The 288,358-nt window shown below is 42.5% G+C and overlaps 1 protein-coding gene across 2 annotated transcripts; it reads right to left on the reverse strand.

The window, feature by feature from the left end:
- Positions 1-19,970: 19,970 nt before the first annotated feature.
- LOC126094730 (transmembrane protein 53) lies at positions 19,971-189,044 on the reverse strand. 2 transcript variants are annotated; one of them, XM_049909278.1, is made up of 6 exons: positions 188,886-189,044; positions 42,692-42,797; positions 41,288-41,590; positions 39,011-39,279; positions 20,478-20,655; positions 19,971-20,391 (listed from the first exon to the last, which is right to left on the reverse strand). In XM_049909278.1, the coding sequence occupies exons 2-6, from the start codon at positions 42,779-42,781 to the stop codon at positions 20,251-20,253; spliced, it is 981 nt and encodes a 326-aa protein (XP_049765235.1). In that variant the 5' UTR covers positions 42,782-42,797; positions 188,886-189,044; the 3' UTR covers positions 19,971-20,250. The 2 variants fall into 2 exon arrangements, with proteins under 2 accessions (XP_049765235.1, XP_049765236.1); XM_049909279.1 differs by lacking the exon at positions 188,886-189,044 and adding an exon at positions 42,884-43,068.
- Between the last annotated feature and the right edge of the window lie 99,314 nt (positions 189,045-288,358).

The following is a 288,358-nucleotide window of genomic DNA, read 5'->3' on the forward strand; positions in this document are numbered from 1 at the left end:
TGAAGGAAATTAAATGTACAACACCAAAGTTCATAAAATAATGTGTGGTAATGAATTTCATCAGTTATTAAAAAATAACAGATCAGCAATAGCAAGTAAAAACTCATCAAAAAACTGAAATTGATATCTGGGTACAAGGTAATCGAGTTATTTTCCGACATGCTACGACCACAAATTATACATTCAAACATATGTTTTTGAGAGATTGTCCATTGTGTCCACCCAGAAAAAACTAAAAATTGATGAATGTGTTGAATAAACCAAAAACATGACAGCAGCTAAATGGTTAAACCATAAACATAAATGAGGACATCTGCTTAATGACAAGCTTTGTCACAATAGCTGTTATTGTTTAATGCTTTTTTATGAGCCACACTTCATATGCTCACCATTGTTAAAGTGTTATTTGAGGCTTGATTAGAGAAATAGAGAGGTGAAAAAATGAGTTTACTCCCCAGTTGACATTACAAGCTTATTAGGAAGTCAGCTCATAGAATTTCTGTATACTGTGTAAAATGTAAATTTGAAAGAAAGCTCAAGTGTTACAGTTTCACTTCATGCCCTCTATCACTGCTGCCAGTCTTTACGATCTGCAATGTGTGGTGCAAAGTATATACATGAGTAGTGTATGTAGTTGTTACAGTTGTATAGTGTCAGAGTTGAACACAAAAGTCTTTAAAATCTGCTATCGCAAACTCTTGTTATATTTCCCTGTGACATCACTGTCGTAGCACATCATCTGCACTTCAAAATATGCTTTCAACCCAACCTGCTCTCCCCCTTGCCACACATCCAGTAGGCAAGCTCATTTTACGTATGTTAGTGTGGTGTGGTGTGTTGGCTTTGCTGGCTAGTGGGTGACTTAACAAGTTGCCAGCCAATAAAATTTCTCTAGCTGGAAATGGTTGGGATTTCCTTGATTACGACTGAGCATATTGTTTGAGACTCAGTGTTTCAGTTTAAAAGGTATTATTGCTGAATACAGTACATCAGAAACACATGCAAAAAGATGAGAATAAGTTAAAAGTGGCACAAGAAAGGTGGTGGCTGGGTCGCTTCGTCACGTATTGGCGTGGTCTGGAACACATCACATCAAATGTCTTGTTTTTCCATTACCACTGCAACCTAGCAGTAGTTGCCCTGATCGTTGATTGCGTTAGCTTTCCCTCTCTCGTGTCTCTTCTCTCCACAGCAGCCTAAAATATTCTCTTAACTCTGCCACCACCCCTGATGCAAACCATCTGTCTTTTGTGCCACTTATAACTTGTTCAGTCACATCAAATGTCAATAAGAAAAAAATGGGACAAAGTCAAGTAAGACATCGAGTAAAAACTTTGAATCGAGGTAAACCGTACTAGGAAGAAATATAAAACTGGGGAATTTTCAGCAATGTTCTTATGGGTTTTTCACAAGGGCTACAACTTTATGGAGTAGAATCATGAAAAACGTAAAATTGAAGTTCCACTGTACATGTTATGAGGCCAGATTTGCTGAAAGTTGATTCTGATGTAATGGGCGTTTCTCAGATTTTATGTAGTAAGACTAATATTTATATTTTATTCCAGTATGTCACCATATGAGATTTAGCGCATGTAGTGATTTATTCTGCTTTTCTCATCCCTTAAACCACTATGGAAAAAATATTCAGTGAAAGACCAGTACGACTCACCATACTGAACCAGATTATCAAAGACTGCTACAGTGTATATTCATGAGTGCAAGGCTGTTTCCTGGAGTTCTAATTGCAAATCAATTCAGCATCTTTGACAGCAAATACCAAATGGAGTGTTTAGGACAAAGAAAGTAGATATGGTAGAGAAATTATTGGAAGGCAACTTACATTGTCACCTACTGGAAGATACTATGAAGTCTTCTAGTAAAGAAAATGTGCAACCAAATATTATAATTATGTGAAGGCATTGGCATATCCCATTATTATCATCATTATCATTATCAAAACCACTCCAGTACTCATCACACCACTTAGTTTTGCAACTGCCTCAAAACATACATACATCTATACTCAGCAAACCACCGTGAGGTGCATGGCATAGGGTCTGTCCCATTGTACCAGTTATTAGGGTTTCTTCCTGTTCCAGTCACGTGTGGAGTGTGGGAAGAATTATTGTCTGAATGCCTTTGTGTGTGCAGTAATTATTCTAATTTTAGCCTCATGATCCCTATGTGAGCGATAGGTAGCAGGTTGTAGTATATCCATAGAGTAATATTTAAAGCTGGTCCTCAAAACTTTAACAGACTTTCTCGGGACGGTTTATGTCTGTCTTCAAGAGTCTGCCAGTTAAGTTCCTTCAGTATCTGTGTGACACCCTCCCACAGATTAAAGAAACCTGTGCTGTACTTCTCTGTTAATGTTCAATATCCCCTGTGTATTCTAGGATGGGTCGCATGAGTGATTTATAATAAATCTCTTTTGTAGACTGATTGCACTTCCCCAGTACTCTACCAGTAAACCGAAGTCTACCATATGCTTTACCCATGACTGAACCTACGTGATCATTCCATTTCACATCACTATGAAGTATTACACCTAGGTATTTGTATGAGGTAGCCAAATCCAACAGTGACTCATTTATATTATAGTCTTTGTGTGTGTGGGGGGGGGGGGGGGGGGGATGCAAATTTGTGCAGTTGCCCTTTCTTATAACAACTGACGAGAGAAAAGAGACTGCATCACCTCAATGCCTGATAGTGTTTTTGAATGTCAGACATACCTCCTGTACCACTAATAATTTTTTTGGGCATCATGCAGGTATAATTCTTTTGAAACCAATGTAATGTCATGCATACCGAAAGAATTATTTTAGTGATACCCTCTCTAACTAAATTTAGGCAAAAATTGAAAAAAATGGATTCACACAACTCAACACAGACCCATCAACCCATCTTGCAACCTACTTTTTCCAACTGAATGATTGTTTTGTTGTACTGGAAGTCTTCGAAGTAAGCAAAAGTTTTTTTTCACCTTGAGATAAATCTGACATAGTTTTTTTATTGTATGACTTTTTTACACATTGAAAAAGTACATAGCATGTAGAGCAAAATATATACAATATAAAATTTTATAAACAAACATCTAGAGCATTTATGTAATCTATTGACTCTCGAGTCGCCAGCAGGAAGTCTTCTTGTCTGCCGTAATATCAAATGAAATATTTTGAGGTAGTTGCCACATTGGAATGCTTATTTTATGCGTATATGAATGTTTTGTTGTTAAGTCTGTTCTTGAGTCCACACATTAGTAAGATTGAACTCATCTTCCACAGTGACCTGTGCTGTTATTGTTGGTGGTCATTCAGTGTGGAGTCAGTTATGGTTTGTTTTGTATCATCCATAAGTTGATGGACTGATTGATTTTTATAACCCATGATCTTTTATTTACTCGTTTGTGAGAGCATTTATGCATTATAATTGAGGGGGCGGAATGCTCAATACTGGCAGCCATACCTTAGATGTTGATTTACTAATGCCAGCAAGTGTTTTCATGGTGTTATTTAATTGTACAACTATATTTTATGCATGTTGGCTGTTCAGCAAAACTGAGGCACAATATTCAGTGGCTGAGAAGACAAGACTCAGAGCAGAAGCCAACAAATGGTGGACACCAATGCTCTCCAGTTTGTACCTAATAGCTTTTGAATAATGATGTCTCTTGTTTCAATTTTTTGGTTGTTTTTGTTTGATGCTCTTTGAAAGATAAGAGTTCTATGAAGGATAACCCCCCCCCCCCTCCCCCAGGTACTTTGATGTTTTATTGTGAATAAGTGTAGTGTTTTCAAACTGTTTGTTGCTTTTTCTCCCAGCTAGTTTATTTTTTAAGTGCAAGCATTTTGGTGGTATTTGGTTGGAGTCTCCATTTGCGAAAATAGTTTCCCACTACTTCTTGGTCCTCCATTAGGATTTCTTGTGACTGTTCAATTGAGGTACACCTTGTTGCAAGTACCCATTCATCAACATAACCAAAGTTCCCTGATTTTGTTTTTAGCCTGTCTTCAGTGTACAATCTGAAGAGAGAGCCAGGACTGATCCCTGTGGCTCTCCGTTTTTTTTTTTTTTTTTTTTTTTTTTTAATTTTCTTGGGGAGTTGATGTTGGATCCCATGACTACTTGGAACAGTCAATCGTTTAACATGTTGTTGGTTAGGGGACTGACTGGTTTGCATGGAATTATGTGAAGAAGGTAGTGTATCATGCCTTCTCTCCACACTTTATCATAGATTGCTGGTAAGTTAATGAATGCAGCCTTGGTTTTAAGTTTTCTTTAAAATCCTGCCTTGGTGTAAATGATGAGTGACAGTTCAACTGCGATTGCTTCAAGTAATCTTGTACTGATTCTTATATAGTTGAGTCGTTCTAGCAGCTTGTATGTCACAAATAGCGGGTTTTTGGTCTATAACTCTTAGGGCTATCAGCTGTTTTGCCAGGTTTTATAATAGCGATTACCTTAGTGTTTAAATTATTATGGTTTATTGCCAGTTTGCATAGTGTGTATGAAGCAGTGAGTCATCCATACTTAAGTGTATTTGCGCAGTTTATTAGAAATTTAGAGTGAATGTTGTCAACTCTCTCAATGATTCACGGATCTCTGGCCGCATTTCAGATTGTCTCTTTCTTTGTTCTTGGCTGGCTAACATCATTGTGGTGAAGGTTTTCACTTTGCACCACATTGTTGCATAGATTGCTTTGGACTTGTCGTAGTCTGTGTCTTGTGCACCATCAGCCAAACATGTTTAACTATTGCTTGGTATTATGCTCTCTTCCACAGAGGGTCCTTCTGCCTTGTGGCTTCAGCTGTTTTTGTGCTGGATTCTAATACATGCACTTGTATCCTGCTATTCACGGATATAGCATTGGTGATGAGGAAAAAGGAAGCTGTTCAGTAGTATGGACATTAATTGATTTGCCTGTTGAGGCAAGAGCAACAGCATCAGCATCAGCTACACAGTCTTATTACAAAAGTCGCTTCAGCTTCAGGCGGACAGACTCCGAGCACACGAGGCCACTTTGCTCCAGGTCTCAGCAGCCTCCGATACCCATCATTTCCACCTTTCAGTGATGCTGCGGAGAACTGCGACTCATATGTGTTGACTGAAGCAACATTTCACAGTGTTTCAACTCTCAGATGATTCAACAGGGATCTTATTTCAGTCATGGGCATCACAAGGAACATCTTTTTGTGATCTGAAAATTAGTGCCTGTGTCTCACCCTGTTACAATCTTCTTTTGGGATATATGTGTTCTGTTGACTAATTATTATTCCCAGAGATATCACGTGACTGCCTCCAGGCTTTTGTTACACCAATAGCATACATGGCCTGAGTAATCAGTAATTGTACTGCTCCTCGGTCACTGACTTGCTAGGTCTCAGCCACAAATTAAATTTCACTTATGCCAATCAAGGCTGCACCACCCACAACCAAACTCACCCCACCCCCCTCCCTCCCTCCCTCCCTCCGTATAAGCCAATGGCACAGTATTCCATTACTGATGTGTTGTCATGTCTGCCTGCTGCTCTAGGCCCTGATTTTGACCAACAGGAGGTTCTTTGCTTCCATATCGATACTGAACAGAAACAGACATTGGACAGTTTTCCCATTACGACTGTTCATGTCACAGCCATTACCCACTGGGATCCAACCTCGCAGCAGGTCCTCCACTATATGACCCATAGCTAGTAACTTACCTCCACCACTTGTTGGCAACCAAGGTCAGCTCCTGGAAACATATTTCACTCAGGCTCTTGGCTGTAGATGTCATTCCTTTTGGCACTGAGACTGATACGCTTCAGGTGGTCATCCCAGCAGAATTGCAGCAACAGGTGTTGGGCTTGCTGCACTGGGGAAGTCTGAAGTGTTAACTCACTGACGTGTACCGATCATGGATCAACAGCAACATGGAAAAAATGGTCCATGACTGTACAGCATGTGCCCAGAACCAACCAGTACCCTCACAATCTTTAGCCCTCTGGCCTACTCCCAGCTCCCCTGGGACTACATCCATCTCAGTTTTGCAGACCTATTTTTTGGATCAATGTGACTGCTCACTGTGGATGCATACTTTAAGTACTCATATGTTGCATCTATGGTGCCTACCACAACTAACACCACCCTCAGTGCCTTGGCCCAGCTTTTGGCCATCGAAGGGCTGCCTCACACTTTGGTCTCTGATAATGCGCCTCAATTGACAGCGTCCACCTTGAAAGATTCATAACTCACATTTGCAGCCCTCTGTTCCATCCTTCCTCAAATGGTGAAGTGGAATGTGTTCTTCAGATTTTTAAGCAGTAAATGATGACAAAAAAACTGTTGAATCCTTTTCCACTACATTGACCCTTATTCTGTTTTTGAGCATTAAAAACCATACACATTAACAATTTCAGCCCCACCGAACTAGTCCATGAATATCGCCCTTGGACACTGCTTCAATTCTGAAGCTGCCCCCTTCAAAACCCTGCACCCATCCCTCCCAGAATTATGCATCTAGAGCAGATTTGTTGGCCCGCTCCTGACGAATACAGACACTTGGACACTGAGCAATGATAGCGGTGATCCAGGAACGGAGAGATACCTCCGACCTTGAGTGTAAGCATTGTATCTGCCACCACCTCATCCACTACCTTGCATCTTCTGGTGACAATCTGGCGCCCCTGGCAGATGCCTGCGATTTTCCACTGTTGCACCAGTAATGCCTTCTGCATCCATATGGATTGGCAGAACTTCCTCGCACACCCATCGCCAGCGGTGTCCCAGTGGGTGCTGCAGAACACCCTCCCTTCCTGCAGCCTTCGCTCTACCTCTATTCCAGTCGTTCTCAGCACCATCTGGGGCATTTCTCCCCAAACGTGCCTGTTTCAGGGGAGAGGGGCATGGTATCAGGCTCAGAGAAAGTTGCTGCCTGTTGAAAGAAATGGACCTAGATGGTCATTAGAGAGCTTGGTATTGCCGCAGCACTGCACTCGCATAGCGAGTGCACCACCCATCCAACCACATGAATATGCTGGCGAATAGAGTTCTCGTGGCTGGTAGAAATACTGTCACTCAGCAAATGGTTGGTTAGTTCTGTACTCAGCTCTGATGTTGGTTACTGTAATCACTATACTACAGACTATTAGTAACAGCCTCACTTGGCACTTGGTTTTTCTTTCTGGTCATATTTTGGATTGTCTCTCTGTTCTTGTCTTGTTGACATCACTGTGCCAAAGATTGCTGCATAGTTTACTTTGGATTTGTCCTAGTCTGTGTCTTGTCTGCCATCAGACAGGCCTGTTTAGATTGACTACCACTTGTTAGTGTCCTGTTCACATTCATAGGTGGCTCTTCCGCCTTGCCACTTGACCGATTTCTCTCTTGAGTTCTGGTGCATGTGCTGATATCTGGCTACTCGCAGATATAGCAGTTAAAAATTTAAGAAGGAAAATTTATATGTTGGAGTTACATATAATGAGAATTGGTGAAGTTTGGTTGCAGGACTTCATCAAATACCTTGGTCCATTATTGATATTTGAACCAGCTGAAGATAGTCGCAATAGTGGATATTTGTTAAATAATGCATAGGTGCCAACTACAGATGATTATGATACAGGATATTTATTAAGGAGTGAATAAGGAAGGAGCAGACACTGTGCGCCCAGGTTTGTGTTTGTACAGAAGGTATGTAGGCTGTAAAAACAAGGGCAGTGGCGAGCAGTCATGTGATGTGTGGTACTCACATGTTGTACAAGGCTATAAGTATGCTTTAACACTCCAAGTTGGCAGGGTCATGGAGGGCTCAGAGTAAGAGGGCTGCTGACAATGTTGATGGGGACCCAAATCCAAATGAATTACTTTTATGTTAAAGAGAACTTTGATATAAAGTTTAAGGACCAAATGTTGTGTATCAGTAAGTGTTAGTTTGGAGCACAGCATTGTATGGTAGCAACACATGGACTGTGGAAAAATCGGAACAGAAGAGAACCAAAGCATTTGAGGTGTGGGGCTACAGATGAATGTTGAAAATTAGGTGGGCTGATAAGATAAGGAATGAGGAGGTTCTGCACAGAATCAGAGAGGAAAGGAATATGCGGAAAACACTGACAAGGAAATGGGACAGGATGATAGGACATCAGGGGATGTCCTCCATGGTACTAGATGGAGCTGTAGAGCGCAGAAACTGTAGAGGAAGACAGTGTTTGGAATACATCCAGCAAATAATTGAGGACAGCTTACAAATGATACTCTGAGATGAAGAGGTTGGCACAGGAGAGGAATTCATGGTGGGCCACATCAAACCTGTTAGAAGATTGATGACTAATTTGAGTTCTCATTACTGGGATCTGTCATTGTGAGACTTAAATACAAAGAAGTGCAAATAAGAGTTCAAAGATTATTTAGTAGATTGAAGTAGACATCGTGATCTAACATTTCAGTGTCAGTGTCACTCAGCAAGGATCTAAGTCCAGAAGAAAGGCAAGTTCATACGCGGTGATGGGAAGGAGTATCTGGACCACCAGAACAATTTCTAAAGGTGACGTTCATCAGAAAGATTAGTAACAGGTAAGAAAGAGAAGGTAAAATAGTTGGAGGATATGGACTGGAGAAAAGGAATGAAAGAGAAAATCCACTTGGTAAAGCTTTCCACGGAACATAATCAGCACTTAATTTCTAAACTTTTAGGTGCTGGAATGTGCCACCTTCTACCACTCCTCCACCCCGCCAGCCACAGAGACAGACTTGTGATAACATATACACCTCTGTTCTGCATTGGGAGTTCAAATTTGCCCCCTGTGGGAGCTCCCCTCTACTGTATAGCATCAACCATGTTCTAACAAGAGTGCGGACAGATAAAGATTGAAAGGTCAAGAGTGCCGTGGACAAAGGGACGTATCGGCTCAAAAGGCTGCCAACTTTTAGTCATGCGTGCTCCATCACATTTGATTAGTAGCTATGACATAAATTACAACACGGAATAAAATGATTTCGTGAAAGCATATTATACAGACGTTCACATTCAAACACGGCTTACATTATTTATTTCCTATTGACACAGATAACACGAGACTTTGCCTTGCTACTACATCGCTGAGATTGTTGCCAGTCGTAAACAAAAGGGGATATGTACTGATCACGACTTTGGAATGATACTCACCTTATCTTGGGCGTACTGTACGTGCGTACAACCACATACACAATACCTCCTGCCTGTCACATCACATTGACGACCCATTGTCACATTCACTTGTGCTGGCGCAGTGCCAAAATATGCGTGTACCATTTCAAATCTCTGGTGTAGTGTTGTTTTTAAAACAGGGGGGGGGGGGGTCTCTGGCAGATGCCGGAACGCGTTCTGACCGGTGAGTATTGTTTAATGTTTAATAAAAAGCACACATTTTAATTTATGGACCTTACTTCTTATGACTTTTAATATATCTTGGTGGTATTTCTGTAAAAGAGAGACACCTATTACAAAAACTGAAAAACATTTTTTACCTTAGAGGACCACAGCCAGTCTTTCTCATTGGTGAGATATTTTTTTATGTTTCATGTCTGTAAACGTGCAACAATAGACTTTTTCATCCACTTAGCTTATTTTACTTCATTGTTATCTTGTTCCCTCTCTCTCTTTAGCACTCCTCGTCATTATTACAGCATGCCAGTGTTTTTGCTCAGATGAAGAATTACTGAATTACGTGAACAGTTTACTAGAAGATGACAAATAGTATAGAGATGACATGGAACATCAGCCTCACAAAACACCACAAAGAGAATCATCAGAGTCGGATGATGAATTTCCCGAGCTTGAACAACAACATACAAATAATCCAGTGCTTACATGTTCAATTCCAGTGGCACCCCAAATTCCTACTTGCAGCTGAGGAAAAAACAAAAAAAATCGCATCCATCTCAACATCCACAAGTTGGAAGTGCAGAGACTACAGCTGACAGAACAGTGTGGGCTTGAATTGCTCCACAGAATGCACCTAGAAGATTAGAGCATCACAATGTGTTAGTAGAAACTCCTGGGCCAAAGTGTATCACTAAGAAATTTATAGTCGCAAGCAGTTGTTTGAGTGCCTCGTGAGTGTGGATAGGAAAAAAAAAAAAAACTTTACTGGAATGAATTTTCCCCTGAAACCTCTGTGGTCTCAAGTGTGGGGGGGGGGGGGGGGGGGGGTCGGCATTTTTTTCTCAGACTATGGGATGAAATAAGTTCATAGAAGTCATGCAATTTTTAAGATTTGATAACATGCACACTAGTGCCGAAAGACTCAAGACCGATGGCTTCGCAGCAGCTACCCCAATCCGGAATTCATTTGTAGTTAACTGTATCTAGAACTATAAACAAGGTGCATTTATAACCATAGATGAGCAGCTCTACCCATAAAAAGCTCAGTGTCGCTATAAACAATACATGAGTAAGATACCCACAGATTTGGTCTTAAGTTCTTGCTTGCAGCAGATGCCGATAGGAAAAATATATGGTGAATTGACTTCCTTACTTGGGTAAACAAAGTGAATGACCCACTACCACACCTGTTGCAGAGCATGTTGTTACTCATCTCATGTAACCTTACACTTCAAAAGGAAGAAATGTAACGTGACAATTTCTTCAAAGCCAGACATCTTGCAGAGCCACTGAAGCAGGAGAACACATCTTTGATGGGTACCACAAGCAAACCAGAAGAAAAGTTTCTCCATCAGCTAAGTCAACAGCCAGATCTTTGTTTGATATTTTATACAAATCTGGTGACAACAATTACTTCGTCTCAGGGGAAGACCAAGAAAAATGTTGTTCTGTTGAGCACAATGCATCCGTCAGTTGCAGTGGACACACAAACACAGAAGAAGCTCACTGAAGCTTTGAGCTTCTACAATTCCATTGAATTTCGAGCTGATATTCTGGACCAGATGTGTCTCGACTGTACACTGTCACAGATGGCCTATGAACATGTTTTTCAATGCCCTAGATCTTTCTGGAATCAACACATGGATGCTTTACAGAGAGACAACAGAAAAAAAAGTTAGCCAGTGAATCTTTCTTTTCAAATTAGCAGAACTCTCCTCTTTGTACGTACTATTAAGGAAAGGACCTGTTCATACATTCACTGCAACCACTGAAATACATATGGAAGACCTGCCAGGTAGGATAATGCAAAAGTGAAAAAAAAAATCTAGAAATGTATGTGTTTAGTGAAAGAAATTCATCTGTGATCCATGTGCTGCAAGTGCTCAGTACATGTGTGCAAAGTATTTTGGCAAATATTGTGGCTTTGATTGAAAAGATGCCAGAGAGAAAAAAAGGTTATTTTCTCATTATTGCTACAGCAATTTGTCCATTTTTCTTTATTTTTCATGCTAAATATATGTTTATGACATGTTTGGGGCTTTGACTGAGTACAAGTCATACAGATAGAACATGTTAATGTACAATTACCTTAAAACCCACATCCTTTCGTCTTTCCCTCTCCTTCCCTCTTTCCTGATGAAGCAACGGTTTGTTGCAAAAGCTTGAATTTTGTGTGTATGTTTGTGTGTCTATCAACCTGCCAGTGCTTTTGTTTGGTAAGTCTCATCATCTTTGTTTTTAGATATATTAAATGTATATTTGTATTTGTGAGTTCAGTTTAAATGATTTTGTGTTTGCAATGAATTCTATACTTTTATCTTTTTAATTAAATATACTTTCTGTAGAAATTTTTAAGCATAACACACTATTTACCTATAAAGACACTGTACTGAAGTAACTTAAGAAGTAAAAGTGAAAACAAAACTTCAATAGTCAAAACGACTGGTAGCAGTCCTTCTAGGTAATTCACCAATGTATATGTGAAAGATAATGAAAGGTTTCAGATTGATTACATATTTGTATGAGAGATTTCAGAACCAGAGTTTAAATTGCAAGGCATTTCCTAGGGCAGATTAGGACTCTGACTGATTTATTGTTTATGAACAGTAGATTAAAACTGAATTTCAGAGAGGTAGGAAATTAGGAGCTGGGACATGGATAAGTTGAAAGAACCAGGGACTTTTGAGAGTTGCAAAGGAAGTATGAGGTAATAATTGTCAAAAACAGGGGAAAGGAATATAGTGTAAGATGAATGGGTATCTTTGAGAGATGAAATAGTGAAGGGAGCAGAGGACCAAATAGGTAAAAAGATAAGGCATTGTAGAGGTGCTTTGATATCACAGGAGATTTTGGATTTAATTGATGAAAGGAGAAAATATAAAAATACACCATGTGAAGCAGGAGTATGGAATACGGTTGTCTAGAACATGAGATTGACGGAAAATACAAAACAGCTAAGCACAAATGGCTAAAGCACAAATGCAAGTTTATATTAGCGGAAAAACAGAGTTTGTCTGTACGAAAATTAAGGAGACCTTTGGAGAAAAAAGAACCAGCGGTATGAATATGAAGAGTTCAGATAGAAAGCAAGAGCTGGGCTAGAAGATTAAGGCTGAAAGGTTGAAGGAGTTTATAGACAGGCTATACAGGGCCATTGAACTCTTAAAAGGCAATATTATAGAAAGCGTAGATGAAGATGAGATGGGGTATATGATATTGCGAGAAGAATTTGGCAGAGCTATGAGCTACGTAAGTTGTAACAAGTAGACATCATTCCCTCAGAACTACTGACATCCTTGGGAGAGCCAGCCATGACAAAACTATTTTACCTGGTGCACAAGATGTATTAGATACATCTTGGTTTAAAAAATGATGGTTGCTAAGTGTGACGTGAATCATTAATAGAAGAGTGGAAAAATTGGTAGAGGCTTGGGGAAAACCAGTTTTGATTCTGAAGAAATGTAGGAACATGAGAGGCAATACGGAACTTAAGACTTATTTTAGAAGCTAGGTTAAAGAAAAGCAAATCTACATTTATAGCATTTGTAGACACAGAAAAGTATTCAACAATGTTTACTGGAATTCTGAAGGTAGTAGGGGTAAAATACAGAGAGTGAAAGGCTATTTACAATCGGTACAGAAACCAGACAGCAGTTATAATAGTTGGAGGACCTGAAAGGCAAGCAGTGGTTGAGAAGGCATAAACTGAGCAAGCAGTAAAGGAAACCAAAGAAAAATTTGGAAAAGGAGTTTAAGTTAAGGGAGAAGAAATAAATACTTTAAGGTCTGCCGATGTTAATTCTGTTAGAAAGAGCAAAGGATTTGGAAGAGCAGTTGAATGGAATGGACAGTTTCTTGAAAGATGAACATCAACAAAAGCAAAACAAGAGTAATGGAATGCAGTTGAATTAAATCAGATGATGCTGGGGAGATTAAATTAGGAAACAAGGCACTTAAAGCAGTAAATGAGTTTCTCTATTTGGGCAGTAAAATGACTGATGATGGCCGACTAAGAGGATATAAAATGTAGACTGGCAATAGCAAGGAAAGTGTTTCAGAAGAAGAGAAAAATGTGTTAACATCGAGCACAAATTTAAGTTTAAGAAATTCTTATCTGACAATATTCTTTTGGATTATAGGAACGGTAAGCAGTTCAGACAAGAAGAGAATAAAAGCTTTTGAAATGTGGTGCTACCGAGGTTTAGACGGGTAGATCGTGTTAACTGATCAGGAAGTATTGAATAGAACTGGGGAGTAAAGAAATTTGTGGCATAACTTGACTGAAAGAAGGGATCGGCTGATAAGGACACATTCTGACGCATTAGAGAATTATTGGTTGAGTATTAGAGGGGAGGGAGAGAGAGAGAGAGAGAGAGAGAGAGTGTAAGGGGGGGAATAGTAGAGGAAGACAAGAGAGACATATACAGTAAGTTTCAAAGAGTGTAGGTCGCAGTAGCTGTTCGAAGATGAAGAGGCTTGCACAGGATATAACAGCAAGGAGAGCTTGTGATCATACCCTCATGATTCTACAATATTTTAACCTTTACTTGTGTTCAACCTCATCAAGTTCCTTACTTTTCAATTACAAAAAATGCTGATAGTTTATGACTAATTGGTCTGTTTTACATATTAATACCATTCAAATACATCAAGTACAGCTGAAACTTTTATACCGAGTTTTGGAAGGCGCTATCTGCATCTTCAATCGCTACATGCAAAAACAGACGTTACACCAGCCGTGTAGTGCACATCGTGCTATGAACCACATTGTAACTTTTGCATTTCCATCAAATCTAAAAGCTTTAATTTAACACTCAAAAGAAGTATTTCCATTGTTATTACACTGCCAGATAACGATATTAACATCACTGTTTATCTAATTTGAACTCTGTGCACCCTGACTGGATTGTTGTTATGCAAAAAAAGCAATTGACTACTGATTCCAAAGCAACTGGTGGCGGCCCATTGTATATTTCACCCATTATCACAAATGCACTGTCCTAAACGGAACTCTGCCTACCTTTGACATCGTTTTGACACTGATTATATCAGCATGTCGAACAGGCATTCTTTGCAGGCACAGGAAGGGAGACATTTGTCACTCACCTTATTTAACTTTCTGAAATAAATATTATAACTATGTTTTACAATCATCAAGATCTAAATGAGCTCTTTTATTATTTCTAAAATTTACTATGAATCTATAGTTAATTTTGTTAATATCATTTGTAATTAAAAATTTGTGATGGAAGCAAGTAGTAGTATTGTTTCTGATGCATGTTTAGGTAGTGGTCTTTAAAACTTGCACTTTAGCAATAACTGAAAATTTGTTTATTAGATTATCAACTTTTATTCACCAAAATTTTTGTCAGCAAATGGAAGCGACCAATTCACGGACTTTAGATTCAGTTCTGTTTAATTTAATGATAATGATCATCATAATACTTTGAAATTGCAAAGTTTCAGATTACATCGATATGATTTTTAAGGTCATAATTTTACCACAAGTTATTATTTGCAATATATGACACAGGAATTAGGACCGTTACTTGAATTTATCTCAACCAGTGACATCCACGTGTTCTGCAATGGAAGTTAGAGCCTTTGCATACTGTCCTTCAAAATGGGACCATTACTGGACGGGATGAGAACGGAAGATTTTCCTTCTCATCCCCTCTGCTAAGTCTCCCCTGACCTGGGGTTCTGGGTGACTTTTCCGAACTCTGCCCCTTTTCGTAAACCTCACCAGTCCTTTTCCTTCACCCCTCTTCTTTCCCCTTCAACTGTTCTGCCAGAAGGAGGAGCCACTGGCTCCGAAAGCTTGCAAACTTACGAAATATAATGTTCAAACCCTAGCACTTTAACTATTATGCTTGGTACTACTTATAGTTCTACATGTCCTAAATAATACAAATGTCTTGCCTTGTGGTAGCTGCATTATCAAAAAAGTAGTGGCGAACAATCTTACACAGCTTCTTCACCTCTCTGACAAAATATTCAAATGTCAACCAACATGACACTTTCCAGAACCATTGTTCCATCGGCAGCCAAGGATGACGAAATTTCACATCTTAAGTCCGTCCGAAAATAATTGCATCTGCGACTTCACAATTTCAGAGACGACTTAATAGCATGCAAATAAACACCACACCACTTTAAAATGGTTTCAGTGCAAAATTCACCACAGTATTAATTTTCACATCTGCAGCCACTTAATACACATCCACACACTTCAAACCCTCACTGCACTGTTCTTCTCCCTGCTGTGGTGCGCATCAAGCCAGTTGACCTATCAAAATCCTTCAGTCTTGTGGAAACATGTTTAATTGTAAGTAATGTATTATTTAACCTCTGATGTTGCGCACTTATAATTACAAAAACAACTTTTCCACCTTTTTATATTTTCATAACATAACAATAAACCTGTCCTCGGACTGAAGATGCAGCAGCAGCAGCAGCTCTGACTTTTGGGATTTTGAGCTCTAGTTTTACCTTGATTGTATTCACTTTGTCTTTCGTCCTTGATGTCGTTACTAGATGTGAAGCAGTGTTGTTTGGATTGACTGCCTTATTCCTTTGTGAGGGTATTCTGCTTCCTAGTTTCCCTAAGAATTTCGATGCTTGCCTGTTCAATGCGTAGAAATTCAAGCTTTCCATTGTTTTCATCCACTTTTGCCATCTTGCTCCAACTAGACTGTAATAGTTCATCTGCTATTGCTTTTTTGCCATTTTTGAATTGATATGACTCCTCACCGTTTTGGGACCAACCAGGAAAGTATTACTATCTGTAGCCTATGGTTTACACTTTTTCACAGTCATAATTATGGAGCCTGCAAATCTTTTGTAGTTTCTGCTAGTAAGAGTACCCAACCTAAGCATTTGCCTAGTTCTGTAGGGAGCATGGCCTATTTGGCCTTTTCTGGATTTCACCTTGGGCAAGGGATAGATGTGATTAGAGGGATCTGTGTTCCTACCTTTATTATTAACAGTTGGTGTTGGCTGTGTGGGAAGTATTCCATTAGCCAATATGGAAGGGAGTGAACTACACAATTTTAATGTGCCAACGTAGTGTTACTATTGAATAATTATGATTTCCTCTTGGAGCAATTGCATTAATTATAATCAACAGTCCCTGTTAAAATGTATGCCAAAAGAATGAATTTCAACTCTGTCCTCCCTTCATCCACCTGTACCACTATAGCAATACTCCACAAGCCACCTGATGGTATATGGTAGAGGGTACTTCTGGTACCACTAACTGATTCCTCCCCTCCCCCCCCCCCCCCTCCCCTCCTTTTTCTGTTCCACAAACGAAAAGCACAAGGGAAGAATGATTGTCAGTAAGCGTAGGTATTGCCTCCAATTTCTTGAGTTTTCTAGTTGTGGTCATCTTGTGAGATGTATGTAGACGGAAGTAGTAATATTGTTTGACTCTTCTCGGAAAGTTCAGGGAGTCTCAAAAGGTATGGTACAACTTTAAAGTTTTATAACATCCAAACTAATTAAAATATTCACACCATGCATGACTTATGTGACACACTATTTCACAAAATTTTTATGCCATTCAATGAACTTCCAATGTTTGAGCCTTCAGTGGCACACACAACATCTAGTCTGTATTCAACTGTGGCAATGATTTTTTAAATCATCAGGTGAGTGTTAGGCTGTCTTGTCATATTTGTGGTAATGCAAACAGCTCCAGCGTATCAAAGTAGAATTAACTTCATTTTTTTTTTAGAAAAAATGCCCCTACAATGTGATCAACCACCAAACAGCACCCCATGTTCACTTTCAGGCTGCTACATACCAGTTCCATCACAGTATACAGATAGGTTGTGCCCAAATGCGAACATTTCATTGGTTTACCTTACCCCACACTTGGAATGTTGCTTTGTCAGAAAATGCTAGGTTGTTTAGAAAATTGCCATCCTCCTCCTCTAAACAGTGGAGAATATCCACAACGAATTGCATATGTTGTGGCTTGTTTGGTGCACAGTTGCAATCTGTATTGATACACCTTCAAACATTTCTCAAAGACCTGTTGTGTGGTTGCCCTTGGGGTTCGCAGCTCCTGCAACACCCTCTGAGTAGACCTCTGCAGTGAACATTCAAAGCCACCTATATCAATTCTGTGTCAACTTCACTTGTTCCAGGTCATCCTGTATGATCCTTCTCATCAATGCTTCCTGTCTGCACAAAATTCCTGTACCACCGGCGTATCGACACCCATGATAGTAGGTGCCAATTTGGTCTGAGTAAGCCACTCCGCACATTGAGCCTCTTCTTGAACTGTTGTTGTGCTTCACTGATGAGAACCTGGAACACACACCAACAAAACTTTGTTTGTCTGTCACATAAGTGAGACAGACATGGCTGAATATTTTAATTAGCTTGATCACTGTAACATACTGAAATTGTAATGTACCTTTTGAGACGCCCCAAACTTTCTCGAAATTTCAATAGTAAACCTCTCCATGATGTACAACACCCCTTGTAATGTCTGCCTTGGAACTATTTGTTGAAATGAAATGAAATGGCATGTGACAAGGGCCTCCCATCGGGTAGACCGTTCGCCTGGTGCAAGTCTTTCGATCTGACGCCACTTCGACGACTTGCGCGTCGATGGGGATGAAATGATGATGATTATGACAACACAACACCCAGTCCCTGAGCGGAGAAAATCTCCGACCCAGCCGGGAATCAAAGCCCGGGCCCTTTGGATTGACAGTCTGTCGCGCTGACCACTCAGTTACCGGGGGCGGACGGAACTATTTGTTGAGAACCTGTGTAATGCTCTCATGCCAACTAGACGATCTCATAATAAAATGCGCTGCTCTTCATTGGATCCTCTCTCTCTCTCTCTCTCTCTCTCTCTCTCTCTCTCTCTCTCTCTCTCTCTCTCTCTCCCTCCCTCTCTCCCCCCCCCTCTCCCTCCCCCCCCCCTCCCTCTCCCTCCCCTCCCTTCTATGTGTCCTACCCAGTAAGGATCCCAGATTGATCAACACCACTCAAAAATCAGTTGAACAGGTACATTGTAAGTCACTTCTTTCAAGGATGAGCAGGTACTGTTGTATTCACAACACCATCACCTGCAAACAGTCTTAAAGAGCTTCTGACACTTCCTTTCACATCATTTCCATACAATGTTAACAGTAACTGTTCTATCAAACTTCCTTGCAGTCATCTGGAAATTACCTTTACATCTGTCAGTTTTGTTCCTTTAAGAATGACATGTTCAGTTCTACCTGCAAGAAAGTCTTGAATCCAGTCACAAATCTGGACTGATGCTCGGTAAACTCATATTTTTTTCACTAACTGGAAATGCTTGATGGTGTCAAATGCCTTCCTGAGGTCAAGAAACACAGCATCAACCTAAGCATCTTTATCTTCATTGGTGTGGATCTCGTGAAGGAACAGAATGAGCCGAGTTTCGCAGGATCTCTGTTTGTAGAATCCATGTTCCTTTTTATAGATGAGATTTTTGTTCTCCAAAAACATAATCCTTGATCATAAAACATGTTCCATAATTGTATACCAGATTAACATAAATGATTTAGGCCTATAATTATGTGCATCTGTCCTCATGACCCTTCTTCAAAATTGGAATGACCTATGCTTTTTTTTATTTATTGCATACCCTTCCTTTCTCCAGTGAACTAGATGGGGAGCAAGTTCTTTTACATAACGTCTCTAGAATCTTACAGTTATCTCATCTGCTCCCGATGCCTTTCGACTAAGTGATTGTAGTTGCTTTTTTATTCCATGTTCAGATGTCTCAATATCTGCCATTTTGACAGTCATATGATGACTGAAAAGAGGGCCTGTATTACGACATTCCATGGTGAATCAGTTTTGGAAGAACAAATTCAGGATTTCCACCTTTCTCTATTACTTTCCATTTTGATGTCTGTATGGTCACCGAGTGAATGAATAGGGGATTTTGAACTGCTTATTGGTTGTACCTCAGACGAAAACCTCAGTCAGACTAGTTGACAAATTTTACTTTGAAAGTCATTGAACACTTGTCTTCTTACTCTCTTTATACTCAGCTTTGCTTTGTTCAGCTTTTGTTTGTCAGCTAGATTTTGACTTCTCCTGAATTTGTGATGCTCTCTTCACTTACAGGGCAGTTTTTTGACATGGATATTAAACCATGGTGGGTCTTTCCCAGCCCTTAAAACCTTGCTTAGAACATATTTGTCTATGGCATACTAAATGATGCTTTTCAATTTTTTCCATACCTTCATCATCAGCACTGAATATTGACTACTTGATACTCTGCAGTTTGAATCCTGTCACACCTGCTAAGCAAAAATATCTTCCTGCCTGTCTTAACATTCCTTCCTAATACCTGTAATCATAGTTGCTATCACTGCCTTGCGATCACTGATAACTACTTCTATATTAACTGATTTGATGAATTCATATCTAACCATATTTAATAAATAAAAAAATTGATTTACAATGTTTAAAGGCTAGGTTCATTTCTATTTGTGAGGAAATCCAAGCACAACAAAACATTGCCTTTTGCAGATACACAGTGTGTTCACAACTGGGAAATCATGGCATTTAGTATGTGAAAGCAGGTTGATAACACACAGTCAGAATGACACTTACTCTTTTTAAACAAAATAAAGGTAACAAAACAGTTGACATTTATTCACATTACAAATATGAATAAGTGATATAAATTAAAGAAACATTTAAACTATTATTGAAAAATGTTTATCATATCACAAAATTATTAAAAATGAAAGTTTTTAAAACTTTGTCAGTAAGTATTAGCCTCACATCAAGTGATGATAAAAGCTAAACTGTAGTCTTTTCTTTTTTTTTTTCACTCAAATAGTCACATCATTCAGTGTTCTTGTAATACTGTGCACTTTGTTGATTTACAGTGTTTCCATGTCTTTTATATTTGAACCTTTTGTCTCTCTGGGTTCTGCACAAGATTTAGTTTATCGAGAAATGCATATATTTCAGCCATGTATTCTTGTGGATGTGCTCTGAAGTGTCCAACATGAGGTGATTCATCCCAGCATTTTGTATAAACCTACAAAAAGAGTCAATAAAGTAAATACTGATCAACACATTAACAATCACACTAAAACCATTAGTACAGACTGCTCATCAACTTACCCTCATGCCAACAGATTCCCATATATCGCGTACTCTGAGATTTGACTCAGCACACCCAATTGGATCTGTCTTAGAAAATAGCAAGAGAGCTGGAGTACGAACAATGCTGGTATGGAACATCTGACTTGATCGAATGTAATGAATAGTAGCAGCTTGATGGAATGTCTTCAAGTGGTACCTGCAAAAAATTATCACCACACACTGAAAACATACAACGTAACCCAAAAAATTCTTAACTGTATTTCTACTTCAGTTAAGTGTCTCACTTTCACTGTGTACAATGTAGATGATTTTACTCCTATTAATGGATGGGATATGAGTTTCTTCTCAAAGCAGACTTTCAATTACAGATCAATAATTGATGTTTTTTTAGTTGAATTTTACTATATTTACTCCGGAACAGAAAGCAAATACAGCAAGCTCCAGATTATCAGGGTTTGTACTATCTAAATATAGTTCAATTTTGTCTGTAAAAATAATAAATGAAGCCAGAAGTATTCTGTTATAATTAGGAGTAATATTTTCTTATAGAATACACTAATATTCACGTGACTCATGTTTTAATACCAAAAGTTGATGTGGGCTCCGATCCCACTGTCAGACTCCCCTGAAATGTTTTGTATTGTAACTGCCGTTCTACTGATTAAAAAGAAATTATAACCCTTTCAGAACAATTGTGTTGGTGCAGTTTATTTGCATTGTAGCATTATATTATGGCACTATGTCATTGAGTTCTAATGAGACAATTGTGCATGAATCACTGCTTTGCATACAGCTCTGAGCACATCAATACCTTGTTACAGATGTGATATACTGTGCTTTAAATTTTGCCAATTTTCAATACGGCTGGTCATAAGTCTCTGCATAAAAAAAGTCCTAACTGTGCATTATTTGTTGCACTTGATGTTTGAATAAAAAAGTTTCAAAATCAGAAAAGTCTACAGAAACAATTACAGATTAGTCCATCAAACAATCTTAAATAGTTTCATAGTTACGATGACTGTAACTTTAGTATGCACAGTTGTGCATGTTGGGACTATTATGTCACTGGAGTATGCTCGTTTTAGGTAATGTCTGAGGTTAGGATTTGGAGCAGATTATGGAATGGATAAGGCATATTACTATTAACTATACAATTTTTGTTACATGCCTTAGTTTTAGGGCATATTGATGAGAAAATTCAAGTGTTGTTATAGTCGGAGGCACAAATGATGGCAGTCAAGTTTAGGCTAATTCTGCATATCTACTTCACGCATTCTCTGACAGCCAATGAACGTTCAGCAATGTTCTGAGTATTCTGATGTGAATATTCTATGCAGTGTAAGCATGAAATATGATCATAATGAGTTATTTAGTGAAATTTTATTCCATTTGTCGTGCATTGTTATGGATGATGGTGGTGGTGGGCGACAAATTCTACACAAGCAAGCGAGAGACATAATTTGCAGGACACACACTTTCATCAAGCGCAAATCACATGTATGTGCATACTACAACCATTGCTTGGAGCCAGCAAACAATGAACTCCACGTTCTTGTCTCAACCTGTGCGAAGCACCATTATTCATGGATCAGACTACAGATGAATCCAAACTGGAAGACTTCAGTAGGTTACCTACAGATGACTGGAGAAGCACCAATTTTATTGTATTTTGGTGAAGAAGATGTAAAGGTACCTCCACACTGAAAACCAACTCCAACAAACTTTGTTAGCAACTGTTTTCAATCAAAGTTTGACTTAGCTTTCAACTGTTGTCAACAGTGGTTTGAAGTCATGAGTCTGAACAACCAGTTGAGGGAAGTTTTGTCTCGAGTTTGTAGTTTATGATCAGTGAGCAAAAACACGGCAGAGTTGTGCGAATGCGCATTTGCTGTGTCTGCTGTGTTTCTTTCTTCACCTGCTCTGTTTCTTTCATCGTCTGATGTGTTTCTTTCGACAATGGCAACTCACGAGTCATCAACAGATCCAAGAATTCAGTTTTTGTTAGAAATTGAAATGAGAAAACCACTGTAGGATCCTTCTGATTCTTCATATAAAGACAGATATAAAAGGAAAGATTTGTTGAAAGAAGTTTCGGATAGAATTGGTGTACCGTTAGTGGAATGTGAAAGGAAATGGACAAATATGAAAAACCAGTACAACTGTGAGCATTGTAAAATGGTCAAAACTAAAAGTGGGCCTGGGACAACTGAGATCTACGTTCCAAAATGGATATTTCATGAAAATATGAAGTATTGGAAAGGCGTGAACAAGCCAGGGAGAAAAATATTTACAATCTTAAGTAAAATGTCATTCACTAGCGTAACTGAAGCTGTAAGACTTTTAGTCGGAAATTTTGCAGTTACAGCTGTATTTTTGCTGGAAATTTATTTATTTCTCTTGTCATACCATTTTGTCAAAATCTGCTACAAAGTAGTTTGTAAATTAATGACTTATGTTGTTAATAACTACAGGTATAAGGGTTTTGATCGGAAGTTTTTAATTAGATTTGTCTTTTCACTCGGTATTTATTTACTCGTGCCATTTCACTTTACCAACATCCGATACAAATTAGGTTGCAAATTCATCCTTTATCTTTATATTCTTTGTGGTTCTTCCTGTGTTGCCTCCCTTTCTCTGAAGACATTTATTTTGCGGATATATCCTCCAACTGCCATCCGAAACCCTGCCTGTTTCTGGATCTTCCACATCAAAACTGCCATGTGGTGAGTAAACTGTGGCACTTTCTTTATTTCTTCTAAGAAAATTGTGCAAAGACACAGTTGCTGAAGTCACCAATGTTGATTTTTCAGGACTTAAGTGCATATTATTTCTAATACACCAAAAAACTGCTAACAGTATTCCAAAAAAATTATCCACAATTCTTCTAGCAACAAAATATTCGGTAATTATACATTATTTCCTTGTTGCCTTTCTCTTGCCATCATGCGAATGGTTTCATCATGTACTCTGACAGAGCAAAAGCATCATCTCCACCATAACAAATGGCAAATCTTCACAGTCAGAATCCATTTCCATTGCTTCTCTGTAACAAAAAATAAAAACGTTGAACATGTGTTTGCAAGAGTTTGAAACTGTTGTCAACATTTTACAATAGTTATATGTTTTTGTTTGTTGGAGTTGTTTTTCGGTGTGAAGATACCTTAAGTGAATCTGACAAAGAGTCACCAAACAAAATATATCAACCAGAAAATGCACGAGGTTATGATAGGATGCTAACTCCACTCATTGCTGCAGGCAATATTAACTGCTTTGATGAATCTCACTGTAAGAAAGGATTTAAGTATGTGAGGTTGTCCTGACGCATACAATTGTAAGGGTGCTGCATATTTGTGGACAAGAAAAAAAATCTTATCCATATCATTCTATGAATATTTTTGTTATGAAAACACACCGATTTCTAAATTGAGAAACACATCCACTGCTGCCCAGTAGATTATTTGTAACTGTTTATACAAATATTTTAAGTAAAGGCCAAAATCTTCTTACTAAAAATCTTGTTGTATACCATGAGATGCATTTCAAAACTAATACTTTTTTAATGCAGTTCATGGCATGTATCACGATGTCCTTTATCTTCTTACTAGTAAAGACTATGGAGTGGCCAGTATTGACATTGCTCTGAAATCTTAAGTTGTTCAGCTGTTGCAAGTATGTTCCTTATGTGCTTTGCAAGAATCCTGTATACTAAACTGACCAACACAGGTCATGCCACAGTACAAGCCCACAGTTCATAAGTGTTAAGAGTAATCTGATTGGAACTGTAAGATTCATTGTACAAAATGTTTTTAGGAATAAAGGAGCTGCCTCACCCAAAAGGCAGAAGTGCTGTGTCATCGATAGGCACACAAATAAAAGGTATGGAGCTTTGCTAACTTTCTGAATGCACTTTCTTTTTCTAGCTGTAGGAAAAACACACACCTGTCTCCCTACATTCTCAGTCAACTGCCAGCTCTTTACTGGCCTACGGTGAGTATACTGGGATGAGGTGGGGATAAGGTGGGAAGTGTCTAACAGCCCGTGGGAGAGTGGGGAGCCATATGTGGGCTAGCTAGGGGTGCAGGCAGAGGGTGCAAGTGGAAGACAGCTGGGCACGTGATTTCATAGACTAGGGCATGAGATAACAGCACACAAGAAGCTGATGTGGGGACACAAATTTGGTGGGGGTATTTGGGCAGTGGACAGTGTGTGCACGCATGCACACACGCATTCTATTAGGTGAGGGCTTTGGGGGGGGGGTTAGAGAGTTACCTTATGTGTAGGCTAGGAAGATTATGGGAGTGAAGGATGTGATGCAAGGATAGCTCCCATCTGCTCACCTCAGAAAAGCTGGTGGTGGTGGAGAAGATCCAGATGGCAGGGGCTATGAAGCAGTCATTGAAATCTCACATGCTGTGCTCTGCTGCATGTTGTGACACTGTGTGGTCCTCCTTGTTTTTGGCAACAGTTTGGTGGTGACCATTCATTCAAGTTAACAGCTGGTTGGTTGTCAAACCAATGTAAAACGCTGTGCAATGGTTGTAGCAGAGCTGGTATATAACATGGCTGCTTTCACAGGTGGCCCAGCCTCTGATGAGGTAGGATAAGCCTGTGACAGGACTGGGGTGGGTGGGTGGATTAGGCAAGTCTTGCATCAGGGTCTTCCACAGGGGTATGGTCCCTGTGGCATGGGATCGGGGACAGAGTGGCATAAGGATGGACTAGGTTGTTGTAAAGGTTGGGTGGACAGCAGAACACCACTTTGGAAGTATCTTGGGTATGATGACCCTCATTTCATTGCATCATGATAGATAAAGCCCTGACAAAGGACAAGGTTCACTCATTACATAATGACAGCATCATTGTGGTTGGTTCTTGTGAGGGATGTGAGGATCAGGTGTGTGTGAGGATATGGCATGAGAAATCTGATTGTGAATTAGGTCTGGAGGCTACTCCCTGTCTGCAAAGACCTCCGTGAGGTGAGTTCTCATCACTGCAGGTGCACCTACCATGAGTGGCCAGGCTGTATGGAAGGGATTTTTTGGTGTGGAACAGGGTGGCAGCTGTCAAAGTGCAGGTACTGTTAGTCACTGGTGGGTTTGATGTGGACTGAGTTGTGGATGGAGCCTTCAGAGGAGGTGATCAACATCTAGGAAGCTGGCAGATGGGGGAGGAGGACCAGGTGAAGTGGATGGGAGAGAAGGTGTTGAGATTGTGGAGGAATGAAGGTAAGGTGTCATGGTCTTGAGTCCAGATTATAATGATGACATCAAGATAGTGTGCAATCACGCCAAGGTCATGGGCATGAAGGATACTGATATATAGGGAGGGAGCATTAACAGTGACAAGTAGGGATCCAGGAGGTAAGCATGTGGGGATGGTGGAGAGCCGATGCAGGAAGTGGTTGGTATCTTTCATGTAGGAGGTTACGGTTTGGCCAACTGATTGGATATGTTAATCAACAAGGGCCAAGATTTTTCGGTGGGGGCACTGTAACCAGCCACAATGGGGCATCCTGGATTGTTAGGTTTGTGGATTTTGGGGAGCATGTAGAAGGGGGGTGTGCAGGCTACTGTTGGGGTGAGTAGGAAGATGGATTCAGGGGAGAGGTTCTGGGAAAGGCTTCAGGATTTCAACAGGCACTGGAGATTATGTTGCACTTCTGGGGTGGGGTCATTCGGGCAGATCTTGTAGGTGGAGGTGTCAAACAACTAACAGAGGCCCTCCGCCAGGTAGTCACTCCGGTTCATCACAACAGTGGTAGAACCTTCATCTGCTAGGATGATGATACGGTCAGGATCCATTTTTGTAGTGCAGTCTTTCCTTTATGTTGAAAAGTTGTTTTTCTTAGGGAGGGGACTGGGGAAGGATGGTAAGGCCTGGTTGGAAATTATGGGTTGGGTTGGGTTGTTTGGGGGGAGAAGACCAGACAGAGAGGTCATCTGTCTCATCGGATTGGGGAAGGAGGGGGAAGGAAGTCGGCCGTGCCCTTTCAAAGGAACCATCCTGGCATTTGCCTGGAGCAATTTAAGGAAATCAGAGAAAACCTAAATCAGGATGGCCATACGTGGGATTGAACTGTTGTCCTCCCAAATGCGAGTCCAGTGTGTTGGTCACTGCGCCACCTCGCTCGTTGGAAATTACCACCTCGCTCGTTGGAAATTAGGAATTTCTGGAAGATGACCACCAGGGCATGGTTAGGTGGGAGTGTCCCAGTTGGATGGTGGTATGATTTAGGACAGACGGGTTTCAATGTTGGAATTGGATTGGTTTTGGCTGGAGGGGCTGGTGGCAAAGAAGTGTTTCAACTGTAGGAAATGTGAGGAGGAAAGTAGGTCTTTCACAAGTCCAACTTGGTTAAACCTGAGAGTAGGCCTGAAACTTCCACCACAGCACTACTCTTTCATATTACATCTGTTGAAAATCTGCGTCACATGTGTGTCTGGTCAACCCCCTTTGCAATTCCTAGTAATTGAATACCTTACCCAATTTTTTTCTTAAAAGTTTTTGAAAACTTCTTTTTCTTGTGAATTATTAATGAAAATTAACATATGATCCACATAAACAGCAACTATTAAAATGTATGAGACTTTTGGAACAGACACAAGGGTCAGCTGTTGATCTCTTGAAGTTTAGATTCGAAAGTGCACTGTCTAATGTCAGTTCCAGTGGTGACCACCTTTCTTTAATTCATATACCGCCTTTATTAGTCTTTTAAGACCAGAATCTTTTACTGTCTTTGTCGTAGGGTCTACTACTGGAACTGTCACATAAATCTCTCGATGTAAGTCACCTTGTAAGAAAACTGTGGCAACATCAATATGATCAATATGAAGATCATACTTAGCAGCCATTGCAAATAAAAATCTTAATGAGTTATATCTTGTAACCACTGTATGTGTGTCATCATAGTCCAGCCCTTGCTTCTTAATAAAAAAGTTTTATTACTAGCTGTGCTTTTTAGCATACAATGTGTCCTTTCAGATCTTTCTTTGTTTTAAACACCCATTTTGCATGTATTGGTTTCTTACCTGAAGGTGCCCCCCCATGAACCCTAGACCTTGCCGTTGGTGGGGAGGCTTGCGTGCCTCAGCGACACAGATAGCCGTACCGTAGGTGCAACCACAACGGAGGGGTATCTGTTGAGAGGCCGGACAAACGTATGGTTCCTGAAGAGGGGCAGCAGCCTTTTCAGTAGTTGCAGGGGCAACAGTCTGGATGATTGACTGATCTGGCCTTGTAACATTAACCAAAACGGCCTTGCTGTGCTGGTACTGCAAACGGCTGAAAGCAAGGGGAAACTACGGCCGTAATTTTTCCCGAGGTCATGCAACTTTACTCTATGGATAAATGACGATGGCGTCCTCTTGGGTAAAATATTCTGGAGGTAAAATAGTCCCCCATTCGGATCTCCGGGTGGGGACTACTCAGGAGAACATCATTATCAGGTGAAAGAAAACTGGTGTTCTATGGATTGGAGCGTGGAATGTCAGATCCCTTAATCGGGCAGGTAGATTAGAAAATTTAAAAAGGGAAATGGATAGGTTAAAGTTAGATATAGTGGGAATTAGTGAAGTTCGGTGGCAGGAGGAAAAAGACTTTTGGTCAGGTGAATACAGGGTTATAAATATAAAATCAAATAGGGGTAATACAGGAGTAGGTTTAATAATGAATAAAAATAGGAGTACGGGTAAGCTACTACAAACAACATAGTGAACGCATTATTGTGGCCAAGACAGACATGAAGCCCACGCCTACAACAGTTGTACAAGTCTATATGCCAACTAGCTCTGCAGATGACGAAGAAATTGAAGAAATTTATGATGAGATAAAAGAAATTATTCAGATAGTGAAGGGAGACGAAAAGTTAATAGTCATGGATGACTGGAATTCGATAGTAGGAAAAGGAAGAGAAGTAAATGTAGTAGGTGAATATGGATTGGGGCTAAGAAATGAAAAGGAAACCGCCTGGTAGAATTTTGCACAGAGCACAACTTAATCATAGCTAACACTTGAAACTTCCTGGCAGATTAAAACTGTGTGCCCGACCGAGACTCGAACTTGGGACCTTTGCCTTTCGCGGGCAAGTGCTCTACCAACTGAGCTACTGAAGCACGACTCACGCCCGGTACTCACAGCTTTACTTCTGCCAGTACCTCGTCTTGGTTCAAGAATCATAAAAGAAGGTTGTATACATGGAAGAAGCCTGGGGATACTGACAGGTTTCGGATAGATTATATAATGGTAAGACAGAGATTTAGGAACCAGGTTTTAAATTGTAAGACATTTCCAGGGGCAGATGTGGACTCTGACCACAATCTATTGGTTATGAACTGTAGATTAAAACTGAAGAAACTGCAAAAAGGTGGGAATTTGAGGAGATGGGACCTGGATAAACTGAAAGAACCAGAGGTTGTAGAGAGTTTCAGGAAGAGCATAAAGGAACAATTGACAAGAATGGGGGAAAGAAATACAGTAGAAGAAGAATGGGTAGCTTTGAGGGATGAAGTAGTGAAGGCAGCAGAGGATCAAGTAGGTAAAAAGACGAGGGCTAGTAGAAATCCTTGGGTGACAGAAGAAATACTGAATTTAATTGATGAAAGGAGAAAATATAAAATTGCAGTAACTGAAGAAGGCAAAACGGAATACAAGCGTCTCAAAAATGAGATCGACAGGGAGTGCAAAATGGCTAAGCAGGCATGGCTAGAGCACAAATGTAAGGATGTAGAGGCTTATCTCACTAGGAGTAAGATAGATACTGCCTACAGGAAAATTAAAGAGACCTTTGGAGAAAAGAGAACCACTTGTATGAATATCAAGGGCTCAGATGGAAACCCAGTTCTAAGCAAAGAAGGGAAAGCAGAAAGGTGGAAGGAGTATATAGAGGGACTATACAAGGGCGATGTTCTAGAGGACAATATTATGGAAATGGAAGAGAATGTAGATGAAGATTAAATGGGAGATACGATACTGCGTGAAGAATTTGATAGAGCACTCAATGACCTAAGTCGAAACAAGGCCCCGGGAGTAGACAACATTCCATTAGAACTACTGACAGCCTAGGGAGAGCCAGTCCTGACAAAACTCTACCATCTGGTGAGCAAAATGTATGAGACAGGCGAAATACCCTCAGACTTCAAGAAGAATATAATAATTCCAATCCCAAAGAAAGCAGGCATTGACAGATGTGAAAATTACCAAACTATCAGTTTAATAAGTCACGGCTGCAAAATACTAACGCGAATTCTGTACAGACGAATGGAAAAACTGGTAGAAGCCAACCTCGGCGAAGATCAGTTTGGATTCCGTAGAAATATGGGAACATGTGAGGCAATACTGACCCTACGACTTATCTTAGAAGCTAGATTAAGAAAAGGCAAACCTACGTTTCTAGCATTTGTAGACTTAGGGAAAGCTTTTGACAATGTTTACTGGAATACTCTCTTTCAAATTCTGAAGGTGGCAGGGGTAAAATACAGGGAGCAAAAGGCTATTTACAATTTGTTTAGAAACCAGATGGCAGTTATAAGAGTCGAGGGATATGAAAGGGAAGCAGTGGTTGGGAAGGGAGTGAGACAGGGTTGTAGCCTCTCCCCGATGTTATTCAATCTGTATATTGAGCAAGCAGTAAAGGAAACTAAAGAAAAATTCGAAGTACATATTAAAATCCATGGAGAAGAAATTAAAGCTTTGAGTTTCACCGATGACATTGTAATTCTGTCAGAGACAGCAAAGGAGTTGGAAGAGCAGTTGAACGGAATGGACAGTGTCTTGAAGGGAGGATATAAGATGAACATCAACAAAAGCAAAACGAGGATAATGGAATGTAGTCGAATTAAGTCGGGTGATTCTCAGGGAATCAGATTAGGAAATGAGACAATTAAAGCAGTAAATGAGTTTTGCTATTTGGGGAGCACAATAACTAATGATGGTCGAAGTAGAGAGGATATAAAATGTAGACTGGCAATGGCAAGGAAAGCATTTCTGAAGAAGAGAAATTTGTTAACATCTAGTATAGATTTAAATGTCAGGAAGTCGTTTCTGAAAGTATTTGTTTGGAGTGTAGCCATGTATGGAAGTGAAACATGGACGATAAATAGTTTGGACAAGAAGAGAATAGAAGCCTTTGAAATGTGGTGCTACAGATGAATGCTGTAGATTAGATAGATCACGTAACTAATGAGGAAGTATTGAATAGGATTGGGGAGAAGAGGAGTTTGTGGCACAACTTGACAAGAAGAAGGGATCAGTTGGTAGGACATGTTATGAGGCATCAAGGGATCACCAATTTAGTATTGGAGGGCAGCATGGAGGGTAAAAATCGTAGAGGGAGACCAAGAGATGAATACACTAAACAGATTCAGAAGGATGTAGGCTGCAGTACGTATTGGGAGATGAAGAAGCTTGCACAGGATAGAGTAGCATGGAGAGCTGCATCAAACCAGTCTCAGGACTGAAGACCACAACAACAACAACAACAACAACAACAACAACATCTGAAGGTGAAACAGCTGATGCCCATGTGTGGTTCCCTTTGTGCAATTGTAACTCTTCTTGTATTGCTTTCAGCCAGTTTTCAACACTGTCTGACACCACTGCTTCTTTCAGTGGCAAAGGTCAGTGTCAGATGACTGTTACAAATCAGTCTAAAGTCATATAGCTTCTTTGGCTTAGGAATTCTGGATGACTTTCGTACTGACTCAAGTTAATGTGGTTGTATTTTTTTTTTTTTTAATACATTTACAACTTCTTCAAATATGAATCAATTGTTGACATTCTGAAGACACAAGAATGGACTGCAGAAGCAAGTCGTGTTAACAAGAGAACGGCAGAGTGAATTATAAACAAATATATCAGAGCTGTAGCTATGTCAGGAGTTGGTTTAGTGCCACCTGGAAAGTACTAAAGTCACAAGGAACCTATAAACTAATTGATGGTTTTGAAAAGGATGTTTCAAGGCGACTTTTTTCAAATGTATACAGGGTGTTACAAAAAGGTACGGCCAAACTTTCAGGAAACATTCCTCACACACAAATAAAGAAAAGATGTTATGTGGACATGTGTCCGGAAACGCTTAATTTCCATGTTAGAGCTCATTTTAGTTTCGTCAGTATGTACTGTACTTCCTTGATTCACCGCCATGATTTCATATGAGATACTCTACCTGTGCTGCTAGAACATGTACCTTTACAAGTACGACACAACATGTGGTTCATGCACGATGGAGCTCCTGCACATTTCAGTCGAAGTGTTCGTACGCTTCTCAACAACAGATTCGGTGACCAATGGATTGATAGAGGTGGGCCAATTCCATGGACTCCATGCTCTCCTGACCTCAACCCTCTTGACTTTCATTTATGGGGGCATTTGAAAGCTCTTGTCTATGCAACCCCGGTACCAAATGTAGAAACTCTTCGTGCTCATATTGTGGACAGCTGTGATACAATACGCCATTCTCCAGGGCTGCATCAGCGCATCAGGGATTCCATGCGACGGAGGGTGGATGCATGTATCCTTGCTAACGGAGGACATTTTGAACATTTCCAGTAACAAAGTGTTTGAAGTCACGCTGGTACGTTCCATTGCTGTGTGTTTCCGTTCCATGATTAATGTGATTTGAAGAGAAATAATAAAATGAGCTCTGACATGGAAAGTAAGCGTTTCCGGACACATGTCCACATAACATAGTTTCTTTCTTTGTGTGCGAGGAATGAAAGTTTGGCCGTACCTTTTTGTAACACCCTGTATAAAAAGTGAATATCCAGTACTATAAAAACTTGTTATGATCATGTATGAGCAAAATTGACTTCGAATGTAGTGCTTTGTCAATGCAAAGAATTTTAAAAAGGCACTGGTTTCAAATATGTCAAAAGTAATGATGGAAGGCTGTTTTGAATGGAAAGAAGTGACATAACTGCAGCATGAGTCACATTCATGAGAATGATGTACAAAACAAAAAAAGAAGATAGTTCAAAGTGTTTTACCTAGAAGAAATGGAAGAATCAAAATCATCCCTACTGATGGAAAATCCAGGCTGGAGTGTAACAATATTATGAGAAGGAAAGTTACTACTCACCATATAGTGGAGATGATGACTCCATAGGCACAACAAAAAGACTCTCACAATTAAAGCTTTCAGCCATTAAGGCCTTCCTCAACACTATACACACACACACACACACACACACACACACACACACACACACACACACACACAGTCAGTCGTCTGTGTGTGTGCACTACACACACACACACACACACACACACACACACACACAGAGTCAGTCGTCTGTGTGTGTGTGTGTGTGTGTGTGTGTGTGTGTGTGTGTGTGTGTTGAAGGTGTTAATGACTGAAAGCTTAACTGTGCGAGTCTTTTTGTTGTACCTATCCCCAACTCCATCTCCGCTATATGGTGAGTAGCAACTTTCCTTCTCATAATATAGTTATGGTACTGACCGTTTTACAGTTCCTATAGGAAAAGGTTCTTGAATAGTATCTTCTGCATGCTGACTCTGCTTCTGGTAGTCAACTTGTATTTAGGTGTAAGAAAAACAGTAGTGACTACCATTTCGAAATGAATGCTGCCAATTTTAAGATGTGGTTCACTGGACAGTTCTTGCTATATTCTGCTCCGAAGTTAGTCAGTGTAATGGACAATGTCAGTTATCATTCAGCTGTTACAGAAAAAGTACTGAGTGCAAACACGGGAAAGATGGTATTGTGCTCTAACTCAAAATAAATATATTCTGCACAGTTTACGGCAGATGCGTGACAAAACTTATGAACTTATTTATTTTATTTTGTTTATTTTTTATTTTATTTATCCATCCATTGACAATAAATATTGTATGGATGTTGTCAAGGGTACATGTAAGGCCATTTCAAAGAAATGGGACACAAACAATATATACGTAAAAAAGTACAAAACAAAATAATACAATGAAATTAATATAGCCTATATATATATCCCTGCTTGTTATTTTAAATGCATAGTCTGTTTTTCGTAAGGCTTTAGTTTTGTCCTCCCTAAACGGCAAGTCCTGATATACACAACACTGCTTAAGCATATATTTACAGCACACAACAGCTGTCCTTTAAGTATGTAAATGTAATGAATGATTAGGTAATGAATGATTAGGTACAGATAGAGTATTTTCCATTTTGCCTTTATAAATATCATCAGAAAAAATTTACAGAATAAAAACATTGTTCTACTAGAAATTTTTTAAATTCTGTTTTAAATTTGTTATCATCTTCTAACTGCCTGATGTTGACTGGCAGTGTGTTGTGCAGTTTTGCACCGATATGGCTCACATGCCTTTGTGTATTCGTTCTTTTTGTTCGCTGGGTATGGACTGCTGCGCTATTATGGGTATTGTAGTTATGAAAGTCGGCATTTGTCTGAAAATCTGCACTGTGGGTCCTGACATACAATAGACATTTGTATATGTATAATGATGGTATAGTAAGTATTCTAAGCTTTTTGAATATGGGTTTGCAGTGTGTCTGTGGATGACTGTGAGTTATTATTCGGATGGCCCTCTTCGGCAACAAAAAAATTTGTTTTAGGCGCCCTGTTGTGGAACCCCAAAATATTATTCCGTATGTGGCAAGAGATTAAAAATAGCCTAAAGATGCCATTCTGGCACCCTCTGAGGTACAAACATTTGCAATAATTCTGAGGGCAAAACAGGCTGAATTAAGTTTCTGTGCAAGTTTTATTACATGGTCATTAAAATTTAAGTTTTCGTCCACATGAATCCCCAGCAATTTTGTGGATGTCACTCTGTCTAAGGCTTTGTCACCCCACACCAGATCGAGATTAAATTTTGACATCTTTTCCCAAACTGCATATAATTTGTTTTATTTACATTCAATGTCAACCTGTTTGCATTGAACCAAGAGTGGATGTAATTTAGTACTTTATCAGCAATTGTTGGTAGCATTTGCTTTGGTGCACTTACTACCACACTAGTATCATCTGCAAATATTATTTCTTTGGCTGCATCATCTGAGGTTTGAAAATCATTTATATAGACGAGAAACAATATGGGCCCTAGGATGCTGCCTTGTGGTACTCCTGTTTCTACATTTTTTTTGCCTCTGATACTGAATTTATTTTGTGGTTGGAGTAAGTTGATGTCAGTCCTACAACCTGTGTTCTGTTTTTTAGGTATGATTCAAACCATTTTTTTCCTATCCCATGTATACCCAATGCTTCCAATTTTTCTAAAAGAATGTCCTGGTTCACAGTGTCAAAAGCTTTGGAGAGGTCTAAATTTACTCCTACTACACTATAATCTTTTTCTAGAGTTTTGATTATTTGTTCAGTGTAGCACATTACTGCTGTTTCGGTATTTTTATGTGCTTGGAAGCCATGCTGATTTCTGTTTAGTAAATTATGGTCATTTAGATATTTGTTGATTTGGTGCTTCATTAGATTTTCTAATATTTTTGAAAATGCTGGGAGGAGAGATATTGGGCGATAGTTTTTTACCTTATACTTGTCGCCGTTTTTAAATATTGGCTTCACTTTTGAAATTTTCAGCCTTAAATTCCTTGCAAGTGACTGTGGCACACAATTTTGCATTTACCCCATACCACTGCTAGTATAATCTGATAGCTTTAACCTGTGTCCAAATCTGTGTGGCAGAAAACAACAAAACATTCAAGACAAAGGACGCTGAATCGCTTGTGCATGAAGCAATAAATATCCCCACTTCAGTATGGGTAGACTGTGCAGCACACTGAAAAGCTTCAGGGAGGAGACTTTGACAGTAAGGTGAAGATGGATACAAGACAGATGTTTGGATACCAACAGAGATATCAGTGATGACAGTACTATGACAGACTCTATAAAACAATGTAAGGTAACACTAGCCCTTGGTTTTAAAGACTTATGGTTTAAAAAATGTTTCTGTTTGTCAAAATATCAGTTGTTTAAATAGTTTATGAGAACATCCTAGCCTTTATTGATTGGGAAATTGTATTTTATGAAGTAAGCAGACATTAACTTGTTATAAATGACATAACAGTAAGTTTTGATATACTGCCCAAAGACAACCAGCTAGGTAGTTTGGTGTTCGAAGAAGATAGTAAATTCTTTGCTTTTTTCATGGATAGCAAACGTGGTCTCTCAATATAGAGTGGATTGAGTTAGTTCATACTCATAATGCTCTTTGTCAGCAAAAAATTTGACACCATACTAACCATTTATACTGCAGTCATTTGCATTAACCTTTGTTAAAAGTAATTTTTTTTTATGCACAATGGTTTACATCTAACGACATTCATATACACCCCTTCCACACACACATACACACACACACACACACACACACACACACACACACACTATGAAATCACACTTTTTAAAAAAAGAAAATTGGAATAGTCAAGCAGATGTAATTATTTCAGTTTGTGTCTGACGTTAATTTTGTTAGCCATTAGATTCTTCACTTCAAAGGATAAGCTGTCGAAGATTTTTATGGCTGAATACCTCACTCATTTCCGTGCTGCATTATGGATGATTAGTGTTCAAGAATTTCTCTTCCTACTATTGTAATGAGGAATGTTACTGTCATTTTCAAGTTGCAATTTATCATTGAAAAGAATCTTCATACTACTTAATGTCTTCAAGAGGTCTCAAGCAGCCACCATACATTTTCCTTCGTATAACAAATGTTTTCTTCCTCTAAGAATAGTTACCTAAGAATATGATGCCATAAGAAATTTAAAAACCAAACTCCACTCAAACGGCCATGAAGGCCCAATGGTACCAACCGACAACACCGCCCACTGTGTCATCCTCAGTCCACAGGCATCATTGGGCGTGGATATGGAGGGGCATGTCAGCACACCTCTCCCCTGGCCTTACGTCAGTTTATAAGACCGGAGCTGCTACTTATCGGTCAAATAGCTCCTCAGTTTGCCTCACAAGGGCTGAGAGCATCCAGCTTGCCAACAGTGCTCGGCAGACTAGATGGTCACCCACCCAAGTGCTAGTCCAGCCCAGCTTAAATTCGGTGATCAGATGGGAACCAATGTTACCATTGTGGCAAGGCCGCTGGCACTCCATAACACATTTGTGAACAAAAATACAAAAAGGAAGTCAGCCTTTTCACATTTTCATCTACACAGTCTGCTATTATTTGTCATGGAAAAGTGCAGAGCTTGCATGCTTACAATGAATTGCAATTCAGGAACCATCAAGCAATTGTGTGTTACAGTTTTACTTTTAATTCAGTCCAAATCACACAAAATGACAAATATTGTAACTAGTTTCGACGGAAACATTTTCTTTGTATGTAGAGGGTGTGTGTGTGGGGGGGGGGGGGGGGGGGGGCGTGCCTGTGTGCGTGCAGTGGTACTTTATGTTTTTACCAAGTTGCATCAGCTGTTCTTAGCTAGTGACAAGACGCAGACTGTAGCTGTGGAGCAGCTGACATAGCATCATCAACATGTGAAGTAAGGTTTCTCTCACATAGACGACTGATCAAAATCTGTACTAAATATATTATTCTCCTCATACATCTAATGTAAAATACGTACCGTAGGCAAATGAACCCAGTTTTTCTCTTCAACAACACTGTTTGACAATGTGGATTTTGTCTGCCACTTTCTGCTGCAATGCTTACGCTCTCTCCACACTTTCCTATTGCTGGCCCTCTACGTGTGGAGCCACCTTCCTACAGGAAATTTTTGTTTCATTGTATTTCATTGAATGACCAGTAGAATTACAGTGTTCTGCGATACTGGACTTGCTGTTTTGGAGAAGACAAGTATGCCACTGGTGTTTCACTTATATCACAGGAGGACTATATTAATATAATGAATGTTTTATTATGTGACAGTGTTGCCATGGGGCGTCTGTCATTTCCCCTAGAACCTTTTTGTGGAAGATTATGAGAGTGGACACTCAACTCTGAAGTTTTAAAACCAGCAGCATTTTTGTGATATGCTGACACTTTTGTAGTTTGACCTTGTGTTTTGGACAGTCTCTGAGAGTTCCTTCAACACTAAATTCCATAAAAGAAAACATAAAATTTACTATGGAGATTGAGAATGAAGTTCTGTTCCTACTTTTACATCTTAGTATGACATTTCCATTTTTAGACATCTTGGTGTAACATAAAAGTGATGGTATACTTGGATATTCAATATTTCAAAAGCTCGCTCTACAGACCTGCATTTACAGGCTACTACTTGCCAGCATCCAGCACAAACAATGGGCATTCTGAACACCACGATTCACTGAGCCCATACCATCTCAGATGGCAATAACCTGCAAGCGGAATTGGAACACCTTGAAGCTGTGTAGCTGGAAAGTTGATACTGATCTCAGAGACACTACAAACATACAATTAGCACAACAAGGAGGAAGGTGTGTCCTTCAAAATGACAGCCTACCTACCATAGACTGAAAATATTTCTCCGAAAATAGGCAAGAGTAGCCAGAAAAAGTAAGGTTAGAGTGATCTTTTGTCTTCCATCAGAAATCTGCACAAAGCAGGTGTTTATAAGATTCTGTCTGAGTGTGGAAAATCATGTATAGTACAAACGAAGTACACTGCTCAGGTATGTGTTGTGGAATACAAGTAGCATACTGACCACCTCAATAACAACATAACTTCTATCACATAAAGCTGTAATCGTACTGGTCACTCAATGAAATACATATACTTCAAACTTTTACAAAGCCATTATCAATGAATCAGTGGAAATAATACATTCCAAGTCCCTTAACAATCAGGTTGGTGGTTTCCAATCAGATAATGCATGGAATCCTATTCCAGAAAATCTTCACTGTGTTATTGGTGTCATACTGCAACTTTACCATGTAAAGATGATTGATCTGATATTGAAGGGGACACTCCCAGCAGCGCACAGACTTGCAGCGGATATGCTGTCAATTAACGCTTAGTGACAACTGGTACGCCATGCATGCACCAATACAGTTTAAACATGGGGGCTCAGTGTAGTTTCGCCATTATATGCCTTAAGATGGCCAGAAGACTGTGCCAAAATGTTGTGGCAGCAAGTTACCAATATCCATCATTCAGCCCAAAATTTTATGGAACAATCTATACACCGGGAAAGTTTTAAAGTTCACATCCACGTACTATTAATTCATTTGAGGAATAAATTCAACAATAGGCTATAATATGTTCAAAGTAGTGTAAGTTACTGACATCTTTAACATTTCTTTTGTATAACCCCTCCTACAATGAAACCAGGTAAGGCTGCAAATCTGCCAATGCTGTTGTTGCTCAACATTTACAAATCTCAGAATTTTTTTACATTTCTTTGTATTTTCCAATCCCCATCTTTTCCTAATATTCCAATATTCAGTCAAGTATAATACCCCAGCAAAATAGTCAGTAAGCCCCAACATGACTACTGGCTTAACACGTGTTACGTCAGTAAAACATTTGTCTATCAGTGCCAATGAAGGACAATAATAATGCCATGTATAATGAAGGAACTAAAAATTAAACTTGGCACAACTATGTTTTGCTACAGTACTGAACACATTGATTTATAATATAAATACCTGATGTACTTCTCAAATGCATTTTGCAGTACTAAATTTTTTGGGAAAACTGCTTTCGGGAAGCCTACTGGCATTTCTGTCAGGTCAGCTGCACTGTCCCAGATATGGCCAGCAATTCTGTCCACAACTGGTTGGTATAGCTCCATGTCTTGCTTAATTTTAACAAGTGCTTCTCCCCATAAGTAGCCACCAACAGAAAAGCCATGCAGAAGAAGAGGCTGGTAAAATTTATTTAAATGGAGGAACTGCAGGAGATCTTCTGCAATTAGCTGAAATCAGAAAAATATCTGAATAAGAGATAAGAATATAATAGAGGGAAACATTCCACGTGGAAAAAATATATCTAAAAAGAAACACGATGAGACTTACCAAACAAAAGCACTGGCAGGTCGATAGACACATAAACAAACACACAAAATTCTAGCTTTCGCAACCAACGGTTGCCTCGTCAGGAAAGAGGGAAGGAGAGGGAAAGACGAAAGGATTTGGGTTTTAAGGGAGAGGGTAAGGAGTCATTCCAATCCCGGGAGCGGAAAGACTTACCTTAGGGGGAAAAATGGACAGGTATACACTCGCACACACACACACACACGTGTACATACCCCCCCCCCTTTTCTACCTTTTCATTACCACTGACTTAGACGATTTTATAATAGCTCCACCCTGGGATCTGGAGTACAGAATTTATATTCGCTGCAGAATTATCATTACAAATACAGAAGTGAGTAGATAACCACCAATTCTCTGGAATATAATAAGTTTTTTGTGTCACATAGGTAATCCTTATTGCATGACACATCCTGAAACTGACCAAATTATTTATATAAAAAATGCCAATTTTAGATGAGCTGCGCCCTCCCTGAAAAATTACTGTGGGTGCTCGCGGACAGTCATAGGAGTAGCACAGATGAGAGGACACAAAACACTGATTGCGAAAGTAAACATGTAGCTTTCTTGTCTACTCTTTGTGACTGCCACCCTTTACTAAAGACTCAATCCATATATCCTTTCTAGGTCAATCCTTTGTGTCCAGAAGTGACCCCTGTTTCGTCTGGCAAAGAAACAGACAATGGATTGTTTGAAGGAAAAGGTTATAGAAACTGACCTTTATAAATGAGACTGGGCAAAGTTTATACTGAAAGTATGGGCTCTCAAGCATAATTCAGGTATCTGCTTCAAATTGCATTATCTTCACAAACTGAACTAGAATCCTCTCCACCAGAGAGATGTATCGGTTCAGTATTAGTTTGGAGGACAGAACATGCGACTGATATTACATACGAGGTGCATCCATAACTTTCTGTCTTACTTATCATAATGTCTTTGTTACTGCTGTCCTGTAAAAGTTTTGTCTGATGAGAATGTTAAGTAACCAAATAGTTTTGAGTGGCGAACACACTTACAAGGGAACATTCCCAAGTGTCAATAATCAATCTCGATGAAACTTGGTGGGTGTATAGAGGAGGGTAAAAATTATGCAATATGTATTTTCTTGTCCCTAAAATGTAATTTGGCACATTAGGTTTGGATATCTTCAATAGAATGATACATAAAAATGTTTCTCATGTAAAAGATGATATGTAATTAACATTCTTGAAAACTGTATAGTCGAATTTTGTAATAATTTGCAATTTTGCAAATTACCCTTCACAGTTAATTCATTCTGAAAAATGAAAACTTATGTTACAAAAAAGATTAAAGATGCTTTTGGGCTACATACATCCACATGTAATAAAGGTGATTTCTGAAATACCATTTTTGGAAAATAAGGTGTACACAGTGTGCTGTCAGAGTATTTTCAACACACCTAATTAATATATTTAAGCATTTATCATTAATCTAGTTATTTATTTTACTTATATTTGTTCTATGTTTTAAATTGTTATTTTTTACAGTACTCTTTATTTCTCTCTTTTTAACTCTTAGGAAGGGGTTTCAATGCAGAAAATTTCAGCCTTAGTATTTCATATCGCTATTTGTGTCTCTATTAATACGACAATCACTGTTCTTCAGGTTTATTTCTTTTAATAAGAAGTTGAAAATATTTATTGAATGGGCAACATTAAAAGGCATACCAATAAAATGAACCATCAGTAATTTCCCTGTCATGAACAACAAGAATAAGTTTGGACTGGATGGCTATAATAATGCTGTACATTCTATCCTTAAAGACAGATTTTGTTGAATTTTATGATACAAATCACAACATAATACTATTCTTCATTTTCTCTCTATTCTGTGAGATATTCTATAAAATGGAAGACCATCTCCACTTACCTGGCTGCCTTTAGTTGGCCACAGCAGCTGCCATGGTGTCAGAGACACTTTTAGCACATCAAACCCTTGGTCCAAGTAAAATCTTCCATATTTCATGATATGTTTCTGTTGTGCTAACAACCAAGGTAGCAACACTACCAGTGGTTTGTTTGTAGGCTTGGAAACAATTTTGAACCCAAAAGATTTGTCAATTTTTACCTCATCATTACTTGTCAGCTGTAGATTTTTTGAAAGTTCATTAGTTGTATAGCTCCTCTGAAAACTCAAGAGCAATGCTGAATTTGGTGCAGAAAGAAGAAATTTCTGAAAAACAGAAGCAAATGCATTAGTACTTATCTGCCTACCAATATAACTCACAAAGTTGCTTCTTGTATCAGCAATGTATTATGTCAAACAAGTAACGAGTCCATAGGTAATGCAGTCATCAACCTATTAACAATGTTCATTGGAATTTAATGGTGTAAATCAATAAATGAAAGACATTGGAATCTCGATAAATTCGGAAAAACGGTATGCAGTGCAAGGCAAAGAAGGCTGAAAAGAGGCTCCTGTGTACCTTACTCCGTATACATTTAATAAACAATCTGGAAATGTGAAAATGTCTTATGATATGATGTAGTACACTGAAAAGATAGCAGAATGGAAGTCACTTTCATTTTATGTGGTTTTGGATGAAGAGAGGAGGAGTGAGAACTAATGATACCAAGTGAATAATAATTACATCAGGCTGAAGGAGGGCTGCTCTTTGAGAGGGGAAACAGAGTCACTTGTGTGGATTGGATATAATATATATGTGTGGGGGGGGGGGGGGGGGGCGTGGTCCGGGGGTTGGAGTGCATTCATGTTGAGGGCTACAATAGAAATTGGTAAATAACCTCTTATAACTGAACCAGTTTCTAGTTAGCAAATTTAGTAAATGCTCAAACAACAATGTAGTTATTTGGCTTTGACATTCATTGACTTCACCAACTCGCAACCAAACTGTCACACATTACCACCTAACCTAAACCTCAGGCTGTGCTACAGATCAGTCTGTCACCACAACCAAGATTTTATGGGTCCACTTTAACCGAATATGCATATATGTACTTTTAAGAGTCAAGCATGCATTTAAAGCTAGCACTGTTGTATCACATGAAACTGTAGAGATGGGGCAGTCACTGTACTACCACATAGCTGCAATGCTAAAAAATAATAATTACCATCATGTGGTAAGTTACAGACGCTGATCTAACGATAACCTGATAATTATGTAAAATCGTAGTTTGCAAGCCACAGGGTCTTCACTAGCATATCCCGGGTGCAGAAAACCAATACGGCAGTTGTATACAACCAGAAGAAAAAACAAAAGTCGGTTCGTTTGCATTCTGTAAATCTAAAAAATACATATTAGGCCCTACTTACGTTGGCATGGTTATTATCTATGACACAAGTAGTTCCCGCAGCACTTGTGCCTTTGAGTATGACGGTGAGGGCTGTCCTGTACAGTCTCATTGCTTACATCCAATATCTGAAAAAAATAGAAAAATAATAAAGGTTATTTTTCGCCTACAACAAGTATTCATGCCTATATACGTACTTTACTAAAGCACTTACAGTAGAGTCGGTACTATTCTGTAGTTCATCGAATGCGCTGTTACCTTGGATGAAATGCATAAAAAAAATCAAAGTGTTTAAGCGCTTATGATTCTTCCTAATATTACCAAGCTAGCAAGCGAATGACATCATCATGTGCATTACAAACAAAATTATTGTAACAAAAACAATATCGCAACACTATTCGTTAATAAAGCGCTGTAGAGGACCATCGTTATGACAAATCTGTCAAAGAGTATCTGCACACGAATGACAGTAGTCGATAACATCTACACAGTTTGATTACTTATGGTTCATTTGTAATGTTTTAAATTACCTCAAATTGAACTTAAAGCTTCGTAAAATGAGTCTGAACGTTCCATCAGAGCTACGCAATACGTATATCATTCCAGTTACGTTTTAACGCCATGTTATTTTCGTCTCTGCGGCGCGGTACGCTTCGATTATTGGTTTCATACGGTTGGCTGCATTTCATTTCGCGTCGGCACTTCGACGCGGGCCTTTTAGCATACTCGCGTCTCAAGCAAAGTATATGTCAAATGATTATTCTTCATATCTCTGTCCTACTTCTGATTTCGTTGTGTAATTACATACTGCATCGACAACAACAGTCGCCCTTTGACGATAACGACAGGGGAAGACATCAACGGTAACTGTTTTTATTTACACTGAACGCCGCAAGAAATCCGAAAGAATTATATTCAACTACGTTGCAGATCTGATTGTTGAATAGACTATATTGTACCCATAATAGTACGTAAATCTTTTACAGTACACTGAATTCGATTACCGACTTAAAAAATAGTGATATATGCAATAAACAACTGACAATGAAAGTCTCAACAAAATCGGTGTTTCGTAAATGATAATATGCCATCGATTCTCTTCAACCAGCAAAGAAAAATTACTGTTTCATAATTATTTTCGTAGGATTTAGAAATAAAAATAATATGTAGCTCCAACTTCAGGCTTATAACTTTGTTCTAATCACAAATTGTTATGCAATAGCTTCAGACAGAACACATTGGTCGGTCATAGCATCATCATAAACGAAAAAGACGTTTAAATAAAATATTTCTCTATTTACTATATGTTCCTCGGTCGCAATTAAAACATGAGCACCTGTCTTTCGCGGACAGCAGTCTACGTACTACGCCATTCGAGCGTGTCTCGTGTGTCGATTCGACACTTGATATTGCCATTGCAAAAATGGAAATCTTCCACTTAGTTCTACAATAGAATTTATCGTCAGTTAATTAAAATACTGTCTTTAAGAATACATTTAAGAAGTCGTGGAAACAAAAAAATGACGAAATGCACATTTATGCTACTGGCCGAGGAGTTACAAAATGACACCACAGTTGAGTAGGCGACAGAAACATTCTAGACAAAATAAATTCCTTGCTGCTTGATAAATATTTGTGACGCAAAAAAGGTTGAATAGAAATAATCTGCTTGGAAGCGTATACAAGAGTGCGTGGGTCAGACGCAACTAGGGAAGAGTGATGGGGAAGACTGCTGGGCTGCTTGTAGAGCAGTTCGAGAGGCTGTACACAAAGGTCCAGAGTTAAGCAATAGTAACTTAAGTTCTTTGTCTGTTGGGCTGTGTACCTCCAGAATGCAAAATATGAGCCCAATGTACTTATTTCTGATAACATAAGAGTCAAATTCTGCTGTTTATGCTAGGCTAGAAGTGAGGAGCACATTGTTTAACTCGATTAATGAGTTTTTGATTGTAATGCACGAAACCAATAATTGGAACCCACATTTCGCTCATTTTCAAAATGAGACTACTCTGGTATCATCCATATACTACAAGTGACACATTTAACACATACGTTACTCAAGTTGGAGAAATACCGTGCTGAAACGAGATCTTATCAGTATGTTAATGCGGTAAGAAGAAACATTGGAGCTTGAACTTTTCATCGAAGATTAGGTCATTGAAGATGAAATGGGCCTACTAGCAAACACACCCACGGCTGTTTCTTACCCATTTCTTCACAGAAATGGGTAAGAAACAGCCGTGGGTGTGTTAAAAGTCCACACCACGTGATGTGATTTGGGGAAATAAAGCCAAATTTAAATCAGGTTTGCCAGACATGATTCTTATCCCGCGCTCTTCGAATACGGATCGGGTGTCTCACCCATTCCACTTCCGGAAAGTGAATTTCTACTTTCTCTCATGCTTAGCGTGTTATTAAGTTATTGCACAGAAGGGTCACTATGAAAGATCTGAGCGACTTAACGCAAAACAATAGAAAATATAAAACTGCTTTGATTATTCTTTTTTATCTCTAAGCTCTCGCAATGTAACTATGCGCTACTGAATTGTTGTAAACCAGATCTGGAGACAGTTTTTCGATTAATTTTCGTCAAGTGCTGAAAGCTTACTTACGTAGCATTTTCAGATTATTCCATGGATGGTGAATCGTCTTCGGTTCATGGAATTTTTCCTTGTGGCGAACCGGAAATGATCACATGGAACAAAGCCACGATCATGAGCGTAGGGAGGATGAGTCACGTGTTGAACATCTGTGTACTTCATGAACAAATCGATAGGAGTGACCGAGTCTGCAGGCGCACTGTTATAATGCAGAATGATTCCCTTCTGTCCTTCGAGAACTTTTCGTAGGCATACTGTTGCGTATCACTGACATAAGCAGTGAATGACAGTCGTTTGCTTCTCCGGAAGTACAGCTGCAATATGACCGCTTCTAGAGAAGGAAGTCGCCACCATTTCTCGTTTGACACTTCTTGGCTGCTTCAGTTTCGTTACTAGATGCTCAGAGGAAGATTCAAATTTTTTACTGACACACAGTTTCTAAACAGAAATGACCCTGAATTTAATTGCCAACAACAACATCAGAAACAAGCCTAAAGTTGCCTTCGTGAAATTTGCCCAGCATTTCTTCGTACTGTTCGACACAAATTCCTGTTTGCTCATCTATCAAGGCAAAAAAAGTCTCAAATATTTAGTGTCAGGTGATTAATATACATCACGAACTGCACAGGTCATCTACTGCAGTTATATGCCACGAATTACTATCTGTAAAAGTTGCTTAAATATTTACGTAGAGAGCCGGCCGGAGTGGCCGTGCGGTTCTGGGCGCTAGTCTGGAGCCGCGTGACCGCTACGGTCGCAGGTTCGAATCCTGCCTCGGGCATGGATGTGTGTGATGTCCTTAGGTTAGTTAGGTTTAAGTAGTTCTAAGTTCTAGGGGACTGATGACCACAGCCAGTTAAGTCCCACAGTGCTCAGAGCCATTTGAACCATTTTATTTACGTAGATTTTGACAAGATTTGAAAGTTCTAAAAGACTGGAAGCTTACTATAAATCACCAGAAACGTAAAAGCTTTCGCGTCACAAAACGTACGTTGGTTGCCCAGAAAGTGATGCACCGCATTCTTTTTCTTCGACAATTCTGTGTTGAATGTAATGAGAATTACACACAGATCAGCTGGCTGTTTTTCAAGGAATTCCTTGCGGGGTGGGGGAGTGGCTATGTACGTAAAAAAACAGTATTCCTTTTGAGTCCATAGACTGCACTGAACAGATATTTGAATGTTGTGCAGGGGCAGTTGAATTTACTGAAACTAAACATCTAATTGTTGTTATTTATAGGTCCCTTAACTCTAACTTCAGAGCATTTCTAATCAAACTAGAGAGGGCCCTTGATTCACTTTGTAGCAAGTACCAGAAATTAGTTTTATGTGGTGACTTCAATATAAATTTTGTGTATGATGGTACAAGAAAAAGGATGTTGGTAGATCTCCTAAATTCAAATGATCTGATGCAGATTGTGTTTTTTCCAACTAGGGTGCAGGGGAACAGTAGCACAGCCATATACAATATTTTTATTCATTCTTCATTACTAGATGGGCATTCTGTTAGTAAAAGCGTGAATGGCCTTTCTGACCATGATGCACAAATTTTAACACTAAAAGGCTTTTCTACTCAAACAAATGTCATATGTAATTACAAACTGTGTAGGAAAGTTAATCCAACAGCAATATATATATATATATATATATATATATATATATATGTGTGTGTGTGTGTGTGTGTGTGTGCGCGGATGCACAAACACAGCCCGAACTCTTACGGTAATCGGCAAAAAGCCGCGAGTAATGAGTGTAATGGGCAGGGGCATTATGAATATAGTGCGGGACAGTAAGTTGGGAATGTCGGTCCCACGGGTGGCGTGCCGGAGATAAGTCCCTGCAGTCGCACTATCCTCGGTGGCTCAGATGGACGCCAGCACGGTCGCTCAGAGTGTTCGGTCAGAGGGCTGCACACTCTCTGTAATAAAAAAACTGAGTCAAAGAATCAACGATCAACTTGAACGGATGTCTTGTGACGTCCACCCAGACTAAAACGCTACGACCAATATCGAACAAAATGAATAAAAAAATGGATAGAGCGTCTTTCCATGTAAGCAGGAGATCCCGGGTTCGAGTCCCGGTCGGGGCACACATTTTTGACTGTCACCGTTGACGTATATCAACGCCTTTATGCAGCTAAGCGTAGTGAATTCATTGTAATTTCATAAATATAATGCTTTCCCTAATACATTTCTCATGCTCTTTGAGGGTTGCTTTCCATTAGAATGTTCTAAACGGGGTACTAGCAGTAATAGGCAGACCAGGTGGCTGACTAGTGGGATAAGGATGTCATGTAGAACAAAGAGGGAATTATATCAAAATGTTAGAGGTAGTCACAATCAAGCTGCAGTATCCCATTACAAACAGTATTGTAATGTGCTTCAAAATGTTATTAGGAAGGCAAAGATTATGTGGTATGCAAAGAGAATAGCTAATTCACGGGATAAAATTAAAACCAATTGGTCAGCTGAGAAGGAAGTGTGTTGTCAGCAGCACAAGGTCGACTATATAAAGTCAGCTTTTCAGTAAAAATATTTCTGTTACCGATAAATCAGATATATGTGCAGAATTGAACAACCATTTTCTGAGCATTGCTGGAGAATTAAATAAATATTTGGCTTCTACAGGGAATCATATAACTCCTGGCAAATGCCTTTCCGCGATTGATGTATGAAATACTCCTATGTGATAGAGACAAGGGGGAGATTGAGTCAATAATTAAATCACAGAAGACTGTGGACTCTCATGGTTATGATGGAGTGCCTAGCACAATATTAAAGTACTGTGCTGCACATGTTAGCCCTGTATTTAGCCATATTTGTAATTTTTCCTTTAAAAATGGTCAGTTTCCTGGACGATTAAAGTACTCAGTAGTAAAGCCGCTTTACAAAATTTTAGACTTATTTCTATGCCATCAGTGTTTGCTAAAGTTATTGAAAAGGCTGTGTATGTAAGGATAATTGATCATTTTATATCACATGATTTGCTATTAAATGTACATTTCGGCTTTAGAAGTCGCTTAACAACTGAAAATGATATTTTTTTCTTTCTCTCTGAGGTACTGGATGGGTTAAACAAAAGGTTTCGAACGCTAGGCATATTTTTTTGATTTAACTAAGGCGTTTGATTGTGTTGATCACAAAATATTGCTCCAGAAGTTAGACCGTTATGGAACACGGGGAGTAGCTCACAATTGGTTCACCTTTTACTTTAGTAATACACAGCAAAAGGTCATTATTCACAATGTTGAGAATGGCTGTGATGGTGATCTGTGTGGGGTACGGTCAAGTGGGGGGGGGGGGGGGGGGTTGCCCCAGGGATTAGTGTTAGGACCACTCCTGTTCCTTGTTTATATAAAGTATTACGGGTAAATATAAAATATTTCTGTTTGCTGATGACACTAGCTTGGTAGTAAAGGATATTGTGTGGAACATTGGCTCGATTTCAAATAGTGCAGCTCATGACCTAAGTCCATGGCTTGTAGAAAATAAACTAACGCTAAATCAAAGTAAGACTCAGTTTTTACAGTTTAAAACCTGACGTTTTAATTTCAGAGAATGAGCATATGATTAGTGAAACTGAACAGTTCAGATTTGTAGGTGTTCAGATAGATAGTAAACTGTCGTGGAAAGCCCACGTTCAGGATCTTTTTCAAAGACTTAATGCAGCCATTTTTACTATTCGAACGGTATCTGAAGTGAGTGATCGTTCGACACGAAAATTAGTCTACTTTGCTTATTTTCATTCGCTTATGTCGTATGGTATTATATTCTGGGGCAACTCTTCTCATTCTAAAAGGATATTTTTTTGGCTCAGAAACGGGCGGTTCGGGCAATAAGTGGTGTAAGCTCACGAACCTCTTGTCGACCCCTGTTCACGAGTCTGGGTATTTTGACATTGGCCTCTTAATATATTTAGTCCTTGCCGTCATTTCTTGTTAACAATATTAGCTTTTTCCCAAGAATAAGCAGCTTTCACTCAATTAATACTCGGCAGAAATCAAACCTGCATTTGGATTGGACTTCCTTAACTCTTGCGCAGAAAGGTGTGCAGTATACTGCTGCATCCATTTTCAATAAGCTACAACTCGAATTCAAAAATCTTAGCAGTAATCCACGCGCTTTCAAAGAAACTGAAGAGTTTGCTCATGGGTCACTCCTATTCTGTCGAGGAGTTTCTTGAAAAAATAACTTGATTCTTGTTGTATTGTTGATTGTCCTTACTTAAACTTATGAAATGACTTTTTTCGAGTTCATAAATATTTTATTTTTATCTGCTATTACTTTTATGTTGTAATTTTATCTACTGACACGTTCCAAGACCTTGGAAATTTCCTCCTCAATTTGGTCCTGCGGAACTTGAAGTGTAAATAAAAAACTAAATAAATAACGAAAGAATGGGGTTTTATCTACACACCCTATTTTTCCACGTTATCTGCATCGCCTTCTATGTCGGCAGCTCGTGGTCTTGCGGTAGCGTTCGATTCCCGGCGGGGTCAGGGATTTTCCCTGCCTCGAGATGACTGGGTGTTATTGTGTCGTCTTCATCATCATCATTCTTCCACATTACGGTCGGAGGAAGGCAATGACAAACCTTGCCTAGTCGGCGGTGCGGGTCTCCCGCTCCTCGGAGTATGGGACCTCATCATCATCATCATCATCATCATCATCATCATCATCATCATCATCACATCCCGTTCTATGGTCTTCCTTCAGCGCGAAACGAGGGCGTGTATGCCCTGTCGGTACCAATACTTGTCGTGGTAGCGGAGCCAGTGCTTCACTGTGTGAATCACCACCTCATCGTCCTCAAAATGTCTTCCACGAATGGCATCCTTTACTGGCGCAAACAGGTAGAAGACCGAGGGAGCTAGGTCAGGGCTGTAGTGTGGATGGGGTAACACTGCCCAACCCTGTTTTGCGACGGCAGCAGTCCTGAGACTTGTACGGGAGCGAGCGTTCTCGTGTTGCAGCACATAATCTCCTGGGTTGCTGTGGCGCCGAAGCCGCCGGAAGCGCGTCTGAGTTTTGTTAATGTGTTGACATATACTTCTGAATTAATAGTACCGGTTCTTAGCATCACATCAATGAGAATCATAACTTCACAGTCTCAGAACACGCTGATCATGGCCTTACCGACGGAAGCAGTTGCTTTGATTTTTTTGTCTTCTGTGGGAAGTGGGAATGACGCCATTCCACCGACTGTCGTTTTGTTTCGGGCTGAAAATGGTGAACCCAGGTTTCATCACCTGTCACAACCCGGGACAAGAAGGCCTCCCCATCTTCAAAACGTCGAACAAATCAAGACAAATGTTTTTTCTGTGCGATTTGTGATCCACCGTTAGACAACGCGGGACCCGTCTTGCACACATTTTTGATTATCCAAGAGTGCGGATAATTGCATCCACACTTCCTCTGCTGATTGACAGATGCAGCGCCAACTGCCGTAATGCGTCTGTCCTCTCGAGTGACATCAGCTCGCTGCAGCATGTCAGGTGTGACTGCCTTGGATGGTCTCCCCGACTGCTGCAAATTGTGGAGCTCCGTCGAACCGCCTTCTGATGACCTTACCCTCCGTGCGCCAGCGACTTCTGTCGACAATAGGTGCTCCATTACTTTGCACAAGCGTTTGTGAATATTCCCCACAGTTTCTTTCTCTGCAGTGAGAAATTCAATGACGGCACGTTGCTTGTAACGTACATCACCTATAGACGCCATTTTGAAACTGTCCTGCAGCTACGCTATCTGTTGAAAGTGATGGAAACCTGGCGCTCTCACTCAAGAGACTTCAATTAATACGTATTATGTAACGTTTGGCATTCGTGGCACTGCCTTCGGCTGAGTATCTTATACGACCGCAGTATCAATGAGTCACTTTTGGAATTCGTCAATTCAAACAAATAGCTGGTTGTAGCAGCTTGTGAGAATACGAAATGGGACGTTCACGTACTGGTAGGCACAGTTCTAAGTAAACCAGATGGCAGACTGCGATTTATTGATAGAATATTAGAGAAATGCAATCAGTCTGCATAGGAAATTGCATGCAAAACACTTGTGCGACCTATCCCGGAATATTGCTCAAGTGCGTGGGACCTGTACAAAATATAACATACACACTGTCCAGTAACATTAATATGACCACCTGTCTAAGGCCTGAATAATTACCTTTAGCAACGCAGGCCGCTACGAGACGTGCAGGAAGTGAGTCAATGAGGTTCTGAAATGTACCGACAGGGATGTGGAATCATGCCAGCTCCAGTATCATGGCCAGCTGCGCTTGGTATCTCGCCTGAGGATCCATGGCGCTTAAAGCTCGTTCGAGGTAGTCCCACAGAGTCTCGACTGGGTTTAAATCCAGGGAGTTTGGTGGCCTGGGAAGTATGGTAAAACCATCCTCGTGGTCTTCGAACCGCGCGCGTATACCGCGAACTGTCTGACACGTTGCATTGTCCTCCTGGTAGATGCCACCTTGCTGGGCGAAAACAAACTGCATTTAGAGGTGGACACGGTCCCCAAGAATAGATGCGTACTTGTTTTGATCTAATGTACCTTCCGGAATGACCAGATCACACAGGGAATGCCACGAAAACATTCCCTAGACATAATGCCCCCTCCTCCAACCCAGATCCTTCACCGAGCAAGGTGGCGCAGTGGTTAGCACACTGGACTCGCATTCTTGAGGACGATGGTTCAAACCCACCCTGATTTAGGTTTTCCGTGATTTCCCTAAGTCGCTTCAAGCAAATGTCGGGATGGTTCCTGTGAAAGGGCACGGCCGATTTTTTCCCCATCCTTCCCTAATCCGAGCTTGTGCTCCATCTCTAATGACCTCGTTGTCGACGGGACGTTAAACACCAATCTCCTCCTCCTCCTCCTCCCAGACCCAACGTTTGCTGCGGGGCCATACACTACGAGGGCAGTTCAGTAAGTAATGCAACACATTTTTTTTCTGAAACAGGGGTTGTTTTATTCAGCATTGAAATACACCAGGTTATTCCCCAATCTTTTAGCTACACAACACTATTTTTCAACGTAATCTCCATTCAATGCTACGGCCTTACGCCACCTTGAAATGAGGGCCTGTATGCCTGCACGGTACCATTCCACTGGTCGATGTCGGAGCCAACGTCGTACTGCATCAATAACTTCTTCATCATCCGCGTAGTGCCTCCCACGGATTGCGTCCTTCATTGGGCCAAACATATGGAAATCCGACGGTGCGAGATCGGGGCTGTAGGGTGCATGAGGAAGAACAGTCCACTGAAGTTTTGTGAGCTCCTCTCGGGTGCGAAGACTTGTGTGAGGTCTTGCGTTGTCATGAAGAAGGAGAAGTTCGTTCAGATTTTTGTGCCTACGAACACGCTGAAGTCGTTTCTTCAATTTCTGAAGAGTAGCACAATACACTTCAGAGTTGATCGTTTGACCATGGGGAAGGACATCGAACAGAATAACCCCTTCAGCGCCCCAGAAGACTGTAACCATGACTTTACCGGCTGAGGGTATGGCTTTAAACTTTTTCTTGGTAGGGGAGTGGGTGTGGCGCCACTCCATTGATTGCCGTTTTGTTTCAGGCTCGAAGTGATGAACCCATGTTTCATCGCCTGTAACAATCTTTGACAAGAAATTGTCACCCTCAGCCACATGACGAGCAAGCAATTCCGCAAAGATGGTACTCCTTTGCTCTTTAAGGTGTTCGGTTAGACAACGAGGGACCCAGCGGGAACAAACCTTTGAATATCCCAACTGGTGAACAATTGTGACAGCACTACCAACAGAGATGTCAAGTTGAGCACTGAGTTGTTTGATGGTGATCCGTCGATCATCTCGAACGAGTGTGTTCGCACGCTCCGCCATTGCAGGAGTCACAACTGTGCACGGCCGGCCCGCACGCGGGAGATCAAACAGTCTTGCTAGACCTTGCGGCGATGATGACACACGCTTTGCCCAACGACTCACCGTGCTTTTGTCCACTGCCAGATCACCGTAGACATTCTGCAAGCGCCTATGAATATCTGAGATGCCCTGGTTTTCCGCCAAAAGAAACTCGATCACTGCCCGTTGTTTGCAACGCACATCCGTTACAGACGCCATTTTAACAGCTCCGTACAGCGCTGCCACCTGTCGGAAGTCAATGAAAATATACGAGACGAAGCGGGAATGTTTGAAAATATTCCACAAGAAATTTCCGGTTTTTTCAACCAAAATTGGCCGAGAAAAAAAATGTGTTGCATTACTTATTGAACTGCCCTCGTACAAAGGCCATTGGTCCGAAGGAGCATAAAAACTGATTCATCTGGAAAGGCCACCTATAGCCATTCGGTGGACGTTCAGCTGCGGTACTGGCGTGCAAAATGCAGCCTTCTTTGCCGATGAATAGCAGTCAGCATGATGGGTGCATGCACCAGGTGCCTGCTGTGTGGGCCAATGCGCAGCAACGTTCGTTGAACAGTCCTTGAGGAGACACTGTTAGTAGTCCCTTGGTTCATTGGCGGCCAGTTGCTCAACAGTTGCACGTCTATTCGGCTCCTATACATCTCTGCAGTCGTCATTCGCTCCTCTCAAAGTTGCCTTGGCGCTGGATCAGGTAGCGCCATTTTCACATGCGCAGTATACTTTAATCACGCGGGATGCAGTTTATAAACTCAGCCGTTTCGAAACTGCTTCCACACTTGACCCGAAAGCCAACGAACATGCTCTTTTGGACATCAGATAAATCGCTCCGTTTCCGCATTATGACAACGAGTGATCTGTTTTTCGGCCGCCCCTCTCCCCCCAACACGCTTTATACGAGGTGCGACAATAAAGTAATGAGACTGATGTGAAAAAAAAGGTTGCTTACCGTTTTAGTCAAGTTTAGTGTTCTCCCTTCAAAGCAGTTCCCTTCTGATTGCACACATTTTTCCCAGCGCTTCTGCCATTGATGGTAACATTTCTGGAACTCATATTCTGCAATATAGTCCAAGGCCCTCGTCACAGCTTTTTGGACATCCTGTGCTGTTTGAAAATGGTGTCCCTTGACAGTCGTTTTGACTCTTGGAAATACAAAAAAGTCGCACAGAGCGGTATCTGGCGAATAAAGTGGCTGTGGTAGTACTGAAATTTGTTTTGAGGTTAAAAATTGCTGTACTGACAGAGCGGTATGGGATGGCGCATTATCGTGATGCAAAATCCAATTATCAGCAATACCAAGATTTTCAGTTATTATTAGACGAACTGTTTCTCGATTGATGTTCAGTTCTTCTGCAATCATTTTCATGGATAATCTTCGATCAGATCGTACAAGTTCACGCACTGTGGCCAAGTTGACATCCATCCATGAGGTTGATGGTCGTCCACTGTGGTCTTCATCTTCAATATTCGTTCTGCCTTCACTAAACATTTTATGACAACGAAAAACTTGAGCTCTTGACATAACCTCCTCTCCAAAAGCCTTCTGAAGCTTACCATAAGTTGTCCCGTTTTCACCCAATTTAACGCAAAAAGAAATGGCATACCATTGCGCAATATTATGCGGTTCCATTTCTGTGATGAGAGACACAAACACGTGTTAACTTATTACAGCTCAACTCATGACTGAGCAGTTGCATCGATGTGCCGATGTGCCACTTGGACTAGAAGCAGCTTATAGACCAAGGTCAAAGATACTGTGCTGATGCAAGTCTGCAGGGTTGCCACAGCTTGCAAAGAAAATCAGTCTAATTACTTTATTGTCACATCTTGTATACCCTCCACTGCTAGTGCTGCCACCTGAGGTCCGTGGGTGGTTAGTGCACTTTGACATCTTATCATAGCTGGAGATCAAAATGTAACTGGACCGTGTATAAACAATGCGGTGCGCTCTCCCAAAATGACATCTGACGCCTAAACGATAGTCTCAACGCACGGTTGGACTGCACTGGTGCTAAGGAAACTAAACAATATATACGGAGATCGTTGTGCAAGACAATCTGTCTTAACACATGTATCACCCTCTGTTCTGATCATCTAAACTGTATGTCTGCATAATATGTGAATGAAGTCACATTCATTTGGACCATTTCTTCAGGGTGCTTATTTTGCATGTTCCACTAGTATGTGTTCTCGATGTACCGTACTTACCACCAGCTTGTAGACACCGAACGAGAAATACTATGCGAAAAATGTCTGGCACTGTCAGATCTACCTCATTTCATTAGCTTCCGTGTTAGCAAGTGTTAGCCCGCCAATTTTGCCCGAGTCTATTGAAATGAAATGATCGCGTGGCATTGATGGCCGGGAGGAACCATCAGGGGAAGTTCGGCCGCCGAGTTTCAAGTGTTATTTCTGATGGCGGCACATCGGGCGACTTGCGTGCCGGTCATGACGACATAATGATGAGGACAACACAAACCCAGTCCAGGAGCGGAGAAAAATCTCCAACCCGGCCGGGAATCGAAGCCGGGCCCGCTACCACTCAGCTAAGCAGGCAGACGGCAGGTCTATTGCTCTTATGAGGGAATTCAGCAAGGTCTCCAGGAATCCTAATCTACCCACGCATAGAGACCTGCCTCACTTAAGTCTTAAAAGACTACAATCGCGTCAGAACTTGCGTGATGCTTCTGGCATGGTTGCCAGAGCTATTAAACCTCGAAGAATGGAAAGGTCGGTGGTAAGCAATAACACACATGCGCCTACATAAGATCATCTCAGGTGCTAAGCTTCCTAGTGCCTCTCACTTACCGTTCAAAATATGTACTGACCTGAATGGAATCCGAACAGGCCATGGCCACTACGAAGATACATTCCATAAGTGGAACAAGCTGCCCAATTCAGATTGTGACTGGATAGCACCAAGCTCCGCTCACATTGTCAGCGATTAGCAACACCAGAGGCTGTGCACTGTATTAAAGAACTGGACATTCAGTGATACATGTAAACTTGTCAAGGGCATTGCTTCTGATTTGTATATATCTGTTGACAATTGTGTATATTAGCCAAAGGCTAAATAAATAGACCCACATTCCGGCTTCTGACCGCAGGTGAACCAGAACAACACGCTAAACCTATAAGGGGCAGTCAAATGAAAACGAGGTAGATGGAAAAAAAGTAAGTAAACTGTTTACTATTTCAAAAGTAATCACCATAACTGCAAATACATTTATCTCTCTGTGGTGCAAGATGGTGAATTCCTTTATGGAAAAATTTTTTCCAGTGGCTACAGAACCATGATTGTATCCAGCGGTGCACAACTTCGAAGCAAATCGACGGCCACGAATGTCTTTCTTCCGGGCTCCAAAAATATGTAAATCACATGGGAAGAGGTAGAGGTGTATGGAGGATGGGTAAGAACGTCCCAATGAAACTTCTGCAGCGTAATCGAAACAAGCTTGGCAAATGTGGTCGGGGGAACGCATAGTTCTGTGGAACAATGCCAGTCGTAATTCTGCTGCTTCCTGTCCGCACTGCACTAGTAATGAGCTAAGCTGTTACTCCGAGGTCGATACTGAGAAGTTTTAGAAACTCAAACAAGGCTCAGTTTCAAGAAAAAATATTAAATGATTTTATTCTTTCTTAAAATATTTCCCTTTAACATCAACACAGTTTTGCAACCAGTGATGTCATTCTCCCTGACTCACTTCAGAAACCTGGTTTTTAAATGTTCACCTGCTTCATCTGATGACGAAAAATTGATTCTATGCATTTTATCTTTAATTTTCGGAAACAAAAAAGAAATCGCACGGTGTTAGGTTAGGGCTGGATGGTGTAGGGTAGATAGTGCTGACCTTTAGGACATCCAGTTATTCAGTTGTCGGTTTTGTATGTGCCGATGCGTTGTAGTTATGTAAAATTAATTTTCCTTTCCAGCATTTTTCATGGACTTTTTCAGAAAATTGCGATAAACAGACATTTGAGTACTAACTGGCAGTAGTGGTATGTCCTACTTTCTAATGCTACAGTTACAATACGACACGTTTTATAAAAAATGCTAGGGACTATCATAAGCTCTGCGAATTTGTCGGACTTTTATAGGCTTGGGTTCTGTTCGCAAGACCCAGTGAACCGATCGACTTTTCTTTTCAAGATTTTAACAGTAAGCCCATGGTTCGTCATTAGAAACGACATTCCAGAGATATCTGAAATGCCGCCTTGGAATTTTTCCATAGTTTTTCTGCGCCAATCAGTGCGTTGTTGTTTTCGATCGGGAATCAGTTTATGGGGAATCCATAACGAAGTTTTTTCTGTACACCCATTCAGCTGTGCCCAATTGTTTTCTATTCAGGATATACATTAGTTTAAATTGTACCCTGGTAGGATGTTACATACGCTTAACAACGGAACGATCCCGGCATAAAATAAATTTAACATCCGCAGTATCGTCTAACTGTTGATACAGCTTTTTTTGGATTTCACTGATACCAATACCGAATGTCGCCTGAATAAATTCATAAGATGTCCGTCAATCTTCTTCAAGCATTGTCGAACAGCGACAAGATTTCCATCACTAACAGCAGTTCTCGCGCGTCCTTCACGAAAGTTGTCACTACGAAAAGATCGATTATGCGTCATATGCGGCTTCTTCGCCAAATGCATTTCTAAGCCGATCTTCTCAATGTTTAGTGATTAATGACGATTTGCCGGAAAATTCAACAATCTACACTGCAATAAACTCCCGAAACATGAGAAAGAAGCTGTCAAATATAAAAAAATTCATTTTTTTTAGAACCAAGGCAATCTATTTTTTTTCTTCAGAGTATCCCTCGCAGAACAGTAAGAACCCACCCGCGACACAAAGTGTGATCATTTGCAAAGGAAGAATGTGCATAAAGGTGTAAAAAAATGAAAACCGAAAATCTACGTAGGTGCAATGAGGACAGGTTTACCGCATACAGATTTTGTCATTGCTGATTCTTCGCTTCTCCATTTCATTCGCCTTCCTCGAAGTTTTAATTGCGCCAGTGCTGTATTCGTTAAAATGTGACATATGGTTATTTGGAGGCAGTAAGTTTGTAAAATTTACTGAGTTCTGTTTTTATGCACGTGTTTTACTTACTGCACCAAGTTTTTCAGAAAAAAACTTGATTGCCCCTTCCGTGACGCGCTCCGTTGCCCGTAACTGTCGCAGTGCCTTCTGGGAATATTATTTCTTATCGTGTGCAGTTTGCCGAGTCGTGGCCACTGCAGAATGCTAGAGATAAGTGGCTGCGTCTGGTATCTGGAACCGAGATAAAGGGCACTGTGCAACTAGGTCAGTTTCTCGGAAACGCAAGATCACTGCCAAGGTCGGCTGGTCCACGCTAGAAAAACCTACCGTTGGAACGAAGAAAAGAAGAACATTAAAATTTACTGCCTATGATTCAGAGTGGACAAGGGGCAGAGGAAAAGTCTTACAATTTGGAGGCACCACAACGGCTGACTGGAAAGTGTAAAGGAGGCACAGGGGAGAAAGGCAATTATTTAAATAAAAGATTTTTAATATAACACATTTTAAAACCGACTAAAGCGTATAACAGTTTCTCCTAGCCCCATACAGATAGTCCTGAAAATATGTGCTTGTGAGTTTTTAATAGCTATGAAAATACTTGTAGAATTTAAAACGAAAAACGTGGGCCCATGTAATAGATAATAGTCAGGTGAACTATTCATTCATCAATTATATATTGCATGCGCCCTAGTTTTTCGTTTCAAATTCAGCAAGTACTTTCATAACTATTAAAAACTCACAAGCACAAATTTTCAGGACTATTTGTATGGGGGTTAGGAGAAATTATTTTATACACTTTTTAGTCCATTTTACGCTATAATGTTATGTTATAATAAAGTTTTTATTTAATTAATTATTTACTGGCTTTCAGTCTTGTGTGTATCAAATTTTTCAATTGATTTAAAACATTTCGATGGCAACAGACACACGTGGCAAATTTCAAGATTATTTCAGTTTCTATTCATCTAAGTCCGCCAATACGTTGCTTATTCCTACGATTATTTCACAAAAATACCTCGAAGGTAAAAATTAGGGAGAATCGAGCTCACTCTGGGACTTACCGGCAACCGTTCTTACCATGAAACATTGGCTAGTGAAACAGGAAAAGGGGGAAATAGCAGTGGATCACAAAGCACCTTCCGCCACACATCAGACACGAAAGTGAGCTGTTATTGCATTGTCATCCAGTTCGGGTTATGTTGAAAGTTTCAAGTCTCTTCCTCATCAGGAAATGATAGTGGTACTCAAAGTACCCTCCGCCACACATCAAACAAGAAAGAGAGTTATTACTGCATTGTCATCCAGTTCTGAGCAGTGTTGAAAGTTTCAAGTCTAGCTCTTTGGGAAATTAGTTTAAAATCAGTTTGTGCCGAACAAACAGACAGGACAGCGACCTAATAAAAACGTGTTAAAGGGTGTCTTAGTAGTGCCTTATCAGTACCTATGCTTTACACGGGTGTGAATTGTGACGCAGATTTATACGGATGCCTTATAACAACTCTGCAGTGCAATGACGTGTGAAATGTCATGAATGATTCTCTCTCTCTCTCTCTCTCTCTCTCTCTCTCTCTCTCTCTCTCTCCTAAAGGTTACCCCCATATTGGGTACGCTGCTTTCACGAATTGCCGAACTTCTATTAGATCTTAACCTCGTGGCCGCGGGCCCTTCGTGTTACCCTAGTGGTCAGTTAAACGAAGACACAGAGTATTTCGAAGTTTTTGCATGAAACTTCTAGGGTGATAGATCACGTCATGAGGAACAACGTTTGTTAGATTCGCTACTAAAATATATTTCTCCACTTAGAGATACTGATTTTCAAGGTTTTCTTGTTGGAAATCACGTTATCAACTTATTGCGGCACGTAGTATGCAGTGCACCTGGTTAACAGACTCTGCTAGTTCGGTGAAACCTCGTCGTTCCTGACTAATACTAAAGATAAACGTCACTTTTGACCTGATCTATCATCCCTAGACGTTTCATGCAACGGTATTGAAGCACCCTGTATGCAAAAAATGCTTTCAGCCGGAATCCGTGAATTTACCTGCGAAAGCATCCTATTATTGCTTTTTTTTCGCATTAAACCGCTTTTGGCTGTCAGAAACAGAAGACTGAATACAATTTTTTCTTATCTGACGTAAGGCGTGTGTCATTTTTAGCTTTTCGCACTTGACGCAGAGAACAAACCTTACAACACCTACATTTTTAGTCTATGTTTTTGTAGTGCAGCGAATTGTCTCCAGTACAAGTGCCTCAATACTTTTTACGTTCACTATATGAACTCAATGTACTGTAAGCGTAAATAGCACTAAGGAGATGTACACCCTAAGAAAAAAACAATAGAAAGAAAGACGCACCACAAAGCAGCTGTCCGAATGGGAAGGAATTTGGTATATTTGTTATACATGTACAAATAAACAAATGGTTACAATTCCAGAAAAATTATATGATTTATTCAAGTGTAAGAGCCTCACAACTGAGCAGGTCAACTGAGCATATAGTGCTCCAAACATTCTCAGTCAGGGAGAGTTCCAGCGACCTTACTGGCCAAAACAGGGTCTGGTAAGCACAAAGACAAGCAGTATAAACTCTCGTCATGTGCGGACGGGGCGTTATCTTACGGAAATGTAAGCCCAGGATGGTTTACCAAGATTGACAAACGAGGCATGGAATATCGTCGACGTGCCGCTATGCTGTAAGGTGCCGTGAATGACAACCAAAGGGGTTCTGCTATGAAATGACACACGAAACCATCACTCCTGGTTGTAAGGCCAGTAGGGGGACAACATGGCACCAGCGCATTTTGTTAGTGCGGGTTGCCTACATCAGGGGAGGTATGCACTCAGGAGCAACCCTATTGTTCTCCATTGATTGACATATCATTAACCTATTGTTCCCCCACCTCCCCCCCCCCCTGCCAACCCATCAGGAAACCTCCAAGTCATCCCCTCGCCCTTGCTGCTACAGGTCACTTTCAGGTCTGATTTATTGGAGTAGCCCCTCTCACTCTTATCAGCACCAAGATTCAAGCTGGCTAATGCTAGAGTAGCACGTTGGTTTTTTTGTACTACATACGTAGGAGTTGCACTACTAGTAGATCAACTGTTGTGTATCGTAGAATTATGAAATATCTCGAAAGAAACGATCTATTGACGCACAACCAGCATGGATGCAGAAAATATTGTTCCTGTGAAACACAACAGATTGCTAACACCAAGCAGTGAGTGCTACTGGCAAGTTGATTCCATATTTCTATATTTCGAGAAGGCTTTTGCAACAATCGCCTTCTAATAAAGTTGTGTACCTGTGGTGTATCCGCCTCTGTTGTGTGACTGCACTCGTGAATTCCCGACAGAAATGTTACAGATTGTCATAATCGACAGGAGGTCATATAGCGAAACTGAAGAGATATCTAGGATTCCTTAGGGAACTGTTACAAGCTGTCTGCTGTTCTTCGTCTACAATGGGCAGTCAAATAAAAACGAGACACATGCAGAAAAATAAATAAACTGTTTATTATTTCAAAGTAACCGCCATAACTATTAATACATTTATCCCACTGTGAGACAAGACCGTCAGTTTGTCATGGAGGAGGAGCGTAAGGGCCCTCTTAGATTGTTTGCGGATGATACTTTGAGTCTACATAAACAATTTAGGAGCCAATCTGAGTACCCTCTCAGATTGTGGATGATGGTGTCTGTGGTTTATCGTCTAGTAAAGACATCAGAGGGTCAAAATGAATTGCAAAATTATTTAGACAAGACATCTGCATGGTGCGAAATGTGATAGTTGATGTCATAAATTACAGGAATTTAAAGATTATCGATTGAACTAAATATCTAGGGATTACAATTACGAACAACTTAAATCGGAATTATCACGTAGAAAATGTTGCTGAGAAAGCGAACTGAAGATTGCGTTTCACTGGCAGAACACACAGAAGATACAACTCTACTGTAGAGTCTGCCTATACTACGTTTGCCCGTCCTCTTCTGCAGTATACTAGCGTAGTATGGGATCCTTACCAGATGAGATCGCAGAGGCTATCTAAATAGTTCAAAGAAGAGCAGCTCGTTCTGTATTATGATGAAATATGTAAGAGCGTACGACGGATAAGGCAAGAAAGTTGGCCTAGCAGTCATTAAAACAAAGGCGTTTTTGGTTGCAGCGACAACTTTTCACGAAATTTCAGTCACCAGTTTTCTCCTCCGAACGCCAAAATAATTTGTTGACTCCCAAATGCATAGGGAGAAATCACCGTCGTAATAGAGTAAGATAAATCATTGCTCACGCGGAAAAATTTAGGAGTTAATTTTTCCCACATGCTGCTCAAGTGTTCAAGAATGGAAAGGCCCAGAAATAGTGTTAAATTGGTTGTAGGAACCCTCCTGCCAAACACTTGACTGTGAAACAGAGTGGTCATGTGTGTATACGAGGGCGCGCTGGAAAGTAATGCCTCCGTATTTCCTAAGTGGAAACTATAAAAGCTTTTTAAATAAAACAAACATTATTAACATTCTACATCTTTATTATTCTTGTCTACATACTTGTACTTGCAGCCATCTGCCACTAGAGGGCTTCGAACTGCAGCGTGTTACATCGCGGTGTGTAACGTAAATATGTCAGTGCGTAAGGAACAATATGTTGTAATCAAGTTTCGAATTCGAAGGGTTCGTCGACACATGGAGCACCCCCCCACCCCCAAAATTCAGATTCTCAATGCCAGATCTCTCATGAGCGCTGGGACATCTGCAACAATCTGACGCCTTGGTGTTCATCAATCATCCTCCATAATACCCCGATTTCGCTCCATCTGATTTTCGTCGGTTTTCAAAATTTAGAGAACATCAGTGAGAACTTTACTTTGGTACTGATGAAGAGGTGCAAGGAGAGGTGAGATTGTGGCCCCGTCAAACATTCTACAGTGACGGTATCAATAAACTGTTCTCTCTTGGGGAGAAATTTGTTTGTCGCCAGGGTGACTATGCTGAGAAATAAATATGTAGTCATGAAGAATAAAGATGGAGAATGTTCATAACATTTATTTTATTCAAAAAGCTTTAAGAGTTTTCATTTAAATTCGGAGGCACTACTTGTCAGCAAGCCTTCGCATATGTAGATGCTGACAGACATCAGTGACTGAATTAAAGGCACATCGGACAAACAGCAACTCATTCACGACCGCTCAACCACCGCCAACAACTCACGGAGAGAGTAGATTGGTCACAGCTGTCACGCTTGAAGCCTCGGCTTATTATTATTATTTTATTATTTATCAGTGTTCTGACTGGTTTGATGTGGCCCTGCAAGAACTCTTCTCCTGTGCGAACCTCTTTATACCAGAGTAACACTTGCAACCTACGCCCTCAATTATTTGCTGGATGTATTCCAATACCTGTCTTCCTCCAAGGTTTCTTCATCTAAAACTCCATCTAGTACCATGGAAGTTATTCTCTGATGTCTTAAGGTATGTCCTATCATCTCTGGCGTTCTTCTCGTCAGTGTTTTCTCGCTGATTCTGCAGAGAACCTCCTCGTTCCCTACCTTATCAGTCCACCTACTTTTCAACGCTCTTCTGTAGCAACATACCTCAAATGCTTCGATTATCTTATGTTCTGGTTTTCCCACAGTCCATGTCTCACTATCACACAATGCTGGGCCCCAGACATACATTCTCAGACATTTCTTCTTCAAATTAAGACCTATGTTTGATACTAGTAGGCTTATCTAGGCCAGGAATGCCCTTTTTGTCTGTGCTAGGCTGCTTTTTAAGTCGTTCTTTCTCCATCTATCATGAGTTATTTTGCTGCCTATGTAGGAGAATTCCTTAATTTCTCCTGCTTCGTGTGCCCCAATTCTGATGTTTCTCGCTGTTACATTTCTGCTACTTGTCACTACTTTCGTCTTTGTTCGATTTAATGCCAAACCATGTACGTACTAGACGCTGCATTCCACACAGCAGATCCCGTAATTCTTCACTTTCACTGAGAATAGCAATGTCATCAGCTAAACATATATCCTTTCACCTTGAATTTTAATCCCACCCTTGGAACTTTCTTCTATTTCATTCATTGGTCCCTACTGAATAGTAGGGCCGAAAGAATACTTCACTGTCTTAACGACTTTTTTAACCTGAGCACTTCGTCCATGGTCTTCCAGTCTTACAGTTTTCTCCTGGTTCTTGTTCGTATTGGATATTACCCTTCTATCCCTATAGCTTACCTTATTTTTCTCAGAATTTCGAACACCTTGGGTCATTTAACACTGTAGAACGCTTCTTCAGGTCGACAAATCCTATTAACGTATCTTGCTCCCGTTATCACCTGCAATGTCAGAACCGCCTCTCTGGTGCCTGTACCTTCCCTGAGACCAAGCTGATAGTCATCTAACAGGTCTTCAGTTTTCTTTTCCATTCTGATATATTATTCCTGCCAGGAACTTGGATGTATGAGCTGCTAAGCTGATTGTGTGATAATTCTCGCACTTGTCGGGTCATGTAATATTCAGAATTGTGTGGATGGTGTGTTTCCGGAAGTCTGGTGATATATTATCAGTCTTATACATTCTACACACCAACATGGGTAGTCGTTTTGTTGCCACTCCCCCCAGCCCATCCCCCCCCCCCCCCAAGTGTTTTTAGAAATTCCGATGGAACGTTATCTATCCCTTTTGTCTTATTTGATCTTAAGTCGTCCAAAGCTCTTTTAAATTGTGATTCTAATACCGGATCCCCTATCTCTTCCCTGTGGACTCCAGTTTCTTTTTCTATCACGTTATCAGGGCAAGTTCTCCCCCTCGTAGAGGCCTTCAGAGTACTCTTTCCAGCCCTTTCCACCTACCCACTCTCTCCTCTGCATTTAACAGTGAAATTCCAATTGCACTCTTAATGTTACCAACCTTGCCTTTAATTTCACCGAAGATTTTTTGACTTTTGTACATGCTGAGTCAGTCCTTCCGACAGTCATTTCTTTTCTGCTTTCACATTTTTCATGCAGCCATTTCGTCTTAGCTTCCCTGCACTTCCTATTTATATCATTCCTTAGTGGCTTGTATTTCTGCATTCCATTTTTTTTTTTTTTTTTTTTTTTTTTTTGTACTTCCTTCTTTCGTCGACCAGGTGAAGTATTTCTTCTGTTACCTACGGTTTCTTCGCAGTTACCTTCCTTATGCCTAGGCTTTTTCTTCCAACTTTTGTAACTGCCCTTTTTAGAGATGTTCTTTCCTCTTCCACCGAACTGTCTACCGAGCTTTTGATTATCGCATTATCTACAACCTCAGAGAACGTCATGCGCATCTCTTCCTTCCTTAGTATTTCCGTATTTCGGTTTTTTTTTTGCACATTGATTCGTCCTGACTAGTCTCTTAAATTTCAGTCTGCTCTCGATCATTACTAAATTGCGATCAGAGTATATCTGCTCCTGGATACCCCTTACAATCCAATAGCTGATTTAGGAATCCCTGCCTGAGCATGATGTAATCTTCCGGTATCTCCCGGACTTTCCCAAGTGTATCTCCTCCTATTGTGATTCTTGAACAAAATATTTATGAGCTTAAATTTATTGCAGAACTCAATTACGCTTTCTCCTCTCTCATTCCTAATCCCGTAACGCTTCCTTCTACTTTTTATCCTTACAGCGCTTGCTAATCCTTCTCAGTACACACACACACAATAAATTGAGATCAGCTCATCTGAGAGGAAAAGGGGGGGGGGGGGAGGGAAGGGAGTGATGGCACCAAGTGTTCATGGGAGAGTTTTTCAACGTGGAACACCGAGCGAGATGCACAGAGGCAAGACCGTGGACTTGTATTCCGAAGGACAGGTGCTTGACCATCCAGATTTAAGTTTTCTGTGGTTCCACCAAATCGCTTAAGAAAATGCCGGCATGACTCCTCGGAAAAAGACATGGTCGATTTTCTTTCCTACCATTCCCAGTCCCAGATTTATGAAACGCTTCGAAAGATCTCGTCGCCGACGGGACTTCAAACTCAACTCTTTCTTCCTTTAAACGATAATGGGGCATATGGGAGCGATGGATAGGCGGGCATCCAGGTTTCGGATCTGAAGGGGGGGTTACAGTCTGTTACCGTCCACCGGATGGGTGCGTTAAGCGTAATGGCCCTCGTGGTGCGTTTCGGTAAGAGGCGACTGCTTCGCTACTGTGTTTCTCTCTCCATTCATCCTTTCAATTTCACACCTCGAAGCTAACAAAGCACTTAAAATGCATTTATTACAGGTATCCTACTGCATATGGCTTACAGTGAGTAGACGCAAATACGGAAATGTCTTAAACACAACGCTTTGCCACGCCTAATTTGTGTTGAAAAACCTTTGGCATTCAAAGCAGTTTCCAATCGTCTCGGAATCGATAAATACAGGTACTGTATGGTTTTCAAGGTAAACTTACACCATTCTTTCTGCAAAGTAGGCCAAATTCAGGTAACGATGAGGAAGGTGGATAGCGATCACCCACGCTTCTCTCCAAAGCATGCCACAAAGGCGACAGTTCATCGTCGTGCTCACAAAACCAATCCTGGACGATGCAAGTAGCGTGAACAGGGGCCCTCTCGTCTTACAGAACAGCATCACCGTTGGAGAACTAACATTATACTGCGGGATGGATATGATCAGCCGAAATTGTCACATAATCCTTGGCAGTGATGTGATCTCGCCTGTGGAATACCACGGAATGACTGCCCATATCTTCACTGAACACCCGCCCTGTTTCACTCTTGGAACGTAAACTGGGCCAGAAATTGGAAACATTATGTAACAAAATGAGACTTTTGGAGAAAAGAGAACCACCTGTATGAATATCAAGAGCTCAGACGGTAACCCAGTTATAAGCAAAGAAGAGAAAGCAGAAAGGTGGAAGGAGTATATAGAGTCTGTACAAGGGTGATGTACTTGATGACAATATTATGGAAATGGAAGATGATGTAAATGAAGATGAAATGAGAGATATGATACTGCGTGAAGAGTTTGACAGAGCACTGAAATACCTAAGCCGAAGTAACGTCCCGGGAGTATACAACATTCCTTTAGAACTACTGATAGCGTTTTGAGAGCCAGGCCTGACAAAACTCTAGCATCTGGTGAGCAAGATGTATGAGATAGGCGAAATACCCTCAGACTTCAAGAAGAATATATTAATTCCAATCCCAAAGAAAGCAGGCGTTGACAGATGCGAAAATTACCGAAATATCAGTTTAATAAGTCACGACTGCAAAATACTAACACGAATTCTTTACAGACAAATGGAAAAACTGGTAGAAGCCGACCTGGGGGTAGATCAGTTTGGATTCCCTAGAAATGTTGGACCACGTGACGCAATACTGACCCTACGACTTATCTTACAAAATAGATTGAGGAAAGGCAAACCTACGTTTCTAGCATTTGTAGACTTAGAGAAAGCATTTGACAATGTTGACTGGAATACTCTCTTTCGAATTCCGAAGGTGGCAGTGGTAAAATACAGGGAGCGAAAGGCTATTTACAATTTGTACAGAAACCAGATGGTACTTATAAGAGTCTAGGGACTTGAAAGGGAAGCAGTGGTTGGGAAGGGAGTGAGACAGGGTTGTAGCCTCTCCACGATGTTATTCAATCTGTATATTGAGCAAGCAGTAAATGAAACAAAAGAAAAATTCGGAGTAGGAATTAAAATCCACGGAGAAGGAATAAAAACTTTGAGGTTCGCCGATGACACTGTAATTCTGTCAGAGACAGCAAAGGACCTGGAAGAGCACCTGAGCGGAATGGACAGTGTCTTGAAAGGAGGATATAAGATGAACATCAACAAAAGCAAAACGAGGATAATGGAATGTAGTCGAATTAAATCGGGTGATGCTGAGGGTATTAGATTTGGAAATTAGACGCTTAAAGTAGTAAATGAGTTTTGCTATTTGGGGAGCAAAATAACTGATGATGGTCGAAGTAGAGAGGATATAAAATGTAGACTGGCAATGGCAAGGAAAGCGTTTCTGAAGAAGAGAAATTTGTTAACATTGAGTATAGATTTAAGTGTCAGGAAGTCGTTTCTGAAAGCATTTGTATGGAGTGTGGCCATGTATGGAAGTGAAACGTGGACGATAAATAGTTTGGACAAGAAGAGAATAGAAGCTTTCGAAATGTGGTGCTACAGAAGAATGTTGAAGATTAAATGGGTAGATCACATAACTAATGAGGAGGTATTTAATAGAATTAGGGAAAAGAGAAATTTGTGGCATACCTTGACTGGAAGAAGGGATCAGTTGGTAGGACATGTTTTGAGGCATCAAGGGATCACCAATTTAGTACTGGAGGGCAGCGTGGAGGGTAAAAATCGTAGAGGGCACCAAGAGATGAATCCACTAAGCAGATTCAGAAGGATGTAGGTTGCAGTAGGTACTGGGAAATGAAGCTTGCACAGGATAGAGTAGCATGGAGAGCTGCATCAAACCAGTCTCTGGTCTGAAGACCACAACAACATGTAACAAAACTCATCAGACCAAATGAATTTTTTCCGTTGTTTCGTAGAGGAGGTTTTGTGGCCTCGGCACCACATTTCCTTGTTATAGGCATTTGCATCACTGAGGAGTGGTTTTGGAATTTCAATTCGTCCAGTATTTCTCTGCTTATGGAGCTTGTTCATGTTTTGGTGCTGACAGCGTTCGTGAGGGAGGTATTCAGATCTACAGTGACTTTTGCAGATGTCATCCCCTTATTTTTCGTCACAGTCCTCTTAAGTGACCAATGTTACGATCATTCCACACACATGTTCTTCCGCGTTGTGACTTAACAGATATGTTGTACCGGTAAAATTTTGCACCAGAGTGCGTCTTAAACTAATATATACTTTGAATTGTCGAAACAAACATTTCCAGTATTGACATGGCTGTATAGGCACGTTCCGACAGTCAATAAATAAAAAAAAACGTCCACATTTCCTGTATGCGGTATAAATCTTCGATATGATGCTTCTTGAAAGATCCAACACGTCGAATATTTTGGCTGCGGAGGCACAATAATTTACCCACGTCATAACTTATTTAGCTCCGACATAATGCACTTACAATTACACAGGACACAGTTCTGACCACAATTGACACTTGAAACATGCTGAGAACATTGGGAAGGTGCCATTCGTGGTCAAATACAACAGCGCAACCTGCAGGCTTGGCTAGCATCAGGATTTATGTTCAAGCATGAATTTCACGCTGTCTTTCCAAAGTTTTTGTCCTGGTCCTGTGCTAGTGGATGGTGAAGACTGGATTCTTCTCATTTCACTGATGGGAAGGAAAAGTGTTACCGTGTGGTCATGTAGACAGAATGCTACCGAACTGACACTCCAGTATGTCCAGATGCGAGGTGTATGTTGACTAAAATTTCATCTATTGTGAGTTTATTTTAACCCGCAAGTAAACGCTCGTATTTTTGTGACTTTAATACACGAGTGGAGTATTTTTTACTCCAGTTATAAAGAAGTATACATTCATGAAACTATTATTAGGAAATCGGAATGTACGTGTGTAAATCACAACATAAGAGTATTTTAATGATTTTTAAGATGCAAACGGTCATTCTTATAATGACATAAATTAAACGTCATGAAGACAGTGTATTCTGGAGCATTTGGTTTTTATATCTAATCAGAATCATCGCCGATACGTTATTTGAAAATTGAAATTTAAGTTTCCTTACATATTAACCTGCATCAAGTTTGCACGTAGTTTTGATTTTCTGTTACTTTTCCTGGGGACACCTCACATCTCCAAGAAGACACTTGGCTCTTCCACTTCAGTGGTGGGCCTCACAGCAGATTTGGTAAATGAGGGTAAGTGTTTCTTGGTGGTGCAGATTATTTTCTACACAGTGCCAAACTTTCTTTTACAGCTTGCTTGAGATTTTTCAGCCATGTCGTCTGAATCAAAGCTGTCTGCCTCTTGTTCAGTATCCGTGTTATGATCACTCTCTGAATGAGGTCATTTTCTCTCTCAGACTCAATATTAATCTCATATTCGTGTGTACAATGTTCTACATGGTATATCTAGTCTTTATCATCTTCGAATCTGCAACCTATTTCCAAAGGTCAGTGGCTACGTTATCACGCTCGTGGAGTATTTTTTTTACCAGGCACTGGAAGACACACCTTTACTCAGCAACAAAATGCATGAAACTGGGGAAATTGAACATTGTTAGGAAGGGGAAAAGTTGGTTGAAAGGTATGTGGAAAGTCATAGTTTTAGGATTTAACAATGCTTACACAACATATAAAAGCTATAGCAGGGCATATTTTACCCCACGCGTGTTCTTAAGGATTAAGCATTTTCGGTACAATTTATCACAATCCTTGGGACTTTGAGAAAGACCGAATCATTGGCATGAAAGGAGGGGGGCAATTGAGATCATTATACCGACAGATAGTGCAGAAAGTTGACTGTAGTGCACGGCTGCGGAACGAACGGTGACGAGATAGTCAGGACAACAGATTGGCATGGAGTATAGGCATGCATCCTTTCAGAAGGACTAAACTCCGAAAAAATGGTAGGATAGTTCGACTGACTGACAAATAGACGGGTGACAACAACTGAAATCCAATCAGAGGTTACCGACAGTGTCCCCACGAACGGCCAGGATCGTATTACTGGAAGTTGGGTTGAGATCTCGAGCTGCCATGCCTCGTTTTTGCCATTAACACCGTAACATTGACAAAAGGGATTTGCGTGGTGTAGAGCTAGAGCCAGATGGAACACTGAGTGACATTCCGTGTTTTTCAGCACTGAGTCTCACTACTGTCTGTGGTGGCCTACGCTATGCAAACACATCCATGAACACCCTGGTGAAAGGTGTCAGCAAGCAGCGACTTTCGAGACTCGTTCCATTCCATCTGCAGGGATCACGGTGTACGGAACTATTTGATGTTACGACAGGGTTGATTCAATAATTGTTGAAAAGAAACTGAAAGCTCACCAGTATGTGGCAAGAATGGTAAACCATGGTGTCATATCCTTCATGAGCAAGCCAAAAAAAAAGGCATATTTCACCAGGATAATGCAAGACCCTGCGGTGTCTTCCGAAGGAAAGAGTGCCAGAGCATGGTTGGTACCTCGCAACGAAACTTCAGGAAACGATAGTGGCTGCATCCTGTACCGACGAACGAGAAACACCGGCGTAACTACGCTTCCTAGATCTTCGCTACGCCACCACCATTCGATGGTCTAGTTAGAGCTGAGCAACGCTCGCCCAGTTCGCAATCAAGACGACAGTATCGTTTTAGACAGGCCGCCAGTGTATTAAATGTCTTAGGCAGAACTCTAAAGCGAATATCATGTCAATTGCACTTCAGGTGAAGAGTCTTGTGAATTTCTTTTTATAACGTGATCTTTAATATTCAGACTGTTGTAAATACTCAGAACACTGTTGTCAAAATGGATAAGTAAATCTTTATACATATACGAGGGGTGTTCAGTAAGTAATGCAACACATTTTTTTCTCGGCCGATTTCAGTTGAAACAACGCAGAATTTGTTGTGGGACATCGTGGAATCCCGCTTCAATCCCTATGGTTTCATGAAGTTCCAATTGGTGGCGGTGCTATACGTAGCCTCCAAAATGGCGTCTGCAACGGAGGTGCGTTCAAGCAGAGAGGTGTCGTTGTGTTTCTTTTGGCAGAAAACCAGAGCATCGCAGATATTCATAGGCGCTTCAAGAATGTCTACGGAGACCTGACAGTAAACCAAAGCACGGTGAGCCATTGGGGGAGGCGTCTTTCATCATCGCCACTAGGTCACACCAACCTGTCGGATCTTCCGCGTACCGGTCGGCCACACACAGCTGCAATTCGAGGTGATCGATAGATCACAACGAAATACTTCGCTGCACAATTGGACGTCTCTGTTGGTAGCGCTGACACACCTGTCCTCTAGTTGGGGTACTCAAAGGCGTGTGTCCTCAGGGTTCCTCGCCGCCTAACAGAAGACAAAGAGAAACGAATGACCATCTGAGCTGAATTGTTTGTGCGGTACGAAGTGTACCATGATAATTTTTGTCTAACATTGTCACAGGTGATGAAGCAAGGGTTCATCACTTCGAACCGGACACACAACGGTAATCCATGGAGTGGCAGCCCAACAATTCTCCACCGAAGAAAAAATTCAAAGCCGCACCATCTGCTGCTAGTCTTGGCAACGGCATTCTGGGACTCCGAAGGGGTTATTCTGTTTGATGCCCTCCCTCATGGTGCAACGATCAACTACGAAAGGTATTGTGCTAGCAATAGGAAGCTGAAGAAAGACTTAAGAGAGTTCATCGCTGAAAAAATGCAAACTACCTTCTTCTCCACGACAACTTAAGGCCTCAGACAAGCCTGCGCACCGGAAAGAAGCTCAAAAAACTTCACCGGACTGTTCTCTCTCATTCACCCCAGAGCCCTGATCTAGCACCTTCTGAATGCCGTCTGTTTGGATGCACTCCGCAGGAAACAACACGTGAATGATGGGGCGGTTATTGATGCAACAAGACGTTGGTTCCGACATCGACCAGCAGTGTGGTACCAAGCGGGCATACAGGCTCTCCCAGTGAGGTGGCATAAGGCTGTCGCATTGAACGGAGATTATGTTGAAAAATAGGGTTTTGTAAACAAAAGAGTGAGGAATAATATTGTGTATTGGAATCCTTAATAAAGCCAACCTACTTCCAGAAAAAAATGTGTTGCATTACTTGTTGAACACCTCTCGTATAACGTAAAAACGTGAACCAATATTTTATGTATTACAGTTCCACTCAATCTCCTCCCGTAGCAAACTAAAGAACCCACTGTTGTAACAGCAAGTATGTATTCGACTGGTACAACAGACCCCATACAACAATTCACACTAAAAACATTTTGAGAAACGTGCAGATCTTCGACTGACCTGCCTAGCCCCTTCATTAGTCACCTTATGTGCACGTCAGTGATGGTTGTGATCGGAAGACATACTTTTATGCCAGCTAACTTCGTGAATTGCACAGTACGTGTTTCAAGCATCGCTAGAAATTGCTCAGGATGCTTTCCGAGGCGGTTTGCTTCCGTGCCACAATGAATAGAAGTGTATTCGTGCCCGTGCGGCTTTATGTGCCAATTTGAGCAATGACCTTTTGTGAGGTTTCCGACTCAAAACATCCATTGCATACGGTTCCCTTCTCAACATTCGCTTGGAAACGGGTTGAGATGAAACTGCATTAGCTAACAGCGGCTATTCCTGTCGAGTTTGAAATCGACTGTCATAGACTAGGCGTGACGCCTTAGCCTACGGATCGCCAAACATCCAAATAATTTGTAACGGAAAGAGGAGGGTGTGAAATTGAATGATATCTGGATTCCGGTGCTGAAGAAACAGGGTACCAGTCTTCCACCATGTGGTGATAATAATAGCGGTCGACAGAAACTAACAAAGGCCAGTTGTGCTCAAATTTTCAAAACATGTATCCCTACGGTTTTTTACTTCAATCAGTAGTAAGCTCGGTTGTGCAACGGACCTTCGAAAAAGCTATAACTCCTCTTGAAGATGTCCTCCGAAGATGGGGGCGAAGTGTTAGGTTTCAACAAAAAATTCTTCCGTCCACAGCATAATGACCCGTAATATTTTAATAACAGTCTCAGGACGTGTAGTATCAGTCGACTCTTCTTACAGCTGATTAGGCCATAAATTCTGTTTCTTCCCAATTCTATTCAGTACCTCCTCATTACTTATGTGATCTACCCTTTCGGTCCTCAGCATTCTCCTATAGCACCATATTTCAAAAACTTCAATTTGTAATATTTCTGGCTTAGTCAGCCTTCATATTAGGCTCCAAGAAGCTGTCCCAGAGCAGTGGAGATGCAAGAAGTATATAGATGACGAAATGTGGTGTGAGGTACCTGTGACAGATGTTAGATTCGGTACCATTCCCGTGAGAAAGACCGCCTGCATAATGCTACTGCTCTGTGATTGGCTGTTGTGTTCGGAGCAAGGGCGCCAAAACGTTAAAGTATAGATGTTATTATTTGTTAAACTACTCATTGAAATGACTTCTCTTTTTAATATAAATATCTCTCAACAGCTATCAATCAGTCATTTTAGAATTATTAAAAACAATTTAAATCAAAAACAAAAGACTGACGAAATTGCAGACGAAGCACTTCGGAAGCGTCAGGGTCACGTCTTTTCTGGTATGGCGCGCGAAGTGTTTCGGACTGGTCGTCACTCTGGATTAGGCAGTCGAGAAGAACAGACATGTTTCCAGAATGAGGTTTTCACTCTGCAGCGGAGTGTGCGCTGATATGAAACTTCCTGGCAGTTTAAAACTGTGTGCCCGACCGAGGCTCGAACTCGGAGACGAGATACTGGCAGAAGTAAAGCTGTGAGGAGCGGGCGTGAGTCGTGCTTCGGTAGCTCAGATGGTAGAGCACTTGCCCGCGAAAGTCAAAGGTCCCGAGTTCGAGTCTCGGTCGGGCACACAGTTTTAATCTGCCAGGAAGTTTCAACAGACATGTTGTCTATCGTAAGATGTGTTTGCCAGTATTCAGTATTAAAAGATTCACTCCGGTAGTCATGAGGCACAGACACGTGCCACAAATAGTGTAAAGATACATTTTCGTAAACATTGTGTTTGGTCATGTACTTTGCTGTATCAGAAGGTGTATTAAGACCATGTAGTCTTCTCGTGTGGCTATATTAAAATACGTGAGTGGCATCCCAAAGAAGGGATACATTATTTCAGAACAGAACCTCGCTAAAAGTCAGTTTCAAATGGTTCAAATGGCTCTGAGCACTATGGGACTTAACATCTGTGGTCATCAGTCCCCTAGAACTTAGAACTACTTAAACCTAACTAACCTAAGGACATCACACACATCCATGCCCGAGGCAGGATTCGAACCTGCGACCGTAGCGGTCACGCGGTTCCAGACTGAAGCGCCTTTAACCGCACGGCCACACCGGCCGGCGGTCAGTTTCAGCCTCAAGATACAGAACCTACGACCTGCAAGCTGTTTTCTGCGCTGAAGGCATCAACTTGAAGACAGAAGGTTAGTGAACTATAACAGAACCTTCGTATTCCACACAGTGCAGTGGAAACAATTCGGCGCCTCACGTGTACTGCATGCACAGAACAAATGTGCTCAGTGACACGTCATCTGCAGTAATGCAGAGGAGGTAAAGAAGGATGATCGTTATTAACACCAGCAATCAATTCATTCTTCATTTCTTGTCGTAAATTGTCTTCCTGTCTGATCTATTTATCGTCCTCGTTTCACTTCCGTAAAAGGCTGGAGTCCAGACTAGTACCTTCAGGAAATATTTCCTAACACGTAGATTCATACTATATGTAAACAACGACCTCTTTTTCAGAAATGCTTTTCTTGCTATTGCCATTGTGCACTTTATAGCCTTTCTCCTTCTCCTGCCCAAATAGCAAACTCATCTGCTATCATATAGACGAATGCATGGTTTCGCTACAATATGCACCGATAAAATTCTCTCGAGTTTCCAGCCACGTCAAGTTGTTTAAAATCCACAAGTCTTCGGCCGAGTTCTCCTAGGTCCTTGTCAAGTGGTGACTGTCTTTTGATCGCTGCTACCGTCCTTATATAGCTCCGCTGCTTTCTGTCACGCCAATGGTGTAGTTCCAGCGCCATAAAGGTAATGTTTCCGCTGCGTGCCCGCCGCGCTCTCTTCAGCCTTCCAATGACTGGGTCCCAAGCCGTGCTTAGCTGCAAGCCGTCTCTTTATTGAAAGTTGTCACAAATTTTTATCTCGGTCGCTTCTTTTATTACACTGTCCTAGATGCTGTTAGACCATATAGTGACAGATGTCTCTTCGAATACAATATGATGTCCGTTTTCCAGAGCATGCCCTGGCGCCGCTGATTTCTCAGGGTACCGAAGGTGAAAGTAGAGTATCTTCTAGACAGCGCTATTCAATGGTACGCACAGTCCGTCCGACATAAAACTGTCCACATCCACAGGGTATTTTATACTGTATACTCCTGGCGGTCTGAGGTCTACACCGTCTTTCACAGGCCTCACGAGTTGTCAAATTTTTGCTGGAGCCCTGAAGACCGAATCGATTTTATGCCTCTTTAGGTACCGGTTAATCTTTCCTGTTACTGAGCCACACACAGAACGACAAAAACGCAAGCTTTTTGAGTCCTCCGCGGAGTCTTTGTGCTTACGTGTTTTCGGAAACATGACTTGCGAAATCTGGCAGTAGTTGTACCCGTTGTCCCTGAATACTTTCTGCTAGTGGCTCAGTTCCTTCGGCAGGTTTTCAGCGTCTGACAAGTGAGACGGTATCCGCTCGATGCACCAAGGTTCTCACACCTCAAACCTCCGTATGTCAGACACTCAGATCGGTACCAAACGTTGTATTTCGACCGAGTAGCAACCAAAACTCCGATTTAGTTCGTGCTATGTGCTGTCGTCTAGCAGAACGAACGTAAACTTCAATTAAAACTAACACCAGAACTACGGAGTACAAGAAAAGTACGAGGGTTAAGTCAGTTATTATCCGCAAAGTACAGGTCTATTACAAATGATTGAAGCGATTTCATAAATTCACTGTAGCTCCATTCATTGACATATGGTCACGACACACTACAGATACGTAGAAAAACTCATAAAGTTTTTTTCGGCTGAATCCGCACTTCAGGTTTCTGCCGTCAGAGCGCTCGAGAGCGCAGTGAGACAAAACGGCGACAGGAGCCGAGAAAGCGTATGTCGTGCTTGAAATGCACTCACATCAGTCAGTCATAACAGTGCAACAACACTACAGGACGAAGTTCAACAAAGATCCACCAACTGCTAACTCCATTCGGCGATGGTATGCGCAGTTTAAAGCTTCTGGATGCCTCTGTAAGGGGAAATCAACGGGTCGGCCTGCAGTGAGCGAAGAAACGGTTGAACGCGTGCGGGCAAGTTTCACGCGTAGCCCGCGGAAAATTGGCTCATGCTACAACTGGAGACCGACAGCACCGACTTCATCTTTCAACAGGATGGTTCTCCACCGCACTTCCATCATGATGTTCGGCATTTCTTAAACAGGAAATTGGAAAACCGATGGATCGGTCGTGGTGGAGATCATGATAAGCAATTCATGTCATGGCCTCCACGCTCTCCCGACTTAACCCCATGCGATTTCTTTCTGTGGGGTTATGTGAAAGATTCAGTGTTTAAACCTCCTCTACCAAGAAACGTGCCAGAACTGCGAGCTCGCATCAACGATGCTTTCGAACTCATTGATGGGGACATGCTGCGCCGAGTGTGGGAGGAACTTGATTATCGGCTTGATGTCTGCCGAATCACTAAAGGGGCACATATCGAACATTTGTGAATGCCTAAAAAAACTTTTTGAGTTTTTGTATGTGTGTGCAAAGCATTTTGAAAATATCTCAAATAATAAAGTTATTGTAGAGCTGTGAAATCGCTTCAATCATTTGTAATAACCCTGTAGTTATAAAAATTTATTGTACTCAAATAGGAAACTAGAAGAACATCATTTTTCGACATAGTCTCCTTGCTTTTCAAGGCACTTGGTTCATTGTTGTACAAGTTACCTGATACACTCGTAAAAGAAGGTTCTCTGTTGAGCTGCAAGCCTTCTTTCACTGCTGCGTCCGAGGCAAATCGACGGCCCCTTAACGCCTGTTTGAGTGGACCAAACAAGTGCTAGTCAAAGGGGCAAGATCGGGACTGTATGGAGGATGATCCAGTACTTCAGATTCGAGTTTCTTGAGCGTTTCAGCAGTGTGGGCAGCAGTATGCGGACGGGCATTGTCGTGCAACAACACACCTTTTGACAGCAATCCTCGGCGTTTATTTCGAATTGCAGGCTTTAGCGTGGAAGTAAGCATCTCACTGTAACGTACACTGTTTACTGTTGTGCCCCTTTCCCTATAATGTTCCAGTACAGGACACTGTGCGTCCCAGAAAACGGTAAGCATCAGTTTTCTTGCGGACGGTTCGGTCTTGAACTTTTTCTTGCACGGCGAATTTGGATGTTTCCATTCCATACTCTGTCGTTTACTCTCCGGCTCGTAATGGTGGATCCATGTTTCGTCACCAATAATTAACCTGTCTAAGAAGTTGTCCCCTTCGTTGCCATAGCTATCCAAATATTTTCTGCAGATGTCGAAGTGCGTTTGTTTATGCAACTGTGTGAGTTGGTTTGGGACCCAGCTTGCACAAACTTTATGAAACCCAAGTCTGCTGTGGATGATTTCGTAGGCAGAACCGTGACTAATTTGCAGACAATGTGCCACTTCGTCAATAGTTAATCGTCTGTATAAGAGAATCATTTCACGTGAGCGCTAAATGGTTTCTTCATTTGTGTTCATTTGTGCCGGTGAACGGTCGTCCGGCTCCTTCATCCTGCTTAGAAGTCGCTGAAGTGGCGTCAACCAAAAAAGGACTTGCAATACGGCGGCCCAACTTCCCCGCATGGGGCCTCCCGGCCAACAATGCCATACGATCATTTCATTTCATCGTGCGTAACACTTGCGCGACCATTTCGGAATTTTTCAATCCATTTGTAGACACTCCGTTGTGGCAAAACACTGTTCCCGTACTGTACCGAAAGTCTTCGATGAATTTCGGCCCCTGATACGCTTTCCGACCACAAAAAACGGATCACTGAACGTTGCTCTTCTTTGGTGCAAATAGACAGCGCAGCAGCCATGATTAACAGCACGGCAGCGATAACGAAACTAACCTAGCAGCTTGAAAACTGCAAAGATGTAACAAAAAACAAACAAAGTGTGCGTCATCATCTTAAATCGACAGTACTACCAAAATGAGACCGAGCGAGGTGGCGCAGTGGTTAGCACACTGGACTCGCATTCAGGAGGACGATGGTTCAATCCCGTCTCCGGCCATCCTGATTTAGGTTTTCCGTGATTTCCCTAAATCGTTTCAGGCAAATGCCGGGATGGTTCCTTTGAAAGGGCACGGCCGATTTCCTTCCCCCTCCTTCCCTAACCTGAGCTTGTGCTCCGTCTCTAATGACCTCGTTGTCGACGGGACGTTAAACACCACTAACCTAACCTAACCTACCAAAATGAACAAAAATATAACTAAATTGCTGATAATAATTGACTTACCCTCGTATAACTGAGAAGTAATATGTTAAGTTGGTAGAGCGATAGATTGTCGTACCCTGGGTGCTGAGGTCAAACCCCAACAATGGCGTTTTTTTGGTAGTATGGGTGAAAGTGTTATATGGGACTATTAATACTGTCGCGGGTGTGATGCAATTGTTTCTTCATTCAACTGTTCCGATTGTTTATGTTTATTCTGCAAAACTACAAATGAACTAGCTGCTTCATCACGAGTGGTGTGTGTTCTGTCGCACATGTCCGACAGCACACTACATCTGTCTATACAAATGTACTATATAGGTTTGTTACTTTCAACTAACGAAGCGAAAGCAGACTGCCAAAAGAACATTGCTACAGGCTCCGGGAAGTCCTCATACACCTCAGGAAAATGTTCACCAACTAAACAGCACACGTGTAAGCAGTTATAATAAATTGTCATTAGTGGAGTTTGAACGTGGAACCTTCGGTACGATGGTCTGACATGCTACCATCTCAATAAATTTTTTTTGGGTTAAATGAACTGAAGGAGTGGTCTCGGGAGCAATGTGGGCAGGGGTCTAGATATACAAATCAGTCACTCACAGATAGCCTTTCAGTGGTCCGTAGTTCTAGTGTTGCTTTTAATTACCGTTTAGGTATGTTCTACTGGACGCCGACAGCGCATAGCACGAACTAGATCTGTGTTTTGGTTGATACTCTATCGACATACAACGTTTGGTACCGATCTGAGTGTCTGACAACAGGAGATTTGAGTGTCAGAACAGAACGTTTCTGCGACGACGGTGACAGCTGTCAGCGAGCAGATATCGATCGATGTGGGTGGGTTTTCGAAAACACTGTGGCTGAGACACCCTTTTGCTTTACAGCGGACGAGGACGTCAAGGAACGGGAAGGCATCGTCTGCCTCTACCTCCATCGTTAACTTGATGTTGTCATGGATATAGTTGATTAATTGATGTGGTCCGTCCCTGTGGGTGTGGACAGTTTTATGTCGCACAGACTGTGCGTACTATTTAACAGCGCTGTGTAGAACACGAGAGATGTTTTCACCTTCAGTACCTGAGAAATCAGCGGTAGCAGAGCATGGTCTAGAAAACGAACTTCGTATTGTGTTCGGCGAGACGTCTGTTATTAGAGGGACTAACAGTTTCTGGGATAGCGTGATAAAAGAAGCACCAAAATAAAAACTTGTGACAACACCCTGAATAAAAACGGCGGCCTGCAGCTAAGTACGGCTTGGGTTCCGACCATCGGAAGGCTGGAGTGGGGGCGGTAAGCACGCAACCAAAACATCACCTTGTACGGCGCTGGAGCGAGCATCAGTGATGTCACAGAAGGCAGGGCGGCTATGTAAGCACGGTAGCAGCAACCAAAAGAGTCTCCACTTGACAATGGCCGAGGAGTACTCGGGCGACGGCTCGTGGATTTTAAACCACTTGACGCTGCCTTACGTTTGAGACAACTTTACCATCTGTTATCGTGTTATTTCCTAATTCCCTTAGCGTCGCCTGATTTAACTCGACTACAGAAGAATGCTAAAGATTAGATGGGTAGATCAAAGAACTAATGAGGAGGTATTGAATAGAATTAGGGAGAAGAGAAATTTGTGGCACACCTTGACTAGAAGAAGGGATCGGTTGGTAGAACATGTTCTGAGGCATCAAGGGATCACCAATTTAGTATTGGAGGGCAGCGTGGAGGGTAAAAATCGTAGAGGGAGACCAAGAGATGAATACACTAAGCAGATTCAGAAGGACATAGGTTGCAGTAGGTACTGGGAGATGATGAAGCTTGCACAGGATAGAGTAGCATGGAGAGCTGCATCAAACCAGTCTCTGGACTGAAGACCACCACCACCACCACCACCACCACCACAACAACAACAACATATCATTACCCTTGTTTTGCTTTTGTTGATGTTCATCTTATATCCTCTTTTCAAGCCACTATCCTTTCTGTTCAGCTGCTCTTCTAAGTCATTTGCTGTCTGATAGAATTACGAAATCGTGGGTAAACCTGGAAAGTTTTTATTTCTTCTCTCCAAATCTCTCATTTGTTTCCTTTGCTGCTTTCTCAATGTGCAGACTGAAATACATCAAGGATACGCTATTACCCTGTCTCAATCCCTTCTCAACCGCTGTTTTCCTTTTACTTTCTTCGACTCTTATGATGACAGTCTGGTTTCTGCACCTGTTGCAGGTAATTTATCGCTCCTTGTATTTTACTCTTGCTAAATCTAGAATTTCAAAGAGACCATTCCAATCGGCAGTGTCAAAGCTATCTCTAAACCTACTGCAACTATTATAAACTTACGTTCGCCTTAGTTCAGTCTGAGGTAAGTCATAGGGTCAGTGCTGCCTAGCGTGTTCATATATTTCTCCGTAACTCAAACTGTTCTTCCCGAATGTCGGCTTCTACCAGTTTTATTATGGCTAGCTCTCCCAAAGATCTCAATAATTGTGAGGGAACGTGGTCTACTTCAACGACTTTGTTTCTACTTAGATCTGTCAGTGCTTTTTTCTAATTGTGCGGTAGAATTCGAGAGGGAGCTAACACATAAACTGGTTAAAAATGAGTTACTGACGTATTTGAATATTACAACTACGTAGTTATTATCCTACAATATACGAATAATTATTGTTTAGTTTTACTCCTCCACTTTACAAAAGAGAGATTTTGCTATCGCTCTGAATAACTATCTCCTGTGCAAGAGGGAAATAAGCCAAGCGATAACATTACGTCAGCTAGTAGAAGCACACGCGCTTGCAGGTATATGCTTTAGTGTTGACGTCAAAGCTGACGGTGAAGATGATTCTGTGCTCACTAGTTATGAGAAATCTAGAACACGTGCAAGAAATGATGAGCCTTTAAGATAAGAAAGGCAAAAATGTGAACAAACGTGGGCCTACGCTAGGTGAGTGAAAAAACTAACAAAACTGTTTCCGCAAGAAACCAGGGTGGCGGTTGCGATTGTGCTGTGAAAACTGCGAAAGCTAATCTGCTTTGGTGCGAACATTACACACTTTAACGGCGACTGATAAGGAGAGTGTCTTTACAGAGTTTTAACAACTAGGAAACTATGATTTGCAAATTTTTTTTTTTTTTGCTTGGTATTGTGCTTAGTAAAGCATGCACTAGAGCGCATAGTAATACTGCATATTTTGACAGTGGAAATGCGAACGATATTTTAGTAAGAATTTGCGCTAAAGCATTTTGTCATGTATCTGCAACATCCAGGATGTGTTTATCTGCAGCCGGAGAGATCGAAGTACGTAAATATCTGGCATTCATCATGAAACACCTAATGACATTGATCATTCTAGTGGCAAGTCTCACGTTGAAGAAACGTTAGAAAATGAAGCCTACAAATTTCTTCGTGTAGACCAAAGAGGAAAACACGGCAAACAGAAGTCTAAATTTATCGATTTAGAAAATGAAGGAACTGATGATATAAAAAGATTTCCTTTGTACAGGAGTCACTACAGTAGGAAGAGATCGACAAGGAAATATACACATTCTGTGAAAACTTTGGCTCAAATGCATCGACTTTACAAGAATGAAAACGAAAAGAATATTTCGCAGAGTGTCGGATAGAATACATCAATAATGATGTTCCAGAGCCCAATTTCAAGAAAACTACTCTTCATCGGCAGTTCGGTAGAGTTCAGGGTTTTGAACAAAAGTCCCAACGACCTTGGAAACACAGAACATCAATTGAGCTCGACCCCATAACAGCTTATTCACACTTACAAAATGCCGATTGGTTGTATCCTGGTGACAAAAATAGCTGCTGCAAAACACAAGGACTTTATGTCCTTACGTCCTTACATCCCTAAAAAACATCGGACTGCTCTTCAATCACTCTCTCAAGGTGCAAACAGAGAGGAGGAGGAGGAGGAGGAGGAGGAGGAGGAGGAGGAGGAATCCATTAGCTGAAAGTAAGTATAGGTTTCGATACAGATGCTCTGCTAAGATTTCGTGTAACTAGAACCCCAGACACAACTAGCATACCTTCAATGTAACAGTAAATTCATATTGGAATAAATCTGAACGTAGTTGCATTTTAAAACAAGTAATTAACGAAAACTAGACTGTAACAAAAGCAACAACATCTGGTGTCGCCTGAAGAGCGCATTGCCAAAGCAAGGTAGTGCCTCGCAACACAACCACAAGAGAAGACAGCCGCATCGACGAATGAGCGACACCGGCGTAACCACGTCCTGAAACGTTCCTCCGCGCCACCACAACCGCGCTTCTACTTAACAGCTGACACAGGACTGCTCAGCCTCAGTCCGTGACCATCGACTAAGATGACAGCATCGTCTTGTGGTAGGCCAGCTGTGTGTTCAGTGTATTAGACAGAACTCAGCCAGAAAGTTAACGTCAAACGTACTCTTAGTAACAGACTGTTATTTAGTCTGTATCAGGTGAGAAGTTAATCTTCTCAAGCAGTTGTACACACTCATGACATTCCCGTGGAAATGAATCGTACAAAGTTAAGTAATTATCCTTATGTATTTTGTAACAAAGTGAACTAATATTTTATGTGTTATAATATCCACTCGTTAGGTAAAGTAGAGGACCCACCATTGTACAGACGAGTGTATTTTCATCCGGTACTACCCAGTACAGTATAACCCGTTTTCTAAATTACATTTTCCAGATTTAGCAATTTGGAGCTGACATTTTTCAGATAAATAATGTATATTAGAAGGCGAGTTTAATTATATTTTCTGGACTGCAAATAATTATTTATAATCCAAAAGGTGACTCTTTAATGTGGTCAGTTTCATGAAATAAAGACAAAAAACACACAACTCAAAAATGTCTCCGTTCCATGTCTGTGTGAGCTCGATCCTTCTTGCATTCTAGCACTCAGTTCTTCTCAGGTGTGGGCACAAAAATACCGGTCTCAGAACGATGTGGAAGAGCTGCCTAGCCATATGAAATACTTCACCCGTGACAGAACGGAATCTGCCTTATTACAAGAGACCTGCGGCCCGAAGTGTGCTGTGAGACACACAATGGACGTTAGTGGCAGCGTTGTCGAGACATTTCGCTCCGAATGCGACCCGAGGTTACCAACGGAACGCAGCTCCGCATTACCACCTCATTACTACTGGCATATTCCTTCACGGGCGCTGTCTTCACTGCCAGACAATTTCTCCAGCAGTACAACAATCCATTTTCATTAATATTTTAGAGCCTTGACTAAACCATGAATAAATCCTTTTTCGCTTTTATTTGATTTTACCCGCTACGGAGATGTCACTCATTAGCTCGGAACTGCAGCAATAGACGACACATGGATCCGTCATTACATACTGAAGACGAAACTGCGTTATAACTCTGGACCTTTTTTAAACCCAGTGCTCCCTAGGTCAGAATCGACATAATTGGAAGTGTTCAGGTAAACATTCTATCGTGCTTAGTATTTTGTATAATGTACTGGTGCTGCTACTGTCGAAAGTTATCTGTCATTTCATAGTATTTTGCTTGAGTACGCATATTCTCGGGAAACAGTAGTCACATCTTACATAACATATGTAAGTCATAAACACTTCTGCAGACCTGTGTTAAACCACCAAGTGTTCTGAATGAAAAAGTTGCCATTTCGTAGGTTGCCGACATCGCATGAAGAATGTTCTGCGCCAGTTCCTCAGTGAACTGAGCAGATTTAATTCCTAAATGCGAGGCCGGTTCGGAAAGTAGAGTCTGTGCAAGATATGGTGGCCAATGTGAGGTGACCAGTTTTCACCCAAAGCATTGGGCGAGTTCATTCGTTTGTTTGGAAGAGGCGGCCGACACTGCTATTTTTCGGCTGGCTGGCGATGACAATAGAGGCGCACACCCTGCAATATTTCTCAGACGATTTTAGAGAAACTACTCGGTAAAAAAGAAAAAATCTGTACTTGTAGCTTTATATGTCAGATTCATGATGAGGTGCCCATCATTTCGCTGATGGTCATAGTTATTGTGATATTTACGTAGGAGTAAGACACTGCGCGAAAAGGGAAAAAGTTTCCAATGAAAAATAGGGTTCGCGATGATTTTGCGTTTGGTGTGTATTACATAACATGTTACTGCATATGAAATTTAGCTAATGTATTGAAATTTTCTTTAAACTTGTGTGGAGGTCTATCTGTCACCAATCTCGAGAAAACTGATCTGATGTAGCACATGCGTTTGCGATCGCGCCGCGCTGGCGATAAAGCCAGAACGAAATATCCACAACATTCCTCATATGTCAAACGGTTTGAGATACCAAAATGAGATTTTGTCAAATGATAGCTCGCAAAGTGGACTGTATTTTTCCGTATGGTTATAATGCAAAACTACAGTATCTATTGTGTTATTCTACCAACCACAGACTTTCTCGATGAAAGAATGTAATTTGTAAGGACCATCAATAGCTGGTGAAACGAGAAATGCTATGGGTTTTGAAACAACATTGTTGTTGTTGTTGTTGTTGTGGTCTTCAGTCCAGAGACTGGTTTGATCCAGCTCTCCATGCTACTCTATTCTGTGCAAGCTTCTTCATCTCCCAGTACCTACTACAACCTACATCCTTCTGAATCTGTTTAGTGTATTCATCTCTTCGTCTCCCTCTACGATTTTTGCCTTCCACGCTCTTGTCTCCAATTCTATTCAATACCTCATCATTAGTTATGTGATCTACCCATCTACTCTTCAGCATTCTTCTGTAGCACCACATTTCGAAAGCTTCTATTCTCTTCTTGTCTAAACTATTTCTTGCCCACGTTTCACTTCCATACATGGCTACACTCCATACAAATACTTTCAGAAACGACTTCCTGACACTTAAATCTATACTCGATGTTAACAAATTTCTCTTCTTCAGAAACGCTTTCCTTGCCATTGCCAGTCTACATTTTATATCCTCTCTACTTCGACCATCATCAGTTATTTTGCTCCCCAAATAGCAAAACTCTTACTACTTTAAGTGTCTCATTTCCTAATCTAATTCCTGATGCATCACCCGATTTAATTATACTACATTCCATTATCCTCGTTTTGCTTTTTTTTATATTCATCTTATATCCTCCTTTCAAGACACTGTCCATTCCGTTCAGCTGCTCTTCCAGGTCGTTTGCTGTCTCTGACAGAGTTACTATGTCATCGGCGATCCTCAAAGTTTTTATTTCTTCTCCATGGATTAACATAAGTGATTATTTATTTCATCACGACATTATAACGATGAATTGATATCGATGGTAGCAATGTGACTACAGTTGGCAACTACGTACTTATATTTTGACGTTACAGTGGCGTTGTTTTCATAACTTTTAGGCGATAATATTGCGTTTTCCGAATGTTACACATATTTTAATTACTTTCTAACATAAATAGTATTTACTTTGAACATGTTCTAAAATTTTTATGAATCAAACCAATTTTTTAATTTCAGGATTTCAGTCGTATTTTACCCAAGAACAAGGCATCGAACAACATACGTGAGAAATTACACCTTTATTTCGTACCGGAGATGTGCTTTTTCGTAAGATATTGATCTTATTTTTCCTCAATTCCTCACAAATCACTTCTTCAGAATTTTGTCGTAATTGCGTCTGCACAGCACGTTAGTGAGGTGAGACTGTATAAACTCCACTGTGTTTTGCCAAAAGAAGCAAATTTTAACGCGACAACAAGAGAAATGTTTAGGTTTCACTCAAAATTCGCCAATCGTGATGCTTCTCTGAAAGTTACAAACGAATAACAAGCCTGGAGAAAATAAGACGCTGCAGTTTCGGTGGAAAAATACTAACCAATGCAGAGGTGACAGATTTTTTTGAATGATCACCATCCATGTGCGAGCAAGGTAGGGGCCCCGCTTAGTATTTACAAAAAAGTGAGTAGACTTCCGTTTAGAATGGTACTTCGCCTCCAGCGCCCGTCATTTCCTCTCCAGCGCCTGCCCTCAGCCCTCACAACTACCGCTCCCCCTTGCATGCGCTGCCATCTGCGCATCTACCGGCCAAGGTATTCTGCGCGGATTCTGTCTGCCGTTCTATTGTGGCGCTAGTATTTGTGCACGGAGCGTCGCTATTGTCAGGTCTGCGTTCCCTGACCCAGAAAGCATCCAGCTGTAAATCTATGAACCTCTTTCTTTAGTGCATTTGTTTGTTATAACCACAAAACATGAGCGCTGTAATAAAAATATCCCGTGAAATGCGATTTGCGGGCAGTAATAAGATTTCTTTAGGTGCAAAACGTTTCAGCAGACATTCATCGTCAATTATGTACTGCATCTGATGCTAACATTATGAGTGAAGGTGTTGTGCGGCAATGGGCCTTATTTTTTGGAAGTGGTAGTACAAACATTCATAATGAAGAGACTGGTGGTCGGCCTTCTGTTGGGAATAATGATAAGGTCAACAAAATTGACAGAACAGTAGGTGAAAATCGAAGATGGGCCATCTCAACTTACTGAAAAATTCCAGCAATTTTTTCGTACAGCTATGTATGAGGCTGTCACTGATAACTTCTGATACCAAAAGCTCTGTGCTCGGCGGATACCAAAATTGCTCGCCCTGTTCCACAAAACCAAAGGAATGGGCTCTGCCTTAGCTGGCTGAATTTATGGAGCATGGAACGCATTCACTTCAGATGTCTGCTGTGAAACACTGAAGAAATTTGAGCAAACAATTGAAAACAAACGTCATGGCATGCAGACATCCTGCGATTTATTTTTCTTTTTGTTCATGACAACGCTCGTCCTTAAAGTACCTGAAAAACTAACAGATTTTGAAGCAATTCAAATTTGACGTTTTTGATCCTGTTCCATACCTTCCTCAGTCCTGAGCTTAGATTTTGTGAATAAAAAGTTTGTATTGTTGTTCGATGCATTGTTCTCGGGTAAAATACGACTGAAATACTGAAATTAAAAAATTGGTTTGATTCATAAAAATTTTACATCTTCAAGGTGAATACTATTTATGTTAGAAAATAATTAAAATATGTGTAACATTCGGAAAACGCAATATTATCGCCTAAAAGTTACGAAAACGTCACTGGAATGTCAAAATATAAGTACCGTATTTACTCGAATCTAAGCCGCACTTTTTTTCCGGTTTTTGTAATCCAAAAAACCGCCTGCGGCTTAGAATCGAGTGCAAAATAAGCGGAAGTTCTGAAAAATGTTGGTAGGTGCTGCCACAACTAACTTCTGCCATCGAATATATGTAGCGCTACACAGGCATGCTTTGCAGGCACAAAGATAAATACTGGCGCCAAAACCTCTTGAGTCAGTAAATAAATCTAAAAAAGAAGTGGAAGACGAGCTTTTTTCTCCGCCCCGAGTTTCGACCACTGGATTTTCATACATTAACCAACGAAGTAAATACAAATTCCGTATTGTTCATCTTCAATGTAGCAGCATTTCAATGTACTATGAAAATCCGACTGGCAAGACTGTTTGGGATGTTTGTCAATATGGCCAACTCTACGTTCGGAATTTTTTCCTAAGTGTGAGAAGAGATGGTTGCTAATACGAACTTTTATGAATTGAGAATCACATGAAGGATTCTCTTCACCATAAGAATAATGCGAATATAAACATTTTGCCATGTATTGGTTCAAATGGCTCTCAGCACTATGGGACTTAACATCTATGGTCATCAGTCCCCTAGAACTTAGAACTACTTAAGCCTAACTAACCTAAGGACAGCACACAACACCCAGCCATCACGAGGCAGAGAAAATCCCTGACCCCGCCGGGAATCGAACCCGGGAACCCGGGCGTGGGAAGCGAGAACGGCCATGTATTCTTTCGTGTTTGCTGCTATCTCATTTAAATCCTGTCTGCCTAATAAATTACGAAACTAGTGTGAGACAACAGCAAACGCGGAAGAATATACATATCATGTCATGTTTATATTCGTATTATTCTTATGCCTAATAGTGACACAGTGAGAAATGAAGCACGGCAATTGACTAGATTTTTAAATCTAAGATGACTCTAATTTCTGTGCAGAATGTAATGTACAAACGAGGCGTCTCCAAAGATTTTCAAACGGCGAAAAATTTTAGCTAAACTCTCATTCAGAACATCTTCTATCATACGCAGTCTATTATTTGGTTCTTGTTGATCATTATCAAAGAAAGCAGCAGTGTAAGTAACAACAAATAGCAGTCTCTTGCCATTGTTTCGCTAATGAGACAATTCCTCTCTTATTTTTATCGTAAGCGGCGGTAGCGCGCACAAAAGAAGCGATGCCGCGATCGGCGACAGGTCGTAAACACACATTACCAGAATGCGACAAACAATGCATGACACAGTACAACAACGCATTTTCAGCTTAGAGTGACGTAAACACCTATAACAAAGGGAACAGCACTTATCAGATCAAAGAAAAACAAGCAATCGATTCAAAAGCACGTGAAAAAGGAAGGGTACCCGTATAAATACGGGCCTGACGCAAAGCAACGGCTACCTGGTAAAGCTTAACTGCTAAGCTTACGACTCGAACCAAACTACTGTCGCTGTATCGTCATCCATTCGACCTAAATTGTGTCTCATATTACAATGGACCAACTTTGTTTCGATTTGGAGGTGCGGCCTGAAACTTTTCCTTGAATTTCGAGTCTCAAATTTCAGGTGCGGCTTAGATTCGGGAAAAATTTTTTCCTTGATTTCGAGTATCATTTTTCAGGTACGGCTTAAATTCGAGTGCGGCTTAGATTCGAGTAAATATGGTAGTTGCCAACTGTAGTCGCAGCGCTACCATCGAAATCAGTTCATCGTTATATCATTGTGATGAAATAAACGATCACTAATTCGACAGCGCATGGTCTGTTAGCATATTACAGCAGGGCCGAAAAGCATTCTAGTCCAAATTTACTAAAAACAAACACGAATTACCTTTATTTTTCGAAGATGTGCTGACACTGCGATGAACACCTTTTTAAAGCACATCGTGCAACCTACTGGGAACAAGCAGAGACGGAAAAGAAGCAATGCGGTGAAAGCACAAGGTGTAAAGGATATGTTACAATTAGGCACAACAAATTTGGTTTATTCCCTGATCTAGAAAAAAAAGAAAAGTTCGATGTAGCGTCTGTGCTACATAACGATTGAAGAGGATACACCTCGGACTTGGCGCGAAGTGATTTTCATTCCTCTGCTCGCATGAAATGCCGTGAAAGATTGGCTACGTATCCAGGCGGCAGAATTTTACATTTTATGATGAAGAACTTTGTAAATTAATGAAACGCAATGACAAAAGCTTAAATTAATGGTGATTATGTTGAAAAATGGTAAAAAGATGTAAACAGCATTTTTTCAATGAAAGTTTATTTACAGCCAAACGGAGGTTATCTTCCTAATCGCCCTCGCATAGTTGCTAAGAAATCTATATAATATAATCGAAAGGAAAAGCTCTCCGACAGAAAGATCCTGCCAAAAGCGAAATTTAAATACTGATGAAAATATCACAGAGCAAGTAGACTGACATTCTTCAGCCAATTTCAGAATCTCTATGTGACACCAAGAAAAATCACACAAGATACTAAGAGGTAACAGCTGAAGAAAAGCGTGTATGACTTCTATGAAACAAAGCAGTGACAGTATCGTTCGAGGGACACGAATGGACGAACAGGAAATGTAGGAAGTACCATTGATCCTACATTTGCGTCGCCACATTGCCCGTAGGTACTTTACAGTTCCTGAGGCTATTTTCGTCCCGTCGTTACAACTACAAAAGAATGCCTTTTTTCTCTAGCAGACGTGTTTCACTTTACTGAGGTTCATCATCATCATCAATAGTCCGTACTTTAAGATAGTTACAATTTGATTTGTTTTTAAGATCCAAAACCAGTTCTTAACAATTTTTTCTCGCCTGCATCAGGAAATGCCGTCTGCTAACTTGGCTTTAGTTTCTTTCTTCATCAGACATTGATATTTGTAGCCTAATTTTGCCCTACTTTGCAGACTACGCATTTTTTTACGTTTTACACAGCATACTTTTTCGTACACCAATGTTTACTGTTTATTTTTATACTACTAAGTATGTATTGCGTTTTGTAGTGTTTTCAACATTGCCAATAGTTTTCTTTGACCTATACCTTTTTTGTAGTTAATTATACAGTATATGTGTTATTCTATTTAATTATATTAAAGTGTAAGAGTAATGAAAGAATAGTGCTGGACTGTTTTTTTGTGATGAATAGGTGGGAGAGGGAGAGGCAAGGACGAGTGGGCGTAAGTGTGTTGTGGTGTGCTGAAGAGTGAGTTGGAGGAAAATAATGTGAGAAGCTAGAAGTGTAATGAAATTGGGGCAAGGAGGGGGGGGGGGGGGCGAGGGTTGAAGGATCTGAAAGGCTCTTCTTTTCCATGTGATTTTTTCAATTATTTTACATAGTATCTGGTTCCCAATACTTATTTGATCACTGAACAACTGTTTATTCTGTGTTAATGCTTTGCGTAAGTGGAAATTTTCTTGGAAAGGAGGAAGTGTATCTTTACTAGTTCTTGTGATGGTCGTATCTTTTTCAATACTGCTTGTTCTGTAGTATTCCTGTTTTAGGTGATCTGCAAATGTTGTATTGTTGTACCATATTTCACTGCTCTTGTGTGTTCTTTACATCTAGTGTCAAGTATCCTGCCAGTCGTTCCAACGTATATTTCTTCGCAATGTTTGCAAATGAGCTGATAGATACCAAATTGTTGGTATCTGTCTGGTTCTGATTGAAGTTTTTTGGGATGCGCTTTTGTATTGAGGTGTTTGTTTTGTAAGCAATGTTTATGACTAATTTTTACTTTATTACTCTTACACAGTATATAAATACACAGCACTATAATGAAATAGAATAACACGTATATAATTAACTACAAAAAGTATAGGTCAAACTAGTGGCAATGTTGGCAACACTGCAAAACACAATATACACCTAGAACTATAAAAATACACTGTAAAAACGTGTGCTGCGTAAAACGTAAAAAAATGCATAGTTTCGTAAAGCAGTGAAAAATTAGGCCAGAAGTATCAGTGTCTAATGAAGAAAGAAACCAAAGACGTGCTAGCAGACGAATTTCCTGATGTAGGGGAGAAACCAAGCAGAAGTTACCGTAAGTAAGATTGTCAAAGAGCTGTTTCTCGATCTTAAAAACAAACCAAACTCTAAATATCTTGAAATACAGACAGCTGATGATGCTTTACCTCAATCAAACAAAACGTATTCGGTTAAAAAAAAAACACGCATTTTCTTGTAGTTGTTACGACGGGACGAAAATACTCTCTTTGTGATATTCGTTATGTCTGTTAAAAGATGTACATGAGGAGGAAAAATGAGAAGAACACAGGAAAGTTACCGACATCATGTAACACATCTAACACGACTGAGTAGCGTTTTCTTCGCGGAGAAGTCTGGAGAGACACAAGAGGAATGAATCAGCTGCATTGCGGTGCTCGCAACACGGTGACCTAGGTCGGGGGAACTGCGACCGTACCGCAACGCTCGCTCTATCCCTGTCTTCTCCTGCATTACGGAAAGTTGAGTGTCACAGTCGAGAGACACAGAGCAAGCACGAACATTGTGGCGGAATACTTCGTCAGTTAGAATTTTAATAAAGTTTTATTAATCATTCTGTGCGTAAGTTTCAAGTTTATTGCGTTTACAGATTACAGCCAGGTGCCAAGAAATTCGAAAAGCTGCTAGACCGACTGCGAATCGATGTGCTAAAACTTATTTAATTAATTTCTAACTTCATAATTTCCGTGCCCGATATTGCTGACAGTGCCGTAATGGTTTTAATTCACGAGAAACGGAACAGAGAAGGCAGAGAGAACCATAGCCACATTACTCTTTTACCAGTAAACGCCCACCCGAGACATTTTAAATAATAGGAATGCAGTGTGCAGAACAGTTCCAAACGTCAGATTTCTTTGCAAAGAGTTGAAATGCTAAGTATTTGGCGTTAAGCGTGCGTGTGCGTGTGCGTGTGAAGAGGTTATCAGCGCCATTACACTCATAAAAACCAACGAATGTGGTTATAATCTGTCAAAAATTGTTACAAACATTTTGGAGGAAATCTGTAAAACGACACTCATTCACTCACTGCCACCTCACTAACTTTGAACCACAGAATCACTACCTCACACACCTGGAGACAGCTGAAAAAGGATGAATTGTGCTGTACCTAGGATTAAGCCAGATGTAAAACCATAGAAGAGGTGAAAGAAAGGCACAGGGAAATGTGAGTGGCTGAGCGCTTAGGAAAACAAGGTCAGCCAGTCACTCATTTAAAACATTAAGAACATCTCCATAAAATTTTAGGAAACAAGTGAGATACATCACAAAATCTTAAAACCCTTACTACATTCGTATGAACAAACGCCTTTTGCAAGCATCTCAATATTTGTGACGTCATATCTCCATTCATTATTCTATGAGGAGTGTAAGCGAGAAAAAAAATTCGAAAAAGTTTGAAATTATGTCTAAATTCTACAGGTAGTTGCTAACTGCTCTCATTCTCAAACAGTGAATGAATACAATGTGGGTAATTTGCGTGCTGGGTGTCACTTTGTCTCAAGACATATACACAGATTATAACTTTAATTCTTGACTTAGTGTGTTACACACTTAATGTAAGCTTATACCTCTTAATGAGTAAGTGATGACAGCATTTAAAATTTTAAAATTCGATCGATAATTACATAAATAATGAAAATCAAATTCTTGTTGCCCCTGGAAGCCAATAGATAGGCAAGCTGCATCCGAAACCTGGTGACGCGGTGGGGATTTTAGCTGGCCGTTTAGTACTATACAAGTTAACATTTTATTAGAACTCGTATACTTTCACGGATAACAAGTTAAGGAATAGTGCGGCTCTCCCATTGATATTTTGTCCAGGAGCGCAACAAAGACTTGAAATATGTACACGGATGTGTGTTTGACTGAGCCTTGCTCCAAGATTTTCGTATAAGCCATATTTTATATGAATATATATTTTGGATTTAGTGTATTTCTTTGGCGTCAGCGGCTCCGACTGCGCGCGAAATTCGTATTGCTGACGGTATGGCAGTACGGCGAAAGGCAGCGGGTGAAATATTGTAAGCATATACGATTCCGACCGTAATGTCTCAACCCGATTGATGGATCTCTGTTAAATCTCCCATACCGTTTACACGATACATTAGGAAGTGGACTGCTGATTACCCCACGGAATTGACGCACAGCCTCTTCATTAGGCAACTGCACGTTACGACTTCTCTCCCCTCTTCCAGCATTCAAATTCCGCTGACGCAAAAATTATTTCATAGTCTGGAGTCAAACCGACAACCTTCTCGTCGATAACCCCGCACTAGCGAGCGTTGGCGGACCCGGCTAAATGTAATAGGCGATTCGCAAATAGGTGTTGCAGATCAAACGGTCACGCCCTCACTAATTTAGTAGCACTGGGTACGGGCCTTTCCTAAACACCATTAGGATTTAGTAGTACGGTCGTAGAAAGACAGAATGACACACACACACACACACACAAAACAAGGAGGGAGGGAGGGATAGAGAGGAGGTAGAGAAAAGGTGTGTGTGTGCGGGTGGGTGGGTGGGTGGGCGGGGGGTGCGCGCTCGCGCTTTTGTGAGAGAGGGGCGACGGTGAGAGACGTTCATTTTTAATGACGTGTCTCTCCCATACGAGTCGCCAATCGATTTTCCGGCTCTCCGGATAATCTATCCCACACAAAGGGGCGCAAATTAAACGGATTCAAATAAAGAAAGTTGCGTTGCGATAGAGAAAAAATCTTCCACTGCGGTGAGTGGAAGTTGAAAACTTGAGCATATTTCGACTGAAATACATGTCAGCAGAAAACACGAAGACATCGCCCAACGAGGTGAAAGTCGTTTTTTTTATTTTCATTTTGCGACCCGGTCATCCGAATCGATGTTGTTGTTGTGGTCTTCAGTCCTGAGACTGGTTTGAAGCAGCTCTTCATGCTACTCTATCCTGTGCAAGCTTCTTCATCTCCCAGTACCTACTGCAGCCTACATCCTTCTGAATCTGCTTAGTGTATTCATCTCTTGGTCTTCCTCTACGATTTTTACCCTCCACGCTGCCCTCCAGTACTAAATTGCTGATCCCTTGATGCCTCAGAACATGTCCTACCAACCGATCCCTTCTTCTAGTCAAGTTGTACCATAAACTCCTCTTCTCCCCAATTGTATTCAATACCTCCTCATTAGTTACGTGATCTACCCATCTAATCTTCAGCATTTTTCTGTAGCACCACATTTCGAAAGCTTCTATTCTCTTCTTGTCTAAACTATTTATCGTCCATGTTTCACTTCCATACATGGCTACGCTCCATACAAATACTTTCAGAAACGACTTCCTGACACTTAAATATATACTCGATGTTAACAAATTTCTCTTCTTCAGAAACGCTTTTCTTGCCATTGCCAGTCTACATTTTATATCCTCTCTACTTCGACCATCATCAGTTATTTTGCTCCCCAAATAGCAAAACTCCTTTACTACTTTAAGCGTCTCATTTCCTAATCTAATTCCCGCAGCATCACCCTACTTAATTCGACTACATTCCATTATCCTCGTTTTGCTTTTGTTGATGTTCATCTTACATCCTCCTTTCAAGACACTGTCCATGCCCTTCAGTTGCTCTTCCAGGTCCTTTGCTGTCTCTGACAGAATTAGTGTCATCAAGCGAACCTCAAAGTTTTTATTTCTTCTCCAGGGATTTTAATTCCTACTCCAAGTTTTTCTTTTGTTTCCTTTACTGCTTGCTCCATATAAAGATTGAATAACATCGGGGATAGGCTAAAACCCTGTCTCACTCCCTTCCCAACCACTGCTTCCCTTTCATGCCCCTCGACTCTTATAACTGCCATCTTGTTTCTGTACAAATTGTAAATAGCCTTTCGCTCCCTGTATTTTACCCCTGCCACCTTCAGAATTTGAAATAGAGTATTACAGTCAACATTGTCAAAACCTTCTCCAAGTCTACAAATGCTAGAAACGTGGGTTTGCCTTTCCTTAATCTATTTTCTCAGGTAAGTCGTATGGTCAGTATTGCCTCACGTGTTCCAATATTTCTACGGAATCCAAACTGATCTTCCCCGAAGTCGGCTTCTACCAGTTTTTTCTATTAGTCTGTAAAGAATTCGCCTTAATATTTTGCAACCGTGACTTATTAAACTGATAGTTCGGTAATTTTCTCATCTGTCAACACCTGCTTTCTTTGGGATTGGAATTATCGTATTCTTCTTGAAGTCTGGGGGTATTTCGCCTGTCTCATACATCTTGCTCACCAGATGGTAGAGTTTTGTCAGGACTGGCTCTACCAAGGCTGTCAGTAATTCTAATGGTATGTTGTCTACTCCCGGGGCCTTGTTTCGTATCAGGTCTTTCAGTGCTCTGTCAAACTCTTCACGCAGTATCATATCTCCCATTTCACCTTCAGATCACTTGAATCTGACGTCACCAGCTGTTTAAATGATCTGTTACGTTTACACAGTCTAGACAAACTAGCGTAGGCGAACATAGCGACCGTCTGTAGACGATTTTTTTATTATTGATTCATAACCTAGGTTGAAATATATAACATTTCGATGACATAAATTTGTTTTAATTAGGAGCCTGTAAGTCTTACTGGATGTTGCCGTACAACTGACGGTAAAGCGTCCCCTGAGCTCTGTTACGGTCGACCTGTATTACGGGTTGCACTTAATAGATATGGTGTCAAGCATCTCTCGAAGTTACGCAATGATTTTTCACTCTGCAGCAGAGAGTGGTTAGATTAAAACGCGTGCCCCACTGGGACTCGAATATAAGACTTTTGCCTTTCGTGGGAAAGTGCTCTGCTGACTAAGCTATCCAAGGGCGAATCACTGCTCGCCCTCACAGCTTTAACTTAACTTCCAAACTTCAGAACTCCCGGGTTCGAGTCTCGGTCCGGTATACAGTTTTGATCTCCTAGGAAGTTTCATCTCTCTAAGTTCTTGGGAATTTTTGGAGTAGTTTTGGACAACTGTTCATGTTATTTCCTCTAAACAGTGTGGTGGTTTGTTGCTGGATAGTAGAGTGGGCTGCGGCAAACTGCAGAATTCTTTGGGAACTGCCACTTGTGGTTCAAATCTAGTGTTTTGATGCAGTTTTTCTTGACTTCCGAAAAGCATTTGACACAGTATCACACCAACGTATACTAACAAAAGTACAATTACATCCGGTATCAGAAAATAATTGTGAGTGGATTGATGTTTTCTTGGAGGGAGGACGCAGCATGTTTTCTTGTATGGAGTCATTGAGAGACGTAGAAGTAACATCAGCCGTGCCACAGTGAAGTCTGTCATGAGCGTTGCTATTCGTGTTGTTCATTAAGAGCCCAGGACACGATACTAATAGCAAACTCAGATTTTTTGCAGATGATGCAGTTATCTGTAATGAATTACTGTATGAAGATAGCTCCACAGATGTCCAGTCAGTTCTTAGTAAGATTTCAATGTGACTGTCAGCTTATTTTTATTGTCCAGAAATGTAAAACAATACTTCACAAAGCGAGAAAACGTAGTATCTAGTGATCACATTACTAATGAGTCCCAATTCGAGTCAGCCATATCGTGCAAATATCTGTATAAAATAAAATGATCACGCAGCTCCACTTGGAGGTAAGTCATATGGCGAACTTCAGTTCGTTGGGAGTATACTGTGGAAATCAGTCAATCTACAAATCAGCACTTACGCATCCTATCTTAGTCCTATCAGGTAAAGGTCCCATACATTTGAGCAGTATTATACGAGAGGACGTTGAACATATACAAAAAATGAGCAGTGCAAATGATTACAGGTTTCTTTGATCTATTAAAGAATGTCAGGAAAAGGGCCAAAAATCTAGCAAAGAGCGCCAGGAAAATGCCAAAACCGAGCGGTTCTAGGTGCTACAGTCTGGAACCGCGCGACCGCGACGTCGCAGGTTCGAATCCTGCCTCGGGCAATGATGTGTGTAATGTCCTTAGGTTAGTTAGGTTTAAGTAGTTCTAAGTTCTAGGGGACTGATGACCTCCGATGTAAAGTCCTATAGTGCTACAAAAAAAAAATAAATAAAAAATAAAAATAAAAATAAAAATAAAAATTTGCCCAAAAATGTTGCAAACGCTTGAAGATGGATTCAAACTATCACGTGAAATCCTGCTTTCAAGAACGAACAAGTATGTATTTAGGAATATACCGCAACTTCCTAGACGTCGCCCCCGTAAGGAATGCGAAAACAAGGTTAGACTAATTACAGCGTGCGCAGAGGTGTTTAAGCAATCATTCTTCCCGCGCTCCACATTTCTGAACGGTAATAAGCACTAAGGTAATAACTGCTACAATGGGAAGTACCCTCCGCTATGCACTTAAGCCATTTGCAGAGTATGTAGGTAGGTCTAGGTCAGTTTACAGTACTTTCATTGGCCTCCAACAGTCGATACATCTAAATCCACAGGAGAATTCAATGGGAGTTTGTACAATAGTACCTAGCAGTACTTATTTTTGGGAAGGGAGAGACTCGGGGGGGGGGGGGGACCTATGCTTCCTCCCCCACTCCCCCGAGTCTCTCCCTTCCCAAAAATAAGTCAATTCGCAAATAGGTGTTATAGGTGTTGCAGGTCAAACGGTCATGCCCTCACTAACTCAGTAGGGGGGCAGGGGGCACAGGTTTATGACTGGTTTGATGCTGGTGGCCACGACGGTACCTACACTCCTGGAAATGGAAAAAAGAACACATTGACACCGGTGTGTCAGACCCACCATACTTGCTCCGGACACTGCGAGAGGGCTGTACAAGCAATGATCACACGCACGGCACAGCGGACACACCAGGAACCGCGGTGTTGGCCGTCGAATGGCGCTAGCTGCGCAGCATTTGTGCACCGCCGCCGTCAGTGTCAGCCAGTTTGCCGTGGCATACGGAGCTCCATAGCAGTCTTTAACACTGGTAGCATGCCGCGACAGCGTGGACGTGAACCGTATGTGCAGTTGACGGACTTTGAGCGAGGGCGTATAGTGGGCATGCGGGAGGCCGGGTGGACGCACCGCCGAATTGCTCAACACGTGGGGCGTGAGGTCTCCACAGTACATCGATGTTGTCGCCAGTGGTCGGCGGAAGGTGCACGTTCCCGTCGACCTGGGACCGGACCGCAGCGACGCACGGATGCACGCCAAGACCGTAGGATCCTACGCAGTGCCGTAGGGGACCGCACCGCCACTTCCCAGCAAATTAGGGACACTGTTGCTCCTGGGGTATCGGCGAGGACCATTCGCAACCGTCTCCATGAAGCTGGGCTACGGTCCCGCACACCGTTAGGCCGTCTTCCGCTCACGCCCCAACATCGTGCAGCCCGCCTCCAGTGGTGTCGCGACAGGCGTGAATGGAGGGACGAATGGAGGCGTGTCGTCTTCAGCGATGAGAGTCGCTTCTGCCTTGGTGCCAATGATGGTCGTATGCGTGTTTGGCGCCGTGCAGGTGAGCGCCACAATCAGGACTGCATACGACCGAGGCACACAGGGCCAACACCCGGCATCATGTTGTGGGGAGCGATCTCCTACACTGGCCGTACACCACTGGTGATCGTCGAGGGGACACTGAATAGTGCACGGTACATCCAAACCGTCATCGAACCCATCGTTCTACCATTCCTAGACCGGCAAGGGAACTTGCTGTTCCAACAGGACAATGCACGTCCGCATGTATCCCGTGCCACCCAACGTGCTCTAGAAGGTGTAAGTCAACTACCCTGGCCAGCAAGATCTCCGGATCTGTCCCCCATTGAGCATGTTTGGGACTGGATGAAGCGTCGTCTCACGCGGTCTGCACGTCCAGCACGAACGCTGGTCCAACTGAGGCGCCAGGTGGAAATGGCATGGCAAGCCGTTCCACAGGACTACATCCAGCATCTCTACGATCGTCTCCATGGGAGAATAGCAGCCTGCATTGCTGCGAAAGGTGGATATACACTGTACTAGTGCCGACATTGTGCATGCTCTGTTGTGTCTATGTGCCTGTGGTTCTGTCAGTGTGATCATGTGATGTATCTGACCCCAGGAATGTGTCAATAAAGTTTCCCCTTCCTGGGACAATGAATTCACGGTGTTCTTATTTCAATTTCCAGGAGTGTATTACAGGAAGAGAAGCAAGCGGAAGACTGCTGCTTCAAAGGAAAATCCATAACAACATTGCGCAACTGTTTGTTATTTTTGATTCAGTTCCTGGCGCTGTGATTGGTGCTTTCACAAAATAATGATCCTGAGAATTCTTTTTAGGGACTCGATTCCCGGTACCTTCTCGATTCTTTTTCCTGAGGTAGGGAGGCCTGGAATGGAAGAAAATTGTTGTTAGCAAGGCGTTCACTGAGAGTTGGCGCAGAAACGCCAGTCAGCCACCGACAAAGGAGTAATCTTGTTACCTAAGCCTTCTATGCACTTTCCATAAAACCGGCAGTTTATCTTTTAGCACTTTATTGCGTTTAAAAGGGAGCGGGTTTTCAGAGTGGTAAAAGGAAAGACGCTCAATCTTACAACCGCCACTTGCATTAGCGTATAACAACTTGGACAAACGGATATGGGCACAATGAGGGTAACTGCGAAGAAACCTTGGGTAACAAAAGAAATATTTCAACTGATCGACGAAAGAGGTGCAGAAATGTGCAGGAAAATAAAGGAGTACAACAAGAGGATAGCACATCCTGTTCTGGACGAGGTAACGATCTCATCTCAAGGGCACTTTCTGTGAAAGTTTTCACCTGAGGCAGTTGGCGATTTATACTGAAGGTTACGTAGGGAAGAGAGCGGACACGCGGAAGGAGTACATTAGAGAAGAAATGGGAGTCGATATCGAAGAATTTTCCTAATTTTTTTTCAGGCAATTTTCAGCAGTCGATACATGTTTCAGTTAACTAATAACACTGAATTGCATTAACTGGATTTTATTAGTACTAACGGTTTGGGACGTAAGTCATCATCTGGTACGAAAATCACGTAAGACATCTCATTTTCATGAATACTGAAATATGTTGTTGTCACTTCATATGAACATAAAGATTGCTGCGCTTGTAAACGTTATGAATGAGTTTTTTATTGCGTGTTTCATGTGGGTTAAAATATTCAACGCTTTGTGTTTCAATATTCATGACAAATGAAATGTTTTAAGTGATTTTCGTACCAGATGATAGCTTACGGCTGAAACCGATGGTACTAATAAAATCGAGTTAACGCAGTTCAGTGTCGTGAGTTTTTTGAAACGATATGGAAGATATACAGAATCCACATCAAAGTCTAACAGTACTTCGGAAGACATTCGATCAAATAAGGCAGAAGGAATAGATAACAATCCATCGTAATTTTCTATAATCATCGGAGGAAGTGGTAACTGAAAGACTAGCCAAATTAGTTTGTAGAGACTATGAATATGGAGAAAGACCATCAAACTTTGGAGAAAATATCATCCACACTATCCCGAAGATAGCAAGGGCAGGCAAGTGAGAAATATCGCACAATCAGCTAAACAGCTCAAGTATCCGAACTGCCGCAAAAATAATGTACATAAAAATGGAAAAGAACTTTGAGGACCTGTAGGATGACGATCATTTTGGCTTTAGAAAGTGTAAAGGCACCACGAGAGCAGTTCTGAAGTTGCGCTTGATTGTGGAACCGAGACTTACGAAAAATCAAGACACGCCAAGGATTTGTCGACCTGGTAAACGCCTCACACAATGTAAAATGATGGAAGATGTTCGAAAATCTCTGGAAAATAGGTCTAAGCTGTAGGGAAAGACGGGTAATACTGTATACATTACGCTTGCGCAAAAGAACCAAGAGGGAAGAATAAAAATGGACGACCGAGAACGAAGTGCTAGGATTAGAAAATGTATAAGGCAGCTAAGTAGTCTTTCGTCGCTACTATTCTCTCCATACATGGAACAAGAAGTGACGGAGATAACAGAAAAGCTCGGGAGTAGTATTAAAATTCGGAGAGAAAGGATAGCAACGATAAGATTCGCTGATGACACTACTGTCCTCAATGACAGAACTGCAAGATCTTTTAAACGAAATTAACAGTCTTATGAGCACGTACCATGGGTTGAAAGCAAACCGAAGAATGATGAAAGTAACGAGGAGCAGCAGAAATGGTAACAGCGAAAAACTTAACATCGAAATTGAGGGCCGTGAAGTAGAGGAAGTGAAGGGAGTCTGCTACCATGGAACCGAAATGTCACATGATGGTAGACGCAAAGAGATAATAAAAAGCAGACTAGCACAGGAAAAGACGGAATTTCTGTCCAACATATGTCTATTAGTATCAGACATCGGCCTTATTTTGAGGAAGAAATTTCTGAGAACCTACGCTTGAAGCACACTGTATGGAAGGTAATTATGGACTATAGAAAAACAGGAAAATACGAGAATCGAAGCGTTTCAGATGTGCAGAGGAGAAGGACGTTGAAAATTAGATGGACTGATAAGTAAAGAGGAGGTTCTCTACCGAATCGTCGAGGAGACAACGGCGTGGAAAACGTTGACAACAAGAAAGGACAGCATGATACCATATGTGTTAAGACACATAGTAGTCCACTTGGCAAAATCTGTAGAGGGTAAAAACTGAAGGGGAGGACAGAATATATCAGAAAAATAAGAGGACGTGTGATGCAAGTTCTACTCTGAACCGGAGAGGTTGGCAGAGGAGAGGAATTCATGACGAGGCGCACCAAACCGGTCAGAAAACAGATGATAAAAAAAAGACTGTCCATTATTTGTAAACAGGCAGTGACGTCCTCTCTTGGTTCATGTAATTGCTTGTTAAGAACTGGAACGCACGTACGTACAGTTCAGAGTTGATAAAGTTCGCAAATTCCATTTCAAAATCTACTGCATTTTTATCCAAACTAGCAGCCTTTTCAAGCCTAAAGACAGTCAGTACGTATTCCGTTTCGTCCACGAAATTTCTCGAACAAGCTTCTACGTGCTCAAAATTCGTGTTCGCTACCCTAGATCTTTCCCCAGTTAAATCACAGTGCGAAAGTAAAGCCTTCTCGCATATTATCTCTAACAAGCTACTCTTCATCAACACAAAATAATTTTAATTGACATTGTAAGTTAGGTTCCAGTATCACTACTTAAAACGTTTATTGATTATTAAGACAGCTCTTTCGGAAGATTTATATTTTCAAGTATCTGCGTAAACAAAGATTGAGAGCTGCAATGTGCTATAGTTCTATAAAAGTTTTAGACTTAAGAAGAATTAAGTGTAGAATTTTGTGAATTATTGAGGTGTAACTGAAACCGCAGGCATAATTTTCGTTACTACGAATTACACAAAAAACTATGCTGTAATTAATTTTTATATTTCTAAATTATGTAAGTAAGAAGGAGACTTAGGTCTACCCTGTCCTGTCGGATGTATAAATCTCGTGTGACTGTATCTTGTGACTGTTCTCGTTATATTTTTCGTTAAATTCAAACATATCGATTTCACGTCGATTTTGTGCCGTTTTATACAGTGAGGCGTAATATTTTGATGTAATGTATTTCCTGTAATATTTTGACAGTTCACATGATAGGTGTTTATATTTACATGGTAACAGACTATGGTCAAAGGTCCCTGCGTTCTTTTTTTCCTTCTTCTTCTTGTTCTTCTTTTTAACTGTTTTTATTTTATTTTCTTGAAATTTTTGTGATTTTCGTATCTTTAGGTATCTCAAGTGTGTGGGCCCTATCTTTGGTTCTCAACTTACGTCAACGTTGTAGTGACATCTAAATAATATCTGGTGTGACTGTTTCTGCTACAGTTCAAGTGAAATTTAAGAAATTTCGGTGTCACACTATTTCATGCTGTGTATTTCATACACTAGGGCGTAACGTTTTAGTGTAAAATCGTAAATTATTTAGCGTAATTTATGATAGTTGACACCACAGATGCTTTATAATTACGTAAGAACCAGTGAGCTCAATACTGGTAAGAACAGACTTTGGTCAGAGATGACGATGTCTTTAGGCATCTCTCTGACTTGATCCACACTTTCGCTTTCAATCTTTATCGACTAAGTCAATAAAGTTATCTAAATAATTTTTGTGTTTGAAGTCTGTGCGGTCATTAAGAACGTCCTGATATTTTTTGTGTGAATATATATCTCAAGTTCTAGCAAAATTTTCATTTCTAATCCTTTTGGTGTTTTGTGTAATATTGTTAGTGCGGTTCCGATGTTTTGTGCTGAGTGATTTTCGTTTTATAGATGTAGATAGAAAGTTGATTTGTTGTTTTCACTGACTTACGGGTTCACGTAAGCATGTGATGAAATTACGCCCTGTCTGACCAATGAAGAACTTATTGCAGTTGTCGCATGTGATTTTGTTAAGTTCCTGGTTCCGAGTAGTGAGAATTTCTGGTGGTTGCGAAGTGCAGTTTCATTCTTAAATTGTTCTTAGTGCGAAAAGCGAATTTAATTATTGTGTTTTTCATAAGTGTGTTAATTTTATTCGAAGTGTTACCTAAATATACTGTGGGTGTGTATTTAAATTTAGTTTGTGTCTTGTTTTCTCTAACTAGGTGGATGTCTTTGTGTAGTGTGTCTTGTTTTGGTTTTATTCGTTTGTTAAATAACTGGATAACAATGTTAGGGTCAAAGTTGTTTTCGTAAGCTATGTATTGTAGTATTTCAAGTTCTTTATCGACTGCTTCTTTATTTAGAGGTAAATTTATTAATCAATTGATCGGAGTTGAAATATGCAAATTTATATGAAGGGGGATGACATGATTCGGCATGACACAGTCGGCGGTGGTAGGCTTTCTGTGTAGTTTAAATTTCTGTTTAGTGTTATTTTCGCTAATAGTTAGGTCTAAATAATTTAGTGAATTATTACTTTCGATCACAATAGTGAATCATCAAGAAACTAATTTTCCGGCGGTATTTGGCAGAACATGACAATAATATTAAAGAGGAAACACTTCCTAAAGTTCTGCAAAATTATATTTATTTGGTCACAAGCTGAAAATAATTTCTCTGCTTCTTCAAACAGTTGAGACCTTTGCTTCGTTAATACAATCATTCTTTTATCCACGTCAACCGTCTTCAACTCATCTCTGTTCTTTCATATAGCAAATTTTATAGGTTTCGTTATATCGACTCCTCGGAGAGATCAGAAACATTACTGCAATTCCCATATTTAGCAACTATTTTCTTTCTCGTTTCTGCTATAATATGCTTAGGGCTCCTCCTTATATCACTAACACTTGTCACTTCCTGGGAGCGACGAGGATGGTTAATTTAATGAAAAATGAATCATGATCGACGCAACGACAAAGTTTACAGCGAGTAAAAGCCTAACCAAAAACATGGAGCCAAAGAGATGTTTCTCCTATCATTTGCCGAAGCAGTGTTCGCCAGTCCATCTGAGCTCTCTTCGAAATAATGTCCGTAGAACGATTAGTATTAAAACCCCTTGAGGATTTGCTGAAGGAAGGTAAGGCCGAGAAAATCCGTGGTGTTTAAACGTCGTGATTTGTACGCTGCGAGAGATGTAGACCTTTATTATCTTGAATGATACAATCCTCTACTCGGACCAGTACCTACGCCACTGAATAGTCATTATGATCTAAAACGGTTTCTTGCTCCTTACCTAATCTATGATTTCATTTTAATCGTAGCACCTACTGCAAACCATGACATAGCCATTGGAGAACATCAGAAGCTCAGCCGTACTGCGCAGATGCAAGAAGCAAGTTTACATTGTACGATTCCCTTAATGTTCTCCATACGTAAACACTTCTCGTGGAAGTATGTGTAAAAGTTGACACAACAGAACGTATTACTAGTTCACTTGTCATTAGTCAAGGTTTCGTGTTGCGCCATTGAGGACTCGTAGTTACACTCGCCTAGTTTCAAGAGATTGGGAAAGAGCTGTTACGCCTGGCAAGCTTAGTACATGCAGTTTCCGCTGTATTGTTTCAGTCGACACCGTTCTCCAAACGGTTGTGAATACCTCCTTTCGTTTAATCTTAATAAAAGGAAATCTGTTTTTTGTACAGTTCACTTCTTTGCTAGTTAAAATGAATTGCAGGATAAAAAAGTTATCTCCTGGAAGAGGAAGCTAGGGAACGAAACTTCAAAACTTAATGGATTGAGAGGATCTGTGACGTTATTTCAGTGATTAAAAATTGACTAAAATTGACAAAGAAATTGGCAGTACGAGCCCACTTATCATTATTACTTTGTCCCCTCCGTTCTGATTGTTTGGATTGATTTGGTCGGGAGGAGTGCAGTAACGATGTTGTATCCTCTCCTGAAGCAGGCTTAATCCACAACTATTGTAACTGATCCTCGATATCATGGATACTGGCTCTTGGACACAGTTGATGTCCGAGCTGGTCAAACATCTTCTGTCGGGAACAGATCTGGGGATCTTGCTAGCAATGACAGATCAACGTCATACGTCCAGTTCATAGAGGCACGTGCAATTGTGTACGAGCATTTCGCTGTTGAAAAATGACACCACGATACAGTCACATGAAAGATAACACATGAAGAAACAGGACGTCCGTGACGTACCGTTGTGCCGTCAGAGATCCCTCAATCTCTACTACTCGTGACCCAAAGTCATACATGGCGCCTCCCCACTGGATCCAAAACGATGTACAGGCCCTGTGGCGTGCGTCACACCACGTGCCTCTACAGGTCTTACGAGTATCATCGTCCATCTCAGACGGGGAGCGAGTTACCATTTTAGACGAGTGTAGGGTAAGGTCGGGTAAGAGTACGCATCTGGCAAGAGTTCGCAGTGGCATTTTCTCTGTATTGGAGACACTGATCAATGAAAAACTACATTTAGTTGTTGCTTCTATAGCGACGCGATCACTTGTAATCATGAAAAGCTCCGCGAGATTTATTGGTTAAAGCAGGTAAATATGAGTTTTGTCCCAAATTATGTAATCTTTAAGTTGTATTTCGTAAGCAATAAACACTATCTAGGTGTGCACTAGAAAATTAAATTATTTGCCAAAAGTATCACCGTTCTGTGAGGAAAAAACCATGGCACGACAAACAGTGGAACGAAAGAGTGACTATCATTTGTGATATTTGTTTGAACGGAGTGGCGCATCGGTTCAGAGTACGCTGTAAGACAGCGGGAAAGAGTATGCGCGTATTTTTAATCCTTTTGTTTTGTTTCTGTTACTAATCCAGGAAGACCCATTAGGCAGACAGGTATTATATTCTAGAGTAGCCGCAATCCAAATAGCTGAGAAATCCTTCGAGTCAAGGGGAATATTCCCGTTCAGTCCGGAAGTCTTCACAGCAGAAGACATTTCTCCATCAGAATTCACTGAGAGAGCCGAATTTCCAGAAACTGAAGAAGGCAAAGGAGTTCAACAGGGACCCATGGAAAAATGCTGCTCCTCAGTGACAGATGTTTTGTCTCTGCAGTCACCAGGGAAAAAAAGAGCGTGACACAAATGAAGTTTAGAGTGCAGATGTGCGAACAGGTGTATGCTTATCCAGTATACACTGCCAAAATATGATCAACCCACAACAAAGAAGAAAATGGAGAAAAAATCCGAAATTTTGTCTGGGACTCCGTACAAAAATGCATTGTTAGAGAAACAAGCTAAACCACACAAAACCAAGAAGAGACTAAATACAGGTACCAGTAACAAACAACGCAGAATCTCTAGGGCTAATCTGGACTCAACCGCACCATCATCTCGAGGAACAACCAATGTCCAAATCCAAGGAGGGATCTAACGTTTTGAATTGCCCAGGGTCTGATGAAGCCTACAAGGAGTCTATTACGGAAGACTGAATAAAGTGTGATAACTGCTCCCAATGGTGGCATGAAGAATGCACGGGTTATGGAGAACATGGTGAATTTTCTTGTTATTTATGTTAGTGAGTACTCTTTGACGACGAGTCGCATACTCTTACTAGCCGAAGTAGCTAAGAGCACGAAGGAGCAGTGTCTTACGTATGTTGATATTTAAGATTTTTGATAAGAGTAAGGCAGCTGTAACTGATATATGTTGTTCCTAAATAAACCAGCAATAATTTGCTATAAGAAAAGTTTTTAACCTTCTCATCTACTAGATATGAGCGGTTAAATACAAAGTGCGAACTGTTTACCGACTTTCCCCTAATTATTCTTAGCTACGCAATTAAATATGCATGCTCCCAATAATACACGACAAAGTTAAGACCTTTAGTGGCACCTTTTCACTGACATATTGATTTCTCGTGAGTCCTGCACGGAGCCGAGCGTTCGGGATGTATGGCGGGCAAGGCGTGACGTCTAAAGTTCGTTGCGGGCCCGTATTTATCGTGGACCCTGCTTCCCGCGCCATGACGTGTCTCTTAAATACATTGAAAGAACACCTTTCCCCAGATATGCTATAGTGTAGAGCAACGATTCATCGTTGAGAGGTGATAATGCTGTCTGACAGGATCATGCGATAGCTCTGTCGTCTTCACAGTGATCACTCAATATCTGACGCTGTTTACATCCCTTATAGACCTTACCAGGCCTGGTAACAACACCAAACACGAGCAATGTTATTGCAGTCTGGTGACCATTCTACCTGTGGCTTAACTGCAACTCTATTCATTTACGTAACTGTGGATGGCGTGTACGCGTATTTGCCTACTAAATACATGTGATTTTACATACGTTCGGCCAGATTCTGGAATGTTGTTTCCACTCTGATGTTGGTATCTCAGACACATGGTTTTTGGACTTATTAAACAGCACCTTCAGATAATTAAAATCTCTGTCCAAGATTTCTTTTGCCATCTGATACAAGGGAACATAAGAGATCGTTAGGCAATAATCAAGTGAATATCAACTACAAGACGTCAACTTCATCAAATAATTAATTGTTTGATGTTCTGAACGACAGCTAGCACTGATTGTTATGACGAAGCATAAGCGTCGTTTTCGGTTGTTTTCCTGACATCATCGATGGATAGGAAGAAATTATTGCATACCATTCAGCATGGTTGGTTCTTCGACTCTATAAAATAATTCTCGCGACATGTGCAGTGCAACCAAAGGAATGAGCCATCATGCTCATGGAAATGCTGCGCGGAAGACCCCTTTTGTTGGTTTCAGTACATCTCTGAACACCCAAACAAATGATCAATGATCTCTTCTAGTTTCCGGCTCGTAAGAATATATCCAAAGTTCGTCTCCTGTTCTCTACGTATTCTGTACACCACTGGTCAAGTTGTCCGAGCGTTTCCTTAAGCCAACTACCATGAGGCCGGTTTTTGAGCTGCAGTCAAATTATCCAGAGTTCATCGCGTATCGATCTTTTTCACAGCTAGACTAAAGGTACATGAAAAACTCAGTGTTTGGCTGTCTTCGCTATTCCTAAAGATGATTATATCTCACTGTAAATGACATTCCGATCGTCTTACATCATGCTGCGGGCGGCATCAGTTTTTTTGTTGTTGTTTTTTGTCAATCTTGACAAAATTCATCGTTGGCGTAAGCACGACCATGACGGAATTCTGCAACTCAAATGTAAACATTGTTTTCTTACTGAGACTGACAAAAAAATTGAATGTAGCGGTTCGAGGCATTGTTTTTGAGCTAGACATTAGGAAAATCGCAAAAACTCATCCGATGAAAACCTTCATGTGCAATTCCCATCTTTTTCACAATACTGTTTCTTCAAACACTGACTGTTAACAAACTACTCGGCCAATTTCTAAACTGGCATTGTTTTAACAATAACGTACAGGCAAATCCTTTTTAACAATAATAAATAACAAATTTTAAAGCAATAGTAAATTCCGGAATTAGACTTTCACTCTGCAGCGGAGTGTACACTGATATGAAACTTTCTGGCAGATTAAAACGATGTGCCAGATCGAGAGTCGAACTCATAATGGTCGTCGGGCGAAGGTCCGGAGCTCGAGTCTCAGTCTGGCACACAGCCAGGAAGTTTCAAGAATACACTGGTGTGCAAAACTTTAGGACGAAAGTAACTAGTGTACGAAGCGCCACGGCCAAGTAACATAGCTTCAGGAAATTTGGACCACACATTGAAAGAACTGCTACAGTATAGCACGGAAGGTAAATGAAAGAAATACACAATGAGACGAACAGAAATGTGTGACCACTATTTATGATGGCACTTGGCCAATATAAATAGCGGGAGATGGTTGTTAACAGGGTGTGTGGGATCACCATAGACGGCAGTGCATGCCAGCAACAAGCTGCCACGATGGCCACAAGGTTGGTAGGGAGTTCTTGTGGTAGGGCGTCCCATCGCCGAATGGTGGTTGGTGCATGTGGACATCCAACAAATCCTACATGTGCTCAGTGGGATTTAAGTCGGGGGAACGGCAGGCCAGTCCAATCACCGAATATCCTCACATTCCAAGAGCTCCTTCTCCTGCGCTGTGCGATGCGGTTGCGCATTGTCATCCATAAAAATGAAGTAAGGGCCGAATGCACACGCACTTGGGGAAGGATTATACCGTCACAATAAAGTTGACCGGTGAGTATACAGCTTTGGACGCCAGTATACCCTCTCGCCATATGAGTGCGTCTGGAATCACTATTCAACCGGAGTCGGCCATCAACCGAGAAGAGCACCCGACACGCGACCCTAATCCTCTTTGGTCCAGTCCCTACACTCATGATACTATCGCAAATGGTGCCACTGACATTCTGAGAGAATAATCTTTATTTTCCCGTAGCAGACAAAGGAAATCACCACATGACCCAAAGCCGATTCATACAGCTAGATACTGTGTTCTTTCTTCCCCATGGGAACAGCATACTTATGCTTTAACTGTTCATCACGCCGAGAAAGAAAAGCTCACCATTGGAACGTCAGCGTCAAACGGTGCCACTGATGTACAGGTGTCAATGGAACACAACGTACCGGTCGTTTGGCAAAGAGACCACTCCCATCCATTCGCCGTGCCACTGTGGAGTGTGAAATTGCGTGCCTTGCAGTCCTGTTAAATGTGGTTGCAATTGCGCCCGCTGTTTGACGTTGGTACATTCTTACCTGTTGCCGAATGTAGTGGTCATCTGCTACTGCAATTGAGCGTAATCGACAAACTCCTTTCCTTAGGGCACCAGTGCCTGTGGTGCCACACGCTCTCCATGCTGTGACCATAGGCTACAATCGTCCACCTTCCACTTTTACCGACGATTCTTCCCCATGTGGGATCATTCAGATGTTGTGTCCGGGCCACGCTGTGATGAACACCACAACGCACCATAACTTGTCAGTGATTGGGCACACTGTCTTTTCGCGTTCCTTCAACTGCCTCGTTGTGCACGGCTCAAATCAAATAAATGGTTCAAATGGCTCTAAGCACTATGGGACTTAACATTTGAGGTCAACAGTCCACTGGACGTAGAACTACTTAAACCTAACTAACCTAAGGACATCACACACATCCCCCATTTGAGGTCATCAGTCCCCTGGACGTAGAACTACTTAAACCTAACTAACCTATGGACATCACACACATCCATGCCCGAGGCGACCGTAACAGCAGCGCGGTTCCGGACTGAAGCGCCTAGAACCGCTCGCCCATAGCGGCCGGCCTGTGCAAGTCCGACCGAATTTGGCGCTAGAGTCATTCTGACCTCAGACCATGAGACTTTCAACTTTCTTTGCACAAGGGAAGACCTCTGGCATCATGTTCCCGCATTTTCATTCATTTCCAGCGGGTAGTTATGATTTTATGTTTCTTTATCTATCTCGCCCTTAAGTTTTGCCGAGTAGTGTACTATACACTAAGGTAACGAAAAACATGGGATAGCGACATGCACACATACATATGGCGGTAGTATTGCGTACACAAGGTATAAAAAGACAGTGCAAAGCGTACTTGTCATTTGAACTCAGGTGATTCGTGTGAAATGGCGTCCGACGTGGTTGTGGTCGCATGATGGGATTAACAGACATTGAATGCGGAATGGTAGTTGGAGCTAGATGCATGGGACATTTCATTTCGGAATTAGTTAGGGAATTTAAATCCCGAGATCCACAGTGTCAAGAGTGTGCTGAGAATACCAAATTTCAGGCAGTACCTCTCACTACAGACAACGTAATGGCTTACGGCCTTCACTTAACGACCGAGAGCAGCGACGTTTGCGTAGAGTTGTCAGTGCTATCAGATAAGCAACACTCCGTGAAATAACTGCAGACATCACTATGGGACGTACGACGAACGTATCCGTTAGGACAAAGGGGCGAAATTTGGCGTTAATGGGCTCTGGCAACAGACGGCCGACGCGAGTGCCTTTGCTAATAACACGATATCATGTACGCTAGACGACTGGAAAACCGTGGACTGATCAACTGAGTCCGATTTCAGTTGGTAACAGCTGATGATAATGTTCGAGTGTGGCGCAGACCCCACGAAAAGCTATGCACCTAAGTTATCAACAAGGTACTGTGCAAGCTGGTGGTGGCGCCATAATGGCGTGGGCTGTGTTTTCTTGGAATGAACTGAGCATTGACTGGATGGAATTTTTATGGATGACAATACGCCATGTCAATGGGCCAGAATTGTTTGCGATTGGTTTGATGAAGCCGGCCGAAGTGGCCGTGCGGTTAAAGGCGCTGCAGTCTGGAACCGCAAGACCGCTACGGTCGCAGGTTCGAATCCTGCCTCGGGCATGGATGTTTGTGATGTCCTTAGGTTAGTTAGGTTTAACTAGTTCTAAGTTCTAGGGGTCTAATGACCTCAGCAGTTGAGTCCCATAGTGCTCAGAGCCATTTGAACCATTTTTTTGGTTTGATGAACATTCTGGGTAAGTCGAACGAATGATTTGGATGTCGAGATCGCCCGACATGAAGCCCTACAAAATTTATGGGTCATAATCGAGAAATCAGTTCGTGTATAAAATCCTGCACCTTCAACACTTTCGCGATTATGGACGGCAATACAGGCAGAATGTTTCAATATTTCTGGAAGGGGCTTCCAACAACTTGAGTCCATACCACGTCAAGTTAGTACACTACGCCAGGTAAGTGGAGGACCGACACGATATTAAGTTGGTATCGCATACGTTTGTCTCCGCAGTGTAGACGCAGTCTAACTTAAGACTCTATACGGGTGGTGCTGTAGGCAGCGTACCTTAATATATGTTTACATGGTCAATGGAGACTGCATATTGGAGACAAAATAGGCAGTAAATATTGTCCAACAACACTGCCGGCCACACGAATTGCAGCCTCGTGTAGGCAACATTGCCGGCAACTGTTACCCGCTAGTATTTGCGGAAATACATTTCCGAGCCAAAGTGTTTACACGGGCCGCACTATTTCCACAAAATGGACGAAAGCGAGCGAGAGGGAGTGAGTTCGTCTCTCCTACTGTATAAGTTTTTACGTAATAGGAATGCTTTAGAAAATGTAACTCTTGAACTGATGCTGCACAAAACATACCCTTTCAGAATTTTGCCAGAATGTCGAAACGCGATTTTTAATATCTCGTACAAGCATCTAGTCCGAGAACTACCGAAACTAATACAAAGCTGAGATAGTATATACCAGTTACAATGCGACTGGCTATCACGCACAGTTTTTCAGCTACTGGTAATCCGTAAAGAAGATCAATGTATCTCTAAAGTGCAGTATTCATCAGTAAACACCTAAGTACCACAGGTAGGACTACTGAAGGATTTTATGACTATAAGTTTAATATAAGAATCCAATTTTTATATTAATGTGTTATTTTTGTTCACCAGAACAGTGACAGAATTATGAATTTTATCAATGCGACACCAGAGCGACGGGATGCAGAAAGGTAAGATATACAAAGATCACAATCTACTGTTGGATAGTTGGCAAGTAGATGCCTTTTGAACATGTGAACAAATGTGATAGAGCTTTCAAAAATTTCAAATAATAACGTATACCTCATTGCTGTAGATCTTTGAATACATTACTTGCTACGCTCCATGTTCTTATCATAGATGAAGTGATAGAAATGGTATTATTGCCCGCTGGCGCCTGTCTTCCTATTCGAAGCCTCTTTGGCGACTTGCGTGTCGATGTAAATGAGAGGATATGATCAGGACAATACAAATACCCAGTTCCTGAAAGAAGAACATCTTCGATCCTACCGAGAACTGAACCAGGGCCACGCGAACTGGAGATAGCGGTGCTCGCCACTAGAGCATGACCTACGGACAATGGGCGTAGAAGTATCGCATTTGTGAAATTTGTAGTTCTCCCATTTGCCCACTTCTCCTTTACTGTAGTCAAGAAACAAGACAAGTGACCACCTCCTCGCTCAAACTTTCGAACAGCAGCGAAGGAATATTGTTACCGCTCTAACTCGTGACTGCAGCACTCTCGATGAGAGATAAAGGTCAGAGTGAGTGCGAAGCATTTACAGATTAGGACAGATATAGGTATGGCCCGGCCATACGAAATATTGTCTATTCTGGTGGACAACACCAGCAACATCCGGCAATACGTCGCCAACTACCTGCAACAGTTTGATACATCAGCAAAATTGACTGGCCATTGGAGCAGCGTTGACGGCAACAGTTTGCGGTCATACATTGCCGTAAAACATTGCCTGTCCAAACGCACCTATACGGTCCATCCCAGCGTCCCCCCCCCCCCCCCCCCCCCCCACTCCTCCGCCGAGCGTCAAGTTAGATTGCGCATATAGCACTATCACATCTGAATAGCGCCACCTAGCGGTCATTTGTGTAAAACTTAAAAGGGGAACCCGCTCGTCAAGCTCACAACATACTTTCATCAAGTGATTAAATCCTCCTTAACATTCTCTTGTCACTGCCAGACAGTTTGTTCCTTCTACAGTCGTGTTTACCACATGATGTGACACAGATCAAATCGACACTTAGCTAGCCATAAGAACTTTCGAGACGATGCTCCTGTCGCCTTCTCTGACTTTCTGTGTTCGTACCATTCCGTCAAGAATTTTGCGAGAACAGCCTGGAGCACGGCGCTGTCTTTACTACGGTGGTTATCGGCAATTGTATTTTACCGGCTTCCTTGATTACGTTATGCAGGAAGCCATTCGTTCGTGTGATGCCCCCCCTACACAAAGGCCCTGCAACGACGGAGAGTGGCTGGGGCGGGAGGAGGGGGAGGCGCACTTGCTCCTCTTGGACGTGTAGCTTCTATTGATTACAAAATTCGTATATATTTTTAGCAATTATTGTTTGAAATTCTACTAAACTGTACATTTAGAACGGCCGAGAAGAAACGGCAATAGTATGGCTGTACCAAGTACCCGAAAACCCCCTATTCAACTCCAGTTATTTAAAGAACTGAATTCTCGTGTATAGGTAAAGGGGGTTGGGTGTAAAATATGGTAAGTGACAGTTTGGTGTTTTTCAAACATATAATTATACATTAACAATGTCCCATCGTTTTCCTATTTTAATTAAACATTTACACAATAAAGAATTCCTGATATACACTCCTGGAAATTGAAATAAGAACACCGTGAATTCATTGTCCCAGGAAGGGGAAACTTTATTGACACATTCCTGGGGTCAGATACATCACATGATCACACTGACAGAACCACAGGCACATAGACACAGAACCGAGCGAGGTGGCGCAGTGGTTAGACACTGGACTCGCATTCGGGAGGACGACGGTTCAATCCCGCGTCCGGCCATCCTGATTTAAGTTTTCCGTGATTTCCTTAAATCACTCCAGGCAAATGCCGGGATGGTTCCTCTGAAAGGGCACGGCCGACTTCCTTCCCCATCCTTCCCTAATCCGATGAGACCGATGACCACGCTGTCTGGTCTCCTTCCCCAAACAACCAACCAACCAACATAGACACAGGCAACAGAGCATGCACAATGTCGGCACTAGTACAGTGTATATCCACCTTTCGCAGCAATGCAGGCTGCTATTCTCCCATGGAGACGATCGTAGAGATGCTGGATGTAGTCCTGTGGAACGGCTTGCCATGCCATTTCCACCTGGCGCCTCAGTTGGACCAGCGTTCGTGCTGGACGTGCAGACCGCGTGAGACGACGCTTCATCCAGTCCCAAACATGCTCAATGGGGGACAGATCCGGAGATCTTGCTGGCCAGGGTAGTTGACTTACACCTTCTAGAGCACGTTGGGTGGCACGGGATACATGCGGACGTGCATTGTCCTGTTGGAACAGCAAGTTCCCTTGCCGGTCTAGGAATGGTAGAACGATGGGTTCGATGACGGTTTGGATGTACCGTGCACTATTCAGTGTCCCCTCGACGATCACCAGTGGTGTACGGCCAGTGTAGGAGATCGCTCCCTACACTATGATGCCGGGTGTTGGCCCTGTGTGCCTCAGTCGTATGCAGTCCTGATTGTGGCGCTCACCTGCACGGCGCCAAACACGCATACGACCATCATTGGCACCAAGGCAGAAGCGACTCTCGTCGCTGAAGACGACACGTCTCCATTCGTCCCTCCATTCACGCCTGTCGCGACACCACTGGAGGCGGGCTGCACGATGTTGGGGCGTGAGCGGAAGACGGCCTAACGGTGTGCGGGACCGTAGCCCAGCTTCATGGAGACGGTTGCGAATGGTCCTCGCCGATACCCCAGGAGCGACAGTGTCCCTAATTTGCTGGGAAGTGGCGGTGCGGTCCCCTACGGCACTGCGTAGGATCCTACGGTCTTGGCGTGCATCCGTGCGTCGCTGCGGTCCGGTCCCAGGTCGACGGGCACGTGCACCTTCCGCCGACCACTGGCGACAACATCGATGTACTGTGGAGACCTCACGCCCCACGTGTTGAGCAATTCGGCGGTACGTCCACCCGGCCTCCCGCATGCCCACTATAAGCCCTCGCTCGAAGTCCGTCAACTGCACATACGGTTCACGTCCACGCTGTCGCGGCAGGCTACCAGTGTTAAAGACTGCGATGGAGCTCCGTATGCCACGGCAAACTGGCTGACACTGACGGCGGCGGTGCACAAATGCTGCGCAGCTAGCGCCATTCGACGGCCAACACCGCGGTTCCTAGTGTGTCCGCTGTGCCGTGCGTGTGATCATTGCTTGTACAGCCCTCTCGCAGTGTCCGGAGCAAGTATGGTGGGTCTGACACACCGGTGTCAATGTGTTCTTTTTTCCATTTCCAGGAGTGTAGTTACAAAATGGAAATATTTTTTTTAATTAGAAAAATCAAATGATAGCTTCCACATTATTCGTGGCCGTCAAATGTAGTTACCATCTTATTCACAGTATTAAAAATGTTCACTGGCTACGGGAAAATTTGACGTTAAAAACTGGTGGATAATAATTTAAGGTTCAAATGGCTCGGAGCGCTATGGGACTTAACATCAGTGGTGATCAGTCCCCTAGAACTTAGAACTACTTAAACCTAACTAACCTAAGGACATCACACACGTCCATGTCCTAGGCAGGATTCGAACCTGCGACCGTAGCGGTCAAGCGGTTCCAGACTGAAGCGTCGTAGAACCGCTCGGCCACATCGGCCGGCTAATAATTTAAGGCAACATGCTAATGAGGAAATATAATTCAATTAAATCTGATAGGTTTAAGACTTGAAAACACTAATCTTGGTATTCGAAGTCCACTTTCGCTGCTCTCATTATTTGCTTTGAATTTCTCAGCTTCTTTTAACGCCTTGTAATAAGCATGATTAGCTTCCAGTATGTATTGGAAACAAGACAGAACACCATTGGATATAGTTGCTTCGATGGGCCGAGGGCTTTTGCGTAGAACTGGAAGAGAACATCTGAAGCGTTCGAGAAACTACACTGGACACCTCTTCGTCTTAGTGATATAGGATCCATTTACCACGGTATAAATTACACAATTTCATTTTTTCAGCTTCCTGACTTCAAAGCTCCCTCTCCACAACATTTTTAACTCCAAAACTTTCACCAGAACATGTTGTTCAGGCAAATAGCATCTGCACTTATACACAGCATGCATAACATGTTAACTACAACAGATACCACTGTGTATATGAAAAAGCAAATGTGAGGCTAGTGACACGCCTTACCACATTTTCTTCGTTACCACCGTCGTCATCACTTTCATTTCCTGTCTCTTGGTAATCTGAGCCATAGAATCATCAAACTCATAATCACAGTACTGAAACTGTCATGTTCCCTACAAACGCAGCATCCTCAAATGGTTCAAATGGCTCTGAGCACTATGGGACTTAACATCTGAGGTCATCAGTCCCCTAGAACTTAGAACTACTTAAACCTAACCAACCTAAAGACATCACACACATCCATGCCCCAGGCAGGATTCGAACCTGCGACCGTAGCGGTCGCGCGGTTCCAGACTGAAGCGTCGTAGAACCGCTCGGCCACTACGGCCAGCGCAGCTTCCTCCTAATAGCCATTTTGTCACACATACCATGTTATACATGCAGCAGTTTCTATTCTTCTGCCATCTATAGTGATTTTTGAAAACCAATTTATTATTTAACTCTGAGTGTAAGATACTATATCATACGCTGCATAAGTGATTCTTGCCCAAAATATTAGTTACCATGTTTTACGTCCGAGCCCCTCAGATGTCATATATCCCGAACTGTGTGTCGTACAATGATATCATTTTGCAGGTACATCCAGGGGTACATGTCGATACGATCTGCAAATGTATTGCGAATAGTGTTAGTAGTAAAAAAACAAATAGAACCGTCATTCCTGATTCTGAACTTTTTCTGCATCAACAGCGAAAGTGTAATAAATGGTAAACTTATTTTCCCTTCATTATTTTGTGGGGGTTGTCAGCGAGAAAATGTTTCGGAAAGATTTAAAATTATATGTAAAGTTTGTTGGAAGTCAGAAAAAGCTCTCATTCCCCTATAGTGGATGAATATAGTCTGGGTGATTAATTTTAATACTTTACTTACTGTGTTATGACAGCATTTTAAATTTTTTAATTCGGTCACTGTTACATGAAACATTGAAACTCAGGCTTTTTTCCCCCTGGAAGCCGTTAGATAGGCTTCCTGTAAGAGGTACTTCGCACCTGTTTAGCCGATTACTACTACAAACTACGCAAGTTTGATTTATTTGCCTGTCTCGCTGTTCACGGTATATGGTGGCATTTCCTTGGCAAGATAGCAGTTTCGACGCCACTCTGCAGTCAAGGTAGACGCGAACTTTCACACAGGATCATCATCATCATCATCATCATCATCATCATCATCATTTAAGACATTATGCCTTTCAGCGTTCAGTCTGGAGCATAGCCCCCCTTATACAGTTCCTCTATGATTCCCTATTCAGTGCTAACATTGGTGCCTCTTCTGATGTTAAACATATTACTTCAAAATCATTCTTAACCGAATTCAGGTACCTTCTCCTCGGTCTGCCCCGACTCCTCCTACCCTCTACTGCTGAATCCATGAGTCTCTTGGGTAACCTTGCTTCTCCCATGCGTGTAACATGACTCCACCATCTAAGCCTGTTCGCCCTGACTGCTACATCTATAGAGTTCATTCCCAGTTTTTCCTTGATTCCCTCATTGTGGACACCCTCCTGCCATTGTTCCCATCTACTAGTACCTGCAATCATCCTAGCTACTTTCATTCCGTAACCTCAACCTTGTTGATAAGGTAACCTGAATCCACCCAGCTTTCGCTCCCATACAACAAAGTTGGTCGAAAGATTGAACGGTGCACAGATAACTTAGTCTTTCACAGGAGTCGAAATGAAAATCCCAATCTTTTCTCTGTCGCTTCCTCGCACATACCCTGCCAAAGAGCCCGTCCACTACCCTGTCACGATGATTCGATGGTAATTTCTAGCACACCATAAACATGGCTGCGGTCTACCTGCCCGACACCCGTCTCCGATTGACACGAGGACATCCTCTTCCCTTGCTGCACAACTTAACATCAGCAGCATCTCACATTTATCTAAAAATTTTTGCATATTGGTCCTGAGTTAAAGTTTAGCCAACAACCCAAAAAAATGTACCTTTCAAACACATTTTGTGCAGTTTAAATTGTGCTTGTCAACATTAAATATACAAAGCATGAAAATAAAAGAGCGCTACTACAATGATTCCTCCGTTTTCAAAGTTGTATATCCTGCAAAATAGGAGGGTGGTTTGGAAAGTTCTCAGAATCACCACGAGAGGTCAGCACTAGAGCAACGAGTTGTTCACGTGATATTCATTGGACTGTTGCCTGTAAACACGTGCCACTTCAGTTCTCTTGGAAGAGAGCTGTGGCGGTGTCGTGATTCTGTTGTTTTTCCCGCGTAATGATTTGCGAAGATGGAAAAAAATCGAGGTTCGAACAGTGATTAAGTACTTCGTAAAAGAAAGGGATGAAAGCAAAGGACATCCATGCCGACTTCCAGAATACACTGGGGGACTCTGCTCCTTCATATTCAATTGTTGACAAGTGTACAAAAGAATTTAAATTTGGTCGGGAGAGCTTAGATAATGATCCGCGCAGTGGTCGGCCAAGATGTGTCACTACTCCAGAGATCATTGCAGAAGTGCACAAAATAGTCATGGAGGATCGCCGATTGAAAGTGAATGAAATTGCTCACGCTTGCCAGATGTCATCTGAAAGGGTATATCACATTTTGACTGAAGCATCAGAATGAAAAAATTATCTGCAAGATGGGTGCCGTGATTCTTGACGTGCGCCTGCACACATGTACGGCACGTGGCAAAAGTACACGAACTAAGGTATGAATTGTTGCCACACCCGCCTTACTCACCTGATATGGCTCCGTCCACTTCCATCTCTTCCCAAAACTGAAAATTTTTCTAGGTGGACGAAGATTCGCTTCAAACGAAGACCTGATAGCCGGAGTCGACAGCTATTTTTTGCAGGCCTGGAGGAAACTCATTTTCGAGATGGGATCAAGGCACTGGAAAGTCGTTGGACCAAGAGCATTAATCTACAAGGAGACTACTTTTGAAAAATAAAAAAATTTCAGTGATGTAAGAACTTTTTTTTCTATTCCGTTCCGAGAACTTTTCAAACCACTCTCGTATTACTAGCACAAATATGGTCGATGCGTGAATAGAGTCCTAAACTCACAGAGTTTGCATTGTGGCCACCAGTTGGCGTTACGAGTGCAGTACTTTGACAAAATGGCTACAAACCGAGAAAAAAGTGTGTGTGTTGGAATATGCGAGATTTTTATCTGTGACAACAGTGCAGTGCGCATTCAGATGGATTTATTAATATCGAAAACTTAGGTGCACTGGTTGTCTCCGTAAACAGAAAAGTAACGGTCGACCAGATGTGTTAGATGAAACTTTGGAGAGGGTGAAGGAAAATTCCATGCCCGCATCTCGTGGTCGTGCGGTAGCGTTCTCGCTTCCCACGCCCGGGTTCCCGGGTTCGATTCCCGGCGGGGTCAGGGATTTTCTCTGCCTCGTGATGGCTGGGTGTTGTGTGCTGTCCTTAGGTTAGTTAGGTTTAAGTAGTTCTAAGTTCTAGGGGACTTATGACCGCAGCAGTTGAGTCCCATAGTGCTCAGAACCATTTTTTTGAAAGTTCCATACGCAGTCCAAAAAATTCAACGATCCACGCAAGCCTCGAACTTAGAATACCGCAGCAAAGACGGCAGTTACATTTGAAACCGTACCGTCAGCTAGTCATGCAACGATGAAAACTGGACGATTGTGGCCGGCGCTTTCAATTTTTCATCTCAGTACAAGAAGCAGAAGCACATAAGGGCGAACATTTCCCCTCCAAGCTAATATTCAGTGACGAAGCAAACTTCCATTTTTCTGGAAAGTTTAATCGCCACAATGTGCGTATGCGGGGCACTGAAAATCCTCATGAAATTGTGGCGCGCGAACGAGAATCACCAAAGGTTAATGTTTCACACCCGTCATTGGAGCATCGATGTTCATCGCTACCTAAACGACGAACTTCCACATCGCTGGATTAGACGTAGTTCCCGCGCCCCGCCCCCCTCCCCCCAGGTCGCCTGATCTAATACCTTGTGACTTTTTCCTTTGGGCGTATATTAAGGACAAACATGGCTACCGCTTGGACTTCGTCGTGCGACCGGCTCTCATAGAACTTAACGTTTCTACACATGCATCCATCACATATTTTGGAAAATAGAGAGCTTCGATAACGAATGGATCATTTATAGCAGCACGAGTATTTGTAATAAATTACCTTTGTAGACCGTTTGCGTTTTTTTTTTCCAAAATTCAGCCAGTAACCTGTCTCCCTCCTGCTTTATTTACGATTAAGCCTATGTGATCATTTCATTTCATATTCCACAAGTTATTACATGTAGATATATGTATGAGTTGACGGACTGCAGTTGTGATTCTTCTATACTGTAGTCACATGATATTACATTTCTGCTTCCTCTGAAAGTACACGATTTTACATTTATGAACAGTTAACGCTAGTATCCTATCTATCCATCACTTCGAAATCTTCTAAAGATGTGACTGGAAATCTGTACAAACTTTTCAGACAGTAATTCATTACTAATGTACCATCTACAAAAAGTCTGACGTTAAGATTAATATTGTCTAACAGGTCATTGATACACTACAAGAACACTAAGTGACCCAACACTTCATGTCTGTTGACGACTCTACTCCAAGATAACATTCTGGGTCCTACCTACCACGCTATCCTTAGTCTAGTCATAAATTTCATTTGAGAGCTCATGTTGTGGCCGTTTAGTTAGTAAACGTTGGTGTTATTCTGAATCAAATAGGTTTTGGAAGTCAAGATACACAACATCTACCTGGATTATTCCATGGCTTTCGAGATGTCTTGTGAGAAAAACGCGAGTGGGGTTTGGCATGATAGCGTCTTAACGTTATTTGACTTCAATCCCGAAGCGAAAATGGGAGAGAGCAAGCAACTGTGTTCTCCACAGCGAGAACCACGAGTCGATGGAAAAGTTTTTTTGTACAACCGCGAGAACTATACCAAGTTACACGCTTTTTAGCAGACTTGCAGGTGCTCAGAGCGCAATACATTCACAAAGAGAAACGGGCAACAAACGGAGAGTGTTGTCTCTAACGGACCACTGGGACTAAGGTTGGCTGATACCGCCAAGACTCAAACTCCCGTGATCACGCTCTTAAAGTGCCGTGGCGATGCGTCCATTATGGCTCTAAAAGCTGAGCCTACCCAAAATATTCCAAAATAATTCGTTCAAACTGAATTTAATCGGGTCTGATCACGTACCCTCATAAATGTTTTCAAATATTTTACGTGGGAACTTCGTATATGCTCCCGACAGTATCACAATGCATTACTCCTCTAGCTTTGCAACCAATAGCGGCTCCGAAATCCGTGCTTCTAACGAGCTTGCGCAGTAAGAGCGTTCTTTCACGTGGCAGTCTGAGGCTTCTACAGTGTGGATACGGTTTTTAAAAGCTGGCGTTTGATTTGTTTCTACTTCTCTCCAGCAGGCGGATGCACGCCCTGGTACTGCAAGTCATTCAGCAGTTCCGTAACAGATAGCTCTACTTCGCATCGCCTAGCACACTACCGGCAAGCCAAACAGAGTGAGAAACCATTAACTCTTAATTTAAATGTTTACTTAAAACACACAGAACGAGAGGTCATCCATAATTCATAGAAAATAAATGTGACTGTATTATTGGATGTTGTTACAAGATGATAGGAAATAGCCTATGTATTTTCACTGTTCCTCAGATTAAAATTTAGTAGCCTTACTTATTTCAAAGCCGGCCGTGGTGGCCGAGCGGTTCTAGGCGCTTCCGTCCGGAACTGCGCGACTGCTACGGCCGCAGGTTCGAATCTTGCCTCGGGCATGGATGTGTGTGATGTCCTTAGGTTAGTTAGGTTTAAGTAGTTCTAAGTTCTAGAGGACAGATGACCTCAGATGTTACTTCCCATAGTGCTCAGAGCCATTTGAACTTATTTCAAACGTTGGTAGCTCACTAACATGTCCATAGGTTTTCGTATCAACAGTACGGGACGTGCTTGTTGTGAAACCTGCAACATGAATTCTGTAGTAAAAATGTAATATGTTCAAATGTGTGTGAAATCTTATGGGACTTAACTGCTAAGGTCATCAGTCTCTAAGCTTACACGCTACTTAACCTAAATTATCCTAAGGACAAACACACACACCCATGCCCGAGGGAGGACTCGAACCTCCGCCGTGTAGTAAGTAGTGGCAGTGATTAACTGATTGTGAACTATATTTCGGTGTGCTCTGTCATGTGTGAGGTGTCATCGACAATTGGTCTTTCATTATGTTGTCGAGAGGGAACCTATAAGTTGTCTAATATTGCTAGCATTATCTTGTCAGGCGCGGTACTGCTGGCTACGTCAAACTGCCATGGAAGCCATGCTCTTTCAGAAGCAACACGCCTGGAGGCTTTGAAACATAATGAGAAGGTTGATCGAAACAGAAGTGTTATGAAGAGACAATTTCGACTACCTGCTTCTTAGCACGGCACAAGATCCACAGATTTTTTTAATGGAAAACCCTGCATTCTTTTCTCGTCTTTCTTTGGAAGATAAAGTAATGGTGAAGGATCAAAACCCGACGCCAAGTCTGTCTATTAAAAAATCTTATGAAAAATTTGTAAGAGGTTTTCAAACACAATGGCACAATTCAAACCCATGGTTAAGTGGCAGCGTTATAAGGAAGAACCATACAGAAAAGATCATTTAGCATCCGATGGAGTATTTAAAGGCACTTCCTCAGACACAGGACGAATTAATAGCTTGTATTGCGGATGCAGTTACAGAACAAATTTCAAGTAAAATTAAAAACAGTCCTTTTATATCAGTACAAGCCAACAAAACAACGGATGTCTCAACTAGAAGTCAATAGAGTGTAACTTTTCATTTCGAAAATAAAGCGCTACGACAAACAAGAAAGAGATTCGTAGAGTTTTATGACGTATCCATAAACTGGAGTGCGCAAGGCATAACCACTGTTTTGTTGCAAGTGCTATGCAGTTGGAATAGTGATAAAAACAAATTAGTGTCGCAAACATACTACCACTGCAGTGCAACACAGTGAAACAGGTTTTACAGAACTTGTCAATGAGAAAAAGTTCGCAGGTTGTAGTAGACCAAACAATTTCCCAACACACGAAGGTGAAAAACTACTTAAAGTGTATCATTTCTTTGACTGTAAAAAACTGAAAGAACTAAAAATTTAAAGCAGTGAGGATAAATCTCTATAGGCTCAGGACGTCTTTAAATCCATTATAAACAATGTGTTGTTATTGCTGTGGTCTTCAGTCCTGAGACTGGTTTGATGCAGCTCTCCATGCTACTCTACCCTGTGCAAGCCTCTTCATCTCCCAGTACCTACTGCAGCCTACATCCTTCTGAATCTGCTTAGTGTATTCATCTCTTGGTCTCCCTCTACGATTTTTACCCTCCATGCTGCCCTCCAGTACTAAATTGGTGATCCCTTGGTGCCTCAGAACATGTCCTACCAACCGATCCCTTCTTCTAGTCAAGCTGTGCCACAAACTCCTCATCTCCCCAATTGTATTCAATACCTCCTCATTAGTTATGTGATCTACCCATCTAATCTTCAGCATTCATCTGTACCACCACATTTCGAAAGCTTCTATTCTCTTCTTGTCTAAACTGTTTATCGTCCATGTTTCACTTCCATACATGGCTACACTCCATACAAATACTTTCAGAAACGACTTCCTGTCACTTAAATCAATACTCGATGTTAACAAATTTCTCTTCTTCAGAAACGCTTTCCTTGCCATTGCCAGTCTACATTTTATATCCTCTCTACTTCGACCATCATCAGTTATTTTTCTCCCCAAATAGCAAAACTCCTTTACTACTCTAAGTGTCTCATTTCCTAATCTAATTCCCGCAGCATCGCCCGACTTAATTCGACTACATTCCATTATCCTCGTTTTGCTTTTGTTGATGCTCATCTTATACCATCCTTTAAAGACACTGTCCATTCCGTTCAACTGCTATTCCAAGTCCTTTGCTGTCTCTGACAGGATTACAATGTCATCGGCGAACCTCAAAGTTTTTATTTCTTCTCCATGGATTTTAATTCCTTCTCCAATTTTTTCTTTTGTTTCCTTTACTGCTTGCTCAATATACAGATTGAATAGCATCGGGGAGAGGCTACAACCCCGTCTCAGTTCCTTCCCAACCACTGCTTCCCTTTCATGTCCCTCGACTCATAACTGCCATCGGCTTTCTGTACAAATTGTAAATAGCCTTTCGCTCCCTGTATTTTACCCCTGCCGCCTTCAGAATTTGAAAGAGAGTATTCCAGTCAACATTTTCAAAAGCTTTCTCCAAGCCTACAAATGCTAGAAATGTAGGTTTGCCTTTCCTTAATCTTTCTTCTAAGATAAGTCGTAGGGTCAGTATTGCCTCACGTGTTCCAACATTTGTAGGGAATCCAAACTGATCTTCCCCGAGATCGGCTTCTACCAGTTTTTCCATTCGTCTGTAAGGAATTCGCGTTAGTATTTTGCAGCCGTGACTTATTAAACTGATAGTTTGGTAATTTTCACATCTGTCAACACCTGCTATCTTTGGGATTGGAATTATTATATTCTTCTTGAAGTCTGAGGGAATTTCGCCTGTCTCATACATCTTGCTTACCAGATGGTAGAGTTTTGTCACGACTGGCTCTCCCAAGGCTGTCAGTAGTTCTAATGGAATGTTGTCTACTCCGGGGTCTCGTTTCGATTCAGGTGTTTCAGTGCTGTGTCAAACTCTTCACGCAGTATCGTATCTCCCATTTCATCTTCATCTACATCCTCTTCCATTTCCATAATATTGTCCTCAAGAACAATGTATTAAAAATAAATCTTCTCCGGATGAATGAAATAACTGTCGTTGGTTCTTGCAATTCCAGCAACCACTGCGTCTTGCGAAAGAAGCATGAGTACATTAAAACACGTTAAAACGTACCTTCGCAACACAATGACAAATCACAGACTGTCAAACTTAGCGATTTTGGCTATAGAGAAGGGAACTGTGAAATCTTCAACCAAACGGCAGGACTTCATATTTCATGTTATCGGTGTTTACGCTCAGAAAAAGGACAGGACGATAGTACAAATTTATAAGAAGATGTAACGTGGGTTACTGTGTTATATTTTTATTAATGTTTACTTGTTTATATTTTTGTGTATTTATTTATAACAATTTCTGTAGTAGCTTCAATCATAGTAGAAATATATACTTTAGTGACTTTTGCAGTGTTTTCAGTTTACAAGTTTTTGTTTTAAGATTTTTTCTTTTTTCGAAATCTGTAATTCTCAAAGTACCCTACAGAAACTACCATGCTTCGCCATTACTAATGTGTATTGACAAAAGGAACGACTATAGGTTAATTACAGACGAAGCACGCACAAGCGCGGACTGGCCAGGAGTGAAGCTGTTCAATGGAATCGTTCCAGCATTTGCCCTAACTGATCTACAGAAGCCCTAATTGGAATGGCGGGCAGAAGTTTGAATTTCGCTACCGCTGAAAGCGAATGCAGCATTACGTCTGACGTTAGGTACGTCGATGCAGTACGGATGCCTCGTCCTATACAAAGGATAAAGTTATATTAGCAACTCGAAAAATAATGATGAAACATAATTAACTTTTTTTTTGTTTGCAGTCCTGGTACATATTGACATCCGACGGTATAATACACAGCACGCACATAGAAGAGACAAAACAAAATGGGAGAGCCCAATGAAAGTGTAGTAACGTGCAGTAATTACTTTTAAGCATTTTAAGGGGAACAACGCTCGAACAATACCCTCTGAGTTGGTGGAACAGGATGTCAACACCGCACTGCCAAATAGGTAACAGCGTTTAAGGCGTGCAGACGATTCCATGTGGTCAAAAAAGGCTGAATGACGAAGAACAAAGTGGCAGACCATCTCTGAAGAAACGATGTGGCGTTCATGGCACTTCTTCATTTACATTTCATTGATTTTGTTACGTCTTAACATTCAGTATAGGAAGATTCACGTCACTGTAAGGTAGCGAGAAGCGCACACGCCATGTCACACAATAGATGGTCTCAGACTGTGAGAACGATGGAGTAACAGCCGTACTAATCTAAATAAAATTTCAGTTAATGCCGATAATCATTGGTGAAAACAGCGAACCAGTCACAGGTGCGCCCTGAGCGGGTAGGTGCCAAACTTAGCGGTAACTCACCACTAGTCTGTGATTGTTTCCGGAGAAGGCAATACGTGTCAAATGTGATCTCAGGCTGAGAAAGAATAATTTATTAAAACTGCCTCAGATGACGTACTTGTGCAATTTTGTGTTAATGGAGCGCAAATTTTAGAATTATGTGGATGATTTTATTGTGACCTTTTCCGGTGCTCTAGAAATAATTAACATCCGGAAACTTTGAATGCTGATAGCAAGCTGGCTCTCAGACTCACTTTCTTGGTTTTATGGTTCTCTAAATAGACATAAAATAAAGTTGCCTCCCAGTCCTCTGTAATTTCATTTTTAATACGACTGAATTCTTTCCCATTTGCCACTATGTTATGCACAGTATACTTACTGCATTCTCTACAGAGCCTGCAGCGAACAAAGAAGAAACCTGTCGGGATGACGGCTGCGAGAACACATTACACTTGACGTCCCTGTCCGAGAATATGTGACTGATATGATAGGTCACATTTTGAACAAGTGCATTTACCACCATCATTTAAATATTACACTTGGAATCACAAAAGGAGTAGCTGCCCTGGTGCTTTAGCACTGGCACATCACAATCTAGGAAATGGTGGAAAAGTGAATATCAATCGTGGATCAGATGTCAGCATTTTGCACGCCGGATTTTGGTACTGCTGACACCCATCCAAAAAGCCTGACGCCCAAGGCACGATGGACAAGTGCTGGATGTGTCAGAATGACCTCGATACAAAGTAGGAAAGCAAGTAGTGGAAACATGTGGATTCGCCATTGACGAGAAAGGCGAAATTGCAATTATCGGGTAAGGTGACGCCATATGCTTTTTTTGGGAGTGGGGAGGGGGGAGTCTGCCATAGTGTGGTTCAACCTGATTATGCTCATAACGGGGGAAACTATTAAAGGAGCAAACTAGCGGACCCTCCTGACGTTGTTAAGGCGGACACACACATAACTGCATGCTTGACAAACAAGCATAAGCAAGCGTACTGCTCAAGTGTGCTTCAGTGTGTAGAGCACAAATTTGCACAAGAATCAGGACTGTACAAGCCGGTTGATGCTAGATCGAATTTCGATTATTCATGCTCGAGCAAGTGTTGAAGAATGTGAACGCTTGAGCACATGTACCAACAATATGGAGGCTTGTGTAAGCATTCGTCAGTAATTTGATTTGATTTAATTTTTATTTCGTCCTGTTAAATTACATTCTGTACAAAGATTGTACTATAATGTAGGACAAATCAAATAGTACAGTTTGACATGCATAAAAAGTGAAGAAAAACAGGAATACTGTGAGACAGTTTCTGTGGCGTGTCCAATGCGAATAGTTGATATGGGACTAATATTTTTGTTTCTTTGACAAGTCTTTACTCCATATATATCATGATTCCTTTTCTTTTTTTTTCATAACACATGCAAAAAAGCTGCCAAAGCCAGCGCGCCGTCACCTGATCTCTACATATTCTGATAGAACAAACTGACCCTTGTACAAGCATGCTTGAGCCGTGTGAAGGAAGGAGGAATTTGTGCATGCTTACGCAAGTATGCTTGCGCCTGCGTGCTCGTCACGCATCAATTACGCGTGGGATTTACAAAAGCGAAGCGTTGTGGGAGGCTGTCCAAAGGGGTGTTTTTCCCTCTCAACAACGCTCCAGCTCATTCTGCACAAGAGACAGCGACACAGGTTGCTTCCTTGCGTTATCAAATGTCGCTTCTCCTCCTCTATTCTCTTGACGTGGTATGCAATGACTTCTAACTCTTTCCTCGATGAAGAACCATTGTGTGGCCGAATGACTTTTGGGTGATTTTCGATGAATGGATTATATGCTTTTAAGTGACCAGACTACAACGATTATAAGTCCCTACATACCGGGTATGTCAGATACAGAGAAGAAAGCCATCCGGTTTTAAACCACAATGAGGAGTGAAAGAAAACCAGCATAGGACAGCCGTAAGAGATGGGGGTAGACGTGTAATTTTCTAGGCGGGACGTTTCTGGGGTGAAATGTAATTCGAACAGCTGAAATACAGATTTCTATCATCAAGGTATCTGTCAAGTCACCCACTGTTGGGAAAATATTGAAGGATGAATATATAGACAAAGTCTAATATCGATGTGCAATGTTAGCAAATAATCGGTGCAGAATTCGATTTCATCATTGACGTGTAAACATCAGTGGCCGATAATATGATGAATTTATATAAAGGTGTAAATATCAGCCGGTCGGAGTGGCCGAGCGGTTCTAGGTGCTACAGTCCAGAACCGCGCGACCGCTACGGTCGCAGGTTCGAATCCTGCCTCGGGCATGGATGTGAGTGATGTCCTTAGGTTAGTTAGGTTTAAGTAGGTCTAAGTTCTAGGGGACTGATGACCTCAGAAGTAGCCGGCACGGTAGCTCAGCATGTTCGGTCAGAGAGCCGGTTGGCCTCTGTAATAAAAAACTGAGTGGAAGGATCAACCACCGAACTTGAACAGGATGTCTTGCGACGTCCGCAACGACCAAACACAACGATCAATAACGAACAAAATGCACGTCCGCCCCGAGCAGACGCAACGAACAAAAGCGAACAAAATAAGATTAAAAAAAAAAGTTAAGTCCCATAATGCCCAGAGCCATTTGCACCAATTTTTGTAAACAGCAACCTTCAAATATTATGTAAGGGGAGATCACAAACTTTCCGTTTGAGAGCATTGCTGCAGCGTATATGCGACGTAACGTTACTCCGACCTTGTTTTTCTGCAAACATTGAAGGTCGATATTTTGGACGTTACGATGTCTTTACTGGAAGACTGCTTTTCGAGGAAGGTTTGTATATATAAATCAATATAGTAATAATGAATGTGTTATATATTGTTACCTCTCCCGTATTTAATTGTCGTTTAGAGGGATATCTCGCGACAATAATTGGAGCTACGAATTGATCAGTCACAGAGGTGGCGGAATCTGGCGGAAAAACAGTAAACATTCGCTGCAACTGCAATGATTGGAGCTACGAGTTGATCAGTCATGGTTCAAATGGCTCTGAGCACAATGGGACTCAACTGCTGAGGTCATAAGTCCTCTAGAACTTAGAACTACTTAAACCTAACTAACCTAAGGACATCACACACATCCATGCCCGAAGCAGGATTCGAACCTGCGACCGTAGCGGTCGCGCGGTTCCAGACTGTAGCGCCTAGAACCGCTCGGCCCCTCCGGCCGGCTTGATCAGTCACAGTGGTGGCGGAATCTGGCGGGAAAAACAGTGAACATCCGCCGTAACTGCGGAGAGTTACGAAGCTCGACTAGAATATATCTATAATTCCCCCCCCCCCCCCCCCATATTTTTCTGTCTGTATGTGAAAGCTAATCCAGGAACCACTGTTGGGATTTGGGTACGTTTTTCATTAATAGATATATTGATTTAAAGAAAGATTTTTGTATATAGTTGGTCATTGCTACGACAGACAAGTAATCCAGCCGTGGATATTTACAGTGCAGCCCGTGCGAAGCTGGGGCGGGTCGCTAGTGTACGGATATTCCGAGAGCGGCGACGCCCGTATAGGAAGCCATAGTGTTTGTTGCTGACTTGGTCGGCTTCTGGCGTCAGGTGGCGTGTTCTGCGTAAGGCGTGGAGTGCAGCCAATTCGCAGGTTAGCGCTAGCCGGCGTGCCGAATCTGTAGTGAAGTCAGCCCGCGGACAGTGGACCACATCCTCATTCCCGTTGCACTGCTCTGCGATCGCTAAATTACTGATGCTCTTGTATGTTTGGTCAATATGATCCGTTTCTCGAAGACCGAACAACAACAATGTAGGAATCAACAATGATTCAGTAATCACGATGAGCAATTCAGCTCGCTCGTACATCGGAGAGGTTAGGAAATATCCAATGGCGGTAGTGTATTCATTACCGAAAAAAATATCATTCGGGAGAAGTGACATCAGAATGTAAAATAAGAATCAAAAGGCAGCTACAAATAGAACTGATCACAAATTATTGGGCGATGTAATAAGACTGTTTCTGCACGAATGCTAAAACCCACTGACTGACAAAAATAGAGTAACACAGGGAAGATACGTTCGGATGACAGTGTAATTTCGTACACGTACAAAGCATCGCTAGGTATGTAAATGATTCTCTGACAGGCAGAACAGCCACCAGAGCTAATTAGTGTTGGTGGTTAGGGTTGTTACTCGACTTGGTAGGGTGTATAAGGTATGTGAACAGTCAGTTGTTAAGTGACACATGTGAACAATGCGGAGATGCAGCGTTCTCGTCTAAGACAGCGTTATCGGTAACTGACAGAATTTGTAAGAGTACAGTATCTGGGACATCAAGGACCAATTATAACAGCTGTGAGTCGGCTTGTCTCAAGAGAGGATACAACGTGTTTACGGTCCTCTTCACAAATGAATCACTGTATGCACCCACGCCAGAGGGGTGGAACTTCATTATGATAATTGGGTTCATACTGTCAAGTTATTCATAAATTTGATTATTTCGTAATCACGTATCCTCTTAGTCCGCGAAGTTTAATTTCGTTTCCTACTATCCTTCTGGGTCCTTCATTTTTTTGTGAGGTACTGTAAGTACGTCAGTCCAGCATTTTAATGAAGGTGGGCGTTTTTCTAGGACCACAGACACACCCTACGGCAGCTTCACATGCAATAACACACACATTCAGGAGTTAGTGCCTATCTGATCTAGCTGTCTCAAGGAAGTATGATGGGATGAATTGTTGACTACGGCAGTGTGCCGTCTCGAGATTCCTGGAAATGCAGAGCACTATATGTCATCCTCGACGAAACCCCACAAGAAGAAATCATACATATGCGTCAGCCGAGCGGGACGGCCGTGTGTGTAGCAGGGTTTGGCATTGTAGTTTTTTCGCTACGATTTTATTGTGTGAAGTACCCTCGGTCTTCTTGCCCCGTTAAATTACAGTGAAAATTTCTCCATTGCCTTCGACGTAACTGCTTTTGTGGTAGCCTCACAATCTGATAGCATACGTCTCGATGACGTAGGTCGACCAACACCGGCCAATTCTAACGTCATCACAGCGGTAATTACGACAGTCAGCTGTTCCTGACGACGATGGAAGTTATCTACACCTATATAAATACTCTGCAATTCATACATAAGTGCCTGGCAGGAGATTCACCGAACCACATTCTGACTATTTTTCTACCGTTCCACTCTCTAACCGCGAGTGAGAAAAATAAGTCTTCCCGTTCGAGCTCGAATTTTTGTTATTTTCTTCCGATCATCGTTTCTTCCTATGTAGGCTGGCGTCTGTAAAGTATTTTCACATTCGGCGGAGTAAGGTGACTGAAATTTCGGGGGAAGATCTCGCCGCAACGAAAAACTCAGTTTTAATTATTCCCGCCGCGCGGGGTAGCCGTTCGGTCTCAGACACCTTGTCACGGTCCGCGCGGCTCCCCGCGTCGGAGGTTCGAGTCCTCCCTCGGGCATGGGTGTGTGTGTGTGTGTGTGTGTGTGTGTGTCGTCCTTAGTGTAAGTTTGTTTAAGTTAGATTAAGTAGCATGTAAGCTTAGGGACTGATGACCTGAGCAGTTGGGTTCCATAAGATCTTACCACACACTTCCATTTTTTCCAATTATTCCCAGCCAACTCGCTTAAGGAGCCGTCACACTCTCTCTCCAATTTCGCGATAATACAAAACGAGCTGCCCTTCTTTGAACTTTTCGATGTCCTCCGTCAGTTCTATATGGTAAGGATCCCATGCTGCATAGCAGTGCTCTAGCAGAGGACAAGTGTAATTTAGGCACTCTTTAGTAGACCTGTTGCATCTTCTAAGTGTGATGCCGATAATACACATTCTTATTTGCCTTCGCACAACATTACCCATGTGATCGATAGAATTTAAGTTGTTCATATTTGTGATTCCTAGGTGTTTAGTTGAACTGACAGGCTTTAAGTTTGTGTGATTTATCGTGTAACCGAAACTTAACGGATTTCTTTCGGTTTTCATGTGGATGACCTCACACTTTTTCTTATTTAGAGTCAAATACCACTTTTCGTACCACACAGCTATCGTGTCTAATTTTACAATCGGATTTGATCTTCTAATGCCTTTACTCGACGGTAAACGAAATCATGTGCAAACAATCTAATAGGGCTGTTCAGGCATCCAGTCGCACAACTGAGACAGTACTCCTTAGGCACGCAATCTGATTAGAAATCTCTTGTAAGGAACGGTATCAAAACCCTTCTGAAAATCTACAAATATAGAATCAACGCGAGAACCACTATCAACAGCTCTCAATACTTCATGCGAATGAAGAGCTAGTTGTGTTTCACAAGAACGATATATTCTAAATCCGTGCACACTGCGTGTCAATAGATTGTTGTCTTCGAGGTTATTCGTAACGTTCTAACGCAGTATATGTTCCGACATCCTACTGCAAATCGACGTCAGTGATATGGGACTGTAATACACCGGATTACTCCTACTTTCTTTCTTGAACGTTGCTGTGATCTGTGCAACTTTCCAGTCTTTAGGTACGGATCTCGTCCAGCGAGTGGTTGTATGTGATTGCTATGTTTGGTACTATTATGTCAGCACGCTCAACCCAGTTGATATGCAATCTGAACCGGAAGACTTGCCTTTATAAAGTGATTCAAGCTGCTACACCAAGGAAATCTACTTTTAAGTTACCCATCTTGGTAACTGTTCTTGTTTAGAATTCTGGAACATTTACTTCGCCTTCTTTGGTGAACGAATTTCGGAAAAATTTTTGGTAGCTCTGCTTTTGTGGCACTGTCATCGGTAGTAATACTATTGGTAACGCGCAGTGAAGATATTGGTTGTGTATTGCCGCTGGTGTACTTTACATATGGTCAGTAAGTCTTAGTGTTTTCTTCTAGATTTCGAGACAACATTTCGTTGTGGAAGCTGTTAAAAGCATCTCACATTGAAGTCCACACTAAGTTTCGAGATTCAGTAAAATGTTGCCAGTCATGGAGGTTTTGCGTTCTTTTTAAACAGGTATGCTTTGTTCGTTTCTGCGACAGTGTTCTGACCTGTTTTGTGTACCATGAGGGATCGGTGTTATATTTTATTAATTTATTTCATATAAATGTCAATTTCCGCAGATACGTTTTCTTTGAATTTAAGCCACATCTGGTCTACTCTTAAATGGTTTGGAAGGAGTGGAAACTGTCTCTTAGGAAGGCATCAAGAGAATTTTTATCTTTTTTAAATATATATATATATATATATATATATATATATATATATATATATATTGCGTTTATTTGTTTTGGATTAGTATATTACGATGTTCATTCTCGCTACAACGACTTTGCGGTCACCAATTCTTGTATTCATCATAATGCTCACGATTATTTGTTGCTAAGACGTTAAGTATGTTTTCGCAACGATTCACACTTCGAGTGGACTACTTAAATAATTGTTCAAAATGATATTCGAAGAAAGCTTTTAGTACTATTTCGAACGATGTTTCATACCTATCCCAGACTTTAAACGTGTACTTTCGCCGACAGATTGAAGTCACTAGAAACTATAATTATGTGAATGGGGTGCCTATTTGAAATGAGACTCAAGTTTTCTATGAATTGTTCAGGAACTGAATTATCTGCGTCGGGGGGTCGGTAAAAGAAACCAATTATTAACTTAATCCTGTTTTCAAGTATAACCTCCACCCATACTAACTCCCAGGAACTATCTGATTTCACTACGAGGTGAACTATTTCTAACAGCTACAAAACCACAATCACCAACGGTACTTAACATATCCTTTCTGTATAACGTTAGGTCCTTTGTAAAAATTTCGGCTGAACTTATCTCCGGCTTTAACCAGCTTTCGGTACCTATAATGATATGAGCTTCAATGCTCGCCGCTCAGGTTCTTTCCCAACATAGTTAGGACGATTTACCTCTACAATACTGCCTATTGCTATGTCTGCTCTCGACCTGTGTTTTCCTGCACCCTTTGAGACTGTAGCCCTTTCTATACCTAAGAGACCCTCTGTCGTCTGAAGCTCGAATTTTTACGCAAATCAAGGAGGCGGTAAGAAGACCAAGAATATTTTATGCAGAAGGCTTTGTTTTGTTGCTATGCGCGAGTAAACCATCGAACTGGAAGCTGTCGATTTAGGTACTGTGGGATACTGGTAAGCCGGCGGAATGGAGGTGCTCGGTAGTGCAATCCCGATTATCCACCTCCGCTATGACCGGTGACATTAACCAGAGTTTCAAAAGTCCGGACACACATAATGTGTTATAATTTTCACGATGAAGCAAACTGAACGAAACACACTTTAATGTTAAATACCTACATTATTTTAAACGTTTTTTATGTGTACTAACAACCCTACCTCGTACTTTTCTAAGGTATTTTCAGTTTCTGAAATAAGTTGCCTGTTTAGGTAGTTTGTCCTTCCACTTCGGGCTATTGTTTCGTAATTACATGACGAATTCATATTTAGAATACGTTTAATTACATTCCTTTAAGTTTGTATTAGTTTTACAGCAGTATTTTTGACAGTTTAGAGTAATTATGTCAACTGATTTTTACATTTTACTGTGCAAAACGTTAAGATTATGATATCACATTTGTCTTTAACATTTTGTTACACTTTAAGGCGTACGCCATTTTCAAAGGATCTACAATAAAATCGTTATGTATGAGAAACATGCGATGGCAAAATAATAGTAAATACACTACGACTAGCGAATTAAAATCAACAGTTAACACATATATGACACCCAAAGTCTTATGGTTCATTGAGTAGCAAAAGTGGGTGATACATAGTCTCTCGCCTGTCTTAATGTCGTGAGATATAATTGCAAACTGATTAAAATGTACTCACGAAAGGATTAAGAAAAGAAGTGCAAGGCGGTAATGATATATAATGATATAATGTTTTGGCACTACAAAAGTAATTTAAATTTTATGCTCATTGTAAAATATTGAATAACAACAGTTCAAATATCAAATTTGTACTAATATAAATAAACTCGTTGCTTCAAGCTGCAACGGTAAAAAGTAAGGTTTACATGTTGTAAACTATATGGCGCTTGGGTATAATGATGTCTGTATCATTAGTCAAAACAGCGTTTAAAAAAATGAGAAAAATACTCATGTAAGTACAAAATATAGATAGCAAGGAAACAATACACAGATACGGATAATGATCAAGCATAATCATTGTTGTATACCAAGAAGAAAATGCGAAAGTTACAATTCTGAAGCTGTATTTGGCGTGTGAGGAATGATTGTATTGTCACGGGATCAGTCAGCTGTTAGCTAATAATGACATACGACCATTATAATGGGAATACACATTTCAATTAAATCTGATTACACATCGCATAAACGAAAAATAATAAATCAGCCTCCTTGCAATTCCGTAAAATAGCAGAATGCTGAGGACATGAGTAGTAGAGTATTAATGAACTGTACAAGAGCATTACATAATCATTGTTTAAATAACAGCATTAGAGATATAATAAAAACAAAAGAGAAAAAATCTGTAATCTTATGATCGAGTCAGTAAGCTGCTCAAAGCGGAACTAGCTTTAAAAATGGTCATCCTAAGTACTAGTCAGCAGCATCTTCGCTACAAAATAAATGGATCCTATGGATCCAATATTTGTACACTCCTGGAAATGGAAAAAAGAACACATTGACACCGGTGTGTCAGACCCACCATACTTGCTCCGGACACTGCGAGAGGGCTGTACAAGCAATGATCACACGCACGGCACAGCTGACAACAGGAACCGCGGTGTTGGCCGTCGAATGGCGCTAGCTGCGCAGCATTTGTGCACCGCCGCCGTCAGTGTCAGCCAGTTTGCCGTGGCATACGGAGCTCCATCGCAGTCTTTAACACTGGTAGCATGCCGCGACAGCGTGGACGTGAACCGTATGTGCAGTTGACGGAGTTTGAGCGAGGGCGTATAGTGGGCATGCGGGAGGCCGGGTGGACGTACCGCCGAATTGCTCAACACGTGGGGCGTGAGGTCTCCACAGTACATCGATGTTGTCGCCAGTGGTCGGCGGAAGGTGCACGTGCCCGTCGACCTGCGACCGGACCGCAGCGACGCACGGATGCACGCCAAGACCGTAGGATCCTACGCAGTGCCGTAGGGGACTGCACCGCCACTTCCCAGCAAATTAGGGACACTGTTGCTCCTGGGGTATCGGCGAGGACCATTCGCAACCGTCTCCATGAAGCTGGGCTACGGTCCCGCACACCGTTAGGCCGTCTTCCGCTCACGCCCCAACATCGTGCAGCCCGCCTCCAGTGGTGTCGCGACAGGCGTGAATGGAGGGACGAATGGAGACGTGTCGTCTTCAGCGATGAGAGTCGCTTCTGCCTTGGTGCCAATGATGGTCGTATGCGTGTTTGGCGCCGTGCAGGTGAGCGCCACAATCAGGACTGCATACGACCGAGGCACACAGGGCCAACACCCGGCATCATGGTGTGGGGAGCGATCTCCTACACTGGCCGTACACCACTGGTGATCGTCGAGGGGACACTGAATAGTGCACGGTACATCCAAACCGTCATCGAACCCATCGTTCTACCATTCCTAGACCGGCAAGGGAACTTGCTGTTCCAGCAGGACAATGCACATCCGCATGTATCCCGTGCCACCCAACGTGCTCTAGAAGGTGTAAGTCAACTACCCTGGCCAGCAAGATCTCCGGATCTGTCCCCCATTGAGCATGTTTGGGACTGGATGAAGCGTCGTCTCACGCGGTCTGCACGTCCAGCACGAACGCTGGTCCAACTGAGGCGCCAGGTGGAAATGGCATGGCAAGCCGTTCCACAGGACTACATCCAGCATCTCTACGATCGTCTCCATGGGAGAACAGCAGCCTGCATTGCTGCGAAAGGTGAATATACACTGTACTAGTGCCGACATTGTGCATGCTCTGTTGCCTGTGTCTATGTGCCTGTGGTTCTGTCAGTGTGATCATGTGATGTATCTGACCCCAGGAATGTGTCAATAAAGTTTCCCCTTCCTGGGACAATGAATTCACGGTGTTCTTATTTCAATTTCCAGGAGTGTATTATTCTTGTGGAAATAAGTATCTGTCACATATTATGTGTGAAGGAATGCACTTTTGTTATTTGTTGATCCATACGACACTGTGTGTCATATCTGATAGTGGCACTTTTTATTTGCTTGTCTTGATGTTTCCACTACTATTGATGTCATCACATGTTTCTCATGTATTCCCATTTTATTGCAGATCCTTCGAAAACTGGCGTAACGCCGAAATGAGTGAAATGTAACTAAGTCAATAAAAGCTGTGGGCAAGACAAAAATGTTATGGTGCAACTAAATGACCGTGACATCTCACAAAGCCTTTATGCAACATATCACTTTAAGATTATATTGTATTTTTGCAAACCTTATATACTGAATTATCTGTTTATCTTAACCTGAAACGGGCAATGAAATAAAGAAATACGCATACCAACATATGCAATGCCCTTTTTCCACCGTGAAAGAAACACTTGTCCTTTAGGGCCGTCTAAAACATATTTACTGATGGGCTGATACTTTCGGTATCAATGGCAGCACAGAGTGCCTCGAAACCCCCTAGCTAGGCATCGTTCTCTTATTTTCGTGCATTCTTTTCTAGTTTGAACTGATTGCCAGCTTGTGTCAAATGCGCCGGAATTTGAACTGGCACGTGTTGGTGACTAGTTAGTGCATTTATGGTATACTGTGTTTCTGCTGCTGCTGCTAATGATGATGGTTAAATATGGGATCCTTGAATATAAATGAAGAACGGATTAATCAATCACCATGAGTTCTGGCAAGTTCTTACCCTTTTTGATAAAAGTCGTAATATCTTCACAAATTTTCCTTTGTATTTACGGAAGCGTTAAGTCGCAATTTGTACAAGACGTAGTCTTTACAAGATCCACTACATCCACTCCCGTACATTCTTCATAAGAAGCGACGTTGAAGGTTGCGACTGTCTGCTAGCTCTAACGCTGCCTATGTGCACAGTGGGAACTCGGTTTATCGATTGCATCTCAAATAGCAACTGGGGTCTCAATGTCCTTTTCATCTATTGCGAAATAGCTCGTACTGCTTAAGGAGAGGCACGACAACCAAACTGTTCTCCGAACCGCCGTGCAGACGCACGTAACTGTATACACGGTATAGGGTACCACATGGTTCTATGCGAAAAGAGCCAGCAGAAGCTGCGAATTAGGTAGCGTATGGTACAGGCAGATGGCTGGGAGCAGTACGTATACTCACAAACAAGACGTAAACAGATATGGAGATGCTAATGCATAGCAGGCGTTCTTTTCAATCATCTTCTTTTATACTTCCCCGCTAAGAATATCTCAATATCAGTATTGCTGAAGACATCGAAAAGTACTGCTTGAGGTTGTCATCTGTTCTGTGAATTATTTTATTTCGCATGAGGTGAGTAATGAACAGGTTCGGGATCGGATAGCCAATCACTCCAATTTCTTCCGACAGTTAATGTGACTTACAAACGTTCTACAATCAAGAGCAATGAATTTGGGGTAGCTGCTGTTTCGAAGAGACACTATTCCAAAAGCCACGGCGAATGGGGTACACTGGTGTCCAGAATTAAAGCAACAAACGAAAATTTTGCAAAGTTACGTTTATTTTGCCACAAAACATTATAAACAAGTGACAGTAAAGTAGAAACAACGTAAAGAATACAGAAAGTAGACAACTGCAATATGCATAGATGTAGACAAACATGTTCTTCGTTTTTTTCCATTTTGTCGGATTTGCACGCACATTCTGACAACTGTTAATGTGCTCAGTACGGAGTGTGACCACCTCTGGCAACAATACAGACCTGACAATGACGGGGCATGCTGAAAATGATTTCCTCAGTCTCATGTTCAGGCAATAACGCCCATTTTTCCTGCGGAGCTGTTCGCAAGTCTTTGAGAGTGCTCTATGGGATTCAGATCGGGACAGCGAGCAGGAAGGAAACATCAACCACCTGTGTACTATGAGGACGAGCATTATTGTCCGTCCTTACGAAGTCTGGGCCCACCGCTCCTCGCACCAACCGCACATGGGGTCCCAAGATCTCGTCACGATACCTGACACGAGTTAAATCTTGCTGATTCACCCATACAGTTTCATGGAGAGGTGTTCAACTGGTCAATATGATACCTACCCACACCATTAGGGATCCTCCTCGATAACGGTACCAAGCGAGGTGGCGCAGCGGTTAACACACTGGACTCGCATTCGGGAGGACGACGGTTCAAACCCGTCTCCGGCCATCCTGATTTAGTTTTTCCGTGATTTCCCTAAATCGTTTCAGGCAAATGCCGGGATGGTTCCTTTGTTCTAGCAAATATTAATTTTAAGTGTAAAAGAAAGACGATACTGAATCTTAAATGTTGCTGAATGGTGGAAGAAAGCCAACAAATGGGAAAAATTTTTATTAATAATATTTTTAACAAATTGTTGCATGTTTACTGTAAAGAACGTCCGAGCAACCACTCAGCTTTACCTTCTGGAAAATGAAGTACAGTCGGTGGCAGAATTTGCTAGACTTCTCGCCTATATACTGAACGTCACAGCTTTCCTACACAGCATTACATGGAAGAAAATTAAGTGCTACCAACGTACTGATTACAGGAGTGAAGTAGAAAAACTATCCGATCTTTCTTAGATTGTTTTAGACCATTTGGCAGATTAATTTATCTCTTATGTTTAATTGTTGTGTTTAGTAAACTAACGAAGAAAACGCTATGTAGTGTGTACCGAACTAATACAGCCAACGGCCTTGCGACAGTGGTAACACAGGTTCCGTCCGATCACCGCTATCGGGGTTGGCAATTAGTTGGAGTGATAACTGTCCTGGTCTGTTGAGTGCTGTTGGCACGTGGAGTGCACTCAGCCCTTGGGAGGCCAACTCTTCGTGACTGAGAAGTAGCGGCTCTGGTCACGAAACCTAACAACAGCTGGGAAAGTAGTTTGGTGACCACATGTCCCTCCATATCCGCATCCAGTGACGCCTATCGGCCCTGGATGACACGGCAGTCGGTCGGTACCGTTGGGCCTTCTGAGGCCTTTTCAGACGGAGTTTTTTTAGTGCTGATATAAATCAACTGAAACTTATCATGAAAAGTTACGAAAAAAATCTCTTAATAAAACGAAAGTACACAAGATCGTCATATAGTAGGAAAATACTATGCACTTCCAGTCTCAAAACTGTTCAGTCCACAGCTATACTCAAGTAGGGGTACAGGACTACCCAAAAGCATATAAATTTAGTAGTATGGATAGATATCTAACAAATTCAGTAAAAAAATAATTCAGAGCCACAATTAAGTCAGAACAGTTGACAGAACCAGAAATTTCGGGAGCTAACAGGTGCGCAATTCAGCAAGTTTTTCATGTTTAGATATACAAGGTACAATATCAAGGTAGCGACAAAACATATGGGAAAGAAGTTGTCTTAGGATTTTTTTACTGATTGTCGAACTGCCTGCTAGTGACTCTTTCACAGAAGAGGTAAAAAGCTTATCTCCAGCGAGATTAGAAGCGAAAACTATCCGCTTCCGCTGGAAGGGCGAACACTTTACCGCTGAGCTAGCGCAGATCTGTGTTAAACAGCTCTCCATTTTTGTTCCATTTATGGGCAACACGGAAAATTCGCAATGTGAATGGCGAAGTAAGCTGCAGTTTCTGTTGGATCGAGGTTCCTGGAACTCAAAAGCATAGATTTGCTACCTATATAACATACCTGAAGTGAGAATCATTTAGAATCTTTTTTCACAGTAATAAGAAAATATCGAGTGAATGTAGCAGGATAATTCTGTCAACTATTCCAGGAAGTAAATCGACGGTAACATGACTTCAAATGTATGCTACAATGTTGCCAGTTCTCCGTTACATTAGCGACAAGCAGAATACTTAAGTTTGCTCAGCCAGTGTGTTTATGTACTGGGAATCTCACGCTTCGAAAACGAGGCAGTGCCCATTGCCACTGCATTGACTGGAAGCAGAAATCCCTATAGGCCAGTGAGTTTTACTTCTATTCCTGTAATTATGATTTGGGTCTGAATTGTACTTACGAATAATATCCAGATGCACTCTTACTCGAACATCGTAAATGAAGAACAGTGGGAATTATTTGAGCAGCCCTCCTCTTCAGTAACTGCTGTAATTTTTTTCTGTTTTAAGCGAAATGCAAACTAAAATTCATTCACCAGACGCGTTTTGCTTTTTTATCATCGTCAGGCATTTAACATTATGAGTAAAGAACATTATTTTTATTGTTATATACCTGAAAACAGTTTCCCTTGTAAATGCTTTCATTGGCACCATCTCTAACATATAATGACACAAGTGAAAAGACAACAAATCGCGAATATCCACAAAGAAATTTCATAAGACGTGAATAACATTCGATCTCCAATCAGAAGAACAAACATAGCGAGATAAACTTACTCAATGATCGACAAATAGGGGTCAATAGCCGTGGGAAAAAAGTGAGTAAGTACAGTTTAAATTAGATTCCAGTTTACAATAACATGAAATGAGAAGCAGTTGTGATGAGAACGTGGAACAAGGAACAAAAAGTGCTAACAGGAATGTATTGAATACGTGGTCCTACAGCGAAACTGTCGTGTAATGTAGAAAAACGAAACAGATGAAAAGTAACGTCTCGTAACCATTACAACGTAACTGCTCGTGAGCTCTGTCAATAAGTGCGCGGTGAAAGAGGTTTTCCTTTTTTGACAACTTAAGACAAAGAGATTCCAAAATAACAAAGTTGTTACCCTGAGTGAAAGATTGAATTTCTATCCAGTTCGTTGCCTTAGTGCATTTTGCTTGTAGCTTATTTCCCGGTTGATTTACACTAGCGACGCCTCTGGGCTATCAGAATGTTCATATGAGAATTATCAAAGTGCAAGGTTTCAAACAGACTGCTACATGAAATACTACGGTACTTGCGGCCGAATCTGACCTCATGCAGTTGATCACCGGCCCTTGCTAAACTAAAAAGTGAGTCACATAAATAGGCCAAAAATATAGACATTACGGTACACGACATCTAATTCTTGACATTGAGGAATAAATTGAAAAATTAGAACACTGGTAAGGCAAAGAATTTAGTTGAAATATGGTTGATGACATAAAACATTCCGATATCAAATCTAATTTGTTGCTTCTGCTAGTTTTCTCGTTTTGAAATCGCCCCTACACAACCAACAGACCCCAAACATGTGTCACTGAAGATCTCTTCAAATCGTTTTGACACTTTGGTAACTCGAGGTTGCAGTTGGGAGTGTCCGCCATCCGATACTATCTTCATCGCGGTCCTTGTGCAATGCAGCATGCCATCTCACTACTCGATGTAAATATACCATTATAGACAAAAATTGTTATCGGACCTGGTCGTCATTTTAATACTATGCTGCTTAAATACAGAGGTTTAAATGAGTGCATACATATCTTAGAGTTTCGTGGAAATAATGCAGATCTTCGAGCTTGCCGCCTGTTCAGTTGAAAAATACGTAACTTTTCACTCCATATATTCGAACCTGGCATCATTTTTACGCAGTTGTTAATACTACACTGATGCTGGCTGGAGGGGGAGGGGTACAAAGCACAACTGGGCTAGATTTATGTATGTGCCGGCCGCGGTGGTCTAGCGGTTCTGGCGCTGCAGTCCGGAACCGCGGGACTGCTACGGTCGCAGGTTCGAATCCTGCCTCGGGCATGGGTGTGTGTGATGTCCTTAGGTTAGTTAGGTTGAAGTAGTTCTAAGTTCTAGGGAACTTATGACCTAAGATGTTGAGTCCCATAGTGCTCAGAGCCATTTGAACCATTTATGTATGTATTTGTGTATTTATTTATTGAAACTTAATTCTAATTTGCTGACACTGTGGTTGCTTGAAGAGGAAGGGGGTGTTGCCTGAGATCATTCGTTAAGGGTGATGAAGTCACTGACGAGATTGCCCCTGCATGTAGGCAATCCGCACTGTAACTACCACTTTTTAAGGTAAAGTGACCGCAATTTTGGATTGTAACCTGTGGCACGACATACTTCAAAACCGTATTAAACTGCGCAGTGCGCTGGACAGTACATGGCCATACAATTCCCAATCCTGCCTAATCCGAGCTTGCACTTCATCCCCAATAACATCGTCGCCGACGAGACGTTAAACGCTAGTCTTCCTTTTCTTCAGATTTAAGTAAGAGAAGGCATATCCAAAAAAGCAATGTAGTGTGTAAATGTACCATCACGTTGAAGAACGGTAGACTCACTGTGGTCTTCCAAGAATATGCTTGCATGATGATCATAGACATAGACGAATGTCAGGATGGGTTTTACAAATGGGTCACGGCTGGTTCTTGTTCCATGCTTTCTGCTTGCATTAGTGTTCTGCCTATAACGCTCGTGGCATCCCTTTCTCTCTTAGTTTGGGATAGCAAGTCGAGACAAGAGTGCGAGGTCTTCAATTGGGTACTGATCAAAGCCATAATGAGTACGTGGGGATCTGTTTCTTGTACAGAAGCTACAAAACATGTTATGTTCACGAATACTAAATATCGTCACGTAAAGATAAGTCAGAGGAAACAAGTGACCTTGTCTATACAAAACTTACGCAACGGTAATAAATAAATCAACACGAATATATCTTAATTTGTAAATGTGTACATATATTTTATATACGTATCACGCTGGTTTCCAAAGAGACAAGTTTTATTTAAAGTTTTAAAGGAATTTGAAATTGATATAAAAGCGAGGGGAATCGTAAAACAACCCTGGCAGACAACATCTGGAAAGTTAAGTTTTTTGAAGAAATCTCTATGCACCTTTGAACTAAAGACAGGGGTCAGGCATGTTATCCTCAGCTCTTTTTAATATCGTCGTGGAGAATTGTGAGAATGTGGGAAGAAATTCCACAGATGAAAAAAATAAGTGGCGCAGTTGGAAAGAATAAATGGAATACACCTTAGGAAGAAAGGAAACAACTTGGAAATCAGGTGTTTAACTTTTGCCGATGACCTTGCCCTTTTAGCCAGAAACCGGAGATTCGCGCAAAGAATGCTGGAGATCTCAAATGAAATCACTGGAAAAACGGATCTCAGAGTCTCATATGAATAGACAGAGTGAATAGAACACAGACATCAAGGAGAGAAATACTTGGAGAGAAAGATTAGAAGGTCAGATTAAAAGGACAGATAAATTCACATACTTAGTTCAGTGGATGCAACCCAGTGGACGGGATGAAGAGACAGTAAAGGAAGGACCAGAAAATTAGACATTGCTTAAAAATTAACGGGCGAACAGGCACAACAAACGAGCGATATCCTACACGGCCAAAATCAGGCGCTATAATTCATTTATAAAGCCTGAAATACTCGATGCATGTTCTACATAAGAAGGGACAGTTGAAAGAAATCGAAAAGAAGGAAAGGAAGATTCTCGGGAAAATTCAGGGACCTCAGAAGACTTGGAAGAACAGAAAAAACGAACTCTATAAGTACGCCAAAAAATTAACGGACACAATATAGAAACGATGGTTGAAGTTTTATGGACACCTAGCAAGAATGGCCGAATTCTGACTTTGCAAAACTATCTTCAGTTATATCATACCATTGAAGTCCATCTCTAAGTGGGCAGAAGAGGTCAAAAGAGATGCACAAGAAACTGCTATTACACTAGAGATGACCCAAAACAGAAGAACTCAGAAGGAAAGTGAACAGCATAAAATCTTTTAAAAAGAAACTACTATCGAGGAGATCCACACATTACATTTCCAGGGAGGAGAGAAAGAAAAGAAGTGAAAGAACGAGGGGGGGGGGGGGTTCTAGGAAGAGAGGAAAAAAGGCTAGAAAACCATGACTTTTACGCGGTTCATAGTTGGCCAAATTCGGAAGAAAAAGCCGCGCGGAGTGGCCTCGCGGTTTGCGGCGCCGGTCCCTCTCACCGTTGGTTCGAGTCCTCCCTCGGGTATGGGTGTGTTTGTTGTTCTTAGCATAAGTTAGTTTAAGTAGTGTGTACGTCTAGGGACCAATGACCTGAGCAGTTTGGTCCATTAGGAATTCACACATACTTGAACTTTTTTTTTCGGAAGAAAAAAGCGAGTAAGAAGTGATAAAGTATGTGTTAATACAGTAGAAATTTGTCGCTGGCGAACTTTAAAAGTTCACTGAGATGATAAAAGCTTTTGAAAACAATATACAGTTTCACTGATGGGCTAAAACATTGTGACCACCTGCTTTATTGAGCTCAGAGCTGTCGAATTCGGTGAGCAAGACATGGAAGTGAGTTTGACTGTCATGCTCCTCTGTAGCACCATTCTGGCCTTTCGACGTGGACATTTATCCTGCCGGAAGGTGACGCTGCCGTCGGGAAAGACATCATATTGTGATGCAAATAGTCCGCAGTTATGGGTATATAGTTCCCAGCTGTCTTCCTGTTTTTGACTATTACCATAGGTGCCATGGAAGAGCGGGTAAATATCCCCTATAGTATAATATTGCCTAACTGGTCTCTGCCCACGGAGCGGAGCATATTTGGGGCTGCCGTCCGCCTACGTGACAGCGTATGCGGACACGATCATCGACCTAGTGTAGCAATAAAAGTGATTCATCCTACCAGGTGACACGTTTCTATTGCACCAAGGTCCAATCTCGATGCCCGCTGCAGTCGTCATTAACGATTTCATTGGGTTAACATGGACACAGGTAGGGGTCGTCATAGCAGGGCAGCATATTCAACATTGTGCGCTGACAGGTGTGCTCTGAAACAGTTGTGGCTGCACCAGTATTTTACTCTGTCGTCAGACCTGCCACAGACCACCAACTATGCTGCTTTGCAGAGCGGCAAGCCTCCAACCAAAACGTTGTGTGATGACGCGCGGGCGTCCAGTGCCTTGTCGCCCACTCGTTGTTTCACTGTACTTTAACCAGTCTCCACGGATGCTCACTACAGTAGCACAAAAACAGATCACCAGCTTCGTCGTTTCTGGCGGGCCACAGCAGTCGGCCCTCTGTCAAAGTCTCTTATGTCAGCGGTTTGCATTATTTGAGGCCCATATTGTCGCTAGATTGGTTTCTCATTCGTCCATGCTCCGCTTGTACAGGGTGGTAGTAACAGTTGGAGAGTCTGTATGGATGTTTCAGGGTAGGTTTTACTGAGAAATAACTGACAAGAAAAAAATTGGGATTGAAGTTAGCCAATCAGCCTGCTGCGCGTGCAAATTCAAGCGGCCCGCCAGATACAGTTAAGTGTCAGTTGTTCTCATAGCGTAGATGATAGCGCACGAGAGTGGTCAGCTTTTGGATCGGATTCGATACTTGCTACTGCCCCTTTCCCAATTTTTGTATCGTCCTCTTGTTCGGTTTTAGAGAACCATACGAAGGCCACGTTTGGTGAGACCATCTCTGGGGGGCCACTTGAATTTGTGCGCGCACCAGCCTGGTAGGCTAATTTCAATGCCAATTAACAAGAAAACGTGCCAACGTATAGAATTTTTTCTTTAACAATTATTTCTCAGCACAATCTACAAGCTTTTCAGACTATTTCTGGCCACCCTGTATACTTTCATCATCGTGTCGCGTCACATGCACGCACCACCATCACCAGGCGGCATTTAGTTTCGTGGTGAGCAGTGGTCGTAGCGGTTTCGCTCGTTACCGAGTTAGGTGGCGCAATGGTTAGCACACTGGACTCGCATTCGGGAGGACGACGGTCCAAACCCACGTCCTGCCATCCTAATTTGGGTTTTCCGTGATTTCCCCACATCGCTTCAGGCAAATGCCGAGATGATTCGTTTGAAAGGGCACGGCCGATTTCCTTCCCCACCTCCCTCTAATCCGTGCTTGGGCTCCGTCCCGATGTCGACGGGACTTTAAACCCTAATCTTCCTTCCGTTTCCGCTCATCAGTGTTTATCTTTCATAATACCGAACGCCTGCCTGCTTAGCCTGTGTAGTCTGATGCCATAAATCGAGGCACTCTCCGACTTGTTCATACCTGAGGACTGCCTTCCGTGATACAGATGCCAGCGTTACTGACTGACACAAAGAAGACCTGAATCCTATACCCAGTACTACCAGGGTACTTAATTAAGGGAAACAAATGAATTTCATAATCTTTTATTAAATACAATAGAAAATATACGGACAAACAATTCAAGAGAAAAATTACAGGGGTATGTAGAAAAAGCAATACTCATAAAATTCGGTCATATTAACGTATCATCAAGCTCTCCTTCTGAAATTAAGAGAGTTACATATTCTCTCAAAAATAAAAGCTGATCTGGATTTGATGGCATTTCCAATCGAGTGCTAAAGATTTGTTTCCACACACGGTTCAGTCACATTAATGTGACCACCGCTTATCTTCACCGTTAACGTGCAGTAACCACTCACAGACGGTAGGTAGCACAAGCACTAGCAGTGGAGGGTGGATAAAACCTGTCGGTGGTACGCGGAAAACAGTGCAGTAGTTGTAATGCGCAAACGAAGTGATTTATCGGACGTCGAAAGTCCATGACCATTGGGTGGAAGCATTTCCGAAAAGACTAATTTGTTAACCATTCGCGTATCGCCACGGTTAAACTATATCAAGCAAAACCGGTGCCTAGGCAGTTGTGGCGAACCACGGGCGATAGATCACAGGTGCGAACGTCGGCTGCGAAGACGTGTACGAGCGAACAGACATGCAACTGTTGAGCAACCGACCGCCCAGATGGGGCTAAAAACAGTGTCTCCTCAACGACCGTTGCTGCGTATTGACCTTCGCAACAGGCGCTTGGTTTATTCACCCGTGCTGACTGCTGTTCATCGGCGACCAAGGCTGGAGTTTGCACGCCATCCACAACTCGACGTTTACTGAGTGGTGCAAACTCTGGAAGCAAACGCTCTGCAGCAATCGTCGGGAGCTTCCAGGCCGGAGGAGGGAGCGTTATGGTCTGGAGAATGTTTTTGTGGCATTCCCTGCGTGATATCGTCCTTCAGCAAGACACTTTGCGTCAGTACAAGTATGAATCTATTCTCAAGCACTTTATTCAGGCTGGTCACGAAGTGACTGGACATTGTAATGTCTTGTCTTACCTGAGTTACGTAATGCATCACTAACTCAAAGTATTTTTACAGAGAGACTGAACTATGCCATTGTTAAACCTCTCTGTATAAGAAAGATGGTAGCAGAATTGTCAATAACTACCAACCTGTTTCACTGCTAACATCATTTTCGAAAATTTTTGAGAAGGTGGAGTATTCAAGAACAGTGTCCCACCACAGCAACAATAATACCCTCAGTAAATCAGAATTTGAATTTCCGAAGAGTTGCTGTATCTAACAACGCCATTTACATTTTCAGTCACCGGATTTTACAAGCATTAAATGACAAAATACTCCGGTTAGCATTTTCTGCGACCTATCTATGCTGTATGAACCACAACATTGTCCTAGACAAATGAATATTCTATGAAACTGATGGTATAGCTAACTAATGGATAGTGTTATATCTAACCAATGCATGCAAAAAGTTGCATGTTTATTCCGGGGACGCTATTCTGACTGCGGAGAAATCAGGTACGGCGTTCCATTAGGCTCAGTCTTAGGCCCGCTGTTGTTTCTCTTACATGTAAACGATCTAATATACAACAAGTGAAATTAGTTCTTTTTGCGGATGACATTAGTATTGTAATCAATCGAAGCATACATTCAGCAACAAAAGAAATACTAAATGATCTTAAAAGAATCATTGACTGGTTTTCTGTGAATGGTCTCACTCCCAAATTTAAAAAGACATATTCAGTTTAGAACCTCTAGAGGTACCACACTAACATAAGTGTAACACATGGTGAGGCAATAATAAATGGGGAGTCAGCTCCAAAATTCTCTGGTGTCCATATTGATGAGAATTTAATCTAAAGGAAACACAGTTAGAACTCCTACAACAACTTACTACAGCCACATTTGCACCTACAATTATTGCTAATCTTAGCGAGAGAGAAATCATTACGTTGACATTTTGCATACTTCCATTCAATAATGACATATGGAATAATTTTCGGAGGCAACTCATCCTTAAGAAAGGAAGTCTTTATTGGTCAAAAACGTGCTGTAAGACTAATACGTAATGCTTATCCACATTGATCTTGTAGACATCCGTTTGAGGAATTTGGCATTCAGATTGCTGCTTAAGAGTATATTTACTCCCCAATGAAGTTTGGTATAGGTAATCCACTGCAGTTCAAAAGAAATAATAATATATACAATTATACTACCAGAAGGAAAAATGACATTCGACATTCTATATTAAGGTTATCTTTAACACAAAAAGGAATGTACAATGCTCCAACTGAAATTATAAAATGTCTGACAACCAACAAAGTAAAATTTTAACATAAACTGAAAAGTATTCTGTAGAAGAATTTCTGTTATTGTATTATGTAAAAGATGGTGGGTAGAAATTACTGACTCACATATGTATGTCTTCCTTTGCTTTTTCTATATTTAAAGAAAGAAGGAAAGAACTTGTAAATGGTCAGCATGTAGGCATTTTTACAGAATAATTTGTGATGGGAATATAAAACGACTCTTTTCACATCATTACGGTTCGTCGTGCAAATGATAAACGGAAAATGAAACTCGCACTACAAACGGATGCGCTGAAGAACTGAGTGTGGTGTCACCGCCAGACACTACACTTGCTAGATGGTAGCTTTAAATCGGCCGCGGTCCACTAGTATACGACGGACCCGCGTGTCGCCACTGTCAGTGATTGCAGACCGAGCGCCGCCACACGGCAGGTCTAGAGAGACGTCCTAGCACTCGCCCCAGTTGTACAGCAGACTTTGCTAGCGATGATACACTGACAAATACGCTCTCATTTGCCGAGACAATAGTTAGCATAGCCTTCAGCTACGTCATTTGCTACGACCTAGCAAGGCGCCATTACCAGTTTATATTGAGATTATAATTAATGTATCATCAAGAGCGATGTTCTCCAATTATGAATTAAAGTTAAGTATTACATCAACTACGTACTTTATTTGCTACTATAATTCCCTTAACAGTTCCAGACCTCACGCCAGCCTGCGTGAGCTTTTAACGCGTGCATTTCGGCCTCCTCTAGCAACACGGTGTTGGCTCTTCTGCCAACACATCACCGAGAAACTACACGAAGAATAAGTGGCGGCTCCTGATAAGAAAGCCGACGTTAACCGTCGCGAGAAGAATATGATAGCCGCATGCACCTCCGGTACTACCGTCAAACAAAGCCGTGGTCAACTAGAATGCTAGCATCACTCTAGTAGTATGCTAGTGCGACAGAGTTGAGATGATGCACCCAGTCTGTTTGATGTTGTGCATAGCCTTCTGATAGCTTTTATCACCTCTGCAACTATTATCAGCCGTTATGTCAGAGACTAGCGTGGTACAAAGAGTGAAATCCTGTATCAAACTTCAAGACTAATCACACACTCGGCACGTGAATATTGAGAACGACACGGAAATCCCACATTACATTCCTCGACATCGACCGAATGGAGGTGGTTTGCAGTTGCACTCTTACAGCCTATTAATGAAGCTCGAAAAATGCGTACCTGTGTCGCGTGGATGACTGTGATAAATGCTTCAGCGGTGTAGTATTGTGTTTGCGTTGTTACAGGTGGCTCAGAAATGTGTGTTCTGGTCTTTGCCGTTGGTGCAGCCCTCTACACTAATCTTCCCTTCAGAAGCCTCTGAGTAACTACTGCAACGTACATCCATTTCAACCTGCTACTGCCTCCCTCTACAATTTTAACCCCCACATTTCGTTCTACACTCCTGGAAATTGAAATAAGAACACCGTGAATTCATTGTCCCAGGAAGGGGAAACTTTATTGACACATTCCTGGGGTCAGATACATCACATGGTCACACTGACAGAACCACAGGCACATAGACACAGGCAACAGAGCATGCACAATGTCGGCACTAGTACAGTGTATATCCACCTTTCGCAGCAATGCAGGCTACTATTCTCCCATGGAGACGATCGTAGAGATGCTGGATGTAGTCCTGTGGAACGGCTTGCTATGCCATTTCCACCTGGTGCCTCAGTTGGACCAGCGTTCGTGCTGGACGTGCAGACCGCGTGAGACGACGCTTCATCCAGTCCCAAACATGCTCAATGGGGGACAGATCCGGAGATCTTGCTGGCCAGGGTAGTTGACTTACACCTTCTAGAGCACGTTGGGTGGCACGGGATACATGCGGACGTGCATTGTCCTGTTGGAACAGCAAGTTCCCTTGCCGGTCTAGGAATGGTAGAACGATGGGTTCGATGACGGTTTGGATGTACCGTGCACTATTCAGTGTCCCCTCGACGATCACCAGTGGTGTACGGCCAGTGTAGGAGATCACTCCCCACACCATGATGCCGGGTGTTGGCCCTGTGTGCCTCGGTCGTATGCAGTCCTGATTGTGGCGCTCACCTGCACGGCGCCAAACACGCATACGACCATCATTGGCACCAAGGCAGAAGCGACTCTCATCGCTGAAGACGACACGTCTCCATTCGTCCCTCCATTCACGCCTGTCGCGACACCACTGGAGGCGGGCTGCACGATGTTGGGGCGTGAGCGGAAGACGGCCTAACGGTGTGCGGGACCGTAGCCCAGCTTCATGGAGACGATTGCGAATGGTCCTCGCCGATACCCCAGGAGCAACAGTGTCCCTAATTTGCTGGGAAGTGGCGGTGCGGTCCCCTACGGCACTGCGTAGGATCCTACGGTCTTGGCGTGCATCCGTGCGTCGCTGCGGTCCGGTCCCAGGTCGACGGGCACGTGCACCTTCCGCCGACCACTGGCGACAACATCGATGTACTGTGGAGACCTCACGCCCCACGTGTTGAGCAATTCGGCGGTACGTCCACCCGGCCTCCCGCATGCCCACTATACGCCCTCGCTCAAAGTCCGTCAACTGCACATACGGTTCACGTCCACGCTGTCGCGGCATGCTACCAGTGTTAAAGACTACGATGGAGCTCCGTATGCCACGGCAAACTGGCTGACACTGACGGCGGCGGCGCACAAATGCTGCGCAGCTAGCGCCATTCGACGGCCAACACCGCGGTTCCTGGTGTGTCCGCTGTGCCGTGCGTGTGATCATTGCTTGTACAGTCCTCTCGCAGTGTCCGGAGCAAGTATGGTGGGTCTGACACACCGGTGTCAATGTGTTCTTTTTTCCATTTCCAGGAGTGTATTATGAAATTGACGATTCCTTGATGCTTCATGTGCGCTGTAAAACAGTTCATTAGCGTTAGGTCACAATTTTTTTTCCCTGACTCAGTACCTCCTTATTAGTTATTCGATCTCTGTACCACATCATTTCAAAAGCGTCTGTTCTCTACGAGTACTAGTCAGAACCACTAATCGTCCTCTTTTGACTTCTGTTGAAGGCTACACTCGACACAAATATCTTTAGAAAAGTCTTCCTAACACTTAAATTTACGAGTATATTCGACATTAAATGTCTATTATTCAGAACCACATCTTTTACTGTTGACAGCCTCTCTTCTTCGGCTATCGCATTATTTTGCTGCCCACAAAGCAAAACTAATCGACTGATTTCACTGTTTCACCACTAACAGTAATTCCGCTGCTTTAAAGAATCGAACGCCCATCTCATTGTTTATGATGTAGTATCTCCTGAACTATGTTCTGCACAATGGTATAATTTTGTACCTACTTTCGAAGGTATTTGAGGATAGTATCTGCAAAATTAGTTGGAAATAGAGTTTGTAGAAATTAAGTAATAAATTGAATCATCATACCTGATGGTGAAGTTTTACTGTGTGAACAGCAAAAATGTAGTAAGCGATAAACTTTTTTCCTTTCACTGGTGACCAGTTATGTGCTAATGTACTACACCACATTTTAAATACTGCAATAAAATTGTGCCACTTCTCTTCAAATGTGAGGTGGAAACCAAACTAAGATTATACCATTTCTATTCGAATGCAAGCCAGAAAGAGCGCTAAAATTATTCAATTTCTCTTCGAATATGTGCTGGTATGCAAATAAAACCGACGAAAACATGTTTTATTGTGCTCTCTCCATGATAACTAGAAACCAGTAACAAGTGCTGAAACAGTGGTCAACCGCGCTACGATCAATCAGAAAAAGAACGTAGCTCTCTGTTCTCGACTGCACATCCTCTGATGTGAGATGATAACTTCCAGCACAGTGCTCACAGCACCAGGTCAGTATTTTTCTTTTTCTTGCGTGTAACCTACTGTGCAAGCGTAAAGTGTGAGGGACTGTAGAGGAGCAGTTGATGTAACGGCGCCGTAACCAAGTGATCATGGCGACTAACTGGCAATTACCAGCACAGGTTTAATTCCCACTGCTACCACACTTTTTCTTCCACTTTATGTGTAAAGTTTCAAATTATGTGTAAAGTTTGCTGGTAGTCACTAAGAGCTCTCATTATCAAGTCCTGAATGATTATAGTCTGGGTAATATGCTCGCTGTGAGTTAACGCTGCTTCAACAGATATACACGTCTGTTACTTTTGCATTTGAATTATTATATTACATATTTCATAACTTTTGATTTATTTTAGTTTATATTCATCGAAACCTCTTTTCTCGAAACATATTGACGATTTCGTGGTATGAACTCTGTTGTACCTTGGAGGAATAGTGCAGAGGTTTTGAAAACGCCAACGTCTTTTGTGCTACCGCTCGCTGTCCGCTGCCGTCGCCGATCTGCACATAATGGGAACTGTGAGCTGTGGAATTTTCCCACGCAATGCCGCAGCCTCCACCCCCTACTTACTAGTCCGGTCAATTGCTGAACTTCCGACGCGCCGCGTCGCCTGCATCGCTTCCTGCGCCGACCACGTGTTGGACGCGTGGTGCGTCACGCGATTCGCGGCTGCCCGCCTGACCGGCTGACTCAAGGTCGCACATGCGCAGATCGCCGCTTTCCGCGGGCGCGGATGCGAACTCTGTCCCAGGGCGGCAGCGGGCAGCAGGCGTAATCATCTCGCCCTAAGTGCTTCATGACGTCACCGGGCTACGGACGGCACCTATTGTCTGTATCAGCAGCTTCTTCTAACTGCCGCCTCCTTACTGGAAGTTACTCTCTGTTCTCAGCTGTTGTTATCAGTGATCTCTATGCAACCTTGGGGTAGAACTCAGGTGTTTCTGATTTCTGCGCTTTGCATCGTCCGAAATTCAAAGGCCGCTGGGAGCCAGCACTGAGGCCGGGGCAGGATGTTTGGTTGGGCCCCATCTTCAAATGCAGCAGTCCAAATTTATTGTTAAGGTTCGCCATAATTTAAGCTTAAAATAATTTAGGGAACATCGGAAATACACAAAAATTACTCACTGAGATGAAATATATAATTTATTACTAAACGCTAAGAAAGCTTTTGACAATGTTGACTGGAATACTCTCTTTCAAATTCTAAAGGTGGCAGGGGTAAAATACAGGGAGCGAAAGGCTATTTACAATTTGTACAGAAACCAGATGGCAGTTACAAGAGTCGAGGGACATGAAAGGGAAGCAGTGGTTGGGAAAGGAGTGAGACATGGGTATAGCCTCTCCCCGGTGTTATTCAATCTGTATATTGAGCAAGCAGTCAAGGAAACAAAAGAAAAATTCGGAGTTGGAATTAAAATCCATGGAGTAGAAATAAAAACTTTGAGGTTCGCCGATGACATTGTAATTCTGTCAGAGACAGCAAGGGACTTGGAAGAGCAGTTGAACGGAATGGACAGTGTCTTTAAAGGAGGATATAAGATGAACATCAACAAAAGCAAAACGAGGATAATGGAATGTAGTCAACTCGGGTGATGTTGCGGGAATTAGATTAGGAAATGAGACAAAGTAGTAAAGGAGTTTTGCTATTTGGGGAGTAAAATAACTGATGATGGTTGAAGTAGAGAGGATATAAAATGTAGACTGGCAATGGCAAGGAAAGCGTTTCTGAAGAAGAGAAATTTGTTAACATCGAGTATAGATTTAAGTGTCAGGAAGTCGTTTCTGAAAGTATTTGTATGGAGTGTAGCCATGTATTGAAGTGAAACGTGGACGATAAATAGTTTGGACAAGTAGAGAATAGAAGCTTTCGAAATGAGGTGCTACAGAAGAATGCTTAAGAGTGGATGAGTAGAGCACATAACTAATGAGGAGGGCCGGCCGTGGTGGCCGTGCGGTTCTAGGCGCTACAGTCTGGACCCGCGTGACCGCTACGGTCGCAGGTTCGAACCCTGCCTCGGGCATGGATGTGTGTGATGTCCTTAGGTTAGTTAGGTTTAAGTAATTCTAAGTTCTAGGGGACTGATGACCTCAGAAGTTAAGTCCCATAGTGCTCAGAGCCATTTGAACCATTTTTTAATGAGGAGGTGTTGAATAGAATTGGGGAGGAGTTTGTGGCACAATTTGACAAGAAGAAGGGATCGGTTGGTAGGACATGTTCTGAGGCATCAAGGGATCACCAATTCAGTATCGGAGGGCAGCGTGGAGGGTAAAAATCGTAGAGGGAGACCAAGAGATGAATGCACTAAGCAGATTCAGAAGGATGTAGGTTGCAGTAGGTACTGGGAGATGAAGAAGCTTGCACAGGATAGAGTAGCATAGAGATCTGCACCAAACCAGTCTCAGGACTGAAGACCACAACAACAACAACAACAACAAACGTATGTTCAAAAATGTAATGTATACAATGGCACTATGCGTGTTTACTTACTTTCGGGTATTAAAATTCAAACATTGTTTCTCTTCGAAAGTGCGGAAAGACAGACTTCCTACTTACAAGACTGACATTGAAAGTTAAATTTCCTGTCTCTGGTACACACTTTTTTTCGAGCACATTTGCTGCGTTCACATTTCTGATTTCCACATACATTATCAATCAGAATTAGAATAGATTGCTTTAGTTACAAATTTAAATAATATTTATAAATGTATTTGAAATTTTCATTATATTTAATTATAATAATTTCGTAGAAAGGAAACATTACTTAGCACACTTGCATGATGTCCCATTGATACGATCATGCTCTAAATTTCACACTCATTTTGCAGTGAAGTCCTCTCAGCTCTTATTACAATATACAGTTTCCTTCATTCCAGTACAAAATCAAACCAATGCGTCACTGCACATAATTTTATTAAGAAAAATGTTTATTTTCATGCCCTTCACAATTTCAGAAGACTAAATTAGCTATTATGACACACCTTGCATACTGTTCTGTCAGGGTCAAAATCATTTGGAATGTTGTAAAACAAAAAATAGTCGTAAACCATGTGTACCATGTCTCCAGTTTTCACTGTTGCTTTGGTAGAAGATACCAATCAAATAAATCATGAATGAGTGTGCAAAGGTTAAATACGAGTATATCGAGAGAGAATACCAACGCCGTGATGCTTTCATAGTGTAAGAGACATAAAGAAAACTAATAAATATTAATTTGAAATGTAGTGATGAAGATAGTTATATAGTTATCGGGAACCCAAGACCAAATATCTTCACACGCTGAGGAGAAAGTTGGTGACTGAAATTTCGTGAGAAGATCCTGCGAAAAACGCCTTTGATTTAACGACTGTCACCCCAAATCGTGTATCATATCAGTGGCACTATCTTCCCTCTTTGGCGGTGATACAAAACGGGTTGCCCTTCTTTGGACTTTTTCGATGTCCTCCGTCAATCCTGTCTGATGCGGATCCCACAAAGCACAGCAATACTCCAGGAGAGAGCAGACAAGCTTAGTGTAAGCAGTCTCTTTAGTAGACCTGTCACATTTTCTAAGTGTTCTGCCGATAAATCTCAGTCTTTGTTTTGCTTTCCCTACAACATTATCTATTTGATCATTCTAAATAAGTTACTCGGAACTGTAATCCCTACGTATTTAGTTGAGTTTACAGCCTTTAGATTTGTGTGATTTATCAAGTAACTGATATTTAGCGAATCCCTTTTAGTGCTTATGTGGATGACTTCACACTTTTCGTGATTTAGAGTCAATTCCCACTTTGTACACCACACAGATATTGTGTCTAATACATTTTGTAATTCTTTTTTACTATCGGATGACTTTACATGATGGTAAATATGCCTTATGCCACTGACCACAAAAGCAAGTGAAACAAAATTGTCAGATAAACAGAATACTGCGAAACTTCTTTAGAAGACGCTTACACGAGCAGAATAGTTGCTTCCACCACGTAGAATAAGTTACGAATTTTACAATAGCTCTCGTGATTTTGTTCCTGCAAATGGTAACAGAAAAATTTAATGCTCCAGAAATATTTAGTGTGCTTTGTATCTTTACTGCGTACACTAATCAGCCAAAACCTTACTACCACCTGCTTAATAGCTTGTTTGTCCCGCTTTCGAACGAAGTACATCACTGATTCTGCGCATTAGGAATCCGAAGTTTGGTGGTAGGTTCGTGGAGGTACGTGCCACCAGATGTCTAGGCAAAGGTCATGTAATTCGCTTAAATAACAGGCCGCTTATATGCGCATGCGGTGATGGCGTCCGATAGCGACCCAGATGTGTTCCATAGGATTTGATGATGATGATGAAGTCCCATACTACGTGACAGAGCGTAGGGGACCGATGCGGGAGACCTGCACCACCGTACTAGGCGAGGTCCTAGTGGAGGTGGTTTTCCATTGCCTTCCTCCGACCATAATGGGGATGAATGATGATGATGATGATGATGATGACGACACAACAACACCCAGTCTTCTCGAGGCAGGGAAAATCCCTGACCCCACCGGGAATCGAACCCGGGATCCCGTGCTCGGGAAGCGAGAACGCTACCTCAAGGCCACGAGCAGCGAACTCATAGGATTTACAATAGGCGAATTTGGTTGCCGTGACATTGACGTGAGTTCACCATAATGCTCCTCAAACGGTTCTGGCTCCGACTCATGTATAATTATAGGGCTGGAAGATGACATCGCCATCTGGGAAGACATCAAACATGAAGCGATTCAGGTCGTTTGCAGATGCCAATAATCTACGTCAAAGTAGGTGGCTCAAGCCCTGCCCGACTCGTGCTGAAAATGCTGTTTTCTAAATGTTTGGCCATCTGGAGCTTCCATTTCTGTCACTCATTTTTGGCCAAGCCCTGCAGATATCATAAAATTGGACGAAATTGATGATGATAGGTAAGTGTGGTCCCCTTGAGAGTGCTGAAACGTGGAATCAGAAATAATAAACTGCGACTAACACAGGAAAAAATGTGTATAGATTACTGAAGCAGCGTAAAACCGGTTCCAGCTGATGTAAAGAGCTCAGCTATTTTGTGGTTTTTGAGAGCAAGGGTTCAACTTGACGAGTGAGCAGTTGTCAGGTGGACAGAGGCCTCATATCGGAATGTGGGGTCATCAGCTGCCGGAAGGCAGTGTTTGATAATGACAAGGCGGACCTGGTGAGGTTTTATGGAAGAAAATACATTTCATTAGTTCCAGTGAAAACTTTTGTTTTTGTGTGTGTCCTACTTTTTAACTATAGACTACTACCTGTTTTGTATGTTGAGGAGATGCTAGGAACCGGTTAGAGACGGTACAGTGCACAGAGTAAATCCTGGTCCGCCAGTAAACGTTTCCGATTAAAAGCCCTCCATACACAGGCGGACGAGTCCGCTGACTTGTCCGCTGAGTGGGTCTGTCCATCCTGGTCGCCTTCGTATGGACGATGATGGATCTGCAGGCCATCTGTTCCATCAGCGGACCTCTACTTACTAGCACCGCCCACTACTTGGCAGTCCACAATTCGTCAGTGGAGACAGCTAGGGTCCACTAAAGCATTCTCCAGTGTCCACACACAGTCGGATAGGTCGGCATGCTCGAGCTGGTGGCCATTCATGCTGTGAATGGATGCCTGAAGACTGCGGAGCAACAAATTGCGCAATTTGTCTCGTGCGGCCCACCTCGTCAAGAGTACTTCACATGGCGTCACAGAAGTTTTGGGGTCTGGACGGAAGCAATGTTACACTCATGTAAAACGCCTTCTTCCTCTTCACGGCTGAGGTTTTCGTCATCCAGGATCCTACTCCATATAGCAGTACAGGTAAAACATAGCACTTTCCAGTTCACTAGTCTGCGGTAAAATGAAAACTGTGATTATACACGTCAGTTGTGCGAGTTTTTGCAGTTTCAGTTTTTAGCTTTTTATCATTATCCCATTTTTCTGGTAGGTGTCTGATTTGCTGACTTAGGTACATCCCATTCACAATGATAATCTTGTTCCCTGTTCTCTTCTTGGTAGCGCCTATAAATTCGTTTATTGGAAACCAATATTAGGTCCAAACTATTCTAACTGAACAGCAGAACATCCTCAAGAATATCACTGCAGAAGGTTTGAAACATCGAATAAACTGAAGAGGCAAATAATGTGGCCTAACAACCTAGATGTTACCTTCCAAGTCCAAACTCTTTACTAAAGATGCTAATTTTATGTAATTGGAGATGAAGTTCTTCTATGTAATAAGCAAGTATTACTAATTAATTACCATGTGATTAATTAACAAAAATCAAATGAAAAGATGTTTAAAAAATCATACTCTTTAACAAAAGACGTTTATGCTATTTTGTCAGATAATGGCATTATGGGAGAACCATGGCTGTTATGAGATACAGAATGTTTATAGTGTACAACAGCAATTAGCCACAACGTGGTGTTGGTTTTTTTTTTTTTTTGCTGAAAAACACTTACCTGTAAGAATTTATACAGTCATCATCAGACAGCTTGTATGTGTTTACCGAAGTACACGGTACGTTGATTTACAGGCGGGTTACCATAAAATGAGCATAGGGAAAATTTGTTTCCATCGTTCGACACAAACGATGCGTGAGACTGAAAAAAGAGGCCTCTGTTCAAATTATTGAGGATAGGGATAAGAACATAGTGGAAGTTTCATTCGCCGAGACGGATATGAAATCTGGTTCTCTGACAGAGAAATTACCCATATCGTGATCTAGATACATGAAGTACAATGAATTTTTGTTATCATTCCATGTATTACAAATTCGTATTGTGTTTCTTCTTTACCACAACAGTGCATCACTAGGAAATTAGCATTTTTGTCTCTTGCATTTGTTGCTCTGAATGTAGCACTTTTAATATATGCATATTTTGGGATTGTTTTCGTTATTTGAGGAAAAGAAGATTCAGTGCCAACTGAAAAAAACTAACTTCTGGCAGTCTACATATTGGGTTGAATACAGAAGAAAGGAAGGCAATGGACACACTGTGCTGTCTACGAGACAAACGTCATTGCTAAAAGAAATGGCTTGCCATTTCAAAGAGTGTTGCTTTTTTGAAAGTGATTCACAAATTTTAGGAAAGCAACTAATGCAATGAAGACCCTGTGAGCGCTTTCACCAAAGGCAAATGAGAATTAACAACTCTGATAATTATTGTTATGAGATACTTGCATTCAATGCGAAGATTAGTGTCCTGTGAACACTAATGAACAACTGAATTACAGATAGAGATGGTGTTGGAGAGAGTTTGCAACTCTCAAAACTGTGAATGAAGTAGTTCGGCACAACTTTAGCATATGAGAGATGTGGACTCATTGGCATGTTACCACATGTGAGATCTGCTCTTATACCTGAAGTGAGCTGGCCTTTTCGAAGTATATCTTCTCCTCTTGTGCTTTTGGATGAGACAACGCCATCCAGGCGAACGGCTACTCGAAACATGGACCACGTCACAGATGCAGACTGTCGGGTCAGTATAAAGCTATGGAGGCATTCATGTTGGCCACCATGGGACCTGTGGTAGTAAGGTATCAAGTTTACACAAAGACTTTGAAATGAAATTCTTGACTACAAAGCATTCTGATGTGTGGACACAGGCTTTGATAGATATCTAGTAGTGATGAATAGCAGGCTGAAATTTTAGAGGGTAAAGAAAAAGGAGTAAACGAGCAATGAAATACTGAAAATTTAGGATGGAATGCGACGAAATGGAAATTCTCTGAAGCAGTGATCACGGTTAAGTAAAAGTGTCGAGTACTTCACTGGAAAGGGAGTCAAATTAATGAAGAATTACGTAATATTAACGCTGGGCAGGGCAACTGCGAAAGCAGTGACGAAGAAGAGATGGTTGACTGAAGAAAAACACGACCTTACGGGTGGAAGACGAAAATACCGGAAATTTTAAGAACTAGATTGGGAAACAGGATTTTAAATTGCTTAGGGTGAAATTAACAGGAAAAGGAAACATTTTAAATCAGAATTGGTGAGAGAAACGTGCCAGGATATTGAGAAAGATATGAAAATAGGAATAACCGACACATTGCACAGGATAAGTAAATGTACACTGGAGAAGTACAACATATAAAGATGCTAATCTGTGAATTTCATATGGAATCCCTCGTATCAAGCGCAAAAAAAAGAGTGGCAAGAGTACATGGAAAACCTGTACTATGGAGAAGAGATGGAAGTAGTTGATTAGGAAGAAATAAGTAGTCCAGTAACTAAGTAATTCAGTTACATTACTGGATTACTTATTTCTTCCATGTCGACTAATCTGTTCGAGCACTGAATGATTTGAGCTGAAACAAGTCAGCAGAAGTCGGTGGTATACATCTGAATTCCTTACATCTCTGGGAGATTAAGAATTAGAATTTTTTGGTTGGTGCCAAAGATCTATAAAACAGATGACTTTTCATCAGATATCCAGAAAAGCACTATTAACACATTATCAGAGAAAGCACACCAAGATAAAGGTGGAACTATCGGGCTGTCAGTTTGGTAATTCACTCTAGTAAACTGCTGACGAGAGTTAATATACACAATAAAAAGAAATGTTGACAAGATGCTGAACAAAGATCACATTGGTTTCAGGAAGGGGAAAGGTATAAGAGCAACAATTTAAGTTAAAATGAACAGTTGAGATCGCAATAATATTTGCACTGCAGTGTATGATCGTGGTATCACTAGAAAACCGAGGAGCGGTCAGCACAAGACGCAGGGGCCAAAAATTTTGAAGATGCCTTTTAAATAAAAATAAGCAAATATTATTGCGATCTCGAGTGTTCAAAAATTGTTCAAGTGGTTCTAAGCACTATGGGACTTAACATCTGAGGTCATGTCCCCTAGACTTAGAACTACTTAAACCTAACTAACCTAAGGACATCACACACATCCATGCCCGAAGCAGGATTCGAACCTGCAACCGTAGCAGCAGCGTGGTTGCGGACTGAAGTGCCTAGAACCGCTCGGCCACAACGGCCGGCCTCGACTGTTCATTTTTATCTTCAATATAGCATCAGGTCGCGGCTCTCCATAGACAATGTTGTCTAAATTTATGAATAAGAGTAACAATACTGACATTACAGTTAGCAGTGGACGACAGATTGAAGAAAAATTAGGATATCTTTCTAGAATTTTGGACTCTGAGAAAAATCTCAACAGTATAAGGTGAAAGAAGGTGTTCATAGTCCTTAGTAGATTTCGGCTAAGTTATATAGACAGAATAACACGCGTCGACAAAATCCATGTGAGTGTAAGAAAAGTGGAAGATCAATTAAGACAAGTCTGTGGGACAAGGGTGAAAGGCTGAGTAGCAGCTTATCAGCACTATAATTCAATCTGTACGACAAAGATGCAGTTACAGAAAATTTTGAAGGGAGAAATATAAGTACAAGGAGAACAGATAGCAACGCCGGCTTTCACAGATGGCCGGATCCTAGACCTGGAAGATCCGTTGCAAGGAAAGGGCTGCATACTTAGCACTGAAGATGGTTTAAGGATAAACAAAGCAAAAACGAAAGTAATTCAGATAGAGAAAGACAGACAGCGCCAAACCAGTGGAAATACTGGCATTTCTCTTAACAAATAAGCAGCGCTTACTGCAGCTTTCGCGTTCCGTCGTATTTTTGCTTGTCTCGGCCTCGGTGTCAGTGATAGCTGACACGGACATGCACTATCTCGTTCGTGAATAGAGAAGCGCACGTTTGACGCTCTAGCTGGTGTGACGCGTCGCGAGATTACAGAGCGGTACCTACCGGCCGGATTTCTGGCGACTGCCCTGTTTTCCGCAGGGCCACTACCGGGAAAGCGGCAGTTCTGCGTTCGCGTGATACGGCGCGCCATAACGAACCCCGTCAGCAGAATCTAACTACAAGGTGATTAAGCAATTTCACTTCCACTCCAGGTCCCGTTGCAACGTCTCCAACGGAACTGCTTCCCGGTGTGGTGTTCTGTCGAATGTGCTACTTTCTGGGTAACCACTGAACACGAGGATGGGTTGTACGACGTCGTTCATTAAGTGTGTGTTTGCAAGAGACTAGATCTGTCCATGGGCAACCTTTGCTGTCCGTGGGCCTGATTCACATGCTGAAGCTCACCTGCCGGGTCGCACCAAGACGCGACAGCAGTGCTCCTAGCCCGTGAAGTCAGAACTACAGCACTTGTGACAATGTTTGTTGGGAAACGCATCGTTATGAATGGCACCCCTTTCCGAAACGCCACGCCAACAAATTAGGCCTCGAAACTAGCATTTTGGAGAGTACATTCATTTCACCGAGCGACAATTATTGAACTACATGAAGAAAAAACGAAAATTTGTTAGAAACTACGGCGTGACACACTTTGTTGAATATGTAAACGTCACTAAAGATATTCGGATTTAGGTTATGATATGTTCAGTATGCCTGCCATTCTTGGCGACGATGTGGCGCAGACGACGTGGCGAGCCGAATAGCGAAATTCTGCGTGACCTGCTGAAGTGTCGGGACTTCGATGCAGTAGAAGACCTCCTGAGTGGCTCAGCAATGGTCTTGGGGTTATTCCTGTACACCTCGTCTTTAATATAGCTCCACATAAAGTAATCTCATGTGTTCAGATTCAAATGGTTCAAATGGCTCTAAGCACTATGGGACTTAACATCTGAGGTAAGCAGTCCCCTAGACTTAGAACTACTTAAACCTAACTAACCTAAGGACATCACTCACATCCATGCCCGAGGCAGGATTCGAACCTGCGACCGTAGCAGCAGCGCGGTTCCGGACTGAAGCGGCTATAACCGCTCGGCCACAGCGGCCGGCGCATATGTTCAGATCCAGAGAATATGGCGGCCAATTGAGGCCCATGACAGTGGACCCTGGGTACCCCCAGAGCCAGAATGCAGTCCCCAAAGTGCCCCTCCACGACATCAAACGCTCTCCTTTTTCGATGGGTCGAGTTCCATCTCGCATGAACCACATCTTGTCGAAATTAGGGTCACTTTTGGTAATGGCGTGAAATCATCATCTTAAACCTTCAAGTACCGATCGGTAGTCACCGTGCCATCAAGGAATATCGCGCCGATTACTCCGTGACTGGACATTGCACAGAACACAGTCACCCGTTGAGGGTGAAGAGGCTTCTCGATCGCGAAATGCGGGTTCTGAGTTCCCCCAAACGAGCCGGTTTTGCTTATTCACGAACCCATACAAATTAAAGTGGGCATCGTCGCTAAACTAAACTATACTACACAGCGCATACTAATTCGCATCATGAGCCGCAGGCAACTGCACAGTTTAAACGTCCTAACGCAAAACGTTTAGAAGTTAGCACGATTTTAATTCATATAGCTAAATAATTATCGCCCTGTACGTATACCCCATCTTCAGAGGTTTACACTTCTTTACGAGTCGTGAGCACTGTTTATTTACTTACTGCGTTTTACAAAAGGGTCTTAAAAACTTCAACTGCAATATTCTGCAACACTGTTAGTAAAGAAAGTTTGTCCACGATGCATAAATGCAAACATCTGAAGGTGAAGTGCCAAGCTTCTTGAAATGTCATCATGGAAAATTAATTCCCATCAAAAGAAAATGGTTGCAGCTAATTCATTATAAATATCCTTCAACTTGAACTGTTGCAACGTTCCAATACGCCCACAATAGACAAGAATTATTTACTAATGTTAACGCGAGAAAGGATTGAGAAACAAAATACGGCAATGGACAGGCAATCCCGGTCGACAAAGAATTAGGAGTAACTTTGCGATTTTTCATCACATGCTGGTCATTAGAGTGTTCGAAATTTAGTGTGTTAATGTCTGCGAACACTATTTGCAAACATTTTTATTCATCCGGAAATAATCTTGTGCTTGATTACAAGGACTAAATAAATTAAGCTAGCATTTGCATGTTCATTTTAGAAGGTATAAATCGCTTGGAACTTAATATATATCGGCTGTATTACGCAGAAGCCAAGCTTGAAAAATGAGAACAACAGAATGTCGAATATTCGAAAATGCGTCATGTGTGTAGTACAATGTGAGCGCTTTTCTCCTGCCCACCAATTTTTTTCGCGCTTGGAACTGAAACCAGTCGCGGGCGGGATCCAGTCGGCGGGTCACGGCTTGCCCACCAGTGGATGAGATGATAAAAGAGAGGCCGATCAGCCAGACAGAACTGCAGCATCGGCATATTCTTCCAGTACACGTCGCCGTTTTACCGCAGTAAGACGGTAACAAACCTCAGTGTGCGTAAGGAAGAACTGCTAGAATGAACTCTGTTATGAGGAAACAAAATGGAACGAAAGTAAATCGAAAAATGACGAAAATAATGAGGTAAGAGATGTAAAATTAGCTATAAACTTATCAAAACTTGGGACCATGAAGCAGACAAAATGTATGAATCCTTTTACATTGGAAGAAAAATAGCACATGGAGAACGGACCAAGACGACAAGAAAGCTGACTACTACAGGCGAAGAGAGCTTTTATGACCAAGAGAAGTCTACGAGTATTAAATCTCGGCCTTAATTTGAGCGTGTACGTTTGCAGAACAGCGGTGTGAACCCCTGACTCAACGAAAATTGGAAAAGGAATCTAAGCTTTTCAGAAATAAGGCTGTTGAAAATGAGGCGAACTGATACGATAAGAAGTGAGGAAGTTTTTCACAGAATCGGCGAGAAGAGGAAGATACGGGAAACGCTGGCAAAAAGAAGGGACAGGATGACAAGTCACATGTTAAGACAACAGGGAAGAACTTTTATGTTACTCGAGGGAGCTGTAGAGGGTAAAAACAGACTTCGAGGACATATTGTCAGTTTTATGCAAAAGCAGAAGACTGATTAAAAAAAACGAAAGGGGCCGTGAAGGCTGGACGGCAGTATTTTGAAGGGCTACGTGGGCGTAGCCTCAGACATCGGCCTAAATGAGCCTACGCAAGTAACAATAGTCCCAGAATGCAGAATTGTGCTTATGGAAGCCGGCGGTTGTAGACGCTTCAGTCCGGAACCGCGCTGCTGCTACGGTCGCAGGTTCGAATCCTGCCTCGGGCATGGATGTGTGTAATGTCCTTAGGTCAGTTAGGTTTAAGTAGTTCTAAGTCTAGAGGACTGACGACCTCAGATGTTAAGTCCCATAGTGCTTTTTTGTGCTTATGGAAGTTGCAGTCGTTTTAACAGTGAAGCTATTTAAAAATTTTTAGCTGAAACACTTCCCTCGAGACAGACACTCCGGGCCAGCCACACTGAAAATTTCCAAAGTTTAATACAAAATACCTCGAGTCTGTAACAAGATATCAAAGTGCTTCGAGTTGTATAAGAAGCAAAGATCCCCGACCAATTGTTTCGCTAATGACTCAACGACGTAGCGCAATAGTATGACACTACAACGCAAATAAACAAAGCCCGTACAACTGCGCGTGCCATGTACGAAAGCGTTAGGTACCACTATTAACAATAGCCTTTTTGCAAGGTACCCAACTTCAAATGTCCTTCGTTTGCAATTCCCTTCGTAATGGTCGCTCGGAAGCTGGCTGAGATGACCTGACACCTATCTCGTTTGAAATCTGTTGCCATTGACAAGGCATGGCAAATGTCCGATCGTTCGCGAAATAGAAACCACAGTGAAAATCCGATGAAACTTTGCGCTGATGTGTTGTGCAGTGTGTCTAGAATGGCAGTCAGTTGCGTCACGTCGCTCTTTTCAGTTCTGGAAGCACAGTTATGACGTAAAGTTGCCGAGAAAATAGTGTCTCCTGCCAAGCATGAATACCTGCTGAGAGGTTTGGCCTGATTTCATGGAGCCGGCATAACATACCTGTCACACACCAGCCAACTCTCAGCCGCACACTGCAGGGACAATAAGACGCTCCTGCAGCGTTCTCGATGGGAGGTATTAGATGACCCGTCATACAGCCTAGACTTGGCTCCCTCTCATTTTCATCTCTGCTCAAACGAACTGCTGGTTATAAAGACAAAAATTTGCCACAGACAACGAGCTGCAGACCAGCGGAGAGAATTGGTGGAAAGCACAGGCAGCGGTCTTCTATGACGAGGGTATTGGAAAGTTGGTACAACACTACAACAATGTCTAAGTCGGAGTGGCGACTATGTGGAGAAGCAGCTGGAAGGCGTAGCTAACTGTTGTAAATAAAACATTTTTGTATTTCACTGTAGTTTTCATTTCGCGACCGATCGTACTTTAATAGACAAATAGCCCTCGTACTAATTCCTCATAGACATGTTAGAGAGCCCGCATTGATACAACCACAAACCGGCCATATTTATTCTCGGGGTGGTGTGGTTATCGCTACGTCCAAAGACTTTGTCATTCTGTCACGTCTCCTCGACGACCTTCTTACTGCGCTGTTCCCTTACAACCTACTGGCACATACACAGTACTTCACTGGCATGACTTGCATCAGCGGTAGAGCGTCACATGACAATCTGGTACTGTCATCGTCGGCTGATACTCGTATCCGAATATTCAGTTCTCTTCTGCATTTCCATTACTGCACCGCAGTTCAGGTGTGCACATGCTTTTGATCGCTTAGCAGACCAATCCTGGCATGAAACATGCGACCACATAGATTACACGTAATGGAGGGTGGAGGGCGTGGCTGGGCCTGGCAAAGTTTGCCTCTGACGTGTTCCCGCCTTCGACGTTCCTGCTCTAAATATAAGGCAGCAGCAGAAGAAATTACGCGCCAGTGATTACGAACTTCCGCTGCGGCGTACCAGTTTCTGAGGTCAATGTTTAGACTGTTCAGATTCTGCTAGACTTTGTCCGTACAGCGCAAGCACTGGTAACCTTTAGTGACACGCAGGCCTGATTCACATACTCAAGCTCGCGGGCTGGCTCGTCACGTGAGGTGACAGTAACGCTCCTAGCACATAAAGTCAGAACTACAGCGCCAGTGACGTTAATGCCTGTGGGCTAACGCACCGATATGAAAGGCACCCGTTTCCCGACACGCCATGCGTTAAAGCATGTTTTTAAGGTACATCCATTTTACAAATCATGCAAGTTAATTACAGTCTTTTGCAAGTCTAATGAAAGTCTTAAGACCATTACAGTTGCAAAAGACGGTATTTAATCTACACAACTTGTATACCTACGAATGCGGGAAAAGTGGCTGAAAAACAGACAACATACACTTTCATTTTATTTTCAGACGTTTATATTTATTTACGCGTCTTCAACTTTGTTTCTTTGCTTACGATGTTTTACGAGGGTGGTTTGAAAACTTCTCCGAATCACCACGAGACGTCAGCGCTCGTGCGAGTTGTTAACGTAATATTCATTGGACTGTTGCCTGTAAACACGTACGACGTCAGTGCTCTTGGAAGAGAACTGTGGCGATGACGTGGTTGTGTTGTTATTCCTGCACAGTGATTTGCGAAGATGGAAAAAAAAATCGAGATACGAGCAGTGCTCAAGTACTTCGCCACGAAAGGCACAAAAGCAAAGGACATTCATGCCGACTTCCAGAATACATTGGAAGACTCTGCTTCTTCATGTTCAATTGTTGCCAAGTGGAGAAATGAATTTAAATTTGGTCGGGAGAGCTTAGATAATGATCCGCGCAGTGGTCGGCCAAGATGTGTCACTACTCCAGAAATCATTGCAAAAGTGCACAAAATGGCCATGGAGGATCGCCGATTGAAAGTGCGTGAAATTGCTAACGCTTGTCAGATGTCATATGAAAGGGTATATCACATCTTAACTGAAGAATTAGAAATGAAAAAAATTATCTGTAAGATGGGTGCCGCGACTCTGGACGCGTCCACGCCATGGCAAAATTACACGAACTAAGGTATGTTGCCACATCCGCCTTATTCGCCTGATATGGCTCCGTCAGACTTCCATCTCTTTCCAAAACTGGAAATTTTTCTTGGTGGACGAAGATTCACTTCAAACGAAGAATTGATAGCCAGAATTGACAACTATTTTGCAGGCTTGGAGGAAACTCATTTTCGAGATGGGATCAAGACACTGGAACATCGTTGGACCAAGTGCATTAGTCTACAAGGGGACCACACTGAAATATAAAAAAAAGTTTCAGTGATGTAAGTACTTTTTTCTGCTCCGTTCCGAGAACTTTTCAAACCACCCTCATACAACAGCTGACTTAAAAACTTCCGTTGCAAAATTCTGCAAAGCCATTAATAAAGAAATGATGTTCACGACACGTAAATAAAATTAATGTAAACATATGAATATTGGTATCTTGAAATGTCATACTAGAAAAATAAAGAACTATAAAGGCAACTGGCTACAGCTAATTTACTATTTTCAACACTTGCAGTTTTGTAATTCGTCCACGATGGACAAGAATTATTTGTTAGTGTTAATACGGGACAGAACAGTAAAACAAAATATGGTAATGAGACAGGCAGCCCCAGTCGACAAACGATTAGGAGCAACTTTACGGTTTTTTTGTCAAAGGCGAGTCCTAGTTTCTTTGAAATTTAGCTTGTTAATATCCAGAAACATTATTAGAAAGCGTCTTTTTTAAACATTGGTCCAAAAATGGTTTAATGACTGATCTATAGAGGTTGTTTCTGTAACGCTAATTAAATTAAGCGTTTTTTGTTCATTTTAAGTTTACTAGTCTTAATAGCTCGTATTTATCACATATCGGCTATATTATACGGAAGATAAACTAGAATAATGCGAACAACAGAATGGGGAATATCCGAAAATGTGTCATGGGCAGAGTACAATGCAAGCACTTCGCTTTCCCCCACGAATTTCCTCCGCGTGTCGGACTGAAACTAATGGCGGGCTGGATCCGTGTCATAGAGCTTCAGAGGAGCACTTCGGACCCTTGTACCTATGGTCACTCCACTACACAAAATTTGTCGAGGAATTCTTTTTTTCTCATGTGTTGACATGCCCAATCCATGTGTGTTGGGGATCAGTAACGATGGCTTCTATACTGTACGTCTTCGCCTTCTCAACAACAATAATGTTTGATAAGGATTTGATCACATTTGATGTTAATAACGCACCTGAGCTTGTGTTGGTTGAAGTATTCTAGTTTCTTGAGATCAGGCGATACAGCGCCCAGGTTTTGCAACCATAGAGCAGGATACAAACAACAACTTCTCGATACACCATCAGTTTGGTGCATAGTGTCAGATCTTTATTCAGGAAAACCCGCTGTAGGAGACGTCCAAATTCGATATGTCCAGCATGAATTCTGCACTACACGCCCTTTTCCAATGAGCAGTTAAATGAAAATATATTTTCTAGAAAAAGGAAGTTATGTACTTTTTTCAAAGGTGTGCTGGAAACAGAAATGTTGAAATCTGGAAAGGTAATTCCAGAAGCTGGCTGTGCGAGTATCTTTGTTTTTTTGACATTGATGGTCTGCCATCTGTTCATATGCAGTACTAAAACAATTTACAGACACGTGCAGCTCTGCTAATGATTGAGCTGTAGATGCCTGTCGGCTGCATACTGCAGTTCACTAACCTTGACAACACTTGTAAACCGTTTATAATGGAGCCTGGACTGATTAAACAGCTCTCCGTCAAATCTGTAAGCTCTACGCCTGATTGTCTGCAGACGATGTATCAAAGAATAGCTGGTAGGTACAGAGCAAACAATGTTGATGCGAAGACACATCCTCTTTTGAGCCCTTTAGTAACAGGGAGTTCGTCAGATATTATATTTTGGAACACTCATATAATTACGGAAAGCTCGAATCAGTCAAACAAACTATTCATGACAGCCAAAACGTTTTAAGACCTTCCAGACAGCTTCTCTGGGCACCGTATCAAACGCCTTTGGCTGGCTCTGAGCACTATGGGACTTAACTGCTGTGGTCATCAGTCCCCTAGAACTTAGAACTACTTCAACCTAACTAACCTAAGGACATCACACACATCCATGCCCGAGGCAGGATTCGAACCTGCGACCGTAGCGGTCGCGGAGTTCCAGACTGTAGGGCCTAGAACCGCTCGGCCACACCGGCCCAAACGCCTTTTATAGGTCACAAACAGTAATAGTAAAGACCTGTGTTCAAATGGTTAAAATGGCTCTGAGCACTATGGGACTCAACATCTTAGGTCATCAGTCCCCTAGAACTTAGAACTACTTAAACCTAACTAACCGAAGGACATCACACACATCCATGCCCGAGGCAGGATGCGAACCTGCGACCGTAGCGGCCCCGCGGTTCCAGACTGTAGCGTCTAGAACTGCATGACCACACCGGCCGGCAAAGACCTATGTTGTTCCCCGCACTTCTGCAGCTGTAGTGCACAGAAGACCGTATCAGTAGTTCCTCTGGAGGGGCGAAATCCACACTGAGATTCAGGAAATAGTCTCGAAAAGAGTCTGGAGGCAATTCAACAGAATTATACCAAAATTTTACCAGCCGCAGAGAGCAAGGATATGCCACAACGATTAACACACACACTGATGAGCCAGAACATTAAGACCACCTACAAGGATATGCCACAACAATTAACACACACACACTGATGAGCCAGAACATTAAGACCACCTACATAATAGCCGGTATGTCCAACTTTGGCACAGATAACAGTGGCGACGCGTTGGAAGGAATATGGCGTTGGTAGGTCGCTGGAGGGAGTTGGCACCACATCTGCACACACGTCACCTAATTCTCATTATGTCTGGGGAGGAGGGAGATGAACACTGACACCACATTCAGTCATATCCTAGATGTGTTCGATCGAGTTCAGATCTGGCGAGTTGTGGGGCCAGCACATCAATCGGAACACACCACTGTGTCCCTCGAACCTCTCCATCACACTCCCTGAATTGTGACACGGCGCATTATCCTGCTGAAAAATGCCGTCTGGAAACATGATAGTCATAAAGAAGTGTACGTGGTCTGCAATCAGTGCACGATACACCTTGGCCGTCATGGTGCCTTGCACGAGCCCCACTGGACTCTTGGATGCCCAAGTGAATATTCCCCAGAGCATAATAGAGCCGCCGCTTGCTTGTCTCCATTCCGCAGTGCAGGTGCCAAGGAGCTGTTCGCCGGAAGACGACGGATTCGCACACTTAAATCGGCATCTGAAGAAGGTATTTGGTTTCATCAGACCGTGCAACATTCTGCCACTGGGCCAACGTCCAGTGCCGATAATCACGTGCCCATTTCAATCGTAGTTGCCGATGTCGTGGTGTTCACATGGCGCATGCACGGGTTATCAGCTGCGGAGGCCCATCGCTGCACTGCGTGTTCAGACACCACTTGTACTCTGCCCAGCATTTAAGTCTGACGTTAGTTCTGCTACACTCCGGCGCCTGTCCTGTTTTTACCAGTCTGCCCAATCAATGACGTCCGACATCTGTAATGAGGGGTGGCCGCCCAACCAAACACCTCTGGACATGAGTTCACCTTGGTTTCGTCACATGTTGAAGACAGTCACCACAGAACCTGTAAAACACCCGACAAGTCGTACCGTTTCCGAAATGCTTGTGCCGAGCCTCAGGACCATTAAAATATGCCCTCGGTCAAGGTCACTGATACTATGTGCAACGTGCTTGTGTCCGACTAGCAGTCATTACTCGCTCGGTGCCGCTGTTATCGCCTGGACGGGCTTATATCAATGGCCCTAATGTCCTGGCTGATCGTATGCTTCGTGTGGTGTAGTGCGGAGAGCGAGGTGCCAAGGCAAGGTTGGTACTTTGCAATGGAACCCCAAGGAAACGCAGTGGCTGCCAGCAGCATCGACGAAAGAGAAACTACGGCGTAGACCCGTCCAGGAGAGTTTCCATATGATACTGCATCAGCGCACGTCTGCGCGCAGTGCCACTCAGATCATTAGCAGTCATCGCCGAAGGCGACATCGTCGTTTCTCTACTGAATCATCAGTGCAACAGTTGTATTAGACAAAACTCTACGTAAAAGATTAAACTGAATTGTACTCTGAGAGAAAAGACTAGTACCTTCTTCTGCATCATTTGAACCATTTCTTTGGCCATGGATTGTTACAAGTTATGCACATATTTCATCTTATTCAAGTTGTAATAACGTGATCTAATATTTTAAAGCTTGTGGTGTCATTTCGGCCTCTCCAGGAGTAAAGCTAAGAACCCATCAGTGTATCAACGTTACTCGTCCGTTTATTACCTCTGGTATGCGAGAACAGATATAAAATTCCTCTGTCGCAGCGACTTCGGTCGTCCGTGTTACTGAACATCGCAACGAAAATACATTACAAAATAGTTAAGAAGAAAATGAATTAGCATGAATCGGTTAACCATAATACGTTATAAATAAGTCAAGACTTATTAATTTATCTTATTTATTAATAATTACTCGTATTTATCTTCGTGCAGTATTTACAATTAACAGCCCTGGGTGAATAGTCCAACAAATCTATACTACTACAGGGTTATTACAAATGATTGAAGCGATTTCAGAGCTCTACAATAACTTTATTATTTGAGATATTTTCACAATGCTTTGCACACACATACAAAAACTCAAAAAGTTTTTTTAGGCATTCACAAATGTTCGATATGTCCCCTTTAGTGATTCGGCAGACATCAAGCCGATAATCAAGTTCCTCCCACACTCGGCGCAGCATGTCCCCATCAATGAGTTGGAAAGCATCGTTGATGCGAGCTCGCAGTCCTGGCACGTTTCTTGGTAGGAGGAGGTTTAAACACTGAATCTTTCACATAACCCCACAGAAAGAAATCGCATGGGGTTAAGTCGGGAGAGCGTGGAGGCCATGACATGAATTGCTGATCATGATCTCCACCACGACCGATCCATCGGTTTTCCAATCTCCTGTTTAAGAAATACCGAACATCATGATGGAAGTGCAGTGGAGCACCATCCTGTTGAAAGATGAAGTCGGCGCTGTCGGTCTCCAGTTGTGGCATGAGCCAATTTTCCGCGGGCTACGCGTGAAACTTGCCCGCACGCGTTCAACCGTTTCTTCGCTCACTGCAGGCCGACCCGTTGATTTCCCCTTACAGAGGCATCCAGAAGCTTTAAACTGCGCATACCATCGCCGAATGGAGTTAGCAGTTGGTGGATCTTCGTTGAACTTCGTCCTGAAGTGTCGTTGCACTGTTATGACTGACTGATGTGAGTGCATTTCAAGCACGACATACGCTTTCTCGGCTCCTGTCGCGATTTTGTCTCACTGCGCTCTCGAGCGCTCTGACGGCAGAAACCTGAAGTGCGGCCTCAGCCGAACAAAACTTTATGAGTTTTTCTACGTATCTGTAGTGTGTCGTGACCATATGTCAATGAATGGAGCTACGGTGAATTTATGAAATCGCTTCAATCATTTGTAATACCCCTGTACTTATAGACAGGTCGTTGTTACCACAAATATCGAAAAGTACTTGACCTATTTACTTAAATTTTACACGTTACTTTGATAAACATTTCTATGAACAAAGGCTATATATTATACGCTGTGTACAGGTGTCCCACTCAAACCTCCCTGATTTCAAAGACCCAGGATAAAAACACCACAGTAGATACGACAATGAAAAATGCACTACACTGTAGAGTATCTCATAGAAATTATTTGTTATTCATCAATACACCTCTACATGTGAACCATTTGTAGTACGAAGAATATCGAGTCTATATTCAATTTCTTGCCAAGTTCTTTGTTAACATTTCCGCTGTTATTATTGCAATCGCATTAGTGGTACGATGTCGCAACGTAGGAATATCGTCCACTTTGGTTGCTTACACCCGGTCCTTCACGAATTCCCACATGAAGAAATCAAGCGGCGTAATGTCGGGTGAACGTGGCGGCCAGGCAATGTGTCCTCCGCGTCCGATCCATTGATTGGGAAGTTGCCTATCCAGGAACTTGCAAATAGCCGTTGACCAATGCGACAGAGCTCCATCTTGTTGAAAAATTATGTTGGGTTGCAAATCTTGTATCTGAGGATACACAAACTACTCCAACATGTCCAGATACACTGACCCATTCACTGTCTGTTCCGCAAAGAAGAACGGTCCAACAATCATGTCATGCATTAGCCCACACCAGATGTTTAGTTTTATGGCTGTCACGAACATGTTCAATGACAACGTGACGATTTTGTGAACCCCAAATCCTAACATTATGCCTATTAACCCTTCCAGATAGGTGAAAGGTTGCATCATCTGAGAATAAACATCTTTCCAGGAAGGTGGCATCCATACCAATACGCTGCAGCATATCCGCAGCAAATAGTTGTTGGCGTGGTTTGTCGTTTGGCGTCAGATATTGTAGAATTTGCACTTTGTAAGCACACATACAAAGACGCTGGTGAATGACACAATACAAATATGATCGAGGTACATCAGGTAGCCTAGACACTTGACGAATTGACTTATTACGTGGCCTTCTGAGAAACGTTTGTCTGATGAACTCCACTGTCTCCTCTGAAACTCCGTAACGTGCACCGCCAAAATTTTCAGAACACTTACTGTGGCCAGAAACTTCCTATACCATTACTTAATTGTTTTCACACCAGGTGGATCACCAATCATACACATGACAATTTCTTTGCACAGTAGTCGGCGATTTTGTTTCTGCAAACCACACTACTGCTTGCGTGCACTGCTGTGGAGTCGCCATTTTCACTTCATGTGACCTTGCTGCACTCTGGCGACCATAAAAAATGGTTCAAATGCCTCTAAGCACTATGGAACTTAATATGTGAGGTCATCAGTCCCCTTAACTTAACTACTTAAACCTAACTAACCTAAGGACATCACACACATCCATGCCCGAGGCAGGATTCGAACCTGCTACCGTAGCAGCAGCGCGGTTCCGGACTGAAGCGCTTAGAACCGCTCGGTCACAACGGCCGGCCTGCGACGATACTTTGGGCTTCTGACGTGGGAATATAAATTCTTTGAGATGCTCTACAGTGTGGTGCATTATTAATTGTCGTATCTACTGTGTGTGGTTTTTCTCTCCTGGGTCCCTGAAATCAGGGAGGTTTGAGTGGGACACCCTGTATAATGTGGAAATAAAGTTAGCAAGTATCTTTAGAAGTTATTGACAATTTACTTCAAATTTTTACCCGATCCTCTATTAAACATTCAGACAGACACCGGCTATATAATTTTTTAAGCAAGAGTGTACAGGTTTTCTGTTAAAACTGACTGCGCTATAAAATGCTGTGCTGTGATCTGCAGTGAAAATGTACCGTTTTGTTTTTTACCTCGATGGGCAAAGAGAGGGGGAAAAGCTGATGGACGAAGAGATGCGGAGGAAGACGAGATGGACAATGAAAGATGGAGGGGAAGGTGGACAGAGAGAAGGTGGAGAAGGTCATTAGGGCGTGTATCCAATTGCCATACATATATAGCAACTGCGAGGCCTTTTGTAAGGATGGCGACAATAGTTCGTGTCAGATGGTACCTTACAGGTCTCCCGCATTAACAGTTCACCATTTACAGCATTCCAAGACAAACAGCGTGCTCTTGTAAGGGAATGACCAACATTTTGTCTAGTGAACTTATTTCGAAACTTGTTCGATCTCGTGACGAAAGCAAATATGAGGATGATTGGAAGTAGCGTATTTTTATTAATGAAGGAAGACAACACGGAGCTTAGTATTTAACGTCATGTCGACGACTTCATTAGAAGAAAGGAATCACAAGTCCATTACAGAGGTAGCATGAACTCTGATTCTCCGAAGGACATACATATACATCTACACTCCACAAGCCAAATAGCAGTATGTGGCAGAGGGTGCTTTGTGTACACCTGTCGCTTCCCCTTTCCTGTACCAGTCGCAAATAGTTCGCGGGAAGAACGATTGCTGGTAAGCACTCGTGTGTGGTCTAATCTCTCTAATTTTATCTTCATGGTAGTTTCGGGAGACATCCTTAGGATGAAGCAATACATTTGTTGACTCTTCTAGGAACGTCCGCTCTCGGAACTTAACAGTAGACCACATCGTGATGCAGAACGCCTCTCTGGCACACCTGCCACTGGAGTCACTTGATCATCTCTTTGGCGATTTCATGCCTACTAAATGAACTTGTAACGAAACGCACTGCTCTTCTTTGGATCTTCTCTATTTCCTCTATCAGTCTCATCTGGTACGGATGCCATAATGACGAGCAATATTCAAGCATTGGTCGAACGATTGTTTTGTAAACTACTTCCGTTATTGATGGACTGCATTTCCTGAGAATTCTTCCAATGAATCTTAATCTGGCACCTGCCTTACCGGCAATTAATTTCATGTGGTCTTTCCACTTCAAATCGCTCCATATGCATACTCCTAGATAGTTCATGGACTTGGCTTGTGTAGTATATAGATTAGTCGGACTATTAACTCAGCGCCTGTTATTTGTAAGCACTGCACTAAGATAAATAATTATTAATAAACAAGATAAATTAACAGGTCGTGACATATTTATAACTTAGTGTTAACCTAATCATAGTAATCCAATTTCCGTTTAAGTATTTTGTAATAGTATTTTCGTTATGGTGTTCAGTAAAAAGGACGACCTATGCTGCTGCGAGAGAATTTTATAGCCAGCGGTAATCACGTAAGGACGGACCTGCAGCTTATTCTTCGGAATAGCAATTATTGGTCGTCCTACTAGAAAGATTTTTAAACAGGCACTGTTATTATAAAAATACTATTATTATTAATTGAAAAATGAGAGAACAGTTAATTAGGACACCACATTAGCTTCACGAAAGCTTGTAAAGATTTTGGTGTTGACGGGATGTTACACTAACTCGCCTTCATAACATTTAGTGAAAATGATTTAAGGCGGAATCTAAGAACATACTGTCGGCTCTAAAATGCATACAGACGTAAAGAATGTGGGCTTATGGGCACTCTTTAGCTGCAATTGTTTCATAAAAGGTGAGTGATAAAACAGTCCCCCCCCCCCCAACCCGCCTGACGTTAAACATGTAAACAGTAAAAACAGCACGAACGGGAATCGTACCTCTTTTCTTTAAACAATGAAAAGTTATCAGCAAAACTGATACTCTCAGTATAGTTTCTTAGCTCTGGTATAACGGGAAGAGACAGTGAAGAAATCGATACGTCGGCTGACAGCTGTTTAAAAATTAATGTGAACCGTCGAAGACTGGCCCAGTTTCCCCTGTCACCCCATCAGCTGCTTCCCGGTATGAAGCCACTGCCTTGATAAGGTCTTACATAACATTATTTGACACAGTCACAGCCTTAAATTCTTCTTATGCCTAAACACAATTCTTTGTTATATTTTCATCTGAATGATTCTTCTCCTTTTCCTTTTGACAGTGTATTAAGTGGAAATAAATTGATATTTGTTTACTGACGCTAGAGTAAAAGGTATGAGAGTCAAATGAAAGTGTGGGATGAAAACGAACCGTGGGGGACTCATAGCTAAGTTAGTTTTGTATTACAAGTAGTTAAGACACTTGACACGCATACGAGTTGACTGTGGTTCAGTTCCCGATACGCCCAGTCTGATTAAGTTTTCCGTGGTTTTTTGGAAAAGCACCCGCCCGATCTCCGTTCCCTTCCTTCCTCCCAAACAACCTTCGGTTCCGTCCCTAATGACATCGTCATCGACGAGACGTTAAATGCCAATCCTTTCTCTGTTTTATTGAATACACGTGCACCGAAATATTTGACTTCTTTCTATTTAAATGTTAAATACTTTACGTTTGTCACAGTTCATTGGTGCAGGGAAATTTAGAGAAACTTCGAAGGCTTACTGAAAAGTGATGTCTCAGAATATTTTTGAGAAACCTCGTAAAACTTTTTAAATAAACCAAACGTTGTATTGTATTGTATTGTATTGTATGATAACCGGGGACCTACAAACGACGGAGAGGCTCCGTCCCCGCCGCAGCCGCAGTGGTCCACAACTACCGCAGTCCACTTCACCCCTCCGCCGCCCCACACCGAACCCAGGGTTATTGTGCGCTTCGGCCCCCGGTGGACCCCCCCCCCCCCCTCCCCCAGGGAACGTCTCACACCAGACGAGTGTAACCCCTACGTTTGCGTGGTAGAGTAATGGTGGTGTACGCGTATGTGGAGAACTTGTTTGCGCAGCAATCGCCGACATAGTGTTGCTGAGGCGGAATAAGGGGAACCAGCCCGCATTCGCCGAGGCAGATAGAAAACCGCCTAAAAAGCATCCACAGACTGGCCGGTTCACCGGACCTCGACACAAATCCACCGGGTGGACTCGTGCCGGGGACCAGGCGTTCCTTCCCGCCCGGAAAGCCGTGCGTTTGACCGCGCGGCCAACCGGGCGGGCTTAAACGTTACTAACATCCCGCATCTTCAACAGCATCACCCTGTCGATGAACACGTATCTCCCAACGAGAGACCGGTTTGTTCAAAAATGGTTCTAAGCACTATGGGACTTAACATCTGAGGTCATCAGTCCCCTAGACTTAGAATTACTTAAACCTAACTAACCTAAGGACATCACACACACCCATGCCCGAGGCAGGATTCGAACCTGCGACCGTAGCAGCAGCGCGGTTCCGGACGACCGGTTTGTTGAAACTGTCTCTGTAGACTGTCTTTGTTGCTTGCACTGCATCACTATCAAAGTAGAGCCCTCGAAGATGATCTTTAAGTTTTGCAAACAGACGGAAATGGGAGTAGGCCAAGTCGGTACTGTGTGGAGGATGATCGATGACAGTGAAAGCAAGGCATCGGAATGTGCCCATGTCGCTTCGCTGATGTGTGGTGTGACATTGTGATGCTGAAGGAGAGGGCGCTCCATGCGTGACCGAACTCTTCGAATTCGAAACTATTACAGAAGCAGATTCTCACGCACTAACATAGTTACGTAACACACCGCAATGTTACACGCTACAATTCGGAGCTCACTAGTGGCAGAGGGCTGCAACTACGTAGACATCAAAATAAAGATTTGCAATGTTAATAATGAATGTTTTACTTAAAATGATTTAAAAATTGTCACACAGAAAAATTCATAGTCATTACTTTTTCAGCACGCTGTGGAATTTCTTCTTTCTTAATATACATGCAAATGTGGTAGCGTGATCTGGAAATGTAACAGACATAGGTGCTCCATTAAGTACAGTATGTTGGCTTTCAATGATCAGTCTGTGGTTCCAAAACCTGAGCAGTACTGCTACTTTGAACGGACTGCGGTTACGGAGACTATCGTTTTCTGAGAAGTGTAGAACTTCGTACATTGTGTTTCGTCAAAGTTTAACGACTACCCGTGTAAAGTTCAATTTAATCGAGAGAACTATTATTAATCCTATTTTCATTATTGTATATCTCTAAAAATCAGGTGTATGGTAACAGCGAGGTAGATATTCCTAAATTAAGGAAAGCTGTCGTTATCCCCAAGGTTTGTTTACACACCCTAGCACTTAATCTCTGATAGTCACGAATCTCTTCGTCCTGCGATGTGAGAACTAGCTCACGCAGCCAATTACTGTTAATTCGGAGTATGCTGATGCATTAGCTCCATACGTAACAATCATATACAACCGTTCGCTCCATGAAAGATCCGTACCCAAAGACTAGAAAGTTGCACAGGTCACACCAATATTCAGGAAAGGTAATAGGAGTAATCCACTAAATTACAGGCCCATATCGTTAACGTCGGTATGCACCAGGATTTTAGTACATATATTGTGATCGAACATTATGAATTACCTCGAAGGAAATGGTCTATTGACACACAGTCAACATGGGTTTAGAAAACATCGCTCCTGTGAATCACAACTAGCTCTTTATTCACTTGAAGTGCTGAGTGCTATTGACAAGGGATTTCAGATCGATTCCGTATTCTTGGATTTCCGGAAGGCTTTTGACACTGTGCCACACAAACGGCTCTTAGTGAAATTGCGTGCTTATGGAATATCGTCTCAGTTTTGTGACTGGATTTGCGATTTCCTGTCAGAGGGGTCACAGTTCGTAGTAACTGACGGACTCGTTAAACTTCGGTTACACGATAAATCAGTCTAATCTGAAAGCCGTAAATTCAACTAAATACCTAGGTATTACAATTACGAATAACAAATTCGAAACAACACATAGAAAATGTTGTGGGGAAGGCTAACCAAAGGCTGCGTTTTATTGGCTTAGAAAATGTAACAGACCTACTAAGGAGACTGCCTACACTGGGCTTGTCCGTCCGCTTTTAGAACACTGCTGCGCCGTGCGGGATCCTTACCAGATAGGACTGACGGAGTACATCGAAAAAGTTCAAAGAAAGGCAGCACGTTTTGTATTATCGCGAAATATGGGGGAGAGTGTCACAGAAATGATACAGGATTTGGGCTGGAAATCATTAAAAGAAAGGCGTTTTTCGTTGCGACGGAATCTTCTCACGAAATTCCAATCACCAACCTTCTCCTCCGAATGCGAAAATATTTTGTTGGCACCGACCTACATAGGGCGGAACGATCACCACGATAAAATAAGTGAAATCAGAGCTCGTACGGAAAGATATAGGTGTTCATTCTTTCCACGCGCTATACGAGATTGGAATAATAGAGAATTGTGAAGGTGGTTCAATGAACCCTCTGCCAGGCACTTAAATGTGATTTGCAGAGTATCCATGTAGATGTAGATGTGGAGTACGCCATACCGCTAGTGGAAATTACCAGTTTTTACTTATGTGAAGCATTGTTAGAAGTGGTGCTATCAAAAGTATCCAGACATCTCTCAGTGGACATTTATAAGGGGTGCGTCCGGCCTTAGCCTTTATGACAGACTGAACCCTGCTGGAGACACTTTCAATGAGGTGCCTGAATACCTTTGGAGGAATAGCAGTCCAGTCTTCCTCCAGAGGCGAAACCGGTGAAGGTAATGATTGGCCACTGAGATCTGGAGCTAATTCCATATTCTAACTCATCCCAAAAGTGTTCCATTGGGTCAGATCAGGTCTAGGCAGGCCAGTCCATTTCAGGAATGCTATTGTCCACAATCCATTGCCTCAAAAATGCTTCTTATAACAGGTTCCATTGTCATGCTGATGCAAACAATAATCGCATAAGAAATATTTCTCCACTGTAAGCAGGATACAGTGCTGGAAAATGTGCTCAGCTCCTTCAGCTTCTGAGTTTTCTTAAGCACAATAAGGAAACTGCACACAACAGACAAAAAACACCTCCGTACCGTGACACCACACCCTCCGTACTTCATTGTTGGCGCAACACATGATGGTAGGCACGGGCTATATCACAAGGTATAGCGTGATTCATCAGTCCAAATCACTCGTTTCCAGACATCCGCTGTCTAGTGGTGTCGCTCTTTGCTCCACCTCCAGCGTCGCGTAGCTTTGACCACTGAAATGTGTGGCTTATGAGGAGCGGCTCGGCCATTGCACCCCATTGTTTTTAACTCCGTACTCGCAGTCGGTGTGATAGATGGGCTGTTGGTAGCAACTGGAACTCAAGAGTGATTCCTTCCGCTGATTTCATGTGCTTTTTTGAAATCACTCTACGCAATGCTCGATGATCCGTCCGTCAGTACATGCGGCATGCATGGTCTTCGTTTAGTTGTGGTCGTTCCTTCACATTTCGACTTCACAATCACATCGTCAATAGCTGGTTTTGGTACCTTTAGAAGGGTTGAAATGTTCCCGATTCTTACTCCGGTCACATCCAATAACTAGTCCACGTTGCAAGTCACTGTAATCTCGTGACAGACCCATTCTATGGTACTGCTTCTCTACTGACAACACAATAATTGGTGTCTACTTTGATCCTGGAGGGCCTGCCTATTGCGAAATATAGTTTTCAATTCCGCATTACATAGGGGCGTCCGGATACTTTTGAACAATGAGTGTATTGATGATGAGGTCCCATACTGCGAAGAGCGTAGGGTGCGATGTGGGAAACCAGCACCGTCGTACTAGGCAGGGTCCTAGCGCAGGTGGTTTGCCATTGCCTTCCTCCGAACATAATGGGGTGAATGATGATGATGAAGACGACACAGCAACACCCAGTCATCTCGAGGCAGGGAAAATCCCTGACCTCGCCGGGAATCGAACTCGGTACCCCGTGCGCAAGAAGAGAGAACGCTACCGCAAGACCAATTACGCGCTAGAAAACAGTCATTTAAGAAGAGAATAAGAATCGAACCCTAGCTTTTGGTTTACGTAATCGAACGAATCATAAACCCATAACAGTCACGAAATACTTCTGGTCCAGTTCCTCTGCGTTACCACTAAACAAATTGATTATTCGCGGGAAAATCGTCGTTTGAAACTCGTTCGCCGATTAAACGGAGTTTTGCGAACAGCTAAGAAAAAGAAAAAAACAACAGTAAACTAATGTCAATAGGTAGCTAATTAAAGATGAACTTCAGCTTCCGAAACGCGATGTTGTTGCTCATCTTGTCTACTCTTCGATTGTTTGTCCTTTCAGTGTGCTCCTAAACATCTAATAAAGATTGATCTTTCGAGCCACGCCTAAGCCTATTTAGGTGCGTTTAGCGTGATGGGGCCTTCACATATTCTTGTCGCTATTGAGACAGGACGGATTTTTTTCCAATGCTGCAGAACATCAGTTATCTGAAAACCGACCAACATCGGTTAACCGAAATCCTTTCAGTCGGTTAATTCAAATTCGCGCGCGCCCAGTCGCTATCAAGAATCGACAGGCGATATAACAACTCAGTGTTATCGACGACCAAGACTCTTGCGTCGACAAGGAAGAACGTCGCGACAACGACAGTGATGAAAAACGACCACCCAGTGAGTAAGTTTTTCACAACCTTGAGAAAGCTGTGAAGTGGTTAGAATAACAAACAAGAATGTGATCCTGTATTACTGGTGTCTTTAAAACGATTCAGTAACGAAGAGAGAGAGAGAGAGAGAGAGAGAGAGAGAGAGAGAGAGAGACTGACTAGTCTCAGCTCTGAAACAAATTCTGGGCATTTGTTTCAGGTAATCAAAGCCCTACTGCGTACGTTAATGCAGACATATTCTAGTTTTATTTTGATTTCTACAAAATCCAGCCGGCCAGAGTGGCCGAGCGGTTCTAGGCGCTTCAGTCTGGAACCGCGCGACCGCTACGGTCGCAGGTTCGAATCCTGCTTCGGGAATGGATGTGTGTGATGTCCTTAGGTTAGTTAGGTTTAAGTAGTTCTAAGTTCTAGGGGACTGATGATCTAAGATGTTAAGTCCCATAGTGCTCAGAGCCATTTGAACCATCTACAAAATCCGGCTACCGGTACATTAGCAGACAATACGACGTCACTTCGAAATGCTGATTTCTAAGAAAAAAAAAATGGTTCAAATGGCTCTGAGCACTTTGGGACTTAACTCCTGAGGTCATCAGTCCCCTAGGACTTAGAACTACTTAAACCTAACTAACCTAAGGACATCACACACATCCATGCAAGAGGCAGGATTCGAACCTGCGACCGTAGCGGTCGCGCGGTTCCAGACTGTAGCGTCTAGAACCGTTCGGCCACCCCGGCCGGCAGTTAAGTTACAGTTTAGGATTGAATTATAGTACATACTTATGGTATGAAGACTTTTCACAAACTCAATGGCTCCTCTGGTAATCGTTGGCTTGAAAATAGCACTAAGAAACTGTTATTATAGTCTCCATCACTCACTCCCTGTATAAGGGAAAGTGATTATTTATAGTAATGTTTTCAGAATCTCTGAACAGCAATTGTCGACAAACAGCAATGAAAAGAAAAAAAAATTCAAGCGGATTTGGCCGATTTTGCTTTCCATAAAAAGATACATCATCACTCGGCATACTTTACCCTTGGCGTCGGCGGAGGCTCACTTATTAGCGGCATAGCTTGGAGTGTCAAGTAGTGGTTTGCTGTGACTTTCCGTCGGCTGAATCTCTTGCGTAATGATTCTAAGCCTCCAATACTAGAGAGAAAAATGCCTTTATCATTTGGTGTCTATCTGATCAATTTCCGTTACGTTTCTTATTTTTGTTTCGAGTACGGTAGTAGGTGCACGTAACGTACACGGGTTGCTTCCAAATTCGTCAACCCAGAGCAAAAAACACAATACAATATCTCTTGTTAAGGCTACCCAATTTCTTTCAGATTTCATTCAAAACAATTTTACAGCTGTGACATGAATGAAAGGTAACAATTCCAATTCTGTAATTTGAAAATGGACCTACATCGAGTCAGACGTAATGTGGTCACAGTTAGAAATATTCATGGAGGTATGTTCCGTCTATGGAGCTAAATGAAAGGCAGTTTTTTTTTTTTTTTTTTTTTGCAGTATGCGTTTCGCTTCTTTTATTTACGAAGCATCTTCTCTGGCCTGTAATACATGTTCGTTTTAATATATAAAAGTGAACTCCGCTCGAACAGGCCATGCAGGCCCAAAGGTACCGACCGGCCGCCGTGTCATCACAGGATGCAGATACGGAGGAGCATGTGGTCAGCACACCGCTCTCCCGGCCGTATGTCAGTTTACGAGGCCGGAGCCGCTACTTCTCAATCAAGTATTCTCATGTCACTCTTGTTTTTCCGGTTAGACACAAGTTTTGCATGACAAGTTTCGTGAGGTTAAATTGTCCTTTTGGTGTTATTTACGATTTCCATTGTCGTTAGTTAATGTGAGTCGTCTTGGAGATGTGGTTACTCTGTCTCCATAACACGTCTCCAGGATGATACATGTGAACTAACAACACTGGGAATCCTAAGTAACACTAAAAATTTAAGGTTACGAAATTTGTGCTGCGAAAGTTGTTTCTAACTTGGCAAACAAGGGTGTTTTGAGAAAAAGTAACATATTAATATACTTGTAACTACTACAAAATGTGTTTATTACATGCATAAAAATATGTATTACAGGCCACTGAAGATGCTTCATAAATGAAAGAAGCGAAACGTCTATCGTAAAAAAACAAACTGCTTTTCAATTAGTTACAAAAAAAGAACATAGCTCTACGAATTTTTAAGCAACTAAGGAACGGCGGAAAACGAAGAAAGCGACAGTTAGAAGTACCTTTGCAATGAATAATTCTTTGCAACAGATACTAAACCCCGAGAAAATTGTTCAGTAAGCCGTAGTGGTTGCGCCTATATTTTCAGCTGACTGCTCCGCATAATTGCGGATTTCTAAGGTTATCACCATGTACTTCTTCATACCGGCTTGTACTGTCTTCCGTGATATTTACAGTTCAACGCTACCTTGCGCGGAATCACGCCACCCAACGCATCGTTGTTACCAACCATATCCGCTACACCTGTTAGCGCCGCCAGTCCCTTGCAGGATCTCTTACTGAATGACAGACGGATATGTATTACAAAACGCCGGCATGGTATACTGCATCAATTACAACAGGTGAGCCTAGCCACCGGCGCTTCTTACCTGCAGTATTCGGTGATAGTGCGTTCCTCGAGATTTGTGTTCCCCCCAAGCGACAAAGCAATTGTGGTGTACGCTGCGCGCAGCTGCAGCGGCGGCCCGATGAGCAAGCACAGTGGGCTGACGCTTCCCTTCGAATAGGCTGCGCTTTCCTGACTGAGAGGGAAGCGGCTACTGGAGCGCGCAGGCGGGTGGGTTGGCAACGGTGAGGCGCGCGCCGCGCTCCCAAGCGGACGGGAGTGTAACTAATACGCCGGTAATATTTGACGAGCCCATTCAACTGTGAAGTGCTCAAATTGTGGGAAGTTATACGGTATTTTTTCAGAGCTTATAAAGGAGGTATAAACGCAGCTAGTAATGTGTTGTGCAATTATAATCTAGCAAGTGGGAATACTGAAGTCTGAAATCAAGCTGTTTAGTCAACATTATTTTTTGATATCTTAAATAGTTATATTTTTGGTATATTAATGTTTTAATATCTACGAAGAATCTTAAACATAAACTATTTTCTTGCTTATGTCATAGGTGTTCAATGATACTGGTAATTTCCTAATTTTTACTTGTGCGGATTTGAGATGCTAACTGCAAAAAGGGAACAAGTCCACTTCTACAAATTTTACAGGAGGGTCAAAAAACTAATTCATACAAAAACCCTAAAGCAAAATTATTCTATTTTTTTCTAAAAACATGTGATTGTACGGTGTTCTATATTATGTAGTTTTCATCCAACATTGTGTTACCGGCAGCTTAAAATTTTCAATTCTTCAAGAGTTCTTTTTGCAGTAAACCATGTGGAACAAAAATTAAAAGCCTTACATTCTGAGAGCACAAATTTATTTTACATATTTTCATCAAGCTAAATACATTTTAAGTACTATTTCACTAAAATAAACGCATTGACTTAAGAATTCTCGTCAGTTCCATCTCTCTTTGTTGTCGAATATGTCAAAATCTCATTCCAAAACTGCATCTTTTCTTCAGGAATCTAAATTAAACGTTTCTTAGTATACAGTAATCCATTTTAAGGTGTTTATGAATGTTTGGCATTGTAGGCAGGTTCCTCAGGAAGTCCTAGATTCATCCGAGTATTCCTCAAATAAAAGCAATCAGCTCGCAGGCTATTGGTGTTGATCTTACTTCGAGATACCTGCAGCGTATCGTTGTTGAAACTAAATTCATGTTACTTTGATAGGGCAGAATTGTTTGATTGAAGTTCCCATAACGAGAAATGAGAAGAGGCGATCTATACGTACTTTAAAGAAATTTTTTATAGTCAAGATCGTGTTCAAAACTGTATTTTATTGACCGGTTTCGACAGGTAAGACTTTCATCTTCAGATCTCCAAAAACTTTTCTAATTGTATGTTATGTTCCATCGTGCGCTGATTACAAACGGCATGTTATCGTTTTAGTGGAGAGTATATTGCGTATTCGACAAAAATAAAATCACAAACAGGTTTGAAACTGCAACTTGTGGGACTTGGTATGTCTACGTATGTAGCACTCGTTTTATGCTTGTCAGGTTGTTAAAATTCACAATATATAGTAAAAGCGCACGCTTATGCCAGTGCTTACATTTACCGACGAGACATCTAGCAGCCTGTTCACTCGAAATACAGTGGCCGCATTTCTTTGATCCTTGCCGTTTAGCTGGAACAAGTTGTGCTTTTCAGTTCAATTCTTCTCTACCCGAAACGTTGGCTTTTTTATCGTATTTCTCTTGTATTTGCAGCTTTAATGGTTCCCTTCTTCTTTTTTCTGCTGTCAGTTTATTTTTCCGTTGAACTCATTATGAAGAGTTCAACATAATCATGAAGCTAATAATTCACGAAACACAGAACGCAAACAGTTCCGCTGTTTCAAATGCTATGTAATCAGACTTCTGCAGAGCTACCTGACCACACCAGCGCTGCCTAGGAAATACTGTTAGCAGCCGAAAGGGAACACGACCGGAACAGTTCCCTTCCTGCAGTAAGCAGTTAATTGTACCTGTTGCCAGAGGCGTTTTATTGACTGCGGATAAAATCTGTTGCCCTTAGGAAACGACATGCCTACCTAGTTGGACTCATTTGATGCAATGAAATGAATTTAGAAAATTTTCGACGTGTTTCCTTTCTGTCCTTAGTGATTCTTTTACTTTACTATGACTGGCGAAAAATCTCGTCTGCAGGAAACAACACGTGTTCCGAAAACAACGGTCATGTGAAACCCAGTTCGCTCTTTTCGTCCAAGAGACGCAGAAAGTAGTAGGTGCAGGCGTCCAGGAAGGTGCCGTGTTCCTTGACTTCAGGAAGGCATGCGATACCGTTCCGCACTGCCGCCTAAAGAACAAAATACGAGCGTACGAAATACCAGGTCAACTGTACAAGATCTTTTCCAGACTGTTGTTAAACAATGCTGAATCAGTCTTAGATCAACAATTGGGCGAATATCAAGCTGGTTTCAGAACATCAAGATACTGTGCAGAGCAGATCCATAACCTGAAATCTGTTATATCATACGCCAAATCAAGATCAAATACGATTGTTGTGACCTTTGTCGACTTTCAAAAAGCGTATGACTCAACTGATCGAGAGACAATAAAGAACACTCTTACCGAATTTGGTCTCGATAGGAAAATAATCAATCTGATAAGCGCCACTTTAAATAACACAGTGTCAAAGGTCAAGTTCGGAGGCGAACAATCAGAACCATTTGAAATCTGTACAGGGGTGAGACAAGGTGACCTGCTCTCTCCATTGCTTTTCAACTGCGTCCTGGAAAAGATAGTCCAGGTTATGGGACTCAAATTGGACAAAAAAGAAATGGCCTTAGTGGAAATTGTTTGGCTTTTGCTGATGATCTGGCACTCATTGCAAATAATATTGCTAAGGTTCAAGTGTCCAGCCTACAATCAGTTGCTGCTAAGACTGGCCTAAAATAGCATTTAACAAAACTGAAGTCATCACAAACATCAAACACGCTTCTCCTCATATTGAAACAAGAGAAAATAAAGCAGTCGAAGAAATTTAAATATCTTGGAGAAATAATTACACCTGACGGTTCAGAAAATGCAGCTGTAGAAAGTAGGTGTTCTAAACCAGTAGGCGCTTTTCATCTGTGCCAAGACTTATACAAAAGCAAAAGCCTGTCTTTAAACCTAAAACTTTGTCATTATAACACCTTAATTAAACCGTCAGATTTGTATGCATCAGAATGTTTAAACATGACGAAGAAAGGACCACTACGAAAACTTGAAATAAAAGACCGGAAAATTTTGAGGAAAATCCTTGGCCCTATCAAAGAAAACGGAGAATTCCGCCGAAGACACAACTGTGAATTATACGAACATACAGAAGACATTGTTACTAGCATGAGGAAGTGGAGAATGATGTTTTTTGGTCATTTGGAAAGAATGAACCCGCAAAGACTTACTCATCGCATACATTCATCAATTTCAAAAACAAAATCGTATTCAAACTGGGCAAGCGAAGTTAAAAAGGATTTACAGGAAGCGGAAATTTCATTTGATGACATTCAGGATCGAGAAGTTATCAGAGAAAAAGTCAAAATTACTAAAAACCTTATTTCGCTAACTACGCCAGTTCCAAGTCCTGCCGGCAAATGGTCAAAACAGAGAGAAGAAACACAATCAGCCAAAATGAAAATCTACTTGCAAAAGAAGAAAAACATAATCAGGGAAGAGAGAAAAATATTCGTGGTCCAAAGCAGGACGAAAAAAAAAAAAAGGCCAACTGTATGACTGGACTGAAGAGCTTTTCCGCTAACAGTCCGCAGCTCGTGGTCTAGTGGAAATTGTTGCTGCCTCTGGATCATGGAGTACCAAGTTCGATTCCCGGCCGGGTGGTGAATTTTCTGTGCCTGGGGATTGGGTGTTTGTGTTGTCCTCAGCATTTCATCATCATCATTCGTGACAGTGGCTAGATTGAATTGGGTAAAAAAATTGGACTGTGTAAAAATTGGGACTTTGTACGGGCGCTGATGACCGCGTAGTTGAGCGCACCACAAACCAAACATCATCATCATCCAACTAACAGAACACAGCATGCCATTCTGTACGGAGAGAAAAATACGTTCGGACATGCCCCATGGGAGAGTTATAGTTCGTAATTTTTCATGAGGCGTTTCGCAGATGATGCTTTTGAACGCAGAGAACTCGCGGCGCTAGAAAATTGTAGCGAAGTGCAGGAAGACCTGAAGAGAATTGACACTTGGTGCAAGGGGCTGCAATTGACTCTCAGTATAAACAAATGAAACGTATTGCGAATAAACATACAGGAAGTACCCTTATTATATGATTACACGATTATAGAACAGTCACTGGAAGCAGTTACTTCCATAAACTATATAGGAGTATGCATACGGAGCGGTCTGCAGTGGAATGATCACATAAAATTAATTGCGGGTGAGGCAGATACCAGATTGAGATTCATTGGCAGAATCCTCAGGAAATGAAGGACAACATGAAAGGAAGTAGCTCACAAAACACTCTTTCGGCCAGTACTTGAATATTGCTCTTCTGTGTGGGATCCGTAGCAGATAAGGCTGATAGAGGAAATAGAGAAGATCCAAAGAAGAGCAGCGCGTTTCGTTACAGGTTCATTTAGTAAGCACGAAAGCGTTACAGAGATGATCATCCGACTCCAATGACAGACGCTGCAAGAGAGGCGTACTACTTCACGGCGTGGTTAACTGTTTAAGTTGCTAGAGTGTAAATTCCTGGAAGAGTCAGCCAGTATCTTTCCTCCTTCAATGTATATCTCGGGAAAAGACCATGAAGATAGAGTCAGAGAGATTCTAGGTCAGATGGACGGTTACCAGTAACAGTACTTCCCTGAACCATGTAATGTTTCTGGCTTATTCAGCCATCATATTAGGCTCCAGGAAGCTATTCCCAGGGCAGCGGAGATGCAAGAAGCATAGGTTCAAATGGTTCAAATGACTCTGAGCACTATGGGACTTAACTGCTGTGGTCATCAGTCCCCTAGAACTTAGAACTACTTAAACCTAACTAACCTAAGAACATCACACACATCCATGCCCGAGGCAGGATTCGAACCTGCGACCGTAGCGGTCGCGCGGTTCCAGACTGTAGCGCCTAGAACCGCTCGGCCACTCTGGCCGGCTAAGAAGCATAGAGATGACGCAATGTGGGATGAGGTACCGGTGACAGATGTTATATTCGGTACCATTTCCGTGAGAAAGACCGCCTGCATGATGCTGCTGTTCTGTGATTGGCTGCTGTGTTCGGCAGTAGGGCGCCAAAACGTTAAACTTTTGTTGCTATTATTAATTAAACCTGTCATCCAAATTACTTCATTTTTTAAAATAAACATCTCTCAACAGCCAGAAATCAATCAGTCATTTCGAAATTATTAAAATCAAAGTATTACTAAAACAAAAGACTGACGATATTACTGCCGATGCACTTCGGTGGCGTTCGGGTCACACCTTGCTGGCTTGGCGCGCGAAGTGTCTCGGGCAGTCCGGCTCTCCAGTTCTGACCGTTCCAGTAAACAGACATGTTGTCTGTTATAGCAGTATTTGTATCATGCAATTTCATTTACTACAGTTCCGACCGTCGCTAGGTACAGACATGTTGTCTGTAATAGTAGTATTTGATTCATGTAATTTTATTCTCCAGTTCTGACGGTTCCAGTAGGCAGACATGTTGTCTGTGGCAGGATGTATTTCATATTATTTTAGCCAGATATAATGACTGTGGAAAGATATGTTCAAAACGTTGTGATCAAGAATAGTTTCTCGTGTCTATATCAATAAAAACGCGAGTGGCATCCCAAATGAGTTACAGTTTATTCGTAGCAGCAGTTGCTTGCGAAGTTAATTTCAGCCTCAAGAAAAAGAATCCACGACCTGCGTGCTGTTTTCTGCGCTGGGGACATCATCATCATGAAGACAGCAGGCTAGTGAAGTGTACAAGAACTTATGTATTCCACACAGGGCAGTGGAAACAACTAGGCACCTCATGTGTACTGCTTGCACAGTACAAATGTGCTCAGTGACACGTCATCTGCAGTAATGCAGAGGAGGTAAAGAAGGATAAAAGCATTAACACTATCTCACTTTTATTCCTTTTTCTCGCCATAACCATTCGCGACTGGAACTGATAAATGGGGAAGTGACTGGTACAGAAAGTGTCCTCCGCCACACACCACTAGATAGCTAGAGGAATATAGCAGAGATTCCTCTAGTTTCACACAGCAAAACACGTTAGGCAGTATGCTCAACCCATGTAAGAGCACATGAACTGGCTTTTAATAAAATTATTACCTGGTGCCTTGATTTCACTTTTTACCTATTACTTTTGTTCACATTTGACTTGCTACCGTTTCCTTCTACCGACAGTCATTTTCAAAAACAGTAGGAAAGTGTTATCTATTCTTTTTATATTGTCACTAACGTGCTCGAAGTCCTAGTATGTGATATGTATGCAAGTGAAGACAATAAAATAATTGTTGTTACATTACGGTTTCTATGTAGTTTTTGCTCTCTACGTTTCTCTCTTCACGTAAAAAATTTTTCCCTCTTACAAGAAGACAAGCCAGTTATTGTTGATTAAATAATAGGCATCATGTTTATACCTTCATTTTGTAATAAGTTCATTTTCAGCACAGCAATTTCTACTTACAGTATTACAGTTTCCGTACCGATTTCCTCAGGTCTCCCCATCGGGCCACAGCTTGGATTCATGATTGCCATAAATATGAAAGGGAGCAAAACTGAGTGGGAGAAAAAGTGTCTCTTTAGAAAATGATGTTAATGATAGTTTCATTGGGTGAAATACTTTATACCTCTCAGGCAGGTTTTCAAAATTTGGCCGTCATTGCGGTACATTTCTTACCTTTACGAGTAGAAACCGTGAACAACGAGGTCAAAGCAAGTGTGTAACAGATATGTATTTGCAATTGGTAAATATTAGCAAACGTGTTTGTGCCATGCAATGTACGCAGATCAAATTACGACTGAAACAAGAAACACAAAATTCTCACTGTCATTAAACATAAAATTCCTGCAAGGGTAGTGCATGTGCCACTTTCAACCTTTGGTTACGTGGAGCGAAAAAAGAGGAAACTCACCAGGACACGTACAAAGAAAGTATCTGTATCTCTGTAAGTACCCTTTCATTTTAGATGATGGTCAATGTGTAACATTGTCATTTTCCACTTTTGCTATATTAATTTTATTTGTTGACAACTAATTTCAGACTTCTAGGCCATTTTCAAGTGATTTTATGGTTCTGTAATAAACAGAACACATCATATATTGAAGAGTCAAAGAAACTGGTACACCTGCCTAATATCATGTAGGGCCCCGCGAGCACGCAAAAGTGTCGCAACACGACGTGGCTTGGACTCGACTAATGTCTGAAGTAGTGTTGGAGGGTAGTGACATCATGAATCTTGCAGGACTGTCCTGAAATCCTTAAGGCCCTATCCAAACGGGGATACTCAAATCAAGTCTCCATCTACGTGACAACCAAAAGACTGAGAGACTGGACGACTCGAGTAGCCGATCACATTCATACAGCCACGATACGAGTCTCCTGTACTGCGAAATCACTTGCGGTGTGAATAGAAAATTAAATCAGTTTCATTGGCTGTGGGCAAAGGACGTACAGCGCGCTTTTTTGCGTGCTGTGGCCCCTGTAGTACGAAGTCTAATGACTATTAGTGATGATGACGATATTATAATACAGTATTATTATTAACGCCGGTACAGAAGGAGAACTGTGAGAAAGTACTTGGGTCACCCTTACACTGAGAATAATATCAATTGTAGGTTACAAGTTGTGTAATTGCTTGGGTGCATTGTACAGGAAACATATCCGCATTGAAAAATTACCTGGGACGGGTTCAACTAACTTCAGTTATAAACAGTACCACTCCATAGTACTGTTGGCATGCAGTGATGCTGATGGCTTACTCATTATCGTTGAAATTGGTTATGCAGGTAGAAATAGTGATGGAGAGATATTTCGTGTTTCAGCAACCAAATATTGGATTACAACTGGAAGATTAAACTTGCAATTACCTTCGAGATTACTACATGATGAAAATGAATATGATTTCCTTATTACTTTGTAGAGATGAAGCTTTTCTTTTATCACGCTACCTGATGCGACCGTACCCACAAACAACACTCGATAATGTGAAGAGAATTTATTATCATAGATTAAGCAGAGGAAGAAAATCTGTGGAATGCGCATTTAGAATGCTGACACAGAAGTTCTAAGTCCTGATTAGTTCTATTCGTTCTCGAACTAAAGAAAGAGTGGTGTGCAGTGCAAACAGAATAATTTCATTCGAAAACGTGAAGGTATCCAATACAGTTATGGTGAATGACAATGCAACAACTCCGAAACGCCGACAGTCAGAGTACAGCCAAGTAAATACATGCTTTGTGTCCTCATTCTACTGCTAATGAGGTAAGGAATTATTTAGCCAACTACTTTCTGACACCTAATGCTTCCTCCCATTTCAGTGGAAGTACTGCATCAACAATAATCAGGATCTACTATAACTGTCTTTCTTTACAAATCTTTTATGTCTGATGTGTATTTCTGTAAAACTTATTATTGATTTTCTGTACGTTTTTATTTGTGCGTTAATACATAATTAAAAAGTATTTGTTATGTATTCATTACATTTATAAATCATTGATTAGTTTTTCAATAAAATGGATCTTAAAGCATATTGAGTAGGGCGTATTTATTTTACGTTAAAATTTTTAATTACTGATAATGATGATAGATTAATCTACTTGGCTACTTCGTGCCGTGCTCTGTCATCCCCTTCCTTGAAAACGCTTTCAATTTGTAATTTTATAGTTCCGGGTATTTCACCACTTCTCCCAGGAATTCCAAATTAACGATTTGTTCGCACATTGCGCAACCCAGTGGCTGGAATGCAACTGAGAGACGGAGACTCGACGCCTGAACGATCACACCTAATAACACATGCAGGGTCTCTTGGTTGCAGAGTATCTCAGTCACTCGGGGACTTAAATATCCTCGTGTGTATAGGGCCTAAGATTACGAGGGGGTGGAGATCTCTTCTGAACAGCATGTTGAAAGGCATCCCAGATATGCTCAATAATGTTAATGTCTGGGGAGCTTGGTGACCAGCGGAAGTGTTTAAACTCAGAAGAGTGTCCCTGGAGCCACTCTGTAGCAATTCTGGTCGTGTAGGGTGTCGCATTGCCCTGCTGGAATTGCCCAAGTCCGTCGGAATGAACAATGGACGTGAATGGTTGTAGGTGATCAGACAGGATGCTTAGGTATCACCTGTCAGAGTCGCATCTAGACCTATCAGTGGTCCCATATCACTCCAATTGCACACACACCCCCCACACCATTTCAAAGCCTCCACCAGCTTGAACAGTCCTCTGCTGAAATGCAGGGTCCATGGATTCATGAGGTTGTCTCCATAACTGTACACGTCCATCCGATCTACACAATTTGAAACGAGGCTCGTCCGACCAGGCAACATGTTTCCAGCCATCAACAGTCCAATGTCGGTGTTGACGGGTCCAGGCGAGGCGTAAAGCTTTGTGTCGTGCAGCCATCAATGGTACACGAGTGCGCCTTCGGCTCCGAAAGCTCATATCGATGATCTTTCGTTGAATGGTTCGCACGCTGACACTTGTTGATGGCCGAGCACTGAAATGTGCAGCAATCTGCGGAAGGGTTGACTTCCGCCACGTTGAACGATTCTCTTCAGTCGTCGTTGGTCTCGTTCTTGCGGGATTTTTTTCCGGCCGCAGCGATGGCGGAGATTTGAAGCTTTACCGGATTCCTGATATTCACGGTAAACCTGTGAAATGATCATACTGGAAAATCCGCACTTCATCGCTACCTCGGAAATGCTGTGTCTCATCGCTCGTGCGCCGACTACAGCACCACGTTCAAACTCACTTAAATCTTGATAACCTGCCATTGTAGCAGCAGTAACCGATCTAACAACTTCGCCAGACACTTCTTGTCTCATATAGGCGTTGCCGACCGCAGCGCCGTATTCTGCACGTTTACATATATCTATACTTGAATACGCATGCCTATACCAGTTTCTTTGGCGCATCAATGTACAGGGCTATTACAAATGATTGAAGCGATTTCATAAATTCACTGTTGTTCCATTCATTGACATATGGTCACGACACACTACAGATACGTACAAAAACTCATAAAGTTTTGTTCGGCTGAAGCCGCACTTCAGGTTTCTGCCGCGAGAGCGCTCGAGAGCACAGTGAGACAAAATGGTGACAGGAGCCGAGAAAGCGTATGTCGTGCTTGAAATGCACTCACATCAGTCAGTCATAACAGTGCAATGACACTTCAGGACGAAGTTGAACAAAGATCCACCAACTGCTAACTCCAATCGGCGATGGTATGCGCAGTTTAAAGCTTCTGGATGCCTCTGTAAGGGGAAATCAACGGGTCGGCCTGCAGTGAGCAAAGAAACGATTGAACGCGTGCGGGTAAGTTTCACGTGTAGCCCACGGAAGTCGACGAATAAAGCAAGCAGGAGCTAAACGTTCCACAGCCGACGGTTTGGAAAATCTTACGGAAAAGGCTAAAGCAGAAGCCTTACCGTTTACAATTTCTACAAGCCCTGACACCCGATGACAAAGTCAAACGCTTTGAATTTTCGGCGCGGTTGCAACAGCTCATGGAAGAGGATACGTTCAGTGCGAAACTTGCTTTCAGTGATGAAGCAACATTTTTTCTTAATGGTGAAGGGAACAGACACAATGTGCGAATCTGGGCGGTAGAGAATCCTCACGCATTCGTGCAGCAAATTCGCAATTCACCAAAAGTTAACGTGTTTTGTGCAACCTCACGGTTTAAATTTTACGGCCCCTTTTTCTTCTGCGAAAAAAACGTTACAGGACACGTGTATCTGGACATGCTGGAAATTGGCTCATGCCACAACTGGAGACCGACAGCACCGACTTCATCTTTCAACAGGATGGTGCTCCACCGCACCTCCATCATGATGTTCGGCATTTCTTAAACAGGAGATAGAAAAACCGATGGATCGGCCGTGGTGGAGATCATGATGAGCAATTCATGTCATGGCCTCCACGCTCTCCCGACTTAACCCCATGCGATTTCTTTCTGTGGGGTTATGTGAAAGATTCAGTGTTTAAACCTCATCTACCAAGAAACGTGCCAGAAGTGCGAGCTCGCATCAACGATGCTTTCGAACTCATTGATGGGGACATGCTGCGCCGAGTGTGGGAGGAACTTGATTATCGGCTTGATGTCTGCCGAATCACTAAAGGGGCACATGTCGAACATTTGTGAATGCCTAAAAAAACTTTTTGACTTTTTGTATGTGTGTGCAAAGCATTGTGAAAATATCTCAAATAATAATGTTATTGTAGAGCTGTGAAATCGCTTCAATCATTTGTAATAACCCTGCAGCGCCGCATTCTGCCTGTTTATATTTCTCCGTATTTGAATACGCATACCGATACTAGTTTATTTGGCGCTTCATTGTATGATCTCAACGAATAGTAATGTAATGATGTGAATGCAAAATTTAGCCAAAGTAGATAATTTCAAACACAAATAAATAAAGAAATGTATAGACAGAAACTGAAGATTAAGAAAAATGGGACGCAAAAGAAATTATTCTGGGAATAGAGGAAGCGAAACAAAAAATTTAATTCGTTGTTCTGACCCATTATGGAATGATTTCTAATAAAACAGGCAAAACTCTCAAAGATTCAAATATCAGAATTGGGTTCTGTTTTGAAAACAATATTATTGATACTATAAGATACGCCACTAGTGTAACAGGCCGATTTAATGAGTCACTGATCTACAAAATTGGACGTGACTATTCTGATGAAGTATACATTGGGCAAACTGGTCGAAACTTTCGGATGCATTTTATAGAGCACATAAAATCTAACGATAACAATACATGTGTCTTTGCACTACATCTTCTAAACAACAAACATACAGCATTCACCCACTATTTTCTGCTTGGTGGTCTAGTTTCCAAAAATGCTGAACCCATATTTATTGTTTTATGTCTGAGAAACCAAATACCAGTTTTCGTAGTTCTAGCTTCAAAATACCATTAATAGCGAGATACTTTCAAAAGCTTTCGTCTCCTATTTTACCCCTGAGGAGTGGAATGAACAATCTCTTCTGAAACGATCCCTACAGGATGAGATACACTCCCTCTCCAAATTTCAAGTTTCTATCCTTAGCCGTTTGGGCTGGGCGATGATGAGTCACTGAATCAGTCTGACCCTTTTTACCCCTTTAGGGGTTGAATTTCCAAAAACGTAAGAGAGGTATTTTTTCATCTCTAACCAAGAACCCAAACACAAATTTTCAAAAGTTTAGGTTTAAAAATGGTATCACAATAAATATTTTCAAAAAACGTTTCACGGCCTATTTCACCCCCTTACGGGTTCAGTTTTCAAAAACACCGAAACACGTATTTTTCTTATTTGTAACCAAGAATTCAAATACCAATGTTCACAGACATAGCTTTAAAATACTTTATTAGTTCTTTAATAATGACATATTTTCGGGAAAAGCTTTCACTCACTATATGCTTATGCATAGCGTACGTGAAATGACAAAATTTGCAGATCAATAGCACAAGCGGTTCTGAAGTATCAGGCATCGACCAGTGCTGAAACGCATATGCTACTACGTGTTGTAGCTTCCACGGGCAGCAAGGGTTAAATTGCCAAAAAACACCTATTTCGTTATTTCTGTCCAAGAACCCAAATACCAATTTTCGTAGGTCTAGCTTCAAAATTGCCATAACAGCGACATTTTCCAAAAAAAAGCTCTTCATCCCCTGTTACACTCCCTTAGGTCTGAAGTTTCGAAAAATCCCTTCTTAAACGACGTCTACGATATAGGATCCACACCTTCTCCAAATTTCAAGTTTCTACCCTTAGCGGTGTGCGCTGGGCGATGATGGATCGGTCAGTCAGTCACTTCGTCCGGACATTGCCTGTTATGTATAGAAATTACCTCCAAGAATAGAAATGTAAGATTACGTGAATGTAAAACTATTTTAAATACATTTAACCGTAATGGGAAACTACACTGCCGGAAAAAATTGGTACACCCTTGTAGAAGTTCGCAATTCACTCATGACTTATCGTTACAACAGTGCATGTGGGTACATGAAATGATCACATTTACGGATCAGTAGCACAAGCGGTTCTGAGGTATCAGGTCTGAGGCCATGCTGGAACACCCATACTACTATGTAGTGTAGCCTCCATGGGCGGCAATGCAGGCTCTGACACTGGTATCTAGTCGTTCGTAGATATAGTTTGTACTGTTCTGCATGACGATATGCCACCCCTGCTTGACCTATTCAAGTAGTTCTGTAAGAAGGTTGACGAGCTGCATGAGTCACTTCTTCTTCCATCTTATCCCACACATGCTCGACTAGAGACAAATCAAGTGATTGTGCTGGCGAGCGAATTTGCTGCACGTCTTGGGGAGCATTATCGTGTTGGAACAACACATCGCCGTCCTGTTGCAAAAGCGGCAAAAGAACGGGACTAACAACAATCTGCGCATACCGAGCGCTAGTTAGTCCCCTCCAGAAACAGCAAAGGTGAATTAGAGTTGTAGCTAATCGGACCACAGACCATAAAGGCTGGGATGGGCTGTGTGTCTTGGACGAATGCACTCTATGAGCCAGAGCTCACCAGATATACATCGCACCCGCAAACGACCATCACTTGCGTGCAGACAGAATATGCTTTCATCGCTGAAGATCACGGCACGCCATTCCTACTTCCAAGTGATCCTCTGACTGCACCACCCAAGCCAAATACTGTGACTTGAGTGGAAGACGGGCTAGAGGTGTGCGTTTCCATAGTCCCACTGCTAATAACCAGTTCGCAACAGCTCGTGTTGACAGGTCTATGGTCACAAGCCCTCCGATCTGTGCCGTGGTAGCTGTGCAATCTGCCACTGCTTCCTTTATAATACGACGATCCAGTCGGGCGTCTGTGCTGCGAGGACGCCCAGATCCTCATCTACGGTTGTGAGAATGTTCACGTGACCACTGATAACCAGCATCGTTGCACAACTGACGCAGCACGTCCGATTTGTGTAGCAATTCTCCGAAAGAACCATTCCGACACTCGGAAGACCACATTTTGACCCCTTTCAAGCTCGCTCGGTTGGCTGTAGAAAGCACGTCTCTATGGCAAGGCTGCGTGCTTTCTTCACACGTCTGCACCATACTGAGCCTTCTGGCTGTGGGCGTTCCCTGTTCAAAGATAGACACAGATGGCGCTCTCGTAGCTATGTCACTATGCTATCTGTTGGCGGACGACGTTGAAATCGGTATCAGTACGTCTACTACCCCAAGGTGGCGTAAGCCTTCATCGGATCAAAATCGACGTCATTTTTGCAGGTTTACTAATTTTTTCCAGCAGTGTATGTATTAGGTACATAGTGAAATTTCAGCGTCTTCAAGTTTTTGCTTTCTGTTCGTTTTGGATCACAAATACTGTGTTTCTAATTAGACAGTTTGGCATTTACAAACATATTATACTGATCGAAGAGTAAAGCTAAGCTTGAAAGAAATGATACAGTAATTTCAAACACTGTGACTGTATATGGACATGCGCAGTTGAGAAATGTTAAAAAAATAGTAAGACCTAAAACAGTATTTAAAATAAAATAAAATAAAAACTAGTCTTAAAATGTAGAGAAATTAAATAATATAAAAAAGATAATCAAGGAGAGATTAAATTTTAAATTTCATTTCATTGTATACATGATTTCTGATTGGTCATTAGCTGAATGTGACTGAAGTTATCGAGAAACATTTTGTACTGAAGATCTGTACCAGCCTGATATTTTAAATTTTAAAATTAGAAAATTTCACTTTTTACCATAATGCAAAATTAGGAGCTTTTCGTTAATATTTATCGCTGTATGTTTGTTGTTTAGAAGATGTAGTGCAAAGACACATGTACTGTTATCGTTAGATTTTATGTGCTCTTTAAAATGCATCCGAAGGTTTCGACCAGTTTGCCCAATGTATACTTCATCAGAATAGTCACGTCCAATTTTGTAGATCCGTGACTCATTAAATCGGCCTGTTACACTAGTGGCGTATCTTATAGTATCAATAATACTGTTTTCAAAACAGAACCCAATTCTGATATTTGAATCTTTGAGAGTTTTGCCTGTTTTACTAGAAATCATTCCATAATGGGGCAGAACTACGAATTAAATTTTTTGTTTCGCTTCCTCTATTTCTAGAATAATTTCTTTTGCGTCCCATTTTTCTTAATCTTCAGTTTCTGTCTATACAATTCTTTACTTATTTGTGTTTGAAATTATCTACTTTGGCTAAATTTTGCATTCACATCATTACATTACTATTCGTTGAGATCATACAATGAAGTGCCAAATAAATTAGTATCGGTATGCGTATTGTGTGTGTGTGGTTTGAGGTTTTCGGACGCTAAACAGCGTGGTGGTATGCGTATTCAAATACGGAGAAATATAAACAGGCAGAATGCGGCGCTGCAGGGTTATTACAAATGATTGAAGCGATTTCACAGCTCTACAATAACATTATTATTTGAGATATTTTCACAATGCTTTGCACACACATACAAAAAGTCAAAAAGTTTTTTTAGGCATTCACAAATGTTCGACATGTGCCCCTTTAGTGATTCGGCAGACATCAAGCCGATAATCAAGTTCCTCCCACACTCGGCGCAGCATGTCCCCATCAATGAGTTCGAAAGCATCGTTGATGCGAGCTCGCACTTCTGGCACGTTTCTTGGTAGATGAGGTTTAAACACTGAATCTTTCACATAACCCCACAGAAAGAAATCGCATGGGGTTAAGTCGGGAGAGCGTGGAGGCCATGACATGAATTGCTCATCATGATCTCCACCACGGCCGATCCATCGGTTTTTCTATCTCCTGTTTAAGAAATGCCGAACATCATGATGGAGGTGCGGTGGAGCACCATCCTGTTGAAAGATGAAGTCGGTGCTGTCGGTCTCCAGTTGTGGCATGAGCCAATTTCCAGCATGTCCAGATACACGTGTCCTGTAACGTTTTTTTCGCAGAACCGTGAGGTTGCACAAAACACGTTAACTTTTGGTGAATTGCGAATTTGCTGCACGAATGCGTGAGGATTCTCTACCGCCCAGATTCGCACATTGTGTCTGTTCCCTTCACCATTAAGAAAAAATGTTGCTTCATCACTGAAAGCAAGTTTCGCACTGAACGTATCCTCTTCCATGAGCTGTTGCAACCGCGCCGAAAATTCAAAGCGTTTGACTGTCATCGGGTGTCAGGGCTTGTAGAAATTGTAAACGGTAAGGTTTCTGCTTTAGCCTTTTCCGTAAGATTTTCCAAACCGTCGGCTGTGGAACGTTTAGCTCCTGCTTGCTTTATTCGTCGACTTCCGTGGGCTACACGTGAAACTTACCCGCACGCGTTCAATCGTTTCTTTGCTCACTGCAGGCCGACCCGTTGATTTCCCCTTACAGAGGCATCCAGAAGCTTTAAACTGCGCATACCATCGCCGATTGGAGTTAGCAGTTGGTGGATCTTTGTTCAACTTCGTCCTGAAGTGTCATTGCACTGTTATGACTGACTGATGTGAGTGCATTTCAAGCACGACATACGCTTTCTCGGCTCCTGTCACCATTTTGTCTCACTGTGCTCTCGAGCGCTCTCGCGGCAGAAACCTGAAGTGCGGCTTCAGCCGAACAAAACTTTATGAGTTTTTGTACGTATCTGTAGTGTGTCGTGACCATATGTCAATGAATGGAACAACAGTGAATTTATGAAATCGCTTCAATCATTTGTAATAGCCCTGTACATTGATGCGCCAAAGAAACTGGTATAGGCATGCGTATTCAAGTATAGATATATGTAAACGTGCAGAATACGGCGCTGCGGTCGGCAACGCCTATATGAGACAAGAAGTGTCTGGCGAAGTTGTTAGATCGGTTACTGCTGCTACAATGGCAGGTTATCAAGATTTAAGTGAGTTTGAACGTGGTGCTGTAGTCGGCGCACGAGCGATGAGACACAGCATTTCCGAGGTAGCGATGAAGTGCGGATTTTCCAGTATGATCATTTCACAGGTTTACCGTGAATATCAGGAATCCGGTAAAGCTTCAAATCTCCGCCATCGCTGCGGCCGGAAAAAAATCCCGCAAGAACGAGACCAACGACGACTGAAGAGAATCGTTCAACGTGGCGGAAGTCAACCCTTCCGCAGATTGCTGCACATTTCAGTGCTCGGCCATCAACAAGTGTCAGCGTGCGAACCATTCAACGAAAGATCATCGATATGAGCTTTCGGAGCCGAAGGCGCACTCGTGTACCATTGATGGCTGCACGACACAAAGCTTTACGCCTCGCCTGGACCCGTCAACACCGACATTGGACTGTTGATGGCTGGAAACATGTTGCCTGGTCGGACGAGCCTCGTTTCAAATTGTGTAGATCGGATGGACGTGTACAGTTATGGAGACAACCTCATGAATCCATGGACCCTGCATTTCAGCAGAGGACTGTTCAAGCTGGTGGAGGCTTTGAAATGGTGTGGGGGGTGTGTGTGCAATTGGAGTGATATGGGACCACTGATAGGTCTAGATGCGACTCTGACAGGTGATACCTAAGCATCCTGTCTGATCACCTACAACCATTCACGTCCATTGTTCATTCCGACGGACTTGGGCAATTCCAGCAGGGCAATGCGACACCCTACACGACCAGAATTGCTACAGAGTGGCTCCAGGGACACTCTTCTGAGTTTAAACACTTCCGCTGGTCACCAAGCTCCCCAGACATTAACATTATTGAGCATATCTGGGATGCCTTTCAACATGCTGTTCAGAAGAGATCTCCACCCCCTCGTAATCTTAGGCCCTATACACACGAGGATATTTAAGTCCCCGAGTGACTGAGATACTCTGCAACCAAGAGACCCTGCATGTGTTATTAGGTGTGATCGTTCAGGCGTCGAGTCTCCGTCTCTCAGTTGCATTCCAGCCACTGGGTTGCGCAATGTGCGAACAAATCGTTAATTTGGAATTCCTGGGAGAAGTGGTGAAATACCCGGAACTATAAAATTACAAATTGAAAGCGTTTTCAAGGAAGGGGATGACAGAGCACGGCACGAAGTAGCCAAGTAGATTAATCTATCATCATTATCAGTAATTAAAAATTTTAACGTAAAATAAATACGCCCTACTCAATATGCTTTAAGATCCATTTTATTGAAAAACTAATCAATGATTTATAAATGTAATGAATACATAACAAATACTTTTTAATTATGTATTAACGCACAAATAAAAACGTACAGAAATTCAATAATAAGTTTTACAGAAATACACATCAGACATAAAAGATTTGTAAAGAAAGACAGTTATAGTAGATCCTGATTATTGTTGATGCAGTACTTCCACTGAAATGGGAGGAAGCATTAGGTGTCAGAAAGTAGTTGGCTAAATAATTCCTTACCTCATTAGCAGTAGAATGAGGACACAAAGCATGTATTTACTTGGCTGTACTCTGACTGTCGGCGTTTCGGAGTTGTTGCATTGTCATTCACCATAACTGTATTGGATACCTTCACGTTTTCGAATGAAATTATTCTGTTTGCACTGCACACCACTCTTTCTTTAGTTCGAGAACGAATAGAACTAATCAGGACTTAGAACTTCTGTGTCAGCATTCTAAATGCGCATTCCACAGATTTTCTTCCTCTGCTTAATCTATGATAATAAATTCTCTTCACATTATCGAGTGTTGTTTGTGGGTACGGTCGCATCAGGTAGCGTGATAAAAGAAAAGCTTCATCTCTACAAAGTAATAAGGAAATCATATTCATTTTCATCATGTAGTAATCTCGAAGGCAATTGCAAGTTTAATCTTCCAGTTGTAATCCAATATTTGGTTGCTGAAACACGAAATATCTCTCCATCACTATTTCTACCTGCATAACCAATTTCAACGATAATGAGTAAGCCATCAGCATCACTGCATGCCAACAGTACTATGGAGTGGTACTGTTTATAACTGAAGTTAGTTGAACCCGTCCCAGGTAATTTTTCAATGCGGATATGTTTCCTGTACAATGCACCCAAGCAATTACACAACTTGTAACCTACAATTGATATTAATCTCAGTGTAAGGATGACCCAAGTACTTTCTCACAGTTCTCCTTCTGTACCGGCGTTAATAATAATACTGTATTATAATATCGTCATCATCACTAATAGTCATTAGACTTCGTACTACAGGGGCCACAGCACGCAAAAAAGCGCGCTGTACGTCCTTTGCCCACAGCCAATGAAACTGATTTAATTTTCTATTCACACCGCAAGTGATTTCGCAGTACAGGAGACTCGTATCGTGGCTGTGTGAATGTGATCGGCTACTCGAGTCGTCCAGTCTCTCAGTCTTTTGGTTGTCACGTAGATGGAGACTTGATTTGAGTATCCCCGTTTGGATAGGGCCTTAAGGATTTCAGGACAGTCCTGCAAGATTCATGATGTCACTACCCTCCAACACTACTTCAGCCATTAGTCGAGTCCATGCCACGTCGTGTTGCGACACTTCTGTGTGCTCGCGGGGGCCCTATGCGATATTAGGCAGGTGTACCAGTTTCTCCATAGTGAACCACCCGAATATTCAGTTCACTATGGAGGTGGAAAAGAATGGATGCCTTCCCTTCCTTGATGTGTTGGTCAAAAGGAAGACTGATGGTACGTTGGGACATTCTGTTTATAGGAAGCCCACCCACACTGACTTGTATCTGCGAGCTGATAGTTGCCACCATCCAGCTCAGCGTGAAGGAGTACTTCGCACCTTGGTTCACAGGGCCCACGTTACCTCAGACCCTGAAAGTTTGGCAGCTGAGCTAGCACATCTCGAAGTTACCTTTCGTCAGAATGGTTATAGTGAGAGGCAGATCAAACGTGCGTTGCGCCATCAGCCTTCTGTGCAACGGGTGAGTGACGATAGCAACGAAGTGGCACCTAAGTCTACGGCCTTTTTGCCTTACGCAGGAAGCATTTCCAACAGGATTGGCCGTATTTTACGGAAATATGATGTGAAATGTGTTTTTCGACCACCTTCCAAGATTAAGGCCCTGTTGGCGTCCGTATAAGATGATCTTGGTTTGCGTAAGGCTGGGTTCTATCGGATTCCTTGCAGTTGTGGCATGTCATATATTGGTCAGACAATCAGGACTGTGGGAGACCGGTGTATTGAACGTAAGCGTCACACGCGCTTACAACAGCCGAGCAAATCCGCTATTGCAGAACATTGCCTTGACACAGGTCATCCTATGGAATACAACAACACGGAGATTCTGACTTGCACGTCAAACTATTGGGATAGTGTTATTAAGGAAGCTGTCGAAATCAGACTATAAAGCAACCTTATTAACAGAGATGGTGGATTTTGTTTAAATGCTGCCTGGAATCCGGCTCTGTCTCTCCTCAAAAAACAGAGGGACAAAATTAGTGCTACCTCACCTGTTGATTAATAGTAACCATCGATATTTCTGGTGTTGGTTATCTTTGGTTGTGTTGACACTTGTTCTGTGTGTGGTATCTTTCTTGTTTCTCCTCTATGAACTGAGGTATTAAATTTGCTTGCACATTTTTTCTTCCTTGCATTTGTGCCTTGACAATGGTAGGGTGTGCTCCTGTCGAAATATCGGCGGTGTCCGACGACGTCACCCGGCAGCAAACCCGTAAGTTATTTGAACATTCGATTCCCCGGGAAAAGTTAAGGTCTCATATTGCGAATCATATTGTATGGAATAAATGTAATATTAAAACCTATCGTCTAGAAAAATATCTTTGTTCTTGTCGAATTTCATGAATATTGATAACGGTTGAGCTTCCAAACAGAAGCAACAACCAACGATAGCAATTTACATTGCTTACTGTAATGTCTCCACTCAGATTCATGCGTGGTTCGGAGTGTGTTCTTAATCCATTAGTCTTCGCTAGAAAATTAGTTTCAAATATAAAATGTTAGGTGGCGAAGGTCCATCAAAGACTCCTCCGCGAAAGAGTGATATTCAGCTATTAAAAAGTGCTAAAATTTCGGTGAAATGAACTAAAATCAATCTGAATCTAATTGACTAGCCCTTGAAAATGAAAAATGTGTATTTTTTAAGTTCTTTGGATATGCGCACTATTAATACTTTGTACAATCTATTAAACGTATGGAAATCTATGTAATTTTTGTGTAAAATATAAATGTACTTTAATTTTGAGAATGTTGTTATGAACAAATAACGAATCACCGCCGGCCGAAGTGGCCGTGCGGTTAAAGGCGCTGCAGTCTGGAACCGCAAGACCGCTACGGTCGCAGGTTCGAACCCTGCCTCGGGCATGGATGTTTGTGATGTCCTTAGGTTAGTTAGGTTTAACTGGTTCTAAGTTCTAGGGGACTAATGACCTCAGCAGTTGAGTCCCATAGTGCTCAGAGCCATTTGAACCATTTGAACGAATCACCACTCCGTTTTTTATTTTACAAAATCTGGCATCGCTAGGTTGTGCTTTACTGAAATTAAATTTTAGTGGTGCTTGAGCTATAGAAAATGTGTGTCGGGTGCGTTCCTCGATTTCTGACAGCTGAATACAAAAACAACGCACAGGAGCTGCACTGACTTTTCTCGTTCGGTACGACAAGGCTCACGTGGAGTTTTTCCGATTACATTTTTACCAGTGACGAGACTTGGGTTTCGCATAAAAGTGCAGACACAAAGCGCCAGTCATGAAATGATGTCATTGAATATTCCCAAAAAACGAAAAACAGCCAAATAAATTATGAGCATCTTAAAGTTTATGCCCCAGTATATTTTGTGGATTGGAAACAATGTCTTGCTCACAGCGCCGATTCGAGAACATTTTGCTACACAAGAGACATATGACTGGGTACACCCCAACCTCCTCGTTTTTATCCCACCATCGTACATCATTCGCCGTTCATGGCGCTCTACTCCAACCATGAACAAAATTGTAACATATCAAACCACGTTGTAAAACAAGTTTTCTTTCATTATCTTAAACAAAAATGTACGGAGAAACAAACCTTCTGTATTTTACGAATTGCTTTCGTATTTCAGAAGTTTTAATCAAGGTAATCATACGACTTCTCATAGAAGATAGGTTAAGGAAAAGCAAACCTACCTTCATAGCATTTGTAAACTTAGAGAAAGTTTTGACAATGTTGACTGGAATACTCCCTTTAAAATTCTAAAGATGGCAGGAGTAAAATACTAGCAACGAAAGGATATTTACAATTTGTACAGAAACCAGATGGCAGTAATAAGACTCGAGGAGCAGGAAAAGGAAGCAATGATTGAGAAGGGAGTGAGACAGGGTTGTAGCCTATCCCCGATTTCATTCAGTCCGTATACTGAGCAAGCAGTAACGGGAAAAAAAGAAAAATTATGAGTAGGAATTAAAGTCCAGAGATAAGAAATAAAAACTTTGAGGTTTGCCGATGACATTGTAATTCTGTCAGAAACAGCTAAGGACTTGGAAGAGTTTACTGGAATGGGCAGTGTCTCGAAAAGAAGATATAAGATGAACATCAACAGAAGCAAAACGAGGATAATGGAATGCTGTCGAATTAAGTCATGTGATACTGAGGGAATTGGGTTAGGAAATGAGACACTTAAAATAATAGATGAGTTTTGCTATTTGGTCAGCACAATAACTGATAATAGTAGAAGTGGAGAGTATATAGAATGTAGACTGGCAATGGCAAAAAAAGCGTTTCTGAAGAAGAGATATTTGTTAATATCGAGTATAGATTTAAGTGCCAGGAAGTTCTTCCTGAAAGTATTTCTTTGGAGTGTAGCCATGTATGGGTGTGAAACACGGACGACAAATAGTTTAGAAGGAGAGAATAGAATCTTTCGAAATGTGGTGCTACAGAAGAATGCTGAAGTTTAGATGCATAGCTCATGTAACTAATGGGAAGGTACTGAATAGAATTGGGGAGAAGAGGAATTTGTGGCACAACTTGACTATAAGAAGGGATCGGTTGATAGAACACATTCTAAGGTATCAAGGGATCAGCAGTTTAGTACTGGAGGGAAGCATGGAGGGTAAAAATCGTAGAGGGAGACCAAGAGATGAATACAGCAGGCAGATTCTGAATGTTATAGCTTCCAGTAGTTACTCGGAGATGTAGAGGCTTGTACGGGATTGCATGGAGAGTTGCATGAAATCAGTCTTTGGACTGAAGACCACAACAACAATCAAGATACTTTGTTAATACAAGTCCAACTGGGTGCAAAATATCCACACTGCGACCTGCAAATGGCACTTTTTCATGCATATGTAATTTATTCACATGGCTGCAGTGGGAAATTGCCACTCTAACAAACTTGTTGTGGAAAAATGTTGCGTTTGCTTAATTTCCATTCCCCATATCGCCGGCTGAAACTACGGACAGTTTGTACCGAAAATTCTTGACGACAGCTCGATAAAAATAGAAGTAGTGAAGAAAAATGAAGTATTCTGTGCGTTACAGGAGTTTGCAAACGTAAATGGCAGTTTTAATACCCGTAGCTCCTGTATACCGGATCCCTTTATCATCATTACTAACACTCCTAGAGTTAGTGCCACTGATGCGCTGTTTATAAGTACGAACTACTAATAAACATTTTAACCTTAGCCGGCCGCGGTGGTCTAGCGGTTCTAGGCGCGCAGTCCGGAACCGCGCGACTGCTACGGTCGCAGGTTCGAATCCTGCCTCGGGCATGGATGTGTGTGCTGTCCTTAGGTTAGTTAGGTTTAAGTAGTTCTAAGTTCTAGGGGACTGATGACCACAGATGTCAAGTCCCATAGTGCTCAGAGCCATTTTTTTTAACCTTAATTTCGACGTTAGCTTTAGTAACAAGGAAGTATTCTAACCATCTTCTTTCTTGCAAAGCAACAATTTTACTTCAACATGATTTCCATGGCGCCAAAATGACACAGTCAACCTCTTCTTTATATATCTAAGTTTATAATTCTCAAGCCACTTTCCAGCGTATTGTAGAGTCTACTTTGGCATCACTACGATTCCTGTTTCAATCGCGAAAAGCGAGCTGGTAGAGCAACTGTCGATAAGTCTTTGGATAAGCTCGAATTTCTGTGATTTTCCCAGCTACCCCACAAACCGTTTAGGGGGTTAGTAAAATGAATGAATTCAGGTTTTTGCAACTCCTGTCGAGAGGAAAGGAGGCAGCATACGTCTCTTGTACAAATTTTTTTAACGTTTCTACAAATCGACACGACTGCGGAGTTCTACAATCTTCGCCCGTAAAAAGCATCGCCGTCCGTTGTGGCCGAGCGGTTCTAGTCGCTTCAGTCCGGAACCGCGCTGCTGCTACGGTCGCAGGTTCGAATCCTGCCTCGGGCATGGATGTGTGTGATGTCCTTAGGTTAGTTAGGTTTAAGTAGTTCTAAAAAAAATGGTTCAAATGGCTCTGAGCACTATGGGACTTAACATCTGAGGTCATCAGTCCCCTAGAACTTAGAACTACTTAAACCTAACTAACCTAAGGACATCACACAACATCCATGCCCGAGGCAGGATTCGAACCTGCCACCGTAGCGGTCGCGCGGTTCCAGACTGAAGCGCCTAGAACCGCTCGGCCACACGAAGTAGTTCTAAGTCTCGGGGACTGATGACCTCAGATGTTAAGTCCCATAGTTCTTAGAGCCATTTGAACCATAAAAAGCATCCCAATGCAGACTAAGTTAATTTAAAAATTCTGAAAATTACTCCTTGATTTCAGTTCGTTCATAGACATAGCGCCTTCCCAACAATACAAATATGAGAAGAGAACGCTAAAGGAGGAACGTGAAATTTTGTAGCTGCTCTTACTCGACAAGACAATTTCAGACACCTGGCAGTAAATGTTTCCTTAGCAAAGTTTTCTACACAACGTAATAGAGCTTCCTGTCAGGAAGATGGCCAAACATCAGCTAAGACGTGACGAGTTATTGCGAGGGATACACAGGTACAGCGGTAGTGTGGCAAGAACTGTGACCGCAACGAAGCGAATTTGATCCTCAGCTCGTCGCGCTGTTTTTGTCTCATAGCGGTTTCAGCCCAGCTTGCAGCTGATCCGTCAGCGGTGCACCTAGTTGGAAAAAGAAAAAGGAGTGTACCAACCAACGTTTCCTGGACTCTGTTGCCTTCTGAGAGGTCCTGTGACTGCTGTCGCGACCTCGTGTTTAAAAGGAGATATGAAGGCTAGTGACAGCGTATATGTATCAAAGGAACTATACTGTCATTCGCCTTACGCAGTTTTGGGAAGTCACGGGGAACCTCAATTCTGGATACCCACACAGGGAATCTAATCTTGCTCCTGCTGATTGAAAATCCATTTTCACTAGAGAAAACTAACGTATCTTCAACAATATGTAAATGGCTGACAGAACCTAGTACGTTAAACTGTACCTACAATATATACCCGCTGGATTTCATGACCAGTGTCAGTTTGATTAAAATCTTTTTACGGTGTTGTGCCGCGTCATTACGAAAAACTATACCAACTACACTCATGCTCATAAATTAAGGAAAATTGCAGAATGTGGTGGCACACAACGTGGCACTACACACAACTGGCGCTAATAGCTTAGGCACATAGGTAACACACACGATACAGATCTGTAAGCCCAAAGTATTGGTGATAAGTTGAGAAAACCGTCCCGAAACACATATGCTACAAAACGACACTGTTTCCTGCGCATGTACCCCGACATCAATATGGGATATGATCACCATGCACACGTACAAGGCCGCACAACGGGTTGGCATACTCTGGATCAGGTTCAAATTGTTCAAATGGCTCTGAGCACTATGGGACTTAACTTCTGAGGTCATCAGTCCTCTAGAACTTAGAACTACTTAAACCTAACTAACCTAAGGACATCACACACATCCATGACCGAGGCAGGATTCGAACCTGCAATCGTAGCGGTCGCGCGGTTCCAGACTGTAGCGCCTAGAACCGCTAGGCCACCCAGGCCGGCTGGATCAGGTGGTCGAGCAGCTAGCTGCTGGGGTATAGCCTCCCATTGTTGCACCCAGTGCCTGTCGGAGCTCCTGAAGTGTCGTAGGGGTTTGAAGACGAGCAGCGATACGTCGACCGAGAGCATCCCAGACGTACTCGACAGGGTTTAGGTCTAGAGAACAGGCAGGCCACTCCATTCGCCTGATATCTTCTGTTTCAAGGTACTCCTCCACGACGGCAGCTCGGTGCGGCCGTGCGTTATCATCCATCAGGAGGAAGGTGGGACCCACTGCACCCCTGAAAAGGCGAACATACTAGTGCAAAATGACGTCCCGATACACCTGACCTGTTCCAGTTTCTCTGTCAAAGACATGCAGGGGTGTACGTGCACCAATCATAATCCCACCCCACACCATCAAACCACGACCTCCATACAGGTCCCTTTCAAGGACATTAAGGGGTTGGTATCTTGTTCCTGGTTCATGCCAGATGAAAACCTAGCGGGAATCACTGTTCAGACTGACCTGGACTCGTCCGTGAACATAAGCTGGGACCACTGTTCCAGTGACCATCTACTGCATTCTTGACATCAGGCTTTACTTACGGTCTCTCCTGTGACCAGTGGTCAGTGGAATGCACCTTGCAGGTCTCCCGGCAAATAAACCATGTCTGTCAGTCGTCTGTAGATTGTGTGTCTGGAGAAAACTGTTCCAGTGGCTGCGGTAAGATCCCGAGCAAGGCTACCTGCAGTACTGCGTGGCCGTCTGTGGGCACTGGAGGTGAGATATCGGTCTTCTTGTGGTGTTGTACACTGTGGACGTCCCGTACCGTAGCGCCTGGACACGTTTCCTGACTGCTGGAATGGTTGCCATAATCATGAGATCACACTTTGTGGCACACGGAGGGCCCGTGCTACGACCTGCTGTGTTCGAACAGCATAACGTCATCGATATGTGTTCTTTGAGCCATTTTCAACACACAGCCACCATTAGCATGTCTGAAAACGTCTGCACACTTACCCGCTGCACCGTACTCTGACATACACCAACACACCTCTACGTATGTGGACTGCTGCCAGTGCCACCGTGCGACGACAGCAGGTGAAATGCACCGCGTGGTAATACCCCGAGGTGATTTAAACCCGCATACGGCCCACCAGAGCGCTGTTTCACCATGTATCAGCATTATCCTTAATTTATGAGCATGAGTGTATAATGTCGTCGTTTCGACCGTCGCAGTAGTGATTCTCTTCAGGACGAATAAACTGCTGGCTTCCGGGAATGTATACGATTTTATTAGATGGCAACCGACGTCACGTGGTAACCGAAATAAGAACCCAAAATTTTAGTCGTCCTGAAGAGAATCGCTACAAAGACGGCCGCAACCTCAGTGTAATAGTTGCTTTCATCACCATCACCATCATCATCGTCATCATCATCTCCTTCCAGCCTGTTCCGGTTTCTATCATCCATCATATTTTGCGAGGTCTACCTAGTTCTCTCTTTCCATTCGGTCGATAGTTCATTATCTTTTTTGGTAATTATTTTCTGTCATTCTATCACCGACACATTTCCATTCACCGACACATTTCCATTTCATTCTATTCCCTTTTGTCTTGTCATTAACTGAAAAGATTTTTAAACCTAATCTTATTCTTTCATTCCTTAATTTATCCATTTTATTGCAACCTCTTTCATATCTCATGAAATTCATCTCTGTTGCTTGTATAAGTGATTATTTTTTCTTTGTCACTGTTCAAGATTCGGAACCATTTACAAGAGTAGGTACAGCCGTAACTTTATAGAATTTCGTTTGTGTTTCTCTTCTTGTTTTCCTTACCGAAGGTCTTCCAATTATTCTGCAGATAACCTGATATTTATTAACCTCCTTCTCTTTGTCCTAGTAAAACTAATATCATATTCAGATACTCGAAGTGGGATACTTGTCCTGGAATTTTCTCATTTTTTATTATTTTCAATCTGACTGGATTCCTTCCTTTGAAAGCCATTATCTTTGTCTTACTTGCGCACATACCTAAGTTATAATACAATGTGTTTTGGTTCAATCTCTGCTTAATAGCTATTTCAGTGGGTATCAGATCGCATCATTACCAAACACTAAACACCAATAGTTCTTTTAGTGTTTCATAGTGGTGCGGCCCGATACCCACAGGATTTTATAAAATAAATCCGGAAAGTGCGAGTAAGACTCGTGCACCGAGCATTCCGTACAAACGTAATTATGTATATACACTGAAGCGCAAAAGAAACTGGTACAGGCATGCGTATTCAAATACAGATATATGAACAGGCAGAATATGGCGCTGCGGTCGGCAACGCCTATATAACAAAAGTGTCTGGTGTAGTCGCTATAATCGATCGATCGATTGTTTAGATAGATTACTGCTGCTACAATGGCAGGTTATCAAGATTTAAGTGAATTTGAACGTGGTGCTATAGTCGGCGCACGAGTGATAGGAGACAGCATCTCAGAGGGAGCGGTGAAGTGGGGATTTTCCCATACGACCACTTCATGAGTGTACCGTGAATATCTGGAATCCGATAAAACATCAACTCTCCGACATTGCTGCGGCCGGAAAAAGATCCTACAAGGATGGGACCAACGACGACTGAAGAAAATCGTTCAACGTGACAGAAGTGCAACCCTTCCTCATATTGCTGCAGATTTCAGTGCTGGTCCATCAACAAGTTTCAGCGTCCGAACCATTCAACTAAAGACCATCGATATGGGCTTTCGGAGCCGAAGGCCCACTCATCCACCCGTGATGACTGCACGACACAAAGCTTTACGCCTCGCCTGGGCCCGTCAACACCGACATTGGACTGTTGATGACGGAAACATGTTGCATGGACAGACGAGTCTCGTTTCAAATTTAAACGAGCGGATGGACGTGTACGAGTATGGAGACAACCTCATGAATCCATGGACCTTGCATGTGAGCAGGGGACTATTCAAACTGGTGGAGATTCTGTAATGGTGTGGGGCGTGTGCAGTTGTAGTGATGTGGGACCCCTGATACGTCTAGACACGAATCTGACAGGTGATACGCACTTAAGCATCCTTTCTGATCGCCTGCGTTCATTCATGTCCATTGTGCATTCCGACGGACCTGGGCAATTCCAGCAGGACAAAGCGATGCCTCACACATCCAGAATTGCTACGGAGTTGCTCCAGGAACACTCTTCTGAGTTCAAACACTTCCGCTGGCCACCAGACTCTCCTGACATGAGAAATATTGAGCATATCTGGGATGCCTTGCAACCTGCTGTTCAGAAGAGACCTCCACCCCCTCGTACTCTTACGGATGTATGGATAGCCCCGCAGGATTCATGGTCTCATTTGCCTCCAGCACTACTTCAGACATTAGTCGAGTCCACGCCACGTCGTTTTGCGGCGCTGCTGTGTTCTCGCGGGGGCCCTACGGGCAGGTGTACCAGTTTCGACCTCTCTGGTTGGTGCCAGCAGCCGTAATCGTGGCTAGAGGAACAGAAAATTGTGTCAGCCCCGGCAGTCAGTAGTTTTACTCCTGACAACGATGGCGGAGACAGCCATCGAAAGGTCGAGAATTTTATTCGATCTGACACGGCTTGAAAACCGAGAAGATTTTATTCAGACATGAGGATGTTCCTCAAACCAATCGCGAACAATAGTGGGACGGTGACAAGGAGCGTTGTTGGGAAAATTAAGTCCATAAATGGCAGCAAACGATCTGCAAGTACCCGAACAAAACTATTTCCAGTCAACGATCGGTTCAGGTGGACCAGAGGACCCAGCCCGTTCCATGTAAACACAGCCCACGCCGTTGTGGAGCCAACACCAGCTTGCATAGTACCTTGTTGACAACTTCGGTCCATGGCTTCGTGGGGTCTGCACCACACTCAAACTCTCCCATCGCCTCTTACCGACTGAAATTGGGATTCATCTAACCAGGCCACGGTCTTCCAGTCGTCTAGGATCCAACCGAAACGGTCATTAGTCCAGGACAGGCGCTGCAGGCGATGTCGTGTTTTTAGCAAAGGCACTCGCGCCGATAGTCTGCTGCCATAGCCCATTAACACCAAATTTCGCCGCACTGTGGGTACGTTCGTCGTACGTCCCGCAGTGCTGCTTATCTGTTAGTACTGACAATCGCCGCTGCTCTCGGACGTTAAGTGAAGACCGTCGGCCCCTGCGTTATCCGTCGTGAGAGGTATTCTCGGCTCTCTCTTGACACTGTAGACCGCGCGGAGTGGCCGCGCAGCTAGTGGCGCCATGTCACGGATTGCGCGGCCACTCCCTCCGGAGTTCGAGTTCTCTCTCGGGCACGGGTGTGTGTGTTACGTAATTTAGTTTAAGTAGTGTGTAAGTCTGTTGTTTGATCCCTTAGGAATTCACACGCCACTCCGCGTTCCAAGTCTGTTAATTCCCATCTTGCGGTCATAATCACGTCGGACACGTTGTGTTCCTCCGATATATCGAACAGGGAACGTTATCATAACAGGCAGTACACAGCGACCGGGACTCACGTACCGTGCAGACATGGAACAGTCCTGAATTACGGAGATTGTAGCAGAAATGTTGAGGCTGCTGTTGCTTTACATGCCGAACGTTTACCAGAGAAAGCTCACTCGTTCTTTTACAAGGTTGTGAACGGCTTTATGTCTGCTGGCAGCATATAGACCAGCAAAAGGAAGCGAAAAAACGTGTTGCATGAGAAACTAATGAAATAGCCGTACTAGCGGCATTGCACCACACCCACGGATAAGCGCCCGGCAATTACACCGCGATTCCGGTATGTTCGTGGGTAGTATTGTCAGAACACTGCATCGTCATAAGTATAATTCATACTATGTGTCACTGCATCAAGAACTTCATGGCGCCAATTTCCATAGCCGAGTAGTGTTTTGTGACTGGGCACGTCAACAAATGCAAACGGCCCATACATTCTTTACCGAGGTACTATTTTCCGACAAGTCTACATTTACAAACCATGGTAGCGTTAACCGGCATAACATACATTACTGGAGTGTAGACAATCCCCACTTTTTACGGCAAGTTGACAATCCACGTCCTTGGGCAGTTAACGTACGGTGTGGCATCATGGGGAACAAACTCATTGGTCCGTATTTTATCGACGGCACGTTGAATGGGCGCAAATATCGAACATTTTTGGAACAGGAACTACCGGTACTATATATATATCTTGCTAGTTCAGGATGTAGCCCTGGACATTTGACAACGTATGTGGTGTCAGCATGACAGTTAACCAGGGCGTTGCGCAACTGATGCACATGATGTTTTACACCGTGTTTACACTGTTCAGTGGATCGGCAGAGATGTCCATATTAATTGACCCGTTATGTCGCCGAATTTCTTTCTGTTGGGATATGTAAAACATAAAGTGTACCAGCAAGTGCCAACAGCTTTAAAGACGAGGTCGTCCGCATCAGAATCGCCTGCCCTGACGTTCCCACAGATATACTTCTGTCCAGTGTACGGTCATTTGAAAAGCGGATCACTAAGCGTATTGAAGTAGGTGGTACCATGTTTGAACTCTTAACTCTAATTGGAAAACTAGAATAGCGTTAGCCCCGGGCCACGTCCGCAGAGGCCCGTCGAAAAGTCATCTGTTCGACATGTCGGAGGAATACAACATTGCTAATGGGGTTTCCAATTGTCTATCTATATCCAAATCCCGCTCCAGCTACTGCCGGATCTGGGTGCTGACGAGTCCTCTCCATCTGGCTCGGTCCTCCCACCACTTTTCTTCCTCCACTTGCTACCAGGTCACACCTCTCCTTTCTACCGATATGCTCACTCCCATTTTCCACCGTGTTCTTGGGCGCCCTCCAGGTCTTTTCCTATCCATCTTTAGTTCTTCCATGATTTTGGGGAGTCTCTGCCCATGCATCTTCTTAACACGCCCATACCATCTTAATCTCTTTTTTTCAATTTCTTCTCTCATACTTTCTTGTTTAAGATTCTTTCTAACCTCCACATTCCTTACTCTGTCCATTCTTGTTTTTCCCTTAACTGCTCTTAGAAATTTCATTTCCACTGTTTGCAGTCTGCTCCAGTCCCTTTCTGTCATTGTCCATGTTTCACCACCATAAGTGACAATAGGGATGTAATAATTCTTATACATAAGGAGTTTTGCTCTTTCTGAAACTTCATTATTCCAAATCAGGTGTTTTATTGTTTGGTAGAAATTGCCTCCCTTCTGTAACCTCCTATTAATTTCATTAGTTATTCTTCCATCCTTAGATATTTCACTCCCTAAATAAGTGAAACTTTCTACCACTTTGAGGGGTTCTCCATTCAAGGTAATATTTCCGTTGATTCTTTCTCTCTTCCAAATACCATTACTTCACTCTTATCTTTATTTATTTTTAATCCATACCTTTTCATTATTTCCTTCCACGCATCAAGCTGTAACTGTACATCTACCTATTTACCACCCCATATTACCATATCATCTGCAAAAATCATCTTTTTGTCTTTTTCTTTTACTATATTTTAAGTGCCCTATTCATTCCATCCTTTACAACATTAAAAAGTGCAGGAGATAGAATACTTCCTTGTTTAAGCCCTTGTCTTATTTCGAAGTATTCAGAGTTCCCCAATGGTGTTCCAATTCTACAATTGTGTCCTCTGTACATTGTCTTTATTACATTAATGTATCCATCTTCTATATCTATCTTCTTTATTTCTTCCCAGAGTATTTCCCTGTTAACTGAGTCATATGCCTTTTCTATGTTTATAAAAACCATTACCACCCTTTTGTTATACTCCCAACTTTTTTCCATCAGTTGACGGATAGAAAATATCAAGTCTATCGTGCTTCTTCCCTTCCTAAACCCATGCTGTTCTTCACTCAGCTCCTTTTCTATCTTTTCACTTATTCGATTTAGTAAAATTCTTTCAAAAATCTTGGCTGTATGACTCATAAGGGTTATTCTTCTGTAGTTTTTACAAAGTCTTTTATTGCCTTTCTTGAAGATGGGAACAATGTCTCCTGTGCTCCAGTCGTCAGGTATTGTACTACTTCTCCACACGCTTGATAGTACTCTATACAGCCACTGCATTCCCACTGGACCTGCTGCTCTTATCATGTCCAGTGATACTTCATCAGGTCCTGGGGCTTTCCCCCCATTCACCTTCTTCACAGCTTTTTCCGTTTCTTCCCGTGTAATTTGTCCTAATTCTGCTTCCCAACTTCTCTCAATTTCTCCATTATTTGTTGTTTCCTCATGTACCTGCTCCTCAGCGTTTAACAGTTTCTTAAAATATTCTTTCCAGAGATCTTTTATATTCCCTGGATCTTCAATCACAGTACCTTCCTCTGTTTCCATGTACTTCAGAAACCTTCCTTTTATTTTTCATCATTTTATAGAACATTTTCTTATTGCTCTTCACATCTTCAAGTTTTTTTTGTAAACTCTTCCCATGCCTTTTTCTTTGCTGTTTCCACTATTTCTTTGCACGTCTTCTTTTCCTTTATATATCTTTTATGGTCTTTGTCATTTTTAGTTTTCCACCACTTTCTCCATGCTCCATTTTTTCTTCTAACTGCTTGGATTGTGGTATCATTCTACCAACTTGTCTGTCTTACTTTTTCCTTTCCAGATGTTCTACCACATACTTTTTGTGCTGCTTCGACTAAAGTGTCTTGGAATAAACTCCATTCTTTTTCTACATCGCAGAAAACTTCTTTTGGAAATTTTTTTGTGATTAATTCTCTGTACTTCTCAGCACATTCACTCTCCTTCAGTTTCCAATCCTGTATCCTCATCACTTTCTTATGTTTTCTATTTTTCACACACTGATTCATTTTCCATTGTCCCACCAGTAATCTATGGTCTCCATCTGCACTCACACTTGGAATTACCTTCACATTTGTTACTTTCTCTCCCCATTCCCTATATACTATAATATAATCAATTACACTCTTGGTTCTTCCATCCCATCTGTATCTGGTGATAACATGACTTTCTCTCTTCATAAACCAGCTGTTTGCTATTTCCATTCCATTCCTCTGGCACAAATCCAGGAGTCTTTCCCCTTCTTCATTTCTGCCTCCATATCCAAAACGTTCCAATACTTGCTCAAATCCCTTTCTGTCTTTGCCTACCTGTGTATTAAAATCTCCCATCACTATATTAGCACTCTCGATATGGTTTTCCAACACATTTTCAAAGTCCATCTTCTCTTCTTCGCTACATCCCACTTGAGGTGCATAAATCTGGATTACTTTTAGTGTTTCTTTTTGGAATCTCAGGTTTAAGATTATGATCCTGTCTGATATATATCTCACACTTCCAATACAGCTTTGTACGTTCTTATTCACCATCAATGCCACACCATTTCTTCCAGACCTGTTATTCCCACTCCAGTAAAATTTTCCTCCTCCTCTCAAATGCTTCTCACCTTTTCCCTTCCACTTTGTTTCGCTTAATCTCAATATATTTAACTTTCTCTCTGTTAGTAACTCTGTCATTTCTTCCATTTTTCCATTGAGGGTTAATACATTAAGGGTGCCAATATTTAGGTTATTTTTTAGTCCAATTGGTTTCATCATCTTTTAATGATGAATATCATCAGGTCTCCCATCATTCGCACCAGTACTTGAAGAAGCAGTGGGGTCAAATCCTGAGTGGTTCGTTCCGAGGCTCGTCTGCGTTTTGAAGCAATATATGAAGACATTCCTACTGGCTTGCTAGGCCTAACGCAAGAAAGGATTTTTTGTTGGGGTTGTCTCCATTAGCCTTTGGAGTTTCTCCTCCACCACAAGGCAGTGGTTCCCTTCTCATTTAATCCCCAGAACGGAGGGTTGCCTCATCTGCCTGCTAGGCCGCTCCGAAGTCTTCCTTCTCTGCCGTCGCTGCCATTAAGGTCTTCACCCGTAACCCTGGGCATGGGTTCCGTGTTATACCCCACAGGATTGGGTCCCTGCCTGAACTCAGCCATCCTAGCACTCCGGCCTACTGAAGTGTAGGATGCCCACCCCCGCGACGTAGACACGCCAGACAGGAATTACCCCAGTGGAGGAATAGAGAATGGGACCCTACCTCTCTGGAACCGGGTTACTGGTTGTGTATGGTCCCACAATCAAAGGTGGGTTTCCAATTATAAGTTATGAAATTCTTGCCTGTCCTACCCTCACAACATGGAGATGGGATTGCCCGTGCCGTTAGATATTCATGTCGTACCCATTTCTATTCCTCCGATTACAGCGCCATTTGTGGCGAAACAAAGAAAATGCTTCACAAAAAAATGGGGTTCCCACTGAAGATTTCAAAGTCTCCCCCTGCCACCCATGCATGGGTTGGAGTGGGATGTCGAGTGTGATATCATTGGATGTTCCCTTCTGAGACAAACAGGTTGGAACTATAACTTTTTTCGATTCGATGTGTAGTTTTCTAGATATTCAATATCTTCAGTTAAAATGAAAACCTTGTATATGTAGGCTGAAGCGACAAATGAAAATTTGTACCCAGGCTGCTCAGTAGGCTGGTGCACTAACCACTACGCCAACCTGGCATCTCCTGTTCACTAGGCATACGAGGTGTCCACAACGCTACCCTGACAAAGCGGCTTTGCACAGCTGCATAGACAACCCTAGCATGCCTGCCTCCTCAGTCCAAATTTCCATTCACGCCTCAGCCCACTTGGTGGCACTGAGGTTACCGCATCTCTCTAGTGAGAAAGAGGCCCAGGTTTGAATCTTGGCCTTGGTACAAATTTTCTTTCGTCACTTCAGTCTGCATACATACATCATAGATGCTCGAGACTTGAAAAGGCCTCTGGAACCATATAGTTTCATTTTTTAAAGCTCTCTGATTTGCCTGTTTCCAAGAAACACGCAGATATTCTCTTAGGACAGGAGATAGGCATGACACTAATACTGCTGCCACCACAGCTCTGCCTCTGAATTTAGGCAACCGGAATGGGCTCTCTCAGATGCTAGTCACATGGGAAGTGTGCCAAGTTCGCCATAGCTATACTGTTCCTGTCATACATAAAATAATCTATCTGAGACACCTTTCCCCATGATGTCTGACTGTCCCATCCATCTCACTAAAATACATAAGACTAACAGTCGACGAAAACCTTATTTGGATTCCCCACCTACTAAACACGAAAGTACACAATACACAGAAGCTATTAACCAGACGAACCTGGAGACTACATTCCACAACCATTATCCATGCATGCATCAACCTTCATCTGTCTGATCTCTATTTTGCACGGATCTCCACCCATTTACGTTCTCTTCAAATCTTTTGCAGCATGCACTCTTCTTTACTTTACATTTTGGGTCCCTTCGCCCACCCCCTATTCTGTACCTTCTCAAACACCAATAACACAAGAACGCAAAAAACACATTAGCCCGTCCTTCATCTTCCAAAACCCGACTGTGTCCCCATCCTTTTTACTGTGTCAGCACATTCCGTCTTCCTCACATCTCTAAACTCTTCACATGCTTTCCCTGGTCAGTTTTAACCGCCTTCCTCTCCCAGATTGTAAAGTCACCTCTGAAATCTACCTACTCCATCAGCTGTATACCAACTCATCTTCTTCCCGTTAACCTAATCATTTTTGGACCTACACATTCTGTGTGTTAGATACTTCCCTAGGCGCATTCCTCTTCCTTTTCTATATCTACATTTTTCAAATATTCCCCATCCAAACCCCTAACCTACAATTACTAGAAGGCCTCACCATGCATATCATGAACGCCACAACAGGAACTTCTCTGTCTTATGGTAATTGTGGCCATGATGGCCTGTCGGGTAGAACATTACACTCTGTCCCTGGAGGTCCCACATTCAATCCCGGATACGGATTTTCCTCGTCCCAATCCTTTCAGGACGGCCCCAGATCAACTCAGCCTGCTATTAAATGAGCACTGGGGTCTTTTCCATGGTAAAAGGTGCAAGACGGTAGCCCCTCTGGCCTCTTCATACACTTATTAAGGCCCGTCAGACCAGCCTATCTTGCATTTTTATAATCTGAATTTGCATACACGCAAATTTAATGTCATTTCACTACCTTATTACACTGTCATGCAAAGTAGGTAATCGGCTGTATATACCGGCATGGACATGATCGGGTGTAGCATGCATGCATATCGTAATTCTGTTCATTTCATGTGGAAGACGAGCAGGATTTTAACAGTGGCTGGGGACAGCTTCTTGCGAAAGCCTCATGTTTTGGGCTATTGTCTCGAGAGGCTGCATTTTGCGCTTCTCTACTTCTCCATTCAAACCACTGTTTTTTGTCGGCAGTAATGGCGGAGATTTAAATTAAAAAATAAAGTTAAATAAGTCTTTTCCGATTTACTTCGCTTCATTTCAAGTTTCGCTAGATCCAGATTGCCACTGCTGCAACATAGGTTTAGTATTGCTGCCTTTCGAAAATGAAGTCAAAGGAAAAGGTAGCAAAATACTTTTATTACTAAGAAAAACAGCAGAAAAGCAATTTTAACAAACAGAAGAGGATGTGGGTTGCAGTAGGTACTGGGAGATGAAGAAGCTTGCACAGGATAGAGTAGCACGGAGAGCTGCAGCAAACCAGTCTCTGGACTGAAGACCACAACAACAACAATCTTAAAACGATTTCGCAATTTAGTTGCAAGGTCAAAAGACAACGTATCACAGATCTGAGAAACGTTATTGTGCAGGAAAGTCAAATGGAAATGGGACATATAGAAACAAAGGAAGTAAAGTATTATTTCACAAGTAATCGCCATAACTATTAATACATTTATTCCATAATCGGACAAGGTGGTCAGCGCCTTCATGGAAAAACGTGTGCGGTTGCCTACAAAACCATGATATTACCCAAGCGTGCACCTCTTCGAAGCGCCGGCCGGAGTGGCCGAGCGGTTCCAGGCGCTTCATTTTGGAACCGCGCGGCCGCTACGGTCGCAGGTTCGAATCCTGCCTCGGGCATGGATGTGTGTGATGTCCTTAGGTTAGTTAGGTTTAAGTAGTTCTAAGTTCTAGGGGACTGATGACCTCAGAAGTTAAGTCCCATAGTGCTCAGAGCCATTTGAACCAACCTCTTCGAAGCAAATCGACAGTCACGAATTTCTTCCTTCAGGGCTCCAGAAATATGCAAATCGCATGGGGAAAGATGTGGACTGTATGAAGGAAATGTGAGGGCTTTCTAGAGAAACTTCTGCAATGCAGTCGAAACAACCTTGGCGACTTGTGGGCGGGGCCTGAAGAAAGACATCCGTGCCCGTTGACTTGCTTAGTATGAAGAAGTACACGCCAGAGTACAATTATTGTTCCGTAGGCAACAGCAAACATTTTCCACAAAGACACTGACCGACTTGATCTCACAGTGGGATAAATGTATTAACAATTACGGCTACTACCTCTCAAATAATAAACAGTTTATTTACTTTTTTCCGACTGCCTCTTTTAATTTGACTGTCCCTTATAGAACAGCTCAAAGCATTTACATTATCAACAGGTGATCCTTACAATAGAATATAAGATGTGTGAGACATGGTGAAGTCTATGTCAGAATAACAGGTACAGGGTCCTGATCTAGAATTCCAATTCGAAAGTTGCGGAATTGTGAAACGACTATTGTCAGCCTGAGTGCTAAAGCAACACCTTACATTTTCTTGACCGTCACTTTCATATGTGCTAATCGCGATACGATCTGTTTCTTCCGTTTATTGTGAAGGCTTATAACTTTCGCGCAATTCGTAACGAATATTAGCCACAGTATGCCCTTTTGTATTAGTCAATCGAACACCGACTGCAATTCACATGCTTTAGCGCTGTTTACTTTCGTTACCGTTTAATGGGCTGTCACACTTTATGAAACAAGGGTACACATAGAGAATGACATTAATTCCTATATTTCATAGGCGGAGGCATTGTTCATTTTTACACACAATTTAACTGTCTGTCACACAAACGCTGCCTCCACAAGCTGCATAGGCTGATGCAAGAGCTAAACAGCCACGTGTCATGAATTTTTTTATCGTGTTTCTGTTTCTATGAAATCAATAAGAGTACACCCGTTGAGTTCAAAAACACATTTGACATAATTTTCAGTGCAAATTATATTTGTTTCAACTTTTTTTATTTGTGATGGCTGTAATGGCGTGCTTACAGGCCAGTAAAACAAAATTTTTTTCTTTTGGTGAATTGTAATAATGCCAGGATATTGATTACTGTTTAGAAATCTATGTTTCATAGTTGTGGTCAGATTAAAGAATTCCTCTGAATGCTCCGGTATAGCGTGGTTTCTCTAATTCCTTTACAGTGCGTATCGTAATTAATGGAGTAAATGTATATAGCTGAAAGTAGACGATACCACAAGCAAAAAAGTGTCGGTAGACATGTGCTCTAAAATGCATACCTTACGAGCTATGGGCACTTGCTCAGTGGAAGAGATGTGTTTCATAGTAGCGAAGTTGGAGAAGTGCTCATAGCTCTTTAAGTATGCGGTTTAGAGCCCACGTTTACTGAGACTTTTTTGCGCCTAGTATCGTGTACTTTCAACTGTATGCGTTAATTGTGGTACACCCTGTATAATGGCAGTTCACCAGTGGAACTGATTATTTTCGCAGTAATTTCAATTAGCAGTCACACTAAGAGTAAGCAACAACAATACGAAGGTCTTTTGTACTGTCGCGCGGGATTAGACGAGCGGTCTGAGGCGCTGCAGTCATGGACTGTGCGATTGTCATTACAATGATATTTTCTAGTTTCTTATTTCTTTATTTACACGTCAACTTCCGTAGGACCAAATTGAGGAGCAAATGTCCGAGGTCATGGAACATGTCAGTACATGAAATTACAATACAAAAGTAATAACGGATAAAAATAAAATGTTTGTGAACCCAAAAAATTTCCATACATAAGTTCAAGTAAACGCAATCAACAATAAAACAAGAATCAGATTAATTTTAATAGTCTATCGGCCGTTGTTTGAGACGGGGCTCTACTCTGAGGAGTGAATCCCACACACCAACTCGGCGCTTGGGCGGTCTACGAGCTATCAAGTTACGGCGCTGCGAATGCGACACTTCATGGTTGGCGTGCACGGCTAGAAAATACCGTACCATAACGAGCTGCCCGTGTTGAAGAGCAGTGTATGAAGCCGATTTGTCCTTCCCTTTAGCTGCATTAACTATGCGATACGAGCCCATTTTAGGCAGAAAGATATGAAAATCCACATACGACAATTGAAGGATCATATGCATGGACGCCAGCAGAAATTTATCGAGGAAAGGGGGCAAGATGCTACAATTTCCTTTTCTGATATGAATGAGTTGGTCAATTTCACGACGTGTCAAGCTACAAGAGGTAAGTTTTATAAATGACACGGAAAACTTATTATACCCCAGAGAATAGATGGTTATCCATAGTGTATGAGAATTCTGCGTTGCATAATATAAACACTGTACTCCGCATACCAGGAGGGGGGGGGGGGGGGGGGCGGGGGGGAGTTGGAAGCAAGTGTGCCCCTTCTCCCTCCCTCCCTCCCTCCCCATTTGCAGATGCCTATGCATCTTCAAGATTCAGTAAATGTGCAAACTCCTTGTTAATAAATAAATAAATATGAATTATACTGAACCAAGTGTTGGCTCTCTGTATGCTATTACAACGCCGTAGGACACTGATCGCTGCCCCGAAGACAACAAACGGTATTTCGTAATAAACAGACAACGTATGTGGTGATTTGAGTCTGACCTTGGATGCAACATATCCAACCTACACTTTTATTTCGTTTAACCCAATATCAAACGCTGTAACAGTCGTGTGAGGTTAAATGCCGAACTCTATCGACTATCTTAGAGAGACAGAGCGACAGCCTTTTCCTCTGCAGATTTAAACGTCAGTACATCGCTAATACTGGCAAACCGCGTTCAAAAGTAACGTGGATTTTTTGCACGTTTCTCATACGCATCTTAATCCTTTGCTTCAGATATCAGAAATTAACTTGGCTTAAAGTTTTGAAGAGATAAATGCTAGCGCACCTTGGTTATTAGCTAAAAGTATCACAACTCGTATGTCCCATTTTTTTTTTCATCAGAAAAGAGCGGATGACCGTCGCTGTTTAAAGAGTACCTTGCCTCAATTGGCAAAAGCGGAACCCTTACAGTGTCACTTTGTTGTCTCTCCGTCTGTCTGTCCAACTACTAAGACCCCTTTTTCTCAGGAACGGATAGGGCTATCAACTTGAGATCTATGTCACATACTAAGGTTTACGGTCCCTTCGCAATATGAACATTTTAAGAGTCTAAGTCAATGCAGTCAAAAGATACGGCCATTCATGTCACATATTTCCATAACTCGCAAACTCACTCATCAAAACCTATAGGGTACTTCCCGTTGATCTAGAATCATGAAATTCTGCAAGGAGTAAGGTTGCACAGTACAACTAAAGAAAAAAATCCGAAAATTGTAAATCTGTTATTATATCACAAAAATTTTTTGCCATTTGTTGTCCGTCTGTCTGTCTGTCCGTCAGTCTGTAGATTACTTTTTCGCAGCAACGGGCACTGGTATTAAACTGAACTCTATGCCAGGTACTAAGGCCTACTGTCCTTTGAAACATTTAAGCTGCTAAATCAATGTAATTATACTTCCAAACTCACTAATGAAATGTTGTAGATGAACTACATATATGCATTCTTGTCGCTTGGTTGTTTAGCAGTAAAGCGCATGCCAGGAATAGGAGACGTCTTGGAATCTAATCTCGGCCGGACCACGAATTTTTCAGTCTCCTTTTTAACCTATCTTTCAAATTTCAACGATGTGGGGAGTCGCCAGAAACAACACGTTATTCCACGTTGAAGTGTGAGTACTCTTTCCCCGGCTGGACAACTGAGCTAGGGCAGGGACACGCAAGTCGTCGAAGTGACATTTAATAAAGGCCACTGAACGACACGAAATTATTATTGCCTATTTATAAGGGGCGATGAAATGGTTTCCGTTTGAGGCCGTTACTGAAGTGTATACAGGGTGTTACAAAAAGGTACGGCCAAACTTTCAGGAAACATTCCTCACACACAAAGAAAGAAAATATGTTATGTGGACATGTGTCCGAAAACGCTTACTTCCCATGTCAGAGCTCATTTTATTTCTTCTCTTCAAATCACATTAATCATGGAATGGAAACACACAGCAACAGAACGTAACAGCGTGACTTCAAACACTTTGTTACAGGAAATGTTCCAAATGTCCTTCATTAGCGAGGATACATGCATCCACCCTCCGTCGCATGGAATCCCTGATGCGCTGATGCAGCCCTGAAGAATGGCGTATTGTATCACAGCCGTCCACAATACGAGCACGAAGAGTCTCTACATTTGGTACCGGGGTTGCGTAGACAAGAGCTTTGAAATGCTCCCATAAATGAAAGTCAAGAGGGTTGAGGTCAGGAGAGCGTGGAGGCCATGGAATTGGTCCGCCTCTACCAATCCACCGGTCACCGAATCTGTTCTACATCTACATCTACATTTATACTCCGCAAGCCACCCAACGGTGTGTGGCGGAGGGCACTTTACGTGCCACTGTCATACCTCCCTTTTATGTTCCAGTCGCGTATGGTTCGCGGGAAGAACGACTGTCTGAAAGCCTCCGTGCGCGCTCGAATCTCTATAATTTTACATTCGTGATCTCCTCGGGAGGTATAAGTAGGGGGAAGCAATATATTCGATACCTCATCCAGAAACGCACCCTCTCGAAACCTGGCGAGCAAGCTACACCGCGATGCAAAGCGCCTCTCTTGCAGAGTCTGCCACTTGAGTTTGCTAAACATCTCCGTAACGCTATCATGGTTACCAAATAACCCTGTGACGAAACGCGCCGCTCTTCTTTGGATCTTCCCTATCTCCTCCGTCAACCCGATCTGGTACGGATCCCACACTGATGAGCAATACTCAAGTATAGGTCGAACGAGTGTTTTGTAAGCCACCTCCTTTGTTGATGGACTACATTTTCTAAGGACTTTCCCAATGAATCTCAACCTGGTACCCGCCTTACCAACAATTAATTTTATGTGATCATTCCACTTCAAATCGTTCCGCACGCATATTCCCAGATATTTTACAGAAGTAACTGCTACCAGTGTTTGTTCCGCTGTAATATAATCACACAATAAAGGATCCTTCTTTCTATTTATTCGCAATACATTACATTTATCTATGTTAAGGGTCAGTTGCCACTCCCTGCACCAAGTGCCTATCCGCTGCAGATCTTCCTGCATTTCGCTACAATTTTCTAATGCTGCAACTTCTCTGTATACTACAGCATCATCCGCGAAAAGCCGTTGTTGAGAAGCGTACGAATACTTCGATTGAAATGTGCAGGAGCTCCATCGTGCATGAACCACATGTTGTGTCATACTTGTAAAGGCACATGTTCTAGCAGCACAGATTGAGTATCCCGTATGAAATCATGGCGGTGAATCGAGGAAGTACAGTACATACTGACGAAACTAAAATGAGCTCTAACATGGAAATTAAGCGTTTACGGACACATGTCCACATAACATCTTTTCTTTATTTGTGTGTAAGGAGTGTTTCCTGAAAGTTTGGCCGTACCTTTTTGTAACACCCTGTATAAGTAGCGCGACTCTGATGCGGGTTTATAAGCACCAACATGTAGACAATAGATGAGTCTGACATTCGTGTCTTTCCAACGTGCATGCGTTATATGCGGAAACTTTATTACCAAATGCCTCCAAATGGGACCAACGTGCTGTTATCTTTTTCTTGGTTGCCGAAGGATAAACACCGGTACACAATGATCGGAGAATGAAACATGTGTATGGGGCAGAATATCTATCGAAAACCACTGTTGTGGAGTGGTGCACCAAAAGGTACTGCTGCTTTGTGACAAAACACGGCACCATATCACGAAAGTCGTAACGCAGAAGTCTCCAGTGGGAGACACTCGAGCACCCTCCCCATATTCCTGATCTCCCCCCATGTGAGTATCATGCCTTCGGTTCCTTAAAAAATGTCTTGAAGGATCAACGATTCCATATGGACAGGTACAGACTTCTTCAAGCAGCAAAGCACCGAGTTTTACCAGACGAATATCTTCAGTCTGGTGCGTCGGTGGGATGGTTGCCTCGATGCTCACAGTGATTTTGTCTGATTGTCATACCGATTCTGGACTGTACGCCATTCGAAAAGGAAATTTTTGATCGCCCCTTATGCATAGTCAACTTTGTACGCAACTCTCAGAGTGCCATCCTCCTCGCTCTTGTCCGGTTGTTTTTTTAGGTTTTGTATTGTACTGGATCGCATTGCCGAGTCCGTGTTTTAATAAACTACGCTGCGGCGCCATTGAAAAATTGCTTCCTATTACGCAAAAATGAAACTGTCGCCAAAAATTTCGAATTTGGAAGAATGACAACGCAGCAAACTATCGATTCGTCACACAATAAAATATTTTTACGAACTAAATTCTATTTACTTTCTGATGCCACAATTTATTCTTACAAGGGAACTTCCCCATCGCACCCCCCTCAGATTTAGTTATAAGTTGGCACAGTGGATAGGCCTTGAAAAACTGAATCCAGATCAATCGAGAAAACAGGAAGAAGTTGTGTGGAACTATGAAAAAAATAAGCAAAATATACAAACTGAGTAGTCAATGCGCAACATAGGCAACATCAAGGAGAACGTGAGCTCTAGAGCGCCGTGGTCTCGTGGTTAGCGTGAGCGGCTGCGGAACCAGAGGTCCTTGGTTCAAGTCGCCCATCGACTGAAAAGTTTAATTTTTTATTTTCAGACAATTATTATCTGTCCGTCCGTCCGATGCGAGGTAACTGCGCCGTAGTATGGGGACGCCAAACCTAAACAAACATCGAAACACACGACGTCAGTCGACTACAGCGCACGGAAGAGAGAGTGTTCCTACTAACGAGGCTCCCTGGCTGGCAGTTGACTGTTCACTACTTTGGACGAGTGCATTAAATACGTGAGATGTATTCCATGGGCAATATGAATCCAGCAAATATAGCTCGCGACTTCAATAACAATCGCACGGTTTTGCGGTGCGGTAGCTAAACACAGGCGCTAAACTTATTACAGTGAACAGAGAAGTCAGTGAACGAACGGACAGATCATAACTTTGCGAAAATAAAGAAGGTAAAATTTTCACTCGAGGGAAGACTTGAACCAAGGACCTCGAACACCAGAGTGGCTCACGCCGACCACGGGACCACGGCACTCTTACGCTCATATTGTCCTTGACGTTGCCTATCTTGCACATGGACTACTCAGTTTCTATATTTTACTTACTTTTTTCATAGTTCCACACAACTTCTTCTTGTTTTCTCGATTGATCTGTGTTCAGTTTTTCAAGGCCTATCCACTGTGCCAACTTATAACTAAATCTGAGGGGGGTGCGATGTGGAGGTTCCCTTGTTAGTTCATCCTTAGGTAAACTAAAATCTTAGTGGCACATACTCATTTCTCTGGTCATACGCACTAACACCACAGTCCCCTGTTGTGAGTGTAATGATTGGGATATGAGTATAATCCAGACTCAGAAACTCAAAGCGTTGTATATCAATTTTATCAGCAGTAACAACTCATCGAAACGTGTATGCGTTCAAAATACTGACTGTCGGAACGCGACCATACTATTGAATTTATCTGGCTTTTGTTCATTACACATATGACCAGTACATTACTTTTGCTTATATTCTGTGAGTGTGTGGGTTTTATTTTGTCAAGTTGCGCAATGGATTGATCCAACAAATACCATTTGGCTCCTGCAAGAAACAATTTCCACCTCACACTACTACAGAACTCAGACTGACGCTCCTAATGTACCAACAAGAACTGCTTGAAAAACATTCAGTAGCAAATATCTTCTGGAGTCGTCTACTGTAAGGAAAAACACAAAAATATTCTATATTCTTACGTAACTAGTGGAATACTTGGGTACTGGAGTATTGCTAGTTAGTGTAAGAAAAACATTAAACGAACGAAAAATGTTATTTATTGCAAAAAAAATTGGGTACTGGAGTATTGCTAGTTAGTGTAAGAAAAACATTAAACGAACGAAAAATGTTATTTATTGCAAAAAAATTGTGAGAAATCAAGTGAAACTTTTTCTTATAAAATAATAAATTTACGGGCTCTTTTCGGAACAGTATATTGCCTCTTATGGATAGGAATGCTATTATTTTACAAAGTATGGTAAGGTTCTTTACTCCCTTTTCTTTAAGAATGTTAGCCGGCGGGTGTGGCCGAGCGGTTCTAGGCGCTTCAGTCTGGAACCGCGTGACCGCTACGGTCGCAGGTTCGAATCCTGCCTCTGGCATGGATGTGTGTGATGTCCTTAGGGTAGTTAGGTTTAATTAGTTCTAAGTTCTAGGCGACTGATGACCTCAGAAGTTAAGTCGCATAGTGCTCAGAGCCATTTGAACCATTTGAACCGCTACGAGCGCAGGTTCGAATCCTGCCTCGGGCATGGATGTGTGTGCTGTTCTTAGGTTAGTTAGGTTTAAGTAGTTCTAAGTTCTAGGGGACTGATGACCTCCGATGTTAAGTCCCATAGTGCTCAGAGCCATTTGAACCATTTTTTTTAAGAATGTTATTTACTCAGCAGAATGGCTGAGAGCCGCGCCTACACAACTTGAATAACTTTTCTAGGTACGGTCAAGGCTGTCGCGCGAGAAATGTAATGGAGTGTACTGTTATGAAGGACAGATGGGGCTCGCATACACTGTAGTGCACAATACCGTGAGCTGCGACGACTGCTGCCTGCGTTGCTCGCTGCTGACAAATAACACAACTATCTCTTCCTATCTCTCCCCACACCTTGATGATGTCAAGGAGTCCTATCCGCCCCTGGTCTAACTATTGGCGTGGTACACCGGTCAGATAACCAGTCCGCAGCGATGCCACTCAATATTCGCTCGCAAGCGTTTAACTAGTACTCTGTACATGTTCACACCGCACAATAAGTGTGGCGGCCAACACAGTGAACAATGCTTAATCGCGAGCGACTTGATATAGAAGATTCACTAATGACAGAGGTGCTCTCCCAGTGAAGTACTGAGAAGAGACTTTGTTCCTCGCTTTTTGCGTACACGTACGAGTGCAGTCGCTATCGTTACGTGTTCCAGCTGCAAGAGCGACAACAGAACGGCCCCTTTTTCTGGAAAACTTTCGCTGTCTTTCCTCACTCCTCTGGCTCTTTGCATCAGAAATATTCTGCCAGTCAGCGCTGCTCTTTTGAACGGGAGAATGACGTTTCGTTTAAGTTGACCAATGCGGAAATATGTAGCATCTCCGTTAGGCGTATACTGTGCTCCTGTGAGAACTCCATAACTAGGCAGTCGGTCCGTCAAAAAATGCGTCTTCTGGGAGCTCCCACACAATGTAACGGAATTTGCTTTTAAGTTGAACATGGGGGTCGTTATCCCTTCGCTCTGGCAAAAGCTGTCCTCTCTCTGGGCGGTCGCTCCGGCCGGAGCAGGTGTGTGCAGCTACCCCTCTGAAGGGACGGACTTCCCAGTGGGCTGGCTGCCTCCCTAGAACGAAAATTCCTGTGGCCGTCATGTTGTGTACGCCAGCCTCGACTTTTTCAACCTCGGTGCGCACTTGCGATTTACTTATTAGATTTGCATGTCACTTACATGAATTCATACAAAATTTGCTCTACCTTATCGAGTTTGGGTTCGAATGAAGCGTCTTGATATGCAGAATACGATTGTGAGGACGGAGTATGTAAGAAATGAAGGTCAGGAGACCACACCACCTTACAATATTTCATAGTAAATTTCATTTAATTCAGTCCTAATAAATAATTTCCTTTACCATGTAGCCTCACTCTCTGCTTCGGGACTTAAAATGTTTTAAGCAGCTAGTTTTGTCGACGACAGAGATCTGAAAAAAGGTCATATCTTGATTGATCGAATTCACAAGACACTGAAGACAGTTTCATATTTAACTTTCATTTATTTTTTATTTTATCTTTTGCACTAATTCACTGGACTGCGACCTTCTACAACAATTTCTTCAGTTTATTTATATACTGACCAGTCACATTTATGTGACCACCTGTCAAAAGCCTGAATAACCTAATTTTGCAGGGCCGAACGCCGCGAGACTTGCAGGAAGAGAGTCAGTGAGGTTCTGGAAGGTACCGACAGGGATGTGGAGCCATGTCAACTCCAGTGCCGTGGCCAGCTGCACTGAATTTCTCGGTCGAGGATCCACAGTGCGAACAGCCCAATCGAAGTGGTCCCACACATTCTTGATTGGATTTAAATCCAGGGCGCTTGGTGACCAAGAGAGTACAGTAAACTCATCCTGGTGCTCTTCGAACTTGAACCACGCGCCTACACTGTGAACTGTGTGAAACGTTGTATTGCCTATTTGGTAGATGCTATTGTGCTGAGAAAAAAAAAACAATTTAACAGCCAGTTTTGGTACACAGACCATCATCAGATTCACAAAAACATTTACAACATTATGTTAGGCGTTATCAAATCAGTGGCGTAATAGAATAGAATCTGTGAATTTGTCAATGTTGTCACATTACAATATAAATTACATTGACAATCAAAAAGCCGGCCATTGTGTCCGAGCGGTTCTAGGTGCTTCAGTCCGGAACCACACTGCTGCTATGGTCGCAGGTTCGAATCCTGCCTTTGGCATGGATGTGTGTGATGTCCTTAGGTTAGTTATGTTTAAGTAGTTCTAAAGTCTAGGGGACTGATGACCTCAGATGTTAAGTCCCATAGTGCTCAGAGCCATTTGAACCATTTTGACAATCAAAAGCTGTGCCACACACAGTTCTTATTCACGCTATATCAACAATCAGCATTAGCACTAGGAACGGAGACATTGTACTTGCTCAGTACGTAGTGTGTAAAATGCCACCGTTCCCATCACTAATGCAGATTGTTGATGTAGCATGAGTAAGAACACTGTACTGCACAGTTCATGGTTGTCGGTGTAATTTATATTGCTATGTGACAACAGTGATGAATTCACGGATACTATTGCATCACTCCACTGATCTGATAGCGCCTAACACGTAATGTTGTAAATGCTTTTATGCACCTGATGACGGTCCGTGTCCCGAAACTGGTTGCTAAATAAAGAAATTTTATCAGCAGCACTTGGTGGTAATAATGACGTTCTTCAAATACATTTACAGCCTGCGGGTCAAGGCCTTCTGAAAATGTAATGAAAGCAGTGCACCTGGCTGCAGCTAAATCACGTTTCCGCAGTTTCCTTTCTTCCAGCGATGTAGTCCCTCAAGATTTCAGGAGAAATTCTGTGTTGTTTGTAAGATAGGAGATGAGATACCGGTGGAAGTACAACTGTGATTCGTACTCGGATATTTCAGTCGGTAGAACACTTGCCCGCAAAAGGCAAGGGTTGCAGATTCGAGTCCCAGTCCGCCACGTAGTTTTGATTGCCAGAAGTTTAGAAAGGTTTTATTTGAGAATACAACATCGTAATGCAGGCGATGAATTTGGAACATTGGCATGGGTAACTGCTTATTTCCGAAAAATCCATTCATCACGTACACCGACATATCTGTTTTTAGGATTTCGTACCCAGTCGGTAAAATGGAACCCTTATAGGATCACTTTATTGTCTCTTTGATAGTCCAGCTGTTAAGACTGCTGCTTCTAAGGAACGGATAGAGGTATTAAGTTGAAATGATTATCAACTACTAACATCTACGGTCCCTTGGCAATGTGAACATTTTAAGATTCTAAGTCAATGCAGTCAACAGAGACGGCCATTTATGCACATATTTCGATACTCACAAACTCATTTGCCAAAACCTAAAGCGAACTTACCTTTAGCGTAAAATCATCAAATTTGGCAAGAAGCAAGGTGTCATAGTACAAGTAAAGGAAAAAATCCGAATATTGTCTATTTCTTATTACATTATATAATTTTCTTTTCACCGTTTCTTGTCCGTATCTCTGTCTGTCCGTGATTTTCGCAGGAACAGGTAAGGTTATCAAGCTGAAATTTATGTCAAATACTAAGATCTATTGTCCCTTGACGACGTTATAATTCAAGCTTCTAAGCCAACGCAACCAAAGAAACGACTATACAGGGCTATTACAAATGATTGAAGCCATATCATAAATTCACTGTAGCTCCATTCATTGACATATGGTCACGACACACTACAGATACGTAGAAAAACTCATAAAGTTTTGTTTGGCTGAAGCCGCACTTCAGGTTTCTGCCGCCAGAGCGCTCGAGAGCGCAGTGAGACAAAATGGCGACAGGAGCCAAGAAAGCGTATGTAGTGCTTGAAATGCACTCACATCAGTCAGTCATAACAGTGCAACGACACTTCAGGACGAAGTTCAACAAAGATCCACCAACTGCTAACTCCATTCGGCGATGGTATGCGCAGTTTAAAGCTTCTGGATGCCTCTGTAAGGGGAAATCAACGGGTCGGCCTGCAGTGAGCGAAGAAACGGTTGAACGCGTGCGGGCAAGTTTCACGCGTAGCCCGCGGAAGTCGACGAACAAAGCAAGCAGGGAGCTAAACGTACCACAGCCGACGGTTTGGAAAATCTTACGGAAAAGGCTAAAGCAGAAGCCTTACCGTTTACAATTGCTACAAGCCCTGACACCCGATGACAAAGTCAAACGCTTTGAATTTTCGGCGCGGTTGCAACAGCTCATGGAAGAGGATGCGTTCAGTGCGAAACTTGTTTTCAGTGAAGAAGCAACATTTTTTCTTAATGGTGAAGTGAACAGGCACAATGTGTGAATCTGGGCGGTAGAGAATCCTCACGCATTCGTGCAGCAAATTCGCAATTCACCAAAAGTTAACGTGTTTTGTGCAATCTCACGGTTTAAAGTTTACAGCCCCTTTTTCTTCTGTGGAAAAAAACGTTACAGGAAACGTGTATCTGGACATGCTGTAAAATTGGCTCATGCCACAACTGGAGACCGACAGCGCCGACTTCATCTTTCAACAGGATGGTGCTCCACCGCACTTCCATCATGATGTTCGGCATTTCTTAAACAGGAGATTGGAAAACCGATGGATCGGTCGTGGTGGAGATCATGATCAGCAATTCATGTCATGGCCTCCACGCTCTCCCAACTTAACCCCATGCGATTTGTTTCTGTGGGGTTATGAGAAAGATTCAGTGTTTAAACCTCCTCTACCAAGAAATGTGCCAGAACTGCGAGCTCGCATCAACGATGCTTTCGAACTCATTGATGGGGACATGCTGCGCCGAGTGTGGGAGGAACTTGATTATCGACTTGATGTCTGCCGAATCACTAAAGTGGCACATATCGAACATTTGTGAATGCCTAAAAAAACTTTTTGAGTTTTTGTATGTGTGTGCAAAGCATTGTGAAAATATCTCAAATAATAAAGTTATTGTAGAGCTGTGAAATCGCTTCAATCATTTGTAATAACCCTGTATATGTCACATATTTTGATACTCACATACTCACTCATCAAATCCAGTAGGTGAATTGTCTTCATACTGGTCGGGACTGGTGGTTTGGCGGTAAAGGTGAAGTCTGAATTCCGAAAGATCACCGTTTCGAATCTCGGTTAGAACATGAATTTGCAGTCTTCTTTCCAACTCAGCCTTCAAATCCTGACGATGTGAAAAGTCGCCAGAAACAGCACGTCAGTTCCAAGTTAAACTCTAGGTCCTCTTTGCCCATTTGGATAACCGGGGTAGGGAGAGAGTCGCCGAAGTGGTATCCAATAGGAACACTTGCACCTGGACGTCGAGCCACACGAAATTAATGTTATTATTATTATTATTTTTATATATACATAATGAAGTTTGCACGGAACCCTCAGAGCTTGAGTACTACTTACAGTTGTCCAGTTTTTTTTTTTTTTAATATCCATATGAACACTGACTAAAAACGACATGGGCATTGTGGGGACATATTTTCAATACAATTGTATGTTACAATCGAAAACTGGGTAAAATAGGTTATTTCGTCTCACCGATTTGTCTTGTGAAATCATGCATGTGTGAGTTGCTATTGTCATTAAAAGAAGTTTCTCTGACAAGAGTACAGCACATATTTTTTCAACAATATGAGACCCATTGCACATCTTACCTGCGAGATCACACATCAAAATTTTACACAATGATCAACCGCACTAGTTACATTTATCGATCACCAACGTCGCGGGCTCCAGAATCGACTAAATTTTTACATTTGGGGAACGATGCAAAACGACGTGTTCTTTTGCTTGAAGGGCAGCCTCTCAACTTTCGCCGACTGTCTCTGACGGTGCTAAACGCGATAACAGCTCGCCTGTTGCCATTCGAGTCGGAAAATAATCTTATCGTCAGTAGAGTCCTTGACCATGGTTTAAATTCTCTCGATAAAAACTTGACATTTTCCACTAACAGCTGTTGAGATTACGCGCGCTTTTAGTATTCCTGCTAACCGGTTTTAACTGAAGGAGACTTCGAGACAGACAGTTGTATCAGCCAATTCAGTTGATATGCGGATGTGGTGATTAAGAGCCCTTTGGAACGTCAGATAGCTGCTACGTTCGAAGTCTAAGAAGTCTCTGGGTAAGAGATCATAGTCCGTGCTGAGCAATAGGAATGCGCCACCGGTCAGTAATGCACGCGATAACAGAATATGGCTTTTGTTCATGGTATTGGGAGCATCAAGGGGCCAAGCACAAGTAAACCACTGACGCAGCTTAAGCGCCATACTTTTCCCGGCATGTAGCGATGCATCGAAGAAGAAATATCATAGCAGAAGACGCGCTATGAATGCAGGACCATTCTTACGTTGATGCTGTTGTGGTCTTCAGTTCGAAGGATTGTTTGGTGCAGTTCTGCGCGCTAATCTATCTTGTGCGAGTCTTTTCACCTCTCCTTATTTGCTGGAACCTAAATGTTTCTGAATTTGCTTGCTGTGTTCAAGCCTTGGTCTCCCTCTACAATTTTTATCATCCACTGCGGTATCTCTAATAAATAATACGTATACTAATTATTTGAATAGAGCTGGACACCAATAAAAAACCGGACAAGTAGGAGGTGGTCTCCTGCCCTGAGGTTCCGCACAAACATAGTTATGTGTATGGATATAGTTCATCACAACTGCCAAGATGAGAAACATTGAAGTCGATACCCTCGGAGTAACGAAGCAGCTTAAATCACTTAATAAAAGCAAGGCCTCCGGTCCAGATGGTATACCAGTCAGGTTCCTCTCAGAGTAAGCTGATAAAATAGCTCCATATTTAGCAATTATATACAACCACTCGCTCACAGAAAGATCCGTACCTAAAGACTGGAAAATTGCTCGAGTCACACCAATACCCAAAAAGGGAAGTAGGAGTAATCCGCTGAATTACAGGCTTATATCACTAACGTCGATTTGCAGTAGGGTTTTGGAACATATGCTGTATTCGAACATTATGAAGTACCTCGAAGGAAACGATTTATTGACACATAGTCAGCACCGTTTCAGAAAATATCGTTCTTGTAAAACACAACTAGCTCTTTATACTCATGAAGTAATAAGTGCTATCGACACGGGATGTCAAATTGATTCCATACTTTTAGATTTCCAGAAGGCTTTCGACACCGTTCCTCACAAGCGTCTTCTAACCAAACTGCATGCCTACGGTGTATCGCCTCAGTTGTGCGAATGGATTTGTGATGTCCTGTCAGAAAGGTCACAGTTCGTAGTAATACACGGAAAGTCATCGAGTAAAACAGAAGTAATATCCGGCGTTCCCCAAGGAAGTGTTATAGGTCCTCTATTGTTCCTGATCTATATTAACGACATAGGAGACAATCTGAGTAGCCGTTTTAGATTGTTTGCAGATGATGCTGTCATTTACCGTCTTGTAAAGTCATCAGATGATCAAAACAACTTGCAAAATGATTTAGATAAGATATCTGTATGGTGCGAAAAGTGGCAATTTGCCCTGAATAAGGAAAAGTGTGAAGTTATTCACATGAGTACTAAAAGAAATCAGTTAAATTTCGATTACGCGATAAGTCACACAAATCTGAAGGTTGTAAATTCAATTAAGTACTTAGGGATTACAATTACAAATAACCTAAATTGGAACCTTCACTTAGATAATATTGTGGGTAGAGCAAACCAAAGACTGCGATTCATTGGCAGAACATTTAGAAGGTGCAACAGGTCTACTAAAGAGACTGCTTACACCACGCTTGTCCGCCCTATTCTGGAGTATTGTTGTGCGGAGTTGGGATCCGCATCAGGTGGGACTGACGGATGACATCGACAAAGTACAAAGAAGGGGAGCTCGTTTTGTATTATAGCGAAATAGGAGAGATAGTGTCACAGACATGATACGTGAATTGGAGTGGCAATCATTAAAACAGAGGCGTTCTTCGTTGCGACGGGATCTTCTCACGAAATTTCAATCACAGGTTTTCTCCTCCGATTGCGAAAAGATTCTGTTGGCACCCAACAAATATAGGGAGAAATGATCATCACGATTAAATAAGAGAAATCAGGGCTCGCACAGAAAAATTTAAGTGCTCGTTTTTCCCGTGTGCCGTTCGAGAGTGGAACGGTAGAGAGACAGTTCATTGAACCCTCTGCCAGGCACTTCATTGTGAATAGCAGAGTAATCACGTAGATGTAGCTGTAGATCTATAAGTGTTCATGAGTGAGTTTGTGAGTACCAAAATATGTGATGAAAGTGGCTGTATCTTTTGACTGCATTGACTTAGAAGCTTACATTTTTTTACAGCTGAAACGTTTTATTATTTGATCGTTAGGATAAGTATGAGATGGAAGTGTTGACCGCAGTTAACAAGCTGGCACGTCTACAGGCTTATATAAATGTTGTAACTTTCTTATTTCATTTATATGGTCATTTCAAAACTCAATTTATTAAGCTGCTCTTTCTTCCGTCACCAATTTCATTTCAATTTTGTGGAGTACAAAAACATCTCTGCTCTGGATCGACTGTGACTAATCGGTACTTAAGGCTTTGTTCTCATTCTAAATGGTCGAACATTCGATTTTTAATTGCCTTTTTTAAAAGGTTTATGTGTCTGGAATGTTGGCACGAAAAGATTTCTTAATCCGTGAGTTACAATGGTTTCTACAGCCAATTGTTCGAAGCAATGACACAGCCGACGTGGGACGCTCTGAGCCGGAGACGCCTGCCGTAGGTAGAAAACCTTTTGTGGAGTGACGCACGTTCACAAAATGATTTTTATTGCAGTATGTATGCAAACATATTCGCTGAAAAAGCTGCCGAACAACGTGTACAGGCTGCCGAATGCAGCATATCCATCTCAGACAGACTGGCTTTTCTCGCTAAGAAGAACGAGGTAATTGCTCTCCAGGAACAATTCGAGTTAGAGGAAAAATTGATATACGGTCATGAAGTGCAAACTAAACGTAATTAACGAAAACACTTCTTTTTGGTCAAATTTTGGTTAAAATTGGTCAAGACATCATTTCTGGTCCATCACATTGGATTGGCCATTGTGAATTTAACCTGGTAATTGTGTTCAGAAACACCAAAAATATATAATAACAAATAGTTTTTATGCAAATTGAACTAATAATACACATAAAAGTTTTCGATAAACTTTAAACAGGTTCTCCCCCAGAAACGATTTTTCAAAACTGCGTGCAGCTCAAAATAAAAACTGAACAACCTATTAAGTTCTACCTTTGACCTCCGAAAAGTGAACACTTATCGTGGGAGCTTATACGTATAATTATGAAATTTGTTAACCCAAACAGTTCGAGTTAGCACCATATCGTTACATTTAAGGTTATTTCATTGTGATTAGGTACCCTCCCTTAAATTTAATGTAGTGTGGACTGATGTTACCCGTTTCTGGTTTCAGATCATTCCTGAGGGGCTACATTGCACGCAGTCTGCCAGTCTTTTCTCTAAAAAGTCATCAAATACTACGCCATACTGACGTTACACTACGGCAAAGCAATCAATGGTACTTTCAGCTATTTGCAGAGTTTTGTCTGGGCATGCGAAAAGACTTTAGTAAAAATGACTTCTTTCGCTGGAAACAGTCTGTTCGCCACTTGCAATCCACAGCTCTTTAGAGTCCTGTTTTGGTGTATTTTAGGACGACCAAGAGCCTGCTATCTTGCAGAATGTTCTTTTTGACTAAGTCCTGACGCCTTCCTGCTGCTTCGCCGAAATTCTTTGCAATAGACCTAAAGCTTTCAGGTGCACCTCTCTGAAACAGGACACAGGCCATAAAAAGAACAACTTCCCAGCTGGACCCACCTTTTTTGCTATGTTTTTCCGCCTTGGCGCGTATTGTTCCGTACTGACTGGCTCTGGGCCACATGCGCCACTGCGCGGGTGCTCGGCCCTCCGTTTTCCTACAGACAGTAGGTGCAGCCCCCTGCATTTTTACCCGAAAAGCCTTCGCCACTTCTCAGAACACTTTGTCCTTTATCCGTAGGGTCCTGCTCGCTTGCATTTCTCCATGATTGTCCTGTCCCCAGTTAGCAAAAGCTTGAAAGTTCGCCCAAAAATTCATTATAACAGACTGTATTAGGTTAATTGTGCACTACTGGCCATTAAAATTGCTACACCAAGAAGAAATGCAGATGATAAACGGGTATTCATTGGACAAATATATTACACTAGAACTGACATGTGATTACATTTTCACGCAATTGGGGTGCATAGATCCTGAGAAATCAGTACCCAGAACAACCACCTCTGGCCGTAATAACGGCCTTGATACGCCTGGGCATGCAGCTTCAACACGATACCACAGTTCATCAAGAGTAGTGACTGGCGTATTGTGACGAGCCAGTTGCTCGGTCACCATTGACCAGACGTTTTCAATTGGTGAGAGATCTGGAGAATGTGCTGGCCAGGGCAGCAGTCGAACATTTTCTGTACCCAGAAAGGCCCGTACAGGACCTACAACATTCGGCCGTGGATTATCCTGCTGAAATGTAGGGTTTAACAGGGATCGAATGAAGGGTAGAGCCACGGGTCGTAATACATCTTAAATGTAACGTCCACTGTTCAAAGTGCCGTCAATGAGAACAAGAGGTGACCGAGACGTGTAACCAATGGCACCCCATATCATCACGCCGGGTGATACGCCAGTATGGCGATGACGATTACACGCTTCCAATGTGCGTTCACCGCGATGTCGCCAAACACGGATGCGACCATCATGATGCTGTACACAGAACCTGAATGCATCCGAAAAAATGATGTTTTGCCATTCGTGCACCCAGGTTCGTCGTTGAGTACACCATCGCAGGCGCTCCCGTCTGTGATGCAGCGTCAAGGGTAACCGCATCATGGTGTCTGAGCTGATAGTCCATGCTGCTGCAAACGTCGTCGGACTGTTCGTGCAGATAGTTGTTGTCTTGCAAACGTCCTCATCTGTTGATTCAGGGATCGAGACGTGGCTGCCCGATTCGTTACAGCCATGCGGATAAGATGCCTGTCATCTCGACTGCTAGTGATACGAGGCCGTTGGGATCCAGCACGGTGTTCCGTATTATCCTCCTGAACCCACCGATTCCATATTCTGCTAACAGTCATTGGATCTCGACCAACGCGAGCAGTAATGTCGCGATACGGTAAACCGCAATCGCGATAGGCTACAATCCGACCTTTATCAAAGTCGGAAACGTGATGGTACGCATTTGTCCTCCTTACACGAGGCATCACAACAACGTTTCACCAGGCAACGCCGGTCAACTGCTGTTTGTGTATGAAAAATCGACTGGAAACTTTCGTCATGTCAGCACGTCGTAGGTGCCGCCACCGGCGCCAACCTTGTGTGAATGCTCTGAAAAGCTAATCATTTGCATATCACAGCATCTTGTTCCTATTGGTTAAATTACGCATCTGTAACACGTCAGCTTCGTGGTGTAGCAATTTTAATGGCCAGTAGTGTAGTACAATAAAGAAAGAAAATCTTACAATCACTGTTACCGTTTTATGCAACATGAAAAAGGCGTTCGCACAATTTGCATAAGTTTACATCTATATCTACATCATACTCCGCAAGCCACCTAATGGTGTGTGGCGGAGGGTACTTTTGGTACGACTATCTGATCCCTCCAACCGTGTTCCACTCGCGAATAGTGCGTGGGGAGTACGATTGTCGGTAAGCCTCTGTATTGGCTCTAATTTCTCGAATTTACTCCTCGTGGTCACTACGCGAGATGTGTGTGGGGGGAAGTAATATGTTGTCCGACTCCTGAAAAGTGCTGTCCCTAAATTTCAATAGTAAATCTCTCCGTGATGCACAACGCCTCTCTTTTAACGTCTGCCAGTGGAGTTTGTTTAGCAGATCCGTAAAGCTCTCTCGCCAGCTAAATGATCCCGTGACGAAAGGCGCCGCTTTCGTTGGATCTTCTCTATCTCCTCTATGAGTCCAACCTGATAGTGATCCCAGATACATGAATGATAGTCACGAATCGGGCGAACAAGCGCCTTTTAAGCCACTCCTTTCGTTACATATCTTTAAGATTCTTCCGATGAATCTGAGTTTGGTGTCTGTTTTTTTTCCACTATGTGTTTTATATGGTCATTCCACTTAAGGTCGCTCAGGGTAGTTACACCTAGGTATTTTACGACATACGCTGTCTCCAGCGGCGCTGATAACCTCGTTGTTGTGCGCCCTAAAACACTAATCATCATCATCATCATCATCGTCATCTACAGTGTAGCTGTACACTAGTGGATTTCTTTTCCTATGTATGCACACAAAATGTTACATTTATTTACGTTCAGGGTCAACTGCCAGAGCCAGCACCATTGATCAGTTCTCTGCAGGTCGTTCTGCAAATTCTTATTATCTTCTGGCGTTATTATTTTGGTATAGACAACTGCATCATCTGCGAATAGCGTTAAAGAGCATCAGACGGTTTGTTCTAGATCATTTATATATACTGTAAACATCAACGGTCCTATCACACTTCCCTGTGGTACTCCGGATATTACCTTTACATCTGTCGATTTAGTTCCGTTAAGAGCGACATGTCGAGTTCTATCTGCAAGGAAGTCTTGAATCCAATTGCAAGTCTGCTCCGATACTCCGTAAGCTCGTATTTTTTTCAGGCAATGCGGGACGGTGTAAAAGGCCTCACTGAAATCGAGGAACACTGCATCAGCCTGAGCACCGTTGTCCTATGCGCTGTGGATCTCATGGAGGAACAGAGCGAGCCGAGTTTCGCAGGATCTCTGTTTGCGGAATGCATGTTGATTTTTACAGACGAGATGTTCATTTTTCCAAAAACGCCATAATTCTTGAGCCTAAAACATGTTCCATAATTCTACAACAGTTTGACGTCAACGATATAGGTCTATAATTGTGTGGATCTGTCTTACAGCCTTTCTTAAAAACGGGAATGGCCTGCGCCTTTTTTCCAGTCATTAGGTACCTATCGTTGCTCAAGCGATCTACGATAAATTACTGCTAGAAGGGGAGCAGTTCTTTCGCATAGTCTTTATAGAATCTTATAGCTATCTCATCTGGTCCTGAAGTCTTTCCGCTACTGAGCGATTGTAGCTGCTTTTCAGTTCCGCGAGCGGTTATCTCAATATCTGCCATTTCGATGTTCGTACGACGATTGAAAGGATAGACAGTCTTACGATCTTTCGCGGTGAAACAACTTCGGAAGACCGAATTCAGTATTTCGGCCTTCTCTCTGTTACCTTCCGTTTCGGTGCCGGTGTGGTCGCTGAGAGGATGAATAGATGTTTTTGACCCACTTACTGATTTTACATACGAACAAAATCTCTTAGGGTTTTTTCTCATGTCGGTTGACAAAGTCTTACTTTCAAAATCATTGAACGTTTCTCTCATTGCTCTTCTTATGCTCTTTTTCGCTTCGTTCAGCTTTTGTTTGTCAGCTAGGTTTTTACTTCTCTTGAATCTGAGATGTGCTCTTTGTTTACGTAGCGCTTTTGTAACACGGTTATTAAACCATGGTGGATCTTTCCCATCCCTTAAAACCTTACTCGGTGCATACTTGTCTAGGGCATATTGACCGATGCCTTCAAATTTTTTCCGTTTGTTCTCCACATCTTCGTCCTCATCATCGAATATTTGATCCTGACTGCTCAGATATTCTGAAATTTCTATCCTGTCACCCTCGCTGAGCAAATGTATCTTCTTACCTTTCTTAACCTTCCTTGTAGCACTCGTCGTCATAGATGCTGTCACAGCCTTATGATCACTGATACCTTCCTCTACGTTGACTGATTCGATAAGTTCAGGTCTGTTTGTTGCCAGGAGGTCTAAGGCGTTACCGTCACGAGTTGGCTCTTTAACTATCAGCTCAAGGTAATTTTCGGTCAACACATCCAGAACAATGCTACACAATTCCCTGTCCCTGCCACCAGTTTATAAGGCATAACAGTCCCAGTCTATACCTGGCAAGTTGAAGTCACCCCCTATTACAACGGCATGATCAGGAGAATTACTAATGATATTCTGCAAGTTCTGTCTGAAGCGCTCTACAACTATAGATCCTGACACAGGTGGTCTATAAAAGCATCCGATCACCATTTTTGACCATTCTTTGATACTCAATTTCACCCAGATCAATTCACATTCGGAATCCGTGATAACCTTGCTAGATTTGATCGAATTTTTACTGCAATACATGCCACCACTATTGGCGACTAACCTATCCTTACGACAAACATTCCCATCTGAACTTAGGATTTCGTTGTCATTGACGTCTGGTTTCAACCAGCTTTCTGTTACCAATACTATCTGTGCATTATAACCTTCACTAAGCAATACTAATTCTGAGGTCTTTCCATGGATGCTCCTGCAGTTTCTAAAATCATATTAATCTTTTCCGTCTCTAATCTGCGAGGACCAAGATTCTCTGAGGTCGCTGTGGCTGATTTAACTGGCAAATCGTCTTTGATTCTCAAGGGAAGGGTTCTCTAACCTAAAAAAGCCCCATTTGCACGCCACACGTACTCCGCTACACTAGTAGCCGCTTCTTGCCTGACCTATTAAGGGGAAGCCTACAATTCTGCACCCGATAGCGGAGGTCGAGAAATTCGCACCCAATACCGTCGCAGACTCGTCTGAGCCTCTGGTTTAGACCTTCCACTCTGCTCAGAACCAGAGGACCGCAATCAACCCCGGGTACGATGCTACAAATAGAGAGCTCAGCCTGCACCCCGAGTGCGTTGCTAGTTGCCTTCACCAAATCAGCCAGCCGCCGGAAGGAGTCGAAGATGGCCTTAGAACCCAAGCGACAGGCGTCATTAGTGCCGACATGTGCCACTACATCCAGCCGGTTGCACCTAGTGCGCTCGATAGCCTCTGGCAAGGCCTCCTCCACATCACGGATGAGACCTCCCGGCAAACATACCGAATGCACAATGGAATTCTTTCCCGCCTTGTCTGCTGTATTTAATTACGTTATATCATATTTACCCATTAAACTGAACGAAAAGTGACCAGCCGAAATGGCTTGATGTTTTTCACCACCCTCTGCAATGTCCATGATTTCTGTCCGACAGTACGTGAGATTTTCCTGGTCTTGCTTCAGCTGTGGTTGTTTCTTCACGTTTTCTCTTCACAATCACATTACCAGCAGTCGACCTGGGCAGCTTTAGAAGGGTTGAAATGTCCCTGATGGACTTGTTACTCAGGTAACATCCGATGACCAGCACATATTCTAAGATAACGGGCTGTCCCGATTGACCCATTCCACTGTTAAAGCTTCTCTACCTACAACGAAATACTCCCCACTTCCTTTTATACTGGCGGGTCCACTTCTGACGTCATCTACTGGTCAATTCCTCACTACCTAGGGGTCTCCCGATACTTTTGATTAGACAGTGTATTTTACTGGGCAAGTTCTTTCAGTATCACATATTTAATTCGACTGCATTCCATTACCCTCATTCTACGTTTACTGCTGTCCGTCTTATAGCCTCATTTCCAGATGCTATCCATTCGTTCAACTGCTCTTCCAAATACACTCCTGGAAATGGAAAAAAGAACACATTGACACCGGTGTGTCAGACCCACCATACTTGCTCCGGACACTGCGAGAGGGTTGTACAAGCAATGATCACACGCACGGCACAGCGGACACACCAGGAACCGCGGTGTTGGCCGTCGAATGGCGCTAGCTGCGCAGCATTTGTGCACCGCCGCCGTCAGTGTCAGCCAGTTTGCCGTGGCATACGGAGCTCCATCGCAGTCTTTAACACTGGTAGCATGCCGCGACAGCGTGGACGTGAACCGTATGTGCAGTTGACGGACTTTGAGCGAGGACGTATAGTGGGCGTGCGGGAGGCCGGGTGGACGTACCGCCGAATTGCTCAACACGTCGGGCGTGAGGTCTCCACAGTACATCGATGTTGTCGCCAGTGGTTGGCGGAAGGTGCATGTGCCCGTCGACCTGGGACCGGACCGCAGCGACGCACGGATGCACGCCAAGACCGTAGGATCCTACGCAGTGCCGTAGGGGACCGCACCGCCACTTCCCAGCAAATTAGGGACACTGTTGCTCCTGGGGTATCGGCGAGGACCATTCGCAACCGTCTCCATGAAGCTGGGCTACGGTCCCGCACACCGTTAGGCCGTCTTCCGCTCACGCCCCAACATCGTGCAGCCCGCCTCCAGTGGTGTCGCGACAGGCGTGAATGGAGGGACGAATGGAGACGTGTCGTCTTCAGCGATGAGAGTCGCTTCTGCCTTGGTGCCAATGATGGCCGTATGCGTGTTTGGCGCCGTGCAGGTGAGCGCCACAATCAGGACTGCATACGACCGAGGCACACAGAGCCAACACCCGGCATCATGGTGTGGGGAGCGATCTCCTACACTGGCCGTACACCACTGGTGATCGTCGAGGGGACACTGAATAGTGCACGGTACATCCAAACCGTCATCGAACCCATCGTTCTACCATTCCTAGACCGGCAAGGCTGGCTCTGAGCACTATGGGACTCAACTGCTGCGGTCTAAGTCCCCGACCGGCAAGGGAACTTGCTGTTCCAACAGGACAATGCACGTCCGCATGTATCCCGTGCCACCCAACGTGCTCTAGAAGGTGTAAGTCAACTACCCTGGCCAGCAAGATCTCCGGATCTGTCCCCCATTGAGCATGTTTGGGACTGGATGAAGCGTCGTCTCACGCGGTCTGCACGTCCAGCATGAACGCTGGTCCAACTGAGGCGCCAGGTGGAAATGGCATGGCAAGCCATTCCACAGGACTACATCCAGCATCTCTACGATCGTCTCCATGGGAGAATAGCAGCCTGCATTGCTGCGAAAGGTGGATATACATTGTACTAGTGCCGACATTGTGCATGCTCTGTTGCCTGTGTCTATGTGCCTGTGGTTCTGTCAGTGTGATCATGTGATGTATCTGACCCCAGGAATGTGTCAATAAAGTTTCCCCTTCCTGGGACAATGAATTCACGGTGTTCTTATTTCAATTTCCAGGAGTGTACTTTACAGTCTCTGACGCAATTACAATGTTAAAATAAAATCTCTTAGTTTTTGTTTCTTTTCCACTACGAATCGCTTCAGATTTTCTTTATAGCTTGCACAATGTACAGAATGAATGACATCAGGGGTCAGCTACGAGCGTCTCTCAATAAGTAATGCCCCACATTTTTTTAAGCCATTAATATACATAGACAAACGTCCTTGTTGGCTCTTCATATTTGATGTTTGTTCTGTGCGGCGGTGAAGTTTCGAACCGTTCTGGCAGATGGCAAAGCCGTAGTACAGCATCAAAATGGCGTCTACATATGACTCACGTTACAAGCAGCATGCTGTTATTGAATTCTTGTGTGCAGAAAAAGAAACCGTGGTAAACATCCATAAACGTTTGTGTGCAGTGTATGGCGATGCTTCAGTTGATAGTAGTACGGTTCGGGGAAGGGTAAAGAAAGTTACAGCCTCAGGAGATGCAGAAACAGAGCTCCATGATCAGCCACGCTCGCGATGTCCTGTCACAGCCATTGATCCAGACATACTGAACCGTGCGGATGCCATTATTCGTGCCGACCGGCGCATCACAACTCGACAGTTGGCTCTACAGTTGTCGGTCAGCATTGGAAGTGCGTCTGCAATGATCAAGACTCTCAGATATTCAAAGAGGTGTTCACGATGAGTTCCACGAATGCTCACAGCGGACCACAAGATTCAAAGAAAGGCCATTTCATCTGAATTGTTGAACGTGTTTTGAGACGGACGGAGAGGCCTTACTATCACGGATGCAGTAAAAACATGCTACGCCAACAGGACAAGAGCTTTTACCAGCAGGGAATACATACTCCTCCACAACGTTGGTGTATGACCATAGAACGTGACGGAGACTACGTAGAAAAATGGGACATGGACAAGACATGTTGATGTACATTGTCACCAAATTCTGACTCTTAACAATAAATATGTTCTGAGAAAAAAATGTAAGCATTACTTATTGAACGACCCTTGTACAACCCTGCCTCACTCCGTTCTCAACTACTCCTTCCCTTTCATGTTCTTTGACTCTTGCAACTGCAGTTTTGTTTCTATAAAAGTTGTAGATAACCTTTCGCTCCCCGTACACCCCTCCCGCCTTCAGAATTACAGAGTTCCTACATTCCAAACGGATCTTTCCCGAAGTCGGCATTTGCGTGTTTCAATTCTTTCGCTAACAATTTGCGACTGTCTTTTCAGCCACGACGTACTGAACTGGTAACTCGGCAATATTCTGGCCTGTCAGCACCTACCTTTTCAGTATTGGAATTATTACATCACTTGAATGTTGCTCTTCAGTGTGGGATTCGTACGGGATAGGATCGGTAGAGTAATGGAGAATGTTCAAAGAAGAGCAACATGTCTCGTTACAGGTCCCTTTGACAAGCACGAAAGCCTCACAGAGATGCACAGCCGACTCTAGCGACAAGCGCTGCAAAAGAGGCGTTTCGTGACACAGTGTGGTCTATTGTTGAAGTTCCATGAGCGTGCGTTCTTAGAAGAGTCAACAAATATAGTGATTCCTCCCACGAATATCTCGCGAAAAGACCATGAAGATAAAATTAGAGGGATTCGAGCCTACGCAGAGCCTTACCAGCTTCTGTTTTTTGGAACAGAAAAATGGGAACGTGACAGTCGTACACAGAGTAGCCTCTGCCATATGATGTCAAATAAGAATGATCATTCAGCGAATATACAAAACATTGTTGTTGCTATGCGAATAGGATGCCAAACAGAAGACGAGGGCCTAGCCTACAACGAACAAACGAAGTAGATGCTCTGACAGATGTTGCTCATAATCCACACGTTAGCTCCATAGAAACTACGAACGCCTCTGGAATAAGTCAGTTCAGTTCACATTTTGTACATAAACAGCTTCCACACGTATCATGTGTTGCTTCATCAGTAGATTAACCAGCGGGATTCCAGAAAAATGTGGAGCAGACGTTGCAAAACATACACCCCTGGAAATGGAAAAAAGAACACATTGACACCGGTGTGTCAGACCCACCATACTTGCTCCGGACACTGCGAGAGGGCTGTACAAGCAATGATCACACGCACGGCACAGCGGACACACCAGGAACCGCGGTGTTGGCCGTCGAATGGCGCTAGCTGCGCAGCATTTGTGCACCGCCGCCGTCAGTGTCAGCCAGTTTGCCGTGGCATACGGAGCTCCATCGCAGTCTTTAACACTGGTAGCATGCCGCGACAGCGTGGACGTGAACCGTATGTGCAGTTGACGGACTTTGAGCGAGGGCGTATAGTGGGCATGCGGGAGGCCGGGTGGACGTACCGCCGAATTGCTCAACACGTGGGGCGTGAGGTCTCCACAGTACATCGATGTTGTCGCCAGTGGTCGGCGGAAGGTGCACGTGCCCGTCGACCTGGGACCGGACCGCAGCGACGCACGGATGCACGCCAAGACCGTAGGATCCTACGCAGTGCCGTAGGGAACCGCACCGCCACTTCCCAGCAAATTAGGGACACTGTTGCTCCTGGGGTATCGGCGAGGACCATTCGCAACCGTCTCCATGAAGCTGGGCTACGGTCCCGCACACCGTTAGGCCGTCTTCCGCTCACGCCCCAACATCGTGCAGCCCGCCTCCAGTGGTGTCGCGACAGGCGTGAATGGAGGGACGAATGGAGACGTGTCGTCTTCAGCGATGAGAGTCGCTTCTGCCTTGGTGCCAATGATGGTCGTATGCGTGTTTGGCGCCGTGCAGGTGAGCGCCACAATCAGGACTGCATACGACCGAGGCACACAGGGCCAACATCCGGCATCATGGTGTGGGGAGCGATCTCCTACACTGGCCGTACACCACTGGTGATCGTCGAGGGGACACTGAATAGTGCACGGTACATCCAAACCGTCATCGAACCCATCGTTCTACCATTCCTAGACCGGCAAGGGAACTTGCTGTTCCAACAGGACAATGCACGTCCGCATGTATCCCGTGCCACCCAACGTGCTCTAGAAGGTGTAAGTCAACTACCCTGGCCAGCAAGATCTCCGGATCTGTCCCCCATTGAGCATGTTTGGGACTGGATGAAGCGTCGTCTCACGCGGTCTGCACGTCCAGCACGAATGCTGGTCCAACTGAGGCGCCAGGTGGAAATGGCATGGCAAGCCGTTCCACAGGACTACATCCAGCATCTCTACGATCGTCTCCATGGGAGAATAGCAGCCTGCATTGCTGCGAAAGGTGGATATACACTGTACTAGTGCCGACATTGTGCATGCTCTGTTGCCTGTGTCTATGTGCCTGTGGTTCTGTCAGTGTGATCATGTGATGTATCTGACCCCAGGAATGTGTCAATAAAGTTTCCCCTTCCTGGGACAATGAATTCACGGTGTTCTTATTTCAATTTCCAGGAGTGTAATTTGAACCACAGAGGAAAAGCAGGATCTGGAACATAACTTTAAATGGAATTAGTAACATTTTTAAAATAATAATAGTGATATTTTATATACTTTTTTCTTCTATTGTTCTCCAAGGGTCGCACAGCAACATTCGAATATGCTAGTCCAATTATTAAATAACATCATTCTTTTATCTTTTATAACTCCATACCTTCACAAAATTAATTTAATTAATCTTGGTAAATTTCAACAAGATCAGCTAAATTGTGCAGTCCAGAACAATAGCGTCTACAGATCATTGCCATGCGCTTCTCGCTTATTCTGGAATCGAACTCTCTAAGCCGGCCGTGGTGGCCGTGCGGTTCTAGGCGCTCCAGTCCAGAGCCGCGCTGCTGCTACGGTCGCAGGTTCGAATCCTGCCTCGGGCATGGGTGTGTGTGATGTCCTTAGGTTAGTTAGGTTTAAGTAGTTCTAAGTTCTAGGGGACTAATGACCACAGCAGTTGAGTCCCATAGTGCTCAGAGCCATTTGAACCATTTGAACTCTCGAAAATGAAAACTACAAAGCTACGATCTTATTATCTTAGCGGCGAGTAAAATGCTGCGTCTTACGCGTAAATTATCTTCGTAATTTTCTTGTTTCTATTCAGTTGGTCACAATAGCATTATAGAATGTATCAAGGCTGCAGGCTCATATCTCTAAATTTTTAAACAATAAGGGGCAAAATAACTTCTAACATCTTTATATTGCAATTTTTTTATCAAAGAAGCGCGAGAGTCTTGTAGTTGTTGATTAAGTCCTTATGGTATCCAGGGATACTGTAGTGTTGCGGAATAGTAAAGAGTTGGAAATGTGGAATATTGTCAAAGTTTCATTGCCTATGCCGAGAGCCAGAGGCAATAGGTTAGCCAAGAGGTAAGAGGATTGCACATGTATCGGAATGTGTCGTCATGCAGGAGCAATGGCCTGGCTACACACAACAGGCGAGAGAGAATTGCTTAGCACGTGGGTTTGCGTTAGACGGAGACTTTCGTAGAGTGTAAGACAGAGGTATAGCGTCAGCTGTGCTGCATTTCACAACTTCGCGTAAGTCTGCCATAACAACACGTAACTCTGTCACAAGAACACCTAAGGTGCAAGCACGACAGATAAATCAGCAGTATAAGTGGAACGAATGCGTTCATTACAAACGAGCATGACGTCAGGACGTCGCTCGTGCTTCCTTTACATGCGCCAGCTTTGATAGCAACAAGGCACTCGCAGTTAAAGGCCTGTCCAGACAGAATGCGGCCTGGCCGTCCGGCCTGTGGCCTTGAGCCGCAGCCGGCAGACCGCACTGTTGAATCGCTCGTTACTGTATGGCGGCGGTCACACAGAGTGCGGCTTTGACGCACCGGCACACGGCCTGCCGCACCGGCCGCGGCCGGGTTGTCACAGATTACAGATTCGCCGCAAGCCGGAGCGGCTGCTTGCCTCTGTTGGCGCACTCAACCGCTCTGCTGTCACACTGGAAGCAGCGGCTTGAGGCGGTTTTTGTCTTGCAGCTCGTAGTGCATGCATCATGGACACAGAAAGACTTACAGAGGAGGTGAGAGAATACAACTTTTTGTCTGATACACGCGATCCTGATTTGGAGGTAGAATACTTTTGCCCTCGATATACTCTTGATAGAAAGCTGAATTCTCAGAAATAGTGTTGTCACTGTGACGTCCATAACTTCCAATATCAACTACTGTAATCACCGTAGTATGGACCAACGATCGCCAGGAGAACTAGCTAAAAGAACTGTTTGTAACAGAAGAACTGGGATCCACTATCCTTCGGGCATTTTAACCTGATAGGCTTTCCGTCTATGCTTCCAAGGCAGTCCGGAAACCCCCAAAGTTCTAGAAATCCTCCTTCAGATTTCTTCCACATCTCTGTTGTAGGAGTATGTAAATACTTGGGCTGTAGAACAGTCCATATTGCCTGGCACACTTATTTCACAATATCAGAGACTGTTGAACGTCCTAACCGAAAAGAAAAAGCTATGGTCTGGTGACTGTCGCCCGCAGTCAAGTATCTGGAAAAGATTAAAATCTGTTATGCCGATAGAACGAATGGATAAGTTAACGACCAAAGATATGTTTGTTTAAATTCAATGACAATGGTATGAATACAATGAAACAAAACAATCTATTAAGTAGAAAGTTCTCTATAGCGGGTCATACGGAACTGGATGTTACTATCGTTTGTTGTATTCGTAAACACTGCAAATAAATTTATCACTCCACTCGTAACTACGTTGTGGGATAGCACTTTCTTCCGCCGAACCTTTCATATGATACAGCAAAACTGAAATGAAATAATTTATGTGACTTCTGTTTGAAGCACAAAGAGGCCACAAACGGTAAAACTTACCTCAAACAAATGGTTAGCCTGTGCCTTGTATCAATTGGCTTTCTCCAGTGCGTTGTGCACTTCTCGGTGCTACCTTTTTATCAGGCGATGCATTTCCTCGAAACATTCTCGCGACATACGAAAATATTTGAAGAACCTATCTTCGTCAGACTCTTAGATCAATACACAGACGATGGTATTCTCGTAAGCTTTCTCTCTTGCTATTAATGCCGTGCACCCATCATCTTCTCTTCTTAGTGGCATTTCGTAACGCTAGTGCGAGCTACTAATTTCTGCAATAAAAAAAAAAAAAAAAAAAACTCGCACAAAGATAACGCGTCCTGTGTGAGGATTCCAACTCGTCTAACGCCAAGACAATCGCGCTACGCATGCAAGCTTAATAATGGGGTTCGGTCCCTTCCACGGTGTAACACAGCTGACGCATCAACAGTCGCTGCGGCCGACCTGCCGTTGCCTGTGTGGCGTCCCTGGCCGCTGACGATCCCGGCCCACCGCTGCGCCGGATTCTGTCTGGCCAGGCTTTAGACTTGCAGTTAGATGTGTACTGGGTCGCTGCTTAGCGCTCAGCTCGGTGGTCGACATGTTAATCTGTATTAAGGAGATGTTGCAGTAAGTGCGGTCCATCCAGCAGCAGACGTGAGGGGACAGTACCAGCTCTGGTCCTCTCCGCTGCCGCTGTCGATCATCAACCCAGGAGTAGCAGACATCGCGGCAGACTCGCTCGCCGCCAGTGCTGACCACATCATTGAGCCGTCGTCAAGATCGTGCGGGGCCTAGGCCCTGTGCATCCGCCGTCACAACCGGGTGAGCCGACGACGCTGGGGCATTGCAGCCCGTTACGCCCGTGTTCTTGATTGGAATTCAGGAACATTTACTTCGTCTTCTTTGGTGAAGGAGTTCCGGAAAACCGTGTTTAAATAACTCTGCTTTAGTGTCACTGTCATCAGTGACTTCACCGTTGTTGTCGCTCAGTGAAGGTATTGATTGTGTCTTGCCACTGGTGTGCTTTATGTATGACCAGAATATCTTTGGGTTTACTGCCAGATTTCGAGACAGAATTTCGTTGTGGAAATTATTAAAAGCATCTCGCATTGAAGTACGCGCCAAATTTCGAACTTCTGTAAAACTTTGCCGAGTCCTAAGCATTAAGAGGTAAAACTGTTTATGAAATAATTACAGTGTAACAGGGCTTTGATACGTTAAATCTTGTAGCTGACGCTGCCTCAGAAAACAAAAGGCGTAACCACAGCCGACATCCACTACAGCAGAGACGAGTAAGGGCTGTACACGATCCCAGGGAATGAGAACGAAGTCCGACAGCTGTATGATCGCATCGCTCTGGAACAGAATGAGTGCAGGAGGTGGTCGCAAATGTATCCAAGAAGATGAAAAGGAATCAGCGAAACATAAGTGATACACACACAATCATCCATAAGTTTGAAAACAACGTGCTGCCTGATGAAAAGCTCTTGGGTTTCCAGCTGGGTGGCAGTATTATAAAACAGCGACATTTCGACGAGTGACCCAGCCACACATGCCTGATATCTTTCTGTATGTGCGGCTGGGACACACGGAGAGATCAGTGAGGGCAGAACACAGCACCAAGGAAGACCATATACACTACTGGCCGTTAAAATTGCTACACCAAGAAGAAATGCAGATGATAAACGGGTATTCATTGGACAAATATATTATACTAGAACTGACATGTGATTACATTTTCACGCAGTTTGGGTGCATAGATCCTGAGAAATCAGTATCCAGAACAACCACCTCTGGCCGTAATAACGGCCTTGATACGCCTGGGCATTGAGTCAAACAGACCTTGGATGGTGTGTACAGGTACAGCTGCCAATGCAGCTTCAATACGTTACCACAGTTCATCAAGAATAGTGACTGGCGTATTGTGACGAGCCAGTTGCTCGGCCACCATTGACCAGACGTTTTCAATTGGTGAGAGATCTGGAGAATGTGCTGGCCAGGGCAGCAGTCGAACATTTTCTGTATCCAGAAAGGCCCGTACAGGACCTGCAACATGCGGTCGTGCATTATCCTGCTGAAATGTAGGGTTTCGGCAGGGATCGAATGAAGGGAAGAGCCACAGGTCGTAACACATCTGAAATGTAACGTCCACTGTTCAAAGCGCCGTCAATGCGAACAAGAGGTGACCGAGATGTGTAATCAATGGCACCCCATACTATCACGCCAGGTGATACGCCAGTATGGTGATGACGAATACACGCTTCCAATGTGCGTTCACCGAGATGTCGCCAAACACGGATGCGACCATCAAATGGTTCAAATGGCTCTGAGCACTATGGGACTCAACTGCTGAGGTCATTAGTCCCCTAGAACTTAGAACTAGTTAAACCTAACTAACCTAAGGACATCACAAACATCCATGCCCGAGGCAGGATTCGAACCTGCGACCGTAGCGGCCTTGCGGTTCCAGACTGCAGCGCCTTTAACCGCACGGCCACTTCGGCCGGCGATGCGACCATCATGATGCTGTAAACAGAATCTGGATTCATCCGAAAAAATGACGCTTTACCATTCGTGCACTCAGGTTCGTCGTTGAGTACACCATCGCAGGCCCTCCTGTCTTTGATGCAGCGTCAAGGGTAACCGCAGCCATGGTCTCCGAGCTGATAGTCCATGCTGCTGCAAACGTCGTCGAACTGTTCGTAAAGATGGTTGTTGTCTTGCAAACGTCCCCATCTGTTCACTCAGGGATCGAGACGTGGTTGCACGATCCGTTACAGCCATGCGAATAAGATGCCTGTCATCTCGACTGTTAGTGATACGAGGCCGTTGGGATCCAGCACGGCGTTCCATATTTCCCTCCTGATCTCTCCGATTCCATATTCTGCTAACAGTCATTGGATCTCGACCAACGCGAGCAGCAATGTCGCGATACGATAAACCGCAATCTCGATAGGCTACAATCCGACCTTTATCAAAGTCGGAAACGTGATGGTACGCATTTCTCCTGTTTCACCAGGCAACGCCGGTCAACTGCTGTTTGTGTATGAGAAATCGGCTGGAAACTTTCCTCATGTCAGCACGCTATGCTCTGAAAAGCTAATCATTTGCATATCACAGCATCTTCTTCCTGTCGGTTAAATTACGCGTCTGTAGCACGTCATCTTCGTGGTGTAGCAATTTTAATCGCCAGTAGTGTATTTGACTTCGAGAACACCAAGGTGCTCCGCCGAACAGCCGCCTATTGGGACAGCGTCATCAGAGAGTGCATCAAAATTCGGATACACGAGAATCTCGTAAAGAGAGTGAGGCGTGGAAAGCAGCGATAACGGCAATTCGTCGAGAGCGCGCCCAGTACCGTCTTCCTCGCGAGACAGGGCAGGCGCGCTCTGACAGAGATGCGAATGGTGCGCCCGCTATCCCCATCACCGCGGCTTCACGTAGAGGGAGGCACACCGCAGATATAAGTAGGACAGCATCTGCAAAATCTCGACACCTCAACGGTAGATGATGAGTATGTCACTCGTCGAAAAGTCGCGATTTTACAGGGTGTATGAAAAGAATCATCCGATTTGGCATGTCTATATTTCTGAAACTAATGAACATATACAATGAATTTTGTTTTCTGATCAACGGGAAACTCAGCAAGTTTTTTATACGTTTTCATAGGTGTTCAATGTGCCCCCTTGAGATGCACGGCATATGTCATGCGGTATTCAAATTGTTCCCACACTGCAGCGAGCATGTCTTTGAGTTACAGCTGCTGTTATGCGATGTCTCAGTTCAGCCATTGTTGTTCCTAACCCAGGCACATAAACGGAGTCTTTTATAAATCTTTTATAAATCCCCACGAGAAATAATCACATACAGTCAGGTCCGGTGACCTTGGTGGTCAGTAATGTAAGGCTGAATCATTTGGTCCACCGTTCAGTAATCCTTTGATTTAAAAATTCCCGGACTTCCAGATGCCAGTATGGTAAATGCAGTCGCTCGAATCAGTATCCAACTGTGGGAAAAGGCAGTTCTCAAGCATATCGAGACATGTGCTTCCTGTAACTGTTCGTGGCGGAAGCGTTAGATGTCAGCATCAGGCACTTGGGGACAGCCCGGCGATTTGCCTTTACACAAACAACCTGTTTCTCGGAATTGTTCATGCCATCGAATGCTCTGTGCTGCCCGAGGATCCACACTGCACCTAGTAAGAAAATCACGCTGAACAGGTATTGCTGATCCGCACTGCGCACAACGTAAAAGACAAAACGCTTCTGTTGTCCCGACACCATTTTTACTAGATCTGAAGTGGCGCCCACTGCTGCTACCTAGCGGAAACCATGTAAAACTCGGGAGTTTGCTCTTTCCAACAGTACATTGTCCACGTACTTACCTCAAATAACATTATAGTTAAAAATTTTTTTAAAAAATCGGATGATTTTTTTTATACACTGCCACCCGGTTGGAAACCCGAGAGCTACTCATCAAATGCATACGCCGCGAAAATCTACATTCACATACCTTGCTGCCTATTACAACGGAGCAAGATTGGAGTGTCTGTATGAGTTATTAGTTAGACTACAGAATAGTATGCTCAAATAACGATTAATAATGACACTTACAGTACTGTAAAGATAATATTGTACATATAGATACATATTGGTATTGCTCAGTTTTATGTAAACTGACTTTACCTGTCCAAGCAGATCTACTACACACGTCAGTTGGTGCCAGTAAGGACACGACTTTGCACAGGTACGTTGTTTTACAGTTCTGTTCAGTTGTAGTTCCGTTTGAATGACGGTGCTAAACTCGAATAACAAACACTAACGCAATCTGGTGACCGTTCTAAGTCTCACAGAGAATTGCAAGTCAAATCGTTTATACACCTACCGACGGTGTGTACGTTTATGAAGTTGCATTGCTATCTGAACTTGCCGCCTGGATACTCCTCTTTTTTGCCACGCAATGTATTTCTGCGAATAAATAGACACAGATTGTTGCATTCCGGATAAAATAACTGAAGACATGACATCCCTGGGAACCATGACCAAGGTAACTATAATGAAGAAAGACTCCGTCTGGTTCGGTTGCCACGTTTTATTTGGATTACCGGTTTCGACACGCAATACATCTTCAAGAGCCGCACAATTGTAAAAGGGGTGCGATAGTACATTACTATTTATTTTGTACTGTCACACCACTTTTTTTCTTTTATCGGTAATGCGTCCCTGAATATGACCTGTATAACATGCCGAAAGCAGGAATTCAAAAAAAAAATGTAGCAGTAGACCCTCGCGGAGTTCATTTTTAATTGTCAAATAAAAATGCCATCTTTTTCCGGAAGATACTCACTTGATTTATGCTGTAATTTGGTAATAGAAGAAATCCGATAAACGTCAACATAAGCAACTCTTTCGCTTTTTCGCTTTGTCTCTCACTCACCTCTCATCAAGCTTAAACAAAAGGGACTGACCAGGGTCTGCAAACTGCTCCCTATCAATCGAGCAGTTACACTGCGTGCTGCCTCCTAGCGTGGAAGACCGCAAACTAATCATCCTCGTAATGTTTTGCAGTTCAGACAGCCTAAATGCACTGCCGCAGTTGCGTTCGTACAAATAATGAACTTGTGAAGAATTAACGTTTCTTTGACCAAATGAGGTATACGATACACTGCGTAATGACAACGTTGGGCAACGAAATAAAATCTAGTCATTACCGACGCGCAGGGAGCATGCTCAGTCTTAATTTTAACGTTACTTAGTTTTAACTAAGAAACTGACATGTAGACAGATCCCCCATGCGGATCCTCTATGACCTCATTCCTTTCCCCCATCTGCTCCTATTCCTCGAACATATCCGCATACTCTACACCTCTCACCGCCTTGATCCCCCTCATCCCCTGGTTGCTCCTCTCCTCTCCTGTCCTCGCCCCCTGCCACGCCTTCACTGTTGTGTCCCCCCTATCCTCCATCTCTACACCCTTCATCTCCTTTCCCAAGGTGGCTTCCATCAACTCCCCCTCCCGATTGATGCCCTCTCTCCCTCCATATATCCCTCCTATCAACTCTGATCCTCACCCCCCCCTCCTTTCCTCTGTCCTTTCCCTGGGCTCCATCTTCCCCCCTTCCATCCTGTGATTCTTCCCGCCTAACCTCTCCCTACCTCCCTTCTCCCCCCTGAGTCCTTTTGTCTTTCCGTCCTCTGCCTACCCCACTCCCTGTCGCGTCTGCCCAGCACCCCCCAACCCTCTTATGGGTCCTCATCCTCCATTGGCTCCTTTCCCCCCTCCCCCCCCTTCGCTTTTCCTCACCTTCCCACCTTTTTTATTTTCCCATCATCTGACCAGTTTCCCCCCACCTACTCTCGGCTGTGGTATGTCATATTTTAGTGCAGTGTTCCAGTGACTGTTCAGTGTTGTTTCGTCTTTTCCCATGTTGCGAACAGAAACCATGCTGTCACTGGGTGTGAATTTTATGTCTTTTGCGAACAGAAACCAGACTGTCGCCGTGTTATTATTATTTTACCTGTCTGCTTCATATGTATTTTATTAGCGTCATCATCCCTTTGTTCTCTGTTTTAAGTTCCACGATTTTTTTCGCCATGTTACCCTATGTCTCCGATTTTGTTCCCTGTTTTTGCTTATATATTATCTTCTCCTTTTTTTAAAACAAAGTCTGTAGGCTGAAGAGCGGCATACTAAGCTGCTGCCAGCCCGCCCCCTTCGGGGGGAATCAAAATTCAAAAAATCAAAAAAAAATGATGTAGACAGAATCATTTGAAACGTTTTTCACGTTGCTCTGTGATAGGATGGGTCTCTTATGAGACCGGCATGTCTCTTATACGCGACCATGGCTGCTGTTAATACGACAGCTCAATATCTACATCTACATCCATACTCCACAAGCCACCTGACGGTGTGTGGCGGAGGGTACCTTGAGTACCTCTATCGGTTCTCCCTTTTATTCCAGTCTCGTATTGTTCGTGGAAAGAAAGATTGTCAGTATGCCTCTGTGTGGGCTGTAATCTCTCTGATTTTATCCTCACGGTCTCTTCGCGAGACATACGTAGATGGGAGCAATATACTGCTTGACTCCTCGGTGAAGGTATGTTCTCGAAACTTCAACAAAAGCCCGTACCGAGCTACTGAGCGTCTCCCGTTTAATAATACGTAAGAGGGGCAGGAATGGAACTGGGGCAAATTTCCGCGCAGAGAGAGTACAAAGTTAATTGCATTTCAAGGATAAACTCACTTCAAACCAGAAGGCATCAACAGCAGGCTCAATACGTCGTGTTTCTACTCTTGATGAGGTAGATGAACTGAATTTTTATTTTTACTGCTAACTTCCGCATTAACCATCTTCCAATACGCCTTCGAGCACAGCAGCTGAGATTATTACAGATCCCGCTCAAATCGCAATGGGTCGCTTACATCACATGCAGTTGCATGAAATTATTCTTCTCTACGCGCCCTGTCGGTCATCAGTTCCTTAAAGTAAAACCCATTTTTTTACCTCTGGCTGTTTCAAACGAATGTTTCTTTATTTCGTCATTCACTTGTGTCATCGCCTAGTTACAAGTACTTCAAAAATCAAAGCTCCGCGTGCCGAAATCAGCTGCTAGTGCACCAGTTACTAACTAAATACATTCATTTTAAAGTTTGAAACCGGTGAACGTCTCCGTGTCTGTGTTTTATCTCATGGAAGCACATCAGGGTTCTGCCCGTCTGACTTCCAGCATGTCTTTAATGATTAATGAAAATAGCAATGTTTATGTATCAGAATGCCTGTGTTCATGTATGGTTGTTGTCTGTAATTTTTTTTATAACCTAAACTACCTGTTGAGTGTGGAAATAGGTTTCTTATCTGAACCGTCGGGACAATGTGTACCAAGCTGATGAATGAGATGGTGGGACGAAGTGGAAAACCAGTTTAAAGGGCAGAGAAAAACAGGTGCCAATACAAGAGCCAGGAGAAGAAAACCTCTGTGATAGTTGAGTCGGGTTGTAAGAACAGTAGCGGTTTTCTCGCTGCCTGTGACAGATCATGGGTAGCCTTTGTCAGTAGTGGGCATCACGCAGGGGGATACCTCAGGCGTTGTGGAGCTGTGTTACTCGGCTGGGTACCGGTGTTGGCATCTCGGCCAGCGTTGGCATGCCTGTAATAGTTGAGATCATCATCGTTTAGTGTCCGATAGGTCATATATAGGATTCACAGTGTAGGGTAGTGTTCGCCGTTTGTTCGTGCGTTAGTGTGCGAGCTTGTTGGTTTCCCTGCTGTAGCCGGTTGGTCAGCTTCAGTAACAGCTGGCATATCCAATCAATTACGCTGATTTGCAGGGGCTTGCAGATGTTGTCGCTTGTGAATGTGTTAGCTCGCTATAGGTGGTTATGCCCTAGCTAGTAGTGTCTTTGGCCACTTATGCTTCCACCTACGGTTGTGATCATAGTTTCCCAGAGTAAGGATGAAAGGATTGTTCGAGTGTCTCGAGTTCCTGTATAGTTGCGTGGCGAGATTTTTGAATACTTCCTTGAGGGTTTCGCGGCGGTATTCATTGTGATTGATCCACGGTGCGGGTAGAACGTTGCTCATGATGCGTAGCACTTTGTACGTAGGCGTGTAGGAGCTGCGTATCCCCAGACGGGAGCTGCGTACGTCATATGAGGTCTAATCAGTGTCATGTATATGGACCTCGACACCCTCCTGTTCAGTGTACTTTCCCGGTTGGGCATTGGGTTGAGTTGTTTGAGCCTCAGGTGTGCTCTGTTGGCAACGTGTTTTGTGTGATCCCCATGTAAGTTTCCAGTCCAGTCACACTCCGAGATACCTAACTTTCTCTCGGAAACGTATTGGGCGTGCATGTAGAGTTACGTGTCTACAGTGTTGCAGTAACTTCGGTGTGCATATGACCAGAACTGCTTCGTACTTACCGACGTTTACTTTAATATCCCATCGTTCCAACCAAGGCTTGGCAGTTCTGAATGCCATCTGTATTCGTGAAATTATGTTCGACGGTTTCCAGTCTTGTGCAAGGATGGCTGTGTCATCGGCTTAGACGGCTAACGTCGTGTTTTGTGTTGCTGGAAAGTCATTAACATAGAAGTTGAACAAGATGGATCCCAGAGTGCTTTCCTGGGATACTCCAGCTTGGGTTACGTCGATTGTTTGACCTGCACGTTAGTGCTGAAACATCTGTTCGTAAGATATGAATGTGTGAGACGTAGAAGTCCGTCGGGGAAACCAGCATCGCTTAGTTTGCATAAAAGGCCTTTGTGCCAGAGACGGTCAAAAGCTTTTTCGATGTCCAGGAACACAGCCCCTGTGGCTTTGTTTGTATTGTAGCTGTGTGTTATATATTCGACTACGTGAAGGAGTTATTGTGTTGTTGAGTGGTGATTCCCAAAGCCGAATCACTCCTGTCTTAGGATGTCACTGGCAATGCGGTGCCTAGTGATGCATTTTAGTGTTACCTTCTCAACAATCTTACTGAGCGAGCACAGCAGATTGATGGGTCAGTGATTTTGTGAGAGGGGTGGTCTTTCCCTAGCTTCCTGAACATCACGAACTTGGCCGCCTTCCAAAATTCAGGAAAGTGTTGGTATTTTAAGATGGCATTCGTTATGTGTGCAAGGTATTCTACAGCTCTATCCGTGAACTCCTGCAGGACAAGCTTTTGAATGCCATCGGACCCAGGGGCTTTCGTAGCACTGGTATGCTTGATAGCCTAAGTAATTTCGTTTGTACTGCTATGTCTGATTGCGTCGTGCGTGGGCTGGACTACCAGTCATGTAAACTCATGGGCAGTTTCAAGTGCGAATACTGGATCTGAAGGAGTCAGATTCGGCGTGAAGGACGCTATAAGTTTTGTGGTCATAAGCTCCGCCTTCTCCTTCGCGGAGTAAGCAGGACCGTCTGGTCCTCGTAGAGTAGGATTGTAATGTTTCTCCGTGGTGAAGTGCCTGGCTAGCTTTCATACGCCAGGACAGTTGGTATCTAGCCCTGCGAGTTTCTGCCCCCATTGCTTGTTTCCAAATGTTTGTATTTTTTCTGTATTATACCCTGGAGTCTGTTGACGTGCGGTTTATAAAACGGGCGTCTGGTAAGCTGCCATTTTCTCCTGAAGCGGTTTCTCATGGAGATAAGGCCCAGTACTTCCTGCAGCAGGGCTGTCGAGTGTTGTTGTGGTGTTGTATGTGGAATGGTGTCCGTCATCGCGTCTCGGACAGCAGTAGTTATAGCCTCCACCGCCCCATCAATTTGTTGCATGTTGTTAATTTCGTGAATGTCCAGAATAAGACTGTCAAGTGTTTCCTTGAACAGGGTCCAATTCGCGCGATTGTAGTTCAGTATTCTGTGTCCTGCAGTGTTTTAGGTGGGGGACATGGAGCTTTTCAGCACTGGGGATTTGTGGTTCTCTCAACATCTGATGTTAGCATATACAAGGTAGTCAAAAACCAGCGCGAACTCTGTTTCTGGCCTAGTCTCTCGCAGTTGAGCCACTTGTCCAACTATCTCTCTCTCTCTCTCTCTCTCTCTCTCTCTCTCTCTCTCTCTCTCTCTCTCTCTCTACGCTCCTGATGTGAATCTGGAATTGTGACTAATGATATCGCCAGTATTTTCGATTTTCCTCTTCCTTTTAACTCCTCAGAGTGGCCTGTCTACGCTTGGTGTAACTTCATGTACTTTCATGATTTTCCATACGCTGTTCATGTTTCGTTTCGAATCTCTGAGTCTCCCTGCCCAGCAGAAGTTCTTTGTGCTCTTGTAGTTCTGCCTTCACCTGCTCTTCGAGCCTCCTAAGCAAACGACGTTGGGCGGGGTCGCGATAATGCTGCCAATCCCACCTCAGGCGTCGCTTAGTGACAATCAGGTCAAGTGGCAAGTTCCTAGCACCAGATTCGATGGTCAACTTGATACTTGTCTCTTGTGCACAGGTCTCGAGGGTGGTTCTGAACTCGACTGCTGAGTCCACCTCTCTTTCGTTCTGCATTCGCAGTATGTTCTCAAGATGATGTCCCGTCAGGGTTTTATATTGCTCCACACAGTAGCGTATGTTGTATTTGGCATCATTCTGTCTGAGTCGTCGACATTGGCACATTCCAGGACAACTGGGCTGTGGTCTGAGACTAGCACATAATCATCTGTGTTTGTATTTCTCCATGGCAGGCCCTTAGACAGGGAGACATCTAGGATATCTGAACTCTGTATGGTAGGGGCTGCGAATAGGCTCCCCTGAAGCGATTACACTCAGGAAGGGATCACCCCTGACAAACCACCTAAATCTCCTCCTGTTTGCGTTTACGGAGTTGCAACCTCATTCCCTGTGTTTGGAGTTGGAGTCCCTTGCCACTATTACACGCTCAGAATTCTCTGTCAGCACCTGAAAGTCATTGCTGTGGTGCAGATATGAGGGGAGTTGTATGCTGAAACTATGGTGAATGCTTGGGTTTCCATATTTAATAATATACTGGCAGATTCAACCAAGACCAAATCTGGCACATCAGTTGTTCGGTGTCAAATTGTCCGACTCACAAGGACGGCTACCCCGCCGCTGCGACAGTGACGATCGAGCCTATCTACCTTGTGAAGAGGGTAGTTGCGCACCTTCAACTGATTTCTCGGTAATAGATACTGCAGGTGACATATATACCATGCAGGTCTAAAAGTGACTGCAACTGTATTTTCTTATCATAAATGTCTTTGGCATTCCATTTTAAGATGCAGAAGTTTCTGCATCTAATGGCCATCAAGGAATGACATTGCGGCTCCTGCAATTATCATCACATTGATTATTCATTGGACTCTGCTCTGACCACTGTCATGGTCTCCCTGATTTTCTTGACAGTGTTGCCCAGGTTAAGCCTAGTGAACATTGTCCTACTTTCTTTTAGTTCCCGCATCAGGCCAGCAACATCGTTCTCCTGGGATGCCAACGGCGTGGGCTGTGGAGAGGGTAGTCCACGAATTTTGTCTAGGTCGGAGTGTTGCGCGTTGGTTGCAGTTGGAAATTCGCTTGCCGGCAAGTTTGCTGGCCAGAGGCAGCATATCAGTTGGGACTGTTTTCTGGTACCTCGTAACCTCAGTAATTGGCTGGGTGTTTATCACAGCAGTTGGCACAAGTGGGGATCAGTTTTCCTTTCCTTCTTTCACAATTTAGTCTAGTGTTGGGCGGCATATTTGACACATATTGACTTGAAACTACAATTTTGGCTGGTATGGTTATACCTCTGACAGTGGTGGCACTGTGACACGAATACTCCATCCATAAATAAATAGCTCCCAAATAAATAAAGTACACTCCTTCCTCTCTCCATCAGCGTAGTGCGTGCTGAATCCTTTTACCACCCGCCCCTAGGAAGAGGTGGCAGTCTGGCGACGTGGCTTAATGGAGGTGGTGAGCTTCATATGCAGCAATTTTCTTATGTTGGTAGCGAAAACGCAAGTCAGCTTTGTTTAATGGCAGAATTAAAACTCGGTGCCAGTTCCTAGGAAGAGGTGGCGGTCTGGACCTTGAAAAGTAAGTGAAAGTAGATAGTTGAACACCTTTTCATTCCTATATGAAGTCGAATCATGTGGCCAATAGGAGTGCAGCATTCTAGGGGTGGGGGGCGCTAGGTCATGAATGAACACCACGCTGATAGTGAGAAAATGTGCAGCTTCTCATTTTCTCATTAAATATTGAAACTGTAAATTGATTTATTTAATAAGATTAAAATTGAAATGCCGTTGAGTAATTGATAGGTTAGATTCGTGATGTGGGTGTTAGAATATTTACAGAAGACTAAGTCCGGCGCGTGTATGGAGGAGGCAGCTGAGGGTGTGTTACGTAAGCGGTCGGACGCCCGCGGGCCGGTGGCATGATGCGTGTCGGGTTATAATACGTGAGAGAAAGCAGACGATCTTGTGTCATCACCCGACGTCACGGTGGCATCCTCTGTTGTTTACGATATGAACTAAACCACTTGAGCTCTGGAGCTGGATACATCGGGTGCAGCCATCTTGAATAACTGTACTTGCGTCATGATCTGACGTCAGGAGAGCGTCCTTGGTGGCACTGATACGAACTAAGCCAGTTGCAGTCCAGACCCAGGGCGAATACATCTGCTTGAAATTGGTTATATAATAAAGACAAGTCCATTTTTGCCTCCATTATCGTAGGTGTGCAGCATTATCATGTTGGAATTGGAACTTCGCACGATTTTTATTGGGGAAGGGGTTAGGTCGGTGGAAGTAGGCCAAGTGTACAATCTTACATCACATGGGGGATACATTGGGTGCAGCCATCTTGAATAACGGTGCCTGCATCATGTTCTGATGTGAAGGTGGCGCTCTCTGATGTCAGTGATATGAAGTAGACTCTGGACCTCGTGGTGGTGGACACAGTGGATGCAGCCATCTTGAATAACTATACTTGCGTCATGATCTGCCATCGCGGTGGTGCTCTCTGGTGGCAGCGATATGAACTAAGTCAGTTAGAGTCCAGACCCAGTGGAGGACAAAGACTGGGTGCAACCATTCTGAATAACGATAGTTGCGTGATGATTTGATGTAAGGGTGGCACCCTCTGCTGACGATAATATGAACTAAGCCAGTTGGAGTCTGGACCTCATGGTGAACACACCTGCATGATATTGTTTGAATAATAATAAAGACAAGTCCGGTTTTCCCGCCATTATCATGCTGGAATTTGAACTTGCCACCATTTTGTAGGGGATGGGGGTTAAATTAGTGGACGTAGCCCAATTAACTTTGTTCCTACTAAAATTCAAACTTCCCACCAAAATCCGACATCTTGAATGATGTCCTCTGCTGGTGGCTATGTGTACTGAGCCAGTTGGACTCCGGACCTCGTGGCGAACACACCTGCATGATATTGTTTAAGTAATAATAAAGACAAGTCCGGTTTCCCCGCCATTATTGTGCTGTAATTTGAACTTGGCGCCATTTTCTAGGGGGTTGGGGCTTAGGTTAGTGGAAATAGCCCAATTGGTTTATTTTCCGGCCATTTTCGTTGTGTGACGCATTATCCTGCTGAAATTTGAATTTCCTGCCAATTTTTTTTCTGGAGGGTTAGGTTAGTGGAGGTAGCCCAACCGACATATCTTCCCGCCAAAATTCGCCATCTTGGATGAAGTCATGCGCAGTTGCCAAGTCTACAGGCCGCCATCTTGGATGATGTCATCGCCGCCATGTTGAAAAAATTTGGTAACAATGGAATGTAGTGTGGCACATACTTTGTCCCATTACTCACGACTTGCAGAGCATTTGCCCCATTCTGGCTGCACAACCTAACACAATGCTTTGCACAGGTGGGAGGCAGCTCCCTCTTTATGGCAGACTCTTCTAAAGTCGCTTTGGTCGTTAGTCAGCTGAAGCACGGTTTCGCCACTGGAGTGGAATATGTGACCAACACACTACCTGGAGCCGACAAGTATGACAAGCTAAAACTGGAATTTATACAACGGATTTCTTCATCACAAGAGGAATGCCTCCAGCAAGTGTTAACTCAAGAGGATATAAGGAAGCGAAAACCTTCCCAATACATGACGGCGTTTGCACAGCAAGTTGGACACTGGAAGTGTGCCATACAAGCTTCTGCACACTTTGTGGAACAGCCACTTGCTGCCATATGTGAAAGCCATAATATCATCACAGATGGTGCTGCTTTCAGACGCAGTGGCCGATTTGGCCAGCAGAATAGCGAACACTATATTTCCTTCCCCAAATGGTACATCGGTCACTGTGCATAACAGTGTGCTGACAACATCAAGTAATCGGTTACTATCAATGTTGTTCTCCACACCGATTGCTACACCAACTGCCTAGCCTAGCATCAATAACGGTCACACAATGGTCTCACTGACAGATTACAATTATCTGGCAGCTAATGCAGAGGCCCTCACCAAGCAAATCAACAAACTGCTATCTCGGTACGACAGCATCGGCGACAGAAACTTGTATTGTCTATACATCTTCATCCACTATCTCGTCGACATCTCAACAAAAACAGCTCTAAGTCTGCTGGTATCACAGAAGATACAGGGACCAGACACACAAGTGCTCATCACCATGCATGTGCTCACATTCTGGTAGCAGTCAGACAGAGGTTCTATCCCTGATTGCCAAGTGTCATCCCAGTGCCTTTCTATCAGTGAACAGAAGTCGAGCTACGGATATCTAGTGGATAGTAGGTCAGACTTGTGCATCTTTCCCTAGAGACAGCTACATTGTCCTACACCAGCAACCTTAGCCCATCTGTCCATTTTGAACAACTTTTCAATATCGACTTATGACAGCAAATGTATGGGTCTAGACTTGACGCTGCACTGAATGTTCATGCGGGATTTTACGATCGCAAATTTCACTGAGCCCATCACTGGTACCGATCTGTTGGTGTACTACCATCTGCTAATGGACACGGCAAATGCGGATGCTAGGGAGTATGTGCCCTACTATAATGGTTCCCAGGCTTAATGTGATTACCAGGAGCACCAAAAGAGGTATGTCATGATACTGAACATCGCATCAAGACCCTTGAATTTCCTGCCAATCATAATATCTGGCCCCAGATCAGTCGGCGACCACAAAGACAGAATTTAGTGCCTGGGAAAGGGACTTCTATGGCCATCCAGTAGTCCAAGGTCCTCTCCCTTACATCTAGTGCCAAATGATGACAGTACTTGGCGTATGTGAGTGGGAATTATTGTGCCCTCAATGCACAAATTGTGCTGGATCGGTATCCCATTCCTCTACTATGGGATTACAGCTACACATTACATGGCACGACAATTTTTAGTATACTAGACCGTGCTAAAGCATATACACAGATAGTGGAAGAAGATATTCCAGAAACCATAATTATCACTCAGTTTGGGTTCTTTGAGAGCCTGTGCATGACATTTGCCTTGTGAAACAAGCACAAACATGGTACCAGTTTATCGATGTGGTGTTGTAAGAACTACCCTCCTGTTTCGATACTTGGATGACACCCTCATCTTCTCATCAACTGCGAAACAGTAAGAGCAACACCTGATACAAGTTTTGCAATGACCAAATAAATATGGCATGGTACAGAACACAGAAGTGCATATTTGGACAGCCACAGATAAATTTTTTAGAGCACTAAGTTTCGTCCAAGTCATCACCTCCTCTATCTGAAAAGGTGCAAGTCATTTTGCAGATTGGACAGTCATGCACTGTTCAGGAGTTACGTTTTCTGGGAATGCTGAATTACATCTATACACTCCGTGGTATCACAAGAACCTTTTACGACAGCAGACACTGGCCTGAAAATGAAGGCGAGTTCACCAGTCCAGTGACTCATACTATGAGATGGCCTTTGAAGCAACGAAGCGTAGCATAGCGGATTCAGTGCTCTCCACTCTTCCAGAATTAGAAGCACCCCTTACATTTGACAAGAGTCAAATAGTAATTGGGGCCAGTCTACAATAATTCCAGGAGGGCATTTGGTAATCTTTGGCCTTCTACTCTGATAAGCTGCCATTATCTCATGAGGCAATAAAATACCTCCACTCACAACTAGAGGCAGGGGAATTCACGATTTTTACAAACCAAAAGCCACTGACATACGCATTTCGGGAGAACAGCAACTGCTCACCTCACCAGCACAACCAACTCGTTTTCATAACACAACTCAGCACAGACATCAAGCATGTATTTGGTATTGACAATATGGTGACCGACTGCCTGTCTCATGTCTACGGTATTTCACAGTTCAAACCCTGTGGATTTCACCTGATTCACCAAGGCACAGAAATCTGAGCAAGAACTTCAAAATTTCCTCAACGTTACATCGGCAGAGCTGGAATTGCTGTTGGTCGATGTGCCCAGCGTCGACACCAGAATATACCGTGACCTTCTGACTGGAAAACCAAGGCCATTCTTGCCAGCAGTGTTTTGCAAGCCCATCGTCGACAACACGCACGACTTAAATCACCTTGGCGTCAGCTCAAAGGTACACAAAGTCTCCCACTGCACTGTGTGGCTGAGAATACAAAACAATTGCCGTGAATGGACCCCACGTGCGTCAGATGCCAATGGAGCAAGATCAATTACCACATATGTGCACTAGTAGTGGAGAATTTTACGATTACTAACGCGCCATTTGCACACACCAATATCGACAGTGTGGGTCCACTACCTCATTGCAACTGACTACGAGATATTCTTACAGATTGGCCTGAAGCAACCCCAGTGGATAACATGGCTACAGAAACATTGGCGTCCACTTTCACACCAAGTTAGATTTGTCGCTTTGTTTGGCCGCTGCACATAACAACAGATCACAACCACCAGTTCTCAACTTACAAAGTTCTGTGGCACAGTGCACCATAGGATCACCAGTTACCACCCAGCCAGTAATGATATGATAGAGTGCTGGCATCGATGGCTCAAACCGGCAATCATGAGCCATGATTCAAATTGAATGACAACATTACCAAATGAAATTAACCGTCATCGCAGTTACCTGCTCTCGATCAATTCGACTTTGTACTTCGACTGGGAGAACATGCCGTCTGACTTGACCCACACCAAGCTTCTGTGCATGGCACCCCTGCTATCTAAGTGCTTCAGGATCTACCAACACACACCCACATCACGCTCTGCAAGGACAGTGTCAGACCTTTGCTACAACCACTATACGTGGCGACCATAGGATGTTCAAATGAGTAGAACGTATCTTTGAGACGTTAGTAAACGGCGAGCCTACTACAGTCCCCCTTGACAGGATGAAACGAGCATACATTTCACATGATGATCGACTACCCAACTGGCCACAATCACACCCACCAGCATTGGTATCAGCACCGGCATCAATACCGTCACTACCCATCGCAGTATCATACACGCACAGCGAGATCTGGAATGCGAGTACTTTCCAACACACCATGCGGATTGTGCTCTGCTTCCCTTGAGGGTCTGGCGTAGCGGGTAGGTTTCAGTTTCTCTCGCAGTGCAGTGCAGTGCAATGTTGAGCTGTGTTGTGTGCACGCGAATGTGTAAGTTTCGTTACCGCGCAGCTGTCAATCGACTTTCCGTGTCAGCCGCCAGCAGCATTGATATCCATGGTGAATTATTCCGAGCCGCCAGAGATTTTATTAATTTTTGTTTGTGTTCTTGTGTTGTTCTTATCTTGGCAACAAGACACTGTTTATAGTAAGATGTCCGCGGCTCGTGGTCTTGCGGTAGCGTTCCCGCTTCCCCCGCACGGGGTCCTGGGTTCGGTTCCCGGCGGGCTCAGGGATTTTCTCTGCCTCGAGATGACTGGGTATTGTGTGTCTTTCATCATCATTTCAACCTCATTCACTCGCAAGTCGCCATATTGGCGTTAAAGAACTTGTGGAGCGGCGGCCGAACCGCCCCGCGAGGGGTCTCCCGGCCACAAATGCCATACGCTCATTATTATTATTATAGTTAAGATATTTTTTTTCTGCACGAAGATGTTGTATCGTCAAGCAACGACCTTGCTATTTCTTTCATACAGAATTCAACTCCTTAGGTGAATGCAATAAGAGGCAGTTTAAATATGCACTAATAAGTCATTTCATGCGTCTACAGGCTAGACGATTAATCGGTCAACGACGAATCTAGCAGTACGATCACAAATCTGTTTCATTAATAGGTACCACCAGCAAGAGATCGCCAATGTGAAAAAAGAAGAGTACGACAGAAAGCGCTGTCTGATTTAGAAGCTTTATTTCCAAAGAAAATTAAATCTGTTCATTTTACCAGCATAAAGGTAGTTCTTGACCTAGCCGCTACTCCTAATTAGACGGATTACAAACTGGAATAAAACTGCCGAGGAAAGAAAACTACACTTCGAAAAGAAGTAATAAGATCCTGAAAGTCAATGTTCGATGCATGTTGTGAAAGTAAATAGTGTGCTGCTTCTGTAATAAAATAACAAATTAGAGATAATGCAAATAGTATATTGTATTAGTATTTCACATCTGGCGAGATTTGTATTTAGTAATAAAAGCAGAGAGAAGTGAGACCCGAAAGATATTGCTAATCCTCTCATCAGACCTTTATCACCGAAAGTTACACTAAAAGCAGATGGATTAATTCAGGGGGTGGCCCAGGGGGGGGGGGAGTCCCCCCGGAAATTGGAAATTCCCCTCCAAGAAATTCATATCTATAGTTGTGGTGAAACATAAAAATTATCACCTGGTCTGTTAACTTGTACCGTTGTGACAAAATTTAAACTACGCCAGCTGCTGTTGCTAACGAAGTTTGGAGTCAACTATAGAGAAGTCGTTATGACAAGCAAAATGAATGTGTAACACAATAGGTGGCGGCTGGGTCCCTATAGTTTGATTTCGTTACTTATCGGTTCGATTTGGAACACTTAGCGTCGATTGTTCTGTTTTTATTATTATTATTATTATTTCCTTCCTTTCTCAGACGTTATGTCTGGTTAAAAATGGAAAGTGACACGGACCTTGATCAAGCGTGACTTCCTTTTAACTGTATGGTAGATGTTACATTGCATTTAGGAACTTTCGGGTAGTTGAACATGTATCAATAATTACAGATTTCTGTAGTTGTATATACACGTTTGGATGTAGCTGTATTGCGTTGATGTACTGGTGGATATTGTGTGGTATGACTCCTGTAGTTGATAGTATAATTGGTACAATGTCAACTTTATCCGGATGCCACATATCCTTGACTTCCCCAGAGAGTTGGATGCATTTTTAAATTTATTCTCCTTTTTTCTTCTGTATATTTATTGTATTGGGTATGGATATTTCGATTAGTCGTGTTAATTTCTTCTTTTTATTGGTCAGTATGATGTCAGGTTTGTTATGTGGTGTTGTTTTATCTGTTATAATGGTTCTGTTCCAGTATAATTTGTATTCACCATTCTCCAGTACATTTTGTGATGCATACTTTTATGTGGGAACGTGTTGCTTTATTAGTTTATGTTGTATGGCAAGTTGTTGATGTATTATTTTTGCTACATTGTCATGTCTTCTGGGGTATTCTGTATTTGCTAGTATTGTACATCCGCTTGTGATGTCATCTACTGTTTCTATTTATTGTTTGCGAAGTCTGCATTTATCTGTTGTGTTATTGGGATCTTTAATAATATGCTTGCTGTAATATCTGGTGTTTGTTGTTTGATCCTGTATTGCAATCATGAATCCTTCCGTCTCACTGTATATATTGCCTTTTCTTAGCCATGTGTTGGATGCGTCTTGATCAATGTGTGGCTGTGTTAGATGATGCGGGTGTTTGCCATGTAGTGTTTTCTTTTTCCAATTTACTTTCTTCGTATCTGTTGATGTTACGTGATCTAAAGGGTTGAAGTGGTTATGAAATTCAATGGTGTAGCTGATGTACGGGGCTATTACAAATGATTGAAGCGATTTCATAAATTCACTGTAACTCCATTCATTGACATATGGTCACGACACACTACAGATACGTAGAAAAACTCATAAAGTTCTGTTCGGCTGAAGCCGCGCTTCAGGTTTCTGCCGTCAGAGCGCTCGAGAGCGCAGTGACACAAAATGGCGACAGGAGCCGAGAAAGCGTATGTCGTGCTTGAAATGCACTCACATCAGTCAGTCATAACAGTGCAACGACACTTCAGGACGAAGTTCAACAAAGATCCACCAACTGCTAACTCCATTCGGCGATGGTATGCGCAGTTTAAAGCTTCTGGATGCCTCTGTAAGGGGAAATCAACGGGTCGGCCTGCAGTGAGCGAAGAAACGGTTGAACGCGTGAGGGCAAGTTTCACACGTAGCCCGCGGAAAATTGGCTCATGCCACAACTGGAGACCGACAGCGCTGACTTCATCTTTCAACAGGATGGTGCTCAACAGCACTTCCATCATGATGTTCGGCACTTCTTAAACAGGAGATTGGAAAACCGATGGATTGGTCGTGGTGGAGATCATGATCAGCAATTCATGTCATGGCCTCCACGCTCTCCCGACTTAATCCCATGCGATTTCTTTCTGTGGGGTTATGTGAAAGATTCAGTGTTTAAACCTCCTCTACCAAGAAACGTGCCAGAACTGCGAGCTCGCATCAACGATGCTTTCGAACTCATTGATGGGGACATGCTGCGCCGAGTGTGGGAGGAACTTGATTATCGGCTTGATGTCTGCCGAATCGCTCAAGGGGCACATATCGAACATTTGTGAATGCCTAAAAAAACTTTTTGAGTTTTTGTATGTGTGTGCAAAGCATTGTGAAAATATCTCAAATAATAAAGTTATTGTAGAGCTGTAAAATCGATTCAATCATTTGTAATAACCCTGTATTTATATGAGTGATTACTTTGTGTATTTTGCTAGTTTCTGCTCGTTCTATAAAGAATTTTCTTAAATTGTCTACCTGTCCATAATGTAGGTTTTTCATTTCTGCTTAATGTGAATCTTTCTGTTGATGAATGTATGTGATGTATTTGTGGCATTGTGATCGTGTAAGTGTATTGAGTGCTTCTAGGTCTGTGTTACTCCATTTCTCTACTCCAAATGAATAGGTCAAGAGTAAGTATTTACAGCTTTTGTCTTGTTTCTTGCTGTCAATTCTGTTTTTAGTATTTTTGTTAGTCTTTGTCTATATTTTTCTTTCAGTTCTTCTTTAATATTTGTATTATCTATTCCCATTTTTTGCCTGTATCCTAGATATTTATAGGCATCTGTTTTTTTCATCGCTTCTATGCAGTTGCTGTGGTTATCCAATATGTAATCTCCTTGTTTAGTGTGTTTTCCCTTGACTATGCTATTTTTCTTACATTTGTTTGTTCCAAAAGCCATATTTATATCATTGCTGAATACTTCTGTTATCTTTAGTAATTGGTTGAGTTGTTGCTGCCAGTAGTTTTAGACCATCCATGTATAGCAAATGTGTGATTTTGTGTTGGTATGTTCCAGTAATATTATATCCATAATTTGTATTATTTAGCACGAGTCTTCTTGGTATATTTCATGCTTAATCTGTATTGGCTGTGATGTGATAGTATTTGAATTTGTTTGGATATTAAGTTTGGTTTTCCAATATTTCATTACTATGTTTAGGAACTGTATCAATTTAGGATCTACTTTGTATATTTCCATGTATTATCAGTTGCTCTTTACATCCTCATGCTCCTTTGCAACAATTATTTTGTCCTTCATTTATAATTTTGTTCAGTGTTGTATGTGTCATTAATTTCTGTGTAATGACTGAAGTTAATATTTTGTATATTGTTGGTAGGCATGTTATGGGGCGATATTTTGCTGGGTTTGCTGTGTCTGCTTGATCTTTAGGTTTCAAATAAGTTATTCCTTGTGTAAGTGTATCAGGGACTGTGTATGGGTCTGCAACGTAACTGTTAAATAATTTAGTTAGATGTGAATGTGTTGAGGTGAACTTCTTTTGCCAGAAATTTCCTATTTTATCTTTTCCAGGGCTTTCCAATTGTGCGTAGAATTAATTGCTCGGGTGACTTCATGTTGCAAAATTATCACTTCAGGCATTTGTGGTATCATCTTGTATGTGTCTGTTTCTGCTTATATCCACCATGCATGTCTGTTATGTTGTACCAGGTTTGACCATATGTTGCTCCAGAAGTGTTCCATGTCTGTTATGTTTGGTGCATTGTCTATTTTAATGTGTCTGTTATCTATTGTCTGGTAAAATTTCTTTTGGTTTGTGTTGAATATTTGGTTTTGTTTCCTTCTATTTTCACTTTTTTTGTATCTTCTAAGTCCTTTGGCCAATGCTTGTAATTTCTGCTTCTTTTCATCTAATTGCTCTATCGTTTTTTGTCTGATATTTCATTTCTTATAAATTGTGTTAGCTGTCCGATGTCTTTTCTCAGTTTCTCTATTCTGATCTGTAGCCTGTGTTGCCATGTTGGTTTTGTAGGTTTCTTCTGTGTGTTGGTCAGTTCTGATCTGTGCCTAGTGTGTATTATTTAGTGTAGTGAGTGCTCCTATAGAAACCAGTAGTTGTAGCTCTTCCATAGTTGTATTTTCATTTATTTTGTTGTGTATGATTGTGTTGATAGTTGTTATTGTTGTTTCGACTTGTAGGTTATTTGGTGGTCTATGCAAGAATAGTCTAATGTCTGTATTTGTGTCTTTGTATTCTATATATGTCAGCTGAAATTTTTCTTCTATATCTAACATGTGTGTCACTTCGTGTTCTATTTGTGCTTGTTCTGGTGGCTGTCTTAAGATTTCGTTTTCCTCTGATTGTGTAATTGGTGCGTGTTGTTCTTTGTTTGTTTGCTCTGGGATGTTTGAGTCCATTACTGTATTTTCTTCTTCTTCTGATTGCACATTATTTTGTTCCAGTATTTGTTGTACTTGTTGTTTGATGTTTTCTAATTCTGGCTGGGATAACCTGTTATTTTTTATTATTACACGGATCTGATCAGCTAGTCGGTGTCTGTTAAAAATTTTAATTCTGGGTATCTAGTAATAAATGTTGTGTATATTTGTGATCTGTATCCAGTTGTGTTGGTTCCTAGGTTTGTTGCTTGGTAATAACAGAACATGAGGTGTCGATTAACTTCATCTGACCATCTCATCCTCTGTCTTTGTTTTCCTTCTAGAATGGTTGCAGGAAGCATATCCTGCAAAACACCTCTATTGGGACTTAAACCATTTTCCAGTTGGCTAGCAGTGTCGTTATCATTGTGGACGGGCATAGGGTTCAAGTGTCGTCCCCGACCAAGACAGCGCTTGGCCGAGGCTTCATTAGTTGTGCCCCGAACCAACTAATCACACTAAAACGGGGGTCAGCCCTATTAGTGGTTTGTTCTTTTCGTCGCCTTTTACGACTGGCAGAACATACCGGAGGCCTATTCTTTTACCGGGCCCCCCGGGTTATTATTATTATTATTGTTATTATTACTATTATTATTGCCAACACCAACAAATTAGCAGTTGCTGTATAATAAGTGTGCGGTAAAGCTAAGCACTGCAAGGTGTGTTGGCAATGCCGATTGTGGAATAAGTCAGCCTTTCCTCCCTCATGTCTTCCCTCACCGCACCTCCAATAGGCCTAACGTGTAAGCTAATCCCTTAGCTATGCAGCCCACCTTCGCTGCGAACTTTATTCTTATCCGCCACTTGTATCTATATTTGCCCTTAGAATAAACCTGATGTCGCAAAACACGTCCCCGGGTATTGCTACGTAATTGGAAGTAGCATCTGACATTGTAAAAGATCGTTTTAATATTTTTATTGCATTACTGTGAATATTTGCAAGTTTTAATAGCCATATAGATTTTTCCTAATCGACGAGTCCAAAGCTCATACCAAATATTTCTGTACACTTGACAATGATTTTCGCAGTGTCAATGGGGATACACAACTTTTGCCTAAAGAAGCGGTACATTCCACCATGAGTGGGACGTTTGGCAACGCTGCTCTACGAGTATAATCTAAGCTTTCATTGTAATATAAAAACTCAATGCATTGCTGAAACTGTTGTAAGGTTGTAACAGTCAATCGACAGGTTACTATGGAAGTCTGATGTGATTATGTAGTGTACTACGTGCAGTCTTCGTCAGTTTATAACATAAAAAGAAGTGTTAGTGCCGAAATACAATGACGAAACAACAAACTTTAATTTCTTTCTTTTGTAATAAAAGACAGTGTATTGCAAAAGACAAAGACGAGTGTGAGTCTACTGAAAGAAGTGCTAGTGATTGTGACGATGAATTGCGTAGTTCTACCAAGTCTTCAGTTTCCCTTCCACAGTTTTCAAACGATAAATGTGCTATTTCAGGCCCATCCGTAAATTGCAATTCTAAACAAAGTATTGAATGCGAGATTAAGTATAAGCAAAAATGGGAGGGTAAGTACAGGGTTATTACAAATGATTGAATCGATTTCACAGCTCTACAATAACTTTATTATTTGAGATATTTTCACAATGCTTTGCACACACATACAAAAACTCAAAAAGTTTTTTTAGGCATTCACAAATGTTCGATATGTGCCCCTTTAGTGATTCGGCAGACATCAAGCCGATAATCAAGTTCCTCCCACACTCGGTGCAGCATATCCCCATCAATCAGTTCGAAAGCATCGTTGATGCGAGCTCGCAGTTCTGGCACGTTTCTTGGTAGAGGAGGTTTAAACACTGAATCTTTCACATAACCCCACAGAAAGAAATCGCATGGGGTTAAGTCGGGTGAGCGTGGAGGCCATGACATGAATTGCTGATCATGATCTCCACCACGACCGATCCATCGGTTTTCCAATCTCCTGTTTAAGAAATGCCGAACTTCATGATGGAAGTGCGGTGGAGCACCATCCTGTTGAAAGATGAAGTCGGCGCTGTCGGTCTCCAGTTCTGGCATGAGCCAATTTTCCGCGGGCTACGCGTGAAACTTGCCCGCACGCGTTCAACCGTTTCTTCGCTCACTGCAGGCCGACCCGTTGATTTCCCCTTACAGAGGCATCCAGAAGCTTTAAACTGCGCATACCATCGCCGAATGGAGTTAGCAGTTGGTGGATCTTTGTTGAACTTCGTCCTGATGTGTCGTTGCACTGTTATGACTGACTGATGTGAGTGCATTTCAAGCACGACATACGCTTTCTCGGCTCCTGTCGCCATTTTGTGTCACTGCGCTCTCGAGCGCTCTGACGGCAGAAACCTGAAGTGCGGCTTCAGCCAAACAAAACTTTATGAGTTTTTCTACGTATCTGTAGTGTATCGTGACCATATGTCAATGAATGGAACTGCAGTGAATTTATGAAATCGCTACAATCATTTGTACTAGCCCTGTACAATTGGTTGTACTTTGATCACGAGCGGGGTGGGGTTTTCTGCAAATTGTGTGAAATGCATTTAAAAAACGATATCGAAGCTCTACAGAAAACAGGAGGAGTGTTCATTTTTGTACCTTTCACTAAATTTAGAAAAACTACCGGAAGCACGGGAAAACTAGAAAAGCACGCCAACTCAGGAAAACATGCAAGAGCCGTTGCACTTGAAAATTGTAGATTACAGGGATTAAATGCTCCAATTCATACACAGATATTTAAACAAAATGAAATGCTTTAAGTCGCCAAGCATTGTCATCGTTACTTCGAAGTCTGTATTTCCTTAGTAAGGAAGAAATACCCCACACAACAAAATATGAACATCTAATTCGTAAGGTAGTACTGAAAAGCGACATTAATCTTGAAAAGTGGTTAAAATTTTAGAGGGAAAGGTCCACATATCTTAGTAAGTATACTGCGTCATAATTGTTGAATTGTGTGGGAGAGTCTTTAGACTTTCAAGATGAAACACTTCTCCATGACAAATATTTTTCATTAATGGCAGACGAATCTACAGATGTTTCCAACCAAAGTGAACTGTCTTTAGTAGTTCAGTATGTTGCACCGTCTCCATCGTTTGAAGTGAAGGAAAGGATTTTATGTCTCGTTGAGTGGAAAAGCATTTTAGCTGAATCCATATTTACAGCAACTGATACTAAACTAAAGAAAACTTTCTTACGACATATTATTATCTTGTTCTTTCGACGGTGCTGCTAATTTTTGTGGTTCTATCTCAGGAATCCGCGCTCGGTTGTCAGAGAGGAAGGGCCATAAGCTGCCATACATTCACTGTAGAGCACATGTTTTGTCAATTGCTGCCACCAACTCTAGGAATAAACACCCCATTATAAAACGCACATTACACGTTGTTAAAGACATTTACAAACTTTTTCATGTTTCTTCCAAACGAGAAAATGTTTTGCATGAAAGTCAGTGTGCTTTAGAGCAACCTGTTTTAAAAATACCCGAAGCTGTTGACATCCGATGGTTAAGTACCTATCGCACAGTTCATGCTATTTTCCTAACGTACAAGTCCATTATAATGGCATGTGAACTTATACACAAGGCCGGCGCGGATTTAACGAGTTTAGCTGGAGGAATCTTGTTGGAAATGATGAATTCCAATTTCGTTGTAGGTTTAATGATTTTAGACGATACGTTAAATGCAGTCTCAAACTTATGTAAAGTTTTGCAGAGACAATCACTTAAAATTACGCAAATCCCTCTACTTGTTTCTGGAACTCTGGAACATTTAAAGACACATCGGCTGTCTTTGTGACTGCGATGGACATAGTGCAGAAAATGAAACTCAATAAAATTAGAAAACTGCAGGAGAACGCAACAGAAGTTAAAGGTGTGCTATTCACGAACGTAGAGGAGCAGATTCAAGCTATGAAAAGCGCAAGGAAATTTGTTGAAAGTATGATTGATGAAACTGAGCAACGGTTTGATGAGAAGGCAATAAAAGTGATAGAACTAAGTGCATATTTTGAAAGTTTTAAAAAAGTTCTAGAGTTTAGTGATAATGATTGTAAAGAACTGTGCTTAATTTTAGCCGGTTGGGGTGGCCGCTACAGTCTGGAAGCGCGCAACCGCTACGGTCGCAGGTTCGAATACTGCCTCGGGCATGGATGTGTGTGATGACTTTAAGTAAGTTAGGTTTAAGTAGTTCTAAGTTCTAGGGGACTGATGACCTCAGAAGTTAAGTCCCGTGGTGCTCAGAGCCATTTGAACCATTTTTTTGTGCTAGATTTTGGGACTTACAAAACGTCGACGCTGTTATTGCAGAATTGCATTCTTTTAGGTACGTTGTTAGTAATAAATTAGACGATACGTCTTCTGATGTAGCTTCTTTCATTCTGAGAGCCGACATCGGCTACAAAGCACTACGGACACCCGCTGAATGTGTACTGTGCATTCCCATTTCGACTTGCAGTGTGGGAAGGTCATTTAGTACAATGAACAGGGTGATGACAAAATTAAGGAATAGGATGGGTCAGGAAACGCTCCAATACTTAAGAAATTATCATTATTGTTATGGGCGAAAATCAAACAGTCGAGTCAATCTCCAATCGCAGTCCAAAACAAAAGAGCAAGCCAGCCAGCTTCCTCCCCATTCTTATTATAAAAGTGTAACAATCAGCTTTATATTACAAATTGTTGGATAGCTAATTTTTTGTTGTTGCCGTCCTCGGTCTGACGCAGCTCTCCATGCTACTCTATCCTGTGCAAGCTTTTTCATCTCCGAGTAACTACTGCAACCTACATCCTTCTGAATCTGCTTAGTGTATTCATCCCTTGGTCTCCCTCTGCAATTTTTACCCTCCACGCTGCTCTCCAATACAAAATTGGTGATCCCTTGATGCCTCAGAATGTGTCCTACCAACCGATCCCTTCTTCTAGTCAAGTTGTGCCACAAATTCCTCTTCACCCCAATTCTATTCTGTACCTCCTCATCAGTTATGTGCTCTACCCATCTAATCTTCAGCATTCTTCTGTAGCACCACATTTCAGAAGCTTCTATTCTCTTCTTGTCTTAACTATTTATCGTTCATGTTTCACTTCCATACATGGCAGCTCACTATACAAATACGTTCACAAAAAGACTTCCTGACACTTAAATCTATACTTGATGTTAACAAATTTGTTTTCTTCAGAAGCGCTTTTCTTGCCATAGCCAGTCTACATTTTACATCCTCTCTACTTCGTCCATCATCAGTTATTTTGCTTCCCAAATAGCAAAATTCATTTACTACTTTAAGCATCTCATTTCCTAATCTAATTCCCTCAGCATCACCTGATTTAATTCTATTATCCTCGTTTTGCTTTTGTTGATGTTCATCTTATATCCTTTCGTGACACTGTCCATTCCGTTCAACTGCTCTTCCAGGTGCTTTGCCATCACGAACAGAATTACAATGTCATTGGCAAACCTCTACGTTTTTAATTCTTCGCATGGATTTTAATTCCTACTCCACATTTTTCTTTTGTTTCCTTTACTGCTTGCTCAATATCCAGATTGAATAACATCGGGGATAAGCTACAACCCTGTCTCACTCCATTCCAAACCACTGTTTCCCTTTCATGCCTTTCGACTCTTATAACTGCCATCTGGTTGCTGTACAAATTGTAAATAGTCTTCGCTCCCTGAATTTGACCCCAGTCACCTTCAGAATTTGAAAGAGAGTATTCCAGTCAACATTGTCAAAAGCTTTCTCTAAGTCTACAAACGCTAGAAACGTAGGTTTGTCTTTCTGTAATCTATCTTCTAATATAAGTCATAGGGTCAGTATGGCCTCACGTGTTCCAGCATTTCTCCGGAATCCAAACTGATCTTCCCCGAGGTCGGCCTCCACTAGTTTCTCCATTCGTCTGTAAACAATTAGCGTTAGTATTTGACAGCCGTGACTTATTAAACTGATAGTTCGGTAATTTTCACACCTGTCAACACCTGCTTTCTTTGGGATTGGAATTATCATATTCTTCTTGAAATCTGAGGGTATTTCACCTGTCTCGTACATCTTGCTCACCAGATGGAGTTTTGTCATGACTGGCTCTTCCAAGGCTATCAGTAGCTCGAAATGAATGTCTACTCCTGGGGCCTTGTTTCAACTTAGGTCTTTCAGTGCTCTGTCAAATTCTGCACGCAATATCATATCTCCCATTTCATCTTCATCTACGTCCTCTACCATTTCCATGATATCCACGTACATCGCCCTTATATAGACTCTCTATATACTCTTTCCACTCTTCTGCTCTGCCTTCTTTGATTTTTTCATTTACAATTAATTTTTTCACATCACAATAGTTTTATATTGTTAATAACAGTGTATATTGTTTGATTTGCCACTTTTAACTGAAAAATCATATTTTTCTTACGAAAAGCAGTATTACAATTCAAATTTAGTAGACTTGTTTTGATTCTTTGGAACGGTATTTCTTCCCACTGATATCGGTCTTTGTCATGGCACTCATATAAATGTAGTACCGGTAATTTAACATTCATAACCGATTTTAGCTTTTGCAAAAGAGCCAAATTTAATATACTGAGGATTTGCATAAGTAAACGATGAAATGTTCCATATTTACGATGGTATTTTTATCTGACAGTATTAACTTTGCTGCTTACGAAATCTAATTACAAAAAGAAGCAAAATTCTCTAATACGTAAACCAAAAGTGTCAACTATCTACCCAAAGCAATCCCGAAATGACAAGCTATAAATTGAAAAAAGTAGATATACATCAGCTACAAGACTAATCTGGGGTATCAATTTGCAGTAACACATGGCCGAGACAGTTACGTTCCAGCGTACATTTCTGAAAGGATGATGATAGACGTATTATAGCGGAAAGTGTGGTATCAAACAATGCAACATTAATAAGATTGCAACAAACGGGGAAGAGTACGTGGTGTAA

Source organism: Schistocerca cancellata, chromosome 8 (genome assembly GCF_023864275.1).
Source record: "Schistocerca cancellata isolate TAMUIC-IGC-003103 chromosome 8, iqSchCanc2.1, whole genome shotgun sequence".
In the NCBI taxonomy this organism is placed as follows: Eukaryota; Metazoa; Arthropoda; class Insecta; order Orthoptera; family Acrididae; genus Schistocerca; species Schistocerca cancellata.

Bases quoted from the DNA above. Each gene is read 5' to 3' on its own strand.
- LOC126094730 (XM_049909278.1), bottom strand. From the start codon at position 42,781: ATGAGACTGTACAGGACAGCCCTCACCGTCATACTCAAAGGCACAAGT. The intron at 41,591-42,691 runs GTAAGTAGGGCC...TCTGTTTTTCAG, and splicing joins TAGATAATAACCATGCCAAC to AAATTTCTTCTTTCTGCACC. The intron at 20,656-39,010 runs GTATTTATATTA...AATTTTTTGCAG, and splicing joins GCATTTGAGAAGTACATCAG to GTACCACTTGAAGACATTCC.